The 257,792-nt window shown below is 53.5% G+C and overlaps 87 protein-coding genes across 87 annotated transcripts; 42 read left to right on the top strand and 45 right to left on the bottom strand.

Moving 5' to 3' along the window:
* Nucleotides 1–4,939: 4,939 nt before the first annotated feature.
* Nucleotides 4,940–5,945, bottom strand: PG997_013821 (uncharacterized protein; the record flags this gene model as incomplete). Its single annotated transcript, XM_066818135.1, has 3 exons — nucleotides 4,940–5,533; nucleotides 5,595–5,695; nucleotides 5,807–5,945. 3 exons carry the CDS (start codon nucleotides 5,943–5,945, stop codon nucleotides 4,940–4,942), a joined length of 834 nt encoding a protein of 277 aa, XP_066663827.1.
* A 552-nt stretch (nucleotides 5,946–6,497) lies between these two features.
* On the bottom strand, nucleotides 6,498–7,711 carry PG997_013820 (uncharacterized protein; the record flags this gene model as incomplete). The annotated part of the gene is made up of 7 exons (XM_066818134.1): nucleotides 6,498–6,706; nucleotides 6,805–6,884; nucleotides 6,937–6,973; nucleotides 7,041–7,060; nucleotides 7,121–7,410; nucleotides 7,520–7,555; nucleotides 7,616–7,711. The coding sequence occupies 7 exons, from the start codon at nucleotides 7,709–7,711 to the stop codon at nucleotides 6,498–6,500; spliced, it is 768 nt and encodes a 255-aa protein (XP_066663826.1).
* A 630-nt stretch (nucleotides 7,712–8,341) lies between these two features.
* On the bottom strand, nucleotides 8,342–9,873 carry PG997_013819 (GTPase Rho1; the record flags this gene model as incomplete). Its single annotated transcript, XM_066818133.1, has 5 exons — nucleotides 8,342–8,524; nucleotides 8,589–8,723; nucleotides 8,795–9,020; nucleotides 9,118–9,473; nucleotides 9,610–9,873. The coding sequence occupies 5 exons, from the start codon at nucleotides 9,871–9,873 to the stop codon at nucleotides 8,342–8,344; spliced, it is 1,164 nt and encodes a 387-aa protein (XP_066663825.1).
* Nucleotides 9,874–12,593: 2,720 nt separating this feature from the next.
* On the top strand, nucleotides 12,594–18,351 carry PG997_013818 (uncharacterized protein; the record flags this gene model as incomplete). Its single annotated transcript, XM_066818132.1, has 4 exons — nucleotides 12,594–12,996; nucleotides 13,062–15,733; nucleotides 15,791–15,933; nucleotides 15,990–18,351. 4 exons carry the CDS (start codon nucleotides 12,594–12,596, stop codon nucleotides 18,349–18,351), a joined length of 5,580 nt encoding a protein of 1,859 aa, XP_066663824.1.
* Nucleotides 18,352–27,062: 8,711 nt separating this feature from the next.
* Nucleotides 27,063–28,265, top strand: PG997_013817 (uncharacterized protein; the record flags this gene model as incomplete). The annotated part of the gene is made up of 1 exon (XM_066818131.1): nucleotides 27,063–28,265. One exon carries the CDS (start codon nucleotides 27,063–27,065, stop codon nucleotides 28,263–28,265), a length of 1,203 nt encoding a protein of 400 aa, XP_066663823.1.
* A 9,663-nt stretch (nucleotides 28,266–37,928) lies between these two features.
* On the bottom strand, nucleotides 37,929–39,056 carry PG997_013816 (uncharacterized protein; the record flags this gene model as incomplete). The annotated part of the gene is made up of 1 exon (XM_066818130.1): nucleotides 37,929–39,056. The coding sequence occupies one exon, from the start codon at nucleotides 39,054–39,056 to the stop codon at nucleotides 37,929–37,931; it is 1,128 nt and encodes a 375-aa protein (XP_066663822.1).
* A 3,080-nt stretch (nucleotides 39,057–42,136) lies between these two features.
* PG997_013815 (6-phosphogluconate dehydrogenase) lies at nucleotides 42,137–43,797 on the top strand (the record flags this gene model as incomplete). The annotated part of the gene is made up of 3 exons (XM_066818129.1): nucleotides 42,137–42,172; nucleotides 42,225–42,312; nucleotides 42,392–43,797. The coding sequence occupies 3 exons, from the start codon at nucleotides 42,137–42,139 to the stop codon at nucleotides 43,795–43,797; spliced, it is 1,530 nt and encodes a 509-aa protein (XP_066663821.1).
* Nucleotides 43,798–46,484: 2,687 nt separating this feature from the next.
* PG997_013814 (uncharacterized protein) lies at nucleotides 46,485–49,104 on the bottom strand (the record flags this gene model as incomplete). Its single annotated transcript, XM_066818128.1, has 2 exons — nucleotides 46,485–47,562; nucleotides 47,621–49,104. The coding sequence occupies 2 exons, from the start codon at nucleotides 49,102–49,104 to the stop codon at nucleotides 46,485–46,487; spliced, it is 2,562 nt and encodes an 853-aa protein (XP_066663820.1).
* A 727-nt stretch (nucleotides 49,105–49,831) lies between these two features.
* On the top strand, nucleotides 49,832–50,109 carry PG997_013813 (uncharacterized protein; the record flags this gene model as incomplete). The annotated part of the gene is made up of 2 exons (XM_066818127.1): nucleotides 49,832–49,952; nucleotides 50,021–50,109. Coding segments are annotated over 2 exons (210 nt in total), but the record flags the coding sequence as incomplete, so codon positions are not given.
* A 250-nt stretch (nucleotides 50,110–50,359) lies between these two features.
* PG997_013812 (Protein disulfide-isomerase erp38) lies at nucleotides 50,360–51,537 on the bottom strand (the record flags this gene model as incomplete). The annotated part of the gene is made up of 2 exons (XM_066818126.1): nucleotides 50,360–50,967; nucleotides 51,027–51,537. 2 exons carry the CDS (start codon nucleotides 51,535–51,537, stop codon nucleotides 50,360–50,362), a joined length of 1,119 nt encoding a protein of 372 aa, XP_066663818.1.
* A 609-nt stretch (nucleotides 51,538–52,146) lies between these two features.
* On the top strand, nucleotides 52,147–52,695 carry PG997_013811 (40S ribosomal protein uS14). Its single transcript, XM_066818125.1, has 3 exons — nucleotides 52,147–52,274; nucleotides 52,400–52,499; nucleotides 52,598–52,695. The coding sequence occupies exons 1-3, from the start codon at nucleotides 52,213–52,215 to the stop codon at nucleotides 52,604–52,606; spliced, it is 171 nt and encodes a 56-aa protein (XP_066663817.1). The 5' UTR covers nucleotides 52,147–52,212; the 3' UTR covers nucleotides 52,607–52,695.
* Nucleotides 52,696–53,699: 1,004 nt separating this feature from the next.
* Nucleotides 53,700–54,437, bottom strand: PG997_013810 (uncharacterized protein; the record flags this gene model as incomplete). Its single annotated transcript, XM_066818124.1, has 2 exons — nucleotides 53,700–54,047; nucleotides 54,126–54,437. The coding sequence occupies 2 exons, from the start codon at nucleotides 54,435–54,437 to the stop codon at nucleotides 53,700–53,702; spliced, it is 660 nt and encodes a 219-aa protein (XP_066663816.1).
* Nucleotides 54,438–56,573: 2,136 nt separating this feature from the next.
* On the bottom strand, nucleotides 56,574–57,907 carry PG997_013809 (uncharacterized protein; the record flags this gene model as incomplete). The annotated part of the gene is given in 2 exon segments (XM_066818123.1): nucleotides 56,574–56,794; nucleotides 56,806–57,907. The coding sequence occupies 2 exon segments, from the start codon at nucleotides 57,905–57,907 to the stop codon at nucleotides 56,574–56,576; spliced, it is 1,323 nt and encodes a 440-aa protein (XP_066663815.1).
* A 576-nt stretch (nucleotides 57,908–58,483) lies between these two features.
* PG997_013808 (uncharacterized protein) lies at nucleotides 58,484–60,464 on the bottom strand (the record flags this gene model as incomplete). The annotated part of the gene is made up of 2 exons (XM_066818122.1): nucleotides 58,484–59,672; nucleotides 59,761–60,464. The coding sequence occupies 2 exons, from the start codon at nucleotides 60,462–60,464 to the stop codon at nucleotides 58,484–58,486; spliced, it is 1,893 nt and encodes a 630-aa protein (XP_066663814.1).
* A 622-nt stretch (nucleotides 60,465–61,086) lies between these two features.
* Nucleotides 61,087–62,201, top strand: PG997_013807 (uncharacterized protein; the record flags this gene model as incomplete). Its single annotated transcript, XM_066818121.1, has 3 exons — nucleotides 61,087–61,444; nucleotides 61,527–61,774; nucleotides 61,848–62,201. The coding sequence occupies 3 exons, from the start codon at nucleotides 61,087–61,089 to the stop codon at nucleotides 62,199–62,201; spliced, it is 960 nt and encodes a 319-aa protein (XP_066663813.1).
* A 946-nt stretch (nucleotides 62,202–63,147) lies between these two features.
* PG997_013806 (uncharacterized protein) lies at nucleotides 63,148–64,727 on the top strand (the record flags this gene model as incomplete). The annotated part of the gene is made up of 2 exons (XM_066818120.1): nucleotides 63,148–64,192; nucleotides 64,318–64,727. 2 exons carry the CDS (start codon nucleotides 63,148–63,150, stop codon nucleotides 64,725–64,727), a joined length of 1,455 nt encoding a protein of 484 aa, XP_066663812.1.
* A 1,207-nt stretch (nucleotides 64,728–65,934) lies between these two features.
* PG997_013805 (uncharacterized protein) lies at nucleotides 65,935–66,969 on the top strand (the record flags this gene model as incomplete). The annotated part of the gene is made up of 1 exon (XM_066818119.1): nucleotides 65,935–66,969. The coding sequence occupies one exon, from the start codon at nucleotides 65,935–65,937 to the stop codon at nucleotides 66,967–66,969; it is 1,035 nt and encodes a 344-aa protein (XP_066663811.1).
* A 681-nt stretch (nucleotides 66,970–67,650) lies between these two features.
* PG997_013804 (uncharacterized protein) lies at nucleotides 67,651–68,658 on the bottom strand (the record flags this gene model as incomplete). Its single annotated transcript, XM_066818118.1, has 3 exons — nucleotides 67,651–67,924; nucleotides 67,997–68,445; nucleotides 68,584–68,658. The coding sequence occupies 3 exons, from the start codon at nucleotides 68,656–68,658 to the stop codon at nucleotides 67,651–67,653; spliced, it is 798 nt and encodes a 265-aa protein (XP_066663810.1).
* Nucleotides 68,659–69,119: 461 nt separating this feature from the next.
* Nucleotides 69,120–70,422, bottom strand: PG997_013803 (uncharacterized protein; the record flags this gene model as incomplete). The annotated part of the gene is made up of 3 exons (XM_066818117.1): nucleotides 69,120–69,658; nucleotides 69,727–70,207; nucleotides 70,258–70,422. 3 exons carry the CDS (start codon nucleotides 70,420–70,422, stop codon nucleotides 69,120–69,122), a joined length of 1,185 nt encoding a protein of 394 aa, XP_066663809.1.
* Nucleotides 70,423–70,935: 513 nt separating this feature from the next.
* PG997_013802 (X-Pro dipeptidyl-peptidase) lies at nucleotides 70,936–72,848 on the bottom strand (the record flags this gene model as incomplete). The annotated part of the gene is made up of 4 exons (XM_066818116.1): nucleotides 70,936–71,026; nucleotides 71,115–71,613; nucleotides 71,676–72,570; nucleotides 72,609–72,848. The coding sequence occupies 4 exons, from the start codon at nucleotides 72,846–72,848 to the stop codon at nucleotides 70,936–70,938; spliced, it is 1,725 nt and encodes a 574-aa protein (XP_066663808.1).
* A 729-nt stretch (nucleotides 72,849–73,577) lies between these two features.
* PG997_013801 (uncharacterized protein) lies at nucleotides 73,578–74,126 on the bottom strand (the record flags this gene model as incomplete). The annotated part of the gene is made up of 2 exons (XM_066818115.1): nucleotides 73,578–73,658; nucleotides 73,752–74,126. 2 exons carry the CDS (start codon nucleotides 74,124–74,126, stop codon nucleotides 73,578–73,580), a joined length of 456 nt encoding a protein of 151 aa, XP_066663807.1.
* Nucleotides 74,127–74,691: 565 nt separating this feature from the next.
* On the top strand, nucleotides 74,692–76,372 carry PG997_013800 (uncharacterized protein; the record flags this gene model as incomplete). The annotated part of the gene is made up of 4 exons (XM_066818114.1): nucleotides 74,692–75,102; nucleotides 75,163–75,674; nucleotides 75,740–75,835; nucleotides 75,901–76,372. 4 exons carry the CDS (start codon nucleotides 74,692–74,694, stop codon nucleotides 76,370–76,372), a joined length of 1,491 nt encoding a protein of 496 aa, XP_066663806.1.
* Nucleotides 76,373–77,517: 1,145 nt separating this feature from the next.
* PG997_013799 (uncharacterized protein) lies at nucleotides 77,518–78,575 on the top strand (the record flags this gene model as incomplete). The annotated part of the gene is made up of 3 exons (XM_066818113.1): nucleotides 77,518–77,679; nucleotides 77,776–78,309; nucleotides 78,336–78,575. 3 exons carry the CDS (start codon nucleotides 77,518–77,520, stop codon nucleotides 78,573–78,575), a joined length of 936 nt encoding a protein of 311 aa, XP_066663805.1.
* A 764-nt stretch (nucleotides 78,576–79,339) lies between these two features.
* On the bottom strand, nucleotides 79,340–82,711 carry PG997_013798 (Mediator of RNA polymerase II transcription subunit 5; the record flags this gene model as incomplete). The annotated part of the gene is given in 5 exon segments (XM_066818112.1): nucleotides 79,340–80,959; nucleotides 81,029–81,541; nucleotides 81,597–81,659; nucleotides 81,723–82,511; nucleotides 82,529–82,711. 5 exon segments carry the CDS (start codon nucleotides 82,709–82,711, stop codon nucleotides 79,340–79,342), a joined length of 3,168 nt encoding a protein of 1,055 aa, XP_066663804.1.
* Nucleotides 82,712–84,109: 1,398 nt separating this feature from the next.
* On the bottom strand, nucleotides 84,110–84,862 carry PG997_013797 (uncharacterized protein; the record flags this gene model as incomplete). Its single annotated transcript, XM_066818111.1, has 1 exon — nucleotides 84,110–84,862. One exon carries the CDS (start codon nucleotides 84,860–84,862, stop codon nucleotides 84,110–84,112), a length of 753 nt encoding a protein of 250 aa, XP_066663803.1.
* A 7,754-nt stretch (nucleotides 84,863–92,616) lies between these two features.
* PG997_013796 (uncharacterized protein) lies at nucleotides 92,617–94,625 on the top strand (the record flags this gene model as incomplete). The annotated part of the gene is made up of 2 exons (XM_066818110.1): nucleotides 92,617–92,875; nucleotides 92,938–94,625. The coding sequence occupies 2 exons, from the start codon at nucleotides 92,617–92,619 to the stop codon at nucleotides 94,623–94,625; spliced, it is 1,947 nt and encodes a 648-aa protein (XP_066663802.1).
* A 447-nt stretch (nucleotides 94,626–95,072) lies between these two features.
* Nucleotides 95,073–95,835, top strand: PG997_013795 (glutamyl-tRNA synthetase; the record flags this gene model as incomplete). The annotated part of the gene is made up of 2 exons (XM_066818109.1): nucleotides 95,073–95,302; nucleotides 95,427–95,835. The coding sequence occupies 2 exons, from the start codon at nucleotides 95,073–95,075 to the stop codon at nucleotides 95,833–95,835; spliced, it is 639 nt and encodes a 212-aa protein (XP_066663801.1).
* An 835-nt stretch (nucleotides 95,836–96,670) lies between these two features.
* PG997_013794 (uncharacterized protein) lies at nucleotides 96,671–97,561 on the top strand (the record flags this gene model as incomplete). Its single annotated transcript, XM_066818108.1, has 1 exon — nucleotides 96,671–97,561. The coding sequence occupies one exon, from the start codon at nucleotides 96,671–96,673 to the stop codon at nucleotides 97,559–97,561; it is 891 nt and encodes a 296-aa protein (XP_066663800.1).
* A 439-nt stretch (nucleotides 97,562–98,000) lies between these two features.
* PG997_013793 (uncharacterized protein) lies at nucleotides 98,001–98,618 on the top strand (the record flags this gene model as incomplete). The annotated part of the gene is made up of 1 exon (XM_066818107.1): nucleotides 98,001–98,618. The coding sequence occupies one exon, from the start codon at nucleotides 98,001–98,003 to the stop codon at nucleotides 98,616–98,618; it is 618 nt and encodes a 205-aa protein (XP_066663799.1).
* A 1,303-nt stretch (nucleotides 98,619–99,921) lies between these two features.
* PG997_013792 (uncharacterized protein) lies at nucleotides 99,922–100,875 on the bottom strand (the record flags this gene model as incomplete). Its single annotated transcript, XM_066818106.1, has 1 exon — nucleotides 99,922–100,875. One exon carries the CDS (start codon nucleotides 100,873–100,875, stop codon nucleotides 99,922–99,924), a length of 954 nt encoding a protein of 317 aa, XP_066663798.1.
* A 1,598-nt stretch (nucleotides 100,876–102,473) lies between these two features.
* On the top strand, nucleotides 102,474–102,934 carry PG997_013791 (uncharacterized protein; the record flags this gene model as incomplete). Its single annotated transcript, XM_066818105.1, has 2 exons — nucleotides 102,474–102,617; nucleotides 102,824–102,934. 2 exons carry the CDS (start codon nucleotides 102,474–102,476, stop codon nucleotides 102,932–102,934), a joined length of 255 nt encoding a protein of 84 aa, XP_066663797.1.
* A 3,831-nt stretch (nucleotides 102,935–106,765) lies between these two features.
* On the top strand, nucleotides 106,766–107,092 carry PG997_013790 (uncharacterized protein; the record flags this gene model as incomplete). Its single annotated transcript, XM_066818104.1, has 1 exon — nucleotides 106,766–107,092. The coding sequence occupies one exon, from the start codon at nucleotides 106,766–106,768 to the stop codon at nucleotides 107,090–107,092; it is 327 nt and encodes a 108-aa protein (XP_066663796.1).
* A 942-nt stretch (nucleotides 107,093–108,034) lies between these two features.
* On the bottom strand, nucleotides 108,035–111,794 carry PG997_013789 (Srebp cleavage activating protein; the record flags this gene model as incomplete). The annotated part of the gene is made up of 3 exons (XM_066818103.1): nucleotides 108,035–108,990; nucleotides 109,053–111,415; nucleotides 111,691–111,794. The coding sequence occupies 3 exons, from the start codon at nucleotides 111,792–111,794 to the stop codon at nucleotides 108,035–108,037; spliced, it is 3,423 nt and encodes a 1,140-aa protein (XP_066663795.1).
* A 2,848-nt stretch (nucleotides 111,795–114,642) lies between these two features.
* PG997_013788 (uncharacterized protein) lies at nucleotides 114,643–116,297 on the top strand (the record flags this gene model as incomplete). The annotated part of the gene is made up of 5 exons (XM_066818102.1): nucleotides 114,643–114,908; nucleotides 114,999–115,153; nucleotides 115,519–116,014; nucleotides 116,081–116,140; nucleotides 116,210–116,297. The coding sequence occupies 5 exons, from the start codon at nucleotides 114,643–114,645 to the stop codon at nucleotides 116,295–116,297; spliced, it is 1,065 nt and encodes a 354-aa protein (XP_066663794.1).
* Nucleotides 116,298–116,673: 376 nt separating this feature from the next.
* PG997_013787 (uncharacterized protein) lies at nucleotides 116,674–118,296 on the bottom strand (the record flags this gene model as incomplete). The annotated part of the gene is made up of 1 exon (XM_066818101.1): nucleotides 116,674–118,296. One exon carries the CDS (start codon nucleotides 118,294–118,296, stop codon nucleotides 116,674–116,676), a length of 1,623 nt encoding a protein of 540 aa, XP_066663793.1.
* Nucleotides 118,297–119,363: 1,067 nt separating this feature from the next.
* On the bottom strand, nucleotides 119,364–121,205 carry PG997_013786 (PUL domain-containing protein; the record flags this gene model as incomplete). Its single annotated transcript, XM_066818100.1, has 2 exons — nucleotides 119,364–120,875; nucleotides 120,933–121,205. The coding sequence occupies 2 exons, from the start codon at nucleotides 121,203–121,205 to the stop codon at nucleotides 119,364–119,366; spliced, it is 1,785 nt and encodes a 594-aa protein (XP_066663792.1).
* A 1,376-nt stretch (nucleotides 121,206–122,581) lies between these two features.
* PG997_013785 (guanosine-diphosphatase) lies at nucleotides 122,582–124,318 on the top strand (the record flags this gene model as incomplete). Its single annotated transcript, XM_066818099.1, has 2 exons — nucleotides 122,582–124,191; nucleotides 124,261–124,318. 2 exons carry the CDS (start codon nucleotides 122,582–122,584, stop codon nucleotides 124,316–124,318), a joined length of 1,668 nt encoding a protein of 555 aa, XP_066663791.1.
* Nucleotides 124,319–124,726: 408 nt separating this feature from the next.
* Nucleotides 124,727–126,287, bottom strand: PG997_013784 (uncharacterized protein; the record flags this gene model as incomplete). Its single annotated transcript, XM_066818098.1, has 2 exons — nucleotides 124,727–126,052; nucleotides 126,144–126,287. 2 exons carry the CDS (start codon nucleotides 126,285–126,287, stop codon nucleotides 124,727–124,729), a joined length of 1,470 nt encoding a protein of 489 aa, XP_066663790.1.
* Nucleotides 126,288–126,869: 582 nt separating this feature from the next.
* Nucleotides 126,870–127,568, bottom strand: PG997_013783 (ubiquitin-conjugating enzyme E2; the record flags this gene model as incomplete). The annotated part of the gene is made up of 1 exon (XM_066818097.1): nucleotides 126,870–127,568. One exon carries the CDS (start codon nucleotides 127,566–127,568, stop codon nucleotides 126,870–126,872), a length of 699 nt encoding a protein of 232 aa, XP_066663789.1.
* Nucleotides 127,569–128,391: 823 nt separating this feature from the next.
* PG997_013782 (uncharacterized protein) lies at nucleotides 128,392–128,973 on the bottom strand (the record flags this gene model as incomplete). Its single annotated transcript, XM_066818096.1, has 1 exon — nucleotides 128,392–128,973. One exon carries the CDS (start codon nucleotides 128,971–128,973, stop codon nucleotides 128,392–128,394), a length of 582 nt encoding a protein of 193 aa, XP_066663788.1.
* A 1,575-nt stretch (nucleotides 128,974–130,548) lies between these two features.
* On the top strand, nucleotides 130,549–131,579 carry PG997_013781 (uncharacterized protein; the record flags this gene model as incomplete). The annotated part of the gene is made up of 7 exons (XM_066818095.1): nucleotides 130,549–130,566; nucleotides 130,643–130,696; nucleotides 130,804–130,899; nucleotides 130,977–131,156; nucleotides 131,212–131,256; nucleotides 131,312–131,414; nucleotides 131,470–131,579. 7 exons carry the CDS (start codon nucleotides 130,549–130,551, stop codon nucleotides 131,577–131,579), a joined length of 606 nt encoding a protein of 201 aa, XP_066663787.1.
* A 1,015-nt stretch (nucleotides 131,580–132,594) lies between these two features.
* Nucleotides 132,595–132,864, bottom strand: PG997_013780 (uncharacterized protein; the record flags this gene model as incomplete). The annotated part of the gene is made up of 1 exon (XM_066818094.1): nucleotides 132,595–132,864. The coding sequence occupies one exon, from the start codon at nucleotides 132,862–132,864 to the stop codon at nucleotides 132,595–132,597; it is 270 nt and encodes an 89-aa protein (XP_066663786.1).
* A 1,364-nt stretch (nucleotides 132,865–134,228) lies between these two features.
* On the top strand, nucleotides 134,229–135,757 carry PG997_013779 (vacuolar membrane protein; the record flags this gene model as incomplete). Its single annotated transcript, XM_066818093.1, has 2 exons — nucleotides 134,229–134,483; nucleotides 134,570–135,757. 2 exons carry the CDS (start codon nucleotides 134,229–134,231, stop codon nucleotides 135,755–135,757), a joined length of 1,443 nt encoding a protein of 480 aa, XP_066663785.1.
* A 2,715-nt stretch (nucleotides 135,758–138,472) lies between these two features.
* PG997_013778 (uncharacterized protein) lies at nucleotides 138,473–139,593 on the top strand (the record flags this gene model as incomplete). Its single annotated transcript, XM_066818092.1, has 2 exons — nucleotides 138,473–138,497; nucleotides 138,560–139,593. 2 exons carry the CDS (start codon nucleotides 138,473–138,475, stop codon nucleotides 139,591–139,593), a joined length of 1,059 nt encoding a protein of 352 aa, XP_066663784.1.
* Nucleotides 139,594–140,550: 957 nt separating this feature from the next.
* Nucleotides 140,551–143,390, bottom strand: PG997_013777 (uncharacterized protein; the record flags this gene model as incomplete). Its single annotated transcript, XM_066818091.1, has 3 exons — nucleotides 140,551–142,535; nucleotides 142,630–142,969; nucleotides 143,040–143,390. 3 exons carry the CDS (start codon nucleotides 143,388–143,390, stop codon nucleotides 140,551–140,553), a joined length of 2,676 nt encoding a protein of 891 aa, XP_066663783.1.
* A 2,804-nt stretch (nucleotides 143,391–146,194) lies between these two features.
* PG997_013776 (WD40 repeat-like protein) lies at nucleotides 146,195–148,461 on the bottom strand (the record flags this gene model as incomplete). The annotated part of the gene is made up of 2 exons (XM_066818090.1): nucleotides 146,195–147,657; nucleotides 147,723–148,461. 2 exons carry the CDS (start codon nucleotides 148,459–148,461, stop codon nucleotides 146,195–146,197), a joined length of 2,202 nt encoding a protein of 733 aa, XP_066663782.1.
* A 730-nt stretch (nucleotides 148,462–149,191) lies between these two features.
* Nucleotides 149,192–151,907, top strand: PG997_013775 (Spb1 domain-containing protein; the record flags this gene model as incomplete). Its single annotated transcript, XM_066818089.1, has 4 exons — nucleotides 149,192–149,248; nucleotides 149,319–149,429; nucleotides 149,492–151,301; nucleotides 151,354–151,907. The coding sequence occupies 4 exons, from the start codon at nucleotides 149,192–149,194 to the stop codon at nucleotides 151,905–151,907; spliced, it is 2,532 nt and encodes an 843-aa protein (XP_066663781.1).
* A 413-nt stretch (nucleotides 151,908–152,320) lies between these two features.
* On the bottom strand, nucleotides 152,321–153,679 carry PG997_013774 (uncharacterized protein; the record flags this gene model as incomplete). The annotated part of the gene is made up of 2 exons (XM_066818088.1): nucleotides 152,321–152,634; nucleotides 152,734–153,679. The coding sequence occupies 2 exons, from the start codon at nucleotides 153,677–153,679 to the stop codon at nucleotides 152,321–152,323; spliced, it is 1,260 nt and encodes a 419-aa protein (XP_066663780.1).
* A 1,228-nt stretch (nucleotides 153,680–154,907) lies between these two features.
* Nucleotides 154,908–155,555, top strand: PG997_013773 (uncharacterized protein; the record flags this gene model as incomplete). The annotated part of the gene is made up of 2 exons (XM_066818087.1): nucleotides 154,908–155,257; nucleotides 155,399–155,555. 2 exons carry the CDS (start codon nucleotides 154,908–154,910, stop codon nucleotides 155,553–155,555), a joined length of 507 nt encoding a protein of 168 aa, XP_066663779.1.
* A 666-nt stretch (nucleotides 155,556–156,221) lies between these two features.
* Nucleotides 156,222–158,236, top strand: PG997_013772 (cytochrome p450 family protein; the record flags this gene model as incomplete). The annotated part of the gene is made up of 5 exons (XM_066818086.1): nucleotides 156,222–156,439; nucleotides 156,478–156,774; nucleotides 156,860–157,360; nucleotides 157,455–157,921; nucleotides 158,016–158,236. The coding sequence occupies 5 exons, from the start codon at nucleotides 156,222–156,224 to the stop codon at nucleotides 158,234–158,236; spliced, it is 1,704 nt and encodes a 567-aa protein (XP_066663778.1).
* Nucleotides 158,237–158,729: 493 nt separating this feature from the next.
* On the bottom strand, nucleotides 158,730–159,313 carry PG997_013771 (Cyanase; the record flags this gene model as incomplete). The annotated part of the gene is made up of 2 exons (XM_066818085.1): nucleotides 158,730–159,143; nucleotides 159,281–159,313. 2 exons carry the CDS (start codon nucleotides 159,311–159,313, stop codon nucleotides 158,730–158,732), a joined length of 447 nt encoding a protein of 148 aa, XP_066663777.1.
* Nucleotides 159,314–159,920: 607 nt separating this feature from the next.
* PG997_013770 (uncharacterized protein) lies at nucleotides 159,921–162,659 on the bottom strand (the record flags this gene model as incomplete). Its single annotated transcript, XM_066818084.1, has 1 exon — nucleotides 159,921–162,659. One exon carries the CDS (start codon nucleotides 162,657–162,659, stop codon nucleotides 159,921–159,923), a length of 2,739 nt encoding a protein of 912 aa, XP_066663776.1.
* An 877-nt stretch (nucleotides 162,660–163,536) lies between these two features.
* Nucleotides 163,537–165,394, top strand: PG997_013769 (uncharacterized protein; the record flags this gene model as incomplete). The annotated part of the gene is made up of 3 exons (XM_066818083.1): nucleotides 163,537–163,629; nucleotides 163,714–164,884; nucleotides 164,943–165,394. 3 exons carry the CDS (start codon nucleotides 163,537–163,539, stop codon nucleotides 165,392–165,394), a joined length of 1,716 nt encoding a protein of 571 aa, XP_066663775.1.
* Nucleotides 165,395–167,433: 2,039 nt separating this feature from the next.
* PG997_013768 (uncharacterized protein) lies at nucleotides 167,434–168,600 on the bottom strand (the record flags this gene model as incomplete). The annotated part of the gene is made up of 4 exons (XM_066818082.1): nucleotides 167,434–167,624; nucleotides 167,692–168,075; nucleotides 168,135–168,448; nucleotides 168,506–168,600. 4 exons carry the CDS (start codon nucleotides 168,598–168,600, stop codon nucleotides 167,434–167,436), a joined length of 984 nt encoding a protein of 327 aa, XP_066663774.1.
* Nucleotides 168,601–169,023: 423 nt separating this feature from the next.
* PG997_013767 (uncharacterized protein) lies at nucleotides 169,024–169,308 on the top strand (the record flags this gene model as incomplete). The annotated part of the gene is made up of 1 exon (XM_066818081.1): nucleotides 169,024–169,308. One exon carries the CDS (start codon nucleotides 169,024–169,026, stop codon nucleotides 169,306–169,308), a length of 285 nt encoding a protein of 94 aa, XP_066663773.1.
* Nucleotides 169,309–171,358: 2,050 nt separating this feature from the next.
* PG997_013766 (uncharacterized protein) lies at nucleotides 171,359–173,873 on the top strand (the record flags this gene model as incomplete). The annotated part of the gene is made up of 6 exons (XM_066818080.1): nucleotides 171,359–171,580; nucleotides 171,687–171,893; nucleotides 171,952–172,060; nucleotides 172,130–172,636; nucleotides 172,715–173,583; nucleotides 173,643–173,873. The coding sequence occupies 6 exons, from the start codon at nucleotides 171,359–171,361 to the stop codon at nucleotides 173,871–173,873; spliced, it is 2,145 nt and encodes a 714-aa protein (XP_066663772.1).
* Nucleotides 173,874–174,689: 816 nt separating this feature from the next.
* On the top strand, nucleotides 174,690–175,836 carry PG997_013765 (uncharacterized protein; the record flags this gene model as incomplete). Its single annotated transcript, XM_066818079.1, has 2 exons — nucleotides 174,690–175,476; nucleotides 175,616–175,836. 2 exons carry the CDS (start codon nucleotides 174,690–174,692, stop codon nucleotides 175,834–175,836), a joined length of 1,008 nt encoding a protein of 335 aa, XP_066663771.1.
* A 616-nt stretch (nucleotides 175,837–176,452) lies between these two features.
* PG997_013764 (uncharacterized protein) lies at nucleotides 176,453–178,024 on the bottom strand (the record flags this gene model as incomplete). The annotated part of the gene is made up of 1 exon (XM_066818078.1): nucleotides 176,453–178,024. One exon carries the CDS (start codon nucleotides 178,022–178,024, stop codon nucleotides 176,453–176,455), a length of 1,572 nt encoding a protein of 523 aa, XP_066663770.1.
* A 572-nt stretch (nucleotides 178,025–178,596) lies between these two features.
* PG997_013763 (Clavaminate synthase-like protein) lies at nucleotides 178,597–179,618 on the bottom strand (the record flags this gene model as incomplete). The annotated part of the gene is made up of 2 exons (XM_066818077.1): nucleotides 178,597–179,234; nucleotides 179,261–179,618. 2 exons carry the CDS (start codon nucleotides 179,616–179,618, stop codon nucleotides 178,597–178,599), a joined length of 996 nt encoding a protein of 331 aa, XP_066663769.1.
* Nucleotides 179,619–180,308: 690 nt separating this feature from the next.
* PG997_013762 (uncharacterized protein) lies at nucleotides 180,309–181,825 on the top strand (the record flags this gene model as incomplete). Its single annotated transcript, XM_066818076.1, has 2 exons — nucleotides 180,309–180,779; nucleotides 180,851–181,825. The coding sequence occupies 2 exons, from the start codon at nucleotides 180,309–180,311 to the stop codon at nucleotides 181,823–181,825; spliced, it is 1,446 nt and encodes a 481-aa protein (XP_066663768.1).
* Nucleotides 181,826–182,992: 1,167 nt separating this feature from the next.
* PG997_013761 (purine permease) lies at nucleotides 182,993–185,088 on the top strand (the record flags this gene model as incomplete). The annotated part of the gene is made up of 5 exons (XM_066818075.1): nucleotides 182,993–183,172; nucleotides 183,249–183,858; nucleotides 183,985–184,346; nucleotides 184,621–184,710; nucleotides 184,777–185,088. 5 exons carry the CDS (start codon nucleotides 182,993–182,995, stop codon nucleotides 185,086–185,088), a joined length of 1,554 nt encoding a protein of 517 aa, XP_066663767.1.
* Nucleotides 185,089–186,090: 1,002 nt separating this feature from the next.
* PG997_013760 (uncharacterized protein) lies at nucleotides 186,091–186,638 on the top strand (the record flags this gene model as incomplete). The annotated part of the gene is made up of 2 exons (XM_066818074.1): nucleotides 186,091–186,261; nucleotides 186,342–186,638. The coding sequence occupies 2 exons, from the start codon at nucleotides 186,091–186,093 to the stop codon at nucleotides 186,636–186,638; spliced, it is 468 nt and encodes a 155-aa protein (XP_066663766.1).
* Nucleotides 186,639–186,641: 3 nt separating this feature from the next.
* PG997_013759 (uncharacterized protein) lies at nucleotides 186,642–186,956 on the top strand (the record flags this gene model as incomplete). The annotated part of the gene is made up of 2 exons (XM_066818073.1): nucleotides 186,642–186,878; nucleotides 186,948–186,956. The coding sequence occupies 2 exons, from the start codon at nucleotides 186,642–186,644 to the stop codon at nucleotides 186,954–186,956; spliced, it is 246 nt and encodes an 81-aa protein (XP_066663765.1).
* Nucleotides 186,957–187,982: 1,026 nt separating this feature from the next.
* Nucleotides 187,983–188,366, bottom strand: PG997_013758 (uncharacterized protein; the record flags this gene model as incomplete). Its single annotated transcript, XM_066818072.1, has 1 exon — nucleotides 187,983–188,366. The coding sequence occupies one exon, from the start codon at nucleotides 188,364–188,366 to the stop codon at nucleotides 187,983–187,985; it is 384 nt and encodes a 127-aa protein (XP_066663764.1).
* Nucleotides 188,367–188,845: 479 nt separating this feature from the next.
* Nucleotides 188,846–191,796, bottom strand: PG997_013757 (uncharacterized protein; the record flags this gene model as incomplete). The annotated part of the gene is made up of 5 exons (XM_066818071.1): nucleotides 188,846–189,571; nucleotides 189,676–190,605; nucleotides 190,665–190,692; nucleotides 190,751–190,792; nucleotides 191,756–191,796. 5 exons carry the CDS (start codon nucleotides 191,794–191,796, stop codon nucleotides 188,846–188,848), a joined length of 1,767 nt encoding a protein of 588 aa, XP_066663763.1.
* A 479-nt stretch (nucleotides 191,797–192,275) lies between these two features.
* PG997_013756 (RING-11 protein) lies at nucleotides 192,276–195,448 on the top strand (the record flags this gene model as incomplete). The annotated part of the gene is made up of 4 exons (XM_066818070.1): nucleotides 192,276–193,910; nucleotides 193,969–194,179; nucleotides 194,231–195,158; nucleotides 195,220–195,448. The coding sequence occupies 4 exons, from the start codon at nucleotides 192,276–192,278 to the stop codon at nucleotides 195,446–195,448; spliced, it is 3,003 nt and encodes a 1,000-aa protein (XP_066663762.1).
* A 783-nt stretch (nucleotides 195,449–196,231) lies between these two features.
* Nucleotides 196,232–196,855, top strand: PG997_013755 (Nuclear transport factor 2; the record flags this gene model as incomplete). The annotated part of the gene is made up of 1 exon (XM_066818069.1): nucleotides 196,232–196,855. One exon carries the CDS (start codon nucleotides 196,232–196,234, stop codon nucleotides 196,853–196,855), a length of 624 nt encoding a protein of 207 aa, XP_066663761.1.
* A 1,323-nt stretch (nucleotides 196,856–198,178) lies between these two features.
* Nucleotides 198,179–199,391, top strand: PG997_013754 (pyridoxal-phosphate dependent enzyme; the record flags this gene model as incomplete). The annotated part of the gene is given in 3 exon segments (XM_066818068.1): nucleotides 198,179–198,292; nucleotides 198,419–198,766; nucleotides 198,777–199,391. Coding segments are annotated over 3 exon segments (1,077 nt in total), but the record flags the coding sequence as incomplete, so codon positions are not given.
* A 233-nt stretch (nucleotides 199,392–199,624) lies between these two features.
* Nucleotides 199,625–200,551, bottom strand: PG997_013753 (GNAT domain-containing protein; the record flags this gene model as incomplete). Its single annotated transcript, XM_066818067.1, has 3 exons — nucleotides 199,625–200,272; nucleotides 200,358–200,437; nucleotides 200,530–200,551. The coding sequence occupies 3 exons, from the start codon at nucleotides 200,549–200,551 to the stop codon at nucleotides 199,625–199,627; spliced, it is 750 nt and encodes a 249-aa protein (XP_066663759.1).
* Nucleotides 200,552–200,873: 322 nt separating this feature from the next.
* Nucleotides 200,874–202,766, bottom strand: PG997_013752 (methionine--tRNA ligase; the record flags this gene model as incomplete). The annotated part of the gene is made up of 3 exons (XM_066818066.1): nucleotides 200,874–201,140; nucleotides 201,194–202,473; nucleotides 202,544–202,766. 3 exons carry the CDS (start codon nucleotides 202,764–202,766, stop codon nucleotides 200,874–200,876), a joined length of 1,770 nt encoding a protein of 589 aa, XP_066663758.1.
* Nucleotides 202,767–204,529: 1,763 nt separating this feature from the next.
* PG997_013751 (mevalonate kinase) lies at nucleotides 204,530–206,140 on the top strand (the record flags this gene model as incomplete). The annotated part of the gene is made up of 2 exons (XM_066818065.1): nucleotides 204,530–204,757; nucleotides 204,857–206,140. The coding sequence occupies 2 exons, from the start codon at nucleotides 204,530–204,532 to the stop codon at nucleotides 206,138–206,140; spliced, it is 1,512 nt and encodes a 503-aa protein (XP_066663757.1).
* Nucleotides 206,141–206,679: 539 nt separating this feature from the next.
* Nucleotides 206,680–208,405, top strand: PG997_013750 (prenyltransferase alpha subunit; the record flags this gene model as incomplete). The annotated part of the gene is made up of 3 exons (XM_066818064.1): nucleotides 206,680–206,728; nucleotides 206,796–207,443; nucleotides 207,513–208,405. The coding sequence occupies 3 exons, from the start codon at nucleotides 206,680–206,682 to the stop codon at nucleotides 208,403–208,405; spliced, it is 1,590 nt and encodes a 529-aa protein (XP_066663756.1).
* Nucleotides 208,406–208,919: 514 nt separating this feature from the next.
* Nucleotides 208,920–210,389, bottom strand: PG997_013749 (uncharacterized protein; the record flags this gene model as incomplete). The annotated part of the gene is made up of 3 exons (XM_066818063.1): nucleotides 208,920–209,569; nucleotides 209,651–210,094; nucleotides 210,167–210,389. 3 exons carry the CDS (start codon nucleotides 210,387–210,389, stop codon nucleotides 208,920–208,922), a joined length of 1,317 nt encoding a protein of 438 aa, XP_066663755.1.
* Nucleotides 210,390–211,614: 1,225 nt separating this feature from the next.
* On the top strand, nucleotides 211,615–213,769 carry PG997_013748 (uncharacterized protein; the record flags this gene model as incomplete). The annotated part of the gene is made up of 4 exons (XM_066818062.1): nucleotides 211,615–211,675; nucleotides 211,740–212,089; nucleotides 212,128–213,135; nucleotides 213,227–213,769. The coding sequence occupies 4 exons, from the start codon at nucleotides 211,615–211,617 to the stop codon at nucleotides 213,767–213,769; spliced, it is 1,962 nt and encodes a 653-aa protein (XP_066663754.1).
* A 4,267-nt stretch (nucleotides 213,770–218,036) lies between these two features.
* PG997_013747 (uncharacterized protein) lies at nucleotides 218,037–219,252 on the bottom strand (the record flags this gene model as incomplete). The annotated part of the gene is made up of 4 exons (XM_066818061.1): nucleotides 218,037–218,387; nucleotides 218,476–218,696; nucleotides 218,748–219,015; nucleotides 219,190–219,252. The coding sequence occupies 4 exons, from the start codon at nucleotides 219,250–219,252 to the stop codon at nucleotides 218,037–218,039; spliced, it is 903 nt and encodes a 300-aa protein (XP_066663753.1).
* A 6,592-nt stretch (nucleotides 219,253–225,844) lies between these two features.
* Nucleotides 225,845–227,353, top strand: PG997_013746 (peptidase family M48; the record flags this gene model as incomplete). Its single annotated transcript, XM_066818060.1, has 3 exons — nucleotides 225,845–225,859; nucleotides 225,941–226,870; nucleotides 226,928–227,353. 3 exons carry the CDS (start codon nucleotides 225,845–225,847, stop codon nucleotides 227,351–227,353), a joined length of 1,371 nt encoding a protein of 456 aa, XP_066663752.1.
* Nucleotides 227,354–227,973: 620 nt separating this feature from the next.
* On the bottom strand, nucleotides 227,974–228,578 carry PG997_013745 (uncharacterized protein; the record flags this gene model as incomplete). The annotated part of the gene is made up of 4 exons (XM_066818059.1): nucleotides 227,974–228,054; nucleotides 228,157–228,287; nucleotides 228,399–228,411; nucleotides 228,546–228,578. The coding sequence occupies 4 exons, from the start codon at nucleotides 228,576–228,578 to the stop codon at nucleotides 227,974–227,976; spliced, it is 258 nt and encodes an 85-aa protein (XP_066663751.1).
* Nucleotides 228,579–229,069: 491 nt separating this feature from the next.
* PG997_013744 (DEAD/DEAH box helicase) lies at nucleotides 229,070–233,437 on the bottom strand (the record flags this gene model as incomplete). Its single annotated transcript, XM_066818058.1, has 6 exons — nucleotides 229,070–229,232; nucleotides 229,291–229,378; nucleotides 229,446–230,234; nucleotides 230,294–232,333; nucleotides 232,392–233,032; nucleotides 233,214–233,437. The coding sequence occupies 6 exons, from the start codon at nucleotides 233,435–233,437 to the stop codon at nucleotides 229,070–229,072; spliced, it is 3,945 nt and encodes a 1,314-aa protein (XP_066663750.1).
* A 493-nt stretch (nucleotides 233,438–233,930) lies between these two features.
* On the top strand, nucleotides 233,931–234,947 carry PG997_013743 (HIT domain-containing protein; the record flags this gene model as incomplete). The annotated part of the gene is made up of 2 exons (XM_066818057.1): nucleotides 233,931–234,051; nucleotides 234,118–234,947. The coding sequence occupies 2 exons, from the start codon at nucleotides 233,931–233,933 to the stop codon at nucleotides 234,945–234,947; spliced, it is 951 nt and encodes a 316-aa protein (XP_066663749.1).
* Nucleotides 234,948–235,289: 342 nt separating this feature from the next.
* On the bottom strand, nucleotides 235,290–237,291 carry PG997_013742 (uncharacterized protein; the record flags this gene model as incomplete). Its single annotated transcript, XM_066818056.1, has 4 exons — nucleotides 235,290–236,636; nucleotides 236,699–236,876; nucleotides 236,937–237,067; nucleotides 237,151–237,291. The coding sequence occupies 4 exons, from the start codon at nucleotides 237,289–237,291 to the stop codon at nucleotides 235,290–235,292; spliced, it is 1,797 nt and encodes a 598-aa protein (XP_066663748.1).
* Nucleotides 237,292–238,573: 1,282 nt separating this feature from the next.
* Nucleotides 238,574–239,971, bottom strand: PG997_013741 (uncharacterized protein; the record flags this gene model as incomplete). Its single annotated transcript, XM_066818055.1, is given in 4 exon segments — nucleotides 238,574–238,859; nucleotides 239,031–239,318; nucleotides 239,330–239,639; nucleotides 239,767–239,971. 4 exon segments carry the CDS (start codon nucleotides 239,969–239,971, stop codon nucleotides 238,574–238,576), a joined length of 1,089 nt encoding a protein of 362 aa, XP_066663747.1.
* A 1,248-nt stretch (nucleotides 239,972–241,219) lies between these two features.
* PG997_013740 (uncharacterized protein) lies at nucleotides 241,220–242,217 on the top strand (the record flags this gene model as incomplete). Its single annotated transcript, XM_066818054.1, has 2 exons — nucleotides 241,220–241,744; nucleotides 241,801–242,217. 2 exons carry the CDS (start codon nucleotides 241,220–241,222, stop codon nucleotides 242,215–242,217), a joined length of 942 nt encoding a protein of 313 aa, XP_066663746.1.
* Nucleotides 242,218–243,103: 886 nt separating this feature from the next.
* On the bottom strand, nucleotides 243,104–244,189 carry PG997_013739 (uncharacterized protein; the record flags this gene model as incomplete). Its single annotated transcript, XM_066818053.1, has 1 exon — nucleotides 243,104–244,189. One exon carries the CDS (start codon nucleotides 244,187–244,189, stop codon nucleotides 243,104–243,106), a length of 1,086 nt encoding a protein of 361 aa, XP_066663745.1.
* Nucleotides 244,190–245,136: 947 nt separating this feature from the next.
* On the top strand, nucleotides 245,137–246,813 carry PG997_013738 (cation diffusion facilitator family transporter; the record flags this gene model as incomplete). The annotated part of the gene is made up of 1 exon (XM_066818052.1): nucleotides 245,137–246,813. One exon carries the CDS (start codon nucleotides 245,137–245,139, stop codon nucleotides 246,811–246,813), a length of 1,677 nt encoding a protein of 558 aa, XP_066663744.1.
* A 4,919-nt stretch (nucleotides 246,814–251,732) lies between these two features.
* PG997_013737 (uncharacterized protein) lies at nucleotides 251,733–253,003 on the bottom strand (the record flags this gene model as incomplete). The annotated part of the gene is made up of 2 exons (XM_066818051.1): nucleotides 251,733–252,632; nucleotides 252,773–253,003. The coding sequence occupies 2 exons, from the start codon at nucleotides 253,001–253,003 to the stop codon at nucleotides 251,733–251,735; spliced, it is 1,131 nt and encodes a 376-aa protein (XP_066663743.1).
* Nucleotides 253,004–253,737: 734 nt separating this feature from the next.
* Nucleotides 253,738–255,077, bottom strand: PG997_013736 (hydroxyacylglutathione hydrolase; the record flags this gene model as incomplete). The annotated part of the gene is made up of 9 exons (XM_066818050.1): nucleotides 253,738–253,824; nucleotides 253,881–253,907; nucleotides 253,981–254,115; nucleotides 254,184–254,275; nucleotides 254,348–254,555; nucleotides 254,637–254,670; nucleotides 254,752–254,823; nucleotides 254,893–254,980; nucleotides 255,053–255,077. 9 exons carry the CDS (start codon nucleotides 255,075–255,077, stop codon nucleotides 253,738–253,740), a joined length of 768 nt encoding a protein of 255 aa, XP_066663742.1.
* A 553-nt stretch (nucleotides 255,078–255,630) lies between these two features.
* On the bottom strand, nucleotides 255,631–257,305 carry PG997_013735 (rRNA-processing protein LAS1; the record flags this gene model as incomplete). The annotated part of the gene is made up of 2 exons (XM_066818049.1): nucleotides 255,631–256,288; nucleotides 256,911–257,305. The coding sequence occupies 2 exons, from the start codon at nucleotides 257,303–257,305 to the stop codon at nucleotides 255,631–255,633; spliced, it is 1,053 nt and encodes a 350-aa protein (XP_066663741.1).
* Between the last annotated feature and the right edge of the window lie 487 nt (nucleotides 257,306–257,792).

The raw sequence follows: 257,792 nt of genomic DNA, 5'->3' as shown, positions 1-257,792 counted from the left end.
AGCTGTCAATGGCGACGGCTTCCACAACGGCATCCGATTTTGCCCTACACTACCGTCATTTTCCACATGCAGCAAGCCTAGTGCCTAGCATCTCACGTGTCGCCTGCATACGCAGTAGCAACGCTGTGGCGAGTGCCGCCCCGATTGAGCGAGGCTGGCACTGCCACAGCGACACCGTATCTTGGGCGAACCGGCAATACCTACCTCAGTACGGCGCGGCAGTGGGGTCGGCCGTGGCTTAGCTCTCCGGGTATCTCTCGTCTCTCTGACGTGGCACGCTCTCGTTGATTCTCGTCACGATTGAGGCCTCACCACTGCCGATATACACGCAAGCTAAACAGGAAAATTTGCAAGCAGGTCTCGTCGATTCACAGTGTTCACGGACTACAGTATGGCAGGAGTCTGGACATCTGGCCAAAGTGATGATAGCTGGGAGTAGACTTAGCCCTCTCTTCAGTGACAGGGGTCTGGATCTGTTGTGGCCCGCCCGGAGACCCTTGTCCCCCAATTGCTGTCGCTTGTTTAGCCGCGAGCAGGCATGCAGAGGACCACTTTCAGGTGAGCAGGGTTCTCCAAGATCTGATTGGACCTGGCCAGTCTGGCACTAGCCAAGGATCCTTTCTGATCCCCGAAAGAAGTACCCAAGTAACGTGATCCAGTCTGATCCAGTTGCGTTCGACAGGCAGCAAGTCTCTATCTATCGCAGCTTCTCGACCATGCAGATCTGCTTTCGCCGACGCCCAACCGCATCTCAGGGTTTGTTATCACTATTCCCAAGGGACTGGATCGGATGAACACAGCCACCACACCTTCGTTCACCATCCAACGTAATATGTCGTCCTGGTAGATGTGTGGTTCAAGATTCGAAGGCAAATTTCGGCACCCTTGAGAGCAGTGCGGGATTGACGCGCGGATAAAGGCACACTCCCGCGGCAATGCCCAGAACAAGCGATCATTGAAGCCAAAAACATAACGTGTGATGTTTTCGAGTTTGAGCCCGGAGGTCTTGCAGGAGGCTGGGTGATAAGCTACTGTACAGCGAGTTGCAGACATCTACGCCTGATACGGTGCCTTGTTTCCCTAACAGATCCCGCCACGGGTCAAGTGATTATACCTATGACGGTTGGTGAGTATTATCTGCAGTGGACGAAGGTTGAGAGCCAACGCCCGACCTCGGTTGAGACGCCGTCATCTTTCTTCCAGACCGCCAAGCATTGCTCTACTGCATGCATGTCTTAGACAGACTGAGACATCCGGGTCGCCTTGCTAACAAATATCCCACTTCAGCTATGTCAGCTGCGCAAGGATTAAACAAGAGCTTGCTAACCAAGACCTATTGCTTCTGATTTGTTCCTACTGGCTTTCACCCCACGGGGATCCATGGGCATTGGCTGTTTGTCCTGTCTACGGCCAACATTTCTTTTTCGCGGCAACCGCAAGTTGCGCGCGTGGCCAGCTACATAACTGGGAAAACCCTCGTCCATGCTCTCATTGAATCACTGACCGTCTTTTCGGGCCAGTCTCGATTTTCTCCGAACTGCTAAATACTAGCAAAGTAGTGCATGGCAGGAAGGCTGACGGCGCCGAGCCGAATCTAGTGTCTATCACTGGCCGAGGAGCTAACGAATAGGCTGCCAGAAACCTGGGACCAGCTCTGCCGCCCCTCTTGCGACGTGCCGTTTATTAGCTACAACCAACTACAGAGCCAATCGTAATTACTAGTCGTCCATGGACTGTCTCATCCTCCTTTCATCATACGTGTCGAACTTACACTCTTGTTTCCGGGAAGGGATTGGTAATGACGGTCTCGAAGAGGCAATCCGTTACCTGCGGCTCGCTATCAATACTGCCGATGATCCTTGGCCTGCCCTAGCCAACGACTGGACCCTGTTAGTACGGGTTGCCGGTTTGGGAAGCTGATATGTCGAAGGCTTCTTGAATCCTTTCGCCGAACGATGGGATCTCATTGCAACTACTGGTTTGTAGCCATGATACGGTTTTGAGCGCGTATAAGCTGTGACCTGCAGGTCTACCAGAACAACAACAACAACAACAGCATTACTTGAAGTCACGTTATGCGCTTCGGTCTGCTGATTGTCCCAGGCTCCCTCGACAGTGGCCAGTCACTGGTCGTACAGGTTTCGGGTGTAAGCAGCCCCAGCAAGCCTCCCCGGATGGGCCGCCAAATCGAATTCGAATGGAAAACTCCTATACGTCGTTTATCCAATTCTTGTGTTGATTGGAGTATTGCTCGGTCACACGATGCCCCCAAGCCATGGTGAACTTTCTTGGCAGAAAGGAAGCTCTGGCTCATGCGATATATGCGACGACAAGGATCCGTCGAAGTTCCTATTTTCCAAAAGCCTCGGTCAGATCTAGATGTGAGATAGGGACTCGGCGATTTCCTGGTTTCCAAGACATTGTGCTTATCTTGGCTGTTATGTTCTTCCTGTTAACCACTCGGTTGCTCAGATATGTCATGCTTAGCATTTCATGCAAGTCAATGTGTAACAAGGACTGGCCGACACTGGAAAGGAGAGAGCTGAATAAGATGCAGCATCGCCCCCTTTTACTTTTTACCAGCTGAACGACTAATCAGTTATAACAGTGCAGTGCAATGCTTTACCACCATAGCTTGACATTCACAGCAGATCAGATATCGGGAAGGCCCAAGACAACTGAAAATCGCCACGCTCTCTTCTCATTGATGCACCTCCTGACTCAGCACTTGTTGGTATGGAAAGGGCACATCCCATCAAGGAATCTAACGGCGCCCTCAAGGGTCTACCGGCGCTAACAAGGAGCTCCTGGCTATCATAACTAGATTGAATGTCCATCCCCACGTCAAGAGAGCTTGGCTACGGCGCTGACTTCCCACGGGAAATGCAGACCTAGCTCGTCATGCCGGGGAATGTTTGTAGGCTTTCCGATGGGAGATTAGCCATATTTCGGACAGGGCGGAAAGGGGAGATAGACGCGCCGTCATACATCATACGTTATTTGATTGGTTTGCCATGTCCTGATTAGGTTACCCACCGATCTGATCTCTTGGGATGCCCGGCTGCTTTCCGTTGTCAGGGTGTCCCGGCCGGGGACCACACCAGAAAAATGCCACGAGGTTTGAGGTGGGCACATCCCATCAGGTATAACCCCATTGCGCAACAACCGGAAACGGCTCCGCGTAGTCGTAAGGCGTTGTGGCCATCTACCTACTTAGTAATGTGAGCATGAAGAGAGGGGGGGGGTTTACATAAGGAGGCGGCGATAGTTATACAAGGATAGACTGTCTACCTATTTTCTGCTAGTCGGCCCACAACACAGCTTGAGGGAGTGGCTTTAGGATCTGTCAGAGTCTAGATCCCGGTCACCCACCCACACACCTCGAAACAACGCGTATTCTCTGTTCTTTCGTTGTTACACTCTATGTATATGTAAGCAAGTAAGTATACGACGGAGAATACGGGAAACGCTGACAGCTGAGGCTATTTGTATGTTTCAACTGTTGTCACCCAAGACATTTTGACAGCCGACTCTAAACATCCCCGTTTTGTCTCAGCTGAGCGAGCCATCGTACTGTCATGCCTGGGACTTTCGTCGAGAGTCGCACGATGGGCTTTTCTAGAACCAGCAAAACGGTGGCTTTCTCGCGTTTCAAGCAAAGAATACATCCAACTTTGAAAGGGATAACAGAAGCGCAAGGATTCGTAGGCCCTGTCTGTATATGTCACGCGTGGCTTTTGTCTCGCCTTGTTACCGTTTCCCTCGCGGCCATGCCACATGTCATAACGATACCGCTGTGTACCACCCACCACACACGCGGAACTGACCTCACTCAGGTTCGTAGCAAGATAGATACGGAACCTCCTGCCTTCTTCGCCTCGAGTTTGTTCCAATCGTACAGAATGAAGGCAGTAAGAGCCTCCCTCGTAGATACGACGCTGAGCGAGCAGCAAGTAAGCACTGGTACTATCCACTCGCCCATGATCCAAGAGTGCGCCTTGACTTTGCTGAAGAGTATGTGTAACAGGACTATAGCTGGATGGTGACCACGCACCCAAGCAAGAAGATAAGTATATGGATTAGATGATGACTACTACATGGTTTCCGTTGTTATCGCAATCGTTTCTTGTGTCCTAGGAAGATTGTATCAATATACAAATATGGATCTTAGTAGGTAGTTACTTTCCTCTTGCATCCCTTCCGCAATCTCTCTCACTTGCACTCTGTGAGCCTTCTCCTACGTAGTCACAGCGACGCCATCAGCTGACCGACCTCAAGGGACCATCGTAAGTATGAATGTCATGATATACTCGCAGCTAATGTCTGAGACAGACGGCCGAGGAGAGAAACGGATGTATAGATGGTCTTCAGAGCAGCAAGTCTGCAGTCGGCATCGTGGTCTTCATTCTTCGTGCATCACCTAGGATGAGTGCTTGAGAAGGGTGACTTAACAAGGCTCTATCTACCCTTGCTTATTATGGCCGTCGTAGTGTGTCGTTTTGGCGGGATGTTCTGCCAAGTGTAGTGGTTCAGTATAGCCTTCTATCGTCCCATGTATGCCCATGATGGCATCGAAGAGTACAACAGGGTCAGTACATCATTAGATGCAGTGGTGAACATCACAGGTGGGAAGGTAGCTAAGTCTTTTTGCGCTTCTTGTACATATTACAGCGTTATGGGAGAAAATTGATATACATTTTAGCGGAACTACTTTCCGATTCCTGTTTTTCGTTGACGCTCGAGTGATGATGACACGGCCTCCTATCCACGCGGATATTGTTTAAAACCCCGTGGATGGCACACATTCATCCGCTTCTTGACCATCAAAGGTCTCATAATATTACAAACGGTCGCATCCGTGTATTCGCGCTACTGTCCAAGCGCCTAGCCCAGAGTGTTCCGCAGTCGAAAAAGGCCTCCTATCATGTTGCAGGAGCACCTAGTTGTTGCTGGCGAACCTCTTGGCCCTCTCCTCAGCCTTCCTCTTCTCCTCGGGGTTATCGAGGACACGACTCGGCTTGGAGACGCCACCGCCGTTGGGCTTGCGGTCGCGATCGTTACCACCTCTGCGATCACCACGACGTCCGCCACGGCCGCGGTCACCACCGCCTCGGCCACCGCCACCACCACCGCGCCGAGAGTCGTTGTTCGATCTCTTGGGTCCGCGACCACCAGCCTCGGCGCCTTCATCGCGACCGCGCTTGGGCCGGCGCTCGGGGAGAGCCTCGTCCAGACCCTTGACGACGGCCGTGGTGTCGGGGGCGCCGAAGCGCTTCGCGCGCTCTAGCCTCTTCTTCTCTTCCTCTGAGGTCTCTTCGATGATGCCGAAGCGCTTGGCACGCTCAGCACGCTTCTTGATTTCCTCTTCGGCCGCCGACGCGGCAAGGTGAGCGGAGAAATCGGGCTTGGGCTCTTCCTCCTTCTTCTCTTCCTCAGCCTCGGGTGCTGCCTCTGCAGTCGCGTTGCCCCTCAGCCGGCGCTGCTGCTGCTGCTTCCTCCTTCTTCTCCTCCGCGGCGGGCGCAGTCGCCTCTGCTACAGGCGCGGGCGCGCTTGCAGGTGCGGGTTTGGTGGGTTCAGCCTCAGCAGGCTTCACTGCAGCAGGTGCAGGCGCGGCAGGCTCGTCATCGTCCCAATCAATCTCATCCTCAGCGGTTGATGTAGTCGTCGCGGCAGGCGCAACAGGTGCGGCGGCGGCTACGTAATGTTAGTCGAGGCTGTTCGATGGTAATCGGGCCAGGATTGACGAGATGGGACGGTAGTTTTCGTCGGCGGCGGCGCGTATGGAAAAAAGGATGAATTACTGACCAGGTTTGGCGGGCGCGTTCTCTTCGTCGTATTTTTGTAGACGGGCGACCAGGTCGGCCTTGTTTCCGGCGACGGGAAGCGACTTCTCTTGCAGCAGCTTCTTCAGCTCCGGGACTTTGTAGGTGTTGTAGTCTGCCATGGTGACGGTATGCGCGACTGGCAGAGGCGCGCAAAGTGATGGGCTGTGTGGGTGTGTGTTTGATTAAGATGTGACTTGAGTCGCAACAAGTAATGGTATGCAGACTGGAGGCCTGAGAGAAGAAGAGAAAAATGCGATGAAATGGGTGGAATCGGGGTGTGTTGAAGGGTCAAGAATGGAACAATGGTGGTTGCGAGGAAACGGAAGCGGAAGCCTCCAAAGCGAACGGCCCATGACGAAAATGCAAGGCGCGTTTTCCCTTTCCCTTCGCCTGCCCCCTTGTTTGGCTTGGCAGCAACCTTCATAACCTTGCCCAGATCGGACAATGGAGAACCAATGATTCGGGCGCTTTTGATTGGCGATGGCCTGCTAGCTTCACTTCTTAGCACTTTTATCATGTTGCTGTCATGGCCCCACAGGAGCTAGCTCAACTGCCCCGAGCTCAAGCTTGAGCTGCTGACAGCTGGAACTGTGGCGATCAATTTCGTTGTTTCTAACTAGAACCAACCAAGACATCGGATAAATGTTGTCTGTACTGAAGTAAAGAGTGCTCTACTTTGAATCCTCCTTTATCGATGCTTGGATCCATTTCCTGTTATGCTCAAACGCCTTCTTCATCTCCTCCTCGGGCATGTTCTCAAACTCGAGAGCTTTATGCGGGCTGGGGACATGGCGGCCCTTTTCTACGCCCGGTCGAGATAGCAGCTTATCCCGCCACTCTTTGAGGGCAGGAAACTCCGTGATATCAACTCCAGACCCCCCTTCAGTAGATTCATAATTAGTTAGACTAAGTACTCAGGTCTTCTTTGGATATTCATGACAATTCGAAGCGTAAGTGCTGGATAGAACAAGAACTTACCGGCAGAGGCCACCCAGCCCCAGCATGAGATGTCAGCAACAGTGCATCGGTCTCCGACAAGATAGCCTGAAGGCGACTTCCTGCAGCTGCGTCTCCATCACGCTGTAGAGACGACGCGTCTCATTCCTGTACCGATCGATGCTGAACTGGATCTTCTCAGGTGCATACCCTAGCCCTTTGGTCAGTGACAACCCTCACTACCTATACAGATCTGGGTTAAGTAAGAATGTACTTACTGTTGAAGTAGGCAAGTTGGCTGCGCATAGACGGATGATTAGTATCGATACTGTGGCCACTCGAGATGGCCTCCACTTACCCTTGCATGGGGCCAAGACCTCCCATTTGCCAAAACAGCTGGTTGATGATGGTGTTAGCAAGTTCAGCACTGTGTGTGTAAAGGTGAGCAGCTGTAAATACCCAGTTGTTGACTTCCCAGTGTTCTTGTGAACCATGTGGGTATGATACTTTGTGGTCTTTGTCATATCGGTCGACCAAGTACTGCATGATCGATCCGCTCTCGAACAGTTTGATGGTCTGCCCATCTTCGAGCTTGTCCGTCAAAGCAGGGATTCTTCCATTGGGGTTGATCTCGAGAAACCATGGTTCCTATGTGGGTTATATCAGCATGAGCGGCTGTCCATTGTTTGAGTCTCATGTGGCTTCGACTTGTCTTGTTGGTGATGATGGGAACCTGGATGCAAGGCCATGTACATACCTTCTGGGTGTTCTTGGTGATATCGATGGCGGTAGTCTTCCCAATAACGGTAAGCATGCATCAATATGGCCGTAAAACGACTGTGTTTATACACACCTGGTATTTTAAGCCAAGTTCCTCGAGCAGAATCGAGATCTTGGTGCCATTGGGCGTCTGCGTCGTGTAGAGATGAACGTCGGTTTGCTGCGCCATTCTGACAGGAGTGATACTATTCTTCTTAAGGCTTGTTGCTCCTCTTAGTACTGGAAAATCACCGTCATGGTACAGATTATAGGACTGCTGTCGTTATATACACACGATAAGTGGGGTGCGTCAACGAATACCCTGCAGCCATTACAAATACAAAGTGGCATGGCATGAATTCGTGCTGATAAATCATGAGAGGACACAATGGACGCACGACAGAGGACTCAGTTGTAACGTTGATTAATCATTGCTCATTACGAAACGAGGACGGCGCATGCAATGGATTTCAATTGCCCCTTTAGGCAAGAACATTCCGAGACTTGCTGCTGCCATCCAACCGACCATCTAATGTGAACCCCATTCTTGTACGCACACTGAATGCGTATCTCCGCGAACATGTGGAGTAGTTCCTTCGCTGCTGCGGTGAACGAATGCAGCGCGAAGAGAAGAAAATGTACACAACCCAGAAACAAGTGAACCTGACCGAAGAAAAGGGAAAGAAGGGAAAGGAACCGCAACGACGACGGCAAAGTCCACCACCACCTCTCAAAAAGATATCAACTCCTCCCGAAAAGAGGGCTCGTCTGTGTTGGTTGCCTGTTTCCCATGCCAAGAAAAGAATTGCTTAGGTTTCCTTTACTGGAAACAGAGGAGCTGTCGCAGGCCAGAGCTTCGGTTGGGCTCCGGGTTGCCGAGATCGTGGCGGGTGGTCTGCAGATAGCGGAGGCTCTCCTCGAAAACGCGGTTGACGCCGTCGCCAGTCTTGGCCGAGCATTCCAAGTACTTGACGGCGCCCATGCCGGTGGCTGCCATAGCACCCTAGAGTGATACTCATTAGCAACCCATTATGCTGGGATTTGCCGGATCATGAATCAACACTTACCTCAGTTGCTCCGATGCGAGTATCAAAAGCTGGGAAAAGGGGAGCCCACAGGCCTGTGCCGACACGGGTATCCTTCTTCAGACCCACGAGGAAGACGGGAGCACCGCGACAGTACCTCTGAACCTCCAGCATCCACTGTTCATATTTGGTTTCGAGTTAGTAAATGTCGATGAAAATAGTTATGCGTATTTGGGTGGGGCACTTACTCTGCCTTGGGCATGAATGAACTTCTTGTCGCTGTTGACGCTGAAGCAGATGAAGACGGCATCCCACGATAGATAGGAGAGGCGAGACAGTTGGTGCAGCTCAAGCTTGCCTGAGGTGTCCCAGATTTCCATATCGATGAGCTGGTCGTCCATCACGACGGGCTGCTCATACATCTCGTACTGGGTAGGAGCCCAGGTTCCAGTGAAGATGCCACGACAGAAGCGGCTGGGAGGTCATCACTGTTAGCAAGAGAAGCTGTACGCTAGGACTGAGAAAAAGAATTAAGAGAAAGTGAGGGAGGGGGAAAAACGACGATACTTACAGGAGCATGCTCGACTTGCCACAGTACTGATCGCCGACAAAGACGAATCGAAGACGAGGGCGGCTGGGCACGAAGTTGACGGGAGTGCCAGGGGGCGTTGCGCTACCCTGGATGGTCGAGCCATCCAGCTCGCTGCTGAAGTCACGGAAGGGATTCATGCTACAGTTGATGCCGTCCAAGATGCTGCCGGCGATGTTGCGAGTGGTCTGTAAGAAGCGATCGCGACGACGCTGCTTAACAGGGTGTTGGTGGTTGTGAGTAGATTGATGATGCTTGGCTCTTTTGTTGCGATGTTGGCCTCCGTCGTGACCAGCTTGGTATTCGTTGGATGACTTTTTTGGTGGTCCTAAAGTTAGCTTTGAACGGAAAGAACGAAGTGGAAACGGCTAATTTCGTCTGATAAATTTGAGATGCATCGTTGTGACGTTTTCGTGAGGAAGTCGTGATCTATTCACTCATCCATATTTTGGTTGATGGGGCACGTGTACATACCAAGCAACGCTTCTCCCTCGAAGCACCAGAAGTCTCGATGGGATCCTCACGATCAACCTCTGGGATATCAAAGGCCCATTTCAGAACATTGTTATTGGATCGCCAGATGTTTTGGAGAGAGAAAGAAAAATCCTTAGCAATAGGGGGATGGTACTGGGGCTCCTGCTTGGGCGAGTTCTGGATGTTGGTGGTGTCTCGAGCTGGCGAAGGCTTGAAGCCAAAGTCCTCGGACAGTGTCGAAGTGAAGAAACTGAATTCGGCCATGGCGACTAGGACGAAGTGAGGATGAATGAGTGTATGCTTTACAGGTGGCAAAAGTACATCAAAATCAATGACGGCCAAGAAGCAGTGACAAGAAAGGGGAGAGATGAAGAAATGCAATCACCACATGGTGAGGAAGAAGAGAATCTTGCCCAGTCAGACACCTGATGATGGCACTTGCAGCTCAGTCTGTATCGGCAACTTGTTTTCGGAAGGGCTTTTGGTGTTTTGAGTGCTGAAGGTGCTCCGCCGGTCAAAGGTCGCCCAAGCTGGTAGGTCATCGGGTCGTCAACAAGAGGGCCTGCATCGACTCGGAGCGAAAGTGGTACTTGAAAACCAATCCTGCCTTACTTATTTACTGACTTGGTTCCCTAAAGCAAGTAAAACATCGGGCAGTAAACAAGCTTAACTGCAACGCATGCAAGTACAGAAGAAAGTCGTTTTTCTTGCCGTTTGAACTGCAGCAAACTCCTTGGCACAAATTTTGCCGTGTCCTACATCCATAGCACAGACTTGCAATGTGTTCCCAGCATTCAATCTAGAAGGCCTGCCACCCGAACCGAGTCTCACTATGCGGGCGTGTTGTTACAGCTAGCAAACACACTCACAGTCCAGCTGTGAGCAGACATCCCATATCACCCCTTATCGTAGGCCCAGATGAATGTAGTCGCCATTGCTTAAGCTGCGAGTGCAATTCGCCCTACCTGCGAGGTTTGATATAAATTAGGTAAGCTACTGGTATATCTGGTATGAGGATGGCAGCGCCAATGTCTTGTCTCCTTTCTATCTGGCCAGCTTCCCTATGGCTGCCGACTCGTGTCGTTTCATGTCACCCGAAGAAATCACTATGGCACAGCCCTTTTAGTAAAGCACTATGTAGAACTCACAATTCAGAACTCCCGGAGGTCAAGTTCTTAAGTAGACGAGATGCGTTTATCACTCCGATAGTACTCCTCGAAGTCAAACTGCTAATGGGCTATGATGATTGGCCAAAGGGACATAGGCTTGGCAGGGATACGTCTCCTTCGCTTTACTTGCTTGCGCTCAGGATTAACGAATACCTACACACTAGAACAACTTCAAGTTGGGAGGAGGAACGACAGAACATGGTTGATTTTTCGAATACCAAGGCAGAATACTGACAATTACTTATTTATCACAAGACTCCTTTGAGAGTCCTAGGTGAAGCGAGTGTATGATGCGAGCTTGGTGATGGTTTGGGGATATAACAAGGGTAGTATAACTCAGCTAGCGTCCGAACCCTTGTTGTCTTAACAGTGGGTGTTAATGATGTCAGTCAGCCATGTCTTAAGACCCGGCGGATATCACATCAGAATCAAGGCCAGAGAAATATTGAAGGATACCCTGGGTAACATCGTGCTCTGGAATTGGACAAAGAATGTCCGTCCTGCCGCGCATTTTCAATGCCATCAGACTTCGTGGTCCGATGGGCCGGAAGTTTGAAGAAGGCTTTCATTTCCTGTTTTGCGTGGCTGCAGCTGCAACTAAGACATTGTGCAAAACAATAGAAGCCACATTGGCAGGGGAAAGTGAAGGATGCGTTGTTCTGGTTGGAGGTAAGTAAGCTGATCATATGCGAGCGAGCCATGCGCACGACTCTGGTGATGTATCAGCTGGCCCCCCGTGTCAGCAATACCTGGTAAAGTTTTAACAGAGAGAGCGGAAGGGTTATTTGGCCATCGGAAATTTCCCATGAGGACAAATCGACAATCTGGAAAGGCCTTTCTTTATCTAGCACCATGGATCTGTCTATCTACCTGGTACAACTCAGCTCACATGCTGAGCCCGGGTAAACAAGCAATCAATCGTACGCCAATTGTGCCAGTGTTTACATTGGCCCTCCCACTAGGCTGGGTTTTAAGCAAGGCCCAGGCCTGTCCGGTGCACTTGAGAAACAGGGATGCAGGGCGCTGGCAGGGGGGGGCTTCGGGTGCAAAGATGGGGGTTGGCTGACTGACTGGGCTAGCTGGGCCTGCTGATTTGCCCGGCACTGTCTGGTGGCTCTTTTGAAGCCCCGCTGCAGCTCACTCGAGCTTGCGACAACCAGGACCTGACCAGACCAGCACGCCCGGGATGACCCACCTTGGGATTGAATGTTTACGTTTCTGGTATCGAGGACAACCACCGCCTAATTCTGACCAAAACCATCCCGCCATCAAGGACAACCTAGACCATCAAGCGGGCTGACGAGTGAGAACCTCGCTGCGGACTGCCGGCACCACCAAGTGAAACTCATCTGATAACAACACACGAGCCTGCAGCTTTGACTGGCCGACTGCTCATTCCCAATTCTTCTCTCTTGTTCATCGTTACATTCCGATCTGGCGGAGTGCGATCTCGGTTCCTTCCCAATGTACAGGCTTCGGGCAGCTCGGTCACCCCTGATCTCGATACTTGACGAAGAACAAGCCCAGCTTACCGCGAACGGCAGCACTGCGATAGCCGCTCCAAATGACATTATGCTACTTAGGTAGTACAGAAGAAGGTCAGTCCTGCACAGGCCTCACCGATTGAAGTCGCGTTTGGCGTTTTCGTTCTGCTTGGGCCAGGCAGGAATGTAACTCTTTCCACTAAATGCCCAATTCGATGGACCGACCCGACGCAGCGGCCACATGCAGATCGTCAAAACCAGCCCACCTCGTTACGCATTTCCAACAGAGCTCCAGGAATTTTATGGCTAATACTCATTACAGTAGAAGACAATGACGCCCGACGATGACAAAGATAAAGACAAGCCGGCAACCCCAACGACTCCCAATGTTGCCTCGCACCGTCGCAAGGGGTCGGCCCCCGGCAGCGCTGGCAACACCCCCAAGAGTACGCCCGCTGCCGGAACTCGTCCGAGATCTGCCACTACGAGACAACAGCCAACCCTACTAACCGACTTCCTCCTGGGTCGACCATCACCTGCACGAGTTGCTGCGGACAGAGAGGCAGCTCGGCAACGGCGCATGACTCTAGAGCAAGTCAAGCAAGAAATGCGCGCAGAGGTGGTGCGCAAAGTACAAGCTCCAGGCGGTGTGCATGACCGGGTGAAGCTATGGCAGAAGAAAAACGCGGCTGCTATGGAAAATGCCGATCCCCTGGCTGCGCCAAGCGAACCCAGTGATGTTGGCCTTCATATTGACGACCAAAGCGTGACGGAGGAGGACCGCATGAGAATTAAAAAGGCGAGAAGAGGAGGTCCGCCTCGAGACCACCAGTGGTGGTCGTGGAGCATGATGGCGACGAAACGGAGAAGGAAAATCATGGCGCCTCGAGCGCTGGCTGCCCGCCTAAAAAGCGAGTTGTCAGTGATACCAACTGGATGAAGAACAAGAAGAAGGATCCCCCAAGAAAAGCGTCACCAAAACCCAAAGCCGACCTGGGCAAGGGGTCCCCGCTACCCAAGGACTTCTTGACCCGATCAACGCCCAACCCGGCCATGAAAAACAAGATCAAGGCCTGGGCCGAAAAGGTTGAGCTCCCGGACGAGCCGCGGGTCAAGCGGTACAGTGTCTCGCGATCTGTGGGTAGCGGTGACGATGGCATCAGGGTGAGGTCTGTGATGTCCGGGACGTCTGGTGGAGACAGAGACAGCGAGGTAACCGATGACTCGGAGATTGTTGTCGAACACAGTAGATCACGCAGGCCCAAATCTGCACAGGACGACAGGCTCCGGGTGACTCCAGCGAAGAAGAAGTCAAGCGAGGAACCGATGAAGAAAAAGACAAGCGTGGATGATGGTATACGGATACAGCCTCAAAGATACAAGCTTCCGGACGACGGCATCAGGGTGTACTCGAGCGAGAGAGGAACGTCCGAAGACGCCAGCACAGTCCGCGCCCCTTCAAGCCATAGGTCACGGGGACCTAGCACACGCGCAACCAGCTCACGCCGAGAGCCTTCCTCAGAAAGAATCGAGGTCATTGAGGACGCTGAGTCCGAAGCCCCAGGTACTCCGACGCGACGCAGCAGCGGCAAAAAGTCCACTAAGCTGTCTGGCAAATCAGTAGCTAGAAGCCACGCAGATACTGGCACCACCATAACAGAAGATTACTCGGATGAGGATTCCTGGTCGAGCGGGTCCGAGGAATCGGGTGTAGACTCGGATATACCATCCAGTCTCCCGTCAAAACTGGCAGAGATCCCTGTGGGCTATTCTGCATTCAGTGAACTGAACCTGCCAGGGAGCGCGCCGCCAAAGCGACCCAAACCGGCGAAGAGAAATTCCAGCTTCAAGGGCGCTACTAACGTCCTCAAGCAAGCTCTTACCCAGGGCAGGAAGATCATCACAGAAAAGGTTGACCCGCCCCCGAAGCCGGTTGCGAACCAACCACGAAGCATCGAATCATGGCTCAACAAGACGGTTGATCCGTTTGTCGAGGCTAATGCATCAGCTCCTGCGCCAAGCTCAGTGCCCGAGGCTAAACGGAACTCTATTGAAAAGGAGCACACTAATGAGAGCAAAGCGAGGCGTTCAACTTCGGAATCCAAACACAGAACAGTAGACAAATCAGTAGTCGAAACGGAATCGGAACTCACAGGCCTGACATCCAGCTCTGCCGATGACACAAATACCACACTTACAAGAGAAACTGCAACTACTGCAACTGAGGAGGAGACAATTTTATCGGACGAGACGGCTTCCGTGGATGCATCAACGTTGCCGCCATCATCGCCGAGCGGGCTCAGGCGAAGCCGAGCTACTAGGAGTCCTTCGTCTCCCATCAGGCCCGCTTCCAGGAAAGGCTTCAAAGACCTCTTCAAGGAGGCATTTCGTGGCGAATCTGCTGCACCTAGGCCAATACCCACAACCTATCCGAGCTGTTCCGAGGAGATCGAGATTGATGATCACCAATATGACGATGAAAGTGTGCATCAGCGCAAGTCGTCTGGCTCCCGCACGAACCTGTCATACCTCGATGATGAGTCCTCGTATCTCACATCCTCCTCATACCTTACAGACTCTACCAGGTCGGCACCAACTGCTACGTACTCGAAACGTCGGCCACCCACCAAAGGCGTACATGAACTATCGACCATTCTATCTGGAGAGTCTGGAGACACGTATGAATCCGATATGTCCTCCATGCTGTCTGATTCGACAGTAACTCGAACAAACACTACCTTTACAAGAGGCAACGAGTCAAATCTCTCCCGCCATAAAAGCAACAGGTCAGGTCCCTCTCGGCATGGGAGCAACAGATCAGGCCTCAAGCGGCGCCTAACGAAACACTCTGACCTGGTTTCTGTTTTGTCACTGCCGGATGAAAGTCCCAGACCTGGAAGGAGCAGCAGCTTGAAGTCAAGACGTAGTGTACGTCGTCCCACTAGTCATCCCAATTCCGCAACTGTCGATGCGCTGCTACGGGAATTTGCCCGTGACGAAGATCTCTATCTACGGGAACTGAAGACCCTAGTAGATGGAGTGATCCCTGTCCTTCTGACACAAGTGGCAGAAGGCAATGACTACTCTCGAGCAGACTTGGTTGCACCGTCCCCTTCTGGCAAGGAGAAGGTGGACGGTAGCGCTAAATCCGTGGTCCAAATGGGCATTGCCCTAGAAAAGCTCAAGAACAGCCACAAGAGGTGCCCAATGCATGACGCCCATCGCCTTCCCCAATGGCTCGACTCGGTCTACTCGATCTATGACCAGTACCTTGATGCATGGCGGCTTGGGTTCCAGGATTTGATTGTGAATCTTGCACCACGCTCGCCAGACGACGAGGACTCGCTCATCGGCGCGCTGCCTCGTAATGAGCAAGGAGATGTACTTAACGAGGACGGAGAGCGTGTAGACGTAGCTCATCTCCTCAAGAAGCCCCTCATTCGTGTTAAGTACATCTCGAAGTTTATCAAGGTAAGTCAAACAATATCTGCAGATGAGCAGAGAGGTACAAATGCTAATGTCACCCAGGGTTACCGCCAATCAACTGGCACCGAAAAATACCAGGAGCACGAAAAGCTCTGGGAGAAGTTGGAGGAAAAGTACGCCGGAGGCACAAAGAAGAGAGTGCCAGAATTGTGGATGAAGATGCCATCAACACCGACGTGGCCCGCGTGCGAGATCTGAGAACGTTGGAGGCTCTGGACAGCGTCCGGATCGATCGCTTTAGGCAAGTATATGCCAAAGATTCGTTTTCCTTGGACCTTCGCCACACCAATGGGCAGCGACTTGACTGCCAGGTCGAGCTTATCTCCAGAGACAATCAGCTATTCAAATCAGATCCTGGCGATCTCTTGATTAGGGAGACTGGCAGCCGGGGTCGTACTTGGCTGCTTTTCGCGCCGGTAATTGGCGGGAACTGTTCCGCGCGGAAGGGCGACAGCGCTGGTGAGCTTGTTATCATGATCAGGGGCAACAGAGATGAATGGTACCAAGTCATCACACTTACAACAGACAACGACGAGCAAGTGGAAGATTGGCTGGATATCCTCGGCACGAACCCAGTACCACCTGCAGTATTCAAAGCAGAAGCAGCCGATCATCGGTCACTCATTATGGTACCGCAAGCCACCAGAGGGGACACACCAGTTGGTGAAACGAAGCAGCGAAGGGTCTCATCGATACAAGCGCCTCTCAGGTCCGATTCGAGCCCAGACGTGAAAACTACAACACCGCCACGCTATCACTCAAGGACAGGCAGTGCTCCAACGACTCCCACCTCTCCATCTCCACGCAGCCCATCTCTGGAGAAAACGCCAACTCAAGATTCATACTCTAGATCCCGCCGTTCCCCATCCTCGTCACCCAAATCACCCGAGGACCGGTCCCACCCTCTGCGCGAGGACATGCGGCCCGAGGATCTCATTACAGAAAGGCCAGCTTCGAGCAGGTCCTCTCCTCGTGAGGAATGCCCACCACCTCCGCCAGCTCATCGGACACCTCTGTCACAAAAGACCCCGGCACTTCCTCCCCCTGAGCCTGCATCGAACAAAGTCAAGCGACGGGGATCGTCCCCGCTTAAGCACGAATACCACCCCTCTGATATCTCCTCGCAGGGATCAAGTTCTGCATCAGAATCTGAGGATGACGAGGATGATGATGAAGAGTCAACTGACTACGAATCTTCCGATGACGAATTGGAGGCTGCCGACATGCCTGACACGACTCCCGCCATCAGCATTAGACCACAATACGAGCCACTGGATGAGGTACTAGACGAGCCAAATTACGAGCCACAAGACGAGACGCCCAGCGACTTGACAGATTCCGACTTGGCAGATTCGGACAATTTCCCAAGCCTGACGCCATCTGCGTCAGCTTCTCAAGCCATACTGACACAGCTCAGTAGCAAGACGCCAACATATGTCTATCAGTCGGCGGCTTCGATATCATACTGGGACAACAGAAGAGGATGTTGGAAAGACCTGTGGCCTGACGTCTGCTCGATCATTACCACGCCTGGCCTCATTGAAGCGTACCCCATTCGCGGTGACGGACCGCTACGGGATGAAGAACGACCCCTTATTGCGCTAGACCTTACTCCTATGGTAATGTTGCGAAACAGCACAGTTGTCGACCTTGAGATAAGGTCTCCAGTCCTCAGCTATGCCAGGCTCTACTCGAAGGTGATGAAGGTTGAGTCGACGTTCTTCCGTTTCCGCACTGCCTCTTATAACGACTGCGAGGCACTCTACATGTCTGTGCACAAGGCCCGAATGGACAATGCTAAGTACAAAGCCCTGGAGGAAGAAGCACGTGTCAGAGCCTTTGGCCAGAACCAAGCGGCTGTGGCCGCTGATGGTGATGATGGGTCATCCCGACGACGCAGCTGGTTTGGTCGCAGGAACAGCTACCGAGTATCAACCCGTGCCCCGTCCCAATCAGGGGGCAGCCCTTCTCTACACTCAAGCGTATCTGCCTCATCGTTCCTCAAGAGACTCATGGGCGCTGGCAACACGTCTTTCGATATCGGCATGTCATCTATCGACAAGCAAAGCCACCGTCTCAGTGCCGACCCAAGCCTATACACATCATCCTCAGGATCAGGCACCCCACCTCGCTCACCATCCATCAGCGCTGCCCAGAGCGGCCGCACAAAAATGAGCCTTACAACTAATAACCTCAAAATCCGCCTGCACCTTATGGTGTCGGCAAGCAAATGGGAAGACCATGGCAACTGTACACTCGAGGTCACCCGACCCGACCAGGGAACCCGACAGAACCTCAAAAAATACCAGGGTCTCGAGAAGCGCATCATTGTCACGAGCATCCCGAAGAAATCCAACAAGGACGAAACGCCCACCGTGCTCCTGGACGTGGTCCTGGGTAGCAGATGCTTCAGCCGGCTCGGTAGCCGAGGAATCCTACTGAACGTGTGGGAAGAGATTACGAACAAGAGGGGAGAAGCCACAGTGGCAGACAAGGGAGGAACGAACATCGGTCAGGTCAACAAGTGGTGCTTCCAGTGCGCCAGCGTGACCGAAGCCGCTTGGATTTATGGACTGGTGACACAGGAGGTTGTCATCTCCTAAAAGCCCCGCATCGGCGGGACGTATGTGATATGTGTGTGAAAAGGAGAGAGGGGGAGTTGAATTGAAGATACCCAGGGAATGAGTTAGAGCATGGAGTTGGCACAGTTTGGACTTTTCGGTTTTTTCTTCTTCTTCTTTTTACTATTGCTCTACGGGGTCACTCCTGGATGCAATCACATTGTTCTTTTCATTCTATTTCTTTTGTCTGTATGAAGGCGAAGCTGCAGCCCTTACCCAAGGCTGCGGACGGCTGGTTGTATTGCATCTACAGGAGCATGGCGTCAAGATGGATATCCAAGGCATGGTTGGCCCTTTCGTGTATACCGGGCGAGGAGCCACTGATCAGGGAGGGGGTTATATTGCATAGACAAGGCGGATGGGTAGTATTCCGCGTTTTCTTTTTGGGCGGCAAGCCGTAATGGTGCTTTGTATAGGTCTGCATAGCTGGCTGGAGGCCAGGCACACTGTTTGTAATATTGTATAGTTCTATTATCTCCCACAGCTTCTTCAGGACGCCTGTTCTATGATATCCAAAAATCAATAAAAATGGTATCGCTCAACACTTGTTTAGAACAGGGGATAACCGCCGATGGTTTTGGCATATCTCAAGACATGATTACATTTTGCAACTGTCGACATACTGCTATCATAAGAGAGGATCCGTGTTCCTGCATGCTTACCACACAGTTGATAAAGTGGCGTCACTCATTACGAAGCCTCATCTTAAGGAAGCGAACCACCCTTCTGGATGTGTGCGGAACAATACTATAAACGTAAGACCGAGGTCTTCAACCAGTTTCAATATTTCGAGATGAACTTCATCAGTTCAGGAGTTGATCAGTCCGTAATCCGGGAGAGATACTCACGTAGAAGGACGGGCATCCATGGTTTGATTACGCTCCCAGAATCCTTCATGGCAGATGTCAGCCCGCGTAGCCCGGTCAGGCATCTGGTGCCTACGGCGTACCCTTCATAGTCGGCTCGGTCTGTTCACCATGGTTACCCATCCATCCGGCCTGTCTTCTTGTGATCGAGTCAGTCACCTCCAGCCAAAGCCGGACACATGATTAGATTAGCTGTTTATTGGTTTCCCCTCGGCCCGTAATCGTGTTTGAGACAGATCAAAATTCGGTGGAAATGGGCAGCTTTCTATAATTGGAAAGGAAGAGGGAGAGAGAGAGAGATCGATAAAAAGAGAGTTCGGACCCGCCATCTCGGCATGTCTGAGATAGAGACACGACGTAATCTGGAAGGATTCTTCTAGACCCCACCGGCACCACCCATCACCGAACTCAACAAAGTCTTTTCCGAGGACGATTGTTTGTGTATAGAATTCTAGGGGGCTTGTCAACGGTGGTTGACGGGTGGAGAGGGGACCCTCCATTGGCGACGAGAGGCTATTTTTCGATCCTTCCGGGAAGTTACCAGATATTGTAGCTCTCGTACCTTCACAGTCGAGTACACAGTCTGCGATTTTCTCACGCAAAACCCCCCATGTCACGATGCTGGTTGGGTCGACCGATAGGTAGACGGCCGACTCCTTTGGGTGGATCTGCCGAACCTGGTGCGACTACCTAGCCTGGCCCGAAAGGATGTCCCACGGGAAGAGCGTGCATCCAGGGACCACCGCTGCCTGCAGAAAAAGAAGCACCCGCAACGCGGCCAACATTCGAAATGAGTACCCCGTATGGTAAGATGGCAAGTGCTGGCACCGTTGCCACTTGGCTCGTCGACCTAGTCTACCCAAATAGAGGGGCGAAATGTAGCAGCTTGATGGGTGTAGTAAGCCAGGTGCCAAACAACCGTATGATCTGCGTCTTACTGCTCACGCCGTACTGGCAGAGAATCCTCCTCTCAGATTCTTATGTCATGAGGAAGCAGATGCCGTCGTTGATGATGCTGCTGACTCCCGTATGCAGCAAGGTAGTTGTTCATCAAGCACCAGCGGCAGCTGTCAAGTTACTGGAGGCAGCTAGCCACCTGCCTGCCTTGCCTTGCCTTGCCTTGCCTTGCCTACATACTTGGACGTATGTATGTAGGAGTGAACCTCAGCCACCCCCAACATGAGATCCTCCGGACCAACAGCATGCAATGCATCTCGGCCGGCCCACAGAGGGTGGACGCGAGTCCGATGCAAGGTGGTCGCCGTCGTTCCAGCTGCCACGGTGTTCACATTCCATGCATTCGGCGAGGACGTACATGAGATATGTCCCTAGGGCCCTCCTGCGCCGTAGATCAATCATGACCGGCAGGATTCATAATGGTGGTTCATAATATGGGGTTCAAAGAGACATAAAAAAAAAAGAGACATGCCACACCATGTCACCATGTCATGATAAGGTTAGCTAGTTTACGTACATGGTTCAATGTTGGGTTGGGCGAAGATGGCGTTGGTGGGTTTTCTTGACTCGAAGGAGCCTAGGTGCTGCTGGGCTAGGCTGGCTGGGACCCTGGGCTGGGCCCTTGTATTGATTGATTTTTCTATTCTTGGAAAGCCAAGTCCGGAGACCCTTCCGATCAAAGGGAGGGAGATTCCAAAGCCACACATGACCACAGACACAGACACACACTGCCACAGTTGTATTGTTTTGCTTCTCCACCGTTCCCCGACAGCTGACTGCTGATGTAAACAGCGGATAGTATTGAAAGTCATTCAGTATTGGCGAAAAAGACTATGACAATATGAAACTGGGTCGTGTGATATCATCACCATGGACAAAAGAGGGAACGAATTGCCAATCAGGTCGTTCGCGGGATCAGCCTCAGCCCCCGCGCTTGTGCGCTGCCTGCTGAGCCGCGCTTAATCCAATCATGTTCTCGACCAAAATATACCCATATCCAGCCTCAGCCTCGTCCTGGCTGGAGCGTCAGCTGAGCGCCAGAACATGGATGCTTACTCACTCATGTCCGGTCTCCCACTCAGTGTGTATGTGTGTGTTTGTATGTATTGCAGGAGAGGGAGAGTACTGCCAGGGTCGAGGGACTTTGCCATGGACACTGTGCTGAGAAGTGCCAACATTGGCTTTCGAGCGGTAGCCTACCGGGGATTACGAAGTCACCACACAAAGATTGAATAGATTAACAAAGATCATCCTGCCGAACGGTGAGGCTTGAATTGAGCGTTTTGGGCGCCGCGAGGCCTCTGCCTACCGCAGGGAGCGCCGTTTGATCCAGGGTACGATATTCGAATGAGGTAACACCCTCAATAGACTGCCTCTCGCTTGCGACAGACAGACAGACGGACGGACGGACGGAAGGAAGGAGAGCAGACAAACGGACGGAGAAACAATATTATCGTAATTAAAACTCCGCGGTACCACAATCCACAATAGCCATGCGGTGGTCAGGATGGGATGTCCATATCGGTTGTCGGTTTGTCGCTGTTGCCCTCTGCGCTCGTCCTGGAATGAAACGGAGTAATTGCAGATGGGGGAGAGTTTCAGGAAATGCCATCGTCGATATATCCATGTATCACTGGCGATTGACCCAAGTCCAAGTCCGTTTGGCTAGGCCAGCCAGGCAGGGGGGTCGTTATGTCGAAGAGAGCACCGTGTTTCTCGTTCGCTGGTTTCCGGTCGATCAAACCCAGTGGGACCTGGAATCCACAAGTCGTCCATACGCTCCACCGCGCCCGAGTTATCCGTCGTTTCTCGGAGCGGGTGTTACAGGTTGCACTGACCGTTTTGCTCACTTTTGCTCATGTAGGTATTCATTATCTGACAGCAGCAGCAGCAGCAGCAGCAGTGTAACACGGTATGTACCCGAATCGAGATATACTTTTCCAGTCTACATACATACCTGCCGACGGAAGGGTGTTAATTATCGATCAATTGATTTGATGGATGTGCTGTCGACGGGTAAGCCAGAAGGAGGCCACCTACCTGCAGGAAAAGTAAAGCAAAGAACCTGGAGAAGGCCAACCCCGGAGTCATCGCATCGAGTGGCTGCTTGGCACACATAAGCCTGGGCGGCGATTTTCGGATCCCGATGACTTCAGACACCAGTTAAACATTCTGGTCTTTGCTCGAAAGACGGCTAAGATCTCCCCCTCATTCATCGTCAAGATCCAGCCCACTTCCGGTATCAGGATGCGCTGGCTTTTCTTTTGCTGGCCCAAGATGCCGAGAGCTGCATGGAAGGGATTCTGCGATTGGGGGTCCAGGTCTTGCATCCTACGTACCTCACGAGGACCGACAACTGGGGGTAACATCATCGGCAAGTTTTGTTACTAAGCATGCCTTTTTGAAAATAAAATAAAAACCTGCTTACTTTACCTATGATGTTCGTTGCATACTGTCAAAGTGGATAAACGACCGGCTCTGCACTGCACACTCTGGCTGCCTGCCTGCCTGCGCGAGTATATTTAGAAGTGACAGACGTAAACTGGTAACATGGAACATCGGGTAGGGTATATGCACTAGTCCCCAAAGAGAGTAGCGCATAGATGATGTAAATCGCATCGCCAAGCAAGCATCACATTGGGCAGAATGCTGTCCAGTGCCAGCGGCAGGATCAGAATGGATGCAGACCAGGAACTGGGTTGCTACCACCACTGCAACTCTGATGACGCCACTGGGAGAAACCGAGAGCAAATCTGGGAAAAACACACGCTCACGCACACCAGATGCGTGCCGGTTTGGCGAAGTATATGGTTTCAGCGATGCTGCGCGATGTCGTAAGAAGGAGTGTCGTGTGCATGCTGGGATGGCTCTCCTAACACAAGGAAGTAAACAACAAGAAGTGGCGAGATGACCAACCTCGTCTAATGGTGCGCGCATCTACATACTTCCCTGTGTCTTTCTCGGTGAAAAGAAGCAGTTGAAGAAGGGTGGCAGGGCGAAACGGTTTTGTAGATTGAGTTGACTAGCTGCTTCAAATGCACATGCGGTTGCAGATGGAACAAAACATGCCCAAGGTTACGCGCCTCTTAGAAGGAAGGGAAAAAAGTACCGCCACAACGGATATATACTTATCGGTCGGGTTTCTTTTCGGTCTCGGGGGTAAAGAGATAAGAATGCGAGAGATATGCAGATGGAGGTGTTGCTCAGATATTCACGTTCACCAGAGGAGCGCGGAGGGGAGGCACGACTATGAGCGCCCAGATCAGAGCGTCAAAGGTTCCCGACGATGACAATACTTGCGATGCGGTCCAAGTAATGGTACGGCTGGAGTCCTACTATGTACAATACATGCACTAAGTTACCGCTATGGCACTTGCCGGGCGGACGTCCAGAAGAATCTGTTGAAGTTCAGACGAAAAAAAGGAAAAAAGCAGGGCAGACGCAGAGGCGCGGTGGTTGGGTATGGGCCGCCGGTCGTAGATCTTCCAACCAGTAGCCCACAACGACAAGCTGTCATCATTCAAGAGTGGGAATCACCAAGCCAGCCAGCCAACCCAGTACCGGCCTCACGACTACACGTATGCACGCAATCAGGTTCGGAATCTTAATGGGTGGCTCGACGATCATGCCGTTCCCCCTCCCCCTCACGAGGGAGATGAAAGGTGAGCGAAGAAAGAGGAGCGCATACGCTGGCCGGTGGAAATAAGCAGCGTAAGCCAGTCAGCGGTAACGAAATCTGATCCATCCTGATGCAGAAAAGAAAATGATATCAAGGGGGTGAGCGGCACAGTTAGCATTGTATCAAAGCTTGCACGTGGGTTAGAGGGGTGGCGAGGTGGAAGTGTAAGTGGAAGTATTTGTGAGGGAAGTATCCGTACATGCCATCCCCCCCATCCATCGCACATCACAGTAGTCGTCGAGCAAGACAGAGTTCAGATCTTCAACTCCAGCCATCATTCGTCGACCGCTTCTGACGCTATGCTTTTGCATGCTCCCCGAGAGGGTGTGGGGAGGTGTGATCTGCCAGCACCTAGTCAAAAGGGTGGTAACGGAGCTGGAGAGTAACTGGACGGGGCCTCACGCTCTCTTTCTGCCACCATACCCGCCACGGGGCTTGATTGGCTCCATTGGGAACATCTTTCGACTCCTGATTTAGGCGCTGTCTGTGTGTGCTGGGCTTGGACTTGGGGGCTTGTCAAGCGTTGTCAAAACTTGTCACCTCTGCCCTAAACGAGGACAACATAGAATTAAGCTAGCGCATGAACGTAAGTACACATTTGACATGGCAATTAGGCTTGTCTGTGGGTGGTGGTGGCGGCTGTCAGTGAGTGATTTAGATATGATTGTGGAAAGAAATATCATATGATGCTGCTGGATATGCCCGTTCCGTCAATTTTATTACAGATGGTCGCCTGGGAGACTCTGTCGCAACTTTATGAACCAGTGACTGACGGATCCAGGGCTCGAATCCCTCCCTCCTGCCACCGCAGTACCAAACCTCCCCAAGTAGATCTTCAGGCCGACTTACCGAATTCGAAGCCCCATACTCCACACTGCGTACAACACCACGATCTTTTTTTTCTCTTGCGCTCCGCTCCATTAAAAAAGCACTCTCTCGTCCGATATGTACGTCAAAGGGGAATCCAGCGGTCAGAACCATATTCGCAATGCTGTTTGCGCGTACGAGCGGGCGACAAAGGCCCATGCTCTCTCGGCTGCGTGGCTAGTACATTAGATAGAGCATCTTTGGAAGGCAAAAGAAAATTGAACGGATTGCTGGAGGAAGGGGGTTTTGATGGTCGAGACCTGCCAACCGATACCTGTGTATCTCATTGATGCTACTGTGGGGTTTGTCACGATGAACCCCGAGTCCTACACATGTCCCACGACCGCTTTCCATGACAGGAGCATAGCTCCGACATCCCATTTCCGGTGAGACAAGTCGAGCCAGTGTAGCCGACGATTCACACACCACACGCGAATGGTCCAGCGCGTCGTAGACATGCGCCTAAAACAAGACTGCTGCTGCTGCTGCTGCTGCTGCTGAATATGCAGGCAGCAGTAAAGCGTGCAGCAATAGTAAGACAACATTTCCACCTAGTTGCTGTCCACTTCACGATGTGTCTCCCAAAAGTGAGCTTGCTTGCTTCCTTTTCCAAATACGGATCCCGCTTTCGACCACCAAAACCCGGTCCGGCCGTCTTCTAAACCTGGCAGCCAGGGAGCGAGGCGGAGAATCCTGTCTAAACATAGTACGATTTAAGTATGCTAGTGAGTTGTCGAGGAAGGAAAAATTGGTGATGGGCACCACAATAAAAGCATCCAGCAGCTTTCATTGCGGTGCGGCTGTAATGTATTTCTCCATACGAGAGGATTCAGGAGTGGTGAGGGCGCAGTCGAGATCCAGTCGTTAAAAGATTACTTACATCTTCTCCTCCTCCTCCTCCTCCTCCTCCTCCTCTCTGCTTGGATCATCTAGGGGTATCGGCCGCAGCGCTATCGTCGGCGAGGCCTTGTTACCGTTACGTTACTGAGTTATTAGATCCTCATGCGTTGTACTTGTAGTAGTAATAGAGTCAACGTTCTGCTCCGAAAAAGATTACCACCCAATGATGCCAAGCCTGGCGTGCAAAAAGGCAGATGATCCAATCAGGACCCCAGTTGAATCTTGCAACCCTTTGCTCAGGAGCGTCGGCAGGGGGGCCTAAGTGGAAACCCTCGACCACCCCTGGACGCATCCTTAGGCGGGTGAATCGTCGAGGGCAGACAGCAGACAGAGCTAGCCAGCTAGCACTAAACCCCACTGGTCCCTTGGACAGAACAGGAACAGAGGAATGTACCTGTACTAGCCCCGACCAAAGTGGCCTGCAAGAAGAAGAGCGAGTGTGCAGGATGAGGGAAAGCGCCCAGCGCCAGCGTGGTTCCTTTGAGGCAATGGCGGCGAAGTTAAGAGAAATCAGGAAAGTTCCCATCCCACCCATCGCAATAAGCTCGCTGCAACATACTGACTAGGTCGAAGCAAATGAGAGCAATCGCAGTGCTAGCAAGAAGAACGTACTCTGATGAACAAGCTCGAATTGCAGTCAATGCCCAATGGAGTCGAAATGGCGTGTCCAGTTATTAGGCGATGCATTCCAATCTCTCTTCCCGCCTCGCTTTCTCTCTGCTCTGTCTCTCGGAACATCTTGTCTCTCATCCATCATTTGCTCGCTTTTTCCAAGACGCAAGCAGTCGAGCGACACCCGGCTTAAGTTGACTCTCAACGCCCAGCGCGCTGCCACAAGTACCAAGCTGCTGCTCCTGCCGGTCGCGTAGCGTATGTACTGCTTTGGCACAATTCCCATGCTCAATTTGAAACAGCCCCCCAAATCAAGCCAAGGCGTTCGTACACCTGATTAAGCAGACTCCGAAAAAACAGGGTACCTTCCCACCCCGGCCGTGTACTCCGTGCAAGAGTGACCTCTCCCACTCTTTTCCTCTGCAGCGTCACCCTGTAACCGTCTTGCCAAGGTTCAGGGGTTGACTCTTGACAGGCCCCCTGGCCACTGACTTAGCTCCAGTCGACCAGCGTCGACTTATACCGTTCCCTTGGGTGTTGGTACGTCCAGTCCCGTGGCCATTCATTCATAGATATACATGTATCGCCCTCCACCTACCCTCGATTCCTCTTTGCATCCTAACGGAAGGACTTTCTTGAGCACCACCAGGCCTCCCTTTCCCCCAAACCCAATTCTACATGGAAATTGCCCATCTTGCAAACACTCGCAAACATTGAATCAGGTCTCACAGGGAGAGCATTCCTCAATCTGAACAAAGACCCACCAGCACCTTCCAACACAACAACTACTTACACCACAGCGACCCTCCGCCATGTCTCTGGCCGAGAGACCTCATACAATCCGAGGGAAAGATATGCCCTGTGACGCGTCTCTCAACAACATTGAGACTTCCTCCTCTACAGAAGGAGCCCGCGATACCTATTCCACCAAGTCGTCGCCCTACGACGAGCCCATACTGGACGACTACGTTGAGATGGACGAGACTTCTCTGATCGAACAAGCAGCCGTCAAGATGGTCCAGAAGAAGGATATGGACGTCAACACACCACAACTCCCGCGAAAGAGCTCCCGGCGAGCCTCCAGGCTTCTTCTTAGCGACCTGAAGATCAACACGGCCGACCCTAGCCAGACTTTGATTAGCACGCCCCACGACGTATACCTTTCTTCCGAGGAGGACGCATCTTCGTCTGCTGGCGACTTTTCAGACTACGACTACGACTCCTCTAGCGAAGCATCACAAGCATCTCCTGTTGGGCGGACAAGCCGCGAAGATACGGCGCGCGTGGTGTCGGTCATCTTCGCTGGAAAGCCGTGCATAGTGAACTTGACAGGTCCCAAGAGGGCGGGGTCTCCGGCATCAGATACGAGCAGCAGGCCACAAACAAGCCCGGTCGCCGACCGCTTTGACGACGCCGCTCGACGCCCTACCGCCTTCACTTCCAGGAACAGCAGCTTCTACTCAATAAACTCGCCCTCACGAAGCAGGTCCGACTCGACAACGTTCACCCGGCGAAGCAGCTTGTACTCTACAGACTCGGCAAGCCGTCGGACGCCTTCTTTTCTCAGCATCGACCCCTTTGCCGGCAAGGACTACTCTCTCGGGGGCAAGGGCGCTTCAGAGACCAACGCCCCGCGAACACCGATGACGCCCACCGCCGTGTTCAATCGGGTGCAGCAGTCCCTGGGCTTACACCGCAGGCGCAGCCGACCCATGCTTCATGAGACGAACAGCAAGGCAACTAGCTCGAAGGAGAGTTTCTTTTCGCTACGACCTTCGTCGACACTCAACCTGGACACCAATGTATCACCGGAGCGCGTGCCTAGCAGGTCGAATACGTCGATGGAAGCCACCGTGTCGCCCCAGACCACTTCGCCCCGCCGGTATTCCGCCGCATGGAAGAAGATCGCACCTTCGGGCAATTCGCAGCCCATGTCACCGTTGAGCCCCGTTGTGGCCAAGAAAGGCTTGTTGGGCTCATTACACCTGAACAAGCGAAAGAGTCTACGGATATAAAAAGCAACTAAAAAAACACCATTTCTTTTCCATCACAAAGTGTGGATTTGTGAGGCCTTTGTCTCACGGTGGCATCGGAGCGGGCGTTACTGGGGGCCCCCAACGGCATGGCGTTTTAGCGATACCACACCACATCATCGGACATGATCTGGGGATCTTTCCGCCGTCTGTTGTGCTTTGTGTTTGATTTTTACTGTTTACTTATGGGAGGCAACTTGATGATACCTAATGATTTTCTGGGACAACTGCGTGTGTACTATGGATGGGAATGATCATCATCACCACATAGCTGGATGGGTCAAGGGGGAAACGAAGGCATATGACATCAGATCAAGGGGGATACCAAAAAGCGCTGGAACAAGCAGCGAGTAGCATCACGTTACTAGTAGAGTCAGTGATAGTCTCACAAAGAATGAGCAGAAGAAGACTCCTCCACATCTTCCATTTCATGGTCCCCACTATGCATATCGTTCCAACTTGAGTGACTCTGTACATACAGTTCCTTGCAAGGAGTTTCTTGATTCGCCAGATCTTGCTGTTGTTTAATCTGTGGGCCAGAGCAATTGTGATGGGTAAACCTAACCACCCCAATTTAGTACGGTTCGAAGATCGCAGGCACCAGATGACCTACTACTTCATTGGTTAGATTAAGATATGTTGATCTTTGCCCTGGATTTAGAGGGGAACAACAAGGGCAACGAGCAACAAGATTGACGAAGAAGCCGCGTTTTGCGCGCGTGGTTCCCTCAAAAAATTTCCCTTAACCTGACGATCAAGGCGATCACGGCAATTAGACAAATCTTGCCCAAGTCTGTTGCGTTTCTCATCTGTTGCCGGCTGAAGCACGTTCTTCTTGGTCGCTCACGCGTTTCGGCAGCACGAACGCCCGCGTTTCAGTGATCTTCCTTCTCTTATCCCTTCTCCGGGGAGTTTCGCGCGCCCAGACGCCACGCAACGAACGTGTGTTCCCCCAAGGCAGCAGGCCTGTCTACCCCACTGGCCGCCCGCCCGCCTGCCCGCGCTGTGAACCAGACGGGCGGCTCGCGGGAACGAGTTTGAGAACGGACAAAACTCGACATCATCCATCATTATCAGGTATTGGCGGAAGTCGCATTACAACAACCCAAAACGATGGCGCGTCATACGTCACATGCTATGACCGCGAATCCATCATTTATTCTTCATTTTTCGTAACAATACATATATGATCGGCATCACCTCCTCAATCGGCCGTTGTAGCAGGTGAAGTTAGCCTGCCTGCCTACAACCAACAGTTGGCCTGTGTGTGTAAGTATGTGTGCTTTTGCCCGGTGCGATGATGCGTTAACGTGCATACATGCGGCAGCGGTAACGCGGGCGTGTTATGCTGCAGTGTGCGCATAGGACAAGGAACAGGATCTCTCGTCACCGCCATGGGAAGCTTGCTTTTTTTCGTGCCGTTCAAGTTCTTGCCTATGTCGCTAGCGCTTCCAGCCTCTTGACCATAGTAAAAATAGTCCTACAGTAGTAGTATTACTACAGGTATATCCACTGCGGATGGAGGTGTATGAAGGCATGCTTACCTAACTATGAGTGAGTCCACTAAGGAGCGACAACTCTATTACGTTGAAGTCTATATCTCTCAAACAAACAGGTTCTGTTTATACCTGACGTAGCTATATTTATCGCCACATTATATGCTTGGATAGTAGCAGGAAATAGTTGCGAGCCTGATTGACTGACTGGCTCGAATGTCTGTCTGTAAATAGCCACATGTACTTCTAGTACCTACCCTTGAGTTCGCCAAACCCACTCTCCCACATGCAAAACCCTCGGAGAGACGGCACCTCCATCACCAAGCCCTTCTTTCACTGCCGGCCAGTCGTCTCGTAGCGAGCAAGGCAGAGTAGCGGACCCAGGTAAAAAAACGTGGCAGTATCGAAGACAGGCACACACAAGCACACACACATCCCTTGAACGACTGGGCAACTAGAACCGCGTTTTCATTTTCATTGGATGACTCGCTTCCCCCGTATCTGTCTTGGCAACGGCGAGACGGATGGCAAAAGGACCTATAGAACGGCTTGATATTAAAGACCTCCGCACATTTTTTACTTTTTCTTCACCCTCTCTCCATGCGGATGCTGTGCAGGTGGTGCGTGTGGGCGCAAGCCCCCAAATGTCCACCAATTGTCGGGAAACCGTTGCGATGCTTTGCTTCTTTTGGCCGTGGTGGTTTGTTCTGCTGTTCTTCCCCTTGAAATGCATGCGTAGTGTATCGTACGTAGTATCCACTCGACGGAGGAGATTCCAACGACCAAGCTTCTCATCACCGTTGATGGTGGGGGCAGAGGGGATGGGAGGAGGAGGGGAAACAAGGGGAAGGAGGAGGGAGGTGTGCGCCGGCGTGGCAACGACGTTGTGGTTCTTTCTGCTTCCTTCTTTCTCTTACCTCTGCTACGGTAGCCAGCCCTTCCAAGACCTGATGCCCGATGGTTGCGGGTAAAGATGGCGACAGGCGGATAGAGCCTGGAGACGAGACTGTGGCGGCCTCACTATGGATTGTACGGCGTACAGAATATCGTTGGGTCCAGACCATAAGGCATGGTCAGGCCGATCTGCAGAGAGGCCCTTCGTTGGCCCCTCGGCGGCAGTTTTCCTGATGCAGAATGTCGATGCAGCCAGCCGGAGCCGCCCACGGGCCTCACAGTATGCATCGGAGCTGGGAGCTTGTATCTATCTACATACCTTCTATCGCCATCGCCGCCGGATGCCATTCCCGTTGAATGTCTCGTCTCGCTTGTTACTCGTCGTGACTTGTGCTTGTTACTCTACTTGCCTAAGTAGTTTACGTCGAGTCAGTGCATTTGTTACAATACCAGACCTCTATTAAGGTTGTGGGACCTCGGCGCAAAGGGCATCCTGTGGTTGCGCTCACTCGCTCGCTCGAAGGCCCCCACGTTACCTCGCGATCTTGGCCGGCTTGGGCTCTTATGTCCGGGGCTCGCATGAAGATGTTGGGTCGACGCATGAACGACAAACAAACGGACATGCGTATAACAATCTATTCACGACTGACATAGCCCGACAGGAAGGGGAAGGAGGATACTGCCAACTGCAGATGCCAGAAAGGCTGACGTCGTGCTCTCATCAATCGGCAACAAGGCAGCTTCACTCATCCGGCTGATGAGAAAGTTGTAACGGCCTTGCATCATAATCATCATCATCCCATCCGTCCTTGTCTCCTAGGGGCTATCTACCGGCCAAGTATCAATCATTACGTCGGTTGTGAGTTAGTCAAACAGCTACCAAGGCCAATTGTGACACCGCATGTGGCATGATACAGTACAAAAGGCCTTAAGCTTAAGTGAGCGCCTAGCAGCGACGAACGACGAGCCATCATCGTTGAAACCTCTACCATGCCATATAGCGGCCGATCATATACGGTCGGAGCAAAGATCTGTGGCCGATTTGCTTTCGAAACAATGTTCAGACCAAAAGGCGTCGAAACACGACACGGCCCCCGGGCAGGAGGTTTGGCCCCTCCTCGAACCGGCTTTGTTCGTTCATCAAGTCGATGGTACCTCATCCTGAAACCCTCCGCCACAGGCTCCCTGGCGTCTCCCAGCAATACGACACTATTGCGATAGTGGCCGCCACGCCATGCACCAGCTTCAGCTATGTTAGTTCAATAGGGTCGTTACCAAGGGGAGGGTAAGGTAGGTAGGTGCTTCAGGACAAGGACCAGCTCTGTTGCTACTGACCAGGCACTTCTCCCTAGAAGCCTTCTAGCTTTCGGATGTCAAACTCGCAACTGATTCATGCCTCACACACACGCTGCAACTGCCAAACTGCAGCAGCACGTATTACATAACCTGCATTTGGGTTACAGTAGCTCTCAACCTCTCACTCTGACACGTCCTCCGCCAAACGAAACCTTTCCGTTGGGTTCGGTCAGACCCGTGCCCGTCAATGCAAAGCGTTTCCTGTTCCTGAAGATCTTTTTGATTAATTGACGCTGCAATGCATAATAAACTGCTACCTTATGTACAGTAACCTGCTTCGCTTGCATTGATTGCATTCGCAAACCAGGCTGGGATATCGAAATATTGCCATAGAAGGTCTCGTTTTTTAATTGAAACCGCAACCCACCGTCTGGACTTTTTCCCAGAGTGACGGGACGCTATGGGGCCCGCGTTGTCGTTGCCAGGTCAGGTCAGGTCAGGTCAGGTCACAGCACAGTGTGCCATGGTTGCAGTACTTGACTGTCCCTACGCCCATCTTGTGGTGCGTATGCAAGCCATCCATGTAGCACGCAGCGCGAGCCGCCGATGACAATATCGACAGCTAAACACAACCAGAGAGACTTGTAGGTCCTGCTGCTGCCCGTTCTTGATGGCATCCACCAAGGGTCCCTAGCCAAACCGACTCTTCCCGCAATCGTACCATATTCCTGTCAAATTATGTCTGTCCGGGGGACCCCAAGACGCACAAGGACAAGGCGCGCATTACTGTGTCACACCTATCGCCAACTACTGGGGTCCGTCCGTGACCCAAAATCCTTTCTCGCAGCGCCACTAACGCTGTGAAAAGTCGGGAAAGAAAAAGAGAGAGAGGAAAATACAGTAATGAGAGAAAGCGAGCGGCGCTGGCGCTAAGGAGATTGTTAGCGAACCCCGAACAAGGATCTCACTGTTGCCAAGTTCCGTTGCTTGCAAATTGGGGGCTCTTGGGGGTTGCGGTGAAGCTGCCCTACACGCACGCGGTAAGGGGGTTACAGTACTCTCGACTCTAATCACCATCCCGGCCTTTTAACCCCGGATTGCTTGATTGGCTCAGGTCGACGATGCGCCCTTTTTCTCTCTCCCGCTTGCTCCTTTGGGAAAGCTGTCGGATATTAGCTGGGCACGTGTTCTTGTGCCTGGCTGACTGTTGCTGCAGCTTGCTCTCGTATCTCCAGCTCGTGTGGCCCCGTTCTTCAAGGGCTGGTGATAAAGCTCGATATTGCAATCAGTTTCCCGTGCTGGCAATATAGTGGGCGGAGGATCCTCCGAGCTGTAGATCCGCCTTGGATCTTGACTCGTGCTAATATAGTTAGCAGCAGTATTCGAAGAGCTCTTGCTCAAATCCACAAGGCGCTATAATTACCTTTGGGCCCTCATACTGCTCTGTTCATTGGGATAGCCCCAAAGTGGGAATACTACAAGTGGGAAAGATATCGATAGCCCTTGTAGTAATCACAGTAAGGGCCTAACTACATATGCCAAGCTAATCAGTAGCTTATTCCTCCGGGCTTAGCAAGGAACCCCATTCCACAGGGCCGGGGTCGCGCTACGATCTCGAGTTTGTCCTTGCTCCTTGCTAGCAGAGGTCTCTCCTCCCCACATGGTGCCCTGAGCCGGGTTTCTTCTAGATGGCTAATGGATATCTTACTTAGCCCCGTGGCTGGTGCCCGTACCGTGCCGTGCCTATGGAACACCCGACCAGATATAGCCGTGATGAAAGGGGTCGCCGAACGACCGGACCGAGCGGTGAGCAACTAGCGGGAGGGTATATAATAAACTAGAAAGCTTCTAGCCCCGTGTCCGCCACACGCACGAGAGGCGGGAAGGGGGGTTGGCTGCTAGCGTACATTATAAGATGAGAAGGGGTCCTTTATTGGAAAATTTCTTCACCGTGCCGGTTTGCAAGCAATATATATCAAGCAGACTTTCGGATCCGGAGCGGGCTATGTACTGCACTACCTGGTGCTGCATGATAAACTGCCCACACGGAGCCTCAACTGTTGGGAGGGACTACCTTGGATCGCAACGGGCTCTAGTAGCAGAGGAGATTGGAAGACCACCAGATGGCCCCGGTCGACGTTGCGGAACGGGTTTGTTTCCTAGCGAGCAGAGATGAGACGGGAGCGCCCACGTGCGTGCTGCAATATATGCCCGACAAGAGTTCGAGAGACCGGCTCCGCTACTGCTACAGACGTGACGGACCTCGCTTAGACAGTAGGTCCCGTACGGAGCCTCACTTGTGGACGGGACTGCCCTGAGAAGGGGGACAGGGTGAGATGGGATTATTCGATGTCTTCTCGAAGATGGGGAATCGGGAAAATGCCATTCACTTAGCTGGGTAGCAGCTATCTCGGCCGTAGCTGGATCGAGTCCACTATACTCGGGAACACTGGCGGCCTTTTGTATATTCCGACGTGGGTGATTGTTAGCCTGCTCCGATAGTACGTCGGGGCCGAAGTTTAGTTAAGAGTGATACGGCTTCTTGTTGCTCGTTCGCCTTATTTTCTCTTCTGCTCAGGAGGGAGAGGGAGAGATAATGACGAAACGAACCCAAGGCAGCCAGCCGCATTAACTGTTCTGTAGCAGGTTTCATGAACCTCGTCTGCCGGCATGCTTGGTCCCTGTGAGTTTGCACACTTTGAGGTAGCGAGAATGTTTAGTTGCATGTTCAATCTATGTCTGCGAGTTCACGGTATGTGCTGTGAGTTGGGGGACACTATCATCTTTCCAGATGTGATTCCAACAGGGGTTTGCCCACCCAGAAGGGAGCCAAGCGAGACTTCGGAAGCAGAGGTGGTCAACTCAGCACCATTTGATCAGCTAGGTGACACTTGAGATAGGGGCTGTCAATTTCTCTTCTGTAGCTACTAGTGACCGGTAAAATCCTACTCCATGGTTGTATGCATTACCTGTGGTGAAACCTGTGAAGATCTAACAGGCGAGTTGCCCGTAAAAGAGCGTTGGGCATGTAACAAAGACAAAGGGGGAAGAGGCACCTGTAGAGGCTTCCACGCCTAAGATATCAATAACAGAGATAATACGCCAGATTGAACAGAAGTCTTCCAGGCACCAACTGCAACCACTTGTGGCCGCGCGAAGGTCCCTCTCCCTTTTCTACCCCATTACTCCTTACTCCAGACTCCGGATCTAAACCCGTACACCTGGTTCTCACTATGATGCATTACAAGTAGCAACGTCTCTCACGCCAACCAGGCTCTGGTCACCTTCCAATATCTCTTTCCACAGGCACGGATGGGGGGTCCGGAAGGGGGTGAGTGGGCTGTATGTGAATGGCATTCGAATACCGAAATCTCCCTCGTTGATTGGTTCAATATCTCACACGGGTAGTCGCATTCGCAAGTGTGTAAAGACCCCATCTTCCATTACCGACAGCAGTTATGGAAGGATGATAAGGAACCCCAATTAGGAAAGATATGGACGAACATTAAAGTATTTATAGATATCATAGATATCGAGAGAAGCGATTGATAGGGGCTGAGTGTGACAACACAAGCTTTACGTCTCCCTAGCCTGGACGCGAAGAGATACACATGATGAGGACTTCAGTTCGCCAGCAAGCTATCCATACCTAAAGACCTGGCTATATGGTATGGGATACGGGTGCCCGTCCTCTTACATGCCACTCAATCACATGGGCCATACCTGAATGGCCTGTCCTACCTTGTTCTCTCGTTGAACAAAACCCCCCGGCATCAGGTGTTGTGGCCTACTAACTCACCTGCTACCTTAGGTGCGCAAAACAGGCAGCCAGATAAGGCACTTGGGTTTAGGCGGACATAAAGGGGGATTCGCCTTTACCTCGCTTTTCGATCACTCGGCTGCTAGGTAGTCGACATTCTGCGTATGTACCCTTAGAAGCCCATCCTTACGACCTATCGCTCACCCATCATCAACGCCTACCACCATGTCCAGCCTTCCATTACGAGTTGGTAGCCGGTTTCTCCATCCTCCTCCATCATCGTGGCTAGCTTGATGTGTACCAGCATCACCCCCTATCCACTGGCCCTTTCCAGGTAAAGAGGGCAATCAGGCGTAGTGTCACTCCAACGGGCGATATGGCCTCACTAGGAACCCCCTATGCAACCTACTCACATGGCTCCCGGCGGACAGCTAAAGAGGAGGGCACCGGGATATCAAGAAACACGTCTTCGAAGGAGGAGTGATCTTACGGAGCTCAGTAACATGGGCGCCGATGATCAGATCCAGTTAGTGCATGGCCTCCACCGTATGTAGATGGATACCATATCACGACTACTTCCTACTCTCAAGAGCGGCAGTTGTCTGGCTGCAGTTTGCCATCGAATCTGGGTCTGGCGCATTGGTTTGGCCTGATGAGCCCCATCGCTTTCGTTCCTTGTCTGTCCCGACGGGAAATCACTCCATCGCCCGTCGCCATTGATGGAAAGGCTCCTTGGCGCGCGCGAGAGAGAGTGTGTAAAGGACTTGATACTCAATTATAGAGTTCCAACGAAGAGTCAGCCGAAGCGATGGGTCTGTATGTATGCATGTGTACAAGGGACCTCCTTTTCGGGATGAAGGAACGGGTCGATCGACGGTCCCGGCATCGGTCACGCAGACTACTGGTTATCATTGTCGGAGTCGGCGCATTCGCCGATTGGGAGAAATAGGCTCTGGACATAAAAATCCCGGGTCGATCCGAAAAAAAAAAAAGATTTCTCGCGATTCGTACATTACACCAGGGAATGAAATGACTGGTCTTGTGCCTGTAAAGGTCTCCGGACTTGTGGTGCGGACGTTACAAAGACATGGCTTATCTAGTGAAGAAGAATATCCGTCTGCTGGGGAAATCATACGAGAATGTTTCAAGGCAGGCTCTACCTCGCCCCCAAAGAGAGTGGCGAAGAAAAAGATAAAGAGGGAGAGAGAAAGAGAGTGAGAACGAGCCGGACAATGTCATAGACCCAAGTCGGTTACTGCCTCAACGCCGTACTAATACCCCTATTCGAATAATCTTCGATGGCTGCCAGAAGAAGCATACATACATATATCTGTCTAAGTATATATTCCATCCCGAAATTACCAGTCCCCACTCAAGAGAAAACCATCGTTCCTTATTATCACCGCTGCATGACCCGTTGCAAACCGACCGTTAGAGCCCCTTGGGATAATCTACCGAGAGAAGATCCAGACCCCCAACAGGGTGCAGCGGCATGAGGAATCACATTGCCTTTTCAAACGAAGGGAATCAACCGAAACACGCAAGATATATAGAGATAAGAAAGAACAAAAACAAACAAACACACCCACGCATCGATAGTCTACCGAACCGGCCCCAGTAGAACGGGCCGGAAGAACAACACAAAGGTTCTAACATACGACCACGGGGCGCGTGGCGCGTGGCGCAAAGCTTAATTCCTTTCTTCTTCTTCCCTTTCCTTTTCACCCAGAAATAGTTCTTGGCTAACCTTGGATTCCGGAAGAGCCTTCCCGCGCGAGGTCTCACTTCTTCGCTACTTCGACAAAGTGGCGAAGGAACCCGAGGCAGTGGAGCATTGTGCGTGAATCGACAGTTCAGCCACGATTTTGGATGGGTCCAGTCTGGAAAACCGTGTATCCAGAATCGAGATCCTTGGGCTCTAGGACATTTGCAGGCTCGAGCAAGTACAGGTTGAACGACACCTTTGTCACGAGCGTTGAGGACAGGAGAGAACCGAGTCCCGAGAGAATTCCAATAGCCAAGCATCAAGTAAACATAGATCACAGAAAAGCTCTATCTTTCAAAAGACAAATGCATAGTAGACTGAAATAACTTATGTAAGTATTCTAAATCATTAAGGATTGTGAACCCTAGGGTATATATGTAATGTACAACTCCGCAAAATGTCCAATAGAAGTCGGTGAAGAAAACAAAATCAGTCTAGCTCAATTGAGCCAGCTTAACACCGAGAGGCTCGGGTTGCTCGAGGATGATGCCTGGTCCGGCCACAATGGTATCCTTGGTAGGGGCGCCGGGCGTGTCGGCGATGACCGTGGCAATAACACCCTTCTGCTCGAATTTGGCGGGGATAGTAACATTGATGCTCTTCTTGGGCCAGTCGCAGGTGTCGATGGGGACGGTAATGTTTTTGAGGCCGTGGAAGAAGACGGCGTAGTACTGCTTGCCGGGCACAAACTTGGGCTGGTTCTTGGGGTCGGAGAAAGCGAGGTCGATGGTCGCGCCGGGCACGAACGATGTCGTGTTCTTGCTGGCGCTGAGCGCTGGCAGACGCTGGTTCGGATAGGGGTACTCAGGGTTCTCCTTGGGGCAGCTGCCCGCTACCACGAGGTTGCTGGTGCTGCCGAGAACCTCGTTGGCGTAGGGGAAGACTGTGTCCGATGGGCCGCCCAGGGGGTTCACCTTCCAAATGTCCATCAATGCCCAAACCTCGTGGCGTGTCTCCGTCTCGGCGATGGTAAGCATGGCACCCTTCGCTTTATCGAGCTTGACTTGCTGCACAAGGCCAGTGAGGAAAGCCATGCTGGAGATTTCCAAGACTGTGCCGAGAGCGAGAAAGGAGACGGGATCGTAGTAAGGGAAATGGTATTTGCAGGCTCCCGGCTTGATAGAAGTCTCGGAGATCTGGTTCTGGAATATACGGAGATGACCAGCTTCGTTGTTCCGAATCTCCTTGACGCGCTGGTAGGTGGTGTTGGGCATTCCGGCCGCGATGAACGATGTCTCGTTGAACATTTCGACAGCCTGTTGGTAGAAGTTGAAGATGATCCACTCGGCCGCTAACAGGTTCTGCCAGACTTGGTCGTCGACCCCGGGAGGCCCCTTCTTCGTAGGTAGGACGGGATCTGTCAGGTTTCCAGGCCATGTCGGTGCCTTGCCCCAGTAGGTGTTGAATATCGGGTCCTGGCCTGGAACGGGCCCATAGGCAGGGTCAGCCAGCTTCTGCGCTTCAAAGAAAGCTGCTCTCCTGTGGGTGTAGACAGGCTTGGAGAGGGCGACGGCGCCCAAGGCAGCCAGGGCACATGCGCGTAGGAAGTCTTTTACACCCATTGTCAGCGAACTGCACTAGAAAGAGTATGAGCAGGGGAAAAGAGACGTTTTCAATGGCTAGAATGGCTGTGCTCAGGGAAATCAGTACCGTTTTGATCGGCAGGGACATATCTTATATATTTGAGACAAATCGCAGTGGACAGAGCCTGCACGACACGACGCGTATCGAGCCACAACATATTTGAATGGCCAAGCCGGCGAACCGATACTCAAAGATTGATCGAGTCGCCAGATGATCTCATGTGTCCATGAGCCAAGGCTATGTGGCGCATAGCTTTGAGCCGACAGTATCACCGATGTAAAATCGAACTGCAGGCTTCCATGAGTGAGATGGCTGAGATGGCATAGTTCGAGGCTAACGCCGTGGTGCATGACGGGAACTGTTGATAGGCCGCCAGGCCGCATAGACCGAACCAGGTCATTGGATACTTTTGCAGGTTAGCATGGGCGCGACAGGCCGACATTGCGGAAGTCCTGGGATGGCAGGCTTGGGCCGGGACGGTACGTAGACGGCCAGACATGCAGCCCGCGCTCAAGGAAGTTTAAATCCGCCACAATCATCACACTATTGTGTTATGAGGGCGTGGCAGTGTTGTTGATGTGTGTGGACCTATTCAGGGGCGACGAGTTCGGCATACGCATCATTCCTCAGCTGTCCCTGCTTACCTGGTGAGCAGCGTGCTGGAAGCTCCGATGAAATGGTGCTGAAGTCTCACTTGTAGGACGCACCAGAGGCATCGGTATCCATGACGTTCCTTTCAAATTGAGTCTATTATGCTTTGAGAGTATTTCGCGGCCGAGTCCTCAGCTTCTTCGCCATGGGTGGGTTTGAATCCGGGGTCCAATCGGATGTGGCCTTAGAGCGTGTGTATTGTTATCATCAAAGATGTCCCAGTATAGCGGCTGGGCAGAATGAAGATCGACATTAATCTTGGAAACGGGTCATATCCACGGAAAGTCATATCACCCGTTCGCAGCTGCCGTCTATTTATTCATAGATTCGAGCAGCTATCTCTTGGCTTCCAGTCCCGTCCTGCAAAGGTAAATGCGCTGTGGCCACTAGGATTCAAGCCAGAGATCGTATGGGCCTCAACACGAAGTTTTTGATATTCGCAGAGATCTCCTTGTAGACGAGCCGAGGTATGGAGTCGGATGGGAGTTCAACAAAGGAAGAAAAGAAGAAAATAAGAAAAGAAAGTACCGCCCAATCAAAAAGGCCCTTTCTTTCCTTTTGCCCAAGCCCGTCCGAAGCAATTTTCGGAAGACCAACTGCCGGGCCGTGGCGTGGCTTGCTGTAGAAGAGAGTGCCACCATCGCGTGCCAGGCCGCGATTGCGTCCAGAAACGAGCTAGCAGCTGCAATCACGATTACATCATGACTGGTCCTTTGCGCTGAATTGGGGGAAAGAAGGCGTTCAGGTGTGTCTACCCAGAAGGTAGACTGCTGATGAGGCTTTTGTACGCAAAGGGCCCTTTCGACGGAAGGCGCCACGGGAAGCGAATGGCGCCCGCCTTCCACGCGAATGGATGCCCCCAACTAGGCAAAACGGTCGCCTCGTCCCGCTTGATGTCGTGATGTAGAGCCGTTCCAGTTCCAGGCAAGGCGCGTAGGTTCTAACCGATCTGCATCAATGCACTGGTCATCACTTTGATCGGCGCTTCCTGAGCTATAATCCGGTGGAAGTCCACGTATATCCTCATTGGAGAATCCCTTCGACCGTCGGGGCTTGGCTGATCGGTCACGAAAGCTTGTTGGAATAGATAGCGCAGGCTGACGTGAGAGCGGGATGCTAGGAAATGAGGTCTGCGGCGCGTGCGACGAGGGCGAAATTGAGCATGCATCTAACATGTATTGATGGATGCATGTTGGGGTTCAAGCATGGTGGGCACCAGACACTTGGAGCTTCAATCACATCAAAATGTGTTGTTCAAGCAGCTGACTAGGTACGGACCTTAAACATCATGTAGGTAAGAATTGGAACGCATTCGCATCTCTCGCACTAACCTCTTTTACAGACATGCACCACAGACAGGGATGAACCGATTCGGTATATGCAGACCGACGAGGCAACATGACAAGACCGCAATTGAACACGCATCGTCCGGAAGGCCAAGAGGCAGACTGGCCCATTGCCATGGCCGCATCCGTGACTGGCCGCCCGGTTGCCGTTCCGGCGCCCGTCTTGGCCTTTTTAATCCGACAAGTCGGCTCTCTTCCTCGTCCCACATGCCGCCGTGCGTGCACGTCTCAACGTCCATCAGTGCAGGTAACATCGTGGTGGGCTAGGGGATTTCTAGTAAATCGCCCGGATGCCTCCTAACTGCACACATCGTCGTTCTCTTTTCCTCGGGCCGCCATCCTCATGCTTGCGACACGACAGAGCCTACTCTCACCAGGGGTTGGGCATCATATACCTCTCCTATGGTCTTCCGCCAGGTGGTCACATGTCCTACAATTTTTCCCAACAGACCCTCAGTATGAGCTGTTCTTGTATGTTACCTGCAGGAATAGCCTTCTGTGAGAATCGGACTAACGCTGGGGGCATGGTCAACGTCAGCCGCTACACAAGCGGGCCCGCTCCAGCATCGTAACATGTCGAATGCCGGCTTCTTGTTCCGAGACTCGAAAGGACCGAATTGTGTGGTAGGGGATTGGGCCCATCTTGCCAATGCGATTTCCGTGTAAATCCTGTCGACTCAACAGGAGCGAGCCTCCTTGGAGGGAAACGCCCCCATCGTGATTAATAAGAAAAGGGTGGGCAATCTGAACTGTGCACTGCTAGTTGAGGACCCTCCTGACGTCAAGAGTCTAGACTGCTCCGTCACTCCCGCCCACTGCCAGCAATCCTACGTAACAGCAAACCTAAGAAACCGGCAAATAAGTAGGTATGATGATTTCGATATCGATATAAAGCTCGACTCTGCGATTTCTTGATCGTTTTCCATAGATATTAGTTTATTTTATTGACGTTTTAATTGATACACAGTTCTACGCCATCCCCTCACACTCAAGAACTAGTTGTTTCGTACAAGACTTCATCTAATAATTATACACCAAGACACCGCAGTAAAACTATCATCATGGCAGGTAACGCCTCAGGGTTGGACGTGAAGAAGGTAAGCACCGATCTCATCGGCCTTGTATGAACCATGCTTACCGTTATAACAGTTGGGGATGTTTGGAGTAGGGAGCATGGGCGCGATGATGTCGCTATTGTACGCCGAACATGGCGCCGAGGTGCATTTCTTCGACCCGAGTAAGTCCCTTCCTAGCAACCGCGCCATCGTGTTACCAAGAAAAGGGGAACTCCGTTGGTGCTAACCATATACACCCAGGCGAGGAGAACATGAAGGCGTTGGCAAAGCAAGCCAAGGACATCAAAATGGACAGGATGGTGGTGCCGGAGAAGAGCTACGAGGCCGTCTGCAAGGCGATAGAAACCAAGGGCGAGCCCAAGGTCTTCGTCTTCAGCACGCCGCACGGCGGCCCCGCGGACAAGTGCGTCGAGGGACTGAAGCCCTACCTCAACAAGGGCGACATCATCGTCGACTGCGGCAACGAGCACTGGATCAACACGGAGCGGCGACAGAAGGACCTCCAGCCCAAGGGCATCCACTACATCGGCTGCGGCGTCTCGGGCGGCTACCAGGCCGCCCGCGCGGGGCCCTCGATGTCCCCCGGCGGCAAGCCCGAGGCGCTTAAGCAGATGATGCCCTTCTTCAAGAAGGTGGCGGCCAAGGACCGGCAGGGACGCCCGTGCGTCGCGCCCGTCGGCCCCGGCGGCAGCGGCCACTACGTCAAGATGGTCCACAACGGCATCGAGCAGGGCATGATGTCAGTGCTGGCCGAGGCGTGGCTAATGATGTCGCGCGGTCTGGGCATGAACAACGACGAGATCCGCGACGTCTTCAAGGCGTGGAACAAGGAGGGCCCGCTCTCGGGCTGCTTCCTTGTCGCCATCGGCGTCGACGTCCAGAGCGCCAAGGGCAAGGACGGCAAGTACGTGCTCGACTCGGTGCGCGACAAGGTCGTCCAGGACGTGGACGAGGAGGAAGGCACAGGCACCTGGACGTGCGAGCAGGCCGTCTCGCTGCACGTGCCCGCATCCTCCATCATGGCGGCCTACCTCTTCCGCTGCGCGTCCGCGGACCTGGGCCGGCGGCAGAAGAACAAGAAGTCGGCGGGCGGCGGCATCGAGCCGAAGAAGCTGTCGGTCGAGTCGAAGCCGAAGTTCCTCGAGCAGCTGCACATGGCGACGTACTTCTGCTTCCTGACGTGCTTCGCGCAGGGGCTGGACCTGATCCGGGCCAAGGACAGGAAGCAAGGCTGGGGCCTCGACTACCGCAACATCCTGCAGCTCTGGCGCGGCGGCTGCATCATCCGGGCCGAGCACATCACCGACATCGTGCTGGACCGGGCGTACGCGCGCCCCGACCACGACGTCGACGACGTCATTGGCAACCCCGAGGTCGCGCGCGAGCTGACGCAGCACTACCCGGCGCTCAAGAGCGTCGTGCTCAAGACGCTCGAGGCCGACGGCTTCGCGCCCAGCATGAGCCAGTGCCTCGAGTACTACAAGTACGAGACCTCGACCGCGCTGCCCACGCAGTTCATGGAGGCGCAGCTCGACTACTTCGGCCAGCACATGTACGACCGCCAGGACGACCCCGTGGGCGGCCCGACCAAGGGCCAGCACCACCACGAGTGGAAGCCGGCGAAGGGGTCGTCGGACAGGAAATAAATCAGCAACGGGATACGGAACCAGTATAATATTTTGGGGGCACGTTTTTGTCTTTTTATATCCATCATGGTGTATGGCGTAACTTATACCTAGTACATGGGCTACTGAAATAATCTGTCTACTATATTAATCCATTGGTTGCCGTGAACTAAACATGGAAATACATCACTCCTCAGTGAGATAGTCTGTGATACCATTCTCATTTCTTTTACCAACCATTCAGCACGAAGATATTCTTGCAAATTCGATATCTGTTGATGTGGGTAGCACTGGAATGGAGTCTACTCGTGACAGTTGGTGATGATATCGGCGGGTGGAGGCTAGAAGTGTTGTTGATTTTGTTGGATGAGCATCCATGGCACGCATTGATTCACGACGACTGGTCTCGCCGCCACGTTGATCGAACGCAGCACACGAAACCTCTCATCTCGGAAACCCACCATTGACTCTAACGTGGATGGCAAACGAAACTGTGGCGGCTGCACTGCACCCGTACATCGGCCCGCAACCATCTCCGGCTTCTCCACAGTGCCTTCGGCTGGGTCTTATTCCCGGTGGCTACTTGCGGCCACTTTGTTTGATCGCACCTACCCTTGGAAGATGCGGATGCGGATGCGGATGCGGATGCGGATGCGGACTCTCGGTGCCCTTGGATGAGTCGATATGCCGAAAGGAAGCATATGCGGTGAAGTTGATACTACGTACAGCCGAGCCGAAGAGGGGCCAGCCAACCCGCCAGGTCACCTGAAGAGGATGAAGCTGGAGAGGTTGAGGACCTCATCAATTTTGATAATACTACATTGATGATGTGCCATATGTGAGTTTCAGGTAATACGAAATCGTTGTTGTCTCCAGACAGCAAAGAAGGCTGACGATGCTACCTCTGCGAAACAACGCCATGCCACTTCATAGCTGTGTCCAGAGATATTACGTTTGCTATTGCTGTGTTGTTCAAAATCAGATTCGAGGCCAAGTCGACAAGAATCTTGCCCACCAATGTACAGACGGCCTCATGATATTCAAGAAGCCCTCCAATGGATCTTCTGGATGGACCACTTGTCAGCCAACACGGAAGTGCCGACGTAGAATAATAGGTAGGTTCCATTACGTTATTGCACCAGAACCCAACGCATGGCTACTGGGTTGAGCCTGCCACAGTTATGGAGCAGGCGAGAAGATTTTGCACCTGATGTGAGCACTATTGGATGGTAGCTTGGAGCTGATTTGAGAACATGCTTCCTGTGTTAGTGAACGTCCAGGAGGACGAGGAAGGCAGAGAGAGACACAGATGTCAGGTTTGGCTGGTTCGTTTGCAGCTTTGGAGGCAGAAAAGCGCTGTAGGTTCACACATCAAGTGGCAAGTACGTTACGTAGAATCAGCCAGATCAGTCACAACTACCAAATCAATCTTGAGATATTCCAGGAACAACGTGAAGCGCCACGTAAAGATGAGGTGAAAGTAAGGCAAGTGCCGTGTCAAGCAAGTGCCTAACCCTGGTTCCTACTTGCCTGAGCTTTTGCTTGATAGCGGGTACCTGCAGTAAAAATTCAATTTTGCTCAGGCAGCTTTGAAGTTTGGGCACCTTGAGGGCCAACATCCCCACCAAAAAATTGAATGAATGGGATTGGCTGATTCCCAGCACCTCTGGGCCCCACCCAGGCCATCTCCCACTCTATAAAAGGCTTCCCTCTCTCCCTTCCTTTCGATTTTCTTTTCTCTTTTTCTCTTCATGTCGACAATACTCTAAAGAATCATTTCTATAGTTTTTGTCCCAATCTCTGTTTTCTCCAAAACAGCTACAGATCCGACCCTGGTTGATGAGACCAATCCCTGCCACTCAAGAGTGAAGCCTTTTTCTCAAAAGGTGGTCGTTTACGACTGCTCCCACTTTCGCACTGTCCGCAAGGATGGCGGTCGTCTTCTCACGAAGCGGCTGTATAGAGAGTATTTGATGATCTCAACCCCGATTTGCTGCGGTCTGCCTTCGGGCGTGCGGCCGGGGTGGGTGGTGGTGGACGTCTGACAGGCGTTTTCTTTTTATCTTTTTCATTGCTTGCTGGGGTTCGCCCTCGGCCGCGAAGAAGAAGTCCATGCTGGTCTCCATGATGCCTCAATTCACTTGCAATCGTCCTGCTCGACGTCGTGCCTGCCTGCTCGCTGCCATACCAATCCTGTTGCTGCCGATGTCATCCGAGCCTGGAAACCTCGAAAATCTGACAATCGATGGAGATCTGCTGGTGTATCCATCGCAAGTAGAATTTTGCGAGTGCCTGCTGTCCAAGAAATTTCCGTTTTGCTCTTGCAAGGCCTGGAACCTTCACATGACCCATCACGTATCAAGTCATTTCACGAAAAATCTGCTAGATATTTGTATGCTACTTTTATGGCCTAGACAAGCCAACAATTCCTGCTCCCATGATCAACGTGACATCTACAGCGTGCTGGAAACCAGGCGAAATGCCATGTTACACACTTGCCCAAACTCAAACGGCAAGAAGTCCTGTCTTGTCGTTTCTACAAGGAGCGTACCGCTGAGATCACCAAGCTAACATGCAATTTCTTTTTCTAGGCCCAACACGTATTGTGTACGATTCATTTCAAATTTCATTTTCGCTAGCTAAGTAAAGTCATAACGTTATTTATATAAACGAGGGCCATCCATCTATCCCCAAGTTTTCATATCTATCTACAACGGTGGCAGCTCCTCGCGACAGATGGGACACTGCAGCCGGAACCGCATCCAGCCCTCGAGACATTCCGAGTGGAAGATGTGCCGGCACGGCGTCACCATGTAGACCCTCCTGGCGAAGACGCCCGCCACGCCTCCAACAGCGGCAGGATCTGCCTCGCCCGCCTTGACGACGGGGACCTCGAGGACCTCGCGACAGATGGCGCAGTCAATGACATGTATCTTCGTCGTATGCTTCCCGCCCGCGCCGCTGCCGCTGCTTCCATCTCCGCTATTGCTCTTCCTCCGCTCCAGCGAGGGACTCCCGGGCGCCGACACCGAAACGAGCCCAATGGGCAAGCCGCCGCTCTCGACGTTGTCCTCGCGCAGGATGGGGTGGTACTCCCAGGCCTCGGGCATCCAGTTCTTGGGCAGCCCGAAACGGGGACCCAACACGTTCTGCGCCACGAGAACCCAAATCTGGATCCAGAGCCAGCCGGCGAGAACGGTAAACGCGGTCCAGTCGGGCTCTGCGAATGCGAAGTTGTCCTGGGCCGTGTAGAAGTAGGAGATGGGCAGCAGCCGCAGCACGCTCTGGCCCACGACGAAGCGCCACGAGAAGGCGCGCCGGCAGTTGCGGTAGATGTTGCGGTAGATCTGGGGCACCCAGAGGGACAGGTAGGTGAAGGCGAGGAGGTTGAAGTAGGTTGTGCGGATATGCGGCCGCCAGGTGATCGCAGCAAGTGACAGGAATAGAATGCTGATACCAATCAGGATGAACCGGCCAAAAATGGTGCTCACTGTCGGACCTGCTGGCGGTGCGGGAGTTGGGTTAGCGGCGGTTGCAGGAGTAGGCAACCCGGCTGCCGTCGTGCCATTTGTGACCTCCTCTATCTCGGCGTCAATGTCCTGATCGGATGGGATGATGATGGGTGGTGATGGTGGCCTAGGGTTTGCGCGCCGAGCGGCAGTGGATAAAATAGTATTCGAGACAGCCGCTGTATTCGCATTTGGTGGTGTAGTTGTAGATGTATTAACAGGCGTCTCAGGGGGGTCTCGGTGTATTTGCGGCAGATGTGCGCTGCCTCTCTCTTTCCTGCCTCCTCCATTCGGGTTCTTGAACTTTGAATATCTCAACAAGAAAAGCGACAGACACTATCATAGCTAGGAATGAAGCAACTGTGACGACCAATGATGGCAGCATAGTGGTCGATGCCGACAAACTCCAAGCTGAGGACCCAAGAAAGGTGATGCCGTCCGCCAACAGCATTATGCTGGCGGTGTAGAAACTAACACGACCCAAGGTGGATGGTGTCGAGGTTTCTTTGATCTGCATCTTGAGCAGCTGTACCTGGCAAAAGATTACCAAAGCGAAGCCCAATAGCCACGTGCTCACGCTATGTAGCCAGAACTCCTGCTTCCATCCGATAAGGTGCAGCCCCTCTGCCGGCGTGAACTCCGGAGGACCCCTTGTCTCGATAAAGAAGGCGCAGTCGGGAGAATAGACAACGGCGGACATCTGAAGCTTGGGGTGACGCTGCTGGGGAGCTCCCCGGGGGAAACGAAGCTCGTATTCCAAATCCGCAATCGCCTTTGCCACGTTCTCCGGATCGGCAAGCGTGGGTTCGACCAGTAGTATGTCCTTGTCTGGCGGATGAATTTGTATGTAGACTACATACTCACAGTGCGGTGCTGGTGTCCAGCCTTCCCCTGGTGAGTCGATGCTAGCAGCCCAGGGGTTCGTGGGGTCGGCGAACGTGCGCTTTTCTTTCCTTTGTAGCACTTCGTCCAAAGTCCTGTTCAGCAGAGACTTGCTAGATTCGTAGAAGTCCTCCCGAGTTGTCAGATGCGGCAAGCCAAATATGCCCGCAAACTTCTCGCTTGTAGTCGTTAAGAGCAATGCTCCTTGCCGGGGCCAGTGCACACCATGCAGTCGCATGTCAAAGCTAGCGCCCGTGCCTTCATCGTCATCTATCGTGACCGTGGCCGAGACCTCGCGCGCAACCACCTCGTCCGGTAGCAGTCCTGTATGACGCGGCTTTTCCGGCTCGGTGCCCGCATCCTCTTCGTCTTCGATCCGTAGCATCATCGTCCCCTCGCTTCCCGTAGCGTTGCGGATCCAGTCGGCCTGCCGGCCCACCCAGTCGATGCCCGGCGTCATGGCCGTCAAGTTGTAGCTCCCATGCTCCCGGTACACCGAGGCGTTCCGCCGGACCCAGTGCCCCTTGACCACGCCCGAGACATTCTGCCACACGGGCGACTGGGACTCCGGGTCGCCGACGGCGTTGCGGCTCCAGTCCTCGCAGCGACTCTTGAACCGGCCCAGGTCGTCCCACGCGAGCCCGTCCTCCTTGCGGAACCCCGTCAGGTTGAGGTACCCGGCGGGGATCGTGATGTTGCTGTTTTCGTTCTCGGGATCGGGCGGCGGCGGCGGCGGGTCGTCGAGGTGTAGGTGGGGGGCGAAGGCGCCCCAGTCCGTCGAGTTCAGGACGCCGTGCGCATGGCGCTGGCGCGCGAGGCGGGCGCGGGTCAGGGAGGGGGCGGCGACGAAGCCAGGTCCGTTGTCAGGGCTCGTGGCGACCCAGAAGAGGAGGATGATGAGGAAGACAACGCGGGCATTGTCTTGCGGAGGAGGCATGGCCACACGGAGGGAGGGGGAAGTAGGAGGATCACCGGATAGTGGGCATCGTAGCTCCTCGAAATAAAGAAATAATAGGTGGTACCCCCGAGTCAGATAGGATCTGTGTAGTCGTAGTAGCAGCAGCAGCCCGTCCTGGGAGACAATAATCCAATACCTCTTGAGATTTAGTTATGTAGGCACGCACCCTCAACGATAAGTATAGAGTGGTTGAGTCGCGTGGTGTACACTGAAGTTTATTAATGATGCCTATTAGCTGCAGCTCAGTCAGTGAAGTCACCGGCTCGTCGGTGCACTTGCCCGAGCTAGGAACAGCCCCCGACCCACCCAATCTTCAGGGGTCTCGACAGCGGCTAACACTGAGCGCAACAGGGGTTTTAAGAGCAAGCAGCAGGCGCATTACGGAGCATTTCAGTTACAGATACAGCATCCGTTCGCGTCTTGGTTGTTCAATCAATCGTACACTCCTCCAATCAATGGTGCCCCGACACCTCAGCAAACCACCCACGACAACGACACGCGACCGCCTACGAAGCAAGCAAACATTGTACAACTGAAGACGAAGAACAAACCCCTACACTCGTTTAATCCGTCCAAGATCTCCCGCCGTGCGATTGCGCAAAGATGTCGTCCAACAAGAAGCCAGAGACCAACAACACGAGCGCCGCAAGCAGCCCCAACAAAGAGGGAACCGTACGTCACGACTTGCACAACTACGCAGTTTAGGAGTCATATACTTACGAATGCGACTGTACAGCCTTCCGATGAATTGACTGTAGTAGTCGAGGAGCTGCTCAATTCCCTCTCCAACAAGTTCGCCGGTGTCTCCAGCGAGATATTCGCAAAGAGTAGGCGCTCCCCACCTGCCCAACCAGACGAACGCTGCAATTATGGATTCTGATGCGTGTCATTATAGTGGACGAAATGTCGCGACGATTAGATAACCTCGAATCCGCTTTAAAAGCCAACCAAGCCAGCGATTCGGCCTCGTCATCAAAACCGTGAACCACACACTACACCCAATACAACGGACGGACCTGAAATAAGGGTATACACTACAAGAAGGCGGGCAACCATTGGGGCGTTGAGGAGTTTAGATCACGGACGGTTGTTTTGTGTGCGGTTAGAATGCGATATATATATGATTTTATTGTGTTGGCTATGTGTCAAGAATAGGCATTATGCCTAATGCATTTCTCGTCATCATCGTATCGTCAGAAGGGTCTGATCACTTCAGAAGTTTTTCAACCCTTGTTTACAACTCGTCCTTCTCACCAGTGACCTTCTCGGCCACATCCTTGAGGAACTGGCGCAGGACGTTGGTCTTGCTCTGGAGCTCATCCGCCTTAGCGGGGGCGAGACCTCCCTTCTTGAGGATACCATCCAGGCGGGCAAGCTCCTTGGCGACATAGGTGTCGCTCTTGGACAGCTTGTCAAAGACGCGGACGTAGTACTCGGCGTACTTGTACTGAGCATCCTTGGAGAGGCCAGCGGCGGCCTTCTTGGCCTCCTCGGTCGCGTCGGCCAGCGCAGCACCGCCAGCGGCGAACTTCATGGCGATTTCGTTCATGAGACCGATGGTACCAGCAGTGGCATCAAGGCCGCCGCCAACGACACGGTGGGTGCCGGTCTTCTCGTTGAGGAAAGCGACGAGATCGGCCTCGGTTCGGCCACCGTTGTAGGCCTCGCCATCCTTGGAGCCGGCGGGGAAGTACTTGATAGTCGGGTACGAGGTAACACCATACTCGGAAGCGGTAGCCTTGCTGTTCTCAGCCTCGGCATCAACCTTGGCAACAACAACGTTGGTCTCGAGGATGAAGTCCTCAGCAAGTGTCTCCCAGGTGGGAGCCAAGCTCTTGCAGTCTATCAACACAGTTAGCATACATGCCAGCAAGGGAAGCAGGAAATAGGGTTGCACGTACGACCGCACCAGGGGGCAGTGAAGGCAACAAGGACGTTCTTGTCGCTGCCAACGGTCTCCTTGAAAGTGGCATCCGTCAACATGTGGACCTGGCTGGGCATCTCCAACTTTCTCTTGGCCTTGACGCCAGTCTTGTCGGTGATGAACTTGGTCAAGCTGTCCAGATCACGTCCGCCATTGTAGTCCTCGGGCTTGTCGCTCTTTCCATCGAAGAACTTGAGAGTCGGGAAACCCTGGACACCAAATCGCTTGCCAAGGGACTTCTCGGCATCGGCGTCGACCTTGGCGATCTGAACATCCTTGGAGGCGGCAAAGACACCAGCCAGCTCTTCGTAGACGGGAGCGAGGTTCTTGCAGTGGCCGCACCACGGGGCGAAGAACTCGACCAGTGTGGGCTTGCCCGACTTCAGCACGACCTTGTCGAAGTTGTCGGGAATGAGGTCAAGGACAGCGGACTTGGCTGCCACGGCGGCAGCGAGGCCAGAGAGCACAAGGCTCTTGAGGAGGACCATTTTGATGGAAGAGTCACAAAAGGCCTATGAATTGATGTGTAAAAAGAAATCGGTCTAGGAAATCGCGATCAAGATGAAGAAAAACCACGTCTCATAAGGCGCGGGGTTCTGTCAGGAGATATATAGAAAAGAGCCGGCTCTGTTACAAATGCTGAGAAATGACCTGGAATGATGGCAGACCCTCCGGAGGCAAGCTGTCAACTTGCCGGGCCCAAGCTCCAAAGCTCTCAATGGATGACGACCGGCCCGTAGTAACGCTCTCAAGGTGGCGTTGCTCCAATTGAATGCTCGCAATCAAGCAAGTCCATTCAACCAAACGAGACCGGGGGGTTGGGGATGGATGCCACTGATAAGATAAGGCCCGTTGGATTGGAATATTGCACCGCCATAGGAAGGTATCTGCCATCCCGACTCTAGCCACAAGCTGGCCAAGCCCCACCACCTGCAATCAGCCCCCTTCCCGCAGAAGCACTGACCCAGACACTTGGCTTGGTGGCTTCCCACAACCCAATTTTGCAAAAAAGGCCATTTGCGCGAACATTTCGACTTTCCACTCCGATCTACAATCGACGACCGCCGCCCAACGCCAGACACCTCGCCAACCCGCAACCGTACCAATCCGCCCAGAGCAAGCTCAGTCTACGTGACCAGCTGCATCATCAACAAACCGCCATCATGTCTCACGAAACCGTCTGGAACTCTCGTCCCCGCACCTACGGCAAGGGCGCCCGTGCCTGGTACGTTTCCTGCTAGTCGAGGAGGAGGGTGATTTATGTCAAAAATTCGAGAACGGATTGGACGACGAGGGAATGGATTCATGGTCATAACGGAACCTATACTAACATGCCTTTCTTCACTATAGCCGTGTCTGCACCCACAAGGCTGGTCTGATCCGCAAGTACGGCCTCAACATCTGCCGTCAGTGCTTCCGTGAGAAGGCTGCCGACATTGGCTTCGTCAAGGTACGAATTAATCCACCCGAGCCGCGAGACACCAGCGCGCATTGTCCACCGGTGGCGTACGAGGAAAGAACATGTCGGAATACTAACATCCTGGACAGCACCGTTAAACAACCAACGAAGACCAACATGTCTTTACTCGTCCCATTCCATCATATCTCTTGCATCTAGTCATCTACGATACGAACAACGTTCGCGGATATGGAGTTGGTCGGTTTTTGATCTCGCAAGGGGAATAAAAAGGGCTCTACGGTTTCCCCTGCTGCATTCACCTCACACACTGGAGGGGGTTGGGCTTCGTGGAAAGGAATAGCCAGACTGCGTTAGAGTCAAAGCTAGTACACCACGACAATGCATATGGATTTTTGATGACAACCTACCATCATATGATTTTTTCTCGAGTCTCGAGCCGCGCTTGGTGGGAATGGCACATGTGAAAGACTAAGTGTCGGCCATGGCAGGAGGCATCTTGCTGAGGCTTCGTTATCGTTCCTCCTTGGGAGATTGATGAGGATGTTAACCCCAAAAGTCTTGACTCTCGTCACAATTGTGATACTGGCCATGGTCTGATCTGTGTGGTGACTGAACTCCGCATTCGACTTCCGAGTTACCACCCATGTGTTTAAAAGTGCATGCTTGGGATTGTGTGGCAGCCCCCTTATAATGCCGTCCTAATGCTGGGTAGGAGCTGATTGACAGTACGTATCTCCCGCTCTTCTACTATTTCCGAAGCGTCTAAGCCCCATTTCATTCTTCCAAACCCGGCTCAGTTCCGCAGTATCGACCCCTAACTACCTATATTTGAGTGAACGGGAGCAGCTACCACGCCTCTTAATGTACATATGCCATGAAAATATAATACACTATCCCCTTGACGAAAACACACATATAAGCTTTAAGACGTAATCAGCCTTTTTCATCCGTAATGCTCAGGATTACACGTTGCACGTTCTCGACGCGGGCGAAGCTACATGGTCCGCTCTCGAGATGGTCGATGAAGTCCGCGAGCGACATGTACTCCTCCCCGCAACCGCCGAGGTTTGGACAATGATATAGGGCTTGATGATCTGTAGCCGACGTCCATGGAATTAGTCAAATATCTATTCGCGCCTATACTGCAGCTATTTGTTCCCCGGCTAACAACGTACAGCAGCAAGAAGAAGGCGGGCAAGCACTTACGGGTTGAAGAGTGTAGGTGATTATTCAGCAAGTCCAGCGAGTAGAAGAGCCGATTACAGAGAGGACACTCGTATCTGTGTTGATGAGGGTTATAAGACCCCCGGTGGCCTCGTATGTGTAGTCAGGAGGCTTATTCGACTGTTCGTTGGCCTCGGACTCGTTTGACCCATCGTATTCGATCAGTTTCTTGGTGAGGATACCGTCTGTATCCTTGCGGCACATGTGCTTGTACATCGTGTCGCGGTTCACCCTGTCAGCCACCAGGCAGGACCCGGTCTCGAGGTGGTGGGTCATATCCCCGGCCGTGGCCCAGGGGCTCTTGCAGAATGGACACTTGACGTCCTGGCCCTGGTGTATTGGGGAGTTAAGATGCTATATTGGTGGATTTTGTTTCATGTCAAATCGTCATCCTGGATATCAGTTGGGGAGAGAGGGTCGCTGGTGACTGACCTGCATCAACTTTTCGTGGTTCATGAACTCGGTGTTGCACTCCGCACACCAGTAGTGATCCTCGTGTTGGTGCTCGATCACCATTGTTTCAGTTGGCCAGGTCATCCCACACCAATCGCAGTCGAACCTGAAGTGGTCAAAATCGATCATGTGGTTGACTCGTGCCAACTCGATCTCGAAGGTGCGGGAGCATGTATCGCACTCGAATTCGGGCCGCTCATGCTCGGTTGACTCGACATGGTTGTCCCGGTCCCAATAGTTATTAAAAGATTCCGGGCATGTACCGCACTTGTATTCGGCGCGGAAGCCCATGCTGGCAAGCGATCAAGTGTTTCTGATGGTTGTGGGAGAACAATAAGGAGCAGAAGACGACGACGTTTAGGATGGTGTTCTAATTTCGAGATACCGATCCCGCCCGCGAGTAATTCGAATATAAGCTCGAGTTACTGGGGGTTTGGGTAGAGCTAAATATTCAGTACAAAGTTCAGGTGTTACCTGAGTACTTGTCGGGTTTGTTGTTGGCTTGAGGCAGTTTTGTCATCTCTTCATCTCCTCAAGTACAACAAAATGCATGGTTCCTTCCCTAAACCTGTGTTTGCCCTAACTCTATTCGCACCTGTAATGCGTAGGTAAGTACATGTAGTAATACACTAACGGGCTCGAACAAGATGGTAGGTAGAGTGTAAGCAGTGATTAGAAATACTTGATTCATTGCCGTCCTTGGGAACTCTTCGTTGAAACTGCTTTCAGCGATGACTTCATGGCATTGATCGACAAATAGCCAACAAGATCAAGCTGATATATCTGGATGAGCATGCCGCCAAAAACACATCCAGTCATAACCCATCTCTCTCAAGGGCGTATACGTAAGAAAGAACTGAGCCCAGCCTTCATTATCTCAAGGCCCTGTGAACTGCCCCGTGCCTGGTGTCATTCCTCCCAATCTTGCTGTCAACCCCTGAAAGCCTTCTTTCGCCTTGTTATCCAAGAACGTAGCAACCCGGGGCTTTCTTCTCCGACAGCAGCCTCGACATCCTTTCAATGCATGTTTCCCCAACGGCAAAGAAGAGGACTGCACAACCCCCAGAAGGAAGCAGAGCATGACCGCAAGCACGAGCAGGGTGTGTACTGGCCGCCACTCCGGACACAACGGCTCGAGAAACTCGGCGTCGATAGCTATGGGCGACCCTCCGACTTGCAGCTGATTCGGACGGTCTGACCAGGCGCAGAAGTCTTCGCCTAACGCCTTATATCTGGTTTCCAAGTTATCAGCCGATGGCAATTTCTTCTTCTATTTCTTGGGGGAATGGAAGCTCCACGGAATGGACTTCATCTAATCTCGAGGGGGGATGATAGTCCACGATGGTCGAAAGGAAAGGGGCAGACTATTTGAACAAGAGACATAGTTGCTTTTATACTGGGAGTTCGGATACTTACTCCTCACATATTGACGTAAACCCCGACAGCTTCCCATAATCGATCAACTCGCGCCTAGGTACGAGGGTCTCAGAGGCTACCGAAGGTGTCAAACCCGCCCAATCGGCATCCTCGATTTGATTTCTTGTCTGTAGGGGCGCCATGGGCCGAGTGAGCACAGCTGCTGTGTAAGATGTCGAGGCCCTAAGGGATTCGTCGTCGCTTCACTTCCTCTTCTACCGAACAGGGAAGCCCTCGACTAACGACAAAGAAGAAAGAGGAATGTGACTTGGTAGCATCAGGGTCGTAATAGTGAAGAAAAAGACATTGCAGCCCATACTGCTCCCCGGATGATCCAAAGGGGAAAAGGGGCAAGGGAGGACATGTCGAATAACTGACAGCCTACGTATACAAAAGAGAACACTTGCGGACATTCGACTGTCACCGCGTCTTGGGTATAGTGGCTATGATGATTCAATCATTCGGTAAAGACGTAACGTTGCTGGGTGTAACACACGCGAGATTGGCGTACCCTATCCCTCGCCCAAGACCGTTGCCGAGACTGGCTGCGCACAGAGTACCACCTATCAACGTTCACAAAAGCATGATGGAATGAATAGACCGCGGCTAGGCCTGCCGATGTCAGCCAACATTGTTGCACCTTCCAGGACACGAGAGACACATGTTGTGGTTTGGATTTATTGGGATTTGTTTCATTTTTGTTGTATGGTTCCTTGTCAGGCTTTCCTCATTGCAGACTAACAAGTACAAGAGAAAAGTCGTAGACAAGAACAGAGGGGAGATGACATGATGTCTAAGCTTCTTGAAGCCAAAAATGTACACGAGAGTTTCATCTCAAAATCAGCGGTGGGTGTTGTACATCTATACATGTCATGTCCATATACACGTCATCTCAATAAACTCCTTGCCCCCATGCCCGCCGTCATAGCAAGCCCACTCGAGTTCGCTCGCTTCATCCCTCGTACAGATTAGGTATAGGTAAATTCGTGACACCAGTAGATCTTTTGTGATTTACTGGATAATGCGGGTAATGATACCAGTGGCGACGGTGCGGCCACCCTCACGGACGTTGACACGCTGACCAGCCTCAATGGCAATGGGGTTGTGCAGGTGGGCAACCATCTCGACGTTGTCACCGGGCATGATCATGCGGCTCTTGTCCTCGCAGTCGTCGGGGAGGAAGAGAGCGCAGGACTCATCGGCGGTACGCAGGAACATCTGGGGCGGTAGTTCTCGTGGAAACCAGTGTGGCGGCCACCCTCGTCCTTGGTCAGAACGTAGAGGGAGATCATGAACTTGGTGTGGGCCTTGACGGTGCCGGGCTTGACAATGACCATACCACGGCGAACATCCTCGCGGCGGATACCACGGAGGAGAAGACCGGAGTTGTCACCAGCGCGGGACTCGTCGCAGGACTTCTTGAAGGTCTCGATATCGGTAACCTTGGTCTTGATGATCTCACCACCCTTGCCGACAAGCTCGACTTCGGAGTCCTTCTTCAGGAGACCACGCTCGACACGGCCCGAGGCGACGGTTCCACGACCAGCAATGGAGAAGACATCCTCGACAGACATCAAGAAAGGCTTGTCCATATCACGCTCGGGCGTGGGGATCCACGAGTCGACGGCCTCGAGAAGCTCATCGATCTTTTCCACACCAATCTCGGGGCGCTTGCCCTCCATGGCCATCAGGGCGGAACCCATGATGACGGGGGTCTCGTCACCCTCGAAGCCGTAGTGGCTCAGCAGCTCACGCATCTCCATCTCGACGAGCTCCAACATCTCGGGGTCGTCAATGGCATCGACCTTGTTGACGAAGACGACGATCTTCTGGACACCGACCTGGCGGGCGAGCAGCAAGTGCTCTCGGGTCTGGGGCATCTGTCCATCGGAAGCGGCAACGACAATGATGGCACCGTCCATGTTGGCGGCACCAGTAATCATGTTCTTGATGTAATCGGCGTGACCAGGGCAGTCGACGTGGGAGTAGTGGCGGTTGTCGGTGGAGTACTCGATGTGGGCAGTAGAGATGGTGATACCACGCTTTCGCTCCTCGGGAGCCTTGTCAATGGAGCCATACTCGAGGAAGCTGGCCATGCCCTTCTCGGCCTGTCGCTTGGTGATGGCGGCGGAGAGGGTAGTCTTTCCATGATCGACGTGACCAATGGTACCAATGTTTACGTGAGGCTTGGTTCGCTCGTAGACGGCGTAGGAGCGGTAGATGTTGAGGGCGGCCGAGACATTCTGGGACTTTATGGACTGCAGAGGGTTGGCAGTGCTGCCGGTTCTGAGAGAAAGACGGGATGCGCGCAGGAAGGGCGCGAGGGTTCGGAAAGCGGCCGACATATTGAAAGACGGCAGGACCAATGGCACCCGAGACCAAGAGGATTGAGATGGACGGCTGGAAAAGACGGAGGGAGTGGGTGGTGAATGGGGTCAAAGGTCGTTGGGAATGGGGAAATGGAAAAGAGACAGAATAGCTGCTTTCCTACGCCGCTCCTAGAGATTGCCGTGAAGCTCGCCTGTAGCTAAGAAATATTTTCGTAGCGCAATCCCGGGCGAGGGCCAATCATTGAACGCTCAGATAGCCCTCAATTGGATTGGCTCCAGATCGAGCTGTTGGCCCCACCACAGCAAAAGCACAAGCTGTGCGGGCGCTGGCCACTCACTAACATCGTGATCCAAAAGCAAACGAGTGCTACTACGACGCCCACCCAGAATGATAACAAAATGTCTGCAAGGCAAAAAGACAAAACATACAACACCGAGGATTCCCAGGTCGTCACCGACCCTAGTACTAATTCGGCTCTCTGCTGCTTATATATGGGAGAGCGGACGGGATCCCTAGTATTCAGCAGGATATGGTCGTATGTATCAGTTTAAATCACTATAGAGATATATAATAGGACGACGCCTGCTGTACTACACGCAAAAAGAACAACCCCTATGCTGCATCTCCCATCGCTCCTTTACCCTTGTCAATGCATCCACTTTCTCCTGCTTGGCTATGCCCGTCAAGGACTGAATCTCGTCTTCCATCTGGGACAGCCGGTACCAATGGGCGTGCCTTTCATCATCATGGAACCATTTACTTGGTACAACCTGAGCGCCGGTGCCCGAGAGAGGCTGTGCTCTCGTTTTTCCCTTCAAAGAATGCGTGCGTCGTCTTATCCATCCCAGGTCAATGACGATATTGAGACAAGATGTGTATTTCCTGCGCCAGTATTTATGGTCAGATGAAGAAAGATGCATCTCCTGCTGACTGAAGGCGTCAGTGGCTTCAAGCAACGGGCGCCCCAGGATGATGTCGCAGGGCAAGTCGGGCAGTACGTGAAAGACGACCTGCTGCCACACATAGACCTTATTTGTGTCATCCACGTTGTCGCCCTGTGACTTTTCGTCAAGTATGCCATCGTCTTCCTCGAATTCCATCGTGGTTGGCGGACTTCTCCAGTCAAAGCTGAAGTTGTTAACGTACACTTGGCCCATAATCTCGGCCACACTGCCGTCGCCAAACTGCAGACGATGCCTCACCTCCGGTCTGTCGTCAATCCAGTGCCCATTCTTCTTGGCGTACTCGAGAGACATGAGATTGATGTCTGATCCCGTGTCGACCGTCGCCACTGCTTGCCGGCCATTGAGCGAGCATCGAATTTGGTTGCGCGGCGATCCAATCCAGAGGAGTGAGTCGATGTCACTGTAGGCCTTGGGGCATGCCTCTAGGAGATGCTTATTCCTCGTGAATATGGCTTCGCTTTCGAGAAAAGGCATGCCTAAGATGATAGGCACAGGACATTTCTCGAAAACGTAGAACCACACCTTCCTCTTTCTTGGTTGGAGCGATGACGGGGCGGCTCGCGTAATCTCAACATTGACGTATACCCTCCCCACAGCTCTGACCGACTTCCCATTGCCAAGTTCAAAGACCCTTCTCCGGTCGCGTGGAGTCCGCCGGATCTTGAGCTTGTGGTCGCATGCCCAATCTTCACGCATGATGTTTTCGGAGGATCCAGAGTCAGGGCAGGCTTTTTCTTTGTGGTTATTGATGGAAATGGCCAGGGCTCTCCGTACATTCTTGACGTTGACGGGTGGTACTTGGGCCCGGTGCCACCTGGTTCGCTCTAATGTGGCAGAGTAAGAAGCCTCACGCGGCACCGGTTCACCGGGGAAAAGCAAATCATATCTCCTCCCACTGGTACCTATCAGACTTCCTGCCTGTGATACGGCTGGGCGGACTAAAGTCATGTTCACCACTATCGCCATCGCCGTTGTCGTTATCGGCAAGTCGGGTGAAGTCATCTTCAAAGCCGTTCACACTAGATTTGGTGTCGAGAGCTGGAGAAACACTCGTGTCTATAGGAGCATCGTCTTTCGAAGCCGACGCCGTTGTCAGACAAGGCTGGTATGGCACAGTGATGGTCTTGTTGCCGTCCTTGTTTGTGTACTTTGATCTAGCCACGGGAGCCTTTGAAGCGGGTACTGCATCCTGTATGACCGGGAGACGCTCATCAGGGGAGCGATACCTATCAACGACAGTTGTGCGCTCAGGTACCTCCTGCTGAATATAGCCTGTATGTGCCGGCATTCCATTGACGTATTCCATATCATCATCTGCTTCCTCGTCTGATTCCTCATATGGCCTTTTACTAGGGGACAAGTCGGGTTTGTAATCCACTGTTTGAAGAGATAAGGCTTCCGAGGGATCTTGAAACTCTCGCTCTATCCGCTGTTGGCGTTCGATCCACGAACGTGTGTTTGCTTTTACTTGTAGTGCGAGGGCGTCCACAGGGCCGCCGCCCGCGTCTCTGTTCGACATGTAACTCTGGACGCTGTGACGAGACGTGGTCTTTCTGGTGTCCCTTCTCTTATGGCGGCTGCGGTGGGACTCCAGCCTTTTCGCCATGATCGATGGTGGTGGGAGATACGAACAGTTCAATATCCGTCTGTTCAGAGCTTGTTGTTTTCCCGTGTAATACTAGTGTTTGTCGGACGTTGGATTAAAACAGGAGGCTGTAAGAGGGCGTCGGTTGTCCGATACAAAGGTTTATACCCCATGGAGGAAAAGAATGATGCAGAGAGAAGGTAGGGAAATCAAAGAGTTGCTCGCAGATGAACCCTACCCAATGTCAAGTATGTTGACACTAGAAAGCAGGTATAATGGCTACAGCCAGCAGGGCACGACTGTATGCTCCGAGTACAGGCCTCCGAATACATGTACGGGTTAGCCAATGCAATTGTTGTGCACTTCTGCATAGCCGGTGGTGACGTGGCAGGCTGTGTCCCGGTGTTCATTGGCTACAGAGCGCCAAAACATACATCTTCGTGTGACTGAGCTTATTCCGGGCGTCATCGTCCTCTTTCAGCTTATGCGGGCTGAAACTACTTGCCATGATTCGTCGGGGGCCCTGTCTAGATCACGAGGGACTGTAGCTGCAACGGAACATGAATAACGGCCTCCAGCACAGGACCAACTCTATGTTTAAGAGTGCACGTCGTCTTCCTCAAGAACTCTGCAAAAATACAAGATGAATGTAAACTACTCATATCAGAAACCCGAGCCAATCAATGGCTTCCCGAGGTTTGCTGACACCATCACGAAAGACCCGGACCGGACGGGCACCATATACCGGCGGTTCGACCGGCTATCGTCACGCAACCTGCTGCTTATGGAAGCAGAGATCGCGAAGCTGGAAGTATTGCAAGACCAGTACGACGAAGAAGACCGGGCCAAACACGACTATGATATTGGCGAGAGTTATAGCAAATGGGCGACTTTCGAGAAGCTAGCCGAAGAAAAGGACCAACAGGGCAACCCTATTCACTCTCGAGTCCATGAGAGGATGCAGCTTTCGCTGTTGATCAGGGAGAAGCTGGAGAAGTACCGTATGTTCGTTCTGACCACGTATCTACCCAATCGCCGAGGCAACCCCTTTTTTGTCACGGCACAGACTGACACACTTTGCAGACGAAGCGCTGGCTAGACACCAGCTCCTCCTGAATTGGGCGAAGCCGGCGCCCACCACCGTAAGGGGTATGAGGAGTAGGTTCATGGGCGGTCAAGACAGCCTGGGGCAGATGCAAATGCGGCCTCAACTATGGGGGCGTAGTGCACAACGCTTCGACGACGTTGATGATCTCGTCGCTTTGAAAGTTTTGGCGAACCAGGACCGGCTATCGAAATTCGTGCTGAATCATTGCGGATGGCTGTTTGAAGTAAGTATCACTCTTGGACTGTGAAATCCGGTTCCCCTTTATTCTCGAATATTCCTTCTAATGCCAAAAACAGAAACACCAGAGACACGGTACCTCGGCGGTTATATCAGAGAGGTCAGTAGACAAGGCCACCACAGTGCTGAGCTCGGTCCTCTCGGCCGTGGTCCTGTTCGGCTCCATCGTGTCGCTATACTTTGTTCAGAACCCGTACGCCCTGCTGGGGATGGTGGGCGCTTGGACGATCCTGTTCGCGATATGCGTCGGCGTGCTGACCAACGCGAAGAGAGACCAGATCTTCGCATCGACGGCGGCTTTTGCGGCTGTATTGGTGGTCTTCGTCGGCGAGTCGTTAAATAGCGGCCCCGGACCCGGAGGTTCAGGGGGCATGGGGGTCAATACTGGCAACTGTACCTGTACACCGACATAAAGTGCGTACTAGGAAGTTAGAGTAAGAATAGGGGCTGTATACGTACGTATGCCTATCTAATGTACGAGTCCAAGATCCAATACTATCTGCCAAATGCGAGTATAGACGGCAACTACATAACATATCTACTCTGATCAAGCCCAAGCTACTAGATACTGGTCGAATGAACATCTCGTCACAACAGAAACCCACCTCTGGACATCGTCCGCACTCCCGTGCAGAGTGTTGAGAACATGTGCTATTGCTGACTCTAAACTATCAGCAGAGTCCTCTTGGGGATGAGGGCCTGGCATTTCTTCCCACTTTTCCATGCGCGTTGATGGGGTATGCTCACCTAACGTTATCGTCTAGAAGAAAAGAACATTGGCCCTGAAGCGAGCTTCAAATGCCGTGGGGGCTACCGCAATAAGAGAGTATCTCTTTCGCAATAGTTCCTGAGGCAGATTGTGCTCGTACGATGAGTATAAGGGGCCCGACCAATCACGAGCCCAAAATGCATATGTCAAGGTTGTTCGTCAGCCCTATGGATCTGCAGAGCCGTCTTGGCAACCACGCGTCTGAGAGCTGACTACTTGAAATAGCACATCTCCAACTCCACCGTCGCCAGTCAGCATGCCAGCCATGAGGCTGAGAGTGGTCGAAGGCCTTGTGGGTATTTGGCTATGTATGTCATCAGCATGGGAACGGGGGCCGCGTGTCCTGATAACCAACGTCGCACCTCACCTCCATGGAGTCGTACCGATTAATGCGTTTGTAGCGCTGGAGAATGGGAGCACTACATTTACGAAGTGCCGTGTCACCCTCATCCAAGAACATATTCCATATTCTTGCCACACCACGAACCATCGCTACTTTCAGCCCCCCATATATGTTCATGCCATACGTAAACCCTGATACCACCTCGCCAGGCAGTAGTCAATGATTTACAAAAACATTTCTACCAACTATGCCGGGCGAGACAATACGCAGTGACCAAACTCCGTACAGCACGCTCGAGGTCTCATATCCAGACCCTCAAGATAAGACCGTCGTCCCAGCGGCAAACGAAAAGATCCCGAATACCTCGCATGACGGTAATCGAGCTCTCGGGCTCGACAGCAGCGGCAGCAATGGCCAAAACAGTTTAGAAGCCGTCCTAAAGGATGATGCCAAAGTCCCGCCAAGACGAAATCGAACTAGATGTGGCCTGTCGCCTATAGCCTTCTGGGTGCTCATCGCAGCATTAATCCTATTAGTACTGGGCGCCATTGTAGGTGGAATCGCCGCCGCCGTCTTGCGCCGGGACCCCAAATCCCCGTCCAAGAATGGACCGTCCCAGCTCAGCGCCGTCAACTGGACCGACTCTTCGAACCAACAGCGCATGACCGTCTTCTACCAAAGGAACGGGAAGCTCTGGCTCAGCCAGAAGGACGCCAGCTCAGCGTCCTGGACGGACCTCGACATCGAATCCCGGCTCTCGCCGCCAGCCGCGGGCGAAGATGCCGTGAAGCTGAACCCGAAGAAGGGTACACCGCTGGCTGCCGTCGTCGCTCCCGCCCCGGCAGGAGGCCATGCTTCGATTTATCTGTACTACCTTGATACCGGGGACAACATCCGCGATATACACAGCACCTCCTCGGACGATACCGCCAAGAGCACCTGGACCCCGGGCGACCTGTGGGAAAATATGACGCTTTCAGCAGCGCCCAATACTGGTCTGGCGGCATTGGCGCACTACTGCCCCGTGGGCTGCCTGAACCAGAACATGGTCGTCTTCCAAATCACCGAGGGCTCACTCTACTGGGCGGACGGGAGGAACTGGTCCAACAGGTCCCGCATCGTTAGCGCGAACGCGGCGACGAACCTGGCCATGTATCCGTCCCTGCGCAGGAATGAGAGCACCGGTAAGATGAACCCCACGCGCCGGACCGAGGCGCGCCTATATTACCACCGCGACGGGCGGATCGATGAGTTCATCTTCAATGAGAAGGAGAAATTTGGCTGGATTCCAGGTGAGGGGAATAACCCTGCCCTATCCTGCCCTACTACCCCTTACTTCACGACGACGTGGCTCGTGACGACGGATACAATCTTAGCTGATAGCTGACCATTGCATTACCTTTGATGGAAACCGCAGGCACCGTTGGAATATTCGACAACGTCCCCAACGCGCAACGATCCCCAGGCCTCGCCGCAGCGCCCGCAGCCGTCAACGCCCAAGGCCTGGTCCTCACCCTACGACATGCCGAGGGCGGCGGCAACGTGACGGCAAGCTACCTGCCGGCGACGGGCCAATGGGACGCAAACCAGCCCCAAACCCCGCCGCACCGGAACTTAGCGACGTCCTTTGACGACGACGAGAGTATGGGCGCCGTGACCGAGAACAAGCCCGCGGGTGCGCCCTTGGCCGCCGTCGCCCTCGCGCCCGATGGATTGCTGTACGTGCTGTCGTTGGGGGATGATAGCTCCTTCTCCGTGAGTATTCGGCAGTATAGCGTGTCCGATGCCAGACCGGACACTTTTCGATTCAGCGGGAGGGTCCTGTAAACAATAGTGGGTGGATGAGTGAGTGAGTGACCGAGCGAGGAAGCTTCACGTGTGGGACATGGGAGCGGGATCTTGGTAAGGTTTCTATTTTTAGACTGTATGATCTAGTAGGGCTGTAAAAGAAGTGGATGAGGGCAGGGCAGGATGGATGATGGTGTGGCTAGGGGAGGGAGGGGCGGTGTATATGTAAATCTATCATCATCAAATCATATTGATGGCTCCGCCGTTGTCGCAATTGCCTAGGCTGCCTTAGGCATGCAGTCTGGCAGTGTGCACTAGATGTGTGCACTAGATGCTTACTGTTGACACTTGGTTTGGCTGAGAAAGGAAAGAGGGAAAGCACATCACAGATGCCAGACCACCTTCACCTGCCCATCCCGATTTCTGCGTCTGGCCGAACCGGGTAGCCGGCTTCTTTCTATTGTGCAGATTGCTTTCAATGTTGTATTACTACCATATTCGCAACTTCACCAGACATCCCGAAAACGAAAACCGACCCCTGCCAACCCATCCATCGTCAAGGAGTTGCTTATTTCTTTCTTTTCCGAAAAGAAACAAAGGGGGGCAGCCGATCTTGGAGTCGCTCTATTTAGCACTAGCGCCCTCCATCCCGGACGACGGCTCGTTTGGCTAAGGGCCGCCCAAAAGCTCATCAGGCCCAGTAACCAGCAATCGAGCCAGCCAACCACAACCTCCCAGGCAGGAGGGTTTCGCGTAAAGTCTGTAAGGAGGGCCCCAATGAAGCGCGGCCTGCGCCAGGGGACTTGAGCCAGGGGAGGTTTAGTTCAAGCCAACGGATGAAGCAATGTCCGTGGGGACTGGGATTCTGGCGGCGGGTTGCGTAGCCCAGCAGCACCCAAAGCACACCCCAAAGCACCCAAGGGCAGGCTAAGTCGGGAGACCCAGCCCCCCGGGGAGACTGACTATCTCTGTTTCTCGTTGCATGATGAATCACAGGCGGGCGGAGAGTTTCGAGCTGTTGTTATTCTCGTCTGCTGCCTGTTTCCTCTCTCATGTCCCGCTGGAGACTTTGCCGTCGTTAATACTTACCTCCACATTCGCTCGCTCGCTCGCTCAATCGCCCGCGCACTCGCTTTGAAACCCTGGGTGACAGTTCATCATAGGCGTGATAACGTCCCTCTCGTATGACTGAATATTCATCAGAAGAAGGGAAGGGATTATAATACATACACTTAACTCACCAACCATGAGGGCCCTCTCATCCACCAGATCCATCTCCTCGGGTCGTCCCTCAGCCATCCCAACACTCACCGTCCTCACATGGCTCATCGGCCACTTAGCCGCCCCTGCCGCCGCCCTGGCCAACGACTTCTCGTCGTACCCGTCCGGATCCCAGGACTGCTTGTCGCGGGCCGCCGATAGCAGCAAGTGCAGCGGCAACACTGGCAAGGACCTCAACGAGTGCCTTTGCACCAACAAGGGCAACTTCGTATATAACACGGCGTCGTGCGTTGCCAAGGACAGCCCCAGCGATTTAGATGCCGTCTACGCGACGCTGCAGTCCAACTGCGCGGGCACGGGCGTCACCCTGACCGTCTCCAAGGACGCCTTCATGGCCAAGGCCGCGGCAGCGACGGCCACAACGGCGAAGCCATCGAAAACGAAAAGTGACGGCTCGACCCCGACGACTCCATCAGATTCGGACCCGACGGAAAATTCGACCGCCGATAAAGGAAGCTGGTCCTCGACCGCGAAAGTAGGAGTCGGCGTCGGCATCGGCGTCGGTGCCAGCGCGCTGATCCTCGTAGGCGCCCTGCTCTGGAGGCGCTACCGACGCCGCCAGCTATGGAAGCAGCAACAAGGCGGAAATGGCGACCCGGGCATGGCCGTCATGGGCGGGGGCCGCGAATACCACCAACCCCCCGGCAACCCCCCACGCCCCCTCCCCCTACATGAGCGGCAGCCCCTACGGCGGCGGGGACGGCTCGGTAGCCGGCACGATCCCCATGCAGCACACCGGCGGTTCGGGCAGCCAGATGACGGGCAGCTGGCACAAGTCGCCCGTGAGCCCCGGGGGATCGACGGGCTACTGGAACGCGAGCGACGCCAGCAACCGGAACAGCCTGGCGCCGCCGCCGCACCACCACGCGCAGGGCCAGCCGCTGCTGGCGGAGCTTGGGGGCGAATCCCACGTTTACCAACAGCCGTCGGCGCCCGTCGAACTTCCCGCGCAAGAGCAGTCGCACCAGCAAAATCAGCCAGCGCCTCATTCACCCCCTAATCCTCCGGTGCAGCAGACGCCATACCAACAGCACCCATTCTCACCGCATGACTTTGGGCGGACCAACAATTATTGAGAAATCTACTTGTTCATACGTGGCAACAAGCATTCTTTTTTAGAGTTCAAACGAGACTGTCTCACTTGGGTCAAACCACACCCAAGTCAGATGGACCGGGCGAGGTGCTCACTTGGCATTTCATGGCGTAACGGGGGTTTGTAGAAATAGGAACTTGGACGGGAAAATGTCCAATACGTTGGACTTTGCTTACTTATTCACGATATTGCCGATTTACATTCAGTCACATCAGTGTTTGCAATTTTGAGGACTTTCACCGGCGGTCGTACATAGCGCATGGCGAGTCATGGCATCATTCTCCTGTGGGGTCTGGGTTTTTGGAGTCATAGCTCTTCTTAGGTAATAATACCAATCATCCAGAATACACTTGCTATACAAATACAGCTACGGCCGCCTGATGATGATGCGACTGGCCTTTTATACATGCTTTTGTTTATCCCAACCCTGCCGCCGACCCTTTCTAATGATAGATAGGCGAGGCGACTCGACAAGGGAACCAACCTGCCAACATGGGGCTCCTTTTCTCGCTCAACAAAGTCTAGTTGGCGACGCCCCTTTCCAGTCGGCTATTTCCGCTTGTGTGCTCGAGAAGATGATTGCCGGCTCTACTCGGCCAACTTCTTCTTGCTAGCACCGCTCTTGACGCGGCGGGCAGTGGGGCGGTTGATGTGGTCCAGGGGGATCCAGCTCTCGTCGTAGGTCTTGTCCGTGCCGCTAGCAGAACCCTCGCCACCAGAGAGCGGCTCCTTCTCGACGACAGCAACGGCCTTGGGGGCACGGGGCTTCTTGGTCTGGGGGAAGAAAGCGGCGAACCAGGTGTTGTAGACGAAGTAGCAGGTACCGGCGAAGGCGGCGGTAAGGAACATGTAGAGGAAGATGCTGCAATGTCCAGGTTAGTATATATGCCCTGTAGCTACCAACGTAGTAGGATAAGGGCTGGTGGTATCTTACATCTGAGGGTCGAAGATGCTGGTAGGGGCCTCAACAATGCTGACGGTCTGGTCGGCGACGGGGACCTGGAAGATCTGGTTCGCGTCGTTCATGATGACGGCCATGAGGTTGAGACGGACGTCCTGGGGGTTCATGTCGAGGGCGAAGGAGTAAGGGAGGGACTGCTTCTCGCCGGCGGGGATGGTGGCCTCGTAGCGGACGGAGCTCAGGTTGCGCAGGATGCCGGCCGAGGGGTGCGAGCCCTCGGGGAGCTCCTGCAGAGTGTACAGGGCGCCGCCCAGGAAGGCGACCTGGATGGGTTCGGGCTCGTTGTTGGTGATGTCCACGACGGCCTTGGTCGGGCGGCCGTTGACGAGCTTGACGCCGAAGATGTCGGCCTCGGGGAAGGTGGCGACGACATCGGCCTTGAGCTCGGCGGCGGGAGGGCTACCGGCGCCGGCATCGAGAGGCTGTGAGAGAGTGAAATGTCAGCAGGCCGTTTGCGTCTCGGGTATAGATAGGTACAATGGCATCACGCGACCTCAATGCGACCAAGCTTTGAAGCTTCGGCGCTTGGGCGGGCGGTGCTCAGCAGAGTGAAGACTTACAGATTCGGCTTGGGCGAAAACCGAAACGACGCGAAGAGCCAATGCGGCGAGAAGCGAGTACTGGAGAGCAACCATGATGGACGAGGTGACCGGTGATGAAGGACGAAAGGGGGGATGAAGGTGGGAAAAAGAGGCAATTGGGACTGAAGAGTGCGGAGAGGATTCTTGTTCGTCACTCTTTAGCTGTTGGAGCTCTCGCTCTATCCTGGGCCTAGGAAATTGATTGTGTGAACGTGGCAGTTACAAGCTCTAGGCTGGGGTAACTGGGAGCTGTTGGTCGCTAAGCCAATAGCAGAGCCCGCCTGTAAGTCCGGCCCACCTTTATCATAATCCCCGTCACTACAGCATCATTTGCACTTACATCATTTCTCAGCTCACAAGCTGAAGACTACCCCCAAACGCCGAGATAGCTTATCGCATAGACATATACTCGTGCACTCTACCTATATTTGAGATTCGTCATGTTGAGCACTTGATTGATTGAACCTACAGCATCAATTCTGTTTTTTTACCTGACAGATGGCAATGGTTGCTATCTACACTGAACGTGCCGGCGTGATGAAGCCCGTGCAGTCCCCGAAACCTACTCCGTTACCGCAGTACGCTGTAATCCTGACACCATCCCCATCCTGCAGATAAGTTGTTTGCGATCCATCCGCCAGCTCTACCTGCACCTTGCCGCCCTTAGTCATCTCGGCCAGACAGCCATGCTCATCGTCCCCGACGCCAGACACAGTACCGGTCGCCAGCACGTCGCCCGTGTTGAGATTGCAGCCGTTGATCGTGTGCTGGGCGATCAGGTCCCGGAACGTCCAGTACATCCAGGACACGTTCGATTTGCATATCGTCGTAGGTTTCTCATCTCTGAGTAGCTCCGCTTCAAGCTTGATGTCGTAGCTTGGCTTTGGCTTGGTCTCGCTCAAGAAGGTGCTCACCGGAAGGTCCTTGGCCGGTGCCGCTGTCGCGAACGGTTCGAGGGCGTCTAATGTCACTACCCAAGGGGAGATAGACGTGCAGAAGCTCTTGCCGTTCATCGGCCCCAAAGGCTTCATCTCGAAACCCTGAATATCTCGAGCTGTTTCGCAACAAGTCAGCAACAAAAAGGTCTTGTTTGTCTACTTAAGGAAACGGTCCAAGTCTTACCACTCCAGTCATTAAGCAGAACCAACCCGAAGATGTGGTCATCCGCATCTTCAAGGGAGACACTGTCCCCTAACTTCGTTGGCTTTCCCACAATGGCAGCAAGCTCGAGCTCATAGTCCATGGCCTTGGTTGGCCCGAAACTGACCGAGCCACCTCCTGCGGTAACACCAAGTGGCCTTCGCACCTGTGTGCCGGAGACCACTATTGACGAAGAGGTACCGGTGTAGCCGACAGGGTAATGCAAGAACGAGGGAGGCATTCCTTTCTTGCCAAAGATGGCCTCTTCCATGTTCTGGACATGATCTTTGGAGCACGAAAAGTCGAAGAAACCTGCCACGGAGATGGGCAGATGGAGCGAGACGTCGCCCACTTTGTAGCCGAACTTGGTCACTACTGCATCATCCTCGAGGGCCTTCTTCAAGCTACTTCGAAGTTGATGCAGCTCTGCCTTGCTGACGGCTGCCAGGCCATTCAGAGTTGGCTATGTCAAATCAGTAAAGACCCGGCTATCATGTTCAGGGGGTCATATACCTTGGTAAGTGTCGACTTCACAGCATATGAACATTCTAGCGACAGGTCTGCCAGGAATACGACAAAGTCGTGGAGTCGTGTAACTACGGCCTTCTCGGGATACGCACTGCAGCTCGCGATGCCAAAGGGAAGGTTTGCGATCGAGAAGTGCTCCGTGTATGCCATGATGTCGGTCTATGCTTGGGACTGTCTGAGTAGTACTGTGTGATACTCAAGAAAGAACAGCTAAAGATCACCTTCTTGAGTGATCCCGCCAACAAAACGATGATGACAAGGAACCGAGCCGATTCGGCAATGCTCCTGAGTCCGATACGAACCCCGCCCCCACCGTGCCGGAGGGATATGCTACCGGGCGTTACAGGGTAGACGGGATGCACCATCATGCCAGACTGCTTCTGACGTTTACACCGAAGTTTCAAGGCCGGCAAAAGGGACATCGGACGCGTCTCGTGAAGATGCATTCGAAACGTGGCAGCCAAACATGAAGACCGTCATGAACATGTCTAAACTATCTTCCCATATTGGACCCGACTACAATGCCATTTTCGAATTGCAGGGCGAGATGTCTTCCTAATTGGCCTTGACTTGAATTATCTTGAGGATTCGACATACACTGGTTACTATTTTGGTCTACATGTAATAGATATGGCTATACGGGATTATCCAAGATACTTCCTGCTATTTCTGCGGGATTACAGGCAGTGTCACATAGTTCTCCAAGCCATCACCAAAGTGAATATGATTCTGACCAGCGAATTTCGAGGTGGGCCTATTTTAGCAAAAGGGGAAGCAGTTAGTCAGTACATACGACAACGCAAAGACGTATAGAAACAATCGAAAGAGGGAAAACGACTTACCTATCCGTCGGCGAATTATGCTGGAAAATGCCCGACCCTTGCGTATCGCCGCTCGCGACCTCGAAGACGAGCCGGTTGCCCTTGTCGACGACGACGTTGGTGGGCCAGATCTCCACGTCGACGCCGTACACCTCGTCCGGCTTGACGGGCTGCACGTCGCCCGAGAAGTACTCGCGGTAGGGCAGGTAGGGGCGGTGCTTCGGGTGCTCGTCGTGCACTTTGCGCATGCTGACACGCAGCCAGCCCTTGCACAGAGGCACGGGGTCGCCTGCGGTGCCGGTGTAGAAGATCTCCTTTGAGTCGGCGTCGAGGTGGCGCAGGGTCACGAACAGGTCGATGTCCTTTTCGCCCGAGGCTTCTTCGGGCGTCAGAGACACGTTGAGGTGCGCCGTGACGTGGCCGGTGATCTCGGTCTCCTGCTCGAAGGGCGGGGTGGTGAACTGGACGGCTTGCTGGTTATCCAGCGTGCCCAGGGCTTTATAAGAGACTTTCTTGGATTCTGCCGTGGCGGGCTTGTTAGCGACCAGCCCCTGGTCAGCCGTGAGGTAGAAGTTGGTGTACTGCGTCCGGGGATGGGCCACGCCTCCTCCTGCCGCTTAGGATACGCCTTCTCCTTCTCGGCGTCGTTGAAGCCGACGTTGCCCTTGCGCAGCGTCACGGTGACGGGCGGCACTTTCCCGGGTACGCTCCAGCCGACGCGGTCCTCGCCCTTGAGGAAGGCGTCGAGGAAACTCTGCTGCAGCTCGGCTTCTTCTTTGTAGTAGAAGGGCAGATCATGGCGGCCCGTGATGAAGCGGAGGTACTTGAATTTGCTGCCGGCGTGGTTGTAGCCCTCGACGTTGCCGCGCAGGTGTAGCAGGATGCCGCCCCAGTTCGCCACGCTCAGCAGCGGGACCTCGATGTCCTCGGGCTTGAATTCTTTGCTGGCGTAGTACTCCTCGTCGCGGTATTTGTATTTGGCGTTATCGACCGTCTGGTCCTGGCGGTTGGCGACGAGCACTTCCTCCGGCAGGTCACCCTCGATGGTGTCCTCCTGCCCCCTCGCGCCCGGTCCGTCGGGTGGGAATTTCAGCTGGGACCGCCCGGCCTTGCCGTACTGGTTCACGAGCACCTGCCGGTTCCACCAGACCCCGATGAACTTGTCCGACAGGATCCCGCCGTGCTGGCAGCGGTCGCGGTAGTAATCCGACATGCCCTCCCAGGGAATAATGGCCGCCAGCCCCTTGGGCCGCCGCGCCGCGACGCGCCACTGCGTGCCGGCGTAGTACGAGATGCCGAGCAGGCCGACTTTCCCGGTGGACCAGGGCTGGTCGGCAGCCCACTCGACGACGTCGAAGAAGCACTCCGAGGTGCCCTTGCTCATGGTGTCGAGGAAGCCGGGGCTCTGGCCGAGGCCGCGCTCGTCGGCGCGCACGACGGCGTAGCCCCGCGACGTCCAGAAGACGGGGTCGGGCGTCTCCCAGGCCGAGTAGGGGAGCGGTGCTCCGGGTTCACCTCGTTGAAGGAGCCGACGAAGAAGGTGGCGTACGGGATGTCTTTGCCGTAGGGCCCGTACGTGCAGAGCACGGGGAACTTGGCGCTCGCGTCGTCGGTTAGCGGCAGGTAGACGTTGGCGCGGATCGGCAGCTTGGAGGCCTTGAGTGGGATGGACACGTTCTTGAGGAAGCGCAGCTTGTTCTCGTGGTCGTCGGTCGTGGTCTGCAGATCCCTAAGGGGAGGGGTTTGGACTTCCATAGTGAAAGATGGGATAGCGATTTGCCTTCTTCCGTTTGGTCTTTTGTCGACAGTATTGGCTTGCTCGCAGCACGCCGTGGATCTTGGCGATATCTGACTGGACTGATGATTGTACCAATCTGGTTTCTTTTCAAGTCAAAGTACTGTGTCCAAAGTTATCTTGCTGGTTCAATTGGCATTGAGATGACCTTGGTTCTATGTCTCTACCCCTCGGCAGTCCGTCTTCAGCGGCGTACTTACTCACGCTTGGGACAAACGCCACTTGGACCGGTAAGTGGAGGAGGGGAAGCCCGGCCGGCAGGCACAGCGCACAGCAGCAATGCCGGTCCATGCTTCGGCATCTTTGCGCGCGGGGGTATTGGCCTGCATCAGGAAGGATATGAGGTTTCTTATCTTACCAATTTCACTTGTACGGCAAATGCGAACCTCTCTGCCCCAGAACGTTTCCGATGCCGACAATGCAATAATGACTACTCTGGGATATACTGAGTGCCAAGGATACCTTACATGGCTGACGTGGGTTGTTTCATGAACAATACACATGCCTTCCTGAGCTGCACGAACAATTGCTAGATGCATTTATGACTTGCCAAATTTACAGGGAGAAACTCGACTAAACAGGGACTTCTCATGAAGTTGTGCATTGGGTATGTATAAAAACCTAGTATATGTACAACAATAAAGAAGAAGCAATAGTTTCAACTCTATGGTATGCCCATTGGCGATTGACTAAAACTCGCCGCCCACCTTCCACCTGAAATACGTATCGTTGAAACGCCCACCTGTTTTCGTCCAAGCCCAGCGCGTAAACTGCATGAAGCCGGTCAGTCAGTCAATCATAATCGCACATATGAAAGTGCAAGAAAAAGGGGGTCGGATGGGCGAGTCGCGACCAGTACTCACAGCAGTAAGCCAGACCCCGTGGAACATGTGCAGCACGAAGCCCGTCTCGATCGCGTTGGAGCCCCAGGGCCGCACCTCGCGGTCCAGGTTGTAGTTGATGGGCCGGTATCGCGGGACGCCGCGGTGCTCCGTGTCCCAGTCCGGCGGGTTCTCGACACCCGCGGGGGCGGCGTGGTCAGTCAGCGGGACCCAGTCGGGAAACCCTCCATTCTGCTGTTGCTGCTGCTGTGACTGTGGTAGCAGTGGTGCATTTTCCTCGGCTTGTTGTCTTTGCGCGGCGGGTAAGTCTTGGGCGTCCGTGAGGCGGATCTCGTAGTCTTGCAGCGTGTCGCTCAGGGTGCTGGTTATGGGGTTGTCCGTGGTAGTGACCGACATCTTCGCGGATTCTGTCGCCGTTTGGCTGCTCGACGGGTCTGTCTGTTTGGAAGCTGACAGCTTTCGCGTTCAATGAGATAGATGAGTTGTGGTTGATGAACGGGGCCCCGTAAGAAGAGGTCAAGACTTCAGCGTCGCATGAGAAGGTTCAATAAAGTCAGTCTGTACCTAAGTAACGTCGAAAGTCTCGTATTTCCGAATTGGAGACACGAGACGCATCTTCCCGGTTCGAGGGTCTGTTTGCTGTCATTGGGGGGGACGAAGGATCTGGGGTGCAGGGACAAGGCGTAGAGAAACGGACCCTCCCCCACTTGCCGGTCGCATTTCCCCCTGGTTTTTCGGGGGGGTAAGGTGGGCGGACGGTCGGACGAAGTCTCCCGGGGAGGGCATGTGAATACGAGACCCGTGTCGCAGCTTTTCGCAACTGGAGACACATCGTCGCTCAAAGGAATAATTCTAGCCATAGATGAGACTCCTCGAATTTGTGCTTGCGAAAATATAGATCTCATGCTCTTTTTTTTACCAATAAGGGGGGCCGTTAGATTCTCACCATCAAACCCGCACAATGTCGTCGTCTCCAGATATCCCCGCCATCGAGCGCCTTCAAGACGCCGTGACCGACGGCCGCGCCGAGAACATCCGGTACCGCCAGAACCAGCTGCAGAGCCTCCATGCGAGCCTGCGCGAAGAGGCCGGCAGCATTTGTAGTGCTCTGGCCAAGGACGCGCAGTCGTCCGCCGCCGAGGTCGAGACGGAATACTACCTGGCCATGGACGCGGTCCGGCACTTCTACGACTCGCTCAACTTCGCCGAGGAGCACGAGAAGGAGTACGCCGTCACGCACGGCAAAGATAATGCGACGCGGAGGCTCGGCGCGGGACTCGTCGTGATTCGGCCGACGAGCCATACGCGGTTCTACTCCATCGTCACGCCGCTGGCTGCGGCCATCTCGGCGGGCAACTGTGTGATAGTCGAGGTAAGTGGGGAAAATGTTGCAATCATGGCGTTCAGCTGCTTATACAGATGTCTACTATAGCTCCAGGACACGCTACTCCAGGTGGACTCGGTGCTACGGAAACTACTCCCGGCCGCATTGGATATCAACACGTTCTGTCTCACCAAGACCATAGCCGACTCCTCGATACTCGAGACGGCGCTCCTGGTAGACCAGACGAGCGCATCATCAAGCGCGAACACCAGTCTCACAACCCAGATGCTCTCCTCTACGACCAAGCGCACCGTCGCCATCGTGGACCGGACGGCCGACATCCAAGCGGCGGCCAAGGCGATCACGAACGCGAGGTTTAGCTTCGGCGGCACCTCTCCCTATGCGCCGGACCTGGTGCTGGTCAACGAGTTCGTGAAGCAGGACTTCTTCGAGGCCTGCTCCAAGTACGCAACGCTTGCTTTTGCGAGGGAGTCTTCGGCGAGGAAGGTCAGCGGGAACCAGAGCGAGGAGACCCGCAAAGCGGTCAAGGATGCCGAGGATAGGAAGCAAGTCTCGAGCTTCGGCTCCAATTACTTCAAGCTCATCGATATACTCGATAGGTGAGTGGCCCGGCTTGGGATGTGGAGGTGTTCCGATTGGTTTCAGTCTAACATTGTCATTACAGGTCGACACCCCTGATGGACATGAAAATCAGCGGTCGGTATCTGCCCATTGCCACCTGCTCCGGTCTGGTTGATGCGATATTTACACAGCAGTTTGAGTAAGATCAACCCAAGCGACAAACCTTCGGGAGAAAACGATGATCATGTCTAACAAAATCTGCAGGAACCCCCTTCTCGCGGGTTACTTCTTCGCCGACCCAGCCTCTGCCAAATACCTCGCCCACCACCTGCCCTGCCACGTCTCCTGTCTAAACCAGATCCCCGTGCAGCTGCTCGTAGGCCCAGCCGCGCCCACCGCCCACGATGCAGATTACTTGTACCGGTACAGCAAGGGGATGTTCTCTGTGGCGCGACCACAGTACGTCGAACCGCTGCCGGAGGCTTTTACCAAGGCCGCGGGCTTGCTGGCACGGGACTCGAAGAACAAGATAACTCCCTCGGCCATTCGGGCCCTGGCGGTCAAGCCGCTCAAGCCCACGGGACAGCCCAAGAACGAGCAGCTCGGCTTTTTCGAGGCCGGGTTCTTGACTATGGCCAGCATAACTTTGTTTGGCATCCTACCTATCGTGGGGTACACGACTTGGATTACATCAAGGAAGGCTATAGAGTTTGCTTTACGCTGGAGGCAGCAATAGATAGGTATTGGCCGTGCAAAAGGTTATGACTTGTACATGTATCTACATCTGTTGTAGCTTAATTAAAACAATCTTCGTTGTCCGGTATCTGAAAAAATATCCATAGCAGAAGGCATCTACATGACCATACATCACCACAGCGTGAGTACGGTGACCCCTACCTGCGCCGTACCACTGCGCGCTCGTCTCTACGAAATCAACGAATCGGACCCCGAAAGAACCGAAGATGGTGATCAATGAATTAGAATTGTGTCTTGTGTGTTTTGGCACCTTGTCTGACTTTCTTGTCGAAACTCTCTTAGATTGCCCACTTCGCTTCCTGTCATGTTCTGGGGCGTTCTCGGCAAGGTGGAGGGTGATACTCGTGCAATCAAACTTTACCTGCAGTGTGGTTGTAGTACCACCCGTCTCGCAATCAATAGACATCGACAAGATTAACGAGGACAGATTTCATTTCAATCTTGCTCTTACGATATATGGCATGATGACATTACAGACACATCATGACAGAGCAGAGTGGTCATTCGTGCAGCCAACTGCTTGCCTCGGGGGTGGTGGTGGTCCCAGCCGAGCCGCCGCTACGGGAGGGGAAGTGGAGGGAGAAACGCTCTAAAGCTGAATTGGGGAATCCCGGTCGGAATGAAAACCGTTGACCGTTGAGCTTTAGGAGAGCGCGACCCTTGCATCCCCATTACATGACCCCATGCGCCCCCACCCGGCAGCCGGGAGAGGATTGCAATGCATTGCATGCGCTTGGCTTTCTTGCATCTGATCCTGTAAGGTGTACATGTGCGAGTAAGATAAGCAGACAGACGGGTGGTGTTCTATAGTCGCAGCCGAGCAGTAACTTCCACCTTTGGGAATTCGGTTGCAGTATTCGGTAGTGAAACGCAGTGTCTGTTGTACGTGTTATCCAGCCAATACTCCGTACCGAAGATCTGACATACTGGCTCTATCTACAGCAACGACATTTTCACATTGTGTCCCATAGTTGGCTCATACTCACTCACGACAATACCCAATTCTTGCTGTCTATCAAGCCATCTCAAAGCCAGCGGCATCGCAACGTAGCTATCTCATTTAGCACTTAAGAGAGTGAGATAAACAGAGAAAAGGAAGGAAAAGAAAAAGACACATAATACGCCATGGCTGTTGGTAAACGAGACGAGGAAGGGTCCATGGCTCCCGTCCATCTCTTCTCCCACGGCTCGACCATGATGCTGGGCGAGGAGTCCGCCTCGGCGGATTACTGGAAGAAGTGCGGCGACGAGGCGCTGGCCCACGGCGTCGAGCATGTGGTCATGATGGTAGGTTCATGCTTTTGCTTCTCCTATTCCTCAACACATTCACCCCCATCCATCCATCCCATCCCACAGGCAGCAAACAACTAACAATAACCACAGGGCGCGCACTGGGCCACCTCCCTCCCCGGCATCCTCATCTCCGCGCACCCGAACCCGGGCAAGTCCCCCGTCGCCTACGTGCACCCAAGCAAGTACCAGTCCTACGCCCTGAAACCGGACCTACCCTACGTCCCCACGCTGCAGCTGACCCTCGCGGCCGCGGGCATCCCGAGCGCGCCCGACGCCGCCTTCGACTGGATCCACGACACCTACCTCGTGCTGATCCGCATGTTCCCCAAGGGTTGCCCGCCCACCACCATCCTCAGCATGAACCAGGCCTACGACCCGCACTTCCACATGAGCGTCGGCGCCGCCCTGCGGCCCCTGAGGGACTGGAACCGCCACAAGACCCTCTTCGTCGGCTCCGGCGGCGCCGTCCACAACCTGTACCGCAACGTCTGGGGCCCCATGCTGCGGTATCGCGACAACTTTGCGCAGCCCACGCCGCCCGAGCCCTGGGCGCTCGATTTCCGGCAGGAGGTCGTCTCGGCCTTCTGCCCGGGCCACGAGGAGAGCGTGCCCGCCGACGAGGCCGTGTGCGGGCGCGTGATCCGGAACAGCAAGAAGCAGGGGCCGGCGGCCCGCTGCTGCGGCGCAAGATCACGAGCTTGATGAAGCATCCCAAGTACCGCGACGCCCACGGCACGGATGACCATTTCATGGCTACCATGTTCGTGGCCGGTCTCTGTGGCGGAAGGGGTGACGAGAAGATGCAGGGCGAGATGGGGGCTGAGGATTGGGAGTTGACCAATATGTGTAATTCGCAGTTTACTTTGGGGTCGTGGGCCGATATGAAATAGAAGCAGTAGCTGCTCGGGCGGTCTGTATGGAGCAAGTTATTAGTACACAATCAAGACTTCAAAGCAAATAAGATACATGTCCGTTTACGGGTTCCATCGCCAGTACTGGCAATCCAGCAGCAACCAATAAACCCAAAGGAGTAGGAGGAAAATTGACCAGTGGTCGTCCATAGATACAATAACAGCCACACAATCTAGGTATTCCAGTTGTAGCGTTTGTTCGACTGTTTATTTAAGTATCTATGTGGCGATTCCATCCAAGTGTGATACCGCCTTGGTAGGAAAGTTACTTGAGGCACCGCTGCCGAAGGGGATTGGCCTGAAGGTGTGGTAGGCAAGGTGAGATAGGTGCTGTGAGCTCGAGCTCAGGGGGAAGCCCAAGGCATCAATCAACCACAATCCAGGCACCACCACCACAATAGGGACCAGACAGCATTGCAAAATTCAGGTACCTACCTACCCTTAAATATCTAAATAACTGCCTTTTCCACCAGACCAACCAGGGAGTTCGCCACCCGGTCTGGTTGTAAAAACCGAACCTTCCGTTTTTCGTAAGGTAGGAAATTCACTTGCACACCCACTGAGGAGCAGCGATGGCTTTCGTCAGGTCAACCCAGAGGAATGCAGTTCGAATACCCCTACTCTGAGCTTTTTGCATTTTATTTTTTAATTCTTTTCCCCCCTCCTGCTCCCTTCCTTCTTATCCAACTTGGCAAATTGATAACAATATTATGTGTGCCATCCACTCATTCATCCAGTATTTATTATGACAAGTCCATGCTATCCCACCCATCCAAAAGGTCGGTGCCATTTCCAAGACTGCCCAGGTTTCCAAAGATGTCATCGTCACTGACACCAAGCCCACCGCTGCCCGTAGACGTCATATCCAAATTCATGTCGCCGGGTCCTCCCAAGTCCAGGTCCATATGATTCGTGCTCGCATCGTCCGTGACCAGCCCATCGTTACCGGCGGCAGCAAGGGCATCGCCCAGGGACGCCGCCGCACTCTCATCAATTCCAAGGGAAAGATCGTTCTGCAACATCTGCGGCGGCTCCGGCATCACCATCTGCGTCTCGACTCTCCTATACAGTCGGACGACGATCTCGGCCATGACCGGGTCGGACTTCTGGATCTTCTTGAAATCCTCAGCCTCCCACCGCAGAGCCTGCCGCAGCGAGACCCGGGTCTGCTGGGGAGGTGGCATCTGATGAGTGGGGTCGCCGAGCATGGCAGGGGCTGGCGGCGGAGGGATATTCGTCACGTCCGGCGCACATACTAGAGCCGTCGCCACATCGTACACAATGCTAGCACTGCCGGCATCGGTCTGCTGCTTGACTTCCTCCAGAACCACCTGCAAAAATCTCTTGGGCCCCAGGATCTTGAGGGCAACAAGCATCTGGCGGTGTGTGTAGGAAGTCGGCATGATGTTCATGCCAGGGTTCATGCCCCATTGCACAAACCCTTGCAGCACTTGCCGTAGTGAAGCGACTAGAGAAACATTCTGAGTGCTGCTGGTCCACTGCTCGATCTCCTTGTGGTCGGCGCCGCCGGTCCGTCTCGACACCTTCACATTGTCCTTAATAGCCTTGAGCAGGGGCTCGACTTCTTGGCTGGTGGGATTCTGGCGCTGGTACGATCGGAGCGAATGGTCTAGCGGCTTTGCCACCAAGTTCAGGACGGCGGATAAGAGGCTCTGTGCTTCGTTGGAGCCTTGTTTCGTAAGTAGGATAAGGTTCAAAATTTGAATGACCGCCTTCTGCTCAGCGCTCCTAGTTGTCCTGAGCTGATTGGACATGTACGTAATGGCCAGCACGAGAGACGGGAGGAGGAAGGTGTCGACCAGAAACTCGACGCCGCTCTTGAGGCTCTCTTCGCTCAAGCGATCTGTGCTGAGCGCGAGAACTGTCTGGTAGAATAGAGTCGAAACCAACAGGTAGAAATCCTGGGGAGGACATGACGACATTAGCTCGTCACCCAGGCCGCCGCTCTCGTTATCGAAAAGCCCCTGGATCCATCCTCGCAGGTGCCCTTGCTGCTGCTCGGAAAGGTCCTCGAGCGGTTTGCTGATGTTTCCGCCAATCAAGAGCTTGGCGATGAAGGACTCTGGCGACCGAACGCCGAGATCCGCGACTGAAAGGTTGTATCTCGAGGAAAAGGCCAGAACGAGCAGCAAGATGGATCCGAACTCTTCGTACACAGGCTGGTATTCGCCCTGGTCGTCGTCATACCGCCAGTTGTCGAGTAGTTCGCATAATGGATGTAAGAACACGACGGGCTTCTCAAATAGCAGAATGACATCTAATGCCAACGGCTTCTTAGCTAATTGGCCACACAATTGCTTCAACGACATAGTCTCCTTGCTGTGACATAATCGTACAATAACCTTGAAGGATGCTATTAGTACTAGTCCGTAGTCTCGCTTAGATCATGTGAATGTAGCCAAAAGACTTACCTCAGTCAGGGCTTGGCAAACAGCACCAACGTTGCCATCCATGTTATCCAACTCTCCTACAAGGCTCTGTACTCTCTCCGGGTCAGTCATACACTGTTGCACCAGCGTCTCCTTGTTATAGCGGCCGCCGGCCGGTAAAGTCTGATATGTGATTTCACCCAACAGGCCTTCAATGGCCGATTCGGGGATAAGACCATGCAAGCAACAAGCAAAACAGAAATCTTGCCGGACACTATCCGTGAAGGCGTTGTTGTTGTTGGTCACCTCAAACATGGCTGACAGCGTGGGGAAGGCGTTGGTGTCGACGTGGGAAAGCGCCTCCGTAATACAATACTGTGATGTTACGGGCGGAAACATCGACGTTGCCAGGGTCGCAAGCAGTATGGGCAACTTATTGGTTAAGTACGACCTCATCAGATGTGTAGTCTTCTGACCCTCATTGCGGAATACTGCATTGGCGAGAACATCGAACGAGGCCAATATGAGGTCGATCGTTGTAGTTTGAATATCACCCTAGATTGCGTTTAGTCAAATTGCGTATTTGAACGGACAAGGGATCTTGCCATACGTTGTACCGGTTGTGTAAGTAGCTGTAGAAGGCTGCATCGTCTATAAGCGGTCGTCCAACCATCTGATAGGATATGTCAGCAAAAGTCACATATAAGGTACATGGTTTCCGAGGATTTCGCCTTACGCATGCGTTCAGGTAGATATAAAGTCCGGCCCGAGAATTACTTATCGGAACTTCGGGAATCACAAAGTTATCCAGTCCCATCGTGGAGTCGAGAATATCGTCGATTTCCGCATTGGCCGCCTCCTTCTTCTTGTCGGCCGGCTCGAAGCTGGCGAGGGTCTCGGTGCGGAAGAACTCGAGGCGGGCCGCGATCTGGGACGCGTTCTGCATGATGGACGGCACGAAGCTGGCCAGGCTCTCGGACAGGGCCTTGCGCGCGTCCTGGGCAAAGGGGCGGCTGAGCGCCTTGAGCACGATTTGGTTCTCGCACACGCCCAGCAGCAGCATGACGAAGGCGGCGCGCGACGTCTCCATGTCGTCGCGCGACTCGGCCAGGTGCAGCTGGCCCATCATCTCCTGCGAGAAGGCGGCCGCGGCCGAGGTGAAGAGGACCATCCACTTGGCGATGGCCTTGCAGACCTCGAGGCTCTCGCGCGCCGACCGGACGCAGGTGCCCAGCCCGTTGGCCTTGGTGAGGCGGTAGAATATCGTCTCCTCCTGGCCGTACGAGCTCTTCCAGCGCATGCCGGCCGGCGCATGTTCGCCGAGCGCGGCCAGGTTCTGGCCCGTCGCCTCGGCCTGGTTGTGGGAGGTCGAGTATTTGTACAGGGCGTTCAGGATCGAGGGCGTGTCGATCAGCTTCCGCTCGATCAGGACGTGCATGTATCGCGGGACGCGCGGGTCGAGGCAGTCGCGGTTCGCGGGCTGGGGCCGCAGGAGGATGTCGGCGGCGGCGGCGGGGGGATCGGGCTTCGGGCGGACAGGACCGAGACCTTGGACGCGAAGACGTCTTCGTCGATGCGCTGGATCAAACACTGGTCCAGGAACCTTGCCCACACGTCCGTCGCCTGGTTGGCATGGTTGCGGCCTTGCTGCTGCTGCTGCTGTTCCCCCGTCGGCGACGCTTTCGGAGGGCCCTCGCCAAACTGCAGCCCGAGATCCATCTCCATGTCTGTCGATCGGGGATCCTTGGTGTTTTGTCGTTCTCTTTCGTCGAGAGCTAAAGAAACGGGGTGCTGCGATAGCCTATGGCCGCCGGGATATAGTATCCATTTGATAGCGTTTGTGTCGTCGCACTGCGCACGTGCAAATTCCCCCAGTCGTTTCGCGACCGCTGTCGCTGGCAGCTTCCGAGACCAAACGTCAAGAGAAGACTAATTAATAGTGATAGTTCTGCTCGGAATTGCGAACGTATTGGCCCTTGCGAGGCTGGATTGGAGCTGGTAATGGGCTGAAAGCTAGGTTGATGTTTTGATCAGGTCTACTGACCAATCCCAGCTCTTGAATCTCGAGTTCCGTTTAGTCAATCGGCTCCTCAGATTCTAGGCGCCGGCCGCACGGCCTAGACTGCCAGTGAGATCCAAACCAGTCAAGATCAACCTCTTGATTACTGATCCCAGCTTACCACCAGCAAGGAGAATATACAAGTGTCTTCCGTCTCAAAATCGACTTCATGTAAGAAACAATGGTAGTATCAATTATCAATAATGTATCTAGCATCCTGCGCATCTCGACACCATGCTTGTAGCATGGAAGCGAGACCCCAAGCTTCGCATACTCAGGATCGGGTTCGTATCTACCTACCTACTGACTGACATGTCGCATGTAAATGCTGATGTGGGTTTTGGGGGGCGGACAGGAGATGATCAATAGGGACGGGCTAATAATAATAACGTGATGGTCAAGCGCGGCTCTGCCATGTACATCAACTGCATGCAGATAGATCTCCAGCCCTGAGAGCTGAACACGTAGTAGACTTGCAAGATGAAATTTCTTTTTTCTTCATTTCCCAGCTGACCAGCTGCATGCAGTGCTGTTGTTCCTGTCATGCATAGCTCACTACATTGGGCCATAGTCTCTCTGGCTATTCCAGCTTCGTCATCCCAGGGGAGCCACTGGCGGGATGTCATGCGTACATGTACGCCAGATGCGGCATGCCGCTTCCGAGTGTGCACTTCGCTGCAGATCCAATGGAACGGCACCCCTTCCTCCTCTTCCTCCTCTATCAGCAGAGCCCCCATTTTTGAAGATAATGACCAACAAGACTCAGCCAGCCCATGTCCGATTTGATGCTCCCTCTCGCACGCCATCCAAACCTCGGACTGGAGGCTGTCTAACAAAAACCCCAACCCAAATGCACTAAAGCCGCCCCAAAGTTGATCGTACAATATAGATAATCGCTTGCTTAGAAGAAGAAAAGATCGCACAAAGTTGTTGACAGGGAGATTGGCCTATTGACCGTCGTTATGACCGTCGTCTCGACCTCCTGCTGGACAGGTTCTCCCTCTTCCTCTACCAGAATGCGATCGGGCCGTAGACGAACAGACGAAGCATTACTGTAGAGCTGGTCAGGCATCTTCCATTTTGATATGTTGGACAGGAGAGTTTCTCTCAACCTCTGGTGACCTCGGCCCGACCATCCAGTCCTGCATCGCGAGCCACTCGCTCCAGTTGGACTCGGCGCTGACAATCTCCTTCTCCGTCACGTTCTGCAGCGGCCGCAGGAACGGGATGGTCTGCTCCTCGCCCATGTCGTAGTGCGCCTTGACGTCGAGCCAGCTCGCGCTCTTGGCCGCGAACAGGTAGTTGCGCCGCTCCACCTCGTGCATGGGGCCGATGCCCAGCGCCCAGCTGTCCCCGAAGAACCCGTGCAGCACCGCGGGGAAGTCGAACCCCGTCACCACCAGCCGCCGAATGTAGGGATTGAGCGTCACGACGGCGGGCGGCTGGTTGGGGCTGGCCATCGGCATGGGCAACTTGCCTGACGCGCGCGAGGTCGGGGACGGCATCGCCGAGGGCGAGCCACCGCTCATTCTCGAGGTGACCACGGGGTTTTGCGTCTTTTGGAACGGGAGCTGGATGTTGATGAAGGCGGCCACGGCCTGGACGGGCGGGGAGTGCTGCGCGTGATCCAGGAAGTAGCGGACGCACGACTGGAAGTGCGGATACCACTCGAGGATGTCGAACTGATTTTGGTTCTCTTCCATGGGGAAGAAACTGGACGGAGGCATCTCCGGGCCGCCGCCGCCACCCCGTGCTCCAGCAGTAGCACCCGATCCGGACGGCTGCGGCGAGGGCTGGGCATGGGGGTAATGGAACATGGGAAACGAGGATGGCCCACCGCCTCCATGTGGATGAAAGGCCATGACTTGTTAGTCAGTGTGTAAGATAGCTGATTTCCAGGAAGTCGGGCAAAGGTAATCATCGAGCGTCGAATATGGGATATATGGCCATGTAAGGGTAGAATTCGGGGGCAACCGCGGCGAACTTTAAAGGACAACCCGCACTCCGATGGTGTCTAATAACACGGATTGGGGATGGTCTGCCTGCTCGTCTGGATGGGTAAAGTGGCTACCCGGACGATGAGTGGCTGGAAAGGCAGCTGTAGGCCAGGAACTAAGTTTGGTGGGAGCAGTAGTGGTAGCGAGCAGCGTGAGGAGCCAAGTATATATGTATCGCGAAGGTGTTAGCCGCATGAACTTGATATTTGGTACACCAAATCAGTGTCGAGCACGCTGGCCTGACTCAGGTACGCTCAGTGGAGTTCTCGGTGTCGAGTAAGTAAGTGGAGAGAGGCGGCCGAGTCCTATTTAACAGCTGACGGCAGAACTGGCTGTACCCGACGCTGTAGGAAGGAAAGCTCCCGACGCTGGGAGATTCTCTCTCAAATATATACTGGGTACAACACAACGCCAACAGCGACAGCCGACTATTTCGGGGTACGACGAAAACAGAGGTGGCGCGGAATCTCAGCGGATAGTGGCAAGCCAGTATACATGGATGGAAATTAGTTTCGAGCGGAAATAAATAATCATTGGGAGGGAGGGAAAGAAAGAAAGAATAGAGAAAGAAAAAACAAGGCCACGATGATGGTTGGAGAGAAGAGCCCGTCGCTGGTCGAGTAGCTAAATTCCAGATGAGCATCTGGGTTACTCTATTAGAGGCCAGGTACAAGGTGGCATGTATACATGTAGGTAGTATTAGATCTGGCGCCACTGGGGGAGCCGCGCCGCGTAACTAAGCTGCTAAGACGGGCGGCAGTAGTATTAGTATGTAGGTTATATGGTGGTGGAGCAGCCGATCACGCTTGTGTGCCGAGCGAGCAAGCAGACGAAGGCGTCCCGTAACTCACAGTGATATCTACCTAACTTAGGAAGTAAGTCTGTATGTATCAGTGTGCAGATACACTTACTCATTGGTCGACGGGGTACCTAGTAGAACGGACGGTGAGGGAGAGGCAGCCAGAGAGAGAAAGGGATCTGAAGCTAGAAAAGCCACCGCTTCGGAGCTCATTACATGACAAACGGCTTGCCCCTGGTCGCAGCGCCGTAGGTATGCATGTAAGTATGTAATACTGTGGACTTTGGTGAAATAGGTGGGAGTGACAACATGGCTACTTCCTTACTCCCTACCAGGGGTACCAAACCAGCCTGGACCCATAAGTTGCCAGTAAGTCAGTGTGTTTTGTATTGATGCAGGCCTGTATTTCTTCTTCTGAAAGCACGCCGGCCGGCCAAACATGCCTGGTTGACATGGCTGCGGGTCATCGGGAAGTGGCCGGTAGCATGTCATAGATTGCTGCATCTAGGTACATGAGCCAGTCAAATCCGGCACAGGGATCATGACGGCTGGCGCAAATCAGTTCGTTCGCCTTGCAAACGGGGTGCAACCGGGTTGTGGACGGGACACACGCTCTGATGCTACATCGGCAGGGCAGGGTGGAGGACCATCAAGCTTACCTCCAGTTGCCAGGTGTACTGGGCAGGGTAAGACGACCAGGAAAAGACCGAACTGAGTGAGCGAGCGAGCCAAAGAGCACAGGGCGGGAGAGAGAGAGAGAGAAAGAGAGTCATTTCGACGTGCAGGTGAAAACCGGAGATGCAAGGACGCAGAGAAATCAAGGCGAGTAGGTTACCCTAACGAGCATATGGTCATAATCGTAAAGAAATGGCGAAAATGCCTGCAAGCATCGACTATCTGGGAAAAGAGGGAGGGATACCTATCAGAAAGGAACAGATTTGAAGGGTCCAAAAGGCCAATTGTGGTCGTGTCTCGACCAGGGTCCATGTCGAATGCAGGTCGGAGGAGACAGCGGGTTTCCGGCCCATCCAAGCTGTCACGTCACGACTTCTACTTCTCCTTTGCTTCTTTTTTTTTCTTTTCTTTCTTTCAAAGGGTCCTGTTCTGCTGATGATGTTCTTTTTTTCTTCTTCCCACGGCTCTGTCAGTCAGTATGTGTGTCAGTATGTCCGATGACTGCATGTCGTTACAGTGCTTGGAGCTTGGCTGCCCATGGCACGCAACGCAACCTCACTACCGTAGATGCATACGCTAAATACGCATATCAATTGCCATTCGTAGCCAGCGAGAAGGAGAAGACGGATTCCGGAATGGTCTCGGTGCGGCGCTGTGCAAGTGTCGAGTACCACGCCCCAAGTACCCCCAGCGCCAGCCCATTTCAATTGGTCTGGAACTTGGTGATGGGTGTCAACTGGCCCGCAGATCGCACACAGGGCAGCATTACAGGGTCCCTCCCAAAATGACAGGGCCCGGTTTCCAGGCCTATTTGGATGCAGCAGGCACGCAGCCTGGACGCGAAAGTGAGATCTCTTGCGCGCCTGCTCTTTCCCGGGATCTGGCCTTGACCGATTCCCATCGTATTCCATTCCAGTATTACAATCAATTGAAACCCGTCAGCCGATTCTTATGTCATCACCGCCAGTGCAGCAAAACATTTGATTTTACATGCTTGTCAGACAGCAGCAAATTGCTCCATGACGATATCAAAACAGGTTAGTTGGCAATGCGGCTCTTTCTTTTCTTCCAGCGCTGTAACTCGAAATGACCTGCACCTTCAGTACCGATCAACTCTGCTATACTTGCCTACCTACCTACCTACCTATGTACTTACCAAGGACACGTACAGTTCGGAAACATTCAAGTCTCATCAGAACATCCTCAAACATCCTTCCCATCCATTCTATTGGATTCAATCCAGCATCACCCCCATATGGCATACAGAGCCCTCGACATGTCTGTGTCGTTGGCCAGTCCAGGTCAAACCCTTTTGATCAATTCGGGGTACAATCTGTAGCATTGGCCCTATGTGTGCTACTTGGGCATCTCGCCTGCTCATGTATCCAATGAGGTAGGCTCGCGGCGGCGCCGTTGCTTGGGTGGACTAATGTAGGGGACAGAATGTCTTGCTCTGGAATCGACATTTGGGCAACCCGATGTGCCCACAGGTGCGAGGGGGTCGCGCATTCGTCAAGCACATAGACAATATCGACCTCGGCACAGCTGAGTCGGGGTAAGGCAACGACAATGTGCGGCCGTGACAGGAGGCCCGCAACGAATTCCCCCATGCTTCCTTTTGTCGATCTTCCGTGGGTGATTCGACTGTCCTCGTTCCGGTTTTCTCATGTTCTACCTACCTCCTATCGAACTATTGAAGCAGTAGCTTGAGATTTCCATCTCGGGCACATTTGTACCACTCACAGAGAAGATATCCCTTAGCGGCTTTTCATTCGCTATCGGTGCTATGCCCGCCGTTTTCTGCACTGTTCAGAGGGGGCCTAGGGGCCGCACCAGATCCGCACCCACAGGGATCACCAAGGACCCTGAAAAAGGCAGCCACTGGCGAATTGTACGCCAGCTGCCTGGTAGCACAGGCTGTGATCGTGTGTGCTGTACCGGCCTCAAAAAGGGAGTTGTTGCTGCCCGCGGTGGTGCGACCTGGGGATCCAAAACGAGGCTCATGAGTTATGGGAATCCTCCACTCGTATGGCCTGAACGTGCGCAAGCCGGACATCGCTATGCATCTTTGCGCAACGAGGCCCAAACCTGGGCCAATCGTCCGTGGGTAAGCAACGAAGGGGATCCCCGCGGGCACGCACGGCACACCGATGATAACGCTGCCGATTAGCGACGTCGCTCAGCATGCTGCACCTCCTGGGGACTCGGTTACAGATATTCCAAGGCTTTTTCTGCATTCTGGCGATGAAGTAGCATGGCAACATCATCCAAAACATGCAGTGTGCTGTAAGAGCGCCTATGCGCATTCGGAAAATACGCACGTGTCGCGGACGGTTGCGGGCCCTGTCAGTCCATGTGGAGGCTATACGTGACGATCTTTCGGGGGCCAGACCGCTGAACCGTTACAATGGGCTTCTGTTTGAGGCATTTGCACCTATATCATCTTCCTACATATGCATATCGGCAGCCCCTTGCGGAAACCCCTTAGTGGGTGAGGAGTGGAATTTTAGGCAAGCAGCCTCGTGGGCTGTGCTGGGGAAAGCCCACTTGCTCGGTCTGTTCGGCAAGCACCTGATTGACCGCCAGGCCCCGAACCAGATCTTGGGGATAGCTTTATGGTGCCCCGCGGTAACACTCCTGCATAGACGGCCCTATCTGTCTCATTTTTGTATCACGCGGAGGGGGAGACCCTAGGCCGTTGGCCTTTTGCAAATGCGAAAACCGATATGCGGCAGCCTCGGTCGGCGGGGCCTGTACCCGGCCTCGCGGACATATTCGTGACTGTAGTTTGGTTGTCACGCATGCCCAAATGCTAAAGTGGCAAATATGTATGTCCTGCTGCTGACTACTTGTATCTGCAGTTTTATTTTCTGTCCGCCGATTTCGCACGCAGGGAAACGGCGCGCAGCAAAAGCTACCAGGGTTCATAGTATGAGGTAAGAATCATATTGACCATGAGGCGGGAAACTGATGAATGTGCAACACACTCTCCAACGGCGCAATGAAAGACTCATCCGTGTCACCCAAGAGCGTGGTATGTTGACACGCCACCTCGATATGGCTTAGCCCCCGAAAAACAGGTATCTGAGACAATCTAACGATGACAGAGCTTGTCAGCTACCCACGAGCGCTCATTGGTAATCCGAATATAACAAGGATCGACAGTGGTGCATGATGCTGGTTGCTGTCCCGGCATGTGAACCGTTCGTGCAATATCACTGAGCCCCTGTGTGATGCTATAGCACATTCCCAAACAGCGTCAGGTAAAATAGCCTCCTGGCTCCCGCCGCGCGTGCCTGGCCGTAATGGGCAAGCAGCATATAAGCGTACCAGACTTTTTCTGGTGTTGTTGCTTGCTTGGACTTGCAGCTTGACAGGGGCGAGAGCCGCATTCCGCAAGTCCGCAATGCAACGTCCCTGGCCGATCTGAGCAGGAGAGCTGGGATCTTGTCAATCGAGGCGCTCAGCCTCACTTGTTGATCCTCTCCGACGCTTGACGGGATTCGATTCGCTCAGACCTCCCACACACACACACACAAACACACCAGTGCCGGGGGTAGGATGACGGATTGGGAACAAACCCCCTGCTGCTTATAGGGAACGGTTAAAACAGCGACTAAATCCGATTGTATACTCTTTCGACCATTGGGTACGACCGTTGATCCCCATGCTACTCTACTGATATGCGAGCCATAGCTTTGGCAACTCTCGTGGAAGAGAGTCCTAGGGCCGCTTAGAAGGCCGCTGCAACGGAACAGCTAAGGCAGACGCGCGTCAGCCCAGAACAGTGAAGCGAATGTGTGCCCTTGCAAGATATCATGTTCGAGTCGAGGCCGTGAAAGAACAATATCGAAGGTCCCGAGCGAAGTCGGCCTCCGTGAGTTACACGCAGTCACTATGCGACGCGCCACTTGACCATGTCGGCTCCATACCCGTCGATTTTACATGTCAATCGCTATTGCGGCTGTTGGTGAAGTTTGAGCCCTCTTCCCATGTATACCGGTCGACCTCGATGAAGAAGAACGAAGCCCTTGTACGCGCTAAGCTCTTTGGCGGTCGTAAGAAAATGGCATGTTTTCCGCGGGCCAAAGAAATAAGACGGCTTCTTCCGTTATACAAATCACACTCTTTATCAAATTTCCTTTCTTCTTTTCCATTCTTCTCGCGATGTCAAACGCAGGCTGTCGCACTTTTGCTTTCCGTGCTTGACGAATGGAATGGCGTTACATGAGGGGCACATATCTTAGTGAGGGTTGCATCGGGTGGGCGATCCAGAGGGTCGGGAACTGCATAAAAGGTCGAATGCAGGCAAGCGCTTTTTCGTCGTGACTTGATTAAGTAGATGAATATGCAATGTCACTTCGTGAGAGCTTGCTTACCTGTCTATCACGTCACATTTCCCACCTGTTTACCTACCCTATCATATGCATGTATGCATGTACGCACATACATACTGACTGACTTGCATCACTACGTAGTAGATCAGCATCAGATCATTGCATAACACAGGCATATACGAACACACGCGAGCACATAACCCAAATGGATGGGTTATAAGCAGCGAGGTGGTGCGGTTTGGCGTGGTTAGGGTGGTACGTAGGAGTGGCCATGATCTTGATGGGGAAGATGCATACGCCCCAGCCTGTCGTTCTAGACCAGTGTGGAGGATGTCGTGTGTGTGTGTGTGTGTGTGTGTGTGTCAGTCCTGAGGGGGCGGCAGGTGGCCAAAACGAACGATGGATCTTCTTCACATTCATGCAGGGCGAAGGAAGTGACAGCTGCGGTTTACGAAACCAAATCAAAGCTCCTCCTTTCTTCATCCATTCCTGCGCCTCATCTTGGATGGCGAAGAATCCTGCAACTTGCCGCATCACATACACCATGTGGGCACACACACAGAGAGAGGGTGAGAGAGAGAGAGAGAGAGAGAGAAGGCCCATGGTACTTTTCTTGGCCTCACTCTCATCACGGCACCCAATTTACGGGGAGGCGTCCGCAGCAGCAGCACCATGCGTGACCCCTTCCGCACCGACTGTATCAGCACCTAGAAAGAACAGGCGCCCGGATTGAAAGAGCAATCAAAAACCCGTTGCGAGGTGTTGTCAGTTTTTGCCACCGGCTGTTTCGAGTCGAAGCCGCAAGTAGGCCTCTTGGGTCTTAGTCGGGCCGCTCGGGTCGAACTCTCGCAATGCCCTAGGGAGCCTTCGTCAACCAAGTACGAACGCCTCCTGCCACCGGCTAACACGACGTGGAAAGTAGCTGCTGTGGAAAGTCGCTCGATGAGTACTGGATCTTGTGTCCCTGGAAGCTCATGAGGAGAAAAAGGAAGAATGGCAAAAACCGTTGAAGGAGTAGATTCAAGTTTAAGATGAGGGCGTGTCCTGTATATCTCAGCCGTTATTTGCTCTCTTTCTCTGTCTATGCGAAGGGGATTTCCATTCTGATGTCCTCATCGCGATCCATGGTGAAGGCAGTTTAATCCGTCTTGCTCGGCGTTGTGAAATTACCCGGTCTGGAGATTATATATCGTAATTTCAGGTACGACAGCTCATTGTTTGTTGATGGCAACTGTCAATATGCGAAAGACCTGATCCGGGATGAGTCAAATAGTAGTAGCATGCCGTACAGCGTTGTATTGCTGTAGCAGTAGCAGTAGTAGTAGTAGTAGTAGTAGTAGTAGCTTGTCCTGGGAGTGACGCTTTCCGGCCATGATCATTGCAAGCTCTGAGATGTCAGTGTAAAGAAGCATGCCGGAGCTGCCGCTAGAGCACAGTAAATCTCCAGCAAGTGCTTTAGCGGAATCGACCGCGCGGAACCTTGGCCTTGTGCCTGTTCTGGTAGTGCTTGGGCCGCAGATTAAGGAGAAGCTCGTAGCTGGGCGGAATTGATCTAGTCGAACTTACTTGAGCTGGATCGTGGGATCGTGGGACTGAGTGCCGTAACAAACAACTGTTTGCGTAATGAAACTATTCCTGCCAGAAAGCACCCGAGTACCTAAGGATGCTTCGTTCCCCGTTCCTCGCAATCGGAGGAGGTCTTTCTGGCTCTTGTCGCTCTTTTCTTCGACCATGTTAGGTGTTATCCTACAGCGCAGTCCATCATGAAGCGCGCGGCTCTCCTTGGTGCAGCAGCAGCCACTACATCCGTCACCGACGCCAAGTGGTTCAGGGGAAGCAGCAGTAATGGGCAGAAATGGGAGCCAGCGAAAGCGACGGTCAGCAGCAGCAACCATGCTTCAAATTCGCTGGGATGGACACCCAAGCCGACCCCTGGTCCCGCGGAGGCTATACTCAGGCACGAGTTGCTGAAGAGAGCAGCAGGCACAAGCACCTGTGGGTATTTTACAGGAACTACGTCTCGTAAGTCTGAATGTCCAGTGTACTCACTGTTCGCATGCCACGTCGCTGACGGATACCTATAGCCTCAGCTGCCATAGTCTGTCTCGGCAGTTCGCAATGTATCGTCAACGACAGCAACAAAGCGATGGGCTGCTGCAGCTCCAGCAACATCCAAGCCTGCAACATTGCCACGGCCTGCATCGACTCCACAGACGCCGCGTCCATATCGACATCGACGCTGCCGTACACACTGCTCTGCCAGGCGTCGACGGCCCCCAGCTGCGTCACGTACTCGTACGCGACCGACTCGCCCTACTCCGGCTTCCGGGCGTTCGCGTGCGGGTCCAAGAAGGAGCTCTTGACGGTGGCCTACACCGCGCCCGGCGCGCCGAGCACGGGCATCACGAGCGCCGCTGGCGCGACGTCGACCACGACGACGGGGCAGAACTCGCTGCCGGCGGGAGGAGGTAACGCACCACCGATCACGATCACTTCTTCCACATCCACGAATCCCCGGTCACCGTCCAGTGCTAATCCTGCCTCAGCTGGCTCGCCTACGACGACCACATCCAACGCAGCCGGGGCCGGCAGCACGTCTTCGCCGGCGCCGGCGCCATCCAACGAAAACAGCAACAATAACACGTCCACGATCCTCGCCGGAGTTATCGGGGGCGTGGGGGGTCTCGTCATCATCCTCGCGGGCCTGCTCTCTTCCATCTTCTACGCGAGGAGGAAGAAGAAAGACCAGGACCCCCAAAGCCGCAGGCCCATTGAGAAGGTCAAGAGACCATACATGCCAGCAGCCTTTCCCAACTCATTCGACTACATCGCGGCGTACCGGGAGGCGCGGATGTCTCGTCGACAATCCGGTCGGCCACCATCGAGTCTATCGGCCAGGAGACAATCGTTTGTGCGGTCGTTCCGGCGGCGCTCTTCCATGCTGCCGTTCTGGAGGCAATCCCAACACCCGCAGAACCAGCAGCCGCAAAGCCAACAGCCGCTGCAACAGCAACGTGAATTCCAGCGACAACCAAGCTTGCGGGAACAGACTCTTCCGAGAAGGTCGTCGGACCGGAAAATAGTCAATTCGTCACGCTTCCCCTTGCCTCCCTTACCCGTACTGGGGCCTCCGCCGGCCGTCCGCAACATCCGGCAAGAGAGTTTCGACTTCGGCACCGGCACGCGCCCGTCGCCCACGATCAGCGTGCCCGTCAACCGCAATGCCCGAGGGTTGGGTCCGGCGCCGGCGACGCCGGCCTCGACTTTCGGGAGGACGCCCATCACTCGATTGGAATCGGGCAGCACCAGCACCCTTGCCCGGCCGAACAGCATGTCGGTCCAGACGTCGCCGCGTCGTCACGAGGGAGCAGGAGCAGCAGGAGTTAGAGATAGCGATGGCATCGACAATGGACCGCCGAGCGCGCACACCGAATTCGACTCCCGGTTCACGCCGCCCTTCATCAGCCCGCCCTTCATCAGCCCGTCGGCTGGGCTTCGTCGCCATCCTTCCAACGAGAACATAGGCCTCGCTACCGTTCCTCCTCCGGGGCCCGCGGGCGGCGGCGGCGGCGGTGCTGGTGGTGCTGGAGCAGGCCGCATCGTGTCCACGACGGGGGCGACGGCGGGGTCGATGAGCAAACACAACTCGCGTGCGCTGCCCTCGCCGCGGTCGCCACGCGCCCAGCAGTACATGCTATATAACCCGGTATACGGACGGTCGAGAGAAGTGCCGGTCAAGCGACCGGTCGGCCATCTCAACAAGATGCAGTAACGTGGTTTCCCAAAGTTGAAAAGAAGAAGAAGAGGGCCTTAAAAGAGTAGGAGGGGGATCACATATGATTTTCTTATGTTGATAAATTTATTGTCTAGATGTAATGCCAAGATTATGTAATGTTCAAGTGTAATTTTAAGATATTAGAGATCATACTCACCTACATAACGGGGCTTTTGGGGACGATGTTGAAGAAAAGAAGGCGAGAATCCCTCCAAAGTCTTTCTCTGAGTACTTAATGCTGCCAGTGTCTTATACTTGTCCAAAGTTTGGAGAACCCCGCCCAAGTTCTCACTAAGCAGCACCACTTTTACTTCGTAGTACGGTCCTGAGTCGATCCATCGTCACATCTTGCTGGTCTTCTGCCCGTCTTTATACTTATTATCCTAACAATCACGTACCCAAACGAAATCGCCATAGGTAGATACATACACAGCAAGCTTCAAGATGGCCAGCTTACCAGCGCTCTCGGACAATTACGCCGCCGGCCTGCGACTCATGGACGAGGCGCATGCGGAGGACCCGAAGCGGACCTCCTCATCTGCCGCGGGCACTCAAGAAGAAGACATCCCTTACGAGCTGCACTACGCCCGTAAGATGACACGCTGGCTGGGTGCGCGCTGCCCAGACGCCTCTCCGACGCTGCAGCTGGCGTGCCGCGCCCAACACTTCCAAAGGTGAGAACTTATAACCCGCAACTCATGCTTGGATTGCTGCTTGCCGAGTTCAATGAGAAGCGACTAGTAACCCCTGATGATGGCAATGCTGATGAACTACGTGCGTGCGTGCGTGTGTGTGTAGGTGGCAAATCCCGCGGGACTCGTACCCCATGACCCGCCCGGGCTACCTGTCCTGGCGAGCCAAGCAGAAGTCGCAAGCCGCCGCGCAAGTGGCCGAGCTCCTCCAGTCGCCCGCGGTGCAGCCGCCGCTGCCGGCCGCGGAGATTGAGCGGGTGGCCGCGCTGATCCGCAAGGAGAACCTCAAGGGCGACGAGGAGACGCAGGTGCTCGAGGACGTCGCGTGCCTGGTGTTCCTGGACGACCAGTTCGACGACTTTGAGCAGAAGGACGAGATCGACGAGGACAAGATCGTCGGCATCCTGCGCAAGACGTGGGTCAAGATGAGCACCAAGGGACAGGAGCTGGCACTGGCGATGCAGCATAGCGATAGGGCCAAGGTGCTGCTGGGGAAGGCATTGCAGGGCTCATGATTATCGTGATCAGTTATATATCAAACCCGAGGTATTTAACACGAATTTACAGGATTCCTCAAGCTCTGAAATATAACAGAGCAGGTCCGTTCCAAGAGCACTATGAAAGTGGTTACGCAATGAGACATTTCGATGACTCCCCAAAGACCAGAAGACATGAGATTTGATTACCAATATGGCGTTGTTGCAATACAAGCATGATGTCTTGACATCCGTAAATGCCATCGAAAAGTCGATGACAGGAATCGATTTATGTAAACAATATACATACAAGCAAGCAGATTCTTCCCCGCCTACCACATGTCCAAGAAACCCCTTGGTTTCAACTCGTAACGGAGAACAAGGCTCCGAGCTTGACCCCGTTGATATAATTCGCGGGTCGGACGAGGGCAATGTGTGCAACAGCGCACGCTTCGCGCCGCCGCCATGGTTCTGGCTGGAGTGCTGACAGCGAGGAGGACAAGAAGGAAGGCCTGAGGCCTGAGAGACGGCCCTCTGGCACAACAATGACCCGGGATTCTGCCACACTCCCACGTGGGCGGTGACGAGGTAGGAGATACAATGGGAGCGTGCCTGGGTAAGTAGGTAGGTAGCCAGTAAAGCCTGTGCGCACGCACTGAACGCACATCGATCCAACTTGTACCATCATCACTTCCTGCTGAACTGATTCCCTGCTTGATTCTCCTCAAGGGAGAAAAACAGCTGAGCCGTCTTGTCTAAACTTGCTTCTTGTTTGAGAAACTCGCCGACGCAACCTTTGCTCCAATCCCCCTTTCCACCTGTGATTCTCTCACACGATACCATTCAATTGCTGGAAATGAGAGCACATGGCACGATGGGGTCTTCATATGAGGCCCCAAGACATGTGCCGAACGAACAGCATGGAAACCCGGATGTAACTAGACGGGGCATCCTTAAAGACCCGTCCTTCTTTGCCACGCCGCTCACCTCTGCGGCTGGAGACTGCGGCCACACCGTTGCCGGCGAGGGCGACCCAGCCGCGAACCAAGCCGCACCCGCAGACGACTCATCGTCGTCGCCCCGACGACATCGTCAAGTGGTCAAATTCCAGACCCCACCCGCAGGCACCCCTCAGACAATCCTCCCAAACACTCCCAACACGAATTGGAGTACCTGGGTCTCGCCTTCTTACTCCTCGCCATCCTACCAGGACCCGAACAACAAGAACAGCCACTCGAGCTACACCATCTCGCAGCCCCAGATTCACAGCAACAGCAACAACACCAGCCGTGGTGACGGCAGCGGTAGCAGAAACAGTTCCCAGCAACCATACCAACCAGCTCTCATCATGAAAATGAAGAAGTACCCGTTTGGCTTCAACCCCCAGACGCCTCCCCAGCAGATGGCGGGTTACCATCCCACTCCCTCCCCTCCCCTCAGCACGCCGCCGCAACAGCAGTACCAGTCTCCGTACTACCCCTCGCAACAACAGCAGCAGCAGCAGATGCCGCAGCCGCCCATGGGAATGCCTGGACTTTATCCTCCCGGTCCTCCTCAGCATTATCAGCCCCAGCCTCAGATGATGCCTGCTCCTCCCCAGTACCCTTCTTCGATGCCGATGCCGCCCCAGAACATGGCGAACCCCATGCAGGCCTGGTACAACACGATCCCTGAGCCCCCGGGTCGGCCCCTTCGAGCCTCCCATTCCTCTCATGCGTGGCACCCAGTTCTTGCCTGGCCTCAGTTCTATGCATCCTGTAAGTGATTCTGATTGTTTCCTTTATTTTTATGTCCCCCTGGATATCTTTATTTCCTGTCCTGCACGATTCTCACACCTGAGCCACACGCTCTGCGTGCTTCATTTTGCTTCATTTCTTAATCGATACCCCTCCCACATGAAAGATGGATTTCATCTTCCTGAAAGGCTCTCTCACCAGAGGTGCCATTGATGAGAAACCAAAACAAGCAAATTGCAACAACAACAACAGATAATGAAAATGAAAATGAAACCTTCTAACCCCCTATAACCAGGTTGAAGCCCAGTACATGATGTACATCGCCACCCTGCGCTGGCAGGCGTCGCCCTATGCCCAGACCACCTTCCCCAACTTCGCCGCCATGCCGCTGCCCTCGCTTAGCATCAAGGAGCGCCAGGAGATGGAGGACCTGCGCGATTGCTTCGACACGGGCCGCTTCCCGGCGACATGCAGAACCAGCAGCAGAAGAACAAGAAGAAGCGGGCCGCCGACAATGGCAACAACAACGCCAACGCCAACGGTAATGGTAATGGCAATGCTGCTCCTGCTACCAACAACAATTGTTGCCACCACCATTGCTGCGGAAATCACTGCGCTGGCGCCCCTGTCAACGGCAACGGCAACAACCAGTCCGCCCCTGCCGACGCCCCCGACGACGATTCATCCTCGTCTTCATCCGCGTCCGCATCCTCCAGCTCCGAGTCCGAAGAAGAAGACCCCGAAGCCCGCCGCCACAAAGACTGGACCGACCACGCATGGTTCGACATCTTCGGCCAGCTGTACCCGCCCACCCGCCGCTTCACCGCGGACCGCTTCTGGAGCCGCCGCGACTGCCGCATCCTGGCCATCATGGAGTCCAAGTACGAGGGCGTCAAGTGGGCCGAGTTCTCGGCCCAGTTCTGCAACGCCACCGGCCGCTACGTCCCGCCCGAGTACATCCAGTACAAGATGGAGAGCGACGGCGTGCCCATCGGCAGCGACGACGAGGACGAGGACAACAGTGACGAGGATTACGAGGATGAGTTCGTCGAGACGGATTCTTCTTCTGATGGGGATGAAGAGTAGTAGGCCGGAGCGGTTGAGTGATTTCTTTTCGTTTTTCGTGTTCGCGCATGGTTGGTTTCAGCCTACCTGAGGTTGGATATGCACGAGCAAGCTGGGTCATCTCTGGCTGTCACGAACCCTTTGGACCTGGAAGTTCCGCAATATCTCATCTGAAGTTGGGGTCGATGCCGTCAAGCTGGCAACGATGTACCAAGAAGACACAACGATTTGGTTTGCCCGGAGCAAGTGGGCTCTGGAGACCTGATCGATTTGCACTGTACGAGTATCATGGCGTTTAAGAAGCCTCTAGGAAGGCTTATGAAGAAGCAAGAAGCTACATTCTCATTGTCAGTTGGCCCAAATATGTAGCAACGATGAGTACCATCCCAAACAACACGACAACTGTCTGCTGCTCCCAATATCCACCAAGGGTCTCGACAATTCGTGTCAGTACTCGTTAGGATGGAGCAACTCTCATAGGCTGTGGGCCAACAGTAATAAGTAGCAATATAAGTCTGAAAGAAATAAGCAGTTTGTCTTGGTTCCGTATTATCTCGAACGGTCGAATCTGCCCAATTTTGCTTCTTGTTCGTGAATCATTGTGTTTTGCATTGTGATTCACAGGAGGCATCGGATAATGGAGCTTGACTCCCTCTTCGGCAAACCCAAGATCAACGGAGTAAACTTGTTATATGGCGGCTTTCCCAGCCATTGAATAAATGCTGGCTGAATCCTTATCAAAGAAGTATCCCTACGCACCTAAAATGCTCCTAGGGACCATTGGGGTATCATCAAACAGTAAACCGCTGCCGCCTGAAGCCTGCCCCGCATTGGAGCCCTTCAGTATGCAAATGCATCTCCGGATAGTAGAGAATAGGCCCCCTTCGGCATAAACACTTCCCAGAAATCCAAACCGTGAGCCCAGAACTGCTTTTCCGCCTCCGACGCCATTCGTTCACGTGCCCAATAACCAACTGCCTTCTGATCCAGCGTAAATCAGACGTAAGCGGCCTTCGTGGGGCAGCCAAAGAACCTAAAGCTGTTCGCTGACTAACGTGGTTTGTACTGAGCTCGTTAAGCAGCCAGCCACAGATATTTCTCCCTCTCGGAACTTCCAGTTGGGCGTTCTGATACCAGGGTGTCGCGCGCGACTCGTGCGCTCGAATTAATGGATGCGGCTCTGCTCAGCTTGGTGACTGGATCAAATCGGACTGGGCGCTGCTCGTTTTTGGTAGACATGAGTGCCTTGGCGCTAGTATACCATAACCGCAGCAGCTGCAGGAACCAAAGACCCCCTATAATACTGCTGTACGTCTCGCTGGCTTCAGATCGGATTCTCCATTCCGGCCGCTGGTATTGCTGTCGCCACACTATCGTTTTGAGACGTCGCCACCGTTGCTGGGCTCTGGCCCCGGCTTCTCGAGGGGTTGCTCGAACCTAGGCCCCGCTTCATCATCTTGCCAAGAACTGTGACGAGCTCACAGGCGTCGTTGAACATGTCGTCGTCCATGCCTTCGCTGGCTTGGTACACTTCGGCGATCGTGTCCTTTGCAAATTGCCTGCTGCCCTCTGCATCATGCACGCATTCATAGAGGAATGCTGCGTATTCCGTCCTGACCGACAGTCGTAACGAATGCGACCCCCACAGCAAGCTGTCTGCCAGCGCAACCGCCTCCCTGAAATATTGATGGGCGGTTGGGAGATAATCCACGGATGGTAGCAAGAACGAGGCCACTGCTTCTGGTATCGGATGCCCAAAGCCAGGCGGCGGATGGACGGGTCCACCCTCCATAGGATGTGTCGGCTGCAGCGAGGAACGGGCTGTCTCAGATATGTCGTCGCGCGCAATCCCCTTTCCCTTGTCCAGTCGCGAAGGGCCCATTCCAGCCATCGTAGCAGCAGCAGCCAGGGCCTCAGGAGTCATGGTCGAGACCGATGGATGGTTATGAAACAGGACGAAGATGTGATAGAAGGAGGCTCGAAGTTTATACGCAAGCACTTTGAGCTCCACGTAGTCTCCCACCATGGGTAGAACGTATTGTTCTAGCATGACTAAGCCCTCCCGGGACAGCCATATTATGTGGAAGTAGAGCTCGAGCGATTGTGTCGGCCTCGTAGTGTCTAAGCGTCGCTGCTTTCGAGCTTTGACAAGCTGTTGAGCAAGATTGATCGACAGACCCAATATCTTGAACAACATAGACGCCAGCAAAGCATTGTTAGGTTCGACAGCCCTTGCAAGTTTGCCGAGAAATTTCTGGTCGACCTCCGAGGAAGCCATCGAGACCGACCAGAGGCAGTGAGTTGACGCCTTTCTTCGAGAATATTAGCATTTCCTGGGGCCGATGACTTTGACACTGCGACGTGCAAGCAGCCCTGGGAGGCGCAACGACAAGACTGAGCAACCAAGTGTATGACTGGATAGAGCCATGGCCGGCTTTCCCGCAGGACTGCTTGACGCGAAATCTGCAATCGTGAAGAAATAGGTGTGTCGCTTACCTGATCTGACTACGCTTTCAAAGCTTGTGGATACTGTAAGCTTCAAGTTACCCAGACGCGCCTTGCAATGCCGCTCTCGCAAGCCTTGAAAGTAGATCCAAAAGATGCTGGGCGCTTGAAGAGGTCGCTAGACACCGGATGCAAACACGAATGATGGAAAAACCTGAGCGGGATCCGGCCGGGAAATTTCGAGATGTAGTATCCGGAAGACACTCTCTAGTTGATATCCAAAGGACTCCCAGAGAGTGGTAGCCGCCCCAAAAGCTCACAGGGGAAGAAGCTGTTGGTTGTTGCTGGGGAATCCAGCCAGAGAGCTTTCACTTGCGAGCGCCGAAATTGAGCTGACCGGGGAACTTCTGGCTTCCTTGTATGAGGCCCAAACCCAAACCCAATGGGAAGATGCGATTAGATTTAACAATAGACTGGGATTACAGACGACTGCAGATACAATGGTTAGCCCAATTGCAAGCTTGGTAACGTTCAGCTCAGTGGGTAACGGGGCTTCTACCCGCAAGTCATTGGAGCAACACTGACCAATATGATACAACGAATGCGAGATAAAAACAGGACCGGGGCCCGATAGGCGGCCAAAAAGGTCGACTAGATTCCAATGGTAACGAGCGTGTTAGATCAGCAACCGGAAAATGGCGAGAGGGCGTTCTAGAGAAGGCTGCTGCTGCTACTGGGTGAGGAGAGGGCGGCGGATGATGATGTGTCGCGTCGTCTACTCTGAAGCATCTCGACGTCGAGTAACAGGGCGCTGTGACGAGCTATCGTGAGGACCGGGGGTGGTTTTGTTAACAGGCAGGCGGCATATATATGATCGCCCCTACGCGGGGATAGCCTGGGTAACTTGATGATGAGCTATCGGGAGGCCAATGGCGGTGTGAGGTCAACCCGGAAGCGTGGGCGTTTCCAGGCTTTTGGAGGCACTATGTGGAGCGGCCGTTTTTTCGAGGGTCCGAGGTTCGAGTGACAAGCGGACGGGAACGAAAGATGGCCTACTTTTTTTTTTCTTCCTCGTCTGACACTTGGTCCGTGACAGCGACCTCCACGAACTTTGGCGATCTTGTCGTCTAGCTTCAGCTTGGCTCAGCTTAACCTAGAGGCACGAGGCTCGGATGGGAGGGAACAAGAGTATAGAGGATGGGGAAAGTCTGAGACGAAAAGCGAGGAGGATATGCATGCAGAAGTAGCCAGCGTATGCAGTATGTAAGTAGCATCAATGTATGGTATGGTATGTAAGTACAGTCGCGAGTGGGCCTGGAGGGAAAGGCGTCAAACCAGTCGGGGGCGCTTGTTGTATGTTGTATGTATGTACGATGCTGGATCAACTAGGACGCATATTATTAAAGGAGAGCTGCAGGTGCACCGTTTTGCATGAACGCGCAGTGGACCGCCCCCTTCCTGAAGAGCACCTTTGTGCAGGAAGACGGCGCTGCAGGAGGGAGCCGAGACGGGAGCCGAGACGAGACGCGCGACGATGAGGGCGAGAGTGAGCAGTATGGTGAGCGGATGCGGCAGGTAGGTCTTCCCAATGGGCCTCTGGGGGAAAGATCGTGACGCGGAAATAGGCAGGTAACGCGCGCGTAGTATTGGTGGAATATGCGCAAATCAGAAAATTGCAATCGAGCAACGAGTGACCATTGGCAGAGACCTTGATGAGTGAGCGCAAAGAGGTAGTAAGTGTGAGTGACCTTGTAGGTTCAAACAAGTATCGACGGTTCCAGGCTACTGCAACCGTGTCGATCAGGGTTGCGGCGCACAGCAAGAAAAACGAATGGAGGCCGTTGGCTATGATGCAGATGCCCCGATACGATGCAAGGCAGCTGATTGACTGACTGGCCGACTTGGTCAGTTCGCTCGCACCACTACTCCAAGTCCCCGTAACTGGATCGATCAAAATGGAGGACGAGAGAAGACAAGATCCACGAGGAACAGGTGAGGGAGATGGAGTAAAGTGGAGCGGATGGTCGAGGACTCGAGGAGCTGCGTGGGCAGGCAGAGGCTAGCCAGGGAGCCGCCCATGACGACCCCGAACCCTTGACCTTGACCTTGACCTTGACCTTGGTGCATCATACCAGACCCAGACGCACATTCAGCAGGCAAGCGCAAAAGCACCCGAGTGCGGAAAAGGAAACGAGGTCGATGCATTCTTCCAGCAAGCAACGAGAAGAAGGGTTATTGGTGTGAGTATGATCTGACATCGTGTAGTCTTCTCGGCCACGTAGCTAGTATCTTCGTATACGAGCTGAAAGCCATCCAGCATGGACAACGACTCAATCAAATTCATTTGATGCGCTTGAGAGGCTGGTTTGCCGACCTGCGATTTTGGTCGACCAATTACCTCATACTTGAACTAAATCTCCGAGAGCGTCACCTAACTTTAGAAGATACATAGTACCAGGCTTTCGGTATTCCTCTCCCAGCCTTCCATCAACCCATCCCCATCCCACGCAATCAGAGAGAACAGACGTTTTCTTTTTTACTCATAAGGTTATTATTCTTGGCCCGAGACAATAGGAGTTCGGTTCGGGGTCGACTCTGTCTAAGACATTGTCCGGATCATGTTTTCTTAAACAAAGCTATCGGCTCTATCCAAGTACGATGAGGCCGTTGAGTATGCTTGTCGTTGGTCTTCCGTTGCGGTCGTCGTTCTATCAGCTGCAGAGAGCCTCGCCCGGCCTCAATGCAATGCCTGGTTAGAATGTAAGCAGGCAGGTAACCTACCTCTAATCGACCCGACTCGCCAAGTGGCACAGCGGCCTGGAGCTTGCGCGATTCGGCTACCCGTCCTTCCTGGGCGTGCAAGCATTGACTTCGGTGGTTAGGTTTAATCGAGCTGACTGACGGCGATTGACCGACTTGTCTCGACCCGACACCTCTCACCTCGTGGTGTATTCGCCGAGAAGGCAAGACAACAGCAGCACCGTTACACGACGGATTTTCATGCGGTGGGTTTCATGTTTGATGGGTGTCGCCCGCAACTCATCTATCTCAAGCCCTGAGGCGCATGTCAACTTGCAGCTACCCGGCGTGGAAAGTTGGTGTCGTGTCGCGTCGTATCGTCTAACCTTACCTTACTCTCCCAATCGGAGGCGCATAATGAGCCTAACATCTTCTTGGGGAAGCTTCCACGCCAGCCTCTTCTCCCAGCCACCCCGTATTTTTCTTCTTCTGTTGTCTTCCTCTGCTGCAGCCTGCACTACTGTACATTCATCATTCCACTGCGGGAGCTAATATAGCGAGGCCAAGTCTGACTACCTACTGCCAGACTCGACTCGACTCGCCTCACCTCGCCTTCAACAGAATCGCCGGTATAACCAGGTTGTCTAAATGGTGCCAGCGCATGAACAAACATGGCCCCAATGACCTCACCGGCATACACTTTACGGCAGAGGCCCCATCCTCATTCGCGCATGTTAAGTCACCACTGCCTTGTCGCCCTGCGGCCGCGGGGACTAGTCGACGCGATGCGGTCTTGATATATGCGGCCAATAGGTCTCTGCTCGTTTTCAATCACGGCCAGGGCACCAGGCACGCCGGCAGCCTCTTCCGTTCTCGTCCCGCGTTGCCTCTTTACCCCCTCCCTCTCTTTCTCTGACCTCTCTGGAATTACGATCACCACTCTCTCGCTCTCGCTTCCCGACCTGCGCGGAGGCAGTAACACCTTTGAGTGCCATGCGGAAGATCCCAGAGGAGGAATGGAGACTGGCGGTGAGGAAATTCGGCTAGAATGGTACTCTTTTTCCCATCCAAATCAGCCACGGCGGTTTTAAAAAGCCCAGCCCGCGTGTAATGTAACAGCAGCTGCAAATCAGCGAAGCAAGCAGCCTCCCGGACGGAGCAATGTCTGTCTTCATCCTACCACGTTTTCCCCTCCGACTCAGACGATACACCAGGACAACGTGTTGCCTGTTGTCAGCCGCTCTTTCTAGAACTTGGGCGCAGTGTGCAAGGCAAAGAGGGTAGGACGACAGCGGTGCATTGCCGACCGACGAGTACCTACTCACATTATAGCCAGACAACTGCCCAATTCCTCGTCTGTTTGCCAACAGCCTTGACAACTGTCTCTGTCGGCTTTAACAATGACACCGCCGCATTACCCTTTCTCTGCATACGTATTGATTCCTTAATCTTCTGGTAAGGCTCGACCTTGTCGCCAATGTATTGCAAGGGGCCTGCGGGCGGGGAAGAAAAGAAGGTAAAATAGAGTTGGTGAGTGTTTCTTATTCCCAATTCGAATTGCTTGTTTGCTCCGAAGTTCGACCACACCCATGAGGATGAAGGGAGGATGAGGCCACACACACGATGGGCGGGATCTCATCCAGCCAGACCCGTCGGGTAGATGCATACTTGCTTTTAGGCCTTACGCGCAACACACCAAGAACGGGGAAAAAATGAAGAGAGAGAGAAAGGAGGGCTGCTGTTTCTTCAGCAACAAATCCTGCCTGAGCGCTCCAGCATTGACGCCCTGTCAGATCTAATATTCTGAGATAGGGTTCCTGCATATTTCAGGGTGAGTCCTGTTTTTCTGTCATGTTTTATCCAGAGAAAGAGCGACGGATTGGAACCCCCTCAGCCCCTGGAACAACACGACGATCCATGGCAAATAGGCAAGGAACCCCACACCCGAAGATCCCAGCAAGAAGAATGGCCAAACCCTCCTCTCATTCTTTTCCCCAGGATTAGGCTATTAGCTCCGAAATTGTCCAGGGAGGGACAGAAAGCAGCTCTCGTGAAATGGGCTTCGAACGACACCTTGGCCTACTAGATCTGGGCTAGGTAGGCTCGCTACATATCCCGTCATACTCCCCCAATCAAAATGATAGGTCGGAATTCACACCTTCGAGTCTTTGCCGGGTCTCCCAGCCCAAAGGGATGAAGGCAAAATGATACCTAGGGATGTCCGCCAGCCCATGTAGGTATGTTTGCTAGACACAAACCCGAGGCTGCACTTGCACTGTACACTTACACACCCGCGCGCATGGTTTCTATATATAAACTCAGCCATGATAGCTTCATGACGCTGGCGGTGGTGGTGGTGGTGGTTGCTTTGCACACGAATCGCCCCCTTTTGTGACATGTAATAACTTGGGCCGTAAATGCGACAAACTTCCCAGGAGAGCAGAGATAAGGAAAAAAGAGTGCACGTGTGTGTGTATGTCTGAACCCCTTCATTACAGCAGCATAGAAAGGTCATCGTGTGTACAAAAGGGACATTTCCCTCCGCAATCTCCCTCGCGGCGAGATACCATACTTACTCAACTATACCCTCCCGGCATTTTGACTTTCTTGCGTGCATACCATTACAGCTTCACCCTCCGGACAGGATCCTCCTTTGTTGTCGTTTTTACCCCTCCAGGCGGCATTCTCTCCCTTTACTGCTTGTCTCAGAGAGAAACATACAGACGTCCCATCATCGGCTCACTTACACACGCGCATACACATATACAGCTGCTGCAGACCTACAACCCAAAACCCAAACTCACGCTCGCACTTTACACTTCTACATACATACATACCATACCTACCATACATACATTCACGCTTATACGGCACACCATACATACGCTCTCCCAGCAGATATATATATACTTCACAGATATATATATCTAAGCACTCCCTCCACCAACACACACTCAGTCTCACTCCCACCAAAAAGGGCAAAAATGTGTAAATACTACGCCCACGCCTTCGTCTGCCAGCACACCACCTTCACCTTCGCGCGGTACTGCACCGCGGCCAATTTCACCCAGAAGCCGTGCGAGCAGCGGCAGATCTGGCACACCATCGGCCTCGACGAGGCCTGCGACGAGTGCCAGATGTGGTTCCCGGACCAGTACGGCTCCGTCCTGCCCCGGTCCTCCACCACCAACAACAAATCCTCAAAGGGGGCGGCGGGAGGCGCCGTCGTGGTGGGAGGCCCCACGGGCGCGGCGGCCCCGGCCGTGGCTGGAAAGACCAGTGGTCGGCCGAAGAAACGGTGCTCGTCGTAAGAAGGGGGAGGATGGAGGAGGGCGATGACGACAGAAGAAAAGAAAAGAAGCAAGCAGGAGGAGAGCCATGTGTCTCTACCCACCTTGGGACTGGGCCCTGATGTGCAGAGCAGAACACTGCCTACACGTATGATGACGGATGATAAGCGGTTTGCGGGTTCTATATGCCTATAGGCCTGAGCGTGTCTGATTTTTTTCTTTCTTGTTTTTATTTTTGAGCGAGCATCTTGTTTTCTTGCTCTCGTCTTTCTTTCCTTCTGTGCGCAAAAGGGATATACACCGGGGAGGCATACACGACCTGGGCAACCAATGACATTCCTCCCCTTCTCCACTTTCTTCTCAGCGCCGGCGCTATCATCTTGGGTTTTGTTCTTCGTTCTTGGTTTGCAAATGGATGGAATGGAAGACGCAATGTGTATACCTTTAAAGGGCCAGCGGGTCACCGCGTACTTGTATCTATACCTACAGAGGAAGAAGTTATAGCCCCAGGGCAAGCATGCAGCAGTGCACCACCAAAGAATTCATATTGATGCTTTTCCACCCCTGTCTTCATGGTTGCTTTTTTCTTCTTCTTCACGCTTATCTGTTGCCGGAAGCTATCAACAACAACAACATCTACGATAAATGCCATATCAGCTTTGCATCAAATGAACCAGATAACCTCCAAAGCCACCGCAAGCTCATGGTCATCGCAAATCAAAACAAGCTCAGGCGCCGAACATGGCAATGGTATGTAAACCATAAGGGATATCATGCAACTCCAGACTCGCTCGCCAACCCCCATTTATATAATGATTCTTTCCTTTTTGTGTACATGCGCCGTTTTGTTGCCCAAGGAAGCAAAGTTTCCCACCGGGACCGAAACCCCCTAAATATGTTGTCTATACCGCCATCCCCCCTATTCACCTCCCACCGGGTTTTCGTGCTCTCATGATGATGAATCTATAAATTCGTATTGGGTGGTCGGTTCTTCAGCGTAGTGCCCCTGTTGCGCCGCCGGTTGGTCACTGTTCGTAAGGGGTCATTCAGTGGTGAATTCTCGTCGCTCGTTTCAAACCGCTCATGCCCCACTCTGATAACCTTGATCACGTTGCTGAGGCCCAGTGCCACACTTCCTCGCCCGATCCGCGTCATAGGTCCCAGGTTGGATACGAAAAGGTGCTGGGACCCTGACTGATCTGATACCAGCGGCATCGTCTCCCATGTTTCTCCTCTGCCAATTTGTGACAGCATCCAGACTTCCCAGTCGTCGTCGTTATTATTCTTGGGTGTAGTCGGCCGGCTATGATTATGGCTGTTGCGACGCCGACGAAGAGTGGTGTGTCCTTGAGTCGGTGGATACCCGTTGGTGACTGGCTTGACCACGGTCCTCTTCCGGGCACCCACGATCATCCCTGTCGGTAGAGCTTCCCAAGCCCCAGGATCCGTAACGACACGTCGTGTCTCACGAGTTCGAGGCCATTGGCAGCATGTCTTACTCACCGGTTGACCAGGGGTACGGAAACAGATGGATTCGCCATCATGCTGAGGTGTGTAGCTTTGTACAACAAGGTCTCTTGTGAAGGCGTTCAAATATGCAAACGTTAAGAACTTCAGGCCCACGGAGCCGCACTGCATCTGACGCCGCTTGGAGTGAAAGCATTTGAGCGACCGGGGTTGGATGGGGTCAGTCCTGAAGCAGTGCAGTGTAACATAATCTGCAGCGTCGACCAAATCGACAGACTGGCTGCGCACGACGAGCAAGTATCCAAGCTCGGGTAACGTAACGATGGACATGAATTCCTTCTCCAACGGCCGCGCTATATTCACGGCGTTGGCAGACCATCCGCACGGATCCTGCGTCAAGCAGAAAACTTCCCCTTCTCGAGAGGAACTTATCAGTTTGGTAGTGCTTTTTGCTATAAAAATGTCAGTACGTGTTTTTGTATGGCAAAAGAGAAAAGAGAAAAAGGAGACTAACGTTTGTCCACGAGAGCATCGACCGACACAATGACGCTTTCCCCAGAAATGACATAGCTGCCAGCCTCCTCCCTGTCGGGACGGATCTCGATCATCGTACCGTCACGGCGAACCAGGAGTAGGCGAGGCAGCCCGTGGGTATCGTCAGCTGTGAAGAAGAATGCCTCGGGCTTATATCGACAGGATTTGACCGGAATGGAAGGACCCCAACATTGCTCATGAAGATCCCATAATAGAACATTGTCCGTCGTCAACAAAGCCAACCAGTGAGAATCGTTGATACACATGGCCTTGGGAAAGGTGGTGTCGAGAATGTCATTGCCTGAAAGTGTGTAGCTAGCACCGTCGGCTTTCATATCCCAAACTCGAATGACCCTGTCCAGTCCCACAGAAACAATGATGCCGTCGGCAGAAGCAGCCAGCATGGCGACATCTAGAGAGTGTCCACCGCTAAGCGTATCGATTATCAGCGGAGGCTCATCCGCGCTATCCGAGTTATTATGAGATTCTGCCAACTCGTCCCAAAGCAGATAGTTCATGAGCAGTCGCACTGCAGCAGCGATAATGAGGATTGAGATAACAAAAGGGGCCGACTGGTGGCGGACGAAATCATAAACAGCAGGCAGGAATGGGCGCTCGTGGACGTTAGGCTTGCGATCTGCCCCCTTCGCGACGAATACAAGCGGATCGAAAACTTCTGCAAGGTAGCTATGCGCGTCAGGCTTAATAACGTGGATGACTTCCCTCGCGGTCTCGTGATCCTGAAGGCGGAGCCAAGATGTTGGGCTTCTGGCTTGATGAACGTCGATGGAGAGCTGAGAGCGTGGGAACTCAGGAAACCCGTGCTTCCTGCCAATGCCCACGAACCGACCCAGTGAAGTCACAATACTTCCGTTCTCGAAAAAGTGCCATTGCGCTATCAGCACGAATCCGATCATAACCACGGTGCCGGCTACGCGCGTCGACATGGCGATTTTGCCTTGAAGCATAGCATCTGTCCAGGATTGGCGCGCTTGAATCTCGGCCTGAGATCGATTGTTCCGGATTGAGGCTTTAGTCAACGCATCGCTAAGTTCGGTACGACGCACATCAACGCTGAGAACCGAGAGGAAGAATGTTGACAAGTAGAAGAAGTCAAAAACGATCGCGATAGCAGCAAATGTGCAAAATGCGGCAACTCCGGGAGAGACCAGCCGAGATAGACCCCATAGAATCAAGAGGTTCTGAGCCACACTCGCGAGAGCAACATGCATGGTCTCGCCAAAAGCATGACCGATCCGATTACTCGTGCTATCCTCAGACGGAGTAAGGATGACGGCATTGATGAGCCTGAAGACGTTTTCGAGGCTCATGGAGAAAATAACGACAGGGTATGCAAAACTCGGAATCCTCGACAAGTCGATCTTGAGTATCGCGCAGACGGTAAAACTCGACATGATGGAAACGGCAAGCTGCGCGATGACCGTGACAATCAAGCCCATCTTGGACTTAACAGCCCTCAGCTTGGACAGACTGACCACAAAGTACGCAAGGGTCAACATGTAAGCTATGCCGAGGGCCATAATATCCTGTATCGACAAAGGCCGGAATTGAAACTCATAGAGCTGGCTCGGCATGCTGGTGCCGTCCCGGGGATACACGTCGTACCGGTCCGACATTTTGGCGGCAAGTTCCTGGGCCTTGGTCTGCCAGATACGCCCGATTGGGGAACTGCGACGGTGGATCAGAGTGATAACGAGCGCGTCGGCGGCAACCAAGTGGCGATCTTCAAAACGCTTGCCGCTAAAAACGATGGAATGGCGGAGAGTGACATTGACGGACGTTGGTTGCGTCTTCTTCGCGTTCACCGTGCCCAGAATATCCAAGTCGTTGTCTATCTTCTGCGGATCGCAAGACCAGTACTGTAGAGGAGAGTGGAAGAACCAGGATTCATCCGTGACGCCGTTAATGATATGGAAGGCGTCACGCTGCTCCTTGCTCAGGTGCATGGCGGTAGAGGCGTCCGGGGCCTCCAAGGGGCTTGCCTGTAGCGGGTTGAAGTCCGTGGTCGGGCCAAGAAGCTCGTCCTGCAACTCGAGGGCGCCGAGAAGGAGGTCGCGGTCAAGAGCCTCAAAGTAATTGCCGTGCACCCATATATATCGCATTATAACATCGGGTTCAATCGGACCCTTGGCCTCGAGGGGTTGCGCATCCGTCCAGACATGATGCGGCAGGTTGGAGGCGCCATTGGTGAAATCGTTGGTGTACAAAAAGGGAAATGGATACACTAGAATCGAAGCAACGGCGACCGATATGAGCAGCGTCGTGACCACGTGGCGGGAGGCATATCGGCCGTATCGAGTGAAGACGCTCCGCAAGGGATGACTGGGAGCTAGTATAGGAGCTTCAGTCGTTCTTTTTGAAGGGAGCAGCAGCAGCAGCAGCAGAATGTTAGCTGTAGTGTTCGCTTGCGGCCGTGGGGGTCAGGGTGTCAACAATACGCACCCTCTGAAGGGATAAAGTAGGTACCAAATCATCCTCCGACGCAGGTGATGGTATTTTCCACGTCAACTTGGGTCGGTGATTGGACAAGCGGCTGTCTATCTCGGTGAACAGCGCATATGGAATTGCGCAAAACTGGCCATTCGCTATTATGGTACGTGGGGGCGGTCATGATACTGAAGCTGGGATCTGGCGCAAAGAGAGCATCAGCTACAGCGTAACTGAGGTTGACAGAGGACGGTTGCCAGCTTTCTGGGATCATGAACGGGATATATTAGTATGGCAGGAGCCACGGCGCCAGCGGTAGACTCAAAAAGGTGCAGACGAAGGCGTACATGAAGTCGATAGTTCCGTTGGATGTGGCAAGCTACCTAGACTCGGGAGCCGAGGGGGAAAAGAAAAGTGTCTGGTGTCCATTTATCAGGTAGGCTCATGCAGGCAGTAGTGCCTGAGCTCCAGGCGCAAACTGGTACACTAAGCGCATAGGCGGGCATGACATGTACTTGGATGTACTTCAGGCCGAATGGCTTCCCACCAAAGACTGCCAGGCCAGTGCAAGTAAGGTTATGCACCATGTGCTGGGATCTGATGGAATGTCGCTACATCCAGCTAGTTAAACTTCCCGCTATGTATCATTTGATGAAACCGCCTTTTAGCTCGCCAGTTGCATCCAAACCGCTGTCTTGAAGGAGACCGAATCCACGATGGGTTGGATGTCGTTGTAGAAACAACAGTGTCATAGCTACATTACCTGATAGGTACATCATGTACTGGGGGCGAGAGTTCAAAATCCATCTTTACGTAGCACGGATATAGTGAGTGGGAATGAGGTAATTGCTCTCCCTCTGCTTACCTCCCCTGCTCTGCGTCTATCTCTATCCGCGCCCGTCATCTTTTTCTGGTGGTTGATTGATGGATTGCTTGCTTGCTTGATTCATCGACTCGATCACACCCAGCATCTCGACATCTCTAATGGATCTGAGAGCTGAGCCGCAAGGAAGGGGGGGGCTACTGGGTACTACTGGGTAGCAATTCCGCCAGTCCGCTGAAGGACGATCTTCGGGCCAATTTACACACAGGCTAGGCAGGATAGGCGATGGTGGTGGGGGTTGCACTGGTTGCACTGGTTGCACTAACGGATGCGCCCAGCCAGCTCAGGGCTCCAGCCTCCAGCTTGCTGTTACTTGCAAGTACCCAGGCGGTTTCGGCGAACTGTTCGATGTTTCCGTGGGGCCCGCCCGCCCCGCCTGCCGAAAACAAAGCCCGCCCAAACCGCTGCGAAGAGCAAGCCCGTTGAGGTTTAGGACGGGCATCATCGACGATGGGGGAGGAAAAGAAGAAAAGGCAAGCTGGCCAAACTCGAGTGCGACTATAACACCATGACTATTAAGGGGCCGCTTTGCATGGATCTCGGCCGAAATACGGAAAACTGTCGATGCTTTTTATGCCCCCTTTTTACGAGATGCATCGCCGTGCAAGGCGTGTCGTTCCGGAAAACCCCCCTCAACCCCAGATGGATGGTCATGGATGGTGTATGTAATTTGAACGTAAGCACCCATCTCAACAACATCCATGATCGGCCTGGAACGAATTTTTCAGATAGCCCAGAACCTTGACTCCCATTAGGGTTTGTGTGTTCCTGACACTGTCCGATTGAGCCTGAGCTACAGCAGTACGACTGACACGCCAAGCCATGATGGGGAGGAAGCATGACGATCGTGTTCATGATGTGCCATCCTACATGAACTACATGGTCACACAATGGGTCCATGGGCATCTACGTACATGCACGTATTATTTAGCAATGGTGCCTGTCCCTGCAAATTGCATGAAGCGAGCAAAACAAGTTCTGGACTGGAGGGGACGATGACTTGTGGCGTCGAGTGGGTGCGAATAGTTGCTAGCCAACTTACAACACATAGCCAAGGTGAGGAGGCGTGGTGCTAATTCCTGGCAAAGTGGAAGCCATGAAAGGCAGCTTATTAACCAACAGCTTAACCTATAAGAACACGTGTGTACGGGCCAAAGGAAAACATTAAGAACCCGAGCCAAACCGTCCAATCTTGTGGTAATGCACTCCCCCGTGGGGAATGGACGAATTCAAAAGAACAGCGTTTCGGTTGTGTTGGCCTAATGGTATGCTAATACATAATGTATGCATGTACTGTCATGTACGGCCGCGGATCGTCGACTAATACTATGTACTATATCTGCGGATTGCCTGGCGGAACCTCCATCGGAAATAAAGCAGATTTCGAGGCATGCCAAGAAGCAAATAGGAGATAAGGAGATGGATGAGTGTGCGGCGAGACAGCCGTTGAGCGTATGTTGACCACCAGTCTGCGGTCACGGTCAATCGCGTCACATGCAAGACAGTTTTCAGGATGTTTTATAAACAATCATTAATCTAGATGCAGTACATACATGTGTGCTGCCCGATAAAGTACTATGCAGAGCTGCCGACAGAATTCTAATAGCTTGGGCCTATCAGTCCAGGTTCCGGAGGGTGGGACCCGAAAGCTTCGATTACCAGTTTTCGCCGCAACACCACACCACCACACACCACACAGCACCACTCCCGATCCCCAAGACGACTCCAAAAAGCTCTGCATCCAAGCTGCGTCACCATCATACGATAACAAGCACTGGCAGGCTCTTTTGGCAAGGGCCCGGGAGACGCTTAACATCCCATTGCAGACGCCCATTGCTTTGCCGTACATAGGGCAGAGAAACCGTCCCCTCTTCTTTCCGGTTCGCCGGCAACCTTGACCACACCACCGGCTGCGAATGCTGTTTACAGCAGCATGGTCTGAGAGAACCAAGAAATCATTTGCCTTTTTCTCGGTAGTACCCGAACAACTTTCCCTTCCACCAATCCCATCGCTGTGCTCTGAACGATCCGGATCCACTGCCGAGAGGAAGAGATAGCGGAACTGTACTGTAGGTCGAGAGCTGTAGACTCACCCTGCAGGCTGACAGCATCGGAAGTATACCCTCCCCCCTCCCTCGTCAGCATCCTAGTCAGCTAGCTAGTCCCTTCCAGAAAGAGGGGTGTCCAGACACCGGGCAGACAGCGACACTACGACGACAATAACACACGACACGGCACGATGATGGGGGCGGCAGCAGCGGCGGCGCAGGTATCTGACCCCATCGCGGAACTCATCACCACGTACCACGAGCTGAACTCGTCCCTGGTGGAGGAGTTGGCCGAGGAGCCTAGCCCCTTGGAGTTCATGCGCTACGTCGCCCGCAACACCCCCTTTGTGGTTCGTGGAGGCGCCTCCGACTGGCAGGCGACCAAGACGTGGGACGTCCAGTATCTGACTCAGTTTCTGCGAGACCACAGTGTCAATGTGGCCGTGACGCCGCTCGGGTTGGTCTTGCTTGTCTCTTATCTGTACCTACTTATTAGTGAATGTAGAAGAACTCATCTCTGATTCGTGCTTTTTCTTCCCAATGACAGAAACGCAGATGCCCCGACGCTCGATGAAAGGGGCAACACTGTTTTCGCAAAGCCACATGAAGAAGAACAGTCTTTCCCGGACTTCATTGAATACCTGACGAAGCAAGAGACAGACCCCGACTTCCAAGGGTCAGAAATTAGATATGCCCAAACCCGTATGTACATGAATTTTCTCCTTCCAGTACACTCCTTCCATGATTCTCACCGCTTGAACCATGCTCTTGGAGGTGGCGAATACACACACCCCTGAGCCCCTGATTATCCTTCTTCCTAGCCCAGCACCTCAAGCTAGCTAGACGGGAGCCGAGAGCCCTAGAGCCCAGAAAAGGCCAAGCTGTCTACAGAAAATATGCATCAATGCACCCTTTCGTTTCTTTCTGCTTCTAGGCCGGGCCAGAAACAGAAATAGATATGCATCTTACATACCTACATGCTCGTCCCTCTCTTTCTCTCTCTCCACTAAGCTCGCTACTGCCCTAACCGAAGTAACCTAATCATTGACCCCCACAAAACCAACCAGAAAACGACAACCTGCGGCACGAGTACCGCGCCCTCTTCAGCCAGGTCCAGCGCTCCGTGCCCTTCGCCCGCATCGCCCTGCAGCAGGACCCCGACGCCATCAACCTGTGGATCGGCAACGCGCGGTCCGTGACGGCGCTCCACCGGGACAACTACGAGAACGTCTACGTCCAGGTCGCGGGGCGCAAGCACTTCGTCCTCCTGCCCCCGCTGTGCCAGCCCTGCGTCAACGAGCGGCCGCTCCGGCCCGCACACTATGCCCGACGCCAAGACCAAGGCCGAGGAGGAGTAGCCGGAGGAGACGACAAAAACGGCAATGGCAGCGACGCTAACAACGCAGATCTCGAGCTGGTCATGGAAGAGGATGCCGACGATGTTCCCTTCGCGACCTGGGACCCCGACAACGACCAGGTCAACGCGACCAAGTACTCGCATCTAGCGACCCCGATGCGTGTGACGCTGGAGCCGGGAGACATATTCTACCTCCCAGCCATGTGGTAGGTCCATGTGTTTGGTATTCCCACTTTACTTACATAGGTTACTTACAACCGCCTTTCCCTCAGGTACCACAAGGTGTCACAATCGGCCAACGAAGAAGGAGTATGCATTGCTGTGAATTACTGGTAAGATCTACCTTCCTGATTATCGTGGGGGCTATCTGGTTCCGTCTCTAACAGATACTCTCATCGTAGGTACGATATGGAATTTAGCGGGCCTCTGTACCCCTTGGTCTCCTTCGTTCGTAGCATAAACTCAATGCCCGAAGAATCGAGCAACTAAATGCATTCTCCGTATCAAAATGCACAGCTGGGGAACAGCGGGATACTATACCCGGGAAGAAAGCACAAAAATGGTAGAAGTGGGCAAGGAAATAAAGGGGGCGCGACAGAAGAAGAGTGAGTGTTCATAAGTATCATCTATCCTAAAGCTCATACTTAAGATTCCCCTCCAATGCGACGTTCGAGGGTATCCAACATGAAACGTAACAATTCCACCGCAAACGTGCCCTTCCCCCCTGACTGAGTGACTGACTTACTGACTTACTGACTGATACTCCAGAACACCATACACGCTACCCACAATACAAATGTTGCCTTGCCTGCTTCCATCGGGCCCTCAACACTTCCTATCATTATGCCCTTGCCTTAGTTCAACCTCAAATATTGGTTCGTACGCCGAGTGAATTCCGGGACCTATCGTCCAAAAACCGGCCCTTGTCGTCGCCAATCTTGCGCCTGAATAGTGACAGGTCCTGGAGAAGTTCTTGCATGTAGTCTTGCATGTCGTTTGCCTTGTCCTCTTGAACCTCGGACGAATAGCCGTCATCTGATTCGTCGTAGTAGGCCTCGTCAATAAGCGAATCATCATCTTTCTTGTCGTCTGCTTCTTCCCCATCGTCAGGGGTCGCATTTTCCTTGTCCGCTTCGCCTCCCTCAGCCTGTTTTTCACCGACCACCACTTCGGGAATCGGGTTCTTCAAGCTCTCGAGCGCAAGCTTAAGGTGAAGTCGCAATGCCTCGTTCTCGGTCTGCAGACTGCGAATCTTGCCCTCGGAGACCATACTGCGTTCTTCCATGAGACGCTGCATCGCAACGACGCGGTTCTGGTACTCCTCCAGGCGTTCCTCGCTGTCTTTGTGGTCCTTTTCGCGACGCCGTGTATCCGCGACGCTAAGCTGCAACACCCGAATCTCCTCGGCCATGGCAGCAATCTGGGCATCACGTTCGGCAGTAGAGATGTGATCCTGGTTGACGATGGCACGAGTGCGGATGCGCTTGGCCTGATCGGCATATCGAAGAGTTGATAATGTTTCATCGTAGTCCGACGGTGCAATACAGGCGATCATGGCCGTCTTGCTGTTGCCGCCGAGGGAATCCTTGAGCAACCATGTCAAGATCGAGTCTCTGTACGGCACAATGTCTTTGCTCCGCTTTCCGCCAGGTCGGCCTTGCTTTGGGTCTGCCAAGGCTGCAATAACGCGACCCAGCGTGGTAAGAGACTTGTTGATGTTGCTGCCTTCTCTCAGGCGCGCACCCGTCGCTTCGGTCGACTTGGCGCGCTCGCTTCCCGCCAAATCAACCAGGCGGATTCTCGAACTGCGCTCCGTCGTCTCATCCGTCTCCATATCGTGGTGGATTTGCTTGAGCATGATAGTGAATACCGCGTGACTACGACTACTGGTGTCGTTCATCTTGGTGCTGGCCGTCGTCCGGGATGCATCACCCATCTTCATGTACCGTAAAATCTCCCCGATGTTCCTAACAGGCACATCCGTCAAGTCCTTTACGTAAGGACCTTCGGTTGGCGACTCGCGGATCTTCAGGTAATAAGGTGGCTGATTGGGGCGAACGGGGACCAGGAGATCGCGGACATGCTCATTATAGACCTCGAAGTAAGAAGCGCGGACGTGGTAGGAAATATTGGGCGTTTCCTGTTGCGCAGCCTCGATCCGTTGGAAGAGATCTTCGCATGTCCTGGGGATCAGTCCGGGCTCGTCAGGGGTTCCCATCATGGTGTACGATTTTCCGGACCCAGTCTGACCATACGCAAAGATGCACGTATGGTAGCCCTCGAAGTTGTGGTCCAGAAACTCCTCACCCAAGCAGTTGTAGACGTCCTCCTGTTCCGCATAGTGCCTATCTTTGCGACTGTGGCTCCAAAATGAGTTATCAAACGTGAACGACTTCTCCTCGACGATCTTCCGGCTCTTCGCATGGCTGTTCCCAGGGTCATCGTCGCAAGGCACGTGAAGCGTGGTCATCTGCGTGATGGGATCCATGCTAATCAAGCAGTCCTTCTCCTTCTCAATTTCTACAAGTAGTCTCTATCAGCTTCATCTTGAGCGCCGCGGGTATTAGTGTGAGATGTGTGATGATAACATACCTCGAGGCAAAAAAGGCTCTCACCCTGACCACCACCTTCACATTGCCACCGCCGTCCACCATCTTCATATGCGGCGGCAGTGTTCCATCGCGCGAGCGCAGCGAAGGAGTCGAAGCGGACGATTGCGCGACGGAAAGCAGCGAGCCCCGGTGGTGGGGAGCCATGTTGCCGATAATGCTGTTGTTGTCTGTGTTTTTCTGGGTTGATGGAGAGGCAACGGCGTGCAGCATTCCAGATTCCCGTAGCAGCTCAGATAGCGATGCGCATATGTCGTCAACGGTGTCGCGAAATCGCAAGTTGAGGAATGCGCCGTACATTCGACGTGCCTTGTGCCCACCGCCGCCCAAAGAAAGTGGGTTGGCTGGGGAGACCCGCTCTGTTGATTTTTGGTTGCCAGGGCAGCTGCAGCCCGCGCTCCTGCCTTGACGTGGCATGTGCCTGCCCAATGATCTGCACCAGGGTCACTTCACTCCAAGCGCAGGCACTTGCCAGTAGAGTCCCTGTTTTTTTTGGTCTATGCGGGACTATAAATCGATGGAGTCTTGAAATCGATGCTGCATGTCAGGAAAGTTAGCGAGATCTAGCATTGTAGATTGAATTGATCGATCTTCCGGCAATTGGTTGGTTGTCGTGCTGATTACTTCCCGGGCGTCGGCCTGGTTTTGGTTTGTTTTCAGGGCGCGCTCCGGATAGATTAAGAGGTTCGGGTGAGACAAGAGGACACAAGGGTTTGTTTGTTAATCTGGATCTTGATTTGCCCACCCGCTTGCCACGGGACGGGAAAAGTCGCAGTCATCAGCTCACCCAACCTCTGCGAGCATCTCATCACCAATAAACGAAATATGTGCCTGAAATGCCTTTGTCTAGTCTTATTCTAGAAAATATCGCAAACGCCGTTGTAGAAACCAAGCAGCTCTTACATGTCCAGCTCGTCTACTATCTAAAGCTCACTGTCTATGCCGTCTATTTCCTCTTTAGCCCCTTGCCCAGTAATTCGGTGCCAACCTCATTGATTAAATCCTTCTCCTGAGGGAACTTGCTAGCCTTCGAGGTCACCGTGCTTTGAGCGTCCATTGTTCTCAGAAGGTCGATAAGTTCTCCCTCCAACGGCATGCAGTATCCAAGGTATCCCAGAGCCAGAAGCATCCCGTGGAGCGCTTCGGCTGACTCCTCCTCTTGCGAGATCGCCTCCAGCATGGAAGCTGCCAGTTCGACCTGATCAGCCTCGGGTAGTACATCTTCTTGCGTCTGCCTTCTTCTCATGTTGTTGGTCGAGGCCAGGTTGAAAAGCAATGAGGCGGCAGCAACTCGCACGGGGGTGTGTTTTTCGTCGAGGAAACTTGTCGAAACCAGTTGTGTTATGGGATTTCGTAGAGATGCTTGTGCCAATACCTGGTCCACAAACAACGGGCTTGAGAACAAATTGCACGCCATCTGCAGAGTCACAAGGCGCAATGCATATGAACATGCTACTTGGTTGTTGACGTAATCGAGAATGCTGATGATGGACTTGTAGCCAGATTCTTCGGCAAAGAACCCACTGACACGCTGATCCACGAGGGCGCTTCGGAAAAGATCCACCACGGCAAACATGACATCTACGGGCAGCTCCTTCAGAGCCTTGTCTAGATAGTTGGCAAATCCGTGCAAGTCGGAGACTGTCGCCTGGGCCGGACCCTCGGCTTTTCTTGCTTCGATAAAAAGCTTCAGACCAAGGACAGCAGGATCGTCAGAGCCCATCTTTGCCATAAGCTTGTCCAGCGGTGGCACCTTCTCGTACAGGACGGGGTGGACCTCTGGATCGGCAAAACGATGCAAGTTCAACAGCTGGTGCGGATGTGATGGTGCCGCCATCTGTACCAGGAGCCCCAGAGTTCCCCTGAGTCTGCTCGCATCGGCCCCCATCCAGCGCTCCTGTTGCTCGCCCCTCAAGAAAGAGAGAAACGTCGGTGTCGTGCTGATGTTGTATCGTTGGCCAATATCGAACGCCAGTGACGTATCCACCTTGATCAGGGTTGCTTTATCGCCATGCTCTGCGGCTAACTGGTCGTACAGAGGATACAGTGTCTTGCAAGGCGGACAGGTTGCGGAGGTGAAGAAGATGATGGCGCATGTCTTCTTTGCGCCCTCGAGCAACGAGTCCAGCTGTCGCATCGTCGAAACGTCCCTTACGGTACCCATTGCGTGTCCAACATGGTGCCCGCCATTTGTCTCAACTATTGGGCGAGGCGCTGACGATGCTGCTGTTCCTGATGGACCGGCTCGCGGATCAGTTTGGATACCTAGGAGGCCGCCTTGCTGTGCCTTCTTGGCATTCACCATCTGCTCAAGCTGCGGCAGCATCATCCTGCCGAAGGGAGATTCGAGCACGGCTTGCGGCATATTGCTGATATGCTCCGGGATTCCCTTGCCTACTAAGAAAGTAGCAAAGTCGTTGCTAAAGTTGTTGCAGTTGTGTTTGAATAAGTCGTATGCCTAGAGAAGCGGTTAACTAGTGCCAACACCGATATGGCATCATCCAATGGAGCCTACCTGTGCCGTGAAGATATCCCTTAACGAGTCCACGTACTCGATAATCACTTCCATGGGCAGCTGAGTCTTGCCGAGATGGATCCGTTGCAAGGCTTGCCCCAAATGCGAAGTGCCGGGCCGAATGGTGTTGATGCCGCCATCGTAAACCCACTCGGTGCCGTCTAATTCTATCGACGTATGATAGACAGCATCAAGTTGAAAACCTAGTAGAGCCATAGACATTTGACGGGCAAGCCCGTTGGACAGGTCATATACCAGCAGATGCACATCCATGATTGCAGTGGGTGGTGATCTCGAAAATGCGCCCGTGGTGCTTTGCTTGCTTGCACGTGCTTGAAGGAGAGGCAATGCGACTTACACCCTCTGAGCCTCGTAAACCTGTTTTTGGCCAAGTGCAGTATGCAAATACGGAACAAACACGAAAAAAGAGATCGCTAAGTCTAGAAATGATCAAGCGACCAGGTCTTTTGAATTATCTCGAAAAGAACAAATGGGAAGAATTCGACAAAGTGGTGTTGTATGGTTAAGACACTTGAAACTCGAAGTCCCACGGTGGCATGAATTGAAGGCAACGGCTTCTTGTACGTCACGTCAGCGATTTCTAGAATCGCTGGAAGCTTCCCCGAAGAGCTTTGATAGGCTAACTGTGGGTCCGACCGTCTCAAGGTAAAGATGCTTGATTTCTGGATTCCAGGAGGGAAATACCAGCCTCACGCCCCCTCGAAATAAAATGTACCTACACTCAAGCCCGTCTTTGTACTTTTTAATGATTCTAACAATGAAACAAGTCTCGTTTTCTGTGTATTTTAAAGGAAAACATTGACGACGGGCTACAGGGCGCTTTGGAGGATCCTATCTATGTACATAGAGTGAATAGCCACTTCTCTACTCCGTACGGAGTATGCATGTGGCATTCTATTTGCGGAGCGCGAGCAGCCTCCCACTCCCCGTCTATTTCCAGCAAGAGATCCAGTGCTGAACCAGGCCAGGCGCGCTTGCCAGGCTAGCAAACCAAATATGACTTGCACCCGACAGTGGCTTGGCGGCTGACTTAGCGACTCAGCTATGCCCTCAAAGTCAGTCCCCTTTTGCTTGGGCAGTAATAACAGGTGGCCAGGGATCTCTTTAATTGGGGCAGATCGTCTGTTGCGCGTCCCAGGGGGCTCGGGGGGCAGAACAAAGTGCAAAGGGGGCAGAGATTCCCACTTTTCAGCTTGCTTGGAAGGTGTCTGGAAGAGGATGCGGCGAAGGGCCAAGCATGCCAGATTAGCCTTGCCCTGGATTTGCCTGGGAGGATAGCGGCAGATGAGGAAAGTCTTCGAGATTGCATACTCCATCCATTGCCATTGAACATACTGCATGCACTCCCGCCCGCCTTTTGTCGTCTCCTCTCCCTACTAGCACCGTTTCCGACGTCGATTCTTTGCCGTATTTAGAATTGGAAGCGTGTCCTACTTCCTGCACCTCCCCGTTCTTGTCTGACTTTCCCCAATCTAAGGTTTTAATCAGCGTCGGTCTCGCAGTTATTTCCTGCTTGCCAATCGCTCTCTTTTCTTCTCTTCAACCTCACGCTCGTTCCCTCCCCCTTCCTCTCTCGAACCCCACGTCCCTTTCGGCAAAGGGGCGAGAGTTTCGGTCTATCTGTTCTTATGCGACGCACATCAGTCTCGTTACCGACGAAGCAGGTTGCTCGCGACCCTCACGAGAAGCCCGGCCGCTACGATACCAATTACGGACAGCACCCGCACCGCGGTGAAACCGGCATCCTGGAGAAACTACCGCCTGCCGGGATGAATTCAGCACAAAAGGCGCGGTGGTTAAAGACCACCGCGATCGTTGTGTTCCTCATCTTCCTCTTCTACTACTTCTCCCCGAGGGGCGCAGACATCTACACCGGCGAAGTCGCCCCTTCGACGTCCAAGGGCCAGACTCCCTCTGACTCGTCATACGGCACCGATCGATGCACAAAGTCCGTCTCCAAGGACAAGCCGATTATCCAATATGTCCTCATGATCGACGCCGGTAGCACTGGATCGCGCATCCACGTGTACAAGTTCAACAACTGCGGCTCTACCCCCGAGCTGGAGAAGGAGGAGTTCAAGATGACCGAGAAGAGCGTTGGTGGCTTGAGCAAGTATAAGGACGACCCCATTGCCGCCGCGAAAACCTTGGATGATTTGATGGCTGTTGCCATGCAGACCGTCCCCGACAAACTGAAGTCGTGCAGCCCTGTCGCCGTCAAGGCGACCGCTGGACTGCGCATGATTGGCGCCGAGGCGAGCGACAAGATCCTCGAGTCTGTCCGAAACCACCTCGAGAAGGACTACCCCTTCCCCGTGGTCTCTCGTGAGGAGAATGGTGTCGCTATCATGGACGGTTCTGACGAGGGTGTCTACGCTTGGATTACGACCAACTACCTGCTTGGCAAGATTGGTGGCCCCGATCAGAGCCCCACTGCTGCCATCTTCGATCTCGGTGGTGGTTCTACGCAGATTGTCTTCGAGCCTACCTTTAAGGGAGCGGCTAACGGCGGTATGCCTGAGAAGATGGCTGAGGGTGACCACAAGTACAAGCTTGCTTTCGGTGGCCGTAACTTTGAGCTGTACCAGCACTCTCACTTGGGCTACGGTCTGATGGCTGCTCGCAACTCCATCCATCTCAACCTGATCGAGGACCTTGCTAAGGGCCAGACCGGCAACGCTTGGCTCAGTCAATCCATTGTGAACCCCTGCATCAATGCTGGCCAGTCTGATACGATCAAGGTCGATCTGGGCAACGACCACGGTGCTCTGGGCAAGGGCAAGATCGAGGTGAACATGACCGGCCCCGCGACCCCGGCCCCGGCCCAGTGCCGCAGCATGGCTGAGCGCATTCTGAAGAAGGAATCTGCTTGCGCGCTTGCGCCCTGCTCCTTCAACGGTGTCCACCAGCCTTCGCTCGCCAAGACCTTCGCCAAGGAGGATGTCTTCGTCTTCTCCTTCTTCTACGACCGCCTCAAGCCCCTCGGCATGCCCGACTCTTTCACCCTGCGTGAGCTCCACGACCTTGCCAACACGGTGTGCGGCGGCGAGAAGTCCTGGGAGGTCTTCGGCAGCATCCCTGGTGCCATGGAGGAGCTCCGTGACCGCGGCGAGTACTGCCTGGACCTGAACTTCATGATCGGTCTCCTCCACACTGGTTACGACATGCCCATTGACCGTGAGGTCCGCATCGCCAAGAAGATCAAGGGCAATGAGCTGGGTTGGTGCCTTGGTGCTAGGTAAGCCAATAATTCCCTCCTTAAAAGATCTACCGTGTTGAATCATTGCTAACTAATCGCGTTTTCCAGTCTGCCTCTCCTGGCTAAGAACTCCGGATGGAACTGCAAGGTGTCCGAGATTCACTAGGAGGATCTTGAGCACGATATATTAAGATAGATATTCCGCATGCGAGCAATATTACATATCTTAGAAATGAAGGATAATGACAGGGAGGGCCGGGTACGGACTGTAACGAACAAAAAAGAATCATAAGTTACTCACGTTCGAAGAGTTCAGACGTTGTGTGGCCGGCGTTCTTGGGTTTCTTATTGTATAAAAATACGGTGCAACCCCGGGTGGGTTTCCTGGTTTAGAGAGAGGTCTATAACCAAGGAACGATGATGTACAGAGAACGAAATTATTCGTGACCCAACCAAATACCAACATGATGAAAGAAGTATACAATTTGTCTCGACATTGTAATGTGAATCTGATATGGGTATTATTGATTTTATAGAAGCAAGTGATCTATGGTATTACGTATTTGCACTATTACTATAACGCCGAGGCCACCAACCCTATGACATCTTCCACGACGTCCTCGGGCCCAATCCCCTCCAGCAGCTGCTCGACGGCAGCCAGGTCGCTGCCCCACTGCATACTGCGCTCCTTGTCGGGCGGCACAATACGAATACGATGCAGGTAGATCTTCTTAGCCGCCAGCACAACGAGGGCGGGTGTTACGTAGTCGAGACCATGCAGCGCGGCGAGGCTCTTGACCAGCTGGTCAAAGTACTTGGTCGCGACGGGCGTGATGCCGTTGCCGCTGCCGCAACCGGCCGCCACCGCCCGGTGCATCCGCAGGTGCGAGATGATGTTCATCTGGTACCGCAGGACCTCGATGTCGACGTGGACCTGCCGGCTCGCCGTCGCGAGGGCGGCGATGTCGCCTTCGGTGAAGTTGGGGAAGGGAGATGAGTAGGAAGGCGGTAGGTCGGTGCGGATCGGGTGCGGCTGTGCCCGGCTTTTAGCCGATTTTATCGTCGCGGCTCGGGCCAAAGACGGTTGTGCTGCCGCTGGTGCTGCCGCTGGCGCGGCCTCGTAGGGGTTACTGCTGGGTGCGGCGAAGTACTGCGCTGACGACATGCTGCCTCGTAGACTCCGGCGGCGGACGACGCTTTCGCCGCTGAGGCTTTCGCTGCTGCTGTGGTAGATGTCGCCCTCGTAGTCCCTCATCGAATCGGCGTCGCCGTTGACGTTGTTACCGGTATCAGGGTTGGGGTTGTTCTCGTCTCGGTCGTCCAGCCGAGCGAAGCCGTCCTCGGGGTCGTGCCAGTGCGCTATGTAGAAGAAGTCGTTGAGGTGCTCCGTCACCCGGGCCTGGCCCGCGCTGTCGGCGCCCAGGACGGCGATGAACAGGAACTGCTTGGGCACGGCCTGCACGCTCGTGCGCGTGAAGATGCGCCGCGTCCGTAGGAGCTCGAGGGCTTGGATCTGCACGGCTTTGGGCGCGCGGTCGAGGTTCCGCGCCAGCACCACGTTGGCGATCTGCGGTTGGGTGTGCGAGCCTCCCGATTGGTAGTGTTGGTTGTGGGAGTAGGATGTAGCCGGTAGGGGCGTGAGGGCTCGTAGGCCGCCGCCCCCGCCGTTGCTATTGTTGTGGTGATGGTTTGCGCGCGTGGAACGGTTGTTGTTATGGAAGTAGGAGTCGTTGGTTCCCTGCTGGTGGTTGCCACGCGTGAGGACTGGTGAGGATGAGCGCGAGTTGGCCGATGCTGTCGGGGACTGGGGGAGCAGGATGGAGGCGGCGAAGTCGTCGAGGGTGGTTTGTGCAGTGCAGTTAACAACGGCGGATTTGAGGTTGAACGTTTGAGCGACGACCTAGTTGGTAGCAATACGTTTCTTCTGTCAGCTAATGTACTCATACGTCGCAAGGCATATTATAAAAAAGATATAGGGGGCCTTGACATACCAGTTGCAGTTCCTCGACCAGATCATCCAGGGACTCGGGCTCGGTGCTGATGATGCAGTGCTCACGGCTCATGAGACAGAGTAGTGCCGCCAGATCCAGGTCGCCTAGACCGTGGATCTTCTGCAGCAGTTCCTCATCCGCCATTGTAATACTGGCAGAGGCCTCTCAATGCCATTGGTCTGCGCTGGAGGAACAGAGAGGCAGCGGGACGGGAAGGAAGATGGGTTTAGAAGCTGGTCCCGTTCGAGATGACGTTGGGGGGACTTTAGCCCCCTGGAAGCCCACGCGCACCACGGAGTGTCCCGCTAAAGCCCGCCCGATCAGTTCTATGGGTCCTGCCCCGTCGCTAAACCTCAACCCTGGTGCCATGTCGACTTATATCAACGTCAAAATACTGCTACATAGTGTGCTGATAATTCGCCTGTACTTCATTCGATTATGAGATTGAGCGAGTGGCCGAGAACAATAGGAACGTATCTTTCGCTCCTCTCCGATTTGGTTTGGAACAAGATAGGAAAAGAAAGTGGAGGCCAACCCTTCTGTGTGGGCACGCAATATTACCCCTGATTCTTGACGTCTTCTCGAGCAGGAAGAAATTCCAGTCACCGATGATGATGATGATGAATTCAAGGCGATGCCTAGGCGTATGGAGACTGTATATAAAACAAGTATCTTTTGACACATGAGACCCCTCTTCGGTATCCAAGGTTCCAACCGCATCAAATCCTACTCACTAGCCATCAACAACCTTTCCAGAGCAGCACCCAACGTTGCGTACTTCTCAGTATACGTTGCAGCATTCTTTTCGTATAGGTCTCTATCGCGTAGGTATAGCGATGCTACCTCTGGGACAAATGCATCTTCGGGATAAGGGTCGCTGAGCAGAGCCATGGTGCAGAGCACGACCTCTCGCGTTGACCACATCGCCGACCAATCTTTGCCCAACATACCCAGGCAGATCTTTCCGGCATGGTCAATATTGGGGTGATATATCTTCGTTAAAAACGTTATCTCCATTGGCACCCGAGGATAGTTGGGGCCATATACAACACGAAGCTGGAAGATCCCAGTTCTATAAGGGCTTTGGGGCGGTCCCTCGAAAGTGACGATAGCGGTAGCTGTAGGATTGGACGCCTCAGCTTTGAGGATTCTCATACTCATGGATTTTTCGTTCAAAAATTTGGTTTCGTTCCGCACACGCTTCCAATTGACACCGAGTCTGGCCGGCTTGCGGACATACTCCTGAGTGTTCGCCTGCGCGTCCAGCAGCCTGATTGGTCTGAGTTGGAGGCCCCAGTCGTCTTCCCCTAATGAGACCTTCTTGGATGGCTCTCTCTTTGAGTTCTCGTTACTCATGGCAGGCTGTGTTGCCGCATCGGAGGCCAATTTGCTTGAATTTGCAGATTCCGAGGACGAAGAAGCCATGCCGTTCGAGAGCCCATCTCGAACAAGACCAAAACAGAGAATACACACGAACAATAGCCCAAACTAACCCAGCGCACCAAGTGTGGCCCCAATTTTCTCGGCCATCGATTGATAGTTGGGCGATGATATTGTAACTGATGAGTTTGAACGGGTAAGGGACGGAAAAAAGATAGGCGCCAACAGGGAGTTGGATAGGAAAGGGTAACTATTGCCATGAGATACTGAAAGACCGATCGAGGACACAATCTTCTCTTCTTTAAAACTAAAATTCAGTCGAGCAAATATGGATGGGCAAAATACCACCTGATAGTTTTATCAACTGAGGCAAATTTATGTTGCTAATATAAGGCAGACCCGGCAGAAGGAGTCGGCAAGCCTACAACGAGCAGATATTGGGTCGCAACGTCTCACCATTTCCATCGGTTTCTCATTCATAGTGTAATAACTTTTTGCGAATGAATCGGTATTGATACAAGGTTCTGGCTTTCTTATGGTAGGCTCCTTTTTAACACCCTTACATCTGTAAGGCTTGCTATTCCACGCAAAAGCAACTGTGTAGACTGCGAGATGTGGGCTACACAGATTGACTGTAACCACTACACATGAACGGATGAAGTATCACGCTCACTTGGTTGTGGTTTTAACCGCTCGTAGGCTCTAGGCATTCCAATCGTTCTCCGTACCCTTCCGTCCCTCTTTACCGCTGTGGTGATAACGATACGTCAGTAAAGGTAATCTCGCAATCGTTCGCTTACTCTCCAGTGTGAAGTACCATGTGTCCTGCTACAAAAACTACACCACGGTGAGATGAATGAGGGATAACTCACGAGTTCCAGAACTTCTTGTCCACCTTGTCGTCGGCGGCGGTGGACGCGCGATCGTGCCGCTGGTCGAAGTCCGCGTTATGCCGCTCGACCTCCTGTTTTTGTTCCTCGCTCAGCCCCGGCTTCGCTCCAGGGATGCTCTGGTTTATGATTTTGGGCTGGGGGGAGCCCTTGCCCTGGGGGCCCTTGAGTGCCTCACCTCCCTTCCTGGCCGACTGCTCGCCGCCGCCGACGCTGCCGCCCGTGGGGCTGGAGCCGGTCTCCTTGGCCTCCTTGGACCGCGAGCCACCCGACGATGCGCTTGCGTCCGCGGGGCTCTTGGTGTTTGCCTTGGTGGGTCCGCCGCCGGTGCCCTTGCCGACGTCCGGGGGCGAGGGACCGGGGTGCTCTGCGTTCTCTTGCGCCTTGGTGGCGCCCGGCTGGCCCTGCGGGTCCTTGCTGTCGTCGCCGTAGCCTTGGGCCATTGCGCGGGGTGTGGTTGCGATGCTGCGACGGTATACCACCGACCGCGTGGTAGCAGCGGGGCTCGGTGCTGCTGCGCGAGCTACCCTGAGGGCATTGGTGATGCGAATTGCGACCATTGTGATGTGTGTGGGTGTAGGTGGTGTGTAAGTGTTTGGTTATGTAAATACGGATTGGGTTCTTCGTCCAATGTATGTCGATTTTTCAGAATTGAGATGAAGAGGAGCTGATTGAAGTTGGTTTTGGAGAAACAGACAGAGTAATGTCGTGTAAGTGATGTCTGCGGAAGTAGCTGTGTGTGGTGATGGTGTATGACATCATGAGCGGTACAAGTAAGGAGCTTGAACTGTAGGCGCGCCTGCACTTCGCTCGATGCATCCATGATCGCTACAAGCCCAGGAATTCGGGGCTCCGTTGAGTGCTGATCTAGGATCATTCTCTCCGCATATCGAACGCCAAGTGTAAAAGTTTCTGGGGACCATGATGACGGATATACAATTTGACCTTGAGAGATGGCCCAGAAACCGAATGCACTTGAAGTACTTGATTGCCCTTCTACCTAGCATAAAGAAGATGCAGAGTCGGCTTGGCCCGACTTCTATGCATTATTATTATTACTATTTCGTTGCCATTTTTGTCTGGAACTACTCCAGCGAATCGTGTCTTGTGACTGGTATGGCCTGGCAGTCTGTGGTTGCAGTTGTGGTTGGGCGCTGTGCAGGACCCAACAGATGTCACCTGTAATCTCGCCAATAGGATACCCTTTGGTAATGAACAGGCGGATTCCAGCATACCGATCAACATTAGGTGACACGGCATGCTACAGTAGAGATGAGAGACTCGTTTCATCCCCAGTCAACCTTTATTAGAGAGAAAAGAAGCAGTGCGTTCTCAAGCTTTCCCAAAGAGAGGCCAGCCACATGAACGAGTACATCGTGTCTCAAGCCGAGTCTCTTTCAGGTTACCTCGGTCGGTATCTACCTTGAGTTCTCAGAAATACGCTCACTTAAGTGCGCAAAACCTCGAGCCATTGTGCTCTCAGTAAGACAAATGGGATTCGTTTTCAATACCTGTATAGACTTCTTGTTGTAATCAAATGCTTATAGCATTGCTACAATGATGTTGGGGGAAATATAGTGGCAGTCATCAATGCCCGTTCTCTGACTCGAGAACAAACAGCGAGCTGCAAGTGGCCAGCCATCCATTGTGTCTGGCCCTTTGGTGGATGTAGGCTGGTCAGTTCCAGCTAGATTGCGCTTTGAAGCTGGGCGCTCGGGCCATTCATTGTCCTGTGGTAGGCGTGCCTGCATTACATCTGCTCCTTGCTCCTGTACCCCAACGCGGTGACCGCTGCTGAATGGAGTTGCTAGCAGGATGGAGCAGGCCTGAAGCGATAAGCCACCGCTATCGATGATTGCATAATAAGTTGTATCAGCCTGCGCTTAGAGCTCCCGACCGACCTCCAATTTATCTGATAGCTGCTATCCTCCAACCTACAAACCATCAACAACAACAAACCCGTCACCCCCGACCTCATTCGAACCCCGCGAGGTTTTCAACAGACAAACCACGGGCGCATATTCCTTGCGCTCTATACACCCGAATCTCGTCAACCGCAGCGCATCGCTCCGGTCGCTAGGCCGCCCGAAACATAAGCACGAGGGACTTAGCCGCCGCCAACCTCAATCTTCATCATGGCTTCTAGGAAGAAGGTCCTCCTGAAGGCATGTCGACCTCCGATCTTACTGGCTTTTCGCAGGACCTCAACAGCTGACCGATCAAATGCAGGTTATCATCCTCGGCGATAGCGGTGTTGGCAAGACCAGCTTAATGAACCAATATGTCCGTCCCCTCTGTCCGACCCGCCGCCCCCAGACCCGCTGTTCCGACCCTTTGCATATTGAGGGGATATATCTGTACAGTCATACTGACTGTACTGTCGTCATTAGGTCAACAAGAAGTTCAGCGCCAGCTACAAGGCTACCATCGGTGCCGATTTCCTGACGCGCGAGGTTCTGGTCGATGATCGCCAGGTGACTATGCAGGTAAGACGACTCAAACGGGGATAATGGGAGACGCCATCGCCCAAAACACAGAGCGTATGTACTGATTTGGAAAACAGCTCTGGGATACCGCCGGCCAAGAACGATTCCAGTCTTTGGGTGTTGCGTTCTACAGAGGTGCCGACTGCTGCGTGCTCGTTTTCGACGTCAACAACTCCAAGAGTTTCGAGGCATTAGACAGCTGGAGGGACGAATTCTTAATCCAGGCATCGCCTCGTGACCCGGAAAACTTCCCCTTTGTAAGTCTCCTTTCGGCTTTCTGAGGTAGGGGGCATCTGCTAATGTGAACAACAGGTCGTGCTAGGTAACAAGATTGATGTCGAGGAGAGCAAGCGGGTGGTGAGTTCCAATATCGTCCTTCTTGACTCCGATGTCGTGGCTAACTGTCCATTAGATCTCCAGTAAGAGAGCAGCAACCTTCTGCGCCTCTAAGGGTGACATTCCCTACTTCGAGACCAGCGCGAAAGAGGCTATCAACGTCGAGCAAGCTTTTGAAGGTAAGTTATTGTCGTTCTCCATCCCTCCCAACACCTTTTGCTGATATTTCTCCAGTTATCGCACGCAACGCTTTGGCACAGGAGGAGTCCGAGGAGTTCAGCGGCGACTTCCAGGACCCCATCAACATTCATATTGAGAATGACCGGGATGGATGCTCCTGCTAAAGGAGCTGTATAGTCGAGGTGGGATTGAAATACTTTCTGGGACCTCGTTGGGCTGTGCACGGCGTAATTGGTTTTTAGCGGCGTTCATAGCACCTCAGCTTCGCCCAAGATGACTCCTGACATGGTTCATCCGCCGCTGCGGTGTAGCATATATCTGCATTTGAACTGCATTTCCTTACCCGTCACAGGTTTCATGTGCAGTAGCTTTTTCATGGTGACCAAAGATAAATGCTTCTTATAGCTAGGCGTCGTACATGTACACAGCGCTGTACGTACTGCCAACATCCAGCCAAATCCATGCGGATTATAGGTACAAGGCTATTGCGGGTACTAATCAGAGAAGAACAAGTCCAAGTCTAGAATCTCTCATGAACACTGGGGAACAATACGAAAGTGCCGAGTATCAAACTCCGAAGCCCGGCAGGTAATATATACCATGATGTAAATAGGATGCTTGAATTGGGAAGACCTTGAGAGACTGACCTACCACATATTTATCTGTCACATGGAGGAATAAGTGTCCTTGGGACTTTTTCCAAATAGTAGACTTCAAAGTACTTCGAGATGGACAGGTCTCTGTCCGCAGCAGAAGTGGCAGACTCTGGCCTCCGACCTTCGCATACCCTACGCACTCTACCCCCGGATCACTACTATAGTACAACAACAACTACAATGGAGAAGGTCGCTGAGGCTCCATCTAAGTCTCCTTGTCCATGTGACAAAGTAGGAGAAGAAGCAGCTGTTACCCCTGCTGGTCTACATCCGCAGCACCCGGCGTGATATCTCCCCGCTGTATACCGACCTAGAGAAGACTTCGCCGAGTCGGTCCCCTGCGCCCTCCTCGCGCAACTGTTTTCCGCGGGTCTGGACGACGGGTCCGCTGCTGGCGACGGCGGTCTGAGGCGCGTACAAGATGCTCTGGTCGCCGGGCCTAAGGTATGACCTGGCCTTTCTAAGTATGTTGAACGAGATGGCGCGCCGTCGGCCTGATGCTATCGGTACCGAAAGGGCCTACCTATCTCATGGGGTTTTCCAGTGGGGGGGCCAATTCGCCCACCGTCTTCTGTGCCTGTACTCGGAACGCCTGGCGGCTGTCGGCGTCGACGCACCGAGTCGGGTCACGAGCTTGACGGATGCTAGTAACTGGCCCAGCGGCATCGCGAACACGGCGGGCGCTTTTCAATGGCCGCGGGGTGGACCCGCGCCGGGTGGCGCAAGTGCCCGTGCAACTCGTCGTCGTGGGGGAGAGGGTGTGGGCCTCGGGAGATGCACGGGGGCCAGTCATTTTGGGACTGGGTCCGGCAGATGCGACGACGTGTCAGGAGACGACGCAGTCTCATTACGTTGTCAGCTCTTCGAGGACTGCTGGGGGCGAAAGCGGCGGCGGCACAGAACTACCGCCTTTGCAACAGGGTCGCCTAGACACAATGAAGCAGCTCCAGGCGCAGTGGGCTGAGGCCAGCATCGAAGCGCGGCCGGATGTGGTGCCGGGTGCGGCCCATAAGGCGGGAAAGGTGCGTGGATGCGTATTGAGATTCATGAGGTCTTTGATGGAGCAGGGACAAACGACTTGATACTATGAACCAACATCTACTGACTGTATCCAATCACTGAATCCTCAGTCCAAGCTAGGGGCTTACACGACTCATATGCCATTGTTTCGTCGACCATTCGGGCAAGTTCTCATTGGAAGGACTATGCTGAGATCGGGCAGCTTGCATGTGAGTAGCAGCACAACGATAGATAGTTAAATCATCGGGTGGCCTTATTCCCACATAGCTACTGCGCAGTTCCACGACTCCACAAGTCACACTTGCCGCTTTGCCGTCGGCCAGTATCCAGGATGCGCCAATACCTTCGTCGTAGCCAACTGATAGTGACCCTTTCTGGTATTAGCTTCGACTCGGCTGGAAGAAGGATTCGCTCGAGTTGCAATGGGCACGAAATGCGCTCGTTCATGGGTGTAAAGCCCTGCTGAAGCTTCGCTACAGCTGGAGAAGGAGATATCATCCTACATCACAAGCCACCAGCTGAAGCAAGTGACCAGATGCATAAGTAGCCGGCAGAGTCTAAGGCGACTATCTCTTTATCCAAGGCAAGACCAGATCTCGCAATCAACAACGGTCTTCATCCATACATAGTTGCCGAGCAATGAGGCGTTGCGCGTCTAAGTGTGTCGGATTTAGTGGGCCTCTCCGAACGGCCCCTGTAAAGGCCGCCTCCCAAGGCCTCCAGGTGCCAGGAAGCGAACCATTTGTACCCTTCTGTGATACTCTAATCTCAGAGACGACTGGCGTCATTTGCTGATTACCTATTTACACCTTCACCAACTCGAGTCGAATTGTTGCAACCACTTGCCAGTTCATCCCATCTTCCGCCATCTACGTCCGCCGACGCGCCAACTCTGGTTCTGGTTATTTCCGCTAGGGAAAGAGATATTTCGACCCATTTGAGCCGATGCTGCTGCTGCCGCACCCGCTGTCGTCCAAGGCCATCAGACGAACCCCGTGCGATCGTTCCAGCAGCGCCGTGACATAGATTCATTTCCCCCTATTGTCCCCAGTGTGCCCAATTATTTTATTCTCCGAGCTTGCGACTATTTACAGCAAGTGTCACCAACAGAAAGTCCCAGAAGCAACAGCAAACAAAATGTCTCCAGTAAAGTCGTTGTCGCTGGACGACGACCCAGCCTTCGCATGGGACGACCCGCCAAGCCAAAGATCTTCGAATTCGTTCGAGCTCATGGAGGAGACACCACCGGAATCCATAACCTCGAAGCACAATGGCGCGCCATTGGGGACGAAGCGGAAATCAGGGATCGCCAAGTTCGCGAGGAGGACGCTGGGCCTCGCGTGCCTGACGGTGACAGTTTTCCTTTGGACAGCTTCCAATTTTCTCGCTAGTGTGAGTTGCCATCCATTGATCAATCGCTCTCCAACCTTGCGCGCAGCAATGGCAAGAAGCTAACCAAGATGTCGCAACGAGTGCAGTACATTTTCTCAGACCATACGTACGACAAGCCGTTTTTCGTCGTCTACATTAACACATCGATATTTGCGATTTCTATGATACCCATAACGATCAAGTACATTATACAAAACGGTGGATTTGGCCATGCAAAGGCCGTGGCGCAACAATGCTGGGACGAGAGGTCACTCGCGCCGCTCGATGGGCATCAGGGAAAGACGCAGGCAGACGAGGGATATGATGGGACGGCTGGCGAGCGGCTCCTGGCGGACGACGACGAAGCCGATATCGAGGCGTACGACGTCGCCAACGCGCTGGCACAACCGGAAGATAAGCTCACGTTCCGGGAGACGGCGCGGCTGAGCCTGGAATTCTGCATGATCTGGTTCTTCTCCAACTACTTCGCGTCGGCCTGCCTCGAGTACACGAGCGTGGGGAGCGTGACAATCATAACGTCGACGAGCAGCGTCTGGACACTCGTGCTGTGCGCCATCATGAAGGTCGAGAGCTTCACGGTGCGCAAGCTGGTGGGCGTGCTGGCCTCGCTCGCGGGCATCGTGCTCATCTCCACCGTCGATCTGTCGGGCCAGGATAATGACGAGGACCGCGGCAACTTCCCGCACAAGAGCCAGCGGCAGATCGCCATTGGCGATGCCATGGCCCTCTTCAGCGCCGTGGTGTACGGCCTGTACGTGACGGTCATGAAGTTGCGCGTGGGCAACGAGAATCGCGTCAGCATGCCGCTTTTCTTTGGCATGGTGGGGCTTTTCAATATTGTCTTCCTATGGCCACTTTTTATCGTATTGCATGTGACCGGAATTGAGACGGTGAGTTCCTCTGTTTCCACGCTTAGGGGGAAGAAAAGAACAACTGCTGACACACTGCCACCACAGTTTGAACTGCCACCCAGCAGCAAGGTTTTGATCATTATCATTCTGAACTCGATATCCTCCTTCCTTAGTGATATGTCGTGGGCTTACGCCATGCTGCTCACGTCGCCGCTACTTGTGACGGTGGGCCTGTCGCTCACCATTCCCCTCTCCCTGATCGGAGAGATGATCCAGTACCAGCAGTTCTCGAGCTTTCTGTATTGGGTCGGCGCCGGCATCGTGCTGCTCTCGTTCCTGTTCATCAACCACGAGAGCATAGACGAAGACAAGCAAGACAAGCCCGTGCAGCTAGAAGGCAGCATCCGAGCGGCGGAAGTCTGAAGCTCGGGGCGGCGGCGATTGCGCATTTCCTTTTCTTTACAAGGGGCTGGTAAAACCCGATCTGATTCCATCCATACAAAGGGCATCTAGGGACTTTTCGGGATCGCATTGGGATACATCGGCGTTAAGGATTACCTGGGGTCTATCTGTAAATATCATGTGTGAACAGGCTAGAATACATGGAACCACGTTTAACAGTCTATGTAGGAAGGGATATATGTGATTACCTAACAACGCTTTTCATTCCTGACAAGACATCGGCATTTCAGTATGATCGTGGGGTCGCATGTCGCCTATCTAAGTAGGCATATTGGTTACCTAATGCACGTCAGCGGTCAGCAGTTGACTGGATACGATCGTCTTTGCGTATCAGCCGTGACTTCGATTGGATGACTGGAGCCGGGACTATGTCCGCATGGGCTAGAATGGCCCGAGAGATGCGTCCATCTGCATCCATTACCAATTTATTGGATCTTGAAAGGATAATACATAACAAAAAACCCCGAACACACGATGTTGCTGACAGGGGCTCTCCTCTCCCCGTGCATGGTTCTAGATGGCTCTCCCCGCTTCTTTCGTATAAGATGTGAGACGGGGACATTCGAACTACCGAGTCCCGTACGGAGCACAGAAGAGGATATAGAGTTCGGTTCTTCATTACGGCGGTTGGGCGGGAAATATCCACGATATGATTCTAATGCCTGAATATCGCCCGCAACTAGGACTGCACGTGTAACTTGCTTTCTGTTTGGTTATTAAGTGGTGATTGCGTCTCATACTTTCAAAACTCATACTTCCTAATGCATCTCCTATTTCTCTGTCACGGTGATTTGGTTCTGCCTGCACGAATCATCGTGCCGTTTTGCGAGGCTCTTCTCTGAGGACTCCATCTCAAAACGGGCATGCAGATCGCTGTTACTGAGGCAGATCGAGCGATTTGTGACGGGCAGCCCCCTTGGCTAACCTGCATGCAGTAACGGTGTCGCTGGTGTCGCTGCTAAAGGGTTAAAGGCAAGACGGTCTAGAACGTCGGAGGCTAAGGGCGCCGCTAGGGGGTGGAAAAGAACAGCCCCCAGCAGCAGCGGGCTGGGGGCGGGATTGAGAGAGAAAAGAGAAGGGGAGAGAGGGCGGGCTGAGCATGTTTCCGGTCACAGTCACGATATGTGTGTGTGGTATGTTGTATGATGGTCACAACTTGGAAGAAATCATTGAAATCCGGTCGGTATTGAGAAACACACGTAGTTTCCTACGTAGTAACGCTGATCAATTATGGGTTACGTGACGTTTCTCAGCAAGTTCCCAAGTGCGATTATTGAATTAAGCGTTGAGAATCCGCCAGTCGGGGCGTGTAGCCGCCACTTATGACATCTGGAGTGGAGCCACACTGACGAAGGAAATGGCGAATTTGCTAGTATGGACTTTCCCGATAGTCCATCAGCTCCTGGCTGCAAATCCCATCAGTTCGTCCCCCATCCGATGAGCATGTTAGATCCGTTAGTTACATCAGCCCAAGTCAGCCCTTGGCGGCGCACTGCTCGGCGTCACAAGATAGGGCTGGACACAAGATTCTATCATCCCAACCGTCCAGAAAGTTGCTAAGATTAGCAGGTGCAGCCTCGTGCATGACCGTTAAACAGGACGGGCTTCCTACTTGGGAAACTCAGGCATGATGTAACATGTGCAGGTTTCCTCATGCTCCCTTCTGCGTACTCGTAACCTCGTTCGTACCCTATTGATGTCAATAACTCAGCTGGTGCGTGGTAAGGCAAGGCCCTGGGGTAGGGATTAAGGGTCGTTACCCAGTGGTCCGCTTATTCGTACCGACCGGTCCTGAATCAGAAGTCGCCCCTTCTCATCCTTCTCACCATTGGGCGGTTGCGCCTGCCGGTCGGGGGAGTGGCATGCATGCAATCATCCTGGAGATTGATCGGAGGAGTCGTCGGCCTTTCTAATGTTCTTTTCTTCTAAGTACTTATGTGTAAAAGAAAGAGGCGCGATGCGTGGCAGAACGTTTCTTCTTCCACTAACATATCCCCTCGATCGCTGATTCACCTGTAAGGCTACGATTCCCGTCGCTGCACCACGCAAACTATCCTTAGGCTCCCCGGACTACTCCCCCGTCATACCTATCGCCTTCCCACATACCTGCCTCCTTGCCTACTACCTCCTGCACTTGGTCTAGTTTCATCTTCCCAGACTTGGCGGTACCGAACCACGAGAATCCCCTTCTTGGCCTATCGCACACGAGCAGTCAGGGCAACCGCGACTTCTTCCCCCGTGCTTCCCTCATTCCCGGGAGCGGCCGTGTTCCATTACAGCAACAGTTCTTCATTTCCAGGGCGACTGCCACTGCATCCTCCCGGTCACCTTCAGCTCGCTTCTGGGCAGTCTTTTACTGGTAGAGCCAAGCGCAAGGCATCTGTTGTCACTTCCCACGTGTACACCCACTCACTTGGCAGATGAGCAGGTCGGACCTCGTGTGACTCGGAAGTGCACTATCTACTCAAACCTCGACCACATCGTGACTTGAGACCACGACACATTTTTTTGGAATCTGCCTGCCTCAAGACCCCCTTCTACAATTTATATTCAAGCTTCACCCGACGGGTCCTACCATGGTCTGATCCAGCTCTCTCTGTCTCTTATATACAGTTACTCTTGGACCTGCACTGCTTCGTGTACCGTTTTCAACCTTCCGTGGTTGCCTCCCCAATAATGCCATCCAGAATAGAAGAAACAGGTCGGCCGCTCTCCGAAGCTATTAATATCGCGACGAGACCGGTGCATACGCAACTGAACAAGCTTGTCATCTACCGCTTGCCTCTGGCTATCCCCCTCACGTCCAGGACCCGTCAAACTACATTTCCGGACTATTGCACCTTACACCTATATACAACGGCTTCGAATCATTATGGCGGGAGTTTCTGGAAACGCCACAGCCGTCTGACACCGGTGTCGACCCAACTGAGCACTCATGCGAAGTGTGTAAGCCCTCAGCTGCCGTTCATCACAGCCCCCACGTGCTCGACGCACCCCACAAACCAACTCTCTGCTCTCGTATCCACTCGCTTTTACACCATGTTCATACGCCCGACTTGGAGCGAACGGAGGCTCTCAAGGCAGACATTGTCTCCATGACCGGATGGTCCACCGAGCTTCTCGCGGAGCAGCTGAGCGTCGCTGAGGAATCACCTGTTCTTGCCGCATTCTTGATGCGCCTGCGCCAGTCTGTTCGGGCGAGGCCTCATGTCCTTCTGGCTTATGCTTGGGTCCTCTACATGGCGCTCTTCAGCGGAGGGCGTTTTATTCGAGCTTCCCTGGCGCAAGTGGATCCCTCCTTCTGGAACGCCAACTGCCTGTCACTCAACCCGGAACTGCCTCTGCGCTTCTTCACTTTCGACACGGCCCAGGGCGGAGACGAGATCAAATCATCGTTCAAGGAGCGCTTCGCCCAGTCTTCGGGAAGCCTTCTAACCGAGGGCGAGAAGGCCGACGTTGTCGACGAGGCCAAGAAGATCTTCGAGTTTATGATCGAGGTCGTAGGCGAGCTGGACGGTGTCTGCGGCAGTGGGCCCAAGCCCCAGGATGCTAACGCCGACGAGGGCATAATGAGCCGCATGAGCAGACTGCTTGGACTCCGGACGCGCGACAGTGTGGTTATTACCAAGGAGCGGCGGGAGTGGGCCAAGCTATTTCACGCGAGCAGGATCGCGGAGGACAGTGGCAGTGGTAGTAGCGAGAATGAGCGGTCAAACACTCCCAGTCCTACCCGCGGCATGAAGAATCAGTCGAATGGGGAGCATGTTCACTGGGCAGGCAGTACTCGCTCCGAGTGAAATAGACGGGCATCTTGACTGTTGGTGAACCAACAACGCTTAAGTGTGTTGGCTGGGGTCATAGGATCGATGATTAAGAAGGATGGAGTTTGGGAGTTTTGGCATTTTCTATATAACCTATGATACCCCCTACCCTTGAATAACTGCTTGCATCAATAGACACCTAGATAGATCTTATTGACTACGACTATGATGTTCATGGCACGTTCATTTCCAGCAGGTGTCACTGACTCTTGAAGAAGAAAAAGCTGTGTGCCAGTTTCATCCATGCCTTTGCAAAAGCATAGACTGCCAGGTTTCCCCATGTCCTTCATGATGTTGGATACTTGGTTTCATCTGCTAGCACTGCGTGTTCTTGTAAGACGAGAAAAAAAAGAGACCAAAATAAGAAAAAGAAAATAAGAAGGAGAAAAAAATAGATCGTGGCTTGCTATCCTTTGACACTAAACTGCTGTCTTCTTCCATGCCCAGCCCCTGAGACTTTAACCTTCCTCTGGTCTAGGTTTTGGTTCCCGTGCCGATATCCTCTGTATTATTGGGACTCTGCGATGGCGCTGGGGAATTATCACTATTCTGAGTTGATTTCGCATTGCATGACTCGAGCGAGGAAAAAAGGGGTAATAAAGGCAAAAAGAAGGAATAGAGAGAAACCACAGTAATCACGATACCTGAAGACGTTGCAGTTGCTTATTTATAATAGCAGAGTATAATAAATACGTCTATAGTGTATGCTTATGCTTTTATGCTGTATGTACAAACACTGTTCGGGTATCCTGATTCGTGCTGCTGCAAAAACCAACCAGACTCCCTTTTCCGCCCCCAACAAAATAACAAAACCAATTGACAGAACACCGCCAGCGCCGTACGACGCATGAACCCCTTACTTCCACACCTATAACAAATACGCCAAACCAATGCTGCTAAGAAAAACATGATGATGATGCTGAGCTGAAACAATTACCACTCCGACGACCCCCGCATAACCCTGCTGGTAGACCGCTTCGAACTCGTGTAAGCCGGAAGCATCGGATCGACAATGGGCCCATCATCGCCGCCGCCGCCACTCGCCGGGCACTCGTTGAACCAAGTGTACGCCTTATTAGAGACCGGCAGGACCTGGACGAAATCGGCGCGGCCCTTGCCGCCGAGGTTGGCAAAGTTCATGTTGGCGCCGCGCTCGCCGACGCTGGGGTACAGGACGCCGCGGTTCTCCCAGGTGAAGGCGCTGGCGCCGGCCTGGATGCGGCCCTTGTTCTTCATGACGGTGCCCTGGCCCGTGTACTTGTCGACCCAGACCATGTCGGCGCGGCCGGAGTCCTCGACGTCGGCGAAGCGGATGTTGGCGCGGTCCCAGCCCTCGCTGAACTTGATCTGGCCGACGTCGACGAGGCCCGACTTGGTGTTGAGGAGGCCCGTGGTGCGGCCGTCCTTCTCGAGGCAGAGGTAGTCGGCGCGCCCGTCGCCGTCGATGTCGGCGAGGCGCAGGCCGCGGTCGAAGATGCTGACGCCCCAGCCCTGGCTGCACTTGTCGGACCCCGCCACAAAGCCCTGGTACTCGAAGGCGAAGCGGCCGGTGGCCTTGTCGTAGCCGTTGCGCCACCACTCGAGCGCGCCGTCCGACTTGCGCTGCGACAGGACGTCGCACTTGCCGTCGCCGTCCCAGTCGGCCAGGTGGATGGAGCGTCGGTTGCGGCCGATGTTGAACAGCGTCTTGGTGTCCTCCTTCCAGTTGGGCGGGCTGTGCGTGTTGATGTAGAGCTCCGCCTTGTCGCCGGGCGACCAGATCCAGACGTAGTCGTCGGACCCGCTGCCCGTCATGTCGCAGTAGAAAGTGCCGTCGCCCTTGCGGCGCGTGCCGCCCTCGCCGAGGTTCTGGAAGACGGTCACTTCAATTTTGTCGCCTGCGGGCTTCATCCAGATGTAGTCCAGTCGCCCGGAACCGTAGACGCGGCCCAGTTGGATCTCGGAACCGCGTCCGATACCTCCGTGAGTCTGTCCAGCGGAGACCCAGTCGGGAACGATGCCGGTGCCCCAGCCACGCTGGTTAATCCAGCTCTCGATCTGGCCCTGGTCGCCGATATACATCCAGTCAGATCGGAAGTTGCCGCTCAGGTCACCCATGCGGACCATGTTCTTGTTGGGCTTGCCCTTACCGGGGAAAACGACGTCGCCGCCTCCGTCGGCTCGCGCGAAACCTTGCCAGAATGAGACCTTGTCACTCGACCCACCATTTCGCCAGCAGCGAATGTCACCATTGTTCTCCTGAATACAGTAGTCTGCGCGTCCATCTCCATCGATATCTGCCACTAGCACATCACCAGGGCCGTATGACCCTGGGGAAGCCATAACCTCACCGATGCTCTCGAAAGTGGGCGGGTTGCCACCACGGTTGAGCGCCACCGACGCCTGCCCCTGTGCGCCAATACACCACAGATCGTCCAAGCCGTCGTTGTTCAGATCTCCCCACAAGTGCGCAACGTTTCCGGCGCACTTGAACGGCAGGCTAAAGTCCTTGGTCGACGTGTCGTACTTGCCCCCGGTGTTAAGGTAGTACGAGTACTTGTTGGATCCGTCCCCCTGCTTCTCAATCTTGACGAGCTCGTCCGTCTCCGCGCCGCGATCGGCGTTTCCGAGGTTGACAATCTGCGCGAACTGGTATTGGATGGATTGTGAGCTGGGTACTGTAAAAGTTATGCCTGGGGTGGAGCGGTGTCGGTAGTTCCCATCGTCGGCTCCCGTACCTTCGAGTTGCGTCTGCACGGGGCCGCGGCCCGCGACACTGTTGGACTTGGCGCACGACGTCGCGCCGCCAGCGGTGCCCTTCGTCTCCTTCTCATCATCGATGTTGTTACTCGGGGCCTTGATAACGCCTTGAGCCCTCTGGAAAGCTGCCCACCAAGCCGAGGCCATTTTCTTGTAGCCTGCATCGGTGGGGTGGGTTCCTGCAAGGAATCTTTTAGCAAATGTCCATGTAGCACATATAGTCAGGGGCAGCCAGTAGGGGGTGCTGGCTACTTCGCTTCAGGAGTTACCTACCATCGGAGCTGATATCGTTAATCGTTAGCTGCATCTCGGCGATATACACTCTCTTGCTCTCATTCTTAAGAGCTTTGAGCTGCTTGTTGACATCATCAACGCAAGACTGGCGAGTGGCCGACGGCAGGATTGTCGACAAAAGGATAGTAGTCTCCGGGATTTGTTCCAGCAGGAGGTTAATCATATCTTGCATTCGCTTGCCGGCGTTGCCAGTATCGATGTTCTGAAGGCAGTCGTTGGTGCCGGCATTGATCAGAACGAGATTGGGACGCATGCCGGCACTGCTCTTGGCAGCACCGGTAACTTGTGAGATGACCCAACCTGGATGGCCTTCATTATCCTGTTCGTGGGGCGTTCATCTTTAGTATGACCACTTATATCAACACACAGCATGATCTCATGAGACGTACCCTGTCGCTCATAGTTCCATCCTGCTTAGAGCCGACCATGTTCACATTCCATCCAGCGAAACGAAGCTGATCCCGAATGTGCTTCCGGTAGCCATTGCCATCACTGGATTGGATACCTTGGGTGATGGACGCGCCGAGGGGCATGACCCTGAGCCAGAATTTGGCGGCCCTTGTGTTGAGGTCGTTCGCATCGTCGTTTGTATAGGGGGAAGTAATGTTAATCCCCTCTACCGTGTCGGACACTGATATCGTTGTGGGTGTTACCACGTCGGGGGCCCGCGGTGTGGGCGTTGCCGATACACCTTGGAGGATGGCGCTGGCAGCCAGGAAGGCTCCGCCAAGCATCTTCATGGTTGCCAAGGAAGCCATGGGGGCGAGGTAAGGCAAAGTGTAGGAGCACTTATAAGGAAACGAGGACAGGTGATTCTATCTATATACTCGCTTGAGCCATGGCACAACGAGAAGAACGACGACCAACCGCCCGGGTCTACACTCCGTCTTATACAAAGTTCATGGTGATCTTGCTTATTGCAGAGGACTGGGTAGGATGGATCCAGGCAGGCGCATGTGGATCATTATTTTGGATATGCAAGCCATACACCCATACGAGAGTAGACTACTACACGGAGCCGAGCCTCCCCAGCTCCGCCGGGGCAGTACCGACCAGGGGGTTCCCGTGAGGAAAAGGCCAGGTTCCTGTTCCTAGAGCGGGCACTCTTTCTATCCTGCGCTAACAGGAAGCGTATACTCGTGCACAGCAAGCGAGACCCGACGATGCTTTCTCGAGTCCCTAAACAGTCGGCCGGCCCACTTGAGCTCCCAGACTATCAGAAGCGACTTTGCGCCATGCCCGCACTTCGGGCCAGGCTAGAACAGCACATCGTGAAGACTTGTCCGCATGCAGCAGAGAGGCGAAAAAATCGACCGGCCCAGAGTCGCCCACAGACGATCGGGGCCTACCGCGAAGGATGGATAAGTCATGCGGCTGACGGGAACGAGGGGGCCAGAGGAAGACGGAAAGAACGAGAGAAAGAAGACAAAAAGGCTATGTTTAGACCCCACCGCACGTTCCTGTGCCCATCCAGAGTAAGCAGGTCGTGAGCCATCGTGGAATAGTCGGGTGGGTAAATTTGGAGTTGTCAGACAGGCTGGGTGGTCTCAAAAAACAACGAAATCCTAGACACATCAAGGCCAAGGAGGCGGACTGGGACCGTCGTATAGTCATAGACGCATACGGCGGACGCATCTATTGCGCCCTCTGCCCATCTCGCATACATACACGGGCTGACGGCAGATACACAACAGCACGCGCCTTCCGAGCGAATCTGCTGTGCAGATCCAGACTAGGAGATGGGCGAAGAAGCGGCGGCGACGGCGAACTGCAACGATCCAAGTGAAGCAAGTCGGAGCCGGGCGGCGATTTCCTTAGTGTACTGAAGCCATTCGGCTTGGCATCTGCAAGTCTAGGCATCATGCTCGCTCGGGATGGTGTGCCACATTGGGATGCGGGTTAAGAGTAAGGTGCATGCAAGGGCGAGACGACTTTGTACAGTAAAATGCAGTTCCAGCTGTGTTGTTTTTGGACGGGCCTGGCAATCATTGCCAGGACTGAACGTGATATTATTTTTGGCACACAGATTGGTGCCACTAGTGGCCAGGATCTGTTCCCACCAGGGGCGAAGCTTCTTTTTTAGCGGGTGATTCTTTCGATTCTTCCCCATGCTGCCCTGTAAATCGCTGCCTAATGGGGGAAGCCGGTTCGGATGGGGTAAGCAGCCTACACGAAAAGTCCCCCCGGCCTGCTGGCATCAACATCCTTCCTGCCCTATCTCCCATGTGCAGACGGGAGAAAAAAGAAAAACGTGGTGTCAGAACTCTCGTTCGTCTGTAAACACAAGTAAAAGGACGACCACCACAGTAAGCCTATAACGTAGTAAGTACTCAATCCGAACATGCACAACAGTAAATCATCGACATGATGCTACGTTACGATGTGGCTTATTAATATCTACTGACATGAAAGCGCATATACGTGTATGCAATGAATATCTGAAGCCACCTGCTTATGGCCTGCAGTGGTCATCATCTTGTTGGGAAAGTATTTTCGCGCGTCTCGTAAATTACATCGGAAGCTGCCATGCGGCGCGGCCAGCTCGACCCAAGCAAGACACACACCTTTTTTTCGGCATTGATCTGCTATCTATGCGCTTTTCAGCCGTCGCACTTATTTTTCGTCCAAGGGTCTTGGTGCCAGAGGGATGGACAGCCGGACACTGCTAGACTACAGCGTAGACAGCGCAGACAGCGTAGGTAGGCCAGGCCAGGCCCCCGGGGCTGAGAATAAACTCCCCCTAAATCTCCAATAGCGTCGGCAAGGGACCGCCGATTCGGTGCAGGCGTCCGGGTCTATTGTGCTGACTGCTTCAGGTCTGCAGGCCAGCGCATGCGCTAGATACCCGTACTATACATTACATAAAGAAAATGGGAAAAGATGTCCTCCATCAATGCAGATCCTCGTGCAGGCTAGATAGATCGTCCCCGATTGGGCTATCATGCATCTTGCTTATACTACTAGTATATACCTCAGATACTCGCTTGGTGTTCATCGCGAGAGCCGCGTGATGATCTAAGCGAACTTCTACTGACCTCAGCCAAGACCGGCAAAGGGAGCCGTCTGTCGGACCATCGCGCGGCGACCGCCACGTGAGACCTTTACGACCTGCAGCATCGTCATTCTAGAATGCCCCAAATCACTCACGGCACGTTGGCAGAACGACAACACATAAGAGTGTCTAAGGCACGTGCAATCGCCTGGTCCGGCCGCCAGCTGGGCGTTAGACACTTCGGCGCCAGACGACTTCGGCAACAAGTCGGTAGAGAGTTTGGAATATGCCGAGCTGAACAACCGGTCGAATCATATAGGCAAAACACACTGGTCTCCCTTCCATCTATACAACCTAGTCTCGAAATCATCTAGCCTAACTCCGTCGCTAAACAAATACAAAGAAGCTGTACATGAAAGTTCAATGGAGACAGTCCTTATACGGATGCTCAAGGGGGTATCATCTACTAATCCAACCAACAGCCATCCAGCATACGGGCTCCAAAGGGGTTTCCCGAAGTTTCTTCCCAACGTCAACCCACTAATCAGTCCATCACTCCTCATCGTCATCACTTTGGTCGCCAGACCAGTCCTCGATCTGAGCCCATCCACAACCCCATCGCCGCCCGCCACTCTCACCATTGACCCGGAGGTCCCGCGCCTGTTCCCGCCCTTCGCTCCAGCATCGGACCAGGTAGTCATCCCCCACTGTGACAAGCTTGCCCTTGTTCGTCCAAGACAGAGCGCCAACTTCACGGTCATGGCCCCGCACTAGTGGCGTACCATTACGGACGATAGGTATGTCATCCTTTTCACTCCTTGCCGCCAGGCTGCTGCTGCTGCTGCTTCGTTGAAACAAAGCTCGACGAAGTGGGTCGGGCTGAGAAGACGGCAATGACTTCGGCATATCCGAGGAGCCAGCAATGGTTGAGTCCGAAAGCGAGAGCGACGAGGTAAGCTCGGCTAGGTCGTGTTCAAAGTACCGCTCCTCCGTAGGGAAGACAACCGCGCAGGCATCACTACTGCCGACCGCAAGCATCTCCGAACGGCCCTGCGAGGCAGGACGCACGGCGGCTTTGACGTAGAAGCTCGTCGCGTGGAGCGAAGGATGGCGGAACCCGTACATAGGACCAAGCCCGTTATGTGTTGCGCCATGACGTCTTCTCGGCACTTGCGAAGACAGTTCAGGCGCATGCCCCAAGATGAGGTGCGCAGTCGAGTAGGCGTAGACAGTGTTGTCTTTGCTTAGGGCATATAACCGCGTGCTGTCTGTGTTCAATGACAGCGAGGAAACACCAAACGGTCTCCATCGTGAGTGTGACGTAGGTGGTGCTGTAGTTGATAATGCCGTCGCGCCTTTCCGTGACGAGGACCGGATATCCCAAAGCTTGATCGATGCATCCGCTTCACAGGCTGTAAGGAGTAGGTGCTCCCTTCCTTCTGGGAGAAACTGCAGAGCGGTGACAGACACGTCACCTATCCGACCAGGCAGTTCTCCCCGGGAGGGCGTATCGCCCGGTCCGGTGTTAGCGGCCTGCTGGACCTGCCGTTGTGTCCGGGCATGAGCATGGTACAAGCTATTCACTACACATCCATTCTTTGGTTGCCGCAGGCGGTATGCCAAACCATTGTCATATCTAGCCAATGCGGGTATATCTTGGACTGGCCCTCGGCATCGAAGATCCCAAATCTGTACACTGCCATCACGAGATGACGTCGCTAGGACTGAATTGTTAGATTGACCTGGTTGGAACCGGACTTGCTTTAGGGAGGCAGTATGATTCAGAAGCACGGCAACGGTTGATTGGGTCATCATGTCGATGACCCGACCAGTCTGGTCACCTGATGCGGTGGCAATAAGAGAATCATCTGCGGAGAAGTCCAAGTCGATGATAGCGTTGCTGTGAGCCTGGAATGAAAGGTGGACCTTGTTGAAGGCCTCTGAAGAAGGATCTCCGGAGGAGTCCAGAAGACGAATCTGGCCTTCTTCGTCACCTACTGCCACTAGGCTATTGGCTACAAATCGTGTTAGTTTGCTTGAATGTGTATACATATTGGCGTTGCGAATTTGGTAAACGTACTGTGACACGCTGTTGTACAGAAGGGGATACAGCGACCTACACCATCCTGGCTTGTGCAGCTGTGAACGTCTTCGGGGTGGCTGTAGAATGCGCTAGTCTCCAATCTCCAATCCGTAGCAGGGCACGACATATATGGTCTAGGATAGCCAGCCCTAGGAAGGGCACCGAGTTCGCGCTGTAGCATTTGACCACCCAGCCCACGAGCAGTCAAGGGTGCAAGGCGCTTGACGGGCTTCGCTACCGAGTCGTCTTCATCGTCATCATCATCGCTTTCCTGAGAGTTTCGGATGTCCTGACTGGACTGCAGGGATCCAATCGGACTGAGAAGCGCTGGCTTGACGACAGGGGAAGGTTTGATTGGGCCATGGTCGAGCGGTTCGGGCCGGCAAGGCGACGACTCAGGGGTATGGTGGAATTTGCGACGTTTTGATGCTCGAACGTTGGAGGCGAAGGTTTCGTTTGGAAGCAGGTCCTCCTCTCCCTCGTCGTGGGGTTGTAGAGGACTCGAAGGTGCCGGTGTTTGATAACGGTTGTTGACCTGAGGGCCAGCCAGCTCCCTCAAGGCCTTCCGAGCCGGGCTGATGTGGGCTATATGAGACGACAAGCTTGACCTCGGGGTAAAGAAGCGCCTAAACTTTCTAGGAGTAATGGACGGGTTCTTTCTCTCCTTGCCATTGTTGCGTCTGGGAGGCGACGAAAGAAGTCTTGCAGTCTCGTTGGGAGGAGAGCTTGATAGCATGGTGTTGTCTGACTGGAGAGTCTTGCCCGTCATACTTCCAACCCACGGGAGCTCGAGCTATCGGACTTTGAACCAAATGCCACCGCCGCTCGTTCGCTCTCTTGCAAAGCGTAGACAGAAGAAGGGATTATAAAACAAGGGTTGGCATATCAACCAAAACAATGGACCGAGGGAAGATTGTACAGTTTGGAGGATCCGGTACAAGGAAATGAGATGACAAGAAACGCAGTGGGGTGGAAAGCGTTTCCGGGCTACGGTCTTTAATGGGGGCGGCAGCTAACCACCAGACCACGAAAGCTGCGCGACGCGTTGAGATCACGTCCCGCGATGATGCAGCCAGCACATGCACTTTACACGAAAAGACGGAGAAATGCGGGTCGTGCTAAGCTGAGCAGGCGCTTGGGCCTTTGGAGGTGGCACCCACTGAATCATTCTGGACCATGGGCCGCCTATTGGCCAATGCCAGCCCACCCCTGCTTCCCTGCCAGAACCAACCCAGCCGTCCAGCCCACCGGAGCCGATAAGATTGGGAACTTTCTTTATCTTATCGCCTCGAAAAAAATAACATTATGGTCGCTGCAGAAGAAGAACCTTAGAGTGGGACGGGACAGTATCAGCGCTGGAGGCTGCTTTCTGACAAGACAATCCAGCCCACCTTCACTCGAGTATACTCGACGACGCATTTTATTCGGCGCACCTCACCCACCAACGGTGAGATCTCGTCGTCAAAATGCCGTTCCAGAAGAAGACCGGAAAAGGTCGTCTGGATAAATGGTATAAACTTGCCGTTAGTACCTTTCCTGCACAACAGTATCAGCTGTATCCCGCGGGAGCAGTGCTAATTGCCCATCGTACAGAAAGAAAAAGGTTTCCGAGCCAGAGCTGCTTTCAAGCTGATTCAGCTCAACAAGAAGTATGGCTTCCTCGAGAAGAGTCGGGTCTGTTTGGATCTGTGCGCTGCGCCTGGTGTAAGTCAACTCGCGAGGTTCTTCTCTGACCCTGCATCGCCTTTCGCTAACCGTCCATCCAGTCATGGTGTCAAGTAGCTGCCCAGACCATGCCGACGGGTAGCATGATTATTGGTTGCGATTTGTCCCCGATCAAGCCTATCCCCAATGTCATCACTTTCCAGTCAGATATTACGACCGACAAATGCCGAGCCACAATTCGCCAATACCTCAAGACATTGAAGGTGGATGTGGTGCTTCACGATGGTGCGCCCAACGTCGGTACAGCTTGGGTCCAGGATTCCTTCAACCAGGCCGAGCTCACGCTCCAGTCGATGAAGTTGGCGACGGAATTCCTGAACGAGGGCGGTACTTTTGTGACCAAGGTTTTCAGATCAAAGGATTACAACTCTCTTCTTTGGGTCTTCAACCAGCTGTTCGCCAAGGTTGAAGCGACCAAGCCCCCGTCATCTCGAAATGTCTCTGCCGAAATCTTCGTGGTCTGCCGTGGTTTCAAGGCTCCCAAGAAGATTGATCCCCGATTCCTCGATCCCAAGACGGTCTTCGCCGAATTGGCCACCGCAGCCCCCAACAACGAAGCCAAGGTGTTCAACCCCGAAGTCAAGAAGCGTAAGAGAGAGGGTTATGAAGAGGGCGACTACACTCAGTTCAAGGAACTGCGCGCCAGCGAGTTCATTCAGACCCTGGACCCGATCGCTGTCTTGGGAGGATACAACAAGCTCTCGTTCGACCAACCGCCCAACGGCGATGTAGCTTTGGCTGCCCTGGACAAAATGCCGGAGACTACCGAGGAGATTCGAATCTGCTGTGGCGATCTGAGAGTTCTTGGAAGGAAGGAGTTCAAGCTCTTGCTCCGGTGGCGTCTGAAAGTCCGCGAGTTGTTTGGGTTCCCTACCAGGAAGACAGCAGCGCAAGCCGCCGCGTCAGCCTCGGAAGAGGCAGGCGAAGTAGCCGCGGTTGAATCCATGGACGAAGAACTAAAGATGCAGGAGGAACTGCAGGATCTGAAGGACAGAGACAACACCAAGAAGAGGCGTGAAAAGCGCAAGGAGAACGAGAAAAAGCAGAAGGAAATCTACCGCATGCAGATGAACATGATGGCACCTATGGATATCGGTTTGGAGCAAGATGGTCCCATCGGCAGGGACTCCCTGTTCGGCCTCAAGACCGTGGACAAGACAAATGCCGCCAACAAGATTGCAAAGGGCAAAATGGCAATCCTGAGCGAGGCTGAGGCGAAGAAAGACCTTGACAGTGGAATTGGAGAGGAAGAAGACGATTCCATGGACGAGGAAGATGAAGACAGGTTGGAGCGAGAACTTGATGGCATGTACGAGCAGTACCAAGACCGAAAGTCTGCTGCCGACGCGAAGTTCCGGGCCAAGAAAGCGCGGAAGGAGCATGACGATGGCGAGTGGGAAGGTGTCTCTGCGGATGAGCAGCAATCAGACGATGACGACAAACTCGAACAGGATAGCAGCAGTGACGACGACTCAGACGACGAGGATGCGTTACCAGCAAAGAAGCTCCTAACAGACCTTGACAACACACCCGAGGAAGCAGGTGGTTTGTCTAAACGGGCGAAGAGCTTCTTCAACCGCGACATCTTTGATGGTATCCTTGACGGCGACGAGGATGCCGAGGAAGAAGAGGATGTTGAGGTGGTGGATGCTGCAGCGGAGGAGGATGACTCGGATGCGGAGCTCAACGCCATCATCAAGAAACAAGCTGAGAGGAAGAAGAGCAAAAAGAAGGCAGGCAAGGCTAAGGAGCAAGAGAAGGAGAAGGATGGTTTCGAGATCGTCAAGTCTGACTACAAAGAGGATGATGACTGGGAGGATGAAGACAAGCGTCGTTCGGATGGACAACCTGGTAAGTCATGGCTCCTGCCTAATATAATTGGCATATTGCTAACAAGCTGCAGACATCGATATCATCACAGCCGAGGCCATGACTCTTGCCCATCAGCTGGCAACTGGCCAAAAGACCTCGTACGACGTTGTCGACGATGGTTTCAACAAACATGCTTTCCGCGACCGCGACGGCCTGCCGGACTGGTTCCTGGACGACGAGGTGAGGCACGACAAGCCGCACAAGCCCATCACCAAGGCGGCCGCCAACGCGCTCAAGGAGAAGATGCGTGCGTACAACGCGCGCCCGATCAAGAAGGTGCGCGAGGCCAAGGCGCGCAAGAAGTACAAGACGGCGCAGCGCCTCGAGAAGCTCAAGAAGAAGTCGGACATGCTCGCCAACGACGAGAACATGACGGAGAAGGAGAAGGCCGAGAGTATCAGCAAGCTCATGAGCAAGGCCGCCAAGAAGAAGCCTCAGCAGAACACGCGCGTTGTCGTCGCCAAGGGCGTCAACCGCGGTATCCAGGGCCGTCCCCAGGGCGTCAAGGGTCGCTACAAGATTGTCGATCCCAGGATGAAGAAGGAGATGCGGGCGCAGAAGCGAGTTGCCAAGAAGCGGAAATAGATCTTGAGCGTGCTATAATACGATATACCTTAGATGGCTCTTGTATATACCTTTCCCTTGTACAAACGCAACAAATGGCGAGATGTGAACTTACTTTGTTGAACTCTGATTCTCACACCTAAGAGCCATTGATAGTGGCGCATGATAAAACGTCCTTAAGAATACCAACGAGCACTTTGGATATTAATTCTCTTTCTTGTACATATCATGAGATTGAGACTGAAAGATTCTTTGAAACCATAAAAACTCCTTTTCACTGTATTTTGGTGGTATCTACAGTCCTATCTTGAGGACCATACGCAAGGTAACATTAGGGGGCTCGACAAGGGCTTCAGAGCAAACCGAAAAGTCACACCAACGTCAAGATATAATAAAACAGCAGCAGCAACCTCTACCTAGTACAATAGCCCCGATCACCGTTTACCGGCATTTCGCCTGCTCTTTCCGAGCCTTGCTGTTTTCGGGGGCTTGCCCTTGGTGCCCTGCTTCATGCTCTTCTGGCTGAAGCCGCTCAAATCGCCGGAGCTGATGGCGTCGCCTGACTTGGAGTGGCGCTTCTTGCCGCCGAAGCCGTACTTTTGGTCCTTCTTCATGCGCTTGTTGTTGGGTCGGTCGCCGCTGCGGTCGGCGCCGCGCTTCCTGTCGGGCTTGCCGAGCTCCTCCTCGATGCCGACGTCGAACAGATCAGCTTCGTGCGTACCAAGGTCGCCAGAGTTCTCAGCGCGTTCTATGGGGGTTTTGTGTTAGTCATGGAACGATAAACATGCATATACTTTCGGCGTAAAAAGTAGGGTAGAAAAGGGGGAGGTGGCGGCGATGAACTTACTCCTCTTCAGGGTCTTGATCTTGTCAAGTGTCTCCTTCTTGGCCTTCTGGCGCTCCTGCAGCTTGTTGACCTGGACCTGCTTGCCGAACTTCTTGAGGTCGCGCAGCTTGCGGGCCTCGGCCGAGGCCTTCTTGGCGCTAGCCTCCTCGATGAGGCGGGCCTTGACCTTCTCCATCTGGCCGTCGTCCTTGACCATCTCGGCGAAGTAGTCCTTGGGCCGCGAGAAGGGCACGTTCTCGGCCTTGAGCAGCGAACGCGCCTGCTTGACCGTCTCGAGGGCCTGGCCGTAGAAGGCCAGCTCCCGCTTCAGGTCGTCCATGACGTCGGGGATGTTGTCGGCAGTGGGCTCCACGCTCGACAGGGTCATGTGCGACTTGAAGGGCACGGACTTGTCGGTGGCTATGGAAATGCGCTTCAGCGCCGCCTCGAGGGCGGTTGTGTTGTTGATGGTGAGGCGCTGGTGCGGTACCAGGTCCTCCTTCTCCGCGTCCGACAGGTCCTCGAGGTCTTCCAAAGCGATGTCCTCCTCGGGGTCTTCCTCGTCGTCATCCTCTTCATCCTCCTCTACAGCGGCAACGGCCTTCTTGTTGTTCGCCTTTTGCTTGAGCTCGGACTGTTTGGGTTGTCGCACGCGCGCGATCTTCTCTTCCATTTCGACTTCAGAATCGGAGCTGGCGCTGTCGTCCAGGTATGCGGCCACGTCGTGCCCCTCTTCGTCATCGTCTTCAGAGTCATCCTCGTCGTCTTCGTCATCAATTGGGGCACCGCCCTTGGTTTCTTCCTCCTCGTCTTCCCACTCCTCTGCCTCGCCGTCCTTTGCGGCCCCACCAGTCTTGCTTTGCTTCTTCTTTGAGGCCTGCTTGGCCACCTTCTTCTGGTGCAATTTCTTGAAATCTACACCCTTCTCGTGCGCAAGCGCCATCTTGAGGCGGCCTTTGGTAACCATGGTTGCGGTTGTGGATGGGCAATTAGTCGGTGGTTAAGGGTCTGAATTGGCTGTCTGTTGGTTTTGCTGCCGTTCTAGCTTTCGCCCAAAATTTTGGACTGCATCCCGCGATAAGGTATTTTTTCTGCCGCTATCGCCCCCACTTCAATGCACCATGCGGTACTTGGGTACTTCCCTGTCAGTAGGCGGTAAGCTCAATTGCACCCAACGCAATGCTATGTTAGGTACTTTTTATTTCAAGGAACCCAAGCCGGACCTTGATTCTGGGCATTGAGTTACGCTTTCGGATCGTGAACTGGTCTCTTTCTCACGTGGTATGATTCTATCATGAGTCCGTGGCGGCGGGCTCGAAGCAATATCCAATTGACCGACTGTCTTCACGTAAAGTGATAACACACAATGGCATGCCTCACGATCCGAGTGCTGACACCCAGCTGCGGTGGGACATGGATCAATATTCCGTGATAACCACATCCGTTCTATCGAATCCCGGGGATGGATCTTTGACGGATCGACGCGATCATGGTAGGTATTACTACGGCAATAGGCGGGCCCCGTCCGTCTATCTTTGGGATACGAGGTCGTGTTCCTCCCCAGCGAACAAGAAAAGATCCTACCTACCCATTATCCACACACGCACACACAACTACTTCCTGATTGACGTAGCCATCTGCATGCCAGCAAGAAGACTACCTAACAGTTAGTCCTCGCTGCCCAATCAGGTCGTGGCATATTTTGGGGGCCTTGGACTTGCCAGCAACTGTTTATTCTGCTGCCTGGCCGCTGTATCCACGGGACAGGCCATCGGACCCCCACAATTGTGTCAGCAAGATTCCCGTATCAGGAACTGCACCCAACGACTTTGTATGCTTGTTGATAGTTGCCGGTCATGGGAAGATAGAATCTCGTGTTTCATCGAGACGCCCACATATCACGTAGGGCTGTTGGCATTGGTGGAGTCTATACTAGGAATACCTATCAACAACGGTATGGGGTTAGCTTCCTCTATTTATACCACTGGCAACCCTATTTAAGAATGGCTTCTGCCTCTCTGAAAGAGGATGGTAAACATTGGAGTTGTCAATTATACAGCTTTACATGATATGTCGGTAGTCTTTTTCATCCTTCCACTCGTTTGTCACTACATAGTTTGATGAGTCTTCTCTACCTTCCTCAACTCTCAACGCGCACCCATCCCCTGACCGAAGCAAGAGACAACACCCTCAACATGATGTCAACCAAAGAAGCCCAGAACCTGTACGCCAGAGACGACCAGTCTGAATTTCCGGCCCGGGCCCCCGTTGAAGCGCCATCGGTCATGACCCCTAGCCGTGCCAACTCCAACGCCGCGGCAGCCTCTGGCCACCACGGCAGTCCGGCAGGAACCGCCTGCTTCCACCATACAGTCTGCTGCCACCACGTCCAGCAGCCGGTAGCACATCACTCATATCACGAGCCAGCAAAGGCCAACGTCGTTCCTGTTCCACTGCTCCAGCGCTGGTCCGCTCTTGTGCAGTGTCCTGGGTGTCGCGAGATTGCGCCCACGGTTGTCAAGTACAAGTCTGGGAAAGGTACTCAGTAAGTAACGCTTTATCTTAGACTTCGCCTTCAACGCCCCTTTTTCTCCGCCCTCTCTCCGTCTTCCCCTGGGTTTCGCATCTTCTCTCCCCAGCGCTAGAATGAAGTTCCCTAGCTGACCGGGCTCGACATTGCTTATAGCTGGATGGCCACCTTCTTCTTCTTCACGACCGGCATCTTCGTTTTCGTGCCGTACTCCATGAAGCACTTCAAGAACGCCGAGCACTCGTGCGTGCATTGTGGCAGGCTTCTGGCCACTTATCGCTTTGGCAGTGGGCCCAGAGCACATGTTCTTTGAAAGTCGGTCGATCCCGGAGTTGCACAAGTGGGATTCTGACTTGGTGCCAGGGGACTATGCACATACGGGCATAGATCATCGCAAATGGCCAGGAAGGGCAATGAGATGCAGCTTGCGTAAGGTGTGGTTACACGAGCAGCACGACGGTAATGAATCCATCGAAAGGGGCCGTGATTAAGGGTCTTTGGTCAAGACGTTCCACTCCTTTCGGATTGCCATGATTTCCCTATACATATCTCGTCAGAAAGAGAAATAAAAAAGGAACATTAAACTATATAATCGATGCTGGTAGATATCTTCAAGTACTCAGCTAGAGGGGAAAGAGCTTCGCTATCAACCGATAAGGGATGACCAAAAGAAATAACGAATTGCGTACCGCCACTGGTCCTGCATCAGCACAGCGACCCAAAACAGCAAGGTTGCCGTTATCTGTCACATCCTGACGCCCTCTTTGGGCCAACCTGCATAGGCAATAGAATGCATGCACGTCGAGGATGGCGGGGTAGTCGTCAGCGGCACAGCCGGCGGACCTCGTTCGACAAAAATCTGAAAAAGTCCCCGAGTTGTGGATGGAGGGAGGAAAACAATCTTTCGACCTGCGCAACATGTTTTCAGGAGTGCTCGTTCGATAATACATAGTCAATTGAATTGCTGTTGACCAGCAGAATGAGCGCCCACAACGAAACAGCAGCGGCCCAGGCGCAGGGCTTGCTGCAGAGTCTCAGCCCGTGGTACTCCCTTGCCTTGATCCCGCTTCTGACGCTCTTGGCGTTGCAGCCGTGGCGCTCGTCAAAAGAGCCACCGAGCCTGAGGGCGAAGATCCCGTATATCAGCAATGGTTACCAGTTCCTGGCCGACAAGGCCACCTTCTTCAGGCGGCTTGAGTAAGCTATAGTCCTCTTCTGTCGCCCCCGTTGACCAGCTTCTTCTTGTCCAACGCAGCTAACGAACCGTACAACAGAAAGGCTTTCAGGAAGGCCAGTATCATCAAGTTCCACATTGGCTGGAAGACTGTGTACATGGTTTCCGGCGCCAACAACATCCAGGTCCTGTTCAGGTCTGGTCACGGGATCAACGATGACAGCATGGTGCGTACGGCGGCTGAGGTCGTATGGGATATGCCCCCGGAGGACTTGGCCAAGTTGGTCGACGACAGGAGTGGCCGTAACAAAGTGCCCAAGCCCGGATACGAAGATATGCCATTCCATAAGCGATACTGGTGAGTAACTGCTACTTCCAAGTCCTCTTCAGGTTCATTCCATATCCAAAAGTTGCTGCTGATCGTTGGCATTCTTTTCCATAAGGGCCGCCAATCACGAGATCTACGAGAATTTCCTCTCCAACAAGGAATACTCCAGCGCGTCCGCCAACAAGTACTTCGAAGTCTTCGCCGAGCGGCTGGAAAAGTTCCCGCTCGGCGAGTGGACGACCGTCTCCCTCACGGACGTCTTCATGAAGGACATGACCCACGGTGCCATCACGGCGCTCATGGGCTCGCAGATCCTGGAGCTCAACCCGGGCTTCGTCGGGCACTACTGGACCTTTGAGCGGTACCTGGTCGAGTTCCTCGCCGGGCTGCCCAAGTGGCTCAACCCGCGGCCGTATCGGGCCCTCGAGAACTTCAAGGCCATGACGACCAAATGGGTCGAGTCCGCGTGGGACAACTTCGACTGGGACGGGCCCGACGCCGACGCAGCTTGGGATCCCCATTTCGGATCCCGCGTCATGCGCGAGATATCTCACTGGTGGAAAGATAACTTCGCCTTCAAGAGCCAATCTGGATTTTTTGCCTCCCTATTATTGGCGTAAGTCGAGAACAACGCCCGAGCCCCTGATCCCTGCCAACCGTCCCGCCCAATGCTAATACCTCGGCCCCCTGCCCGGGGCGCATGCCTGTAGACAAAACTCCAACACAGTCCCCGCGGCCATGTGGTCAGTCCTGCGCCTGATCGAGGACGAGGAGCTCTACCGCGCCGTCCGGGCCGAAGTCGCCACCACCCTCGTCGTGGACCCGGCCACGGGCGCGCGCACGCTGGACCCGCAGGCCCTCGGGGCCTTGCCGCTCCTGAACGCCCTGTACACGGAGACGCTGCGCTACCACGTCACCTTCAACATCATGCGCGAGGTCTCGGAGGACACTCAGATGGACGGGTACGACCTGAAGAAGGGCGCGTGGATCCAGGCGTCGACGCAGATCGCGCACTTTGACGAGTCCCTCTGGGCGCGGGACGGGCACCCGGCCTCCGAGTTCTGGATCGGTCGGTTCCTCGAGTACGAGGATAAGGTGATTGATGAGAAGAGCGGGAGGACGGAGCGCGTACCCAAGTTCAACGGGTCTACTCGACCTGGGTCTTACTTTCCCTACGGTATGATGACAATCTTCCCCCATCCCCCTTTCCATATAACTGGGCTGTTTCGAGGCTTTTGATCGATACTAAAGCGAAATCATCCCTATTATAGGCGGTGGAGCTGCTATGTGCCCCGGCCGTCAGTTTGCCAGGCTGGAAATTCTGATTACCGTGGCCTTGCTGGTCTCCAAATTCGACATCGAGTCTCTTGAGTGGACGTTCCCGGACGGTCGCAAGTCCGACCGCCCGGGTAAGCCCGACGAATCGGTTATGGGTTCCGGCGTCTTACGCCCGGACCGGGAGATGAAGGTTCGCTGGAAGAGGCTCTGGTAAAAAGACACGGTTAGGCAGTTGGAAACGACGTCGGAGGGCCGGCTTTCTTACTAGTCTCCTGGTTAAAGGAATGACTGGCCGTTTTTAATTACAGAACCACGAAACTAAGGCATTGTAAATTGATGACTACTTTATACACCAGTATAAATAACGAGCTTACGACTTTATATTATACATGACCAGGGTGTATATGTAGCAACGCAGACGACTATACTTGCATGAACAGAAAATCACAAAAGACATCAAGGTTAATCGCGACAGGGTGGTAGCTCTTGTGGTGTTCAGTTTGAGAAGTTTATTAATAGTTGATGTATTTGGCTTATCTATGCGTCGTCCAGCTTAAAAGCGAGTGAAAGGTAGCCACTTGCCCCTGAGAGTGATGTTCACCCAACTACATATACGTTGTCAGCAATCAAGGTCTAGCCATATATACTTACTCATGAAACAAGATGGGGTAATTGAGAAGGGGGAGGTGGCGAGGGTTTCTTTGAACTTACGCAACACCATCCTGATCAACCTCCTTCTCGACCTTGCTCGAGAACGCAATCGCGCTCATGATGCCGTCCCCAAACTTCTCATTCATGACGGCCTTGAACGCGTACCCGTAGTTCTGCACGATCTCGTATAGACGATAAATCAGCGGCTCGACGGGCGGCATGGGCCCCGCGCGGCCGCGGTCCGGGAACCCGCCCATCGACTTCTCGAGCTCGGCGCGCTCGACGCCCAGCAGCGACGAGAGGCGCGTGATGTCATCGGCCGACGCCTGGGCCTGGCCGTAGAACAGCGCCGCGACGGCGACTTCGCCGCGGCCGAGCTCCTGCGCGATGCGCTCGAAGGAGAGCTGCTTCGTTGCTTTGGCGTCGAAGAGGGTCTTGGAATAGACGGGGAGGCGGTCGACGATGGTCGACTGTTGCAATTGTAAGCTTGTGCTTTCATTCTTCGTCTTTTTCATTCATGATATCATTGTTCGTTCCCCTTTCCTGCTTCTTGGATCCTGGATCCCAGTGGGGAGGAGAGTGTGGGGCAGGGATGGGCGGCACTTACATCGAGAGTAGCGATCTTTGAAGTGTCCGACATCTTGGATGGATTAGGTGGTGTGTAGTGTAGTCAACTATTTGTCTTTAGTATGCAAAAGCAAATATGCATACAAGTTGAGATAGGGTAGGATTGATATCCGATCTTATAGTCGGTGTCCTGATGAGTGCAATGTTCCCCAATATTTTCTACTCCCCAGTTCTGTCCCCAGCGCGGCATTTGGACCCAGCTGAACGTCATGCATATGCCTTTCCCCGCCTTTATAGTGCGGAGATATGCCGGAATCTCGGGGTTGGTGAGATCGCTCGCGTGGGCTGGCGCTCTTTCTAATACGTCTGATCTGGTTATATCTATTTGTATTGTCGGCCGCATGTTCTTTGAAATTGTGTTTATTTGTAAGCGTCATTTACTATCAGAAACCCACATGTAGCCAAGTCGAACTCTCTAGCAGCCAAACGCGATGGGACTTACCGGCCGCCCTGCCTTGCCTGTCGGAGGACATTTCATCAATTTTACTCCATCCCTTGGACTTACATGACATTGGCTCAGAAATCCACGACATCGGTTGGCTCGGGGCCTATCCAGGAATGAGTATAGTCCCCTAAACAGACCCCAAGTGCGTGCAAGGGACGAACCGATGCCTCGTTGCTCATAGTACCATGTTCCACCTGACCGCCTTGCTCCGCATCATGCTCAAAATCCCGAGCGTAAGGTACTTCTCGTCCACCAGGTTCAATCCGCCGTACGACCCGCGCAGCTCGTCCGAGAACATCTGGAGCGCCCAGCGGGTCTCAGCCGCCGCCGCCTGGGGCCGGTCGCGCAGCAAGCCGAGCTCGCTCAGGGCCAACGACACGTCCGTGTCGAGGCCCGGCTCGACCATCTCGGGCGTCGCCGTGAGCTGCCGGTAGCAGTCCGACATGAACCGGCTCGTCGCGCCGCGCCAGCGGCTGAACTCCTCGTACGAGAAAAAGGTCGCGAGGTCCTCGTCGCTCAGGGCGGCCCGCGTCGCGTCTTTGGCTTGCGTGTAGTCGACCCGGTCCCTGTGCAGGTGGCGGAGCCGCCGCAGGCGGTCGTCGACGGTCTCGATTTCGTTGAAGGCCTTGCGGGCGGCGGCGAACTGCTCCTTCTCGGCGGCGAGCCATTCTTTAATGACGGCCTGAGAGGACACGTACTTCTCGCTCAAGTCATCGCGGTACATCTGCAAGGATACGATGGGGTTGCGCACACCGAGTCCACCCAGCTGCGACGGGAGGAATATGAAGGCGTTCGGGATGTCAGTGATCCCGAATCGTTCCTCCATCTTGGCTTTCAGGTACTGAACGACGTTGCCAGGCTCGGCTGTTTCCGAGCTATTGCTATTGTGTCCGCTCGACGGGCTGAACAGGGACGCTTGCATTCGCTGATATGTTTCAAGGACGCTGTCTATATGCTTGGCTCCAAAGCAAAAGGCAGGCTCGCCAAATGTGTGGCTGAAGAAACGCCCGATGCAGCTGTTCCACGTTTGCACCCAGCTTAGAATGCTATCACATGCAGCCAGCTGCTTACCCAGCTGAGTGATATGGACGTTGACTTGCTTCTGGTCAATGACCCATTCGCCACTTTGGGGGTCAAGTAGCAGGTGGCCGATCTCGACAGGACCTTTCGGAAGAATGGACTCGATCACAGGATCCCGAGAAGCTTCCTCATTCGCCAGATATACGGATCCCGTCTTGTGTGAATTGAATTCGAGTCCCATAACTTTGGCAAATCCTTGTATCGCCGTCCATGCCTTGGCGCAATCAGAAGGCGTGCCGGCAAGGAAGAGGTCGTCGTGGAGCCGGTACAGGAGCAAACCTGATTCCTGATTGACCACGATATCCATGACAAACAGGACGAGTTCGCCGATGAACTTTTCGGTGGCATGGGCCATGGGCACACCGCGTCGACGGGTTTTGGGACCCTTGGGTTCAGCTCCGTCGGTGGCGGGACTGATATTGAGAGGGGCTTCCAAGACCTTTTTGTAGAAGCTGATGAGCTTCTCGGAGAACCCGAAGAAGCGCATCACGGCAAAAATGGTAGAGTGCGAAAGCCCAGTAGCGTACCACTGCAGGTCTGACTGCAAGACTACCGCTTCTCCATGCTGCGTCTGACTGAGGAGGGCATCGGTGGCGAGTGTACGGAGAAGCTCCTGCTTGATGTTGTGGAAAGGGGCACTCGCGGTCGCATCGTCGTCTGGGACGCTATCGTATGACCCAGAGCCAAGGGTATGGACCGTCTGAGGCAGCTGCGACAGTAGGAAATGACTCATATATCGATCCTTGCGCACTCGGTCGGTGTTTCTGTACGCAGAGAACTGTTCGTTCAGGTAATATTCTCGTCGTAGTTGTTCGGTTTTGCTCGGCACAGGTCCCGGTGTCCAGCTCCAGCTGGGGGCGTCCCTCACAAAGTCTTTGAGACACTCTCTCGTCATGGTGCAGCAGCGAATACCCACAAACTCGACGAAGATGGCCTGTAGAACGTCCTCGTCCATCCAGATCCGGTATTTGCCGTTCAGCTGTTGGCGGGGAAGCACCGGGATGCCATTCTCTCCGGCTTGCCATTCCCATGAGTCGAAGTCGGCATAGCGCATGTTGAGAACGTCGCCGATCTCCTTGAGAGCTGATTCGTTATCAAGAAAGTCTCGCAGGGTGGCCTGCTTCTCGTCGCTGAGAAGGTCTTCGGCGAGGAGCCCTCGGAGGCACCACTTGAGACAGTCGGAATCAAAGGGGCTGCGCTCGTTCATGATGGCGTCTCCACGCTGCTGCATCCGCTTTCGCAGGGCCTGCAGGCTGTCTGTTGCCTCGTCGCCGTTGAACAGATCCGCCATGAACATATCAATCTCGACCTCATCGGTCTCTAGGGGCTCGAAAACGACTCGTTCGAACTTGTCACACAGCTCTTGCAGCCGCTCCTTTTGGCGATCGACGATCTCGAACGACTCATCATCCGCGACGGGAGGCCCCTGGCTCATTGGCGCACTCGGGTTCATCCATTCGGTCACCAAGCGAGTGTATAGATAGGCCAGTCCGAGCTTGCGGGACTGAACCTCGAGTTTGGACCTGAGCAGCTCCTCCCATGCTTTGAACATTTCGGCTGGCACCGACGCATCGTAACGAGCTTGCTGTAGCCAGTGCTTGATGTTCTTGACTTTGTTGCCTTTATTGCCCTGGAGACTCTCAGGGTAGACATCGTTTAAGCCCTGCAATAGTGCTGCGATGCGCTTCCGAGGGTCATGTGGGAACTGGTCGGCCTTGCCCAAGATCTCCTGCTTGCTTTCCTCGTATCGTGCACGCTTCTTCTCTATCTCGCGGATCTTGGTGATGGAGATGGACTGCAGAGTCCGGGATAGAACTGAAGCGGGCGGAGGCATCTTGTGGGATGTAGGACTGGTATACTCATGTATCTTGAAGCCAGGGTAGCTGCGGAGGTCAGTGAAGTAAGACTTAACTATACCTAACAACAATGACTGGCAGAGAAATGTATAGAGATCTCTGGCTATAGTGACTGCAATCTCAATTTATATACTCACATCGGTCATGTTCTGTTTACCATGAGTACCTGCCACTGCCTGGCCGACTTCCCTTTTCGCCATTCTTAAAGCAAGCTAATTGGGCCCAATGGGCATGAGACCCATTGGCTTGCAGGCGGGGTGCCTGTGCTGCCTAGCGAGGATCGACTCGCTGCCTGCTGTCGTGGGCGATCCCGCATAGTAAGCAGACAACATCAGGCCATGCATGCGTTGTACCGGTAATAATATTGGCACATATGAAATATACCACAAAACAACAAAGTGCCCTCTGACATCGCAATATTGGAAAGGAGGAATGCTCGACCCATTGTCCAGTCTCTCGGGCTGTTGTGACTTCTGAGGCTAGAATCTTGCCTAATGTAGACGCGATCGTACCAAGATGACGTGAAGCGTATCGGGCCACTGATAGTGCAGACTGATCAAATGGGACTTGTTGATGGAGGGGTACTTTCTTGTTTCATGCCCCGCTAAAGTCTATCCTCGACTTCATGACTTCCAAGTTTCCCCAACAGCGGCGCACTTTCCGACGCAGCAATTGTAGGCAGTCATTGGCGAATCACCGACTGCCCCGAACAATCGTTTTGTGCAAGAAGTCCCTTACTCAGCGCCAACCGGGAAAGAGATCGGCGACGAGGGAAAACTGCAGACAACTTGAACCACCAGTCGCCTAACATCTCCACCAGCACATTGCATCATTACAGTAGATGCGCAAGTAGCAATGTCCAATTCGCATCACCCGGCCGTGCCGGCCGAGGCCCATGAAGGTGACAATCTCTCCCATTCCAGCGACGATGACATGAGAGCGGTCGAGGTGTGTGTCTTTCCTCCTGCTTTTACCCGGCGGCGCAACGCGACAAGAAAGTAGCCGCCTTACACAATCCTCTTTTGATTCTAGGTCTCCTTCGATGCGACCAGTCCCTATCGTAGGAAAAGCTCCATGGTCCCTGGCGATTCCACGCGACCGCGCCTGAGCCCGCCGCTGAAGAAGACGCAATGCCTCGTCCACCAATTCATCGAGAACGAAAGGTCGGGCCAACGTCGCACCAGGGACTCCAGTGCCGACGACCTTTCTAGCGAGGCCGGGTTGGATCGCGTGATCGAACCAAAGGGACAGGAACACCGGCACCACAAGCACCACCACCATAGGGCCAAGAAACAACCCTTCATCGAGGCCGACAGCGCCGAAACCTCGGACGCTGGCCAGGCCGACGAACAGTCCTGGAAGATGGCCGTCACCACACCCCACGAAGAGCTGGACCTCTCCGCCGAGAACCATGAGACACATAGCAGCCGCCTGCTGACGAAGAAGCAATTGGGGGAGATGGCTTGGGGTGTAAGAGAGCTGAGCAGACGGCTAGGCAGCGTCCGGCTCAAGTTCGAAGCACGCTCCATCTTCATATTGACAAAGGTCTTCGATGCCGACTTGGTACCTAAGACGCGGGAGATCGCCAAATGGCTCTTGAGCAAAGAAAGGGGCGTCCAGTATACTGTCTGGCTGCAGGACAGCTTGAGGGAAAACAAGAGATTCGACCTCAAGGGCATGCTGGAGGAACTCCGCCAGGAATACATCGGCGCTGGGGAGATGGACGCGGAAGCGCCGATCAGTGCGGTAGAGAAGCGGGTTCGGTTCTGGAACGAAAACATGTGCCGGACGAGGCCGCACACGTTCGACCTTGGCATCACGCTAGGAGGCGATGGGACTGTCCTCTACGCCAGCTGGCTGTTCCAAAGGATAGTGCCCCCGTTTATCAGTTTCGCTCTGGGCAGTCTAGGGTTTCTCACAAAGTTCGACTTCGCCGAGCATGAGAGCACCCTCACGACGGCACTGAAAGAAGGCGTTACGGTCAGCCTTAGGTTGCGATTCGAAGGGACTATTATGAGAAGTCAAAAACGACGCACCCCCGAGGGCAAGGAGCAAGACTCAACAGACGACTCCGAGATGCACCAGCAGAGGGATCTTGTCGAAGAGCTCATTGGCGAAGAAAAAGACGATGACCATACACATCGACCTGATGGCACGTACGAGATCCTGAACGAGATTGTCGTCGACCGGGGTCCTAACCCGAGTAAGTCCACGCACCTGCGCTTGTTCGAACCTTGAATTGGCTAACCTACCTACTATAGCCATGTCGTATACCGAAGTGTTTGCAGATGACGAGCATTTTACCTCCATCTTAGCCGACGGAGTATGTATCTCGACGCCAACGGGGTCTACAGCGTACAACTTGGCCGCTGGGGGCTCACTGTGCCACCCGGAGAACCCTGTGATGCTGTTGACGTCCATCTGTGCGCATACGTTGTCGTTCAGGCCCGTCATCCTTCCCGACACGATCGTTTTGCGCATAGGAGTTCCCTACGATGCGCGGACGAACTCGTGGGCCAGCTTCGACGGGCGGGAGCGGCTCGAGCTCTTCCCGGGAGACTATGTGACCATCAGCGCGAGCAGGTTCCCCTTCGCCTCATGCATGCCCCAGAGCCGGCGGAGCGAGGACTGGGTTAACAGCATCAGCGGAAAGCTGGGCTGGAATACACGTCAAAAGCAGAAAAACGATGGCTACCAGAAATGGGACAAATGATTTGATTAGGAACATATCGGGGGAATTGCTTTGTTGGTATCGGATCTTACATTGGAAGTATCAAAGAATGCGGCGCAGGAGTAATCATGCCTCTTGGGGACTCTCGGGGATGGTCTAGACTCCTGTTACCGATTTGATATGCCATGCCATTTATTCCATATCTTTCCCAATTACTCATGTGAGCGGGATCGAATAATGTTGACAGCGGTTGACTCGTCCGATGCTGATGGATTGCCCTTAGTGGGAAAGGTGCGGAAACGTGTTTGACGTCAGGCCATACAAAGTACATTTGACTACGGACGGATACTAGTAGCACACTGGGCGAACCGTGGCGGGAACCTTATCTTGGCTTGAATGGGTATGCTGCTTGACCAACACCATATAAGCCATCGATTGAGATTCCACATGGCGACCTGGCACGATGAGTAAGTAGGTAAGCGTGGCAGTCGCATTGCTGGCTGAGCAAGAAGCGACGAACCTCCCGTATCAGATGGACTTCATATAGTAATAGTGCTGGATTCGGCAGAAATGAAGCTTGTTTTATACAGCTGTGCAAGTTCATTCGATAACAGAGACAAGTTCCCTGTGTGTCGATAGCTACCTACCAAGTAGAGCGAAACTGCCAACATTATGCGCTTCTGTGTGTACACAGCGGTATCCAGCGCACATTCGCACTCGTCATCAAGGGACATAGCATCTGGAAGAAGCCGGCGAATGCATGAAGAGAAAAGAGTGAATAGAAGAGAAGGGAAAATGTCCCGAAAGAACCGAATTTTCGTCACCAGTTGCACTGTGGCCATCCATGGCTAATTATAGGTAGCCAAAAGAGGAAGTCCGTCTCCATCGTCATTGGCCTGTCGGGCGCGTTTCACACTACACGATATCTCTCCGTCGATCAATCACAAGCGCGCATTAAACCAAACCTGACCCCTGCCAATTCTGCGACTGATGTGTTTTTTTCCCCTTCTGCTTTTCCCCGTTCTCTTTCGTCTCGCTCGTACTTTTTGTTTTAGCGGGCATTGTCCTTTTCCTCCTGTCTTCTTCGGCTTCCTCTGTCTATCAAACACATCACACGATATTTTTAGTTACTTGAGCCTGACAGGAGAGGGGGCGGGATGTGTGAGAGAGAGAGACACACACACACACACAGAGAGAGAGGGGGTCCAGGCAACTTAAGGCTCGTAAAATGTTCAGATGTTTCTTGTCTTGCTTGGCCACATAAGTTGATAGCTGAGTAAGGGACCTCAATTCGGCATTTTCGGTGCGCAACCCAACCTCAAGTTTCATAACCCACCAGGCCTATACGGGCCTTGGCGTTCGTCTGAGGCAAGTCTCAAGTGAGGCTATCTTTCGCGCAAACGACTTAGCCCTCCTTCTTTTTTCTCTCTTTGTGTGGCGGTGGGTTTCTTAAATCGACGATTACAGGAATACCGAGTCAGATAAGGTACCTGTCACTACTGTCAGAAAGAAGCTTGCCTGTATAACACGTAGGATGAACCTTTTGTTGTTTTCAGACGTTTGGAGCACCGATTAGGGAGAAAAGTAAATGAAGCAAGTTTTCCAGAAAATTTTGTATTGTATAAAAAAAGATGTGTTGGTGCCGAAGCTTGTTTGTACTATTGTAGTAAGAAATAGTCGCTCTATCAAGTAAACAAAAAGCTATCATCGCCATGAACGTTGCACGCCTCAAATTAACAAACCGCTACCACCCCGGAATTGCCACTGCTTCTTCCTGTAGGGTGGACATGCCGTAATACGTAATAAAAAGCTTCGCCTTTGACAAAATGCAACTCCTTGGCCATGTGTGTCTGTGTGGTGTGATATCAAAGTCCCTTCCGTCGATAGAGGCCGTTTCCCTTTTTGTTCAAATCCCAATTCATTCCCTTTTTCCCCTCTCAAATGGTATCATCGGACATTTGTGGTACATAATCGCTCGGCTCGTGTGTGCGGACGGACCGGAAGGGGGTCGTTGAAGTGATTAATCGAATGTAGTAGAATTCATGTATTATCCAAGAGATTTTCCCTTCCAGTTCCTTTCTTTACTCGGCGTCTTCGGATGTCTCGACGAAGGTCATGGTGAGGCCCTGAGGATCGTCGACGTTCAGGTTGATGGAATCAATGCTGGTCGATGTCGTCGTCTCTCGCTTGTCCTCGTCTCTCTTCGCCGCGGGGGCAGCAAAGACGGGGACCGAGTTGGTGTCGCGGGCCTCGGGCTTAGTTGTCTGTAACTCTGTCAGAAAAGATGCTCGTCAGCAAGGCTGTGCTTGAAGGTTTTTATGACTGGAGCTTGAACTTACCGGCAGGGACGCCACGACGGACGTACATGGTGGTGACCTTTGTGCGGCGGCGAGGCTGGGATGACTCCTCGTCTCGCTTACCCATAGCTTGCTTGGTAGAAGCATCGGCAGCAACGGCAGCGTTCTGTGCAGAAGCAGCGCCCTGGGCCTTGGCAGTAACACCTTCGGCCTTGGCGGCGGCACCGCCAGCCGGGCGGTTGTCGACGATGATACCAACGCCAGCACCCTCCTTGCCGGTACCGAGCTGGACGATGGGACCCTTGACGAGGGCGGCCTCGGCGTACTTCAGGGCACGGTCGAATCCGGCAAGGTCACGCTTCACGGGGGCGGAGTCCCTAGGGGCGATTTCCTTGCCCATTCCCTGGAGGGTTGAGACGGAGGAAGCTGAAGAAATAGGGTTAGTACAAGGTAAGAAGAAGTCTCGGTTTGTTATCATGGCGTACCTTGGTCCTGGAGAGTGGCATCGCTGGTAGAAATGCTGGTGTCCTGGGTCGTAGGGGCAACCTCGGGAGCAGGCGCGCTGGGCTTGGCGGCAGCCGCAGGAGACGCAGCAGCAGCAGCGCTTTCGCCTTCGGTAGAAGACGCCTTGGAAGAAGCAGCCTGAGAAGCAGCCTCCGAAGCGGGCTGGGCAGCACCAGCGGTCTTGGCAGCGGCACCGCCACCAGCAGCGTTCTGCTGTGCGGCACCCTCCAGAGTCGTGAAGAGCTTGGATACATCTTGACCACCACCGAAGCTTATTTCACCATCACCGACTACCCTGTTATTGAATTAGCTCGAGTCGAGAACGAAAAGGGGGGTCAGCAAGGCCACATACAAAGCAGGCGAGTAGGCACCAAGGTTGATGTTCAAGGGCAGGGCGTAAGCCGAGGCAAAGAAGCCGGCGGCGGCAACGAGGCGGTAGCTGACCATCTTGACGGTAGGTTGTGGGGGTGGAGGGTGTTGAGGATTTGTTTGGATAGGTGGATTAAGAGATTGACTAATAGTATAAACAAGCGACCAGCGGCGACCAGCGTAGAAACGGGCGAAAGAAAGAAACGAAAAAGTAAGTTATTGATTTCTGGACCTGAGCACAGCTGGTTGGAGACAAAATGGAAAAAGTCGAGATGCCGTGCTGCCATCCTATATACCAACGAGCCGCCTCACGGAGGGTGGCGAGCATCTCCATCCACTCTCCCCCTTTGATGAGGCTAGGACCTTGCAAACAAGGTAGACGGTGTTTAGCACGGAAGGCACATGCTCCCGACCGCCAAGGCGTTTCTATCGCGAGATAAAAATATCTACGAGCGGGCTGGCCAAGGTGCTGTCGAAGCTGGAGGCTAGACGTCCAGGGGGATGGAGAAGCTGGAGCCAGCAACCCTAGACGGCCCCTTGTTTATCGGTCAGGCCAAGCAAGTCAAACGGTGCTTAGCCGTGAAACAGCGAGTCAACGTCGAGGCCTTCGAAGAGAGTCAAGATTTGCGCAAAGATAGTCGAGATGAGGGCGGGCCTAGTGCAGCTGAGGTTACCACGAGGCTCTTGGCTGAGGATGCCAAGCCGTCCAAATCTAGTCGAAGCGTCAATGCGGGCGGCGCCATCGCAGCGCAGATAGTCGGAATACCCTTACCAACGGTGGTATAAGCAGTGCAGAGTGACGGCAGCGAAGTGTGTGAGACAAGTTCCATTGGCCAAGTGGGTCACGCACTACTGTAACCTGCCAAGGCCGAGAACACTTGGTCAAGGGGTGGGAACGCATCCTGGCCGTGGCCTGAATCTGGCTAGCGCCATCCCCCGCGCCCAGACCCGACAACCAAGATGCGAAGCTTTCTAGGCAAGGGCAACGGCAGGGGCTCCATAATCTAGACCGTCACCACTACTGACCACCCATCTGGCCTCCGCAAAACGAATTGCGTGCCCATCCAAGCTGCTGGGGACGTCGCCTATAGGTCGCAGTGCTATAGCCGAGCCAAGACTCACAGGGTGACGCTGATGTTTTAGGTGAAGAAACTTATCAGAATCTCTGTTGTTGGCCTAGCTTGGGTATCAGACGAGACGGGGTTGTTTAACGAAACAATTTCTGTCATTGGCCAGTGTCACAATAATGTCCCTCGAGAGGAACACTGGACGGAATGCGCCTCGTAAAACCGTCTAGGCCAGCATCAATAGACGTCGGCTCCATTTATTAGGGTCGTTTTGCGTCAACTTGTGCGTCTCCAAGTCCGGTGGACAACTCCATGCCGGCAGGTAAGACCCTGACAGCGAGGAGAGGGCACCCAGCTCGCGTACGGCTTCCGTAGAACGACAAACAAGCCGTGATCTCCTTTGGTATGGCTGAACAGAGTCTTCGGACGACACTGAATTGTTTCCGCTGGTGTGTGGTAATGGAGATCACCTTCGGCTGGGCGCAGCAGACACGGTTCGATCGCTTGCTGAACGCTTCTTTCCGTGCGCTTATTTCACAGGATCATCTATCAATGTTTGCCCAGCAATGTGATGGCGGGTGGGAAAGGGTTGACGACTTGGCGATGCGACATCAGATCTTTAGACTTCGGTGTCATGAGCTTGAGAAGCTTATCAATCGCGGCCGTTGGGTTCAAGGTTAGAAGGGCTATGCAGCCAAGCCAACTTTCATCCCACAGCACACGCGAACCACACAGAATGCGACCCGGCAGAAGGGAGACAGACATCATACCTCGCGTTGGGTTTCTTTTTACTCCTCTGGTTTGATTCGTGATATCAGTGCCCAGCAGTCGACCATAGCGTTTCAAGAGGACCGAGTGCCAAGGTGGAAACGCGATGACCCGGCCGGCAGCCAGCAGCCGCGATAGGAAACCTGGTAGTCAGGGCTGTTTGTATCTCGTACTGCCTCTCCGCACCCGCGATTTCTTTCTGTGACCACTTACCTCTTGGCGACAGCCAGGGAGGCGGGTGGTGGAGCGTTGAATACATGTAGTGAGTAGCTTGGTGCTAGCAAAAGGCCAGCCAGCAGAGAGAGAGAGAGAGAGAGAGGAAAACACAGATGTGCGTGTGATTGCGATGGGCAAATGTTTCGAATCCAATGCTTCAGATTGGTATGGGGAAACGCTTTGGGTGCGATGTGACGGTGACATCCTGTCGGGACTAGAGCGAGTTAGTGCGCCATCTCCGAGAGATAGCGTCGAAATGCTTAGCTTTGCCCGCTCGAGGAATGGTCGCAGGCCCGCGGTCTCCGGGAGCTATGAGTTAGTCAGGCACTGCCGAAGACTATGTACTTACATTGATGTAGATACTGTTCAGTTTAGCCCTGCGACACACCGAATGCCTCGAGGTAGCTAGCTGGCGCTGGCTGGCGTTGACATTGGCGTGAAGACAAGACGATCAATCCTACGGGCTCTGCCATCTGTTTGCTGTAAGTATGCATCAGATCAATTGGGATTGGAGACAGCCTTGTATTGGCAGCCGCCCGTCGTCATCTTCTTGGCCCAACCTGCCATCATCATATCAGATATCAGATCAGCACTAGTGGGGAGGAGGGGGCCAAGCGGTTTAGGCAGAAGGCGCAGCAGCGCAAACATAACGTGACGAACGACCTCACAGTATCATCCAATCCAACCTATCTTCCATCAATACATCACATTCAATTGCGTGCGTGCAACAGATTGTCGTTTCATGTGTTTTGCGTTTTCTCTCATTGGAACTGCACCTAGAAGCAATGGTAGACACCTCTGGGGAGAAGTGTGCGCCTGTCGACACTGATGTCGGTCCACAGGCGCCCAGACGACAGCCGCGAAACTCTGCATCTTGGACCCTGAAGTTGCTAGTTGCTGCTTTGTGCGCAATCTGGTACTTCAAACTCTGGCCTTCTGCAGCAGCGCCAGCTCATACTAGTACTAAGACACCAAGTTCGAATACAAGGGACAGTGTCTGGAGCCAAGTAAGCCCAACAAGCTTTGTCGCAACACCGCGCGGATTCTTGCCCTTCATTTGCATATTCCCTATCGTATATATAGATGCTAAGTGCGGAGTGCACCTGCATGTAGATCAAGCCCAGCGAAAAGCTTGAATGGCATCCATGCTTTTACGCCGGACAGCGATGCGCCCGTCTAACGGTGCCGATGGACTACCATCGCCCGTTGAACGAATCGGCCGACCACCCCAAAGTCCACATCGCTATAGTCCTGGTCCCTGGCCGCAATCGTACCGATGACCCCTTGTCGTTTGGCGAGTCCCCTTTGCTTTTAAATCCGGTAAGCTTTCTGAGTGCTACCCCGAAGGCTGGCGAGCGTAAACTTAAACACATGATAGGGAGGGCCTGGTGGCAGTGGCGCCATGTTTGCCCTCGGCTCTGGCCAACAGATCCAAGGTGTCGTTGGAACGGATCGTGATATAATCGGTTTCGACCCGCGAGGGATTGGTAAGAGGGCTCCCACACATCTACCTGGGGTTTGATCACATTCATGCTAACTGGTGCAACCCCGGACAGGCGCAACTACCCCAAAGGCCAACTGCTTCGCTGCAGACGATTGGAATGGGGTTGCGGGGCAAAATATGGCCCTTATGAACAGGCTCACGTGGGAGCTGTCGGGCCATGATGTCGGCCTGGTCAACTCGAGCAACGTAGCTCTGTCCAAGCTCGACGTTCGCGCCCGGGCTCTCGCCAAGCTCTGCCAGCAAGTGTCCGACGAAAGCGGCGATGACAGCATCTTCCAGTACAGCAGCACGCCAAACGTGGCCAGGGACATGCTCTCCATCGTCCACGCCTGGGATGCATGGAGGGATGCGGCGGCTGAGACTGCCAAGTCTGCCCAGCCCCATCCGGAGTCGGATCAGATGAACTCTAATGGCGACCAGTCGCTGCAGAGTACCAAGGGGAAGCTGGTCTACTGGGGCTTCAGCTACGGCACCCTGCTCGGCGCAACATTTGCCGCCATGTTTCCGGACTCGGTTGGCCGAGTTATGCTGGATGGTGTGGTAGACGCCGACCACTATGGTAAGCACCCGAAACTCTCGCCCTCTTTCTCGTCTTGCCTAGGTCTAGACTTGCCCGACTGACCAAAACTCTCATTAGTGGAGCCTGTCTGGAGGGATTCCATCGTCGATTCGGATGCCATCTTTGGCAAGTTCTTCAGCTTCTGTGCCGAGGCCGAGGATAAGTGTGCTTTTTACCAAAAAGGAGACACCCCGAAGGACATCGAGAACCGATACCATGACCTTTTGGCAAACCTCCTGCAGGAGCCCAAGATTGTGACCAATGTAGGAGGTAACATGCCTGCGATACTGAATACTGGTGATATCCGAATGGTCCTCTTCCAGGCACTGTATTCGCCTAACCTAGCCTACCCTGCGGTCGCGCAGATGCTACAAGCTGTCTATACGGGCCACGGGCTGGAAAGATGGATCAGTCCCTTGATACTAGGCGGCCTGTGCAAGGACTTGTCCCTACCCGTCTGGCCCGATGACGCCCAAAAGGCCGTAATGTGCAGCGACAAGCGCTACAAGCTCAATGAGACCGTGCCGGAGCTCGAGTCGATGTTTAAGGACATGTCCACGATCTCGTCCTTCGCCGACGTGTGGATGGGTCTGATGATGGGCTGCAATGACTGGACCATCGAGGCCAAAGATCCCCCGATGGACTGGGACGACCACCCAGCGCGCAAGCCGGCGCCCATCAACACCAGCTTCCCACTCCTATTTCTGACGAACCACTACGACCCCGTCACCCCGCTTTACGCGGCCCTAAAGATGACACGCAAGTTCGCGGGCGCGAGCGTCGTCGAGCAGACGGACGGCTTGGGACATTGCACCCTCGCGTGCACCTCCATGTGCACCATCCGGCACATCCGCGCCTACCTGAACGAGGAAAAGTCCCGCGCGTGCCCGATTTCGGGGACGGCGACGATAACTCGAAAGATGACTCTAACCCGAAGTGGGAGACATGTGAGTGCCAGGAGGAACCTTGGATGCGCGTCCTACCCCTCGTCGGACCCGATGGGCAGCTTTACAATACCCAAAACGCGGATAACGACGATAGTCTTCTCGAGGGTCTTTCGGTGGAGGAGGCGCATATGATGCACAGCTGGAGCCAGTTCCGCCGCAGCTTCGTGGAGCACAAGATGAATGCGCAGTTCGGGCAATATCAGAAGGTTAGGAGACCGGTGCTGGGTTTACCTGAGCTGACGACGACGGTGCGGCATGAAAAGTGTTCTGCTCACCGCAACACTCAGTAATTCGGATGCGCCTTGTGGTAACGACGGTTTATGCTCCTGTCTCTTTCTATTCTCTCGTCGCTTCTTGGCCAGCTTCCGTGTCATTGAGCAGCGAAGGCTGATGTAGACGGTTCGCTGATGGGATATGTCCTTCAGCACTGGCAACCTACCTGTCTTTATTGGGTCAATGGAACGCCTTAAGCTACATGTTGATGTCTATGTCAATGAGGACTTGGCTCTCGTTTCATCTATCCCCCTGATGGCGACAACGCTGCCTTTAGTGTAATCGGTACCTTTCGCAATAGTCGATATATCTAGTTATCTAATCAGGCATTACATCCAGTCGAGTAAGCATCATGCCTAGTGGAATAAACATCCATTATACCACGGCATTAAATTAGGTGTTCCCTAATGTACTAGTACAGGACGGATGTCATAGTGGGGTCAGCGCTGTCGCCATCAAGGGGATAGGAATACTCTTCTGCAAAAATCATGTTGCGCACGATCGTACCTAACGTCAGTGTAGCCAAAGATGCCCCGGTGATTCCAATCAAGATTTATAATGCCAGTTGCGGCACTATTCTTTCACATACGACCATATCCTGCTGAATACTAGGGATCCCGTCCGCTCTCCCATATATAAGCAGCAGAGAGCCGAATTAGTACTAGGGTCGGTGACGACCTGGGAATCCTCGGTGTTGTATGTTTTTGCCTTTTTGGTGTTTGGATGTTCCCCTTTCTATTTCTTGGTGGGCGCCGGGGTGCCACATAAAGTCGTCTTTCACTGAAACCATCATACGACATTCAACATTATACTTCGCCGCTGTGTCACTCATCATGGCCAGTATCCCAGCTTTTGACCCAGTCGAGCCTCATCCCGATTTCCGCCCCAACGAGGAGAAGTGTGAGGTTGAATGGAGACGCGGAGTGACGAAAGACCTCAGCCTATTGAGAGACCCAGCCTTCAGTCCCCATGTTCCATATTCCTGGGGCTTTACCATCTACCGGGCTGTGCCCGGCCAGGAGCACGACGTCCGCTTCGCCGAAGGCGTGAGACGGCTTAGCGAGTGGATGCGATGGGCGATCCGTGTCCGTCGCTACACCGAACCAGATATGAATACCTGGCCGCACTGCCCCGAACTCATGCCGCAGCCGCACGAGCACGACCGCTGGGACGACGTGGCCGCGCGCCTGTGGAACGAAGTCGTGGAAGACTATCCCAACGCCGGCCAGGTCGACAGCACCGAGCTTGGCGAGGAGGACTTCGCTCCGGTAGGCGAGGCTTTCCTGTCCTGGGTGGACCAACTGGGCGTCGACACCTCCCGTCTCAATGCGCGCTACGATTTCTGCCTCATCATCGACGAGACAGTGTTGCAGATGCTGGAGAGCCTGCCGACCGAGACACCGCCTCTGGAGGCTCCCAAGCTTGGTCCCAGGCCACCGCCTCCAAGTTTAGACCCGGAAGAAGACATCAGGCGTGAGAAAGCCGCGCATCAGGCCCGCCTGGCAGCCAAGAGGGCAGAAGCGAATGCACCGCCAGTCCCACCACCGCCAAAGTCGGACCAAGATCGAGCCAAAGATCTGTGCCGGGACACCTGGGTCTGGATACTAGATCGTGAAACGAGTAAGTGTAGTTTGATTGAGTTTCTATGTAATCAAGAACGTGAACATACGCCCGCCTTACGTTTTCCTGCTCATACTTCCTCCTCCGGCTAACTGCGAAAACCACATAATCACAGTGGAAAAGTACCAAGATGGGGAAGATATCGAGTTCCCGCCGTGGGCCAAGATGCGCATACGCGACATGTACGCGGCATGGTTTGACCGAGCGAAGGGGGCGGTACCGGATGACTGGGAGTTGCATATTCAAGAGGACCGGCACCAGTGGGACAAGATTCGGTGGTGGGTTTGTAGTGGTGCTAGGACTGCCAACGAGGTTCTACGAAGGTATCGTGCGCAAGCGGCTGCAACCACAGACGCCTGAGCACATCTGAGGTGTTATCATCTTACTCGCGTTTCACATCTTCGACGGCAAGATGATGAGCTGGTAAGGACTCTCAACGCTGGTTTGCCTGTGCTTCTTCCCATCTCAAGACTTTTACTCAGCAAGCAAGCCCACACTACAAAGTAGGCTATACCCAGAGAATATTGCACCGATCGCTTATCTTGACCTTCTGGGGGCTAAGACCCACCATACTTAATGGATGCTTCCATACAAGACTCCTCTAATCAAAGGCTCCATGAGGTATGTATAGGTGCTGCAAATTACTTAGCAGGTTGGGTTCCGCCGCAGGGCGGTATATATATGGCTACGGGATCTTACGTGAGATGACCCCCTAGATCGAATGGAAAACGAGATATTCATCTACTTATATTACCAATCCCTAAACCCCCTGTTCTACCTCCACTCTCCTCCGATCCTAGTATCCACCACCTCCCTGGATATGTCCATCCATAAGGTGTTGTCATCCGGGGCCATGGAGCATGCTCCGGGCCGCTCATCTATGTATAGACCATAGAAAGGGTTATAACCATGTGGCATAAGACATATACAGGTGGCACTCAGTAGAAGAGGGAGAATATATGCCCAAGTCTAGTCGCTAGACCATCGGTACGGCTGGATCAACCCCCAAACCACTGCCATAGGCAATGAGATTCAGCATGTATTGTCTTTCCACTGCCCTTCTCTCCGCCCGCACTCTATCGTCCAGTCGAATCTGCTGCAGCGAAACAGGACGAATAACCGCCGCCGGAAGATTCAGATAGTGGACAGCGTCGGCGTGGGACTTCATGACGAAACGCTTATCAATAGCCTCGTGATGCACTGCTAACTGGGCGTCTGGGTCACGATCGTACACGACCTCTTTCCATGGGTAAACGACGTCGTGCCGCAGTGTGTGCGGCCAGGTCCCCCGCCAGGTGATGGAGGGAGGGGAGGCCTGGTAGCGGAACGAGGCCGCGAGCCCCTCGCGGCCGTTCCAGATGTGCAGGGTCTCTAGCCGGGGCATCTTGCGGGCGGCGGCGGCGGCCCTCTCGAGGATCCTGGCGATGGGGCGGAGAGCGTCGACGCCGGGGACGAAGACCTGCGTCGTCAGGGTAAGCGTCTTCAGGCGAGGCCACGTCCAAGATGAGTTGCCATGGCAGGCTGCCAAGAAGGAGCCAGCGTCGACCATGAAGGACACCGAGAGGTGTTCGAGCTCCAAGCTGGCCTGGGCGACCAGTCGGCCCACTGCGGCGCTCGGGATGCGAGAGGTGTCGCACTGGAACGCCTCGCTTCGGGGATGACCTGTGATGAGTGCGTCTGCATACGACTCATTGAAATTTTCGAACAGAGTGATTCTTCGCACTTGGGGGTTGGCAAAAGCAACTGATTCCAAGAGCGATTCGTAATCCTTCTCGGTAGCCTTCTGTTCATATCTATCCCACTCTCGCCAGGGCTCGTAGTGGATCTCCTGGAGTCGAGGGAAACGAGAGAACATCCTGCCTAGCGACCTCGGATTCCATCTGCGCCGGGTCTGCTGGCGCAGGAGAACGCCGGTTACAGCGGGGACGGACGGCAGCTCTCGCCACCACCGAGCTTCCTCCGCGTTGCTCTCGAATGTCCGCCTGTCCACAATCTTACCAAACACCGTGCTTATGATGGACTCCGGGGAGGGGACGAGGTCACGGCGTCGTTGACACTTCTTCTTTGAGCCCTCGTCGTCGCCGAATTCCAGCTTTTCCACCTTCTCTCGATCCATGGTGGCATCCGGCTCGAAGCTCAAGTGTCGAAACCAGTGTTCCGAGTCACTGGGAGAGTGTACGCTGATGTCGAGAACCAAGTCACCAGCCGGTGCCCACTTACTGAGAAGTCCGAAAAAGGTCTCAAGGGCAGTTTTGATGCGAAGGTTGTCGTCGCGACTGGGCGAGTCCACCGGCATCTCGTCAAGTTCCTCCTCGGGCGCGCATGCGCAACATTCGTACTCTTCGAGTTCCCAGCAGAACCAAATGTACTTCACGTAGGGCTGCGTTCGAGGCGACACGCAGGAACTGAAGCTCGCGAGGCGTTCGGCGTTTACACTTATCCGGCTAAAGTTGTGCTGCTCGATAAGTCGCTGCCACTCTCGCGAGACGGTAGCATAGAGGCCCAAAGGACCGCTGCCGGCGTCCTTCATCAATCGGTCTAGGACCATCGACCGGACCTGTGGGGAAAGCGACCCCAAGTTATGCTCGGCCGCGACATATTGACAGCTACTTATTGAGTGAGGGATGTCCAGGACAACAAGCAGGGAGAGAAGCGTTCTTGTTCAATACATGACCTGGTCCAGCCGGTTTCTCTGCAGCTCTGAATTAGAGTTGTTTTTTACGGAGAAACCACGCTACCTTCTAATTTGAAATAGTCGCGGCACGAAAAAGTTTGACAGAACCCAAGGTTAGATGTACCTTGGTAGAGAGAAATGTTCATATAAGCCGGCTGCCACGAGCGCGGTGTCGGGCATGAGCACTAATACAGAGGCGGACCAGCCTTCTTCTACACAATATGATCCTCGTGAGGTTTTCATCAGCGAGGACTCGGAGGGCGGCTCGCATCCCAAACGCCAACATATTATTCGCTTCTGGGCATGGGAAATTGCTTCTCTCGGAATAGCCACGGGATTGATCATCTCCATGTACGTTATCCTATACTGCATACTGCTCCCAGGGGAAACAGCTACCGGAATAATCACAGTTCGGCAGACGTACTGTTACTAGCAACCCCTGAGCCCTAAGACGTTACAGCGGCCATGCCCTCCCTCACTCCCTCCAACTTGACTTCCGCCTTCTTCGCCTCCAAAGCCGAGTAATTCCGCTTCATCGCCGCCTCCGTAAACTGCGACCCCGTCACCAGGGGGTACTTCTTCAGCGGCCCCTGGATCTGGCAATCTATGTTGGGCTGGTTGAAGTAAGCCATCGAATAGCGCGGGCCGAAATAGTCGACTTCCGGGTCCGACGGGGTCTTGACCCGGTGAAATGTCGACTTGAAGCGGTCGTCGGACCACGACATCAGCAAATCGCCAATATTGCACACGATCTCCCCCGCCGCGGGCTCGACCTTGGTCCAGACGTCGCCGAGGCCGAACGCCGTGAAGGCCTCGCGCCCGGGGCAGATCTCGAGCCCGCTCTGCCCCGGCCGCTGGAATAGCAGCGTCAAGAAGTCCCAGTCGGCGTGCGCGCCCGCGCGGAAGTAGTCGCGCGGCACGGGCTGCGCCGGGTCGAGGGCGAAGTAGTGCAGCAGCCGCAGCACGGTCTGGATATTGGGCTTGGTGACGTCGTGGTAGTCGGCGAAGTAGCGGTCGGGGAACCCGAGCCCGCGCGCGAAGCAGACCATCAGCCGCTCCGAGACGGCCTGCGCCTTTGCATGAACTGCAGGCTCTGCGCGCGGAAATCACTGAGTGTCGCCTCGGGCAGCCACATGCCGTCCATGGCGGCGCTGTACTGCATCTGGTACGACTCCTTCTGGTCCGGCACCCCCGTGCTGGGCCGGATCTGGGCCGCCTTCTCCCAGCCGACGTTGCGGCGCGAGAAGGGGACGGAGGCTTTGACCTCGTCGGGCAGGGCGAAGAAGCGCGCGGCGTTCTCGAATTGGGCCTCGATCTCCGCGGACGAGATGCCGTGGTCGACGAGGACGAAGAAGCCGTCCGTCTCTGCCGCGGCGACGAGCTCTTGGGTGATTTCGTCGATTCTGCTGTCGAAGTTCTTCAGCGAGATCTTCGGGATGCTCCGGTGGGCGTATTTTGTCGTGTCCATGGTGATATGTGTGATCCGCAGATGAGGTTGAGATCGAGTATAACCAAAATCCTCAAGTAATAATCAGCTCCTAAATCAAAACCAACAGCCCCACGGTTTGTCGAGATACGACTTTGTGAGCAGAGCAGCTTATGGCTTTTTGTAAGTCTGCAAGCTTCCTAGGATGACGGACCATATCGTCCCTTAGATTTGGTGCAGCCTATTGACACCTTTCCACAAGCACCTCGCGTTGCACAGATTCTCGGTCCGTCCCTAGTGTATCGTGAAGATTGCAATCCTTGGCCTGCTGAATCATGAAGTGATAGTAACGGTATCAGGAGGCGAAGTTGATGATAGCGGCTATCAACCCGGCGGTGGCCGTTGTGGATAAAGTCTGGCCTATCTGTGGAGTTTGTCGTTCCCCAGACGGAGGGGGCCGCTCGGTAGATATGCCCCGAAGCTGCAATGGGCGTGCAGGTAGGGTAGGGAGCTGCACCTAGCAATGCAGCTCGACTGAAACGTTCGTATTGACTTAGTAATATGAAAGATCAAATGTCCGCGATCATATCCCAAAACGTATGGCACGATAGCTATGATTCGGTTCGTAGATTTCTGTCAGCATGGATCTCTCTCCTATGCAGCCCAGTCACTTCAACATAGGTTTATGAAGGACGCGCATCAACAACGACCATAGAAGTGCTCATACATACCATGTCAGACTCACTCGGAATCACTCTATTGCGAGACGTCACAATCATCACAGTAGACGCACGCCGGCGCATCATACTGAATGGCTTCATCTTAACCCAAGAAGGCCGCATAACGCATGTCTCATCCAAGCCCCCGAATCAGATCCCGGAAGGAACTCGGATATTGTCCTTACCAGGCCGTATAGTCATACCCGGTCTTATTAACAGCCATGCGCACCTAGCGCAGTCACTCCTGCGCGGGCTGGCAGAGGATCTCCCTCTTCACTCCTGGCTTTGTGATCGAATATGGCCCCTCGAGGCGGCCTACAGTGGCGAAGGAGACGCGGCGGATGGTTATGTCGCGGTTAGATTAACGATAGCCGAGATGCTCTTGAGCGGTACAACGTGTTTCCTCGAGGCCATGCTTACACACGGCAGCGGCTTCGCCAACGTCGCGCGAGCCGTCTCCGAGATGGGCATTCGCGCATGTCTCGTAAGTATGGATTGGAGAACTGCCACCACATGATTACCAATCATAGTACCTGACTGACGGACAACATCAAGGGAAAACTCGTCAAGTTCGTAGAGACGAACCCAGCGCTCGAGCTCGCGGACGCGAGGGACAAGGACTTGGGCCACATGAGCATCCCTTCCCTGCTCGCAGCGCACACCGAGTTCCACGGCACCTGTAACGGCCGCATCCACGTGTGGGCGGCATGCAGCACCCCGCGCGGTGCACCCCTATCCTCGTTCGCGGAAGTGGGCAAGGCGTGCAAGCAGCACGACATCGGCATCACCATGCACTGCGCCGAGGCGCCGCGCGATCTGCCCATCTTCCGCGAAGTGTACGGCAAGACGCCGATGCAGTTCTGCCATGAAGCCGAGCTCGCGGGCCCGAAGACGGTGCTGGCGCATATGTGCCACCTGGATCTGGACGTCGACTTGCCCATTCTGAAAGAGTCGCAGACTACGGTGGCACATAACCCGACGAGCAACCTCAAGCTCGCTTCGGGCATCGCGAAGGTGCCTCAGATGCTCGAAGAGGGTGTGAATGTGGCATTGGGTACGGACGGGGCGCCGTGCAACAACTCGTACGACATGCTCAGGGAGATGCACCTCGCGTCTATTCTGCACAAGGGGGGTTTAATGGATGCTGGCTCCATAGGGGCTCACGAGGCACTGGAAATGGCGACGATATGCGGCGCGAAGGCACTGGGCCTTGAGGCTGAGATAGGCAGTCTCGAAGTTGGGAAGAAGGCCGACCTGGTGGCTCTGGACGTGCGAGCCAGCTGGGCAGCGCCCTGGAATCCCGAGATGTTTGCTCATGGTGGCATGGATCCCGTCAGCTTGGTCGTGGGTAGCTGCACTGGCAGAGACGTGACACACGTTATGGTGGACGGTAGAATTCTCGTGGAAGACGGCAGGTTGCTCGTTGCAGACGAGGCCACGATTATCCAGTCAGCCAGACAGGCGGTGGTGGGCATCCAGGAGAGGAGTGGTGTAAGAGATGGTCGGAAGGCGGGATGGGAGTACGAATAGGCATTCTGGAAGTACGCTGCCGACTGGCCATATGTGCCCGCCCATATACATTGATGCTTTTGTGGATCGTCGCTGGTAAGAAATTAGACATTTGCTCATCGTTACTACCATCTCCAATAGAACGAAAACCCCGAAACAATGTTGAGGAAAAGGGAAACGAGGCATTGTGGGGGTATTCTTTGGTCTAATGCCGGTGTGCAGAAACGTTCAAAGGTGTGGTATCCCCCACGTTCTGATGTCTGGCCTGCAGCGTTCATGGAGGTCAATCACATATCCCGTTAATGGCGATAACGCTGCCTTTGGTATAATAGGTACTTTCCGCGAATAACCGATAGGTCTGTTTATCTAATTAAGTATTACATTTAGTAGGATAAGCATTATGCCTAGTGGGATAAACATTATACACAACACTTAATATTATTTCCTAATGTATACAGGACAGCGCTGTCGCCATCAAGGAGATATAGACCGCGGTTTACTACCGCGTGACTAACAAATGGCATGCCACTCATGCCAAGGATCACAAATCCAGTTGTTCTGGCATCTTGTATGATAGACCACTCGTAGCCCAGGTGATTTTCAGCTGGTAGTGCACTGTCCGGTATTAACCCCAAGGTTCAGCATACAACTATTGAGTGTAGACACTACCCCAAGAAGAGTAGATTGTGATTCTGTAAGACCTTCATGGTTTCTGCGAAAGTCCTAAGCCAGAGATTAGATGGCACGGCCAGGTCTCAACCCAACCAGAACCCGGAAAGTGGTAAACACACTTAGTTCCGCTTCGCAAGATAGCAAGCAGCTCCTGGTGCTGGCTACATAGCATTGCTCTTCGCGTGTAAGTCCCTGCAGTCTCCTTACAGGGGGTTTGTCCTGTAGTCCTTCCCCACACCGGCCAGCTCCGGTTTGATAGGGAGATACTGCAGTGAGCCAATCAGGGGCAGCTCAAGTTCTGTGATACGACTGCCGGCATGGAGCCCAGCTTTGTGAAATGGGCTGGTAACATCGGCACCGACTTGGCGGGTCCCGACAGTGACGCAGCTGGATAACATGAGTTCGAGACCATGTAGGATTTAGGTCATGATATATGTATGTACCTGACCGGAGTCGCATCTCCCTTGGCTCGAACCTTTCGTAATTCTGAGACGGGTTTGAAGTCGTCCATGCACAATGTCTACCTCGAGTCCATCATTGGAGAAGGAGTCCAAGGCGGCCGACAAGTCGGAGCCCCGCGAACCAATCGGGCCCGGCTCCATCTACGACCGCAGCGTAATCGACCAAGGCCTCAGTTCGAGGCTGTCCTACTTAAAATGGTATTTAACCAGCAAGGAGGGATGGTTGGGAGATTATGTGGGTGGCGCTTCTCTCTTCCGACTCTCCTTTGAGTGCGCATCGCGATCTGGACTTCCTGACTGTGTGGTGATAGGACTACCTATATCTCGTTACCCCCAACATATGGCCATTGAACCGAAAATATAAGGATCACAAGACGCCATTCTATGGTCTCAATGACGAGGTGCCCATATTACTGACCATCATCCTGGGGCTCCAACATGCGCTGTGCATGATCGGGTCTATCGTGTCGCCTCCATTGGCCATCGCGGGCGGCGCCTTCTACTTGGACTCGGCGACGACGCAGTACCTGGTGTCGGCGGCCTTCATCATGACCGGAATCGCGACGGCACTGCAGGTGACCAGAGTGCACCTGACCAAGACGCCCTTCTTCATTGGCACCGGGCTCTTGTCTGTGGTGGGGCCGACGTTTGATATTTTGCCCATCGCAGTCAACTACACCAGCTTGAGGTATAAGAATGGCACCTGTCCCACTGCTTCTGATGGTACGCCTTTGCCGTGTCCGGATGCGTGGGGAGCCATACTAGGATCCATGCTGTGCACAGTCTGGGTACAGATTTTGATGAGCTTCGTACCGCCCAAGTCTCTGAACAAGCTCTTCCCAAAAGTGGTCACCGGCAGCCTGTTGTTGCTGGTCGGTATTTACCTCGTCGGAAACGGCATGCAGAACTGGGGTGGAAGTAGTAACTGTCATGGGGGCGAGGGCTTCTACGCATTGTGTCCCGACACGGCAGCTCCGAAGCCATTGCGTTGGTAAGTCAGACCATTCGCACCGCACAACTTGGGTGAAACCATTTACTCATGCCCAGCGACCGAAAGGGGACACCCAAAGCTGATAGGGCTCGGATTCACCGTCTTCGTCTCTATTGTCCTGGTAGAGCAATTTGGGTCGCCCCTGATGAAGTCCTCGTCCGTCATCATCGGTCTCTTCGTTGGTTGTCTCGTCTCGGGCCTGACGGGCTACTGGTGCATGTCAAACATTCAGGCGGCACCGGCCGCGACATTCCTCTGGGTCCACACCTTCAAACTGTCAGTAGACGGCGCGTTGATCTTGCCTCTGTTGATCATGTTTGTCTGCGAGGCAGTTTCATGTATGCCGGATATCCTCGCCACGGCTGAGATCAGCAATGTCGACATCGAGGGCACCGAGTTCAACTCCCGAGTCCAAGGGGTATCCTATGCGACGGACTCGGCAGCTTGATCAGCGCTCTGGGGACTGGGCCACCTATGGTCAGGTAGGATTTGCATCGCCCGTTTTGCATTGTGAATGCTACAAGTTCTAACAGGGCCCAACAGCCAAGCAGGGAATAACGGAGTCATATCTTTGTCGGGATGTGCCTCGAGGAGGGCCGGGTGGTGTACTGCAGTCTTCCTCATCCTCATGGTGAGGGAAATCAAACCAACTCTGCATAGCCTCCGCAGCCAAGCTGACAATACTGCCACAGGGAATCTTTGGGAAATTCGGGGCCGTCTTTGGCTCGATGCCTCCATCGGTCCTAGGAGGCATGCAGGTTTTCCTCTATTCCACGATAGCTGTAAGTTGCCTCGAGGCCAGCTACTGTCGGATTCATACTTGGCACCACTGACACGGCGATGCACAGGTGGCTGGATTGCGCGTGCTGGGTTTGGTAAGGTACACAAGACGCAATCGGTTCATCTTGACAGTTGCCCTGGGTATTGGCTTCCTCGACATTGTGCAGCCAGACTGGTTCTCGCAAGTGCTGACCTACGATGGTGACAATGTCGCTCTGGCCGGTTTTGAGCAAGGGATCAACCTGATCGTCGAAACGCCATTCATCGTTGCTGCAGTCATCGGGGTCTTCCTCAATCTGGTTCTCCCGCAAGACGCGAGCGAGATGGACGACTTCATCAAGGATCAATCGGGTCATGCGGTGATGGAGAAGCAGAACTGATGTGCATGCCTGGGGAAAGTTGTGCGTGTGCTTGGGAATACTTGGTCCTGTCGCTGCGCCCCTCCTCCTGTTCGCTCTCGAAATAGGACGGAAGTCCGGCTAGCACTATGTTACACTTTGGTCAAGTGGGCGGCTTAGACAGAACCCAAAGTTTTAATATTCCGAGTCCCTGTACATAATCGGAAGAAAAATGCCAGTTGCGGCCAGACTTAGTGCATCCATACTTGACGATGCGAAACATGGGAAGAAAAGGAATGGGGGACAGAGAGACACGACGGGTAAGTGAAATCAACTCTCGGCCGATTCTGCTATGCTGGCTTAATGTAGTCGGACACAATCCTCCTCGAGGTAAGACAAGCCTGCGCAACCCGCGGCATATAAGTTAGGTTAAGTAGTTACAAAAAAAAAAAAGAAGAAAAAGAATTGGCTGCAATATTCCGCGGAATCAAGAATCCTGGAAGCAATAACGGGAATATGCAACTAACTTCCATATTTCTTTTGCCTGTAGCAGGGTAATTGGAGCAACCTGTATTTGAGCTCCAGTGCCAGGTAGGAGCTATTGCCCCTGTTTCCCTTAGAGAGCCAGACACCAGACAGACAGCCGGGGAAGATTGAAGTAAGTATGCTGGCCCAGAAGGTCCAGTAGGCCCCAATAGGCCCAATAGGCCCAATAGGCCCAATTCCAGTTGATGCAGTGGCCCAGTGGGTGCAGTAGCGCTAGCCCCCTTATGATGAAATAGGCCAAGTACCTCGTACCGACGCGAACGCCCCATGTCATGTACGAGCTCTGGCGGAAGCGCGTCTCATCAATCAGTATTTGCGACCAGAGCTGCAAACTGCACCCTCTTTCCCCCCCAGCTTTCCCAATTTTCTCCCATTTTATTTTTTTATTTTCTCCCCATCACCAACCATCCTCGCACCCTCTATCAAGACTTGCGACCCGAATTCTACGATTTTTTCTGAAATTGTCAGAATTAATTCCTTCGAATTTCTCCCATCACAATGGCGCCCGCTAGACCTACCCGCGGCCGTCCTCCGGGACGCGAACCTCGCGCAACCGCCGCCGGCACCACCCCCAAGAAGGCCGAGCCCATCACCGCCGCCGAGTCTGGCGCTGAGCCCCCCGTCAAGCGCGGCCGCGGCAGGCCCCCGAAGAACGGCGTGAGCAAGGTCGTCAAGCCTCCCCCCTCCGGCCGTCCTCGCGGTCGCCCCCGATGGATCCCTCCAAGAAGAAGGCTCCCCCGCCACCCAAGGAGTCTTCGGGCAAGGGCCGTGGCCGTCCTCGCAAGTCGGACGCCGACGCCGCCGCTACCCCCAAGAAGACCGGCACCACGCCCAAGAAGTCCACCACCTCCGCTAAGAAGGCCGCCACCGCCACCGCCAACAACGCCCGGACGGCGCGCGCGAGCCGTCGCAAGAGCAGCGACGTCGCCGATGACGTCTCGGCCAACGGCGAGGAGGAGGAGCAGGACGAGGATGTGGACGATGAGCAGCTCCCCACTGCCGACGACGACGAGGAGGATGGCCCTGCTGGTAAGTCCAACGCGTAAAGGATGGACGCGTTCGTTCTCGTGGCCCACAGGAGACTTTACTTTTTCCCCTTTTGTGGTGCGCGGACGCGTTCACCAAATCCCCCTATGGTGCTCGCTCACCAACCATCACCCACGAAAACAGACAGTGATGTGGACCTTGGAGCCGAGGCTGATGTGAACGCTGGCATCGCTCTAGACGACGATGAAGAAGATGATGATGCGCCGGGTTACGTGGCTGGCGACGTCGATGTTCCTGAGGTAAAGCCCACTCCTACCCTTTCTCATGTCCTCGACGTGTTGCCATGTTCTGACCAACGTCCTCAATAGGACGATTAGAGCATCACCCCGCGACCACAACCACCATACCTGAAAGGCCTCCTTGCCAGTGCCATTCGGAGGATAAGTGGCGTTCAAGGCGGTGCTTAAAAGGAACAAAACTTTCGAAGTCTATGGGATGAGAAAATGCCATCCGTGGGTCAACACGGCCGAGGAGCGGATGGATATTGTATGCGCCGGTTACGGAGTAAGCGTTTGGGTTATCGTGCTTTTGCTTATCGGGACAGGGAAGGGATTACAAGCACAGCCGCTTGCAACTGCTTCCAAATACTTGTTGTTTTAGTTTCCTGATGAAATGGAATATCCTGTCGATTTTCTGCCCGTCATCGCCTCAACTTTTTGTTTGATAGCTCTGAAAAAGTATAAAATGCTCACCCATTGATTTGGGTCGATACATGCTTCGAGGCTGCATAAAATAGCAGCCGCACGTACAGCTGGGTCGCCTGCATTAATGAGCCTCCGAACTGGCTGGTATCCCTCGAGAAGCTGGCAATCGTACATGGCGCAAAGCGGCGAAAGCTGGGAGGGTCTACCAACCACCATAACCAGACATGATGTCGCAACAACCTACAGCTCTAAGATATATGAGAATAACGTTCATGTCCCTAAAATCATTTTTGGCCGGTGCCACAATCGCAATATGGTTATCCATTGGTGTGGTCATTAGCCAGAGGTGAACCTGACCATTACCCCTATTGATTAAAATAGATGCTCACATGCAGCTGAAGAGCAACTGACTAGCTTGCTACTGAATCGTGCGCAGTGGCTACGTAGAGGCTATCGTGCAATGCATATACAATTCAGCAGCCGCCGGCATCTCTCCTTTTCATGTAACAAACTTGTGATATGTTAGCGAACGGTGTTCCATACTCGTCATCGCCATTACCCCCTATTCGGTAATCGTTTAGTTGCTGGTACAAGCGAGACACCCCTTTCTCCGAATGACTCGAGTTTATGAAAGCGAGCTTAACCTTACACTTGCACACAAGCTTCGTCCCCATCCTTGAGGGGAGCCTTTTCCCGCAGCTAGAACCGCTCCAGGCATACCAACCGCCACAAGGAACCTCGGCAATGTCGCTGACCCCACAGTAAACGCAGACGCCAACAGAACCATCGAGTTGCATGTAGACCTCTCTGTGGGCCAGGGACCTGGCAGCTGAAGGAGAGGAAGCTCTCGCTGGTGACAACCGTAAAGCGGTATTCGAAGAGGCCGGACTCCGGGACGGTCTCGGGGATGTTCTCGATGGGCATGGCGGGCGGGACGTCTGTGGGCCCGGGGGGCATGATGCCCGTGGACTCGGAGGGCGTGACGGTTAGAAACTCGGAGGGCTTGGCGTCGTCCATGGGTGCGGACACGCTACTGGGGGCAGATATCGACGCGAGGATGATCAGGACTAGTATGGGTTTCATCTTGAGCGTGTGCGGGCTCAGAAATAGGTATCATTGGTGCGTATCGACACCGTTATGGACTTATTGGCCCATGATTAGTAACGCGATGCTACGTGTAATCCGCAGAAGCAGGGTAGACCGTGATATCTTATTATACTAGATGTGAGGTGGATGACGCGCTACCCCTTAGGTAGCCACTTCAACTCCTTTGTTCCAGGATGCAGATGGGAAACACGATTTAGGCCCAGCGCAGACGAGAAACACCAAGAACGCTGGATATGAATTCGTTCAGCGCATGACAGATAATGAAGCTATAAAACAATTTCGTAGCCGGAAACCGAATGGCCTACGGCAACCACTAAAACCAAACTACAGACGCATGCCAAAGCAAAGCCGCTCTAGTAAATCCCTCTGGTATAATGCATCATCATACCATAAGTTGAAGAGGCCACATCCCTGTACGCACAGTGCCAAATATTAGTGCAACCGGTTTGACGAGATCAGTCCTCAGTACCCTCGATTTCCATACCCATCGCATTGGGCATTCCAACTAAGATCTTTCCCTTGGGTACTCGTACATCCTTCAACTTCATGCAACCAAATACGTTGAGGTTCTTCAGCTTCGGGCAGGTTCGGAAAATGCATCCCACAATAAAGTCTGTCACCTCCTCACAAAAGCTGATCTCCAAGTTCTCCAATTCAGGATACTCTTTGTCAAGTGAGAAAACATCCTCGAATGCCTCCCGCTTGATGTGTCGACAGGCATGGACGTTCAGATGCCGTAGTGACTTTCCTGAGTGGCACATCAGAGCACGGAAGCCATCGGAGCAGAGACCGTTCAGGTGTGCGTTCTCCCGAGGTTTGGAAGAATCAATATGTCGGCATTTTTCGAAGTCGATGAAGGTGAGCGGCTTGTTGGTCCAATCCTTGAAAAGTCTGGCAAAGCCTGCATCCGTCATGACTTCACTGTGAGTAATGCGGAGCTTGCGGAGCGATGTACAATTTTCGTGAATTGCATCAAGCACGCGGTCATCCAGGTCCGAAAGACTTTCGCCCGTGAGTGAAAGTGTCCGTAGGGGTTTGCCTATGCTGTTGATCACTTTAACATAAGGCTCGGTCGAGGTAGGCGTAATCAGCTGCAGGCTAAGATGCTCTAGACCGTTGAGCTTGGCTATATGCTCAACCCCTGCATCTGTGACTTGTTGATTGTGGGCAATCTTGAGGCACTTGAGAGCTGGGCATGTCTCTTTTAGCGATGCAGTGAAATCATCTCCGACATGTTTGTCCGTGAAGTACACTCGAAGGGATTTCAGATCCCTCCCTTAGCCACGAAGAACTTCTTCCAGCTCTCTTCCGATACAAGATTGGCACCGTGAAGATAGAAGCTGTCGAGAGGAGTTTGTCGGGTGATGAGGTAATCCATGACTTCGTCTTTGAACTGAATGGCGTTTTTGAGCTTGAGATTCTTCAGCTTCGGGACCATCTGAAAGATGCGAATCAAGTCATCAGACCCCAGTCTCGCTGCATCATAGACTGTGACGTCCTCGTAGCCAGACTGCAGAAACAGGTTGAGACTCATTGGTGTCAGAATTCGGCGTTTGGAAACCTGGCGAGCGACACGGTCGACAATCTGGGCTGGCATATCTCCAAGATCATCGGCAAGGTCAATGTTGTTCACCAGGGTCTGGATGCACATTGCCATCAAGCTCTTGCATCCGATGACACCATCCAGTCGATTACTTGCCACCTGTCGTCTGGCAGTACCGCGAGCTGCAACCTTTTTCTTCTTCTGCTTCTGCTCGTCTTTGTTGTCTTGGGCAAGCTCCTTCCCACACTTGTTACATAAGAGGCCACCGTTGGGTCCGGCACGTGAGTAAGGAGTGACAGTGAAGCGCTTGTCGCAAATCTCGCAGTTCTCCATCTGACCCGGCAGCGGTGCGGCTCTCTCGGCAAGGATAGCTTCGGCTATGCCATCTGAATCGGAGTCCTCGTCTTGGCGCTTGCGCTTCTTGAACGCTTTGCCTTTCTTGATCTTCTCAATTGCAGCGGCCTGCGCCTTGCGCTTCTTCTCTGTTGCCTTATCGGCAGCAGTAGCGACTTGGGCCGCTTCCTCCACCTCAGCTATCTCATCAGCATCTCCATTGGCGGCTGTGCTAGAGGCACCTGCGTCTGTACTGGCAGTTTGGGCATTGGACGCATTAGCCGCATTGCGGCGAGCCTCGGCATCTTCACGAATCCTGTTTGCTGAGATATTTTGGGACTGTAAATGTACAGTCAGCATAAGCCTAAAGACTGATCTGGGGATCTCATCGTACTCACAGCCAAAAAGTCCGTCAAAGCAGAGTGGCTAATACAGCGTCAACAGTCAATTCCCAGCGTTGGTAAACGACGAGATGTCTACTTACGGGCCTCTTATGGCGCGACCAGCTCGTTGTTGACGGTTACTCCTTTGCTACGATGTCAGTATATGAGAGGTGATATGGAATTTGTGGGTTTGTAGGCTTCCATCATCGACTTACATGGTGAAGGTGGGTGAAAGGGCCCCGCGTGGAGTTCTTCCAATATAGAAAAGGCGGGATGAGAGGTATGAAGGAAAACGAATGTGGTTAAATCAGAAAACGGTGTAATGGACCTTTTGGGTACCCAGTTAGGTCGCCGTCCTGCACTTAGAAATGGAAGTGTGGGTGAAGTGCAGGTGAAGATACGATGTGTATGAGAGAGTTGTCTGTATGACTGGCGTAAGTTTGTGGCCTGATTACCTAGGCGGGCATCTTTGTGACAGGCTCACTTGAATGAATGCCAGAAAGAACGATTTGAAGTGACGGCCCTGCCAAGACAAGGCAAGACAAGACAAGAGCAGATTGTGGAAGTTTGTCGGTTGGTCACCCAAAGCATTCGGGCTGAGAGGTTTCAAAAAACAGCTCCCCAGTGACAGAAACCAAACAGCTTGAGCAATTGGCAGCCTGGACTTGCAGTTTGGTTCTGTCGGTGTTAATGAGATAGATCCTTGCGCCGGCCGAACAATGAAAATCTTAGTCGCGGAATTGCCACTGCTGAAAGGCCCCTTGAGTCCTTGACGCGTTGAGTGAGTGCATCATTCAAGCAGGCAGCCTGGCTCGACGGCGGGCACTAGCTCAGGGAGGTTTCAGCGGGGTACATGTTGCCCAGAGTAAAGCGGGACAAGGGAAGGTACAGGTACCTTGCATGCCAGCTACAAAGCGCGTGTCACTGCCCTGATTGGCCGGGACAAAGAAGTAGATCAACTAAAGGCGATTCAAGAGATCCAGTACCCTTGTACCCCATCCAGCCCGTCTCGCCGTCTGCAGGAGTGGAGCCGGTGTCTGCCTGGAGTTGCAGGGGACCAGCGACTTCTTTAATTGATTGCAGGCCAAAACGGCTCTCAGAGTCACCTGCTCTCGCGACACAGCGCGAACTCCCGCTGCTTGGTCATTGCCCCTCCATTGCTTCTTCCATCCATTATCGCCACCTCCTAAGGCGAATCGAGTTGGCACCTTCGGATTTTCCCATCCCAACTCAATTGATCCCCATCCTGCCCATCTCGCATTTGTCAGGCCGGCCTGGGAATTCTGTCTAATACCAGATTGATTGGCTGCCCGGAACTTAGGTCAACAACAGGTCAATCCTTTACATCGGCCAATCAACCTTCTGGCGGTCCCTGTACTTTTTTTCTCTCTTTGGGTTCTTTGTCAATCGCAGAGGCAGGCTACTTTTCTACGGGACCACCATCACCACTTTCTCACCTACTCCTCACCCATCTCTCTCCTACATGGAAGATACAATCTCTTGAGTTGTTGTTTTTTCCTGTTGTGCCTCACCTTCACTTCTCACGAACCTCTTTTGGTTTCAGCCATACCTGTTACATAACCTCTCGTGGTTTCAGCCATACCTGTTACATAACCACATGCGATAATGCCACCTCGCACAAGACGCTCCCTAGCCTTGGGTGATCAGGATGGTCCTGATAACACCCCAGTGGCACCGACGCCCCCTAAGCGAGGCCGCGGCAGGCCACCCAAGGTGAAGGCCCCTGCAGTCGAATCTGAATCCGTCTCCTCGGCCCTCAGTCCTGCGGAGTCAATTTCGGAGGCCGGCGAGTATTCCACACCAGCCACAAGCAATGCTGTGACTCCAGCTCCGTCCGTTGCAGCAAAACAGACCGCTGCCAAACCCACACGCAGCTCCCTCGTTGTGGAACTCCCAACTCTCCCGACCGCCGGGGATGATCTTTCAGATGAAGATGACGAGGTCAAAAAGCCCAAGGCTTTTGGTTCACTCTCCACAAGAGCTCGGCGGGCTCGAAAGCCTACTTCATACGTTATTGGCGATTCAGAAGACGACGATGGCTTTCCCGACGATGACAATGCTCCAGATATGGCTCTGGCGCGACGTCTTCAGCGTGAAGAAGACCTGAAGGCTGCCGGTGAAATTACGGTACAGACTTCAAGCTCTAAACCGCTCCCCCGAAGAAGTGCTAGGAACTCGACTCTGGGTGTAGTGAACGATGACGATGAGGAATACGTGGAAGATGTGATCAGGAACCTTGCCCCGGCGCCTGATGTGAAGGGCAAGGGCAAGGCTCCCGTGGGTACGAAACGAAAATTGCCCGGTAATCGACAGCCTGCAGTCGTCGCGGACTCGGCTGATGACCAAGAGGACGGCGACGAGGTGGACTACGAGGATGACGAGGAGCCATTGTGGAAGTCGGCACCTGCGCGAAAGAAGACGAAGATCACCCAAGAGCCATCCGTGGTCGACCCCCTCGATAGTGAAGACGAGGTCATGGCCACCGTCACGCGCCGGAATCGACGTCCAGTATCTCTCCCGACTAGTGATGAGGAGGACTACTCTGATGCTTTCGAGGAGGACGATAGCGTCCTAAGTTCGGCAGATGAAGCCGATCAAGGGGCTCCTGCAGCGCAAAGCATTGCTGAACACCGTCGGCAATTCAGACCTTTTGCTAGCCGCAATAGACAAGAAAGGGCCCGCAAAGTGCTCGAAATCTATCACCCGGAACTGAGGACGATGTGGAAGGACCTCGAGAAAATGCCTGTACTCAAAGCCGGCAAGGCTGACCAACCCACTTCGATCTCGCGACAACTTAAGCCCTTCCAGCTTGAAGGCCTTGCTTGGATGAAGGCCATGGAAGGTCTAGAGTGGAAAGGGGGCCTCCTCGGCGACGAAATGGGGCTGGGCAAAACCATTCAGGCCGTCTCGCTCATTATGTCAGATTACCCGGCAAAGAAGCCTACCCTGGTCTTGGTCCCGCCGGTCGCTCTGATGCAGTGGACAGCCGAGATCGACTCGTACACTGACGGCAAGCTCAAAACTCTGGTTTTCCACGGCACCAACTCGAAAGCCAAAAACATGACGACTGCTCAACTTAAGAAGTACGATGTCCTGCTCATGTCTTACAACAGCTTGGAATCTATATATCGCAAGCAGGAGAAGGGCTTCAAGCGCAAAGATGGTCTTTACAAAGAGAAGAGCGCCATCCATGCAATCCAGTTTCACCGTGTCATTCTGGATGAGGCCCATTGCATCAAGGTTGGTCACAAATTGCCCGAAATGTATCATAGATGATATTAGCTAACACTGCTTGCAGACACGAACCACCATGACTGCGAAGGCTTGTTTTGCTCTCAAAGTTGATTATCGTTGGTGTCTGTCAGGAACGCCTTTGCAGAACCGAATTGGGGAGTTCTTCTCCCTGATTCGGTTCCTTAACATCAAGCCATTCGCCTCGTATCTCTGCAAGGGTTGCAATTGCTCGACACTGGAATGGTCCATGAATGAGGACGGCAAATGCAAGCACTGTACGTCAAACATATCCTGTCACAGTTTGTGCCCTGACTAACAGATCTCAGGCAATCATAATGCGATGAGGCATGTGTCTGTGTTCAACCAAGAACTCTTGAATCCCATCCAGAAGTACGGTAATCGCGGCGAAGGCAAGGAGGCTTTCCAGAAGCTGCGCCTGATGACGGACAGAATCATGCTACGACGTCTGAAGAAAGACCACACCGACTCCATGGAGCTTCCTGTGAAGGAGATCTATGTTGACCGTCAGTTCTTCGGTGAAGAGGAGAATGATTTCGCCAACAGCATTATGTCCAGCGGTCAACGCAAGTTTGACACTTACGTGGCCCAGGGTGTTCTCCTGAACAATTATGCCAACATTTTCGGCTTGATCATGCAAATGCGTCAAGTTGCCGACCATCCTGATCTGATCTTGAAGAAGTCTAGTGAAGGCGGACAGAATGTCCTGGAGTGCTGCATCTGTGACGAACCTGCCGAGGAAGCGATTCGGTCCCGGTGCAAGCACGACTTCTGCCGCTCCTGTGCCAAAAGCTATGTCAACTATCAGGATCAGCCTGCTTGTCCCAAGTGCCACATACCTCTCTCCATCGATCTGGAGCAGCCAGAGATTGAGCAGGACGAGGCACTCGTCAAGAAGTCTTCAATCATCAATCGCATCAAGATGGAGAACTGGACTTCGTCGTCCAAGATAGAGCTTTTGGTGCATGAGCTCCATCGCATGCGGAAGGACAACGGAACTCACAAGTCGATCATCTTCTCGCAATTCACGACCATGTTGCAATTGATCGAGTGGCGTCTTCGCCGCGCCGGCATCACCACTGTCATGCTCGACGGAAGCATGACACCCGCCCAGCGACAAGCGTCCATCACTCATTTCATGAATAACGTGGATGTTGAGTGTTTCCTCGTATCTTTGAAGGCAGGTGGTGTGGCCCTGAATCTGACCGAGGCCTCTCGAGTGTTTATCGTTGATCCGTAAGTACTATCTATGCACCTGCCCTACTACGTCTTGAGACAAATGCTAACTGAAATATAGTTGGTGGAACCCTGCTGCCGAATGGCAATCGGCCGATCGATGCCATCGCATTGGCCAGACTCGCCCTTGTATTATTACACGTCTCTGCATCGAGGACTCTGTCGAAAGTCGTATGGTGCTTCTTCAGGAGAAGAAGACGAACATGATCAACTCGACAATCAACTCGGACGATGCAGCTATGGAGTCCTTGACTCCTGAAGATCTCCAGTTCCTCTTCAGAGGAAGTTAGATGCCAGGCTTTTATACCCATTTCATTTGTACTGTTTGCAGATTGGCAAGCCTGCAACTTGGAGTCACTCTACATTTGCCATCTTGCAGACCGGAGTTGTCTTTCTAGCCATATCAGACAGTTGAGAAGCGTACGAGGGCTACTTCGTATGAAATATGTTGTTGCTGTTACTGCATGAATGAGAGGAGTACGTGGAAAGCGATACCTGGCTGGCTTGTAACGAGATACGGAAAGCGATCGAGCCTATACCCTGATTGTGGTTGATACATTTGCATTGTAGCTTTAGAACTAATGAACATGAATAATTGCCTCAATCACGAATTATGCAACGTATTTGTATCAATGATGATTATTGCGATATTAAGATTACTTGACTATCTACATTCTAATCACTTCTTTCTCTTCGTGGAGTCGTCGCCCTACCGAAATGGGGTTCAGCTGTTCCAACAACAGCCAATTGGCAGAAAAAGAACACCGTCCCAGCAACCAAAGAAACCATCTCCCAGCCAAACAACCCTCTTTTCATACAAAGCTACTTGTCCAGGACAGGCCTTTGTCTCCCGACCAGACCAATTGTTTCAGCAACACCCCGTTAGGATCGTATTGTTGTCTGAACAATTACAGCAAGCGCAACTCCAGGGTTCTATATAAGGTTCCAACTCATTGGGTTCTCTCATTTTAGTGGGGTACAACACCGGATTTGTACATACAAGTCAATCTCCAGATCGGATTTATACATTTACTTCACACACCTACGACTCGACCTCCGACCAGACAGTCACCATGTCACAACAGCAGGGAAACCCCACAATTCAGGCCAAGGTCGCCAGCGAAGGTAAGCAGCAGCAGCATGAAGGCTACAAACTCACGTTTGAAATGGAGAGCAAAACGGGGCTAACGACGCAATGCGCGACCGCAGCGGCGCAAAACTTTGTCGACAGCTTCTACGAGACGCTGCAGCGCGGCAAGAGCCCGGCGCAGTACTACGCCTCGTCGTCGGCGAAGCTGACGACGGTGGGCGGGCTGCGGCCCGACATCAGCATCAACGGGCGCGTCTGCGGCGACGTGGCCGAGTACGAGCGGCTGCTCGAGGCCCAGGGCGCGCCCGTCCACTACGAGATCCACTCGTTCGACGCGCAGCCGCTCAACCCCAACTACGTCATTGGGCTCACGCCGGCCGAGCAGCAGCAGCCGGTCAGCAGCACGCGGGAGCGGGACGTCGCGGAGCGGCTCAGCTTCTCGGTGCAGGTGAGCGGCGCGGTCAAGCTCGGCAAGGGCGAGGACGTCGCGGAGAAGGACTTTAATGAGGCGTTTGTGCTCGTCCCGCATTGGGAGGCGCAGGGCCGGAGCGCGTCGCGGAATATGCGGAAGTGGCTGGTCGTCTCGCAGAACTTCCGTTCCTTCTAGGGCAGGGACGAGCTTTGAGATGAGAGATTGGTAGGCACTGAGGAAGAGGATGGAAACTGGCCACCCGAGGGACGGGCGAGGAGAAGGGAGCGAGGCTCAGGCATATCCGTAGTGTCCAGGCGCGTTGACTAGATTCCGAAGGAAGGCGTAGCTTAGCTTTCTGCAGCACAACACAGCCCATCCCCCCCATATATACAAAGTACTCGGATAATGAACTTGATACCTTTCACAGTGAGATGCAGTTGCGGATTTGCACCATTATTAGCGTGTAGAACGAGCCTCGCAACCTGGGGACTCCAGACGGAGGCCATGCCCGCTTGACCAATGCACACATGTCGCACGGGATAGGGTAATTCTAGGGTAAGAGAAATTTGAGGAATGCTTCACCTGATCGACTAGAGATCAATAGCCTGAGCCGAGTATAGGGTAATTCTAGGGTAATGAGAATGCCGGTGGTTGATCCCCAGGAACCCGGATGGGGAAGCTCCCTACGAGGAGCGAGCTTGGTTCGCTGCTCTACGGTTTCTTGCGGAAAGCAGCGGGTGCTACGCTAGTCTTGGAGTAAATCCTGGGGAAACAACATGGAGACTTCTGACGACGGTTGAGATCTGCAGGACAGTTCGAGTGGCCCTTCATGCAGGGAGAAACGATGTTGATACCATATCACGGCGGTTGCCAGGGCCGCGTGGTATGGTCATAGGTTGTTGGCCCGGCACGGACAGGTTCGACGACATATGCCCACAGCTTACGCCCTGCGTCCGACCTGCGGGTCAAGGTCCAGCCCCCGAAAACCGGAAGTCCGTCCTTTTTCCTTTCTGGGGGACGCATCAATCAATCCACTCTACAGACTCGGGACCAGTTACCTCGCCAGAGAAACGTTGTTGTGCCTAGTAAGCAGCCACGGTCTAGCTATTCAGACGGCTTCGTGCCTCTGCACCCTGTCCAGGAATGATGGAACTGATTGATGAATATCGAGCCGGAGTCGGGCACGACTAGCTGGCAGCTTGGGCGGCCCACTTTACTCTCTGTTTTCTCTCTCTAGCTGGCCGTGATCCAATGCCGTGCTCCCGTTCAGTGATATAAGAGCAGGTCCTTGAGCTACACGACCAATACGTGTGCCCGGCTTCTCTCCCTCATACAAATCTCATATTTACTGACAAAAGCCAATTGCATTCACCTCATAGTCTGGGACCAGATCTTCCAACGGCCGAATCTATTCTATAGCGTGCTATCCGCTTCCAGACTGATCTTGGTGGCATCCGCCAGGCCAAACGACCACCTAGACTTCAACTTAAACAAACATTATAATCACATCTTTCGAAGCCGATTCTTCGCTTGAAGGAGAATGGGGTCCTACTCGTCAGAACCGGAGCCTCAGAAGCTCTGGATCGAGACGCCATGCGTCCCATCACTTCCAATGTCACAGGCAGCAGGCTGGTAGGTCGCTCGCCCCCTTTCTGTTCAGAACCCTGCTATCGTTACCCTTCCTACCTACATATATTCACAGCGCTCAGGAAAGAAAATGCTAACATAGAAAACAGCAACATCTTCCTCAAACTAGAGAACCTGCAGCCCTCAGCCTCCTTCAAATCCCGCGGCATTGGCAACATGATGTACAAAGCCATGCTGTCCCAACGCCAGCACCCCACGGGCAAACCCGCGCACTTCTACTGCTCCTCGGGCGGCAACGCGGGCCTCGCCTGCGCCACGGCCGCCATCACCCTGGCCCGGCCCTGCACCATCGTCGTCCCCGTCACCACATTGCCCCTCATGGTCGGCAAGCTGCGCCGCCTCGGCGCCGAGGTCGTCCAGACCGGCGAGCACTGGGCCGCGGCCGACGCGCACATGCGCGAGAACCTGCTGAGCCGGGACGAGGCGGGCGTGTACGTGCCGCCGTTCGACCACCCGGATGTCTGGGGAGGGCGCGTCGAGCATGGTCGACGAGCTCGCGGCGCAGCTGCCGCCCCTGCTGAAGGGGAACGGGAACGGGAATGATGGGGTGCCTGACGCTATCGTGTGCAACTGCGGGGGGGGGGGTCTGCTGAACGGCATCATGGAGGGCGTCGAGAGGCAGGCGAAGAAGAGGTGGGCGCGGAGCCGACGGCCGCGCGTGGTGGCGGTCGAGACGGTCGGGGCCCATAGCCTGCACGCCAGCGCGCAGGCGGGCGAGCATGTCGCGCTGCCCAAGATCACGAGCATCGCGACCAGTCTGGGCGCCGTGCGAGTGTCGGCCAAGTCGTGGGAGTGGTACAGCCGCCAATCCGAGTCGGCGGATGCGACTCCGCTGTCGAGCGTCACGGTCACGGACGCCGAGGCCGTCATGGGCTCGGCGCGGCTCGCGGACGATGCGCTGCTGCTGGTCGAGGTGGCGTGCGGGGCTACTATTGCGACTGTCTATAACGGGGAGCTGCGGCGGACGTTGGGGAAGGGGTTGATTGATGCGGAGTGGGCCGCGATGAATGTCGTAATTATTGTGTGTGGTGGGAGTAATATCACTTTGGAGATGCTGAGGAAGTATCAGGAGTATGGCGTTTAGAGAGCATATAGCGTGTCTGATGTTTGATTGTGGACGGAGCATTGTGCGGCCTCTGTCGGTTTCCAACGTAGAAAGTGTATAATGAACGTCTATATGAGCATAAACCAACCCTTTTTCATGTCTAAGTCGCCGGTCTAGGTGTATCTCATGAAGCCTCCCTGGCCTCTTTGGGAAGTCGCGATCGATCATACTTCGCCTCCCTATACCCCTCCACCACCTCAATCTCCCCAATACTAGGCGTTCCCCTCCCCGAGCTTCCCAATAGCCGGCAACAGCACCATCTCGATCTCGCCAAAGTAGTTCACCTCCCCTCTCTGCCGGAAACCGAAGCCCTTGAAGAGCGCGATGCTTCCCGCGTTAGACGCCTTGATGCGCACCACGAACTCGCGGATCTCGGGACGTTTGCTACCGTTGCCGCCGGTGTTGTTTTGCTGCTGCTGAGTCGTGGTCGCGTACTCCCGCAGAATACCCTCCCGGTTCCGCGACACGAACTCCAGCAGCGCGCCCACAGCCGCCTTGCCGAGTCCCCTGCCGCGGTCCGCAGCGCCAGCAATCATGACATCGACCTCAGCCCGGACAAACTCCACCCCCGCCGCATCCGCATCCGCCATGGCAACGGCCCCTGCGCCGTCATCGTCATTGTCATTATCGTCCCACGGCGTCAGGAACATGTTGATATCACCCAGCATCCGCTCCGGCACATCGTCCTGCCCCGCCCAGACGGCATCGCCCGCGACCGTCGCCTTGACGCGGGGCGACGACGGCTCCAGCGGCCGGCACAGGACGAACGTCAGCTTGTCGGCCGACGTGCGCCACGAGACTTGGTTCTCGTACTCCTCCTGGAGCGTGAGGCGGTCGGAGGCCGTGGCTTCGCGGATAGCCTTTTGATTTACCCCTCCACCGCGTTAGTGTGGTGCCCGATACCATGAAATAAGAGAAAAAGTAAAATCAAATAAATCACTGTACCTCATCTTCCATCCATGTGTGGTACTGCGGGACGTGGTGCGCATCGTACGGGACGAGCAGCACTCGCGAGGTGGAGACCGCTGTTTGGGGGTTCTGACAGTCAGCACTCCGTTTTTTTCTTTTCTTTTTTATCGACGTTAAGGAGGAGGCAGCTAGTGGAATTTGGCATTACCTATGCTCTCGTTGTATTTCATGATGTTGACTAATTCTGGCGCAGTAGATACAAGTAGATTCGATGGGGGCCTTACTCATCGGCCGTTTGCGTTGTTAATGTAAATAAAGTGTTAAATGTGTAAATTTTCTATTGGGCGGAGTCGTACGAGAAAAGCGCACTTTTGGGACATTTCCACTCTCCAGCTGCTATCCCAACATCGCTTTGTACATCCCCTTTTCTGGGTATCAACAACATCCGATTTTGAGTCTATATGATTATACATATGTACAACTAGTTTTGTACAGAATTCCCCATCCGTGCATCAATTGGATCAGCCTTCAGCTGGGATGGGAGGGAACAGACTACTCTGTGCGCCTTCCCCAAAGGGGCACGGTAGAGACACCGTAGGCAGAATCGCTGTCAAATCGAGCATGGTCGAATGACCTCTGTCCCTGATCGACACCAAGACGGTCGAGGAGGCCGGCTGACTTCTCGGGCATGAAAGGTTGCAGCAGGATGCCAGCAACACGCAGAGCCTCCGCAGCGTGGTAGATGATCTGGTGGGCGGCTTCGACTTCGCCTCGCTTTACCAGGTTCCAAGGTTCAGTATGTTGCAGGAGTCGGTTTGCCTTGAGGGACGTCAGTTCTCATAGTCCACCCGCTGAATCAGTGAGACACTTACCTGGAACACCACTTCCATGATCTCCTTTAATGCACGACCTGGGTTGAGCTGCTCCTCGAAGAAATCCAACGCCTTTAGGCTCAGAGCGTCAGTCGCCTCTCGGAGCTCTGTTATTTCGGTCTGCATGGGCTCGCATTCCCCAACCAGCGCATTGTAGCCTCCCTCGTGGGCTTTTTGAATTATGCTTCGCACATTCCAAGCCTTGGAGCGAGTAACACGGTTCAGCAGCCCTCCTACTCCACCTTGTAGACCTCGCTTGTATCTCTCAACAATAAACGAGTTATCGTAATCAGAATCCTGGGATATGCCACCATTATAGATCATGAAGTATCGCATGGTATCGACGCCCCACCGATCAATGGCGAAAAAGGGGTTGACAACGTTGCCGATCGATTTGGACATCTTTCTGGAATCCATCATCCAGTGACCATGGCTCAGAACCCGCTTCGGGAGCGGCAGGTCAAGAGCAAGCAGCAGCCCCGGCCAGTATACGCAGTGGAATCGCACAATATCCTTACCAATAATGTGGACATCCGCTGGCCAACCGAGCGCATTCTCGGACCCAGGCGTCCACATAGGGTAGCCCGCCTTAGTGAGGTAGTTGATGAGCGCGTCAACCCAGACGTAGATAGTCTGGCTTGGGTCGTCAGGAACCGGGATGCCCCAGTTCAAGCGACTCACCGGGCGCGACACCGAAAGATCTTCGAGGTTGTTTTGCACCCAACTGACCACGTCAGCCATGCGACTAGCCGGCACCACCCATTGCGGGTTCTCCTTATAGAATTGAAGCAGCCTATCTCTCAGGTCGGTCAACCGAAAGTGGTAGTTCCTTTCTTCGGTCCATTCGACTTCATTTCCCGTCTCGATGGAGGCGATGAAGGGTTTCCCCGTCATAGAGTTGACTCTTTTTTCAACCATGTTCTCGGGGTAGAAGGCCTCGTCGCTCACGCAGTACCAGCCCTCGTGTTTCGATTCGTAGATGTAGCCGCGCTCACGTAAGCGGCCCCAGAAGAACTCGACCGTCTCTCGGTGGTCTGGGTCTGTGGTGCGAATGAAGTAGTCGTTCGACATGTTGGCTTTCTGGGCCAGGTCCATAAAGGTTTCGGCATTGCCATCGCAGAAGATCTTGGGCGGCACTTCCTGGAGCTCGGCAGCGCGCTGCACTTTCATCCCATGCTCGTCGGTGCCTGTGCAAAGATAGGCTTGCCGCCCCTTGAGCACCTCCCAGCGCTTGAAGACATCGGCAAGGACCATGGAGTAGAGGTGGCCAACGTGAGGGGCTAATACCAAATAATTGGCGACGTCAGCTTACCACAGCCCACAGCGTGTGAAGCAGTTTTCACAGCTTACCGGCATTGACATAGAAGATGGGTGTTGTCACATAATACGGCTTTGGCGCAGCATCAATCCTTCGCGCCGGGCTGCTGCTGAAGCTCCGCCGGTAGCTGGGTAAGGTGGTAGGTCGTAATGCGCCATTGCGTCTGCAAGAGAAACACACCCAGCCCGCCCGAATGGCTGTATGTAACGACGATCTGGGCAGCTTCAAAGCCGAAGCTGTCAGAAAGCCCTGCATTGTTGCGATGATAGCTTGGGTAAATGTAGCTTTCCCCAACTTCTACTAGTGATCCACTTGAAGCTTGAAATTGTTTCGATGTCGGAGCTGGCGATGGCACTTTCCCCGACACGCCGCCTAGCGTCATTAACTCAGGCAAGTAGGCGGCCCAAGCACTGTAGGCACTGTGCACTTAGTGGGTTCTGATCCTGACAGGCCTTCCGTGGGGCCCGCTGTATTTGCTGCTTCTGTCTGTCGTCCAGAACGTTTTTTCGGGGACCTATGTAATCGGGGACCGGCCCGCCCGCAGCAAAAGACTGCGAAGGGGAGGGGTTCGCTGCTACGTACAATCATCCCCGAGACAAATCCCCCCTTTCCCCCTGGCAGTTAATCTGGGAGATGCAAGACAAGAAGACAGCTGTCCGATTGAGATATATGTGAGTCAGATATAGATATGGCCATGTGTTACTAAACGAATATGCTGCAGAAGCGCATATTGCTTCAACGTCGGCTGTAACCTCGACTCCAACTCCCAAAGTTAATTCAACAAACCCATCCGCAAATGCTCACGATACGTCAATCGAAACTAGAGGCATTGGGATCGATCCGATTGGGAAAGCCGTAGTATAGTGAGTTCAATCATGACTCATGGCATCTTTTGATTGGGTCGAGGACTCTGTCAGGACGGGAAAGCCCACCAAGGTCTCACGACTAAGCTTACAGTTGGCCAGAGGTCATTCGAGTATTTGTTGCGTGACGGGCAACAGACGGGCGTATTTGGACGTACACACCTCAGGTACTGACTGATCGAACCCCAAACCTCCAAAACTGCCAGAGACGGCGACCAACTACTTACGTCGTGATGGGCTGCAGGGGCCCGTGGTGTTATATTTAATGAAGTGGGGTTCCCCCAACCCACGGGCTTTCTAATTGGCCAATCGTGACTGGCTGGGAGGACAGGACTCGCGTTCCGCGACGACGGTTCGGCATTACTGCTACACTGTACGGCTTGTACTGGGCGACTGGCAATTAACGGGAATTGCCCATTGGAGAAACGGCCGATCTGGCTGGAAGCGTGGCAGCGTGTTCAACAGTCGCAAAGGGGGGCTTGGCACCGCATTTTGTAGTCGGGTTCCTGTCCAACCCACCCAGTCATGCTGACCTATGTTTCTTACGTTGTTGTACAGACGGGAACAACAAACAACTAATAATAAGTGTCGTAATTACGTTCCTTCTCTCGCTTCTATACTACCTTTCTATTTACACGTTGTGTTATTCACTACACTAGAGCGAGTTATATTCACCGTCCAGTCAGTCTCTACCACTCAATAAATAATACTCCCGGTGGCTTCGGCAGATTCCAGTCCTTGGCTGTTGTTGGGCGCATCGCATCACCCACCACCTCTTCAACCACGGCACGACTAAGCTCTTGACTCGCGAGAGAAGGATCCCGACTACTGTTGATGCCGATCCAATACTGCCCTTTGCATTCACTTGCCTCTTCTATCTAATACATTGCACCCTGGCTGCCAAGGTAGACCTGCTGTGTCCCCTTCCAGGATAGCGGTGTTGCACGAGGCCGTTCTCCTATTTTAGACTTCGCTAGAACAAGATCTAGAACAACATCCTGCCAAATAGGTCATCCGAGGTCTATTGTCGTACTAAGGTTTGCTTCAACCAAGGGAACGGCATAAAGGCATTGTGACACCACCTGCCCCTCGGTTCTGGCTATCGCTACACGAATGACTTGCGTCCCAACCACGCCCGAGAGCGAAACTTCGGAAATGTCCAACGGCACCAACGGCACGATCGGCCTCCACGAGAGCATAGACAAGCTGCGGCTCAATGGGCACTTCTCCGGTAATGGTGTAGGTGTCGGTATAAACCCTACCAACGACCCCGTGAGAATAAAGATGGCCCGCAAACAATCAAGTCCCATGATGCCCGCCTTCATGGTGTCGGCCCCGGGCAAAGTCATTGTCTTTGGCGAACATGCCGTGGTCCACGGAAAGGTAAGACTATGCTGCATTGAAAGCTCCAGGCGCGTCTGCACTGCGCAACCTCTCAATTTTGTTGACTTTGGACCCTGCTAACACGTTCCTGCTTCATAGGCTGCCGTGGCCGCCTCGATATCCTTGCGATCATACCTCCTCGTCACGACTCTATCCAAATCTAGGCGCACACTGATTCTGCGCTTTCCCGACATCGATCTCAGCCACGAATGGAACATCGACGAGCTTCCATGGGATGCATTCCAGCACCCATCCAAGAAGAAGTACTACTACGACTTGGTGACAGCGCTTGACGACGATCTACTGGCAGCTCTTCGACCTCACCTAGCCAAAATCTCGCCGGAGAAGTCGGAGTCGGAGAGAAAGGTGCATCAAAACGCGGCTTTGGCCTTCTTATACCTCTTCCTGTCCCTGGGCCAGCCCAAGTTCCCAGGCTGCATGTACACTCTGCGGTCAACAATTCCAATCGGCGCGGGTCTTGGAAGCAGTGCATCCATCGCGGTTTGCATCTCGGGGGCTTTGTTACTGCAGTTGCGCACTCTCTCCGGGCCACACCCCGATCAGCCCCCAGAGGAAGCACGATTACAAGTGGAACGCGTGAACCGGTGGGCATTCGTCTTCGAGATGTGCATACACGGCAACCCGTCAGGCGTCGACAACACATGCTCCACGCAGGGTAAGGGTGTCGTCTTCCAGAGGCCCGACTATCAGCAGCCCTCGTTGGTTAAGCCGCTCTGGGACTTCCCAGAGCTGCCACTCCTACTAGTGAATACCAGGCAGGCCAAATCGACAGCCGTCGAGGTGGGCAAGGTCCAGAAACTCAAGGATACCCACCCGAACTTGGTGGGGTCGATCTTGGATGCGATCGACAAGGTTACGCACAGCGCAAACGAGGTGATCGAAGGGGATGGGTTCGACAGCCAAGACGAAGAGAGCCTCCGACGCATTGGTGAGCTGATGACGATTAACCACGGCCTTTTGAACTCGCTGGGAGTCTCGCACCCTCGTCTGGAAAGGATAAGAGAGTTGGTGGACCATGAGGGTATTGGGTGGACGAAGCTGACGGGTGCCGGCGGCGGTGGCTGCTCAATAACGTTGATGAGGCCTGGCGTCCCGCAAGAGAAGCTCCAACGGTTGTATGAACGGCTCGAAGAGGAAGGCTATGAGAAGTTCTCGACAACTCTGGGAGGCGACGGCATCGGTGTTCTCTGGCCGGCTGTTCTGAAGAACGGCCTTGACGAAGATGAGGAAGGTGGCATGGAAATCAACCTTGACAAGTTCCTGAGCGCGGAGGGTAATGACGGAGTTGAGAAACTGGTGGGTGTTCATAGTGGTGGTGCCGAGCGGGAAGGCTGGAAGTTCTGGCGTGTCGAGAGCCGTTAATGAGTGGACGCGAATGGGAGGCAGGAAGGACGAGTATTACATGAGAGAATGACTGCACAGCTTCCGTCTTAGCCTGGGCATGATGAGCCTGCGCTGATCGTTTTGATGTTTATGATTCGATGTGTTGTCTTGGTTACGACAAGTATCTGGAATCGGTATTCTGATTTATTTCTTCACGCTGCTGTACATACTGTTGACTAGAGCTATTATTATTACTACTTAGATACCAAGCATGCGGTACAATAAGAAGTTTTCGGCAGACTCGGGATATATTTCAAGTGACACTGCAGACCTTTATTTCAGCCAGCCAGCTGTCATGATTCCTACCTAATCAATGCGTAAATGAGCAGTCAGATCCAGTGATTGAAAGCGTTCTGGGTCATGTAAAGTATGTATCCATGTCGCTCGCTGGGTGGTTCCAAAATGACCATCCCACCCACATGCCACTCAACATCATAACCCCACCATAGAAATCGACGGATTCACGGTTGGAGGGGCTCCAACTCGCATAATCTCCAAGGCTGCGTTTCTTGGCCAAAATGCCACCTAAAAACAACAAAGGCGGCGCCAAAGCCAAGGACTCAAGTGGTGAGTCTTATTTAGGGGCAGATCATCGTCCAGGGGAGGAGCAGAATTGGCTGACATGTGCGAGAAGCAAAGCAAGAAAACGACGTTGTGAAGACCCAGACCGTTTTTGAGCGCGCCCAAGCCGCCTACGACCTGACCCGGCCGCCCTACGACAAGGAACGCGAAGAGCTCGGCGGCCTCCATGCGCTGTCGACCGTCGAGAAGACCGCCTACGCCAACTGGTTCTGCACCGCGCCCGACGAGCTCGCCTTCCTGAGCAAGAAGGCGCAGAAGGAGCTGTGGAAGCAAGTCAACGAGACGAACCGCCCGCTGCGACGCGGCCAGATCGACAAGCCCAAGCCGGACCAGTGGGGCAAGGACAAGCTCGGCCGGAACATTGGCGACTACACGGTCCAGCAGTACGAGCAGCGCATCGAGAAGCAGGGGCAGCTCACCTGCCTCAAGGCCCTCGGACGGTCCTTCGCCAGCAAACGGCTGTACGCCAGCAAGGGCCTCGTGGACAGCAGCACGGGCGAAGTATATAAATTGACGGAGGAAGACATCAAGGCTGAGAAACAGCACCGAAAGGAAATGGCGGCTCTCAAGAAAGACCTTTACGGCGAGAAGATGGGCCCGTACTCGACGGACCCGGAATGGGACGATGTCGTGCCCGTACCCCAGATGGAGCCGGAAGGCGCCCTGGCAGCCATTGCCTACCCAGAGGACTATGCCGAATGTAAGAGCTTCTGGCCCAGACAGTTGTTCCATGTTGAAAGGAGAACATCATGCTGACATGATTTCGTAGCAATGTCGTATCTGCGGGCGGTCATGGCCGCGAATGAGTACAGCCCGCGCTGCCTCAAGCTGACGGAACACATCATCTCCATGAACCCGGCGCACTACACCGTCTGGCTCTACCGCTTCGCCAACATCCAACACCTCGACATCCCGCTGCTGGACGAGATCGAGTGGCTGAACGGCGTCGCCCTGGACTATCTGAAGAACTACCAGATCTGGCACCACCGCCAGCTGCTTCTGGAGCACTACTACCCGACCATTGCGGGCTCGCCCGACGAGGTGAAGCGCTTCGCGCGCAGCGAGCGCGCCTTCATCATGGAGATGTTCGCCGAGGACGCCAAGAACTACCACGTCTGGAGCTACCGCCAGCACCTGACGCGCAAGCTCGGCATGTGGGAGAACGAGGAGCACGGCGAGCTCGACAGCATCGAGGGCATGATCAACGACGACGTGCGTAACAATTCGGCCTGGTCGCACCGCTTCTTCCTCGTCTTCTCGAACCCGCGCTACTCCACCCCGGACTCCCATGCAACCGAGGCCGACCCCAAGGTCCCCGCCGACATTATCGACCGCGAGATCAAGTACGCCCAGGCCAAGATCAAGCTCGCGCCCCAGAACCAGAGCCCCTGGAACTACCTGCGCGGCGTGCTGGTCAAGGGCGGCAGAGAGCTCGGCTCGGTGCAGGCGTTCGTCGAGATGTACGTGCAAAACATCGGGAACGAGGAGACGGAGCAGGTCCACAGCTCTCACGCGCTGGAGCAGCTCGCGGATATTTACGAGGAGGCCGGCGATAAGGAGAAGGCGGACCTGTGCTGGAAGCGATTGGGCGAGAAGTGGGACCGCATACGTCTCGGGTACTGGGAGTGGAAGCGGAGGTCGCTGAAGGCTGCCAGCAGCTAAAGACGCCAATCTCGGTTGCATGACAAGCGAAGTCGTGATCAGCTCTTGATATTGCTATGCATTTTGCTATGGGGAGCAGATCTAGCCCGCATTGCACTCGGACATATATTTTGCAGATGGCGCCGGCGACTTACTAGCAGCATGGCGGCACGATACAATATAGCTATAAATATGTAGGCACATAGTCGCAACGGATCTGGCAGATGAAAACGGGCGGTGCATGCATAGAGCATCACCGACAGTCGACGACTGCCTACTTTAGCTCGAGATGTACGTGGTACGCATTGGCAAAATATATATATATGAGAGATGAAATTGATGTCATTGCTGCTGGTGAATGAGTGAATGTCCTGGACAGTAAAGAGAGACCCGTATCTTGCTTTTTAGAGTCACGCCAACCCCTTTCCTCGTAGGGTATGCATTCCCAATCAGAATCACACGAAAAGGAGATATTGACGCTATACTTTGGTCTTCTGTTTCCTTCGCTTCAACCTCCCCTGGCCCCCTTTCTAAATCAGCGACTTGCACCAGACAGGTTCGCCAGGAACGAGGCCAACACAGCGACAAAGGCGCAGAGCCCGACCAGCGCGCGACCGTAGTTGGTCTCGAGGCACGTGATGACGACGACGAAGACGACGGTCGAGATGCAAGCGATGACAAAGGATTTCAACCTGTCGCGGTCGCGGTCGCCGTTGGTGTAGAAGTGCAGCAGGCTTACGGGGATCAGCAGCATCACGGCGCTGGCGAACGTGAGGATAAGCTTCTGCAGGAGCCGCAGGCGCCGGACGCGGACGTGGTATTCGACTACCTCGCTGCCGGTGCCGTCGGGGGCGGGGCGTCGGTTCTTTTCGCGCTTGTAGAAGCAGGGGAGGAGGATGCAGAGGGTTCGCTGTGGCGGGGGTTGGTTTTCAAAGGGTTCTTGTTCGTTTAGATGCAGTTTCTGACTTACTTGAACCCAGGGCCAGGTGCTGTACAAGATGCTCTCGAACCACTGGTGCACCGTATCGCGGTCCGTGTTGACGAAGTCGTCGCGCGCCCAGAGGTACTGGTGCGCGTCGCGGCTCGGTAGCTGCTCTCGGCTGAGTTTGAGGTAGTGTACGAGGTGCTGCTTGCGGGAGACGCGCCGCATGGACTGGAAGTCGTTGTTCATGTTGATGAAGTGATCTGCATTTTTTTACACACGGTTTGTGATCAGTAAGTCTGTCACTTATCTTGAATCACGAAGGCGGTACCACTGTTACGTACGGTATTCTTTGAAGATAGACTTTGCGTTGTCCATCAGGTGCGTCCTCTCTTCTCTGTGGTCCCTATTAAGACTCGATTCGATTCTCTGGTTAGAGGCAATGTGTTGGTTCTGTTGGATAGGGGTTGCATGCTGGGTAGTCTGTTCAGGGGCAGTATTCTGGTGTTGTCGGCCAGTCGCCGTGCGTTGCTGAGTCTGCTGTTGGCGGTGACCGCCGCAGCATCGGTCAAGGAACTCGTCGCGGTCAAAGGGCAGAAGCCCAAGTGTGCCATACGGTTCGTCTGCCTTGTCAATCTCGAAGAGCTTTTGCTCGAGACAGTCCAGTTCAACTTGGAAACTGACCAAGATGCGCTGCATCAGATTGCTGAACTTGCGATGGATGCCGGCGTTTGGGTAGAACATCTGATGCGAGGCAATCGCCGGCCAACCTTTTGGTGCCCGATCAACTATACGTCAACGTTAGGGGTAAATGTCAGATCGTTCATATTACATAGATATAATGTAGTCAGATAACATACGGACGTCTTCATCTGTGTAAAGATATGGGTGCTTGCTATCCTTTCCCCGCGCGTTCTCTACGAACGGACCCCCTGAATTGGTGTCCGGCTGGCAGGATTTTGGTGTGGCCATTGGCTGTAGCTCTCGGCCTCTGGGGGATTGGCTAAGCCCGGAAGGGGCGCTTGGGTTGGATTCGATATCCAGCATTGTCTTGGTGGTGCTTCTGGACTTGATGGACTGCATGGTTTTGTCTGCCAGAACATATTGACAATCTGGGAGTTTCTGTGCCTAGATATAATCGTACCTCGGAGGTATCCGCAGCCCGAGGCTGACAACGATACCCGTACAAGCGCCGGCAATGAATAGAGCGCGCTTGCTCTGAATAGTCATGACTAGCATGATGAGGCTCAAATCCAGGAGAGGGTGTACGAGGAATGGACGGCATGGACGCTGGTCATTCTTTCAAGCCAACAGTCGATGGTTACCAGACGTCCAGTTGGATGCGTGAACTGCATCGTTCGTTTCACGCCGACTCTCTGCATAGGGCCCGAACAGAGGGACTTCGGGGGCGGTATCTTGTCACCAATGATGACGCGGGAAGCTCGGGATGGTGTGCAGAGCACAGCAAACTGGACTGATTTGGGTCCCCAACATCAAATAAAGGCAAAGCGCCATTTCACCAAATTCAATAAGGCTGGCGCCATGCTGCATTTTCACTTGACGATGAGGTTGGCGATGGCGCTTAGGGGCGAGGAGTTGGACAACAGCCGTACGCCCCTTTTCACGCAAGGATTGAAATGGTGAAATTGAGTCAGGGGATTATGATAGACTCCACTCCTGATTAAGGTCTGATATAATAGACAGATGTGGTTTGGGGTTGTTTCTTTCTAATTTTACATCTTGCCTCTGGCGGTTCGATGTCTCCCAGCCGAGACCTTGTGGCTTCGCGAAAATGCGCTTGTAAGCATGTGTGCTCTGCTGCATACTTGACGATGGTAAGAAGGCTAGGGGCCATTGGTAAATGTCTCTGTGTCTCTCCTTTCCAACTTCACTGGCCCATATAAATTGTATATAACTTACGTCCCACCACAGCTCGCACCCTTCTTGACCGGCAGACCGACATATTGTGTGATTCGGTTTCGCCCCTTATTCGGCCAAGACATGCGCTCTCAATTAAAGCTCGCTACATATGGCCAAGATAGGCAGCGGGGTTCTCGCCCGCCCACCCGGGTTTCGAAACTATCCCGCTCCTTGCGTCCGTCGTGCATAGCTGAGGTCACATGGAACCATCTCGGAAAGACATAGCGAAGCACCCCGCCTTGCAGTTCCTCCGCGGCTGTTGCTACGGCTGGTGCTGCGATGACTACTACACTGCCCCATGGGGTCCCCGCGTCGATTTAAACCGATCACCCCCTCGGCACCGGGTTACTCAGAAACCCACAGCTTGCCATGAGCGTTGAAGTTCATAATGGGCATCTACACTGAGCTACCAAGCAACCTCAAGGAGGTCGACGTGATCATTGCCGGAGGTAAGCTCGATAACCACCATCCCAACATCAGCCAACTAAACAAATCGCTTTTTTCTACATGCAGGCGGCACGTCCGCCTGCGTCGTCGCCTCCAGACTGTCCGCCGCCGACCCGTCGCTCTCCGTCCTCGTCATCGAGAGCGGCCGCGACAACTACCAAGTCCCCGCCGTCACCCACCCGCTCCTGTGGCGGGGGAACTTCGCGCCGGACGGCCAACAGCGGCGCGTCTACCACTACGTAGCCCAGCCCGAGAATCAGCTCTCGGACCGCGCGTCCATCGTGACGGTGGGCAACACCCTGGGCGGTGGCTCGTCCGTCAACCTCATGATGTACATGCGGGCCCAGAAGTGCGACTTTGATTCGTGGAGGACGCCGGGCTGGACTTCGGACGAGTTAATGCCGTTTATCAAAAAGGTATGTACTCGGATGCCCCACACTATATTACGGTATAGATAGATCGATCAGCAAGATTAAAACAAAACTTCTTGGTGCAGTGGGAAACGTACCACGGCCTCGGCAACCCGGACGACCATGGCTACGATGGACCCGTCCAGGTCTCTAGTGGCACTTACCGCGCCGAAGTGGCCGAGGACGACTTCATCCAAGCCATGAAGCAGCTGGGCTACGACGAGCCCCCGGACCTCCAGAATTTTCACTCCACCGGGGTCTCGCGCATCAAGAAGTACATCTCCCCCGACGGCCGGCGCCAGGATGCGGCGCACGCCTACTTACACCCGCTATTGCGGGACGGCAAGCATCCTAACCTCCATGTCCTGGTCGAGACCCAAGTCGTCCGCGTCCTCTTCGACCGCAACCGACGAGCGTCTGGGGTCGAGTTCCGTCCCAATCCGGCGATCCAATCATCGGCCGAGACGTCCAAGGTCACTCGGTCCGTAGCGGCGAAAAAGCTCGTGGTCGTCTCCTGCGGGACCTTGGGCTCGCCTCCGATTCTGGAGAGATCCGGCGTCGGCGACCCGGCCGTCCTCGAGCGGGCCTGTGTGCCTCTCATGGCCGCATTGCCGGGCGTCGGCCACGACTTCCAAGATCATACCATCAGCCTGTACCCGTACAAAGCAAGCCTGCCGCCCGGCAGCACCGCGGACGGCGTGGACGACGGCAGCGAGGACATCCCGGCCCTTATAGCCAGCGGGGACCAGCGGCTGGGCTGGAACGGCATCGACGCGTCATCCAAGCTCCGGCCGACGCCGTCCGAGGTCAAGGCCTTGGGACCGGGCTTCGAGGCCGTATGGGACCGGGATTTCCGAGACGTCCCTAGCAAGCCGCTGGTCTCGATGCTCTTCCACGCGGGATCTCTGGTCTCCATGGCCACGTCTCCTGCCGAGACATCGGCCGACTCTGGCGAGAACAGGGTCATAGGTGGTCGGTCGCAAACTTCGGTGGGCTCTCAGTACTTTACCATTGATGTGTTCTCGTCTTACCCCTATTCCCGGGGCCACGTGGTAAGTATGCTATAAATAAAAAGCCTCTAGCAATGCCCCCAAGTTTGACATTGTCGGTTGACTAACACTGGTCGGCGCACGCACGTAACAGCATATTACTGGAACCTCGCCCGACGACGCCCTGGACTTCAAGACGGGCTACCTGAGCGACGAGGCCGAGTTCGACCTCAAGACGCACGTGTGGGCCTACAAGAAGCAGCGCGAGGTGGCGCGGCGCATGAAGAGCCAGCGGGGCGAGCTCGCCCTCCGGGTTCCCACTTTCGGCGCCGGCTCTGCCGCCGCCTTCTTCCCCTCCTCGTTCGATGAGGAGGGCGATGATGCTGCAACAACGGCCGAGAAGGAGGAGATCCGGTACGAGGCCCCGGACGAAGCGGTCATCGAAAGATGGCTCCGAGATAACATGTCGACGTGCTGGCATGGCCTCGGGACGTGCAAGATGGCGCCCCAGGAGGCGATGGGCGTCGTGGATGCGGACTTGGGCGTGTATGGGGTGCGAGGGTTGAAGGTGGCGGACTTGAGTATCGTTCCAGAGAACGTGGCTGTCAATACTATGAGCACGGCTCTGACAGTGGGCGAAAAGGCCGCGGATATCTTCATCCGGGAGCTGGGTCTTTCAGGGGCTTCCCAAGCCTGAAACTCGGTAATTACTAATAGGATAGTGTGAGTTAACGTAGTCGGAAATTGTTGAAAATTATATTTATGCTACTTCTGCTGACGAGGACAGCTTTGTGGTAGCAATGGCCCGCGCGCATCCAAGCACCCATCGGCTCGGGTGATAGCCCGACGAGGTCATGATCGCAGCCAATCAGACTTGAAAAATGGCCCTATATCGAACCTTGTCTTGGAACGATGATCGACCCCTCATCCGGAGTAGGCAGGTAGTCGAGTTAGTCGCCGTTGGCTGTGTGGTTATACAGACGTCGAGCGAGTGAGACAGGTGGAGATGATTTTGGGTCCAGAAGATCGTGAGTAACCCCCTTTTTTCGTCCAACGGAATGGACATAACCCACAGCCGGACCGGCCACGGCGAGGAAGAAGGGGTATAATCGCCCCGAGGAAGTTGCTTTTGACTGCTACCCAGTGGAACGAAGACCGTTGGATCCCGAGGTTCTGGTCGCCCTGAACGCAGGCGGGTCAAGGAGCGAGAGCCGCTATTCTCAGTCTGGTGTCGCCTTGCTGGGATAGTGGCTCAAGTACGTTCAGTGCACAATTGACCAGTGTGTGGCCATTTGGGGAAGTCTCTTAAGTTTATTCGATTTTCAAAAGTAGGAGCTGGGTTCCTGGGTTCCTGGGTACCTGGATTCTCAGGCGCCTGGGCTCAATGGGGCTGTTTGATCGGTACTGGTTAGGCGGGCCCACCTTCCCGCAGTGTCCGGGGTGGCAGGGGGTCAAACCACTACAGCAACCACCTGCAGCTACCTTGTTTGGTATTGCCATTTGGGCTTTCTCGTTTTTGGGCCGTGGTTTCCACACCAACCCACCGCCCGGCTCGCTTGGTTTCGTGATCGGGTACCTCTCAGCCAAAGGAACCAGGCAAAGCATGCTCACCCTGCAGCTTGGGACGGGTATTGTTGCTACTACAATAATTCAAGGCAGAGGTTCTCGATCCGATGTTGTTCCACCTGCTTCCTTTGCCGAGATGGCAGCGCAATGGATGGCTTGGCCTACTGACTAAACTTCATTATGGGCATCAAGGCATGGATTGACCTGCAACGCAAACGGCCTGGCTCGTCAAGAAGGCTACTCATATGTTTGGGATGGGACTCTGGTACCTATCGTTAACTCTCCGGTACTGTCAATTCCGAAAGCTCGTCAGTCGAATCGATTGGTTTGTACAGGGTTGATAATTGTACACCCCCAGGTACCGTTGGAACCCTGGAGGATCGCCACGGTCGAGGGAACGAATGTCAGTAAAGCCCGGACGACGCGTCGGGCTGATTGAGGGCTTGTTGGTGCTATTGGCTGGTTACGCTGGAGAGACCACGCCCTCATCTACGTTTGTGCTGTTGCTGTGCCAGGACTCTGGACCTCACCGGGAACCAATCCTAGAAACGGTGCCCTTTTGCTGCTACTTGCCCGGTCATTCTGCAGCAAGGTCAGTAGCTTCACTTTGTCCCGACCCAAATCTCCTTGGGCCACGAAATTCGGTCTGGGGGGGGTGGGCAGGTTCTGTCACTTGGAATACAAAGCGCCCACGCGATGGTCTATCTCAGGTATCTGTCGTTTCCCACGCCCGGTGTCCGAGTCCCACTGGGCGTCATAACCGAGCATAGCACAGCCTGACGGCGGGTGCTTCCTCGCCCTCGATGGAAGCGCGATTGCGCATAGTTTCGGCCATCCATAGCCACTTTTTCCTCACAACTGGTATATTTTTTGCAGGCATAGCCAGCCCTAAGGGTAAACAAACGGCAAGGTGAATAGTATGAATCTTTTGGTAGTTACTTACATGTTGAATCACCATTGGTCCCTAGATGCTGGAGACAATTGAGCAATCCTTCCACGGGCTCGAGGTTCAAACGCACAAAATGACAGTGACGAAGGAGTGTTACAAAATGGTCAAATATAAGACACTCCACTTGCCATCCTGTTTTCCGCTCGCTATCCATATGTACAACTCACTCATTATCCATCTCGAGGACTGCTCGGTCTATCTGCCATACTGTTCTTGTAAGTAGATTCTACCTTCATATCCCTCCTTTTCGTTTCAGCGGACATTCGCGGGAATATTTAACCAGTCTATAGGCTGACGCGTCTTTCCCCTCCCCTAAGCCAGCTCAATCACCTGCTCCAAGGTCATGTCGCCTTTGACCAAACTCGCGATGAAGTTCCCATGGTCAAACAAGTCAGAGTCGGATCCACCGTCGTCAAAATCCCGTCTGGGGGCTCGATCCGGCACCTTCTATAACGGAGCAACGACTAGCATGGCATCCAAGCCGTCCAAACTACCACCAGCACCGCCAGCCCAGCCGCCAGCGCCGGCACCGGCACGACCATGACACAACCAAATCACGAATGCTTCCCGGTCGTGGAACCGAAGGGCTACAAGTCGGTTTTCCTCATAGATATTACATGGCAAATACATGGGCATGGGATGCTACGTCGCGTGGTGCACAAGCTTAACGTGGTAGGAGTTACCAGGGCGGCGGTCTGTCTTCCACAATCGGGTAGAATAAGGAATAAGAGCATCTTCAAAATCACTACCCCGGGACGTGCTTTAAGATTACTGAATTGGCGTGACTTGTCACCCCTATAGTGTCATTATCATACGGGGCTGGTCCGTCGAGTTGTGGCTCTCACGACATGACACTTCCGCCTTTAGACATGCCAGTAGACGCATACTTATTGCAGTTCCGCATGTTGGCTCAATACCAAAGTCCGCAGGTTGCTGTTGTTCTGTCCAATGTCCCGGGCGGTGGCAGCGGTGGCCAGACTAAACTTTGCGCACAGCCATAGACAAGACACCTTCGTCAACTCAAGTAAAACATAAACCACTTTTGACTTGACACGGCCGCCCGATACGGTGGCGTTCTCGAGTGCAACTCATTGCATGTACATCTCTTACTTTGGAGACGGGAGGCCTACCATTTTCTTATCCTTTTCACGGTTCTACGGTGTTTTGGGACATGGATACTTGAACGCCGATGGAAAAAGCGGTTGGCGGAACGTACAATACCCAAAGGGGGAGCGGGGGGCAGAGCAAGTAGAACCCCTGGCACCTCCATTGCCTCCCAGCTCAGAACTCCCGCATGAACTACCACTGCTGGATGCTTTTTGAATTAATAGAGATAGCGATTTCCCCGCCAACAAGACCATGCGCTCTTGGCTTAGGCTCCGAATGTAATAAAACTCGCGGGTCGCTCTCAATCCCCACCGTGTTCCTTCGCTTGTCCGCGAACTCCACCCACCGACGCCCGGCTTCCATGGAGTAGGACATACTGACCCTGGTGCCCGCAGATGTAGTGGTTTCATGGCGAACAGGCCCCATGTTAGTTGTACTCGCCGCCCGATATGCACCCGGGAGCCGCGTACGGACCCTGGGCATCGCGGCATGGGCCCCTGCCCCTGATCATCGGACTAGATACAGACAGTAATTTCGATAATGCCTGAGAGACCCCTGCAGTCCTTCAATGCTTGGGCTTACAGACGTGGCTTGCCCAGGAAGCATGGGTTGATCGAGCCGGAAGGAGCGGTGAGTGGGTTCGGTACCTTGGGCGACGGACAGCCTGGTTGGTGTTCCTGCGCTGCGTAATCAAAGCAGGGCTCGCCCCCTGTAGGTGCAGGTAGACAAGAAAGAGGCTGGTTTCCCACGAGGCGACTAGGAGGAGAGGCGCTGCCCAAGATGTATACAGTACATAAAGAGAGTAACACATGTCCAGCCACTAAGCCACCCCATCTTGAGCCTCGATCCAGCAGGCGAACCTGTCGGCAAGGGGGCTCGCCACGAACTCCTGTTGAGTAGGTAGGCGCAGGCTCAGGTTTTCCCTATCGAGAAATAGCTTGGTAAAAGGTGAAAGATGATTCGCCCCTGCGTACCGGGTGCGGGACAATTCAACGACATGTCTCCTTGCTTACCGACCTTATTCTACTATATCCACTCACTCCGTATCTTTTCTCCGAGAATAACTTTTCGTTTACTTCCATGCGATCTCAGATCAGGCAGGGAAACGTGCCATTTTTGAACGCGAGCACTTATATAGAAACATTAGGTGCACCCGCAGGAGGCTCAGGGGCTCAGTCATCTAGCAATGTGTTTCATTCCTTTTTCGAGAATAATTTAGCGAAGACAATTCTCGGGTCTATAAGCCAACAGCAGAGTCTTCGACCCCAAATAGAACAGGAGAACACGTCTGGGAAAGAACCTCATCCAGGGAAACACCCGCCAAACCGTCTAGATCCGAACCCTACTTTGCAAGAAACGCAGCCAAGACAGCCTCGAATGCGCAAACCCCGATGATGATTTTGACGGTGCTCCTTTCAAAGCACGATATGGTGAGTACGAACAGGGCGACGAAGGTCAGGACGACGCCGAACTCAGCAGCCTTGCTAAGCCTGGCGAAGAATAGGATGGCCACGGGCACGAGCAAGAGGGCAGCGACAATGGGCGCCAGGAGGAACCTGCTCAGCCATTCCAGAACGCCGGCATCGTAGTCGTACTCGGGGTACTCTTCATCCCTGTCGGAGCGGGGAGGGGCTGGGAGGTCAAAGCATCGGCAGAAGGAGCATAAGCCCCGGCGGAAGAAGCCAGCGATCTCCTGGGACCCGCCCGTCGCGAAGTGTTAGCATGAGTTCGGCTGAGATATCCTGAGGGGTAAGAAAACCAGGAGAGAATATATATCTTACCCATAAATAAGGCCGGGAAGTGTACAAGAGACCCTCGAAGCGCTGGTGGATCACGTTGGGGTTCGGGGTGACGAAATCGTCTCGATGGCACAGGTATTGCGAGGCTGATTCGGTCAAGATGTTCTTGCGTTTCATTCTCTTGTAGAATGCGTAGTGCTGTTCTCGAGAGACCCGGGGCTTAGTTTGGACAGCCTGACTGGAGTTGAGGAGGTCGACTTGGCCTGTATAAGCCTTTTGGTCAGAACTAAAGGGGGTTGAGGCACATTACTAACAATACTTTCTCAAGTGCTCGTCTAAGGCCAAGATGAGCTTCTCCTTCACTTTCATACGATTGCGTGTGGCCTCGTCCTGCTTGGCCGTTCCAGCCTTGTTTGCCTCGACTCGGCTTGGCTGGCCGTTATCAGAGGACAATAGGGGCGAGTCGGGTAACCCACAGAACTGCGCCAGGAACTCTTCAGGGTCAAAGGATAACTGACACAGAGTCTCTTCATCTTCATCTTTCTCTACTTCGTACAGTCGGAGTTCGAGACAGGTGATACGCTGTTCGTGATGCAGCAGGCAACGATTGGTTGGGTAGTGGAACCCCCGATGGAAATCTTCGTTGGGAAACTGTCTCTCCCTTGCTGCAATCCATGACCAGCCTGTCCGACTGCTTGTCACTTTATATGGGTCAGATATTGCTGTTTGAGGGCTGAAGGACAAGGTAAGACTTACAGACATCTTTGTCTGGGTACAGCTCAGGGAACCTGTCGAGGTTTCTTGGTTGAGGCTCTGCATCGTGGATATGTCAGCTTCTGAAAGCCTCTGGCCAGGGTTCTACACACGAAACCGATTAGGAGTCAATAGTGGTTTATAGTAGTCTCTGCGGCTCGCGCTTGGAGAACGGCTTCCGATCGGGTGGGTTTCGCTTGCCATGGTGTTCTCGAAGTGCTGTCAATCAACACTGGTGTACCGAGCATGTCCTTAAAGCCTCGATAGGGGTTAAGATGCCTTCCATTGATATATGCATCTTTCTGACTCTGTTGACTAGCCAAATCCATCAGGCTGTATTCTTCGAGGTTTCGTTGTCTGGTGTGTTTGTATGCCCGCTCCAGACTCCTGGGGCGGTGCCGGGAAAGGGTGTAAGACGAATGGTTGTCAAGAGACAATTTCAGTCTGCGAACCAACTTGATGATTATCATTTGGCGGTCAGTGGAAATCCTGATAGGAAAACGGAGGTCTGATTCGCCAACCCCATTGCAACAGGGTCGGTCCGCACCCGATGAATGGGGGCCGATTGTCGGACCACCAATAGGTCTGTCGTCATCCGAGTTGGTGTGTATGGGACAACACGCGGGTCTTTCTTGTCTAGCATGATATAGACCCCGTAGATGTGTGCCCAGTATAGTAATGGCGAGGCTGCGCAGTCCAGAAAACTTTACACCTGGGCCAGGCTGAGTTGCCTTTATTCCATCATCCTATCGCACTTTCTCTCGAGCTTCTATAGCCGGAATCGAAAGGTTAAGCAAGAATTCTTTCCTTGCATCAGGTTGAAAGTCGTTCTGGATACAGGTGATGGTGATACCGGTCGAAGGTGCAGAGAGTAGTTGTAAAAAGAGGGGAGAAGGGAGCAGGTTGTTCAGGGGAGTATGCATTGACGATTGCAAAAGTTTCTGCCACGTGTATTGCGACATGTACACCTAGTGTGGCTGCACAGAAGACAAGAAATATCTCCAAACTGGTCGGTCTATGGGTGGGAAGGCAACAGTGCCGTGCATATAGAGGATGCAGCGAATGATTGTTTCACCATGACAGTAGGGCCCAGGGGCCAGATCAGGCCTTACCGCTACCTTCCCACCCTTAGCGGTGACCAATTCAAGTTCCTTCATATCCCTACCAATGATAGAGTCTTGCAGAGCTCTGCAGCTGCTGGGCTGACAACCTACACAAGCTGTTGGTGATTATGAAGGTCGTTGCCAGTTCGGTCCTTGCAGAATCGGTTATGTCGGGCTCGGTTTTATTACCTGTCCGTCTATAGTAGACTTGGCATGCGGTTGGGTACTTCAATGTGAGGATTAGTTCCAGGAGATCCGATTGATAAGGCAATCGATGGCCTTGTCCCATGGTCTAGTTGGTGAAGCAAGAGAGTGTCCCTTCTATCCTGGTTAGTCAGCGGTAACTAAGCGCGAGAGATCAGTAGTAGCCGACACTCCCAAGACGAGGGGAACCATCTCCAACTAGAGAGGGTTTACTTGGGCGTAATAGGGATTCCAGAGTGAAATCCGCAAGCTTCCAAGAAAATTATAAGGGTAAGTCTACTATATCAAACAGGATCTGTGATGATTCCTACTTTCGGAAGATACTCCGATGTATCAATGGAATGATAAGCAATCAAACATCGTATGTTGGCACGACTATTTCGTTGGGGAGAGTAAGTAGTAATATAGCTAGCATTTAAGGGTATTGTTTAACCTGGCTCATTGGATTAAGTATGGAAACAACAAACAACCCACTAGGTTACCTAGATTTGACGAGCTTAGGGCCTCCCTTCAACTAACGCCCCCTCCTACAACCTCGTATAGCCACCCGACGTTGCTACTTCAATCTTCGATCGGATCAATCGCCATCCCACAACCTTTAATGCAATAATGACCACCCCCATCGAACACCGTTCTTTACTAAGAAAAAAGGGTCTGGTTCATGAGAAACTGTCCATTCTTGTCACCCAGATTGTGGCCCGTTACGCTCGCCCCATAGAAGCCTGCATTGAGAGTTGCAGATCCGACGACCTACTTCTTTGAGATGGCCTATCTCCGGATACCTACCGTGGACTGCACCTGTCCAAGGGAAAAAAAAGGAATGACTAGACGAGAATAGGAATGTGCCATTGAAAGACGAGGATGTGCCAGCCAAGCGAGTGAACTACGCCACGGTAGTTCCCCGTAGGTGCCACAGCGCCAACCAGATCTTTGTCTCCCGAACCGGAGCAGCGGCAACTCGCCGGCGGCCTATGACTAGGTTCCCGTCGCCGGCTCCGACGTCAACCGCAAGAACAGCCGCGACACACGACATACGAGTTCCTGCCCGTTGACATCCGTTGGCTCCCGGAATCGACAAGTCACCTGGGGGACAGGGGCATGAACAGCCACCCTCGGTCGCCCACAGCCACGTGGGGCGTAGTACAGGTATAAGCCAATTGAACTGGCAGCCTCTCATTGGCATGCCTGTCATCATTGGTTCAGCACTTGTCAATCGCTCCGACTCTGGTGGTCAGCGATTCGGACTAGAGAATGGAAGGGATATGAATAGGGATTGAATGCAATGGCCTACTTGAGATCTGTTTGGCGCCGAAATGGAAGGGAAAGAGCGAAGAGTGCTGGGCGGCTCGAATTGCCATGGAAGCTTTCGGCCGTACCGATCGGCATCACTGCAAGGGGCCTCGAGTATGAGCCCACGCGCTATGCAAGCAACACTCGAAAAACCTCGAGGCTGGAAATTGGAGCCGGACAATCCTGTTGCCACGTTGACCAGTGCAAATCTTCATGTTCGGGGTTTCAATCGTGAGCAGGGAGGAAAACTCTTTCGTGCATTCTGGGCTTGCCCATGTCACCTCACCCGTGCCAGGGGGCAACACCCCTGAAGCGAGAGGTGCTAACGCAATGGCAATATTCCACAAACGGCGAGTAGAGCATACTCCTTGATCTTTGCCCCTTCTCATGCCCGCACAAATTGATTTTGAATCATGCAGGACATGGCGCCATTCGTCGCTCTGAGTCGGTCTCTGTCTCCTGCAGCTGGTTAGACGATACCAAAATAGGTGTTGTGTCGTCCGGGGAATCAGCAAGGTCACCCGGACTGCCAGCAACGGTGGCCGGGCGTACTGTCGCTCCTGGTGTCTTTCTTTTTCATGACATATCACATTCAACGGTACGAAAGCCGCGACAGATGATGGGATAATCATTCAAGGCTACGGAACTGTACTAGGTACTTGCCTAGTATCTGAAGACAATACCGTCGTGACGATGCGGCCTCAGGTCGGTTCGAGCAGCTACATACATGTCGCTGGACTTGTATAAAATGGGGCAGATGGCGCACTACATCTTATGCACCGGTTTCCCTCCTGAGACGCCATCTATGATCCGTCTTCTGTGTGAATCCCAAGCAGGCCTTCGCCCTTCAGTAAGTAGTCATCTTGTTATGTTATCAGAGCGCTCAGAAAAGCCATTGATGGCTCACTGAGGATCAATTGCTGACCAAAAGGATACTTTCACCAGTTCTTACCATCTGAAAGTTTCTTGTCTTGCATTTGTTCAAGAGCAGTATACTCTACCTATCAGATCCTTTAAAGCTACCCAATACACACCATCAATTCCAGCCATGGGCTCATGTTCTTCTAAGAGCACGGAGGGGCAGTCAGGCCAGAAGATGACCTCTGGTCACGAGCACGAGCACACGCGAAGGGGTCGAACAGCCGGCAAATCGACCGGCCAGGGAAAGGATGCGAAGAGTAAGAAAAGGGGAGGCCGAAGTCAGGATCAAGGCAAAGAGGCTCACAAAGGCCCTGCGACCTCGAACAGAGAGACCAATGCCTAGCGCGAACGAGCCTGGAAGGGACAGAAGCATGGGTCAAAAAAGGGTCACTGGAAGATAATGATTGTCAGCCAGGATATGGCGCTTACCTGTCATTAACTGCTGGCAATGCCAGAAGCAACTTACCTTCTCCTATTTCACCATGCATTACTTTACTTCTGTCCTGTGCTTTGTGTATCATGTGTATCTGGCGTACCTTGTGTACCTGGTCGATGTCGAATCTCTTTTTTAATATTGTCCTATACCAGGCCACTTCAGCCATAATCTTCCACGGTAGGATCGGTATGCCTGCCAGGTCAACCCTTGATAAGCAGTATTCTTGTCACGGCACTTACAGGCTTTAAGTACAATCCCAGCATGGCTCGCGCCGCACACTAACGTACCTGGACGCAGATCCCCAAGCCGAAGCTGAAAAAATCGTGCTCGCCTCCTGATCAACTAGCATGGACCCCAAATCAACATCGCGATTACTTACCACCCATCCCTCCAAGTGAATACGCGCAGCCACTTTGCGACTTCCGTGTACAAAATGACAGTGTGGTGTATGGCCACAGAGCTTTCCTTGGCTCCTTGAGAATACCTAGTCGGCGCGGTACATTTTTCTTGGACCGGGATCAAGATGGCCAACGCAGTCCCTGCCTCCTAGCCTTCTATGACCCTTGGCAGTCAGCGAACTACCCGGAATGCAACTTTTACGTTCCGGTATCATAACTTGGCCCGGTTACCAGTTCTTGATACCATGCTGATGTTCATCCAATCAGGGTTGCATTGACGAGTAGGATGATGCATGATCCTTATTGCATGGGATATTGCCTCGCTACAAGCACGCCAACGCCAACTGTAGACCGAAACCCATACCGAAGTCTGTTGCATCCTATCTTCGAGGTATGTTGATGTATACTCGGTTTCAAACGCTTACCGCGCCTCCTGCCGTAATGATCTGAGGACGACTGCCAACCAGCAAACTGCTATGTGGCAAGTATGCCTCCGGACGCACGGTGTCTTGAATACTACCTCGACCAGCGAACATCCAAAGTGTTCAGTTCTACCTACCATTGGCTCTCCGTTGTTAGTTTCTTGGACCACTGCCAGGCAATTATGGGGCAGTGTTGATTGGTGGTGGCCAGGAGCCGATCCTCAGATCCCAGACGAACGCCTCTCATCATTGGCTCAGAATCACTCCAAACGAACGTCGGTTCACGCCCAACTCTGTAAGTCCCTCACCGGGGGTCTTGTTTACACCGCGAAGGCTTGAGTACTTGCCTGTTCTACACAGTGTATTGACTACCAGGAAACCCACAGCGAGGCAGAAAGCGGCGTCATTAAAAGCCCGGATGATACAGACCTCTCACGTAATCCTCGTCTCCAGCATGCCGACCGACGCGAGAGAGGGCGCCACCAACCTGCCGTTTCACTTCGGAGCAGGATAGTCTGCCTTACTATCTACCCCTGTTGACCAAATCATGGCACTATTAGTTTCTCAAGAGCACCAATAGTCCTACTCGCTGCCGTATCGGAGTGCTCCCGTGTTACAGTGTGTGTTGGATGCTGTGGACTGTTATCGAGGCCCAGGAAGATTTCCGAGATGATCACAGACTCTACCAAATGCTTCGAGCCTCGTTCCTGTTCGGTACATCGGCATGTTAAGTAGACTCCACCGCTCTCCGGCATGGATATGTCCAATACATATGGGTCGGGTTGTGTTGTACGTGTGTTGTTCTCTGAGACTCGAGTTGTGTGATACAGCTAGTGACAGTCAAACGGGAAACCACTTTATGAACTCTACATTCGCAATCAGTGTATTCAAAATACACGGAACCGGCATCACCATCCCCGGTCGCTGATAGCAAGCCCTCGCTAGGTTCCGGAGAGTGTGTATCGCTTGTTTGAGAAGACTACGGGTTGATCGAGCACCAACGTTGGGTACCGCAGCCTACGACTGTGCCGTGTGGTGTGTGCGACGACCGCCATAACACATAATCCGACTTTACCACCACGTCCACCCGTTGCCTGGGCGTCCAAGGTCCATTCGCGAGACGCAACGATGCTTGCACAAGCCCGAACGATAGAGCAGTTGTTATGAAAAAGGGGTGATAGTCCCTGTCAGCCCACGCGACGCGACGCGCCGTAAGTGCTGAACCACGCATGGGATAACACTGAGCAGTAGCACTCAAGAGTTGCCCAACGTCATGCGCTTGATTAACGACCTATACTCGATGTGGGTTGATGCCATTGTGTCCCATCCGCGACTAGGTCAAGCGGACGCGGGGAGTGTGGCCATCTTCATCATGCTGAGATGGGTGCCCTTAGTTGTATTGCTTACTTGTCATCTTGAAGTCAGTGATGATACGTATGCATTGAAATGCCCCGTCCCCACGAGATCATTTCCCCCTTTCGACCGTGGCAGCAGTAGATACAATATCAGTCGCACTGACTCAATTGTCCATTCACATTGATTTTAGTGCCCCCATTCTGATCCCTAAATAGCATCGTGGGGAAACTTTGAACAGGGGTAGCTCGCGCCTCAGGCTACCTAGGTACTTAGTCAGAATGCGCTCTGCTTAGCCACAGGTACCCCACCATGACAGCACAGTCAGCATGACACCGGAGTTCAACGTGTTCTTGTAGCTGCAGCAGCTTATTATTAGAGCCATTCTACTCAAGTAGACCCGCTTACTTTCCGTCGCGGGTTCGACGTTTCATACTTCGTCAACACATCTTCTTTATTTACCCATCGGTTTGCGCCTCTGGTATTTCTTGACTGGCATTGGCACCCAAGATACCCAGCGCGACACTCAAGATGGATCTGCTCCAGGTAAGACAGTCTTGTCAATCAATTGAAAGCGTTGCTCCAGCACCAGCTCCAGAACCAGAACTAACCTCGATTTGAACACAGCGCCTTTCGCAGACGCTGGACCGTCCCTTCTTCCCCTGGAAGAAACTCATCATCGGCTTCTCCGTCGGCCAGTACCTCTTCGAAGAATTCCTATCATGGCGACAGTATCAGGTGTTGAAGAAGACCAAGGTGCCCAAGGTCCTGGAGGCCGAAGTGTCCAAGGAAGTCTACGATAAATCTCAAGATTACGGCAGGGCCAAGGCGAAGTTCGGCTTCGTTCGTGGACTCATCGGCCAGCTACAGAACATCGCATTCATCCACTTCGACGTCCTCCCCAAGCTCTGGTCTTGGACTGGCAAGCTCCTCCTCAACATCGCCCCGGCCCGGTTTACCGGCGAGATCTCGCACTCTATCGTCTTCGTCCTGTCCTTCATCCTGATCCAGCAAGCCCTGTCTCTGCCTACGTCCATCTACCACACCTTTGTGCTCGAGGAGAAGTTCGGCTTCAACAAGCAGACGCCCAAGCTCTTCATTACGGATATCCTCAAGTCGAACATGCTGGCTTTCATTATCGCCCCTCCTGTCCTCGCCGGTTTCCTCAGCATCGTGCAGAAGACTGGTAACCAGTTCTTCTTCTACCTGTGGTTGTTCGTCGCTGGTCTCCAGGTCTTCATGATTACCGTGTATCCCATCACCATTCTGCCTCTGTTCAACAAGCTCTCTCCCCTCGAGGATGGCAAACTGAAGACCGACGTCGAATCCCTGGCCAAGAAGCTCAAGTTCCCCCTGCAGGAGCTGTTCGTCATCGACGGCAGCAAGCGCAGTGCCCACAGCAACGCCTATTTCTTTGGTCTCCCCTGGAAGAAGCACATTGTCATCTACGATACCCTCATTGAGAAGAGCAAGTCGGAGGAGGTTACCGCCGTTCTGGCCCACGAGCTCGGTCACTGGAGCCTTGGCCACACCACCCGCCTGTTCGGTATCTCTCAGGTACGCACATGACCACTAGAATCTTGACATCAAATCTGACAAACTAACACTTTCTAGATTCACGTGTTCTACATCTTCACCCTCTTCTCTGTCTTCATCAACAACTTCTCGCTCTACCGTGACTTCGGTTTCGTTAAGGAACACCCCATCATCATCGGTTTCATCCTCTTCTCTGACGCTTTGGCACCCATGGACACGGTCATCAAGCTGTTGATGAACATCATCAGCAGACGTTTCGAGTTCCAGGCGGATGAGTTCGCCCGTAAGCTCGGTTACCAGCAGGAACTGGCCGCCTCTTTGATCAAGCTGCAGATCCAGAACCTCAGCACGATGGATGCCGACTGGATGTACGCTAGCTACCACTTCTCGCATCCCATCCTCTCCGAGAGGCTGAAGGCTCTCGATTGGGTTCCCAGCGGAAAGATCACCGAGGAGAAGTCGGAGGAGACCGTTGCCGAGAAGGCTTCCGGAAGAGAACTTTGATTTGACACTGCAGTGTTTTGCGAAGAATAGCGGCGCGAAGGCCTCATACTAGCGCCAGCCCCAACATTTGTATTATTAGGATTTACCATTATGCGTTTTCCCATCATGCCATGGGGAATTGAGAAAGCTGGGACATTAGTTGTACCCGGATGCCTCGTATAGATGGCGGAGTGCCTCCTACCTTAAAACGGACATGGATTAGCTACCGGCAATAGTAGCGGAGGACAGGGCAGTAGGCCTTGATGATATCGTCTCCGTATTTGGGAATTTAGGGGCATCTCGTGAATGCATACCAGATATGTATTCACCCATAGGGGTTTAAAAGAGGGCCTAGATGAGGCAATCGTCGTTTTCTATCCATACATCCCGTCATCGATGTTCTGGAACATTATGCAATAGCTTCGCAAACAGCTGCGTGATGTGTGTGTGCTGGTCCGCGTTCTTGCCCCCTCAAGTTTAGAGACGTGCCATGCCGTATAGATGGACGGGTGTCACTTGCTATCTACAAAGTCTATATACATCACCTGTACGCAGAAAAATGCGCGCGGCTCTCAGTTGAATTCAGCCAGACCATTGCCGCGTCGTTCTATCATTGACTACCCCATCGACCACCGGACTTCTTAGGGCATATGTCGCATGTTGGCCTTGACTCTGCCCAGCAACTGCTCCCGCGTGTCGCTCGACTGCGGATGGAGATCACGCTGTTTGATTTAACAATCATCTCGTTAGCTCTGACACTGTTCTTGTCTCTCCCATAGGGTTCGAAGAGGCGGGAAGCAAAGAGAAGACACAAGAACACTTACGTTGGCCAACCACCTCCGCAGCTCCTCCCTCGTCCAGTCCTCTGGATTGCCCGTGGGATCGGCCTCGGCCGGGAACACATCGGTGCCCCATATGACATAAGCACTGGCAGCGGCGACGAGGGCACCGAAAGCTGTTGGTTACGAAGCGTGGAGCGAGTCAGTCAGTTCGCTCTTCGGTTTCTCCAAATCTCATGCGTGTGTGTATTTTTGCCCCCGGGATAGAATGGGAATGGAAACCATACCTAGGAAGGCGTTCTATCGAGGAAGATTAGCCCTAATCAATCAGTCTTTGGGGAATTGAATAGGGTTTGAGGATCTTTGTGATCGAGTTGGAACTCTCCTGGTGGCGGAGGAGGGTTAGAGTTCAGTTCGAATCAAGCGTTGCTTACCTTGGAACGCATCACATTGTCGATTGGCGTCATCTTTCGTTTTCTTCACGCAACAGCGGACGAAATGGTTAGTCGTTCAAAGTGAAGTATTGCGACTGTATATTGAGAAGAAGAAATTGATATCCGTTGGTAATGGTTGATGAAGTTGCGATGCGAAACGGGGAGGTGGCAACCTGACGCGGCCTCTAGTCCGTAGGTCAGGCCACACAACACATACATCAACTCTGCCTGCCTGCCCCTCCATCTTCAGTGGACGGTTCAGGTGAATTGAAATGCTGGCCGTTTCAATTCAACCACATCCAACAACTTTATGTATGGATTATGGGATGCAAATCCGAGGCTCTTGATTTACTAAAACCTCTGATAAAAGCTACATTAATCACGAGAGAGGGCCCATGTACGACAACATGCCTGTTGCTAAGGCTGGCTGGCATATCTTTCATTTCGTCTTGATTTGTTAATAAAGTTTGATGCCTCTAGATATAACTAACTACCTGAGAACAGATCGTCTATATGCAGCTTGCTTACGCATCCAATCCATCTAGCTCTATGAGTTTGGTCACTATCTTGATGACCTCGTTTTCATGCACATCCGTCTGCGGGTTGTTGACCTTCAGTGCAATCATGTTATCCACCATACCCCGGAGTCTTGAGACCAATACACCGATTCTTGCCCATCCGCGTAGTCTAGTAGGACGAGCATTAGTATATAACATAGTCATGTGGATTTATGGTGAGAACATACCTGAGCCAGCCATCGACGACCAATCCCCTGCCCATAGTATCGAGCTCAATAGCCCCGGAGAAGAGGAGGAGGGTAAACGCATTGAAAGCTATAGTAGTAGATGTTAGCTCTCTTATTTTCCGAATTGCTTGTTGCGCAGAAAAGGAACCACTTACGAGTCAAGTCGCGCACAAAGATCTTGCTCGTCGAAATCATCGTAAAGTACGACACGAACGCCGCATTGCCCGCGAACCCTTGGTGGTCGAACAGCGTGCTGCTGGGATGGATGAAGACGCGCCCGTTCTCCTGCGTGAAGTACCGGATCGTCTTGGCCTCCGGGTCCAGCTCGACCGCGCCCGCCATCGAGGCCGCGAACTTCTTGTCCGGGAACTGGATGCGCGCGATCTGCGGCGCGAACGCCGACGCCGTCAGGGCCCGGATCAGGGACATGGACGATGCCGATGTAGCCGCCGCGGTAGAGCCGGCGCCACCGCGTCCGTTGCCGCCGCTTCTGTTGAGGACCGAGGGGGATGCGATGCCCATCTCGACCAGCGCCGAGTAGAACTGCGTCCTGGTTGCGGCAATGTCCGAGAGCGTGTTGTAGGACAGGAAGTTCTCGTCGCAGTAGCTCCGCACCTGTCGCTGTGGCAGCCTTTCGTCCATCATCGCGCTCCACTGCTGAAACCCTCGAAGATCCGTCAGAAGATCGCCGTCGCCCTTGGCGAAACGCATGCGCGCCTCCTTGGCCAGATCTCGCTTGTCCGGTGGCGAGAGGAAGGGACTCTTGGTGCTCAGGATAGCCGCAATGGTGACAGCTTCGTCCAGGCAACCAAAGATAGATCCGTAGACCATCAGCTTCCCGCATCGCAAGTCGGCAGGGATCATAGCCAGCTGCTGACCCAGAGACGTAAGCTCCTCGCCATCGAGGGCACCCATTCGCTGCAGAAGCTTAATGGCGCCTTCTACTGCCGACGTCGTGGGGGTGTGGGTGTTCTTGCCAAGAAGCCGGCAACATCGGTCGTACCCATGGCTCGCACAGATAGACACAGCTGCTCGAGGGCCACGCGCCGAATTTCAGGTTCAGGCCGCTCCGCCATCTGTTGCTCTAGCTTAGCAGTGTACATCTTGTAGCATATTCCAGCTTGCACACGACCTGCACGACCACGGCGCTGCTTGCAAGCCGCCCGTGAGGCCCAGGTCTCTTCCAGCTTTCGCATATTGTTCTGCGGGTCATAGCTAGTCTCCTTGACTTTGCCTGTGTCGATGACGGCTACGATGTCGTCGATAGTGATGGACGTCTCAGCCACGTTGGTAGCGACCACGACCTTGCGCTTTCCAGGAGGGGGGCTGGTGAACACTCGCCGTTGCTCTCGCGTATCTAGCGACGCGTGTAGAGGCAACACGTGCAGAGATGATATGGATCTAAGCTCGTTCACTGTCCTGTTGATTTCAGCGACACCAGGAAGGAAGATCAATATACCGCCCTTCTTGTTGCTTTCGTATAAAGACGCATCAATCGCCTTCGTCGTCTCCGCCAGCAAGGGGTAGTTGATACGAGAGCCCAGTTTCTGGATGATTTTGTTGACCGGGTCGGTAGACTTCTCCGAATCAACCGGGGTATCGTCGTAGTACCGGTCGTTTGCCAGCTTGAAGTCCGTCATGCGTATGATGTCGTCCAGATAGTAGTCATCCACGGGGTACGTTCTGCCACTGATCTCGACCAATCCGACTGAGAGGCCTTCACAGGTGAAATAATCTCTGAACGTCGCCGCATCCAGAGTGGCACTCATGAGGATCAGCTTGAGATCTCTTCGGCGCTTCAGCACGTCCCGGATGATAGACAGCAGGAAGTCGGTATCAAGACTGCGCTCGTGAACCTCGTCAATTACGACGTGAGTGACATCAGCAAGCGAAGCGATGACATCTTCAGTCCGTCCACCGGAAGTCTGCAGACGTCTCAGCAGAACACCAGTGGTAACAAAGGTGATCCTGGTTTGAGCGCTGGACTTGTGTTCTCCTCTGATCGAATAACCAACTTCTTCTCCAATCTTGTAGCATCGCTCCTCGCTGACACGGTCTGCAAGACCCAGCGCAGAGATACGGCGAGGCTGGGTACATATGATGTTGGCCACATTACCATAGCCCTTGCTGTAAAGATCATCCAAGACGAACTGGACAGACTGTGTTGATTTACCACTACCAGTCTCACCAGCAATGATAGCCACCTGGTTGGCCAACACCGTCTGGACAACAGTGTCCTTGACTTGCCAAGCTGGCAGTTTCTGCCGTTGTGCTATCATCTTCTTGACGTCTGGCTCCTCCTGCCTCTTCTGCCACGACTCTTTGCTCCTGGCATCGGTTATCCATTTCAGGGGCTTCGGGTGTCTGGCCGTCTTGCGACGCGAAATGACAGTCCGAACCTCTGATGCAGTCGAAGCCACCCCTGAAATCTCCTTGAGTTTGCCAGGCCGCTGGATGATGTCGTTGATGTTCTGCTGGACCCAGTCCACCACGAAGTAGATCTTCATAGGCTCGCCACCCAAAGACTCTTTGACATAGGAGAGGGTCTTCTTAATGATGCTGAGTTTGATATAGGACGGCAGCTCCGATACCATCGCGACAATCACCTCGGTGGGATATCGAGAAGACCTGCGGACTTGAATGGCCGTAGCAATGTTTTTGTTTGGCCCGTTCTCAACACTCTCAATGGCGATTTGGCATACACTGTCAGATATGCGTTTGTATTGCTCGCCAAATACGGATTCGAGACTCTCCATCTCTTCCTCCCAGGTTTCCTCGGGTGTACCCAGAATGAGTGGCTCTTCTGGGGACCCAGGGGGGTTTGCAGCGCCATCGCCGCTAGCCAGAAGGATGGCCTGCAAAGCCTCTGCGGTTGCGTCCTCGTCGCTGCCGCTGTCATTGTAGACTTTTCTGCAGAGCTCGATAGAGTATCCAGACTGAGAAAGCCGTTTTATCGCTGCTTCCCGCTTCAGGTCAGATGTTGCGGCTACTGATACGCCAGCGCTGTAGTTTTCAGGGAGCGCCCACTTGGGTAGGTCATCCTCTGGTACGTGGATTAGTAGCCATTCCAGGGTTTCCTCACGGTCCTTGCATTCTTCCACTGCCTCCTCGATATGACTGGCCCTGAAACCAGAAGTCGTGAATTCCTTGATGATGCTTTGCTTTTTGCACCGCAGTCATCTTGACGCCGTGGGGGTTCCATATGACCTCTCGGCGCAGCAGATCTTCCAGCCGCGAACGTGTCTTCCTGCCCATCTCGATTTTGGGAACGGTGGTCCAGCCTTTCATGGGATTGGAACCAGCGCCTCCCGAACTGCCCGCCGCGTTGCTTCTGAGGACCAGCCCAGACGCACCAGGCATGTTCCTGGCCTTCTCCTTGATCGCCTCCTGCTCCTTGCGCTTCTTCTCCTTGGTGACCTTGTCATCCTCGCGCTGCTTCTGGGTGACGAAGGGATCGGCATCGTACATCCAGCCCTTGCCCTCCGCCACGTCCTCCTTCTTGAGCATGCCGAACTCCTTCCACAAGTCTCGGTAGTCCGGAGGCAGTGTGGTGTGGATGTTCTTCATGCTGCACACCCGAAACAGGGCATAGGTGGCGGCGGCATGGCGAGCCTCCAGCGCCGTCTCCCGCGTGACCAGATGCTTGTGAGTGGGAGGCAGCTTGAAAGGCGGCAGGACCTGCATCTCTTGAGTTTTGTGGTGCTTGGCACGTAAAGTCACGAAGCAAGAGTAGCCATCCGCACTTTTGTTCATCTGAGACACATCAATATATTAACTATCAGGTACATGAAAGCCAGCATATACTCGGAGGTTCTCACATTGTCATAACTTGGCTTATCCCATTTCTGCTTCTGACAGTGCTCCGAGAGGAGATTGACAGGCAGTTTCCCCGTCCAGCTGGAACCGCCGATGAGCTGCTTTACGGTAGGCTTCGGAGGGCCAGCCTTTTCCGCTTCAGAGGGGGCGGTTTTGCCGGGTTAGGGCGTCTGGGCTTGGGGTCCTTGTCCGAGTTTGTGAACACGATAAAATCATCTTCTCTCGGGGGTTTGGCCTTGGGGGCCGCCGGAGTCTTTGCTGACTTTTTGGATGAAGCGCTCGCCGCCGCCGCCGCCGCTGGGGTAGCCTTTTCCTTGCCCTTTTTCACCATTGTGAATGCAATTGGTGAGAAGGTAAAATGGAAGTTAAGAGAATGATGCGCGGTTGTTGTTGCGTCGTTATCCTCGATCTTCAATTGTGTAGAGGTTTCCAATGAGGTCAGGTAAAAACTGGGGTTTCCAGCGCTAAGACACCGTATTAATAAGCTTATTCACACTACTGCCTGGCCACCCACGAAAAGCTACAGGGCACCTTCAGGCAGGAATCAAGACCTTTTGGGGAGCACACGTCCTCAACATACAGTGTGTGCAGTTGTTAGAGGCCACGAGTAATTGCCTTTCTCTTCTAAAGCCTGCGTCATGTCGTCTCACGCCTCAAACAATGAAATATGAATTACCTTAAGTTTGCAGCCAACGTTGAACGACCACTATTTAGATATTTGACTCAAGTACGTAGCAATTTCCTTTGATAACTCCTCTCCGCATCTTTAATCACTCAACTCCAACACATACCAGGAAGCTACATTCAGGTCAAGATACATCAGCATGTCCACTGCAGCCTCAGAGGGTGAGGAAGGCATCACGGGCGATGAGATCACCGGCACGGTCATTGCACCATCCTCAGGTGCTGCCGAGACCAACACCACCAAAACTCCACGAAATGCATGTAAGTCATTTGAAATCATGAGTATCGCCAAGTATATGTAGTATGAATATAACCTAACAAACCAAGTCGCAGAACTCATGACTCCAAAACCAAAGCAGCAGGATATAGGCGAATCATCATCCAAAGCCCACAAACGGCGTGCATCCTCGTCCGGACAGGCGGCCCCCTCTTCTTCCTCTGCTGTGACTACCAGTAGGAAGAAGAGGTCCTTCGGGGGCCGAGACGGGCTGGGCGCGTACATCGCGGACCCCGCGCACTTCCCCAAGAGCCGGGTCATCTACTACAACGACGACTTCGTGGCCATCCACGACCTGTACCCCAAGTCAGCGGTGCACTGCCTCCTGCTCCCGCGCAAGATCCCGCCCGACGTCGAGATGTTCGACGCCGCCCGGAACGATCCCGCCTTCCTCGCCTTAGCACAGGCCGAAGCCGCCAAGCTCAAAACCCTCGTAGCCAAGGAGCTCGAGCGCAAATTCGGCAGCGAGAGCCAAAGCAGCGCCCTACGGCAGCGTGTCCTCGACGGCACCGCCGACGAAGGTGAGTGGAAAGACGACGGCGGCGACGGCAAGCTCCCTCCCGGCCGGGACTGGGAAAAGGAAGTCAAAGTCGGCCTGCACTCGAACCCGTCGATGAACCACCTGCACATCCACGTGCTGTCGCGCGACATGTCATCGGAGTGCATGCGGCACAAGAAGCACTACAACTCGTTCAACACGGAGTTCTTCGCGGACCTGGCCGACTTCCCGATGGACGAGGCCGAGGCGCGGGCGCGCAAGCACTCGGACTGGTCGAGCCGGGCGCTCGTCTGCTGGCGGTGCGGCAAGAACTTTACGAACAAGTTTCAGCAGCTCAAGGAGCACCTAGCTCAGGAGTTCGAGGAATGGAAGAGAGAATAGGGAGGAGCAGTAGTATAACCACAACGTTACTAAGTACTTAAGCACGGGAATATTGCCCACGAATACCAATGAATTAGAGATACCCTTGGAAAATTGAATATTCATAAGCAGGTGACATTCATCTAAACTAATTTCATACGCTTCATTCTAAATGCTGATGATATGCTAGTAAGGAAAGGTGCTCTGAAAAGTTTGCTATATATAAAAATTCCATCGGTGCTGTATCCCCCATTTTGACCCAAACCCCGTAACTCATACTCAAAAACAAAGTGGTATCTCATTCATTGCAAATAACTTCGAAAATCGTTTGATGTAGTGTAGTAGTTGTCCATTTTTCTTTTATCAATGCACGGGATACATCCGCCCCTGGCCAGGTCGCTCAGCCAAAGTCTCCTCGCTCTTGCTCTTGAGTAGTCGCTTCCGCTCGTCGGGGTACTTGGCGGTCTCGTTGTCGGACGCCACCCGTGTATCTTCGCTGGCCTCCCGCTGGGCCTGCTCTCGCTCCTGCTGGTGGCGCTCCTCGGTCTCGGGAATGGGTGCAAGTAGCGCAGAGTCGCTGCTGAGAGCAGTCATGAGAGGGGGCGCCTCAGTAGCTGGTGTCTGCGGCTGCGGGCCGATTTCGGGCGACATAAGCACAGGGTTCGAGGTCAAGGGAGCATCAGCCTGAACAACGTTGCCACCGTCGTCTCCAGCAACGACACTCTCAAGCGGTGCTGTAGCCGGGCCGGGGTTGGGCTTGAGCCTAGAGTCGAGCTTCAGAATTTCCTTGGCCAGACTCCTCACGCCCGACACGATGAGCTCCGGTCGCTCCCAGGCCAGCAGGCCGGGCTTGCCAGATGCTCTGTGCGCGTGGACCACCTTGTATTGCGTCTTAGCCCAGCCGGGACACACGTAGCTCTCTTTGATCTCGGGTTGCGGTAGGAGGAACTGCGCTTCGGCGTCTTGCACGGACTCAAAGCCAGATGCTTCCGCCTCGTCTCCCAGGAACACAGTAATAGCCACTCTGGGCCGCGAGACCTTGTCAGTCTTCTTGGGGTTTCCGGGGCTTTCGGGGTGGCGGGCGCTATGGGCCCAGAACCTCATCGCCGCCTCCGGACCTGGCAGCCAAGCCAACTGCGTGAAGTTGACAATTTCTTGCGGGGTGAATTCTTTGGTGGGAGCCAAGAGCTTCAGGTACTTGAGGACGAAGACCAACAGCCCAGTCGGCGAGTCGCACAAAGCATAAGCGAGCGTGTTCGGCTCCTGCAGCACGCCCAGCTGGTGGTTCATCCCAAATTGTGCTGCTAAGGACGAAATCTTCGATTCCTTCGCGGGCGGATTCCTCTTGAGGGCCGAGAAATCATCCTTGTGATAGCCCATGATAGGCGCAGAGAAGAACTTCGCAAGAGACCATTTTGCCCATGCGATCGGTGTCTCCTGCAGTCTCGGCTTTGCGAGAGGCGGAGAAATGAAGTGCGTGCCCACGCAGGAGTCGGAGTGATTGGTTGCCAAGTAGCTTGCCAGCTTCCAGTCAATTTGTGCGGGTGACCCGGACGCTGAGCCAGCGTTGGTGACGAGATAGTGCGGGTAATCTAGCCTGTGCATAAGGGAGTTGAGAATCTCTCCGCTCGTAGAGATGGCCGCGGTGTTGTTCGGTAGCGCATCGCTGAAACCAAGTCCTGGCAGCGAGGGGATAACCAAATGGAAAGGCTGGTTCGTCGAGGCATCTTCAGGCTCCGTGAAGGCTTTGAGGATGTGCGCAAATGACAAACTCGTAAGTGGGAAGGGGGTATCAAAAGAAGAGGAAGAGCGTTCTCCGTGTGGGAGGAGCGAGCGTGAATGAAGTGAATTCGGACTGGTGCTTCAGCATTCGGTATCGTGAAGCCGGAGCGATATTGTGGTAGCTCGTTGAGAGCTGCCTCTTCCGTGCGCCACTCGTACTGCTCAAGCCTGGTCTGCTGTTAGTCCATTGCGATTGTGGTTTTCGCGTGCGACAGAAGCAGGACTCACCAGTAATCAACCAATGGCTCGACTAAAGGCTTAGGCTCCCACCAATCTTCCGAGTTTGGCTTCGACTGCTCGTGAGGCAATCTGGTAATTTCGAGCTTCTGCTGAGTGAGATCGATATATTTCGTCGATACCTGGTGTCGAGGGTCAGCGGGCGTGAGCCACAGAGCTTCACCGAAAACATGAGGGATCGGCGGTTGCTTGGCGCTCTACTTACATGCAATTGGTATGGCTTGACTTCCTCATCGGGAGGGTGAGCACTACCGTTCTGGCCAGCAGTAGTAGCAGCGTCGTCTGGCTGGGCGTCGCCCGCCATTATCCGCGCAATGGACGTCGTCTCTGTGAATGTTCCGTACATGGTGATGGTGATGGATGTGAAGAGACAGAAACAAAGACAGCTACGACGAAAAATTGGTCAACACAACACACGAGACGTTCCGCAGACAGTCCCCGAACTTCTGTCGCGCGCAAACCCATTTAATTATATCTGGGTAATAAGGATGCAGTGTGGCTTGCCAGGGACCAGAGTGTGGCGGGTGAGCTGCCTAGAGGTTACCTCCCTGGGCCGGCCTTGCCTGAAGGGCGTTAGATCCACGCTTGAAACAGGATTTTATCAGGCGCGACCCCTGTCGGATGGTTGGACCCCTGTGCAGCTCTTGCTACCCAAGGACCCCGAAAGGGAGCTTTCTCTGGATTCTGGGAGGTCGGCTGGATGTGGCGGCAAGAAGTGGCGGTGTCTGCTTATCTCGACGGGGTCCTCGTCTGCGAAGATCAGGGCCTGGCCAGCAAATGAAAAGAGCCAGACGCCCTTTTCTCTGCTAGCTCTGCGATATTCGTGCGCGCAGTGAGCGGCTCGACCGCATAAGCGGTGAAACCAAACCTGGAGAACGGGGAATGCGATGCTCGGTCTGGGCATGAAGCCAGCGCACGTAAAGTGGTCACTAGGCAGGACGCATTGCTAGCTCGACGGGGAGCCCCACGAGGTGAGGTGTTGCGCAACAAATCAGCCCAGCAGCTCGTCACGCTTGGTGGTTGGCGGTTACTCAAGTATTGGCCAAATATTGGTATCAAGTGTGTCCCGCGGCCGTTACTGCTGCGGGTAGAGAGCCAGAGAGCCAGAGAGCCCAACTATTCGGTGCGACTCGAGTCGCAGGCAGTTTCTGACTCGACGAGGGGCAGCGGTTGCATTCGACCAGGCTCGTCCCGCCGCGTCCCGCCGTCTCCATAGCTGAGTTGTACAAAGTGGCGGTGCGTGCGTACAGGCCCCATCTGCCTATCCAGGATCCTAGTGATCCCAGAAGAACCCCGTCGAGGGATCCTTGTCCTCGCGGAGATGATCACCGGGCAAACCACTCCTTTCCTGTCCCACGTCCGACGAGAATAGAGAAGAGATCGCGAAAATGCGTGTCAGCAAAGAACAAGAACGCATGAAGAAGCTTCTGGTTCTTACAAGCCATCCTTGCTGGACGGACACCGACAGATCGGATCGGCTTGCCGGCTCAACTTCCATGCTCCACCTTCCGTTTACAAGCAGGTGCGGCTGGAGGCTGCTAGAAAGTTTTTTAGTTGAAGAAACATGGGATGACAGATGCAGCTGGCGGGCGCCTGTTCCCTATCCAACCTCTCCGCCCAAGCAAACTTCATGTATGGTTTCCATCTAAGATGCCAAATTCAGCCAGCTCTACCGTCACGTCGGTGCCCAATCTTGACGTGATCGGAGGCCATGAGACTCGAAAATATGCGAACATCTCTGCATACCCCGCGCTTGCGGTGGTTGATAGGATCAAGAGGTGGCTCGTCGCTGCCTGCAGGACCACTTTGGCTTTGACGCTATCCGCATGCGGCGGTTTGATCTGATCCCAGATCATACGCTCCAGTTGCATATCGCCAGCGCAGAACGTCAAATCGCGCTCGCCCGCAAACATTCTGTGGAGTAGCAGAAAAAAATAGTTCCGTCTGTTCTGAGGCATGTGAAGATCCTTCGATCGATGACTCAATGACAGCACTCTTTTTCCCGATCTACGATGGACTGTACGTACCATAACTGGCGACCACCAACCCCCAGCTCGACCAGCTCGCAGACACCGGCGGTCTGACTGAACCTCGCGTAGCAGTTCAAGCTGGTGGATTCCATCCACGATGGCTCTGTGCCACCGGCTGACCTGGGCAGCGTTGAGCGACCCAGAGACCAGGTAGCCGACACCGCGGGCGGCGAACGCGGCGGGGTCCAAGTCCGTCGCGTAATGGGTATCGAGGATTTCTAGCTTGCGTAGGGTGGCCTTGGGTGAGTTGAGAAGCCCCGTCAGCAGCGCCGGCGCGTCGCTCTCTACACGTCCGGGTAGCGCGCGCCATGAAGTAAGTGGTGGGGTCGCGAAGGAGCCGTAGCTGTGGCCGACGTGTGGACGATCTTGGCGGGTCTGTACTGCGATAACGCGCGCGAACGGTCGCCACCCGTGGCCCTTGCGATCTTCAGAAGATCCCCCGCCGCCGCCAACCGCGTGATCTCTTTGATCACCTCAGCCTGCACGGGCACCTGGAGGGCATCGGAGGGCTTCGGGCTTGGACGACTGTCCCAACATCCAGACGGCTGTACGTCAGTGAGGGTCCTACAGCCAGCCCTCAGGGCGGCGTCGATGTATGAAAGCTCGGCGGGCTTGTACTCGTCATCCCAATATATATTGACATCAGCAGCACCATCATCACTGTCTTCTCATCCATCCACGTTTGCTTTATTCGGGGTCTGACGAGACTATATATACCTCTTGTCGATGGTCACCCCATGATGAGCGATCTGGAGAATGCAAGACTTGTCGCTGGTCTCCTCCGTGGGTACGCATCGCTGCGTTGGCGCTGGGGAAAGACCCGGAGTCGAGATCTACTGTCCACTCCGCCACGTCGACGTCGTTGTCAATGCGTAAAGCTTGGTACTGGGCGTCGGTGGCTGGAATCGAGACAGGCACTTCGAACTCCACGCATCGCTTGATGAGCCGGCCCGAGACTATCCGAACCCCATGGAACCCTAAGAAGAGCGTGTTCATTCTCAGTGCAGAATGATGATTACCAGGGACGCGAGCTGAACTGTGGCTGCCATCAACTGGTGTTGTTGCCCGATCAATGGCGATGCTCGTGATGGCTCTTCAAGGGGGTTGTTAGTCCACCATGTTATGTCATCAAAGGCTGGATGAATTTGTCAGCGTCTGTTGCCTGACGAGATAGCAAAAGCCTGGGGTCCTGTGACTTTACTGCTCAGACTGCCAGTAGTTCTGAGCAGTGCTTCGACGAGATCTGGTGGCTTCATAGAACCCCAGCGAAGCGTATGCCTTGCGCTACGTCTCGGATGACAACATCTCGATATGCCACTTCATTGAACGTTGTATCAGGCCCTCTCCGGGAGTTCGTGAAGTATCCAATCGGTACTGCATGCTTGGCATATACGCACATATTACTTGCGTCGTCGACGTTATTGGTCAATCAATCTTCTGTTCGCATGGCGACGTCACACTGCATTAGATCCGTGTTACATCAAAGGGATTATGCTCAGAGAACCAAGTGGTTGGTGGCTCAGCACCTCCTAGTTTTCGTGACGATTAACATGTTAACCGAACGACATATGGACACAATATCGCAAGTTACATGGTTATTTCGGTCGATCCGGCTCACCGCTTGACTTACATCGTGAGTTGCATGACGGAGAGTGTGTAAGAGGTAGATATCGGCATATCCGCGAACCACGAAACGCTTGACGTATCAAACGACCATTCTATCAAGTTAATAAACTGGATATAATCGTCGACTCTTCACCGAAGGTCTTGACCGAAATTGAGCCTCAACTGTGCATGACTTGCTTGTGTGATCTTCTCCGCCCAACCCCCCAAGGGCCCCACCGCGCAATGCGACTCTTGACCACTTTTAAAGAGCCACTTCGTCGTCTCACGTTTATCAGATGGTGAGTCGACCGCGAAATGCCGCGAATGCATCGAACTCGCAACTCCTATCTATCCCCCCAGTCAGGAGGCGGGGGGCTGGTTGGCGCAATGCGGGGAGATGCCGAGGTGTCCAATTTTACGTATTAGTTTCCCCTCTTGCAGGGAAAGACTACCCGGGGCTGGCGGCTGGGTCCGCTCACTCTCAGGAACGGCGCATGAAGTCGACAAGTGTATGCGTGCTCTCGTGGAGATACTCACGATACAGAGCCAATACCAGAGAATCCATGGTAGCTGCAGTTGCTGGAGGCCGCCAACTAGGGTCGAACTGAGGAAAGGAAAACTCCACATCACGCCATCATTATGGACGGCCCACTAGAAAACCCCGGCCAGCAGCGGAAGACCACGGTCCTCCTGACCGGCTGCTCTGAAGGCGGCATCGGCTTCGCCCTAGCGCAGGAGTACCACCGCCGCGGATGCCGCGTAATCGCGACAGCGCGCAGCCCGGCCAAGATGGCCGGCCTGAAAAAGTCGGGCATCGAGACGCTCCTGCAGCTCGACGTGGCGGACCCGGCGTCCATCCGGGCAGCGGTGCAGGCCGTCACGGATCTTCTTAACACGACTACTACGGCCACGGGAGGACACTTGGATGTCCTGGTCAACAACGCGGGCGGCGGCTACCAGGCCCCGCTCCTGGATGCGGACCTGGACGAGGCCCGGCGGCTCTTCGACGTCAACGTCTGGGGCGTGCTCGCCGTGACACAGGCCTTCGCGCCGCTCCTCGCCGCCTCCGCCACGGCCGGACGGCGGCCGCGCGTGGTGAATATCGGGAGCGTTGCGGGTATCGTGCCCATCCCGTGGCAAGGCGTCTGTAAGATCTCCCAAAGTGTATATACTTATATGTATACGTTGCTCACTTTTGTGACAGACAACGCCTCCAAAAGCGCTCTAGCCGCCCTCAACAACACCCTGCGCCTCGAGTTCCGCCCCTGGGCATCGACGTCGTGCACATCGTGACAGGCGGCATCGCGACCAACTTCGTCGACAACGCGGCCGCCGTCCGCCTGCCCCGGACCAGCCTCTACGCGCCCCTCGCGGCCGACATCGAGGGCAACCTCGAGGGCGGCCGGGTCCGCGAGGCGCAGGGGTGCTCCGTCGAGACGTATGCGCGCACCGTGGTCGCGCAGACGCTCAAGACCAGCCCGCCCACGTCGGTCTGGAAGGGCACCTTGGCCACCATCGTCTGGCTCGGGTCGCGTTTGGGTTGGGACTGGATCAACGACAGGATCATCGCGTGGATGTGGGGAATGGGCCCGTTGCGGGCCAAGTTCATGGCGGCAACGTCCAAGAAGCAGTTGTGAGCATATGCTCAGATTCACCTTGTAGATGCGCTATATGTACATAAACAACGTTGCCCTAAGAGCGGGATGAGGCGAGGGCCAGGCAGTTTGCATCTGCTGACTATTACTATTATTTGAAGATACCTCTTTTTGCTTATTCTTCTAGTTCTAGTACAACTGCCTTTCCTTGGTGCTCATCAGCCTAATGGCTTCGAGGTAAATGACTTCGCGAATGTCTCCATGTGGAATATCGCGATCCTTCACATCGTGACATTTCCAAAAGAGATGGCATGCAACTGCTCGCGAAGCCCCAATAAGGGGCACCTCCCCCTTTCACTGTCCCCTTCGATTGGCATCCGTAAACATTGGGTAATGGGGCATTGACTAACGCTTCGGCAAAGCCCCTATAGCTTATCATGCAGCAGTAGAAAATTCATGGAGGGACATGAGATAGGCGCAAAATGACCCAAGTAATGCGTAGTTTCGCAAAGCATCTGTCCAGCTCCTATTTCGAATGGCTTGGCTTGCTTACAGGGTGAAATCACATGCCAAAATCAGTACTCGTGCCCAGGGCTGCTGACTAGAGACAGCTGCATATGGACGTGATTCCGCCCTGTGCCCACCGAGATATCATCCAGCCAACAACGAAGTCTTGTGGTTTTGATATTGCGCGACAGCTATCAAGCTATTGAGAATGAGCGATTCGCCACGGCCAAGTTGATGGACCCCGAATGGGAGGGCGCGGCGCCTGGCAGTGTATGCCAGGCATCTTTCGCTCGCAAGCCAGCCAACGTAAGCAGAATGCGACTGATACGGATGGTAATTGTGGCAGCCCAGAATGCAGCCGAGAAAATTGCCCGTGGGCGCTCCTGGGAGCCTGCGTGGGTTGTGATAGTCCTCGGGCACTTCAATCCCCTGTAATCTTTGCATGTCTGAAGTACTTCATGCCCACCCACGCCGTCACGACCCAGACCCAAGCCATGATGCAAGTCAAGATCATCAAGGCCGGGTAGTAGCCCACAATGGGCAGTGTAGGATCGTCTTCGAACTCGGGTGGCGCATACGGTGTCGTGCCGACATCCCACGCCCAGCTCCAAACCCCGAGGCAGCTTCCCATACCGATCACGAAGACGGTCCAGGTCACGATCAGGATCACCCAGCCCCACCATTCGGTCTCGCTGTAGTCATACTCGGAATCGGACGGCGGGAGCGACGAAGCGGTCAAGCCCTGCAGGGACAATGGCGACTTGGCATGTTTTATTGACCGGCGGCGCTGGAGAGACACGGATGGGGCGCGAAGAGCTTTCGAGAAGTACGACTCGGAGCCGGAGGATACGGAAGATAGGGTGGGACGCAAGGGCGAAGCAGACCGAGTCTTTAGGGAGAGGATATCCTCTTCGTCGGTAGTCGAGGCGTACGACGAGATGGTGGGACTAGGTAGTTGCGCAACGGGGTCGAGTTTAGGTGGGGGAGGACGGTCTGCCACGTCGGCCCTATGAGCATACCCGTCCATAGAGGGACGAGGCGTGATGTCGGAAATACCCAAGCCGAGAGCGGAATCCATCGGGGATACGGGGGATGCCACTAGGGTGTCTGTTATAGGACCAGAAGTCACGATGACTTCGGGCGGTCCTCCGGGGGCGGCGGCGGTATTGTTGTTGGTGTTGATGTTCAGAGGACTCCGTTCGCGCTGTGCGCCGCGGCCGAGCAGGGCGACCTTCCTCAGAGAACCCTTACGCCTGCGCGTCTTGATCTGCTGCTGGACCGACTGCTGAGATATGGGGGCGAGGGCACGGGGCGGGCGTATCAGGGCGTCATCGGCGATGTCGATGTGGCGCGACTCTTTCAGGCTGGATCTGCTGTCGGAGGAGCGCAGGAAGTTGGGCAGCTTGGACAGGATGCCGCCGCCAGAGGAGCCGCTCCTCTTACGGTTGGTGATGATCTGAGCGGCGGCGGCCTGAGTCGGACTAGTACTTGGCGGTTGGTTCTCCATTCTGTTGGTTTCGCGAAAGCGTCTGTTGAAACCTTGACTTTAGGTTGGGTCGTGGCGCCCATCAGACGAGAGAAGCTTGGGCGGGACTGCGGTCATTTGCGCATGCACAGGGAGTTGGGCATTTGTCTCGGTGTCGTCTTGGGAGGGAGAAGAAACGGGCCTCAGCATGGATTGGAGATAAACGAGAGTCGGTTACATGCTGATGGCTTGTCTGTACCGGAGATGTCGTGCTGCATAACACCCCATATGCGTTTGCTGTTATTACGGTTCGGACGTGAATCTTGATTGCTGAAATGACCACACGACGCCTGCAACAGACAAGTCATGTTCATTGGTTTTTCGACAGCGGCTGGTGGGGACCTCGGGAGGCTCTAGAGCAGCTGCAAGGGGCGCGAATTGACGCCTGCTCAATGGCGGCATCAACCTGGAGGCTTTAAAGTTAAGGCCCCCTAATCAGTGGTATTTTTAAGCTGTTGACCCAGCACTCTTGGAAGACACATGACCCCAAACGATTGCCATGAAGTTTGGAGGTAGGCAACACATCAATTGGCCTCGCGATACCTGCAGAATACTCAATACACTAATTCTCAATCCTCAATTGCTCTTGATATACCTACAATCCAAGCATTTGACGAATTATTTCCTCCCAGGAAAAGAATGAGCGTGAGACACCTACAACAACCAGTTCCATTGGTCATTGCCATTGGGCTTACGGCTGGAGATTAGCACACCCAAAATTCCAGCACACCCACCGCCCGCATCGGGGCAAGCGCCAGGAACGTTACGTAGCCGAAGTCGACCAGCGGTGGCCCTTGTCCACCTTCAGCTGGGGAATGAATGATCAGTGACCACTGTAATTGTGACATGACACTCCCCGTTCCGTCTGTCCTGTCCTGTCCTTGCTAAAAGTATCCATGATATGAGCGCGCTGCCGCACGCCTTTATCAATGGCTCCCGGTAGCCGTCCGAAACCCATCCAAGTCCCTACCCTCCCTCCTCCCACCATTAGGGCATCGTCGCCGCCGTCCTCGCCCGAACATCGCGGTACGACTTCCGACGACGACTACGACTTTGGCGACCACCAGCACCAGCATCAGCACCACCGTCACCATCACCATCACCAGAGCAATACCAGCGCCCCGCTACTACGCGTTCCCAACAGGAACAACGACGACAGGACTGCAAGCAACTATCACGATAACGATTACGACGAGGAACTCTCCTTCTACGACCCCAACCGCCTATCACCCGTCGCCCCAACTTTCCACCAAAACAGCACGCTGCTCTCGCCCACCTTTGCGCCCTCCTCCGCCATGTCGTCGCGACCGTCCTCGGCGGCGGCCAACTCGCCCTTCATGAAGGAGAACACGCCGCCCGTCGATATCCCTCTTGCGCCTGCCGCTGCTGGTGGCGCGGCGAACAGCAACCCGTTCAACTTCCAGACGCAGATCATATCCACCTCGCCCGTGAAGCCCAATGTCGGGCAGCGACGTGGGCACAGGTACAAGCACAGCTCCATCTCCACCCAGCACCAGATCTTCCAGGAGCCTCCACCTCGCCCACCGCTGGCCCTCCCGCGCGATCTGCCCATCCCCACCCTAAAGGAGGCGTGGAAGTCGACATCCAAGGATCAGCGGGGTCGTGTATACTGGTGCCTCTGCCATCTGGTTGTGGCCATCGGGGTCTTCCTCTCGGCGCATGGCTCGTTGGCCATGACGGCCCTGTCGCACTTGGTCTTCTTCGACGTCGGTAGCGCGGCCGTCTGTGTGGTGGTCGAGGTGCTGGGCAACTTCGAGGTGTGGAAGCGGAGCAGCATCCGGCACCCGTTCGGGCTCGAGCGTGTCGAGGTCCTGGCCGGCTTCGCCATGAGCGTCTTCCTTATCTTTGGCGGCTTCGATCTGGTCAGCCACAACCTGAAGCATGTTCTGGAGGGGCTCGGCGACCACGAGTCGCACCATCCGGACCCGCATGGTGCCGGTGAATCTCCCCGCGTTGAGCTGGGTAGTGTCGACTTGACGAGCCTGGCAGCTATCATTGCGACTCTGGTGAGCGCTTATGGGTTGAGGAACCACGGGAGGATCAGCAGGATAATGCGCGTCAGCTACCTGGCCAGTCTGCCCAGCGTCTTGTCGAACCCTTTCCACTTCCTGACCCTGTCGACCTCGTTCCTCCTGTTGATACTACCGCTGCTGTCGATACCGATGTCTATCTTGTTGGACGGTGCGCTTTGTGGGCTTGTGGCTGTTGCGATGTTTTGTCTTGGAGTCCGGCTGGCCGTGGCTCAGGGGTTGATGTTACTTATGTCGTATGGCGGTCGCTCGGTTTCTTCCTCTTCTGGCAAGAGCAGAGATATCGGCGTGGCGGATGTTGTCAGCGAGATAGCGGCGGAACCCAACGTGGAGCGGGTCGAGGAGGCACAGTTCTGGCAGGTTCACTATGGGCTGTGCATGGCCAATCTAAAGCTTTGCGTTGCCAGAGGGGCAGACGATGGCACTTTGAGTCGGTTACGGACACGCATTTCGACACTGGTGCAGAACCGACTGGGCGAAGGGTACGGTAAGGGGAACAGCCTGCGCTGGGAGGTCAGCTTGCAGACGAGCACGGAGGCCAAGCCAACGTTATAAGACGAAGATGCCTGTGTGGATGCAAATATTCGAATGTACTATATTGTTATGAATACAGTTGAAATAGTCAAGCCACCTTGATATCTCGAGCATACATTGCGCTTGCTGAGATCATAGGCATAGCGGCATCCCGATAAAAACCAATACTCAAACGATCATGTCCAACATCGCTTCTTGTCTAGGAATATTGCAAATCGCCATTGCCGACTAACGTGGTTTACCACTGAGCTGATCATATCACCTCTCGCATCACTCTTTCTATATTTTAACACCTCTATATAAGTTAATTTAACCATAACGCTTTAAATTAATTAAAATTATTCGCTATTCGATTCGTTACTCGATTCTACATCCTTTACACATGTTCGCGCATTGTAACCTGTCTCGCCGCAGATACCACAACGCCTGCCGCCCGTCGCGCGCCTCTTCGATAAACCACCATTTTCGCCTTTATCAATCGCTGGCCGCTTCCCTTTTGCCTTCTCGTCCTACAGCCTTCGAGATTCCTCAATCGTAAGGGCTCCTCTAAGCTGGACTCGCGACTTTTTAGTTCTCCGGCGCTTCGAAAGGGCTAAATTAGCCTTTTTAAAATACGCATCTAATTATATATAAAAGTTATTTTATAAGCTATTTTAATTATATTTTTCGCTATTTAGTTTATCGTATTTAAAATCGGCGTTAAAGAGCTTTTTAATAGGTAAACACTTTTTTTTAATATAAATAAAATACTTAATTATTTATTAAAAAGTTAAACGGCATTTAAAAGTCGTAAGTATTAGCCGTCCCCGGACGGGATAGGTTAAATATAGGCGTTCGGAGACGTATATTTAACTTATTAATTACTTTATTTAAATTATAAAATATTAAGCCGAATACGTTAAATTTAAATTTAATATTAACTTTCGTAAAAATAACGAAATATATAGCTTTAAACGTAATAAAAAACTTTAGCTTCGTAATATAATTAATTAAAACCTTAATAAATAACTTAATTTCCTTTAAATAAACACGCTTTAAAAAGCGAATAAAGTATTATATTAAGTAATTAAAATAAGTAAAATAAATAAAGAAATATACCGAGTATAATAATATTATTATTTTAATAATATACCTCGAAATCGGCCGAAATATAGCTCTCGTAGCTATCGAAAATTAAAAAGCGGTAGGGACCTTTCGTATACGTTTTAATATACTTATCGAAGTACTTAATTTAATCTAAGCTTATCTCGTTATTAGTCTAGCTATTAAAAGTCGGCTTAATTACCTAGTCGCCCGGTAAATCGGTTTCGCGGGACTAGTTCGCGAGGTAATATTAACCTTAAACGATTAAGAACGGCGAAATGCATTAGCTTTACGAATTAATGTATTTAATCGCCGTTGCTTATTCTCGATTATTAAGCTAAACCGATTTTACTTTTTTACGCCGCTTAGCGCGTATTATAACGAGTATTAACTTAATTATATTTATTATAAAGCCGGTCTCGTTAAAATTTTATATATTTTCGTTAATAATTTTATATTTCGCTTTTATATTTATAACTAGCGTAAATTAAGTAGAAATAACTTTAAAATCTTCGTAAAGAACTTTTTAATAATCGTACCGACGATTTATTTTAGTTTTTAAGTCCGGGTTACGATTAATAAAGCGTTTAACTTAATACTTATTAACGTAATCGCCGCTATGCGCCGTAATAAATAAATTAATTATATTTTTTTACACTAGCGAAATTAAAGGGTATCCCTCGAGTATTTAAATTAATTATATACTCGCGGAGTATTTTTTTTAATCGGGTTTAATCGACGTTAATTATATACGATTTCGCGTCGTGGAATTCGGCCGCGAAGTCGGTAGCTTATAAAGGATTATAGGACTCGAAAGGCCTTCGTAATAGCCTTTTAATTAATAGGTTTTAAAAGGTCTCGTATTATTTAAATCGTTAAAATAATTCGATATTTTAATAACTCGTTAACGTAGTTTATTAATAAACGAGATATATTATATACTGAGACACTTTTTCGATTAATTATACTTTTTAAACTTTAATACGTTTTAATTTTATAATTATAATGCCTAATCTTTTATTAAAAGAACGAATCGATTTAGCGATTTAAGCGACGTAAAACCTCGTAAAGTATATTAATTAAAGAGCTATTACGAAAGCTTTTAATATTTCACGAACTTTTTTAAACTACCGATTTTACGACTAACCTTTATAACGCGAAATCGGATACTTTTAACGAAAATTAAATCCGATTAAAAAGGAGGTACTTCGTAATTATATAATTAATTTAAATACTCGAGGGATATTTCTTAATATAGCTAGTGTAAAAAATATAACTAATCTCTTTACCGCGTCGCGCGGCGGCGAACGCGTCGGTAAACACTAAGTTAAGCGATTTATTAACCGTAACTTAAACCTTAAAACTAGAATAAATCGTCGATACGATTATTAAAGGGCTTTTTACGAGGATTTAAACGTTATTTCCGGTTAATTTAAACTAATCGCGAATATTAAAGCTAAATACGGTATCGTTAATAAAAATATATATAATTTCGATAAAACCGGCTTTATAATAAGTATAATCGAGTTAACCCTCATCGTAACACGCGCCGATCGGCGTAGAAAGGCGAAGTCGGTCTAGCCTAGTAATCGGGAATAGTCGACGGCGATTAAATATATTAATTCGCAAAGCTAATGCATCCCGCTATTCTTAATCGTTTAAAATTAATATTACCTAGCGAACTAAGCCACCGAATACGATTTACCGGGCGATTAAATAATTAAACCGACTTTTAATAAATAAATCGATAATAAAACAAGTTTAAACTAAATTAAACACTTCGATAAATATATTAAATCGTAAACGAAAGGTCGCTACCGCCTCTTAATTCTCGACGGCTACGAGAGCTATATTTCGGCCGAATTCGAGGTATATTACTAAGATAATAATATTATTATAATTAGTATACCTCTTTATTTATCGCACCTATTTTAACCTTTCGATATAGCACTTTATTCGCCTTTAAAGCGTGTTTATTCGAAAGAAATCGAGCTATTTATTAAGGCCTCGATAAATTATATTACGAAGCTCGAGTTTTTTATCGCGTTTAAAGCTATACATTTCGCTATTTTCACGAAAATTAACATTAAATCTAAATTTAATATATTCGGCTTAGTACCTTATAACCCGAACGAGGTAATTAATAAGCTAAATATGCGTTTTTAAACGCCTATACCTAGCCTATCCCGTTCGAGGACGGCTAATACCTACGACTTTTAAACGCTGTTTAACCTTTAATAAATAACTAAATACTCTACTTATATTAAAAAGAAGGTGTTTATTTATTAAAAAAACTCTCCGACGCCGATTTTAAATACGGTAAATTAAATAGCGAAAAATATAATTAAAATAATTTATAAAATAACTTTTATATATAATCGAATACGTATTTTAAAAAAGGCTAATTTAGCCCTTTCGAAGCGCCGAAAAGCTAAAAAGTCGCGAGTCCAGCTTGGAAAAGCCCTTACGATTAAGGAATCTCGAAGGCTATAAGACGAAAAGGTAAAAAGGAAGCGGCCAGCGACTAATAAAGGCGAAAATAGTGGTTTATCGAAGAGGCGCGCGACGGGCGGCAGGCGCTGTAGGATCTACGGCGAGATAAGCCATAATGCGCGAACATATAAAAAGCATATAAAATTAAGTAGCGAATTAAATAGCGAGTGAATATAATTAATTTAAAGCGTCGTGATTAAAATAATTTTTATAAAAGTATTAAAAAGTGGTAAAAGTAAACCACTTAATAATACGAGCTATTTAATAATAAACCACGTTAAGTATTATTATTATAAAAATAAAACGCGTTAAAGTTTAATTAATATAATTAATTAAAAAAAGTAATACGAGAGGTAATATAATCCGCTTAATAGTAAACCACGTTATAAAAAATTAATATCTTGTAATAATGTACAGAAGGCCCGTACAGTGTATTCTGATGGGCGAGTTGGAAAGCACTGTGTAGCGGTCCACTTTTCCCGACTACTTCAAATTTTCACAGAAGTCCAGCCTCAACCGGAACTCTCATTCTTCCCAACACACAATTCGACACACTTTCCCAAGAATCTCCTTCAGCAGACGCTTATGAGTCTTCCATGGCCTCAATATGGCAATAGATTCGCTGGCTCTGCTGCAGACAGTTTGAGGAAACGCTCTGTTGGCTGCCATCGACCCCTCGTCGAACAGTCCTGGATTTGAGCAATACCACACAGGTAACAGATCTACTGGAAGCTGGCAGCCGGGCCGGCCATTCCGACATATTTCCTTCTCGTTTTCCCTTCTCTTCTAGATATACGTGTCGTGTCGTGTCAACGTCCACAGCGACTGTATGATACACACACCCAAAAACACCCGCTTCTAATTATGCTAGAGCTTACCGTTTCGAAAATATCCAAACTCTACAACGGTCAAGTGTGGACAGTGAAGCAAAATCAGACGCTCGGGCTGGTCCAAACGTGGCCAGCTCTCCCTTGGGTCCCTCTAGCCATCTCGCTCCGATAGTTGGGCAGGTGCTTAGGGCTTGTGGGATACATTCTCCATAGATCAATAACATTTTTGTTAATTTTACGAAACATGCCTATCTCACTCTTTGCCTTCAGTCTATCGCCAGTTCACCAATTCCAGAGAGTAAATCAGATGTGTTTTTGCATGTAATTCATTGCGTCTGCGTTGACAGGTGGTCAACCGTCTATCAAGCCGGATCCGAAGTAGATCATGGCCATCTATGTGTTACTCCTTCTGTAACGTGACTCCCGAATAGAAGAACCACATGTGGTGTTGCCGCCCCGACCGGCTGACAACTACTCCCCTGTATGATGAGCCGAAGAAGCCAAGCACCGATCTATCTACCCATCCAATCCTGCTTAGTGCTGCGTCTTGCGCATCCACCACTCGACCTTCGTCTGCGCTGCGCCGCAGGTGAAGCCGCCCTTGTACTCGGCCGTCTGGCCCTTGGCGCGGTCCTTCTCGCACTGGATGTAGCGCAAGATGGTGTTGACGTCGTGGTTGCCCACGGGCGGGCGCCCCTCCCTGTTGCGGACGACGAATTCGCACTTGCCCATGGCGACGCCGGGCATGCTCAGGCGCCACCACTCGCCCGAGTCCGAGCCCTCCGACAGGATCCACTCGCCGTTGTTGCCCGTGAACCTGGACATCGACGCGCAGTCGTACCAGTGTGGCGAGTCATTGGTCGTCAGGTCCGTGAAGCTCGAGGTGCCGCAGTCGGTGTAGGACTGGTTGCCGGGGGCGAAGGGGGCCTCGGGAGCGTCACGCTTCTGCTTCTGGGGAGGAGGGGGGCGGGCCAGGTTATTGGCGGCAGAGAGAGCGGAGGAGATGATGGCAGAAGCACGAGCAGGATAGGAAGAAGAAGTACCTGTCACGGCGTTGTGCTTTCTGGATCCACCGCCGATAATCGAGTCGCAAACGTCAGGGTCACCGTCTTCGGTATGGGGGTGGGAACCAAGCCACTGACGAGCCAGCTTGGGGGAGGAAGCAGAAGCAGATGAAGAAGCGTCGGCCTTCTTGATCCACCACTGGGGAGTGGCCGGGTACTGCTCATCGGTGCAGTTCCAGTTACCCGTGTACCCGACCGTCTGGCCGGTCCCGTTGAGCGCATGGTCCAGGATCTGGTAGAGGTCTCCGTTGCCGATGTAGACGGCGGCGGAGGCGTCGGGCGGGGTGACGTACTTGACTGTGACGGTGCAGGAGCGGTTGGTCTGGAGGGTCCAGGTGTAGTCTTCGGAAGGGGCGTCGAGGACGAAGAACTAGGTGGGAGAGAATTTCCCGTCTTGTTAGCACAAGAAGAAGAAAAAGGAATCCAAGAAGTTGGAAGTTACTTGCCGCCCAGAGGGCTGCGTAGGGAAACAATAAAAAATTAGAAAGAAAATAAAGAGGTAAAACTTACGCCCTTGGTGACGTTAGCCCAAGACATGAGATCCCGGCAGTCCGAGGTCAGAGCCGAATCGGCACTGGTCTGGTCAGTGTAGGACACCTCCTCGCAGAGGTTGTCATGGTAGTCGACAGGCTCGAACGATGCCGTTGACTTGGAAGCAGTACTTGTCAAGGTGGCAGGCAGGGCCAAGGCCTGAGAAGATAGGAATGCCAGCAGGCCGGCAACAAGGTAAGTGTTCATCATCTTGAAGATGGGTGGTGTTTATTTGGTTGTGTTCGGTGTGTTCAGTGTGCTGGGTAGTGTCCTGATTCGGTTGGGTGTTTGGTGTGTGTTGTTGGGTATGCACCAAAGGGAAGGCGTGAAATGGTTGTAGAGAAGTAATAGAGCAGACCTCAGATGGGGAACCCTTTCCTCGAATTTATACGTATCAAAGGTGTTGAATGTGGTTACTATTCGCAACATTCAATGTAGCTGTTGCACAAAGTCGTTCCTTCCTGAAGTCCTCATCTAGTTGTACTCGGTGAGTGAGCACCAAGCCTACCTGATTTATTACTTGGTCTATGATTACAATCACTGAGTGCCACGCACCCACCACCTGTTACTCACTTCTAAATGGAATATTGATTAGATAAAGGGCGAATATGGAGTGTCGCATGGGAATGTGAAGCAGTGGTGATCATTACCATTGCCCATATGAAGGATTCCAACCCATGTTTTTGCCGAGCGGCCCCTTACTTGACCTAGAACTATCAGCCCTCATCACATCATCTGTCAACAGCGAGATAATGCATAATACGTTGCACATAGAACCCTTTGGTCATATTCTTATATTGATTGTTGGTGGACTCGGTAAATCCATACATGTATGTTACAACTTCGGAAGCTAGAGCTTACTATCACTTGGAGGGCTTTTGAGATATCAGCGGCCGCCACTGCCCGGGTAGTCAACCACCCAGAGCTTCAACTTCTATGTACACTCACTTGAAGTTGTTCTTCATCTCGCGGAGCTTGGCCATGACTTCGACGGGATCTGTTTGGCCAGTGGCCTTCTGGATCTCGGGGTCCTAGAGATAGCATGTCAGCAAGATTGTCTAGGTCCTTGGTATGATCATCTACTTACGTCAACTCGCATGAAGACATTATGTTTCTAGTTAGACGCCCAAGTCAGTAAGCGTCTTTTGTATGTAACCGAAATTGTTCGTTGAAGACGGAACACGTACCTTCTCATCTCCAATGGTAAACTGTCCTTGCGTCTCCTTGTTGTTCTCCGCAAAGGACTCGAGCGCCTTGATTGCTTCATTCTGCAAGACAGACACGCCGAACTTGACGTTGGCCTTGGTGTACTCGTGACCGGGCTATATGCTGTCAGTGATGCTATTGACCACGTCTTGTATCCACGGCCGAGCTTATCATGATGACTTACGTAGACCTTGGTGTCATCTGGCAGGGCCGCCAGCGTCTTGTTCAGAGCCTTGTGCATCTCGGTAGCCGTGCCCTCGAAGAACCTGCCACAACCTGTTGGGATCGCGAGTCAGCAAGCAAGCAAGTAACCAAACATACGTCTGACACAAAGAAAGCCTAACTTACCGCCGTGGAACAAGGTATCACCAGTGAAGACGACCTTCTGGTCGCCATCCTCCATATACCAGCAGATGGAGTCCTGGGTGTGGCAGGGGGTGTAGAGGCCCTTGATCTTGATGTTGCCGAGCTTGAAGCCATCGCCGTTGGCGGGGGTGGATGTCACACCCTCGCACTCCTTACCGCCGTATATCGGGAGTTTGCCGAGCTCAGAAAGCTACAATGAGGGTAGACGGGCCATAAGTCAATAACTTCTGTCTTTCCGTGGATGAGGAACCAAAGTAGCACAAGAACTAACCATCTGTTTATTGCCTCCTGCATGATCCCAATGGCTGCGAAGCATGTCAGAAACCAATCGCCAGCCAGCACCTTGAAGCAAAGTGATGGCGATATTGAGAACAGCAAGCACTTACTGGTGGGTGTTGACAATAGCCGTCAAGTTGATCTCGCCGTCCTGGATGGCCTTCTTGAGCACCGGGACAACTCTACCAGGCACCAATACTATCAGTAAACCAGTCAAGCGACACCGACAGGGGCTGCATCTGGGCTCTCACTCTTCAGGGTGTGCCGGGTCGATGATGACGGCATCCTTGGACTTGTCGTCCTTTACCAAGTAGGCGTAGTTATTGCTACTGCCCACCCCTACATTCGACCAATCTTGTGTGAGCCGCGATCCGCGAGGCAGTCACATATCAAGGTCCGAAAAAGGCTTACACATGGGGATCGACTGGATATGCATGGCACGAGAGAAGGCAAGCTATAGTGCAGGCGACCAATTGCGCCCCAGCGTTAGTCCCATTGTTCAGACGGCAATACATCATCGCACACCACCAGTCTTCAGGAAACTTACAGAGGCTGCAAGTGTATTGAGTTTACTGGAAGCTAACGGCCGGGCCGAAAGAATTCGATTCATAGAGAAATGAAGCCGGAAGAACGTGAAAAAGAAGAAGTGAATATCTCTCTTCGAAAGAATCGGATGTTTCTCTCGTTAACTGTCGGGAGCTTCAATGGCCCTTAGCACGAACATACGCAATTCCGATTGGTAATGCAGTCAAGGCCGTTCACTATTGCCGCATTTCTGCGATGACGTTGAGCGGCAGTCACACTGCGGAGCTGTCAGCCGGCAAAGGCGGGCAACAGCTGCCGGCCATCCGCTTCTGCAACATCACGAGATGGCGACTGTAGTAAGTTCCTCTTGGAAGCACATGATTTGGAGGAAGCAAGTTGCACTGCAGTGGATTGCATGACAAATGAGAATACATCTTTTCTTCTGTATTAGGTGACATCTAGAGTTACACCACTCCTATAGGCTTCGGCTTCCACGCCCCTTGGAATCTAGACCACCCTCTCGTCATGACAGGTGACTCGACCGGTGCAGCGGCTTCGACGCCAGTCTTGGAGCGCTGCAGCGCGTCAAGCTGACTAGTTTGATGAGCGAGCTCAGCTTGTAGAGCCCCGAGATCTTTGCTGCTGCTCGATGACTCGTGCTCACCCGCCGAGCTCATGCCGCCATCCACGATGTGCCTATATAGCTGCAAAGAACGCCGAAGCACCAAGGGGTCCTTGCAGGCTGAATCAATTTCCGAAAGAGCCCCGAGGACAAGCACCTCATCATACTGTCTCATCCACTTCTCCATGGTACTTTTCTTCGCCGCATCCGTCTCTTGTAGGTAGCTCGACACCAGTTCTATGCAGGCATCTCTTGCAGAGGCACCACCAGGGTTGCCCTGAGCTTCATCGTCAGGCAAATGCCGCCAGTAGTAGTCCCAGATCCATACGAGAGACTTCTGAGCCGCGGACCGGAGCTTCAGCAGTGGCGGAAGCTGCTCGTGCGTGCATTGATGCCTGAGCTCGACAAAGGTCGCTGGCAGACCGATGATTTTCGCAATCGACCACATGCTCTGCTTCTGCTGCTTCTCCTGTTGGCCATCGAGCAGTCCCGTAACGAACCTATCATCATTAGTTAGTTTTCTTCAGCAGCAGTACTCCTAATGATGAAGCCCGGTAAATGCGGATATCTGCTACGTCTGAGCCAGTGGCTGCGTCAAGAGTCAAAGACTAAAGACGACCCAGAATAAGTCTGGGGCTTGTGATCGGTCCATCGCTTGCGCATTATTCTCCCCGGTCTGGCGAACTCTCGAGAGGCGCCAGCCGGCTGGAGTAGTTGCAAGCTGACAAGCCCCCAAAAGAAGGAAAGATCGCGAAGACAAACAAGGCCAAAACGAAACATGGTTTGAGCGGCCGTGGGCGCAACCAAACCAAGTATCCGCGACACTGGTCGGTTGAGGTTTCAAATCGGGCATTCATTCAATGCAGACTCAGATCGAACCTAGAGTGGCAAGGAAGCCAACCTCGCTCGGAGGGCGGCTAATGTCTCACGTAGCCACTGTATTTTCAAGGTTTCAAAACACACCCACAGACTGCACAGCACAGCACAGCGCATGCGCGGCAAGGGCTTATGCAAGTGTGCATGCATCTCCTCCGTCCAAAGAAAGAGGGGAAAGGGAAATAAAACCAAAGTAAATCCACAACAGAAAGACGAGCGAGGGATGTGGAAGGGAAGAGGACCTACCGGCTGAAGGCGGCGGAGTAGGCGAGTCGGACGGCCTCGTACAGGCTATCCGCCCCATTTCTGGCCTCCTGAAGATCTAGCAGGATGGCGGCCGTCAGGAGGCTCGTAGATTCGACCATGTGGGGGCAGCTGCCGCGCTGCATCCACATGGAGACTCTCCAGACGGCATGGCGCTTTTGAGCTTCTTCGCTGGACGACGACGACGACAACGACGACGATTGCGGATCCGCCGCCACCGTCGCAGCAGCAGGAGAAGTGGTAGGCGCAGCAGCAGCAACTGCCACAGTAGCTTCGGCGCTGGTCGGCGGCAGCGAGGGCTCTGAGGGATAGAACTCCTGCCGGACCTTCAATAGTTCTGCCCGGTCCCGCCAAGGCGTGTGGATGTACTGAACCATCTTGGGCGGCTGGAGGAAAGCGAGCGATCGGTGGACGGTGGTATCAGGTTTAAACAGGGAGAAGAACAACCCCTGCAAGTGTGCAATTGCCCGAAAAGAGAAATGAAGAGATGTTGGCCTGCTTGGTGCCCCCTTGACGAGATTGGCTTCTTCCGTCGCGAGTCTTTCAAAGTGGGAGTGGGAGGCTGGTTTGTTTAAATGACGATCCTGGCTTATGGTCGAGAAATTTGTGCCATTGATCGGAAGTGGCCCAGTTACTTTTCGAGGCTACCTGAAAAACCCACCAACCCAAGCCTATGTACGCTACACTACACCGTCCGTCGCCAACATAGCATCTTTCAATGTCCAATGCCGAGATATTGTTAGTACACATTCTCTGCTACTCACCTTAGATGTTTTCTTAGGTGTTACTAATCTTAGACATGCCTGTTGTTGGTCATGCAGTAAAGTTTTTAACCTAACGATAGATGATCCAATAGACTTTGGG

This window comes from Apiospora hydei (genome assembly GCF_038363865.1).
Source record: "Apiospora hydei strain CBS 114990 chromosome Unknown utg000009l_segment0_segment0, whole genome shotgun sequence".
Classification (NCBI taxonomy): Eukaryota; Fungi; Ascomycota; class Sordariomycetes; order Amphisphaeriales; family Apiosporaceae; genus Apiospora; species Apiospora hydei.
The sequence above is the reverse complement of the archived record's forward strand: the minus strand, read 5'-3'. Positions and strand labels throughout refer to the sequence as shown.

Coding starts and splice junctions, on each gene's coding strand:
- PG997_013811 (XM_066818125.1), top strand. CDS start 52,213: ATGTCTCACGAAACCGTCTGGAACTCTCGTCCCCGCACCTACGGCAAG. Junction 52,275..52,399: donor GGCAAGGGCGCCCGTGCCTG/GTACGTTTCCTG, acceptor TCTTCACTATAG/CCGTGTCTGCACCCACAAGG.